The sequence below is a fragment of the Ursus arctos genome, unplaced genomic scaffold, assembly GCF_023065955.2.
Source record: "Ursus arctos isolate Adak ecotype North America unplaced genomic scaffold, UrsArc2.0 scaffold_22, whole genome shotgun sequence".
NCBI classification, from domain to species: domain Eukaryota; kingdom Metazoa; phylum Chordata; class Mammalia; order Carnivora; family Ursidae; genus Ursus; species Ursus arctos.
The window spans coordinates 47,182,093-47,470,450 of NW_026622897.1; the positions used below are offsets into that span (position 1 = coordinate 47,182,093).

A 288,358-nucleotide genomic window follows, 5' to 3' on the forward strand; every position below is an offset into this window, starting at 1 on the left:
CTCTGCCATCTGAAGGGTTACTGCATTTGTCAGACCACAGGTTGTCTTTTAAGAATTTCCCTTTTCTTTTAGGTACAGGTATTTATTTTTATGATATAGTCAAATACAGGAGGATTCACTCTGAATGGAAAATATAAATTACCAAGTTGTCTAGGGCACCCATTTTATAAAAATACATTAAGCTTCATGGGAATTAGTTCCCCCATTTTATTCAGGGATTTATCCGACCTTTGAACTTACTTACTGTATTCTAATTAATTGTATTATATTGCTTGTGCTTTTTCTGAGAATCTTTTATCTTCATCATTGTCTTAGCATGTTTCTCAGTGCATGGAACACAGTAATCACACCATTCTCAAATTGTCTTGAAATTATTTTTAAAAATTTACTTTTATCTGTTTGATATTCTCTTTCCAATCAGTCTTATCCCAAACTAAAAACCTTACTTTTTGTCTTCTGATATAAATCTCTGAGCCATAGTTACTTTCTATGATTTTCCAAACAAATTGCTCCTAAGACTTCCGATCAAACTTGATTCCCAGAATAGTGTGTTGAGTGAGACCTTCTGTTGAATCTATCTCTTCATATGCCTTTTCCAACAATTTCCATATCCTTCTGCATCTTGTGATCTGGAAACTTCAGAGCTAGATAGAATTTATTTCTGTCCATTGATAGAGACTCCTTCCCCTTCTGAAAGACCAACCACTCTTCAAGGGAAAAAAGAGAAAAAATATGTTCCATTTTTTCTAGCCTCACCCTTATAAAATTGCTGTCTCTCCATTTTCAACAGAATCCAAAGGGGTATCTATTTTTGTGATCGAGTACCTGTCACTGCTGCTTCCTGCTATGGAATTCTTTGGAACTATGGACCCTGCTTTCAAGCTTAGGATTTTTTTCTTTCCCTATCTTTACCTCAGTTATACATTTTTACAGTAAATATTTTTTTGAAGCTCTGTGCCTTCACAAAATCAGGAGGGACTGTTATATTTTTTGCATTGTGTTCCTTGAAAGACTTTTTATTCTTGGATAGTTTTGCTAAATGTATTGCTTTCTCATCTGGATTCCTTTTAAATAGATTGTTTGATTATTATACTCAGTTTGAGAAAGGGGAAATCTGTACCTAAAGCATAATTGCATTTTCCCACTCAAGCCTTGCATTTCTGAGCTTTCTCTGAGAGATTAAGTCTGGGGTATATTCAGTGACAACACTCTCCTGGCTAACCATCTTGAGAGAGGATCCCACAATGTTAGTAAGCCATGTTTGATAAACAATGTATTGCTACTTTCAGTCTCAGTTCTGACAAATTAAGAGCTTAGAAACCATCACTCAGGTCCTTACATGAAGGAAAAAGCAGAACAAACTGAAAATCAATGTCTTTTGTTTAAAGAATTGAGGTCATAGGGTAAATCATCACCTCAAATCTGGAGAGACAGGTGAATGTAGAGAACCACAATTTAGAACTACAGGGGGCACAAACCATTAGAGCCAAAGCTCATAAGACAGTCAAGTGTTTATTTTAATAACTGTGGGAGGCTGAGTGTGGACTGCACTCACTCCAGAGTAAGCAACTGCTGAGGGCTGCAGTCTTAGAAAAGGCCTCACAATTTCTTGGAGTTTATATCCAAGAACCCCAGCAGGTTCTCATGGAAAGAGCTAAAGAGAAACTCCTCACAGAGAGGCCAGAGAAAAGTAATCTTACTGAATTACTCCCAGAGCATTTACCATAACAAAGGCCTATTCTCCTTTGGAAAGACTTTGCCAGAGAATTACCTTCCCTAAACAGAAACTCCCTTACCCAATTCCAGTCCCCTTTAGCCTTCCCAACTCCTCTTAGTGCAGGGGGGAGGGACAAAAACAAAAACAAAGAAATACTTGTGAAGGTCACAGCCCAAGGACACAGGCCCACTAAAAGACTGACATTTGGTCATGGGATTATAGAATTCTTTCCATTCCCCACACCTTACCATCACACCAAGAGGCTTCAGTGAAATAACTGATTCTGGCTGAAAGAGTTGTAAAGCAGTTTAAATAGGAGTATTTGTGAAAATCTAAAGAAAAGAAGTCACAAAAAATGAAGACACTAGAGGAATTTGAAGCTTCTGGTCCCTACAGTTACAGCAAATATTAAACAAAGCCCAACTCTTAGCCAGAGTAACAAAACCTTACTGTAAAGGACAATTTACCTGAGTTCCTATTATCCACTGCATCATTTCCAGCTTTTGACAAAGAATTACATGGCATGCTTAAAGGCAAATGAAAACACAGCCTAAGGAGACAAAGGAAACATCAGAGCCAGACTCAGGCATGGCACATATTTCTGAATTACAGAGAGGGAATTTAAAATAACTGTGATAAATGTGTCAAGGTATGTAATGGAAAAAAGTAGACAACACACAGTCATAGGTAGGTAATGTAAGAAAGAAAGTTTTTAGAAAGAATCAAAATGAAATACTCTAACATCAAGGAAGGATATTATTGATGGCCTCCTTAGTTGACAGGAACCAATAGAACACAATAGAAGAAATATGGTAATAATGGCCTAGAGTTTTCTAAAATTAATGACAGATAACAAACCACAAAAGTTCCAGGAACACCAAGGAAGATAAATACTAAAAAATTTTCACCTAAGCATAACATGTTCAAACTTAGAAAACCCAAAACCAAGAGAAAATCTTTAAAAAAATAACAAAAAAATTTAACTTAGATTTAGTCTTTCTTTCTTTCTTTCTCTTTCTTTCTTTTTTTTCTTTCTTTCTTTCTTTCTTTCTTTCTTTCTTTCTTTCTTTCTTTCTTTCTTCTTCAACATATTTCTCATCAGTAGCCATGCACATAGTAAAAGAGTAAATCAAAATACTTGAAATGTTGAAAGAAAAAACTGGCAACTGAGGATCCTGTACATAGAAAATTACCCATCAAAAGTGAAGGAGAATGAACAACACAAGAAACAACAGGTGTTGGCGAGGATGTAGAGAAAAAGGAATACTCAATGCACTGTGGGAAGGAATGCAAACTGGTGTAGACACTCTGGAAAACAGTTTTCTCAAAAAACTTAAAAGTAGAATTATCCTATGATCTAGCCATCACACTACTGGGTATTTACTCAAAGAATACAGAACACTAATTCAAAGGGTTATATGCACCACAATGTTTATAGCAGCATTATTTACAACAGTCAAGATATGGAAGCAGCCCAAGTGTCCACTGATTGATGAATGGAAAAAGAAGATGTGGTTATATATACATACAATGGAATATTATTCAGCCATAAAAAGAGTGAAATTTTGCCATTTGCAATGACATGGATGGAGCTATAGAGTATAATACTAAGCAAAATAAGTCAGTCAGAGAAAGACAAATGTCATATGATTTCACTATATGTGGAACTTAAGAAAGAAAACAACAAGCACAGGGAAAGATAGAATGAGAGGCAAACCAAGAAACAGACTCTTAACTATAGAGAACAAACTGGTGGTTTGCACCAGAGGGGAGGTGGGTGGGGGGATGGATGAAATAGGGGATGGGGATTAAGGAGCGCACTTGCTGTGAGGAGCACCTGGTGATGTATGGAAGTGTTGAATCACTATATTATACACCTGAAACTAATATAATACTGACTGGAATTAAAATAAATATTTAAAAAAATAAATTACACAAAGGCAAAGAAAAAAAGGGACGAAGAAATAAAAGCTCTCTTAACAAAATTGGAGGAATTCATCACCACCAAAACTTTTTTCCAAAAAACATTTTAAAAAGTTCTTTAGGTAGAAGGAAAACCATCTAGGTCAGAAACTCAAATCTACATAAAGAAAGTAACAATGTTGGAGAAGATATAAAAGAAAGTAAAGTATTTTATTTTATTTTTCTTATTCTTATTGATTTAATAGATAACTATTCCAGGTCATAATAGTAATAATATATTGGGTGATTATAGCATATGGATAAGTGAATAAATTATAGCAATATTATAAGAGATTAGAGAAATTAAGAATACTGAATAATAATTATAAGACACCTGAACTATCCACGAAGCCGAATATGGTTATTCAAAAGCCAATTTAGATGAGTTGAAAATGTATATTGTGAATTTGCAGCAATCATTAAAATTAAAGTTTTAAAATGAAGTAAAATTAATATACCTAGAAAGGTAGAAAAATGAAATAGTATAAAATATACAATGAAAATCAAAGAAGATAGAAAAAGAGAGGAAAAAATCAAAGAAGCCTAGCATCTATTATTTAACTATATCAATAAACACTCTAAATGTGAATGATCTGAATATAGCAATTAAAATACAGATATGGCTAGTGAATTTAAAATATTCAACTATATGTTGTTTATAAAATCTATAAAGAAATCTTAAGTGTAAAGAACACAGACCCATTGAAAGTAAAAGTATAGAGAAAATGTACCATGTTAACACAGACACACACACACACACACACACACACACACACAGACAGCTGAAGTAGCTATACTAATTTCAGACAGCAGATTTCAAAACAAGAAAAAACATGGGGATGGAGAGGAGCATTATATAGAGGTAAAGGGGTCGATTCTTCAGTAAAATACAACAATCTAAAATGTATGCACTTAACAACAGAGTCAAATATGTGAAGTAGAGACTGATTGATTTAAAAGGAGAAACAGATAATTAACCATTAACAAAGTAGTGTTGGATTATAACCCTAAATATAACCTAAATACCCACAAGTCCATATTGCTATCAATAAACAATTAAAAAAATAAATGAGGTAGGATGAAGTCCCCTGTGCAGAATTCCAAATAAATTATGGAGATTCTACATTTCCCGTCCTTAAATGCAGGTTGTGCTTAGTGGCCTTCTAAATAGTATAGTATGGAATCAGAGGGTGAGGGAGAGAATTTAAGTAGCATTACAGTAAGGAAACCTGACAAACACAACCGTGGCCAGATGATCAAAGTTAATGTCAAGAGTGAAAGTCATGTTGATAATATGTACCCCTAATACGATGGGATGAAAATGCCACTATACCTCTGTGAACTTTCCTCCTGACCCTGGTCTAATTAGAAGAACATCAGACAAGTCCCAAATGAGGAACATATTACGAAATACTTTACCAATACTACTGAAAAATTTCAAGGAAAAGAAAAGGAAAGTCTGAGAAACTGTCACAGGCAGAGGAGCCTAAGGAGACGTGACTGAACGTATCACAATGAGATACTGAATCTGAAACAGGATATTAAGGAAAAGCTAAGCAAATTTACATTGACAATTATATCGTCTGCAAATAAACACGATTGAATTTATCACTTTTCAATATGTATAACTTTTACTTTTTTTTTTCATGCCTATTGCCTTAGCTAGGTCTTTTACTACCATGTTGAACAGCAGTGGAAAGAGAGGACATTCTTGCCTTGTTCATGATCTAAGGGGGAAATTGTTCTTTCTTTTGACAATTAAGTGTGATGTTAGCTGTAATTTTTTTGTAGATGTTCTTTAGCAATTCATGGAAGATGAATTCTTTTCCTGGTGTGGTAAGAGTGTCATGAATTGGTGTTGGATTTTTTTTTCCAACTTTTTTATTCTGTGCCAATTAATATAATCATATGGTTTTTCTTTATCTGTTGATATGGTGGATGATATTGATTGGTTTTTGAATATTGAACCAGCCTTGGATTCCTGGAATAAAGTTGTACTTTGTCATGGTGTATAATTCCATTTATACGTTGATAGATTTGATTTTGCTAATATCAATTTCCCTTATCTATATGCTATTATTATTCAAAACATTGCTACTCTTAATACTTTAACAGTTATCCTTTATATTGATTAAGAATAAGACAAAATAAATTTTGGTTTACCTTTTATTTTTCTCCAGTGTTCTTTCTTTTTTTATGTAGATCCAAGTTTCTGGCCTATATAGTTTTCTTTCTGCTGAAGAAAATTTTTAATATTTCTTGAAGAACTGGTCTTCTGGTGAACAATTTTTGTTTTCTGAAAATGTCTTAATACCTCATTTATTTTTGGAAGCCAATTTCAGTGGATACTTAACTTTAGGTTGTTTTTGTTTTAATCTCAACACTTAAATTTCCATTCCATGCTTCTTTTATTTTCAGGGTTTCTGATAAGAAGTCTACTGTAATTATAACCTTTGTTCTTTTATCAGTAAGGAGTTTTGTTTTTGTTCATTTTTTCCTCTTCTGGTATCTTTCAGTATTTTCCATTTTTTTTTTCAGTTTAATATGACATGACTAGTTACACTGGGTTTTTTTTATTTGCTTGTATTAATTCTGCTTGTTGTTCTCCAAGCTTTCTAGATCTGTAGTTTGGTGTCTTATTAATTTTGAAAAATACCCAGCATTATTAGTTTACATATTTCTTTTCCTCTGTTCTCTTTCCTTCTCTGGTACTCCACATTTGTACATATTACATACTTTGAAATTACCTCACAGTTTTTGGGTATCTTGGTTTTTTTGTTTTTGGTTTTTGGTTTTTTTGTGGGTTTTTTTTTTTTTTTGGTTGTTGTTGTTTTTCTTTTTGTATTTCAATTTTGAAAGATTCTATTGACTCATCTTCTATCTCACTACGTCTTTCCTTGGCCATGTCCAATCTAGTGATGAAGCAAATCAAAGGCATTCTTTATGTCTGTAATATTGTTTTCAATTCCTTGCATTTTCTTTTCATTCTTTCTTAGTATTTTTTCCATATCTCTGCTTCTATTATTTATCTGTTCTTTCATTATTGTCTACCTTTTTTATTAGAAAGTACAGTGTTCTATAATCTTTAATTAAATCTCTTTATTTTAGTAGGAACCCTCCATTAGCGGACACTGGAAGTCTAGAGAAAACTGAAGTGAAAGGGATGTCCTTCCCTTAGGACTCTGGGATAAGACTGTGTAATGTCTTCATCCCTGGAGAGGAAAACTGAAACTCTGGTAATGTCTTCTCCTTTGTTATAAAGACTATGGGTCTCATAAAGATTACTCTACCCTCTCCCTGCTAGAACTTTGCAAGTGTCTGTCTCAGATTTTTACCTAGGAGTCTGATGGGATAACTGGAAGTAAAGTCCATGAGATCAAAGGATCACAGGATCTCTGTAAGAATGTGGCCCCTAGCAGTTTCTAGTTCTCAAGCTCTTCCACACTCAGCACACTCAGTCTCTGGTAACTGTTCATCAAAATTACCATTTGCATGTTCCTACCAGTTTATGGCTCTAGAGACTCTCTTCAAGTAAGCAGATCTCTGCTGAAACCTTTTGGATTTGCCTCCCTCTCAGGATTCTGAGCAGTGCTTTGCCCTGAAAATTCAGGTCTCTAATGGATCTGAGAAAAGTCATCAATTTTTTCTAGTTTTTCCTTTTACAGGTACGGGCATTATGACTTATGAACTCTATAATGGGTGCGGGACTGCCATTGTGATGTTTTGATTCCAAGCTTTTTAAATCATCAACCAAAGTCACTATACCTTTGGAGTCTTCCTGGAGAATAATACCCATCTGTTTCTTAGTGACTGCTGCTGTGATCAATATGAAGGCAGTATGATTTTATTCTGTTAACAGTTTGTAGTGCTTTGATCACCTTTATCTGCTTGAGTTGGTTATATCCTAGTGGCAATACTCTGAAATCAGTCCATTTCTTAATTAGAACTAAAATCTATGTACTGCTTTATAGGAAAATTTTCAAGGGTTGTTTCTTCTAACATGTATAATCCATAATATAAGACTCTTTCTTTGGTGATCATCAAATATACTTTAAATACATTTCAATGGTGTCTAACTTCTAAAATATTAAATTTTCTGAATCATATTTAACAACCATAAGTACAAGTTTTCAAGGGATGTTTTCTTATTTTCTTGCTATTGACATCCTTTGTAGTTTTAAAAATTAGTTTTAGAGAAGTTATTTTGATAGGGTGCTCCTAGAAAAATCATTGTGTTAGGACCCTATGGATTATGACTTCTTTTTATCTTTAGTTTTCAGTTATACGCATTTAATAACAACCTGATTTAATAACAACCGCAACATACTTCTTTGCTAGTTCTGTCTTCAAAAGATCTATGTGCAGGTATACTTCATTTCTGTTTTCATATGTTTTATTCTGCCCTCTGTATTTGTAACTTTCTCTAAAGGAAACTAGGGGTAAGTAAAATAACCACCCCCCTCAAGATGTTGAAGTTCTAATCCTCAGAAATACATGAGGCTAAATAACAAAGAAGAATTAAAGTTACTAATCAGTTTACTTTAGAATGGAGATAATTTTGAATTATTCATGTAGACCCAAATGCAATCACAAGGGTCCTTAGAGGTAGAAAAAGGTGTCAGAAAAACACAGAGGGAGATATGATGGAAGAATGGTCAGAGAGATGCAATGCTGCTGGCTTTGAGATGGAGGAAGTGACCATGAGCCAAGGAATGTAGGATGTTCTCAAGAAACTGGAAAAACCAGGAAATGGATTTCCCTAGAGTTCCCAGGAAAAAAACAAAAAACAAACAAACAAACAAAAAAACACACCATCCTCTTAAAACCTTGAGTTTAGGCTACTGAGATCCACTGAGACTTCCCTACAGAACCGTAAGACAGTATTTTTGTATTGGTTTAAGCCACTAAGTTTAATGGCAATTTGTTATAGTAGCAATTGTAAACTAATAAAGACACCCCCACAATCATCTCCTCTTTAAATTTCCCTTACTCTACTCTTTCCTTACTGGCTGCAAGTTATACATATATCTTTACAAAACCAGTCTGAGTCCTCTTTAGCTGACTCTGTGAGCAAACTCAACTACTAGAAATGTTTCAAGTACTAGTTTTTTTTTTTTAAAACTATATTTTAAAAATATCCATTAATAAAATCTACTATCACTCTGGGGTGAACCTACATTCTGGACTCTAAAACCAAGTCATAATCAGAAGTTGCTTAGCATTCCAATTCTTTTTTTTTTTTAAGATTTTATTTATTTATGTGACAGAGAGACAGCCAGCGAGAGAGGGAACACAGCAGGGGAGTGGGAGAGGAAGAAGCAGGCTCCCAGCGGAGGAGCCCGATGTGGAACGCCGGGATCACACCCTGAGCCAAGGCAGATGCTTAACGACTGTGCTACCCAGGTGCCCCTAGCATTCCAATTCTTGACCAAGTAGTACTGTTATGGGTGGAATTTTATCCCCCAAAATTCATATGTTGAAGCCTTAAGCTCCAGTACCTCAAAATGTGAACTTATTGGGAAATAGGGTCATTGCAGTTGTGGTTAGCTAAGCTGAGTTCATACAGGAGTAGGGTGGGCCCCCAAACCAACATAAAAAGAAGATATTTGGGCACAGACGTGCACATAGGGATAACATCATAGGAAGATGAAGTCAGAGATTGAGGTGATGCTTCTGCAAGTCAAGGAAGACCAAAGATGGTAAGCAACCAACTAGAAGCTAGAGGAGAGAGAAAATGAACAGATTCTTCCTCACAGCCCTCAGAAGGAATCAACCATTGACATGCTGATTTCAGATTTCTAGCCTTGTGAGACAATACATTTTTTGTTGCTATTTAAGCCGCTTAATTTGTGGTACCTTGTTATGGCAATCCTAGCAAAGTAATAGTCATATATATATGACTTATATATCACCATTATATATGCTTATATATCACCATTGAACAAAGCTAAATGATTACTAAACCAACCACAATGATACCTGCAACAACACACAAAGTTCAAAGACCTCCACAGTCTAAGATCACTAAAATCAGAATCTCTATTGGTTGCTTATTGAATCTCAAGTGACCAGTTCTCTTTTGTAGGGAATTTTGCTTTATGACCATAAATTGAACATTTTGAGGATGACCTTTAATAAAACCCTTCTTTCCTTCTGCATTCTGAAGCACAGTAAAATATAAATATATATATATAGTAATCTGATGAATATTAAATGTTAGTATCTGCTTTATTAATAGCAAAGCTGGATTTGAGCTGGCAGCTAGAGCTTCTGACCCAATTTGAGCCTTTCCATGTCCTCCTAAATTTAGACATGCATCTACTCACCACATGAAATTCTGCTTCATACTCACTCAATCCTGGCAGACAGAAATCCTCATGGAGTGTGGGGCCAATCTATACTTTTTTCCCTATCTCACTAATCAGATAAGTCAGCTCTTCTTCCATATGGAGGGTTTGTAGAGAGTGGTGGAACTGGTGCAGAAGCCTCCCTAGTCCTTCCTTGTATTTGGTGTAGAAAGAAAAAAAAATCCATTATTCATAAAAGAATATGGAAAGAATTTAAAAATAAACATATTTTATTAGTCCATTAAGGTTGCTACAACAAAAATACCATAGCCTGGGCAGTTTATAAACAACATTTTTTTTTTCTCCTCCATAGTTCTGGAGGCTGAGAAATCTAAGACCAAGGCACCAGCAAATTCCATGTCTGGTGAGAGCCTACTTTCTGGATCACGGATGGCTTTCTTCTCACTGTTATCTCACACGGTGAAGGGGCAAAGGGACTCTCTGGGGTCTCTTTTATAAGGGCAGTAATATCATTCATGAAGGCTCTACTTTCATCACCAACACATTGGGGATTAGGTTCAAATATATAAATTTTCAGGGATACAAATTTTAGTCCATACCACATAAAAACAAATGAACAAAACTAGACTGCTTGTATTTAACACTTAAAGTAAGGTTAGTCCCTGTCCTCAACACCAATTTTCTCATTTAGGCCTCACTACAATATTATGTGATAGAATACATATTACTTCCCCACTGAAATTTTGCCAATTGTCCAAATTACATCCTTTATAGGAAAATAATCCAGTTCTGAATCACACATTGCATTGAGTTGTCATGTCTCCTTTATCTTCAGTACAGAGCACTTCATTCCTTATTCTGTGATTAAGTGATTACAGATGACTTATTTTATAGAAAGTCACTCTATTTAGGTTTGTCTGATGTTTTCCTGTAATATTTAGTTTTTGGATCTTTTCAGGAGAGATCTCTTAAATGTTGCTCTATATTCTCATTACATTCTATAAGATTACACACACTTTTGTTTTTTTTCCCATTATAGTTGATGTTCATTTTGACCTCTTGGTGAAGGGGATGTCCTTTGGTCTTCTCCATTTTAAGATTACTCTTTTGCTCTTTCTAATTAGTTAACTGTTTTTTGGTAGACTTACTAAGGTAGCTAAATTTCCCACTTCCTATCAAACATTTAACTTGTGCTGTAAATCCCTATGCTGATATTTCTTCTGCACAAAAACATTCCTGGTCCTGTATTTTGCACCAATACTTCACACCACATAAATATCATCTCCCCTTATGGACACTCCTTGAACTTGATCGAGCTATAATACTTCGCTCTATGTAAACATAGCTCTCTGCTCTCACCCTGGCATAAATACCTACCTTAGTCCCCCTAATGGTCTGGGAGCTGAATTGTTAAGAGAAGAGAAGGTATTAGAGGAGGTAATCAAGAGAACATAACCACCAGTTGACCTATGAGCTGGACCCAGGCAATTGGAGGCCCCTTCCCCATCTCCACCCTTAAAAATTTATGTTTTGCCCACCATTCCCGTGGTGAGAGCATTTTCAAGGACATAACCTTGGGAGAACAATGTATTGTTGAGACCATCTGGACAGTATATGTGATTAAAACCAGTTAAGGCCTCTGTATAGACATTTAAGATTCTGGCAGCTTGGTGTGGAGATTCACTTGTCTTGTAGCTGCCCATGATAGGCCTTGTATGTTTCTTCCCCTGTTTATTAAACCTGCCACCTACCAATATGGCGTGGTCTGCTTTCTTCATTCTCTCCTTGTCCACTGTGTATGGGGGGCAGTTTGCGAACCAACAAAGGGAAAGAACAGGAATAATCATTCTGTTGTAAAGATGAAGGACAATATAGTATGATGGAGGAAAGTTGAGATATAGATACTTGAGTCAAGGTTTTTCACTCCTTTGTTCAACAAATTCATTGTCTGCTGAGGAGACAATAATGAAGAATGGACCCTTTATGCTGGTAGATCATAATGTGATAAATTTAATTCCTTCTTTGTCATGTACAGGGTACTTTATCTAGACAATTTCCTGTCCTTCCCCCAGCAACTGTTGCCTTAGCTGAAAGTGAAAGTTTTCCAGAGGATTCTCCATAGTTTTTTTATTGTTTTGATATTCTTTGTTTTACTGAAGGTCAGTGAAAAGGTGCTTGATGTAGAAGCTGTGTTTCTCCTGACCAGCATTTATGGCTTTCATTGTGCTCTTTAAAGAGCCATCTCATTTCATATCCAAATTAAGTTACCGATAGCATTGAAAATAAAATCAATTTTTCTTTATCATTATTCTTGCAATTGGATACCTCTGTGACTTTTATGACTTCATTATATCAACTAGAAGTAGAACCTGTTATTAGATTTTCAGCTTATAGTGGGAGGAAAGTCTAGGATATATGGTGATTCAATTATATATTCAGCAAGTGAGGAAATAACTACAGTATTGGTCTTTGGATCTACTGTGACCTGAACTTAGGCATAAAACTCCATTCATTATCTGGCCGCCAGAAGACCACATATTAACTAATGGACCATGGTGGCATCTTGGGTTTGCAAGGGTTTGTCAATCTAGTGCCAATTTAAGTTCTTCTTTTCCTCAGTGCATAGTAACCTCAGTAAATGGCTGCATTCTGTTTGGAGAATTCTTAGAAGAAGAAAATTTAAAGTACATGGTTGTGACATTGTTGTAGGGTGTTTTCTCAATGGATCTCAGTCTTCAAACAAGGTATTCTGGTTTATAAATTGAGTTAAAAGCCAGAAATCTCCATGTTGGCCACCAGGTGATAGATCTAAATAATAACATAACAATTTTGAGAGGTCTAAATCATAAGCAAACTGCCAGTTGAAATATAGATGTTCAGAAATAAATGGAGACCATGTTATTGGAAATTGAAAGAAAGAAATTGCTTGTTATATAGTGGCAGAAAGCTTAGCAGAATTATGTCCTATAGTTATGTGAAAAGCAGAATATGTCAGTGTTTACCTTGGGTATTTAGCTAAGAAGATTTTCATGTAAAATGTTGAGGAAGTTGTCTGGATTATTATTGCTGCTTGTAGTAAAATAAGAGACTGAAGAAAGAACTGTTAAGCAATTAAAAAACAAAAACAAAAACAGATCTTGATGATTTGGGAAATTCTCAGTCTATCCAGATTGCAAAAGATACTAAAATTAAGAGAGTCACTGTTAGTAAAGCCTGTTCTGTAGAGAAAGCCAAGTGTGTGCCTGAACAATCCTTTGTTAGTGCCTCAGAAGAATCAATAAGTCAAAGCATTCAATCACGAAAAGGGCTTTTTAAAGAGATTAGGCATGCAGTTCGGGTATACCCAAAGCTATCTCAGCAGGAGCCAGGAGTAGAGATGAAATTATCCAAGAATGAGCTGTGGAGGAGCCTCATGTCTAATGGAGTGAATCTCATGACATACATGGGAGAACTAACAGAGTTCTTGAGACTCTACTAACAGCAGTAACGCTGCCAGCTTGAACTGAAAGGGATAAAGAGAGAATAAAATGAAAACAGGATGCCAGACTCACAAAATTATACAGGCAGTAAACAGGCTGATAAAATTACTCAGCTTCAAACATGTACTATCCTTCATGAAATAGGGAAGACGCCTTTGATGTTGGAGCCACAGACTCGGATGGAGGAGCCCTGATCTACAAAAGATTATCCCCAGACCTTGAAACCTAATGGAGTTTGTCCAGATGGATTTCAAAATTTCTTGGGACTAGTGTCATCTTTTGGCCTTCCATTATCCCCCCTTTTGAACAAGAATGATTTATCCTATGACTGACCAGCTACTGTAGTTGGGAAGCAGGCGACTCTTCTGATTTTCCAGCTCTACACATAGAGAAGAATTTTGTTTGAGGATGGATCATACCCAGAATCTCAACCATACCTTGGGGTGCCTGGGTGGCACAGCGGTTAAGCATCTGCCTTCAGCTCAGGGCGTGATCCCGGCGTTCTGGGATCGAGCCCCACATCAGGCTCCTCTGCTGGGAACCTGCTTCTTCCTCTCCCACTCCCCCTGCTTGTGTTCCCTCTCTCGCTGGCTGTCTCTCTGTTGAATAAATAAATAAAATCTTTAAAAAAAAAAAAGAATCTCAACCATACCTGATTTTGAAGTTTTAGTTGATGAGACTTGAGACATTTGAGTTAATGAGATTTAGATGAGATTTTGAACTTTGAATTGACACTGTTAAATGTTGAAACTTGTGAGGACGTTGGGATGGGGTGAATGTATTTCGCATATGGAACGGTAAAAAAAAAAAATCTGCCAGTTAGAGTAGTGACTCTGATAGGGTAAATAATTCTCTAAAAAATGGCTGTGTCCTAATCCATTAAACCTGTGAATAGGGTAGCTTACATGGCAAAAAGGGACTTGCATATATGGTTCTATTAAGATAAGAATGTTGGGATAGACAAATTCTTCTGTATAAAAATCCAATATAATTACACAGGTCCTTATACGGGAGGCAAGAGGGACAGAGTCAAAGAAGGACATATCACTATGGAATCAAAGGGAGACAAGATGTACTGATCAAAGCATAGGTGAGAGACAGAGAAAAAGTAAGACAGATTTGAAGGTGTTTTTCTGCTGGCCTTGAAGTTGGAGGTTGGGTCCACGAGCCAAGGAACAACAGTGGACCTTAGACACTGGAAAAGGCAAGGAACAGATTCTCCTCCAGAGGCTCTGAAGAGAAATACAACCCTGCCAAACTGTGATTTTAGGACTTTTGACCTCTAGGACTGTAATATGATAAATATGTATTGCTTAAAGTCACGAAGTTTGTGGTAGTTTGTTAAAGTAACAAAGAGAAACTAACACACACTTCAAGTACTACTTTAAAAAGTTGCCCATTTTTTCATTTCTAGGGGCATTGTAATTGGTTAGCTATTTCAAAACATCTCAGTGGGTCAGTGGGTCAAGGCATTCTGATTGCCACTTTGTCACTGCTGCCCATTATAGTAAATGTGACAACCCTGTCATTGTCACTGATGCACTCCTTGTCACTCAGTCTCTACTATTGCACAATCCCATCAGCACCGTTGACATCAAAGAGAACATCTCTATGGTGGTTCTCCAACCTACAGAAGTAGCTCTCAAAGAGCTTTTCTGGAATATTAGTGCTCCTCTCACTAATTATTTTTTAATGCCTTGGTGAAATTAATGTTCCTCTATACCCTCTTGAAAGATGTAAGGGGGAAGGGGTTGTAGAGTTTGTCTATGATGAATGAACTCAAATATTCCATTTTCCAAAGTTTGGGATTCTATCCTCTACATTATGATAGGGAGTTCTGGTATCTCAACTTCATTAAATGAAGACCACTATTGAATTCTAACTTTAGTCAATCAAATGTCAAAAATTTTAAACTTATGGCCTCATAATCTAGCACACAAAATCTAGAATCTCTGGTAAGTATAATCATGAGTAAATTTGGTCCAATTCAATGTAAATATTCCATTTTCCTTGGTCTAATGGCCTTAAAATCTATTCCCACATATAGTCAATATATTTTGTGCCATATATTTAATGACAATGTAAATTAGAAGAAAAATTTTAATTACTTTTTAATATAAGCTACTTCTAGAGTCAGATTTTAAATTTTTTCCTCTGGAACATACTTAAATCTAACTCTAGATAAGAGTCTAGTGGCAGGAATTAATTGTGTTGAGTTTTGCAGAGGGTATGTACCTCCTTATAAGATACTCATCCCAGGGTGAGTTATTGAAGGGTATCTAAGGAAAGGAAACCAAATATCCTGAGACACAAGAAGTGGGTGTACTTCTACTTGGAAGGGAGACTCAGAGAAGCCTGTGGGTTCCAGATTTATCAGTTTTATCTAAATTCATCTGTATGATATTCTTCCAAGTCTTATGTACTCAGTAATGAGTATTTTTCAGTATTTTTCACATTAGGGGATTTGTGGGGCTGTGAATTGGTCACAAGTTAGGTTCCATAGGAAGCAAAGTTTCAGATGACTATTAGAATGCAGTACAATTATTAGAGAATGCCTCTGGCATCAACATGTGTGGAAGGTAGGGGAAAGAAGCCAGACTGGGCCTCAGCCAACCCATGGGGAGCTTTTCTACCTAAGACACCTCTTCAATATTATGCCAAGTGGAGATAAGGGGACCTGGTCTTTATACACTGGCATCAATCAGTCATTGGAAATGCAGAATTTCTCTAAAGTGAGGCCTGACCTTGGGAGAGGCATTTGTCTTCAGTCAAGGTATTCCCCAAAGAGAATGATACAGCTGATGTCCCTCTTCTAGCACTGAGAGCAGCCGTGAGAATAAGATCTTTATTCCTCAAGGGAGATATGGGGTGGAACATCAAAGCACCCACCACAAAAATCAACTTATGTAGCAATTCTGCAACACGTACAATTACAATTTCAGTGAGATCAGCCTTGAAGCTACAAAACTAAGAGATTCCTTTAGGGTCAGGATAGAAGCTGTCTAATTTTCTGACCAAGATTTAAGCTGTGAGTTTAAAGACCTAAGCTTACTCTTTTTATTTTCCTCCATTTGATTTCAGTGCAGTCAAGAGCAGTAGCTCACTTTACTGTTCTTGTAGTCACTGTTGCTGCCACAATAGTTAATAACATAATAGCTTTTTGGTCCCTCCAGGAACTTGTTTCGGTAAGGACATTATCACAATCAACCATAGATGATAATTTGATTAATTATGATGCCACTGCATGACATGATTCTTAGCATCCTATTTCCCATTTTCAAGGAGCTTGCTTTTGTGTTCAAGCCCAAGGACACAATCAAACCAATCACAAAACCCCATCTTTGAGTGTCTGGGTCCCGGAGCCTTCCTGGTACTAATTTTTATATCACTCAGGATTTCTGTGAGGAGACAGAGATTTAATATAAAATAGAGAATTTAATATAAATAATTGCTTTCCAGGACTGGAGAATTGGAAAAGCAAAGAGGAAACACTAAGTTAGTATAGAAGCAGTAACTTCAGAAAGCAGCTTTTGTGTTCAGGGTCAGGGAAGATGGGGGAAAAAAACTAGGATTATTAGAATTTAGAAACATAGAGGACGGTTCCTTCAAAGTTGGGATTCAAATATAGAGGAGGACTCCTGCTCTACCAGTGTCAGGAGCAAAGCATCTTGGGCAAGGTCCTCTGCTGAGCTGGGCAGTAGCCAGCTGCTGCTAGTATCCCTAAAAGAGTATGATGAGGCTGGTCCTGCAATGTGGGGGGAAAAAAAATACAACCTGAAAAATGGATACAGCTGTTGTTGCCAGAGTAAAGGACTACCTGATTGATACTAATAGGAAGCAAAATAGAAAGCAGCAAATCCCATCTCTTTAGGCCTTCCAGTCTCCCTCTAGCACTGCCCAGGGCAAAGCCTAACAGGGAATGAGCTGGCAAAATGGAAATGCGATTTGCAGAATCTCAGCTTTCGCATCACAAAGAGGAGAACACACGTAAGTCTGAAGCTAAGAGACAACATATGATTCATGAAGGAATCGTATGGAAATGTTAAAATAGAGACAATGTGTTTATATGCAAGAAATATTTCCTAGACATCTTTTATGGGATGTGGAAGTTGTGGATTTAGCACCTTTAGCCCTTGCCTCCTACTCCTATAAAGGCTAGAAATCAAAATACTTGGCTCTCACTCTTCCTTGCAATTCCAAGATGTCATTTCACTTATTTCTGACCAATGAGGACAAAATAACATACATTAACAAATGCAGTCTTACTTTTTGCACTTCATCATTTCCTCCCATCCTTTGTAACTCAGATATAAATCTCCAACATCATTTAGTGACTATAAATTCACCAACTTGAGGATGAGATTTAAAGACTGGCAGAGCAGAAGACAAGAGTTTTTTCCCTGACAGTACCTTTGAGCCACTGTACTACCTAAATCCCAACTTCTTTTTTTGCCAGATGATAAACCTACGTTTTATTTAAGCTGCTTTGGTCAGGTTTTCTATTATTACTTACAAACCTTAAGGAACCCAAATCTTAATGCATTGTAAAAGTCTCCAGTAATTTAGAGGTAATTCATTTATAGTCTATTCTCAGAGACATATATTTTACATGGTAAGATTAAGGAATTCGGAGGGGGGATTGTTTTGTTTTTGTTTTTATTTTGTTTGAAGTCATAAATTAACATAAGTTATCTTGGAAGATTATTAAATCTTTCTAGGTCAAAAATCTTCCCATCTATAAAATTTGCTGCAGATTTTGATTAAGTCAGATTATCAATTATAGATTAAATTCAAGTTTCCTCTTGAATAGGAGAGGATGGAATAAGTAAATGCTGAAGTAACAGCGCTGAGGACTACAAAGCATTGTTGAAATCCATAAAATGGCATGAAAAGTATAAAAACAACATGTCATACATGGAATTAAGCATATGGGAAGCACTATAACACTCATGTGTTAGTGTACTCGGTGACAAAAAACCAATTTGAAAGGTCAACCCTAGAATTCTGGCTTCAGCTCCAACATTTAAAGTGTTAAGAAGTCCTCACTACCATTGCAACAACAGAAAAAGACAAAATCTGACTCTCAGCGACTTTTCTTTTACACAGCAGAGAATTGAGGTCACAGGGCAAACCGACACCTGAAATCTGGAAAGAAAAGTGCTTCCACACAGATACAGTAACTGAGACCTCCTGGGACAGAAACCGCTGGAGGAACAGACAAATGATAATTTTAACTGGGTGATGGACATTAAGGAGGGCATGTGATGTAATGAGCACAGGGTATTTTATAAGACTGATGAATCACAGACCTGTACCTCTGAAACCAATAATACATTATATGCTAATTAAAATAAATAATAAATAAATAAATAAATAAATAAATAAATAAATAAATAAATTTGTTGTATTTTAAAAAAAGAAATGATAATTTTAATGAATTTCTGGAAACTGCTTGTGGGCTACATGAGAGTAAGAAAATCCTGGGAGGGCCACAATTTTGGCGTCCTCTACACTAAGTTTTTGCATCCAGAAACACCATCAGTTCCTCATATTGAGGATATGAGAAAGATTCCCTCATGGTCTTGGGATGAGGAGGGAAAGAGTAAACATTGTGAAATAACCACAGCCTTATTAAATTTTTTTTTTTTACAAAAAGCCCCTGATCCAGTTCAAGTGGCTTGAACAGCTCACAGTTCTGAAACTGGATCCCAGGTGGGGAGAGAGTATTACTCCCAATTCCAGCAGCAGCACCAGCCTTTCTGTCTCATTTGAGGGAGAAAAAACTAAAAAAATAAATAAAATTTAAAAACATAGTCAAGACTTCTGGTTTCAACTCCAGAATGCAGCTCTTAGAAGCTGTCATTCCTGTCCTTACAATGAGAAAGAAAAAAAAGTGAACAAACTGAAAATCAATGTCTTTTCTTGGACCCCTTAGAGAACTGAGATCACAAAGGCAAACCACCACTAAAATCTGGATACAAAGGCTAACAGAGAATCACAGCTGAGATCAGTTCACCTAGAGTAGGGCCAGTGGCGTCATAAACTGGTAGGAACATTTAAATAGTCATTTTGTCAAATTGCTGGAAGCTGAGTATGGAGTGGTATAAGAATAAAAATTGGGGTGGCCCTCAGTCTCAGGATAGCTCTTACTTTCATGGCTTTTACCTCTAGCAACCTCACCAGGTTCTTAAGGTGAAGAGCCAAAAATGATACCCTTGGGGCTCTGGCATGGGGAGGGGAAAAATAACCATTGTGAAATACTCCCAGAGCATTCTCCATAATAAAGACCAACTCTCAAGGTAAAAACACTTCACCAGAGCCTTATCCAACCAGAGGGACTACCATTTTTTGGTCCACAGCCCCCCTCTAACCTTTCTGTCTTACCTATGGGGGAAAATGTAAGCTAAGATACCCTTGTTAAGGTCACAGCCCAGGTACACAGACCCACTATAAAACTGAGATCCAACTGTAACATTAAGTGTAAAATAAATACCCATGAGTCCATACTGATATAAATAAATGATTGAATAAATACATAAATGGGGAGAATTGATATATCTCCCATACAGAGAGTTCCAAGTTATTTTATGTACATGCTTCCCCCTCAAGGAGGTGGAGCATAACTCCCACCTCACACATACGAGCTGTGGATAGTGACTTTATTCAAGAAATACCATAGTAATAGGGGGAAAAAAGTAACCATATAGTGGAGACACTAAAAAATATTACCTCAACCAGATGATCAAAGTTAACATCAACAATGATAAGTCAAGTTGATAGTATGTGCCTTTGACATGACGTTTTGAAAATGGCATTTTACTTCTGTGGTCTTCATAAAAACTCATACCCCAGGCTAATCATGAAAAGAATATCAGAAAATCCCTCTTAAAGGGCATTCTACAAAATACCTGATCAATAACCTTCAAAACTGTCAAGGTCATCAAAAACAAGGAAAGTCTGAGAAACCGTCACAGACAGCCAAAGGGGACATGGCAACTAATTTCAATACGGTATCCTGTAACAGAGAAAAGACATTAGGTAAAAACTAAGAGAATGTGAATGAATTATGGACTTCAGTTAACAGTAATGTATTGATATTATTTTCTTAGAGTGACAAATATACCACACTAATATAAGATATTAACAATTAGGAAAACTGGGTGTAGTGGCATGGAAATTCTGTTCTTTTTTTTTTGGAGGAAAAAAATCACATCTTTATTTTCACTAACCTGTAACTGAAAATGTAACATTTCCTTCGATTATAAATGGAGGCAATAAACCACAGCAATCTTAGTAGTACTGATGACTTTGTCACTAGTAGAATTTATAGGTATTTTCAATTAATAATCTTTATGGTTGTTGCAAATATCTTGAAATATCATTTTTTTTAGTGGTAACCATTAGCCTAACTTTTATTTTATTTTATTTTATTTATTTATTTATTTATTTATTTATTTATTTATGTATTTATTATTTTAAAAAATATTTTTTATTATATTATGTTAGTCGCCATACAGTACATCCCTGGTTTTTGATGTAAAGTTCGATGATTCATTAGTTGCGTATAATACCCAGTGCACCACGCAATACGTGCCCTCCCTACCACCCATCACCAGCCTATCCCATTCCCCCACCACCCTCCCCTCTGAAGCCCTCAGTTTGTTTCTCAGAGTCCATAGTCTCTCATGCTTCATTCCCTCTTCTGATTACCCCCCCTTCTGTTCTCATAGGTGATTTTTTTTTTTTTGGTAAATCTAAAACTATTCTTAAAGTTCATTTTAAAAATTCAATCTACTTAAAGATTATCAGAATCTGAAATATTCTACAGTCTACTCATAAGGATGTTAGAAGTTTTATTCCTTTAAAATATTTTATTTGTTTAAATAATTTGCTAAGAAATTATGCTTAGCTCTGCAGAGAAAAAAAAAGATGAAAGAAGTTGATGTCCCCATGAAGCCAATATTTTATGTGGTGGAGGATAGTGAGGAGAGGGGATCAAGGAAAAATATGTTAATAAGGGTAACACATACTCAGACTACTTCCTGTAAATGCAAAAACTATGCTGCAACTTAAATTCAGTGAGATGACACAGTAAGACTGTCTATTCATTTTTTTAAATAGGTACATGCCATTTCTTCATAGTACTATTTCTTATGTTTTTTTAATTTATTTTCTTTTAATTCTTATGTTTATTAACAAACTCAAATATATTTAGCTATTCTATACTCTATTATTTGTGTGTTTCTTTTGTAATGGGAACAAACATAGTGCCAAGTTTTAAAAGCATAGGGGACTCAAATCCATATATAAGTGAAATCGTATGGCATTTGTCTTTCTCTGTCTGACTTCTTTCACTTACAATACCCTCTAGGTCCAACCATGAATCTCTGTGTTGTACAGTGGAAACTAATGTGAATGCTCAAATTTAAGTAAGCAAATAAATAAATAAATGCTACCCCCTAAAGTATAATTTGAATCACACATGCAAAAAATGTGTAGGAGACTGGAGTTCAAAAAGTTTGAGAACTGCTGACCTAAATCATGTATTTCTTAAATATCTTCTAAAGGACAGATTTCGTTATCTCTCAGACTTTTGTGCTTGTTCGAGCAGTGTATTTTATTTTTAATAGCTCCCAGTAGTTGAGGATGTGCTGAAACCTGTCTGTGCTCCCAAGGGGAAGATCTCAGCACATAGATTCAGGCTGTTTGGAAGCCAGACCCTCAGGCAGCAACTTTTAAAAGTGTGCGAAGTTGGGGGTGCCTGGGTGACTCAGTCAGTTAAATGTCTGCCTTCTACTTGGGTCATGATCCCAGGGTCTTGGGATTGAGCCCCAGGTCTGGCTCTCTGCTCAGCAGGGAGTCTGCTTCTCCCTCTGCCTCTGCTGCTCCCCCTGCTTGTTCTCTCTCTCTCTCTGTGTGTATCAAATAAATAAAATCTTCAAAAAAAAAAAAAAAAGTAGGGGTACCTGGGTGGCTCAGCCATTAAGAATCTGCCTTCAGCTCAGGTCATGATCCTAGGGTCCTGGGATCAAGCCCCGCATTGGGCTCCCTGCTTGGCAGGAAGCCTGTTTCTTCCTCTCACACTCCCCTTGCTTGTGTTCTCTCTCTTGCTGTCTCTCTCTGTCAAATAAATAAACAAAATCTTAAAAAAAAAAAAAAAGTCTGCAAAATCCTAAATCCTATGGGACTGCAAGTGTGAGCCCCATTGGCCTAGAGATCTAGTAGTGTTCCTTGGGTGGCAGTCACAAAACTCAGAGGCTCTGGATGAATGTGTAAGCTCTTTATTGGTAGATACCAGTGGGCTGGAGCAAGCAGAGGGAGAGCCCAAGATCGTGTCCACAGCCTACGTTCCTTGAGAGCAGCTCTATAGTCTACTAATACGTGCCAAACATGAAGCCTGTCCCTCGGGCCAAAGATCCAGGACAAGCCAGGACGCCCTCTTCACAGAGACTGGGGGAATGCCTCAGTGTACTGTCGGCAAAGTGCCCTGGGATTGGAAGTCTGTCAAGAACCATCGCTCAGTTTGGCACAGTCCTGTGGGACCCAGGAATGTAATCCAAACCCCCACTGGTCACCAGAGCCAGGAAATCAAGTTATGTCCTCTGGGTGGCAGTTGCAAAACCTGGACTGCCAGATGTAAAAACCAGGGCACCAGCCTGTGTGTAAAGGTCCCCTCCAGGAGACACTCTGGACTCTGGAATACTGCAGAAACAAAGTGGAAGATAGCATTCCTCCTCCCAATCTTGTGGAGAGGATATCATCAGCCCCTACATGTGTATTTAATCGGAAGCCAGACTTTCAGGCTGCAGTTATTACTAATAGGCATCCTTCACGGAAAGACTGAGTTCCTGGCGCTGTTGCCCCCTGCTGTGCCTGAGGATGGTAGCTGTTTCTGAACTCTTTGTCTTTTGATTATGACCTATGGGACCCACCAGCATAAACCCCACTGGCTGCTCAATGTAGAGGTGTCCCCTGGTAGCAGTTGCTAATATTGGGGCACCTGATGAGTGAGCTCCCTTCTTGTTGACAGTGATTATGCAGTCCCACGGAACAAGGAACCCAAGCTTCCCTGGCCTCCAGAGCCAGGTTGTCAGAGTCTCCTGAACAGCAGCCGTAAAGGACCGGGCATCAGCCGTAAAGGACGGGGCAGCAGCCGTAAAGGTCCGGGCACCAGACACACGTAAAAGCTTCCTTCTGGAAGATGCTGGTGTTGCGGAGCTTGACAAAGGGAGAGCGTGGAACAGCACCTGCCAGCCTCCATCCCTGCAGGGTGTTCCAGGAAGCTCCTAGATGTGTGTGCTAAATTAGATGCCTGCCCCTCAGGCCAGCGCTTTCAGATAAACTGAGGAGCCTTCTTAGCTTCAAGTCTGGGCGCTATCAGCTGCTTGTGAGCTGGGTCCTGGAGCAGGTAAGTGCTGGTTTGAGCCCCCTTTCGGAGCTGTCTCCCGGATGGCTACAGCTTGTGGGTCTTGAGACACGGGACCTTTGGTTTTCAAAGTTAGATGTTTGGGGGCCTGTCTCTCAGGTGCAGGTCCTAAAGTTGAGGTCCCTGATGTGGGGATCTAACCCTTCACTCCTCAGGGAGAGGTTCTGACTCTTAAATTTTCTCTTGGTTGTGGGTTGCTGCTGGGAGTGGGGTTTATGATGAGATTGTGTTCCAGGTTCTCCTACCTACTTCAGTGTAGTTTTTCTTCTCGTTTGCTGGGTGTGTAGTGGTTGCTCGGCCAGACTTTAGAGTTTTCTAAGAGGAAAGTATTCCATATGTGGCTGTAGACTCAGTGTATCTGTGGGAGGAGGTGAGTTCTGGATCTTCCCATGTTGCCATTTTCAACCAGAACCTCTAAATGTCTATTTTTGATAAAATGATCATGAAAGTTCTCTCTGACACTAAACTATCAGAAAGGTTAAAAAAAAAAAAAAAAAGAAAGCCATGCAAAAATTACTGTAAGGAGTTATTTCACGCAATAGGAATAGATACTATATGAATCCTAGGGTGAAAATGAGCTTGTATTGTTTGAAAAAGAGTAGGAAGGGTACTGTGGTTGGAAAAAAATGGGAAAGACAGAGAACTGGAAGAAGAAGAAAAGGAAACGCGGAGGGAGGTGAGGAAGGCGCAGATGGAGAGAAGGAGAAGAAAAATAGGAATGAGCTCAAAGATGTGAGCCAAAGGTATATCTTGTTAAAGTATATTTGAATTTCATTCTTGAGTGCAATAGGTAACTTTTAAAGAATTTTAAGCAGGTGTATTAAGTAGCTCCAAACCGGTACATTTTGAACTGTTGCACCTTAAAAAAAAAAAAAACTCATTATGTTTCATATTTTTGAGAGTTATCAATGCTTACCATCTCTTTGTCTTTTTCACCACTTTGAAGGCAATGAAATATCAAGGCTGATTAGAATTGTATGTATGACAAGAGTAAACAGGCTTTAAATTAGCTCTTAAGTGCATGAAGTTTGATGAATTATGATATCATTTTGGCCACTTATAAATCTATTTTTAATTTTCTTTTTGCATGATCTCTTTGCTGTTTTTTTTTTAAATAAGAGTCACATAGTGGGGTGCTTCCATATCAAAGTCAAGTATTATTTTTAAATTGCTTCTTTGAAAAATGTGCATAATTATTTTTCCTAAGGCTGTATATATTACCCAATATTTTCCTTATTTCACTCTTGGATTAATGGAAACTGGCTTTAGCCATGGAAGTTAAGGACTTTTAGCAAGATGTAACTTACCAGAAATAGTGGTAAGATATTGTGTAGGGGTCACTAGTTGAATATCATTGAGAATCAAAATTGAGGTGGAAAACCAAGGTTCCAAAATAAAAATAGGTAGTTAGATTTAGTTTGGAAGAAATGAAGCAAGGCAGACACTAGAAAAATTGGAAAAGTGTAATGAATCAGATTCTTTGTTAAATGAGTAGTAGTTTTTGGTATAATAATGTGTTATTATAATGTGATACTGTGTGGCTCTAAATGGCATATTTTTATGTGATATCAAGTGCTTGTCAGTACCATGGCAAGAGTTAGTTAGATGCTGACCTTTATATGGTAACCCCTCCTGGGTTCCTGAGAGACCATTTCAGAGATTCTATTTCTTGAATGAAATTAAATTTAACTTCACTCAAGTGAGTTTTGTTTAGATGCAACCTCATGATAAAGACACCACTGGAGAAGCGTGGTGTTTTCTTTGCATTCTTTATTTCCTTTCAGCTTTGATCATTTAGTAAATTGGATACAATAATATATTCTACAGGATTGTCTATGTTAATTTTGTGTAGAAAATCATCGTATTTATAGTTTCTTCTGAAGAGTTAGGCAATATCTTCAATTCTTCTAAGTCTTTGGAACTTTGCCTTGTTTTCTTTTGACATCTACATTTTTTAAATCCTTAGAAAGATGAATATAATATGTTATTCTTTATAAGGGATATGCATTCTGCCAAATGCTTCATGATCTCTCTAATGCCCGTACTGCAGGTTAAACATACCTATCAAGAGATTCTTTCACAATAATATTATATTTGGCACAGTATATGGCTCTCTCTATAATATTGCTGCTGCTGATCTGCCATTCTCTGGAGAGTTGCACATGAAATCAGAGACTAGTAGACTGATAGAGTCTAGCCCAGGCTGTGTAACTTATTTTTGAATCCCTCTAATAGTAGAAAACATATTACTACCCTAGGTTACTCATGCTGCCTTTGAGTGGAACTTATGGTTAGCAAATAGTACTTTCCGTATTTTCTTCTGATATCTTAAAGCCTCATTCACATAGGTCAGTATTAATGTTGCTGTGTTGGGTGTTCTGATGTTTTCTTTTGTTATTTTTTTCTTTTTCCTAGGCAAATGATCACTTTCTTTCAACATTCCCCAGTATGATATGGTATAAAGTCTTCATACAAGTGAAAATTATTTGTGAAGGATATGTGTACATTAAAGGTGCTTACATATATCTCAACAAAATGGAGTTTATGGACACAGAATTTGATTTTATACTTGAAATCATAATGAATGTTCTTTTTAGCGTAGTCTGATTTCTCTTGCTTAATACTTCTATCTAGGCATTTTTTGCTAATCTTTATGTTTGCTCAACCTAAATCTAGTAGTTCTTATTAGCATGTTTGGGGCTGAATTTTTGGAATAATTTATGTTAAGCAGTTTCCTAAACAATTTAGAGAATGCGTGGTCGTCTTTCAGCAGATCTGATGTCATCATGTGTTTAAGGTGACCATCAGATGTCTTTAATGAGTCGCATGGGAAGGTGGTACTCTGGCTCAGTAAGTGCCTCTGTGCTTCGGCAACATAAATGATAGTGAAATGTAGAACAAAAGAATCCAGGAAGTTAGCACTGACCAGAATTCTCTTATAAAAAGTGTAATCTTCAGTCAATTACTCTGAATTATAAACATAAAATACTTAGTATCTCATTTTATGAGTTTCAGCAAGACTCTGATAATAAATTTTAAATTGATTTTGAAAAATTTACGTTAAGGAATAGAAAGTGTCTTTAGTATCACACAGTTCAAACGTTCCAAAATAGGATCATGTCTGTGTTCAAACAGAAAGTTTTGGAAATGAATTCTATCTTTACCAACTGCTAAGGAGAGTCTATATAAGAACTGGTGATTATTAATCTTGTACAATATGCTAGACACTGTGTTCACTACAGTATGTATTATCAATACACATACACACAGATACACGTTACATTTTTCTACTTATTCTACTTTGTACAAGGCACATACAAAGAACTTGTATTTCATCAAATAAGTTTTTGTGTCGTTACCAGAAACACTTCATTAAAAAACAATGTACCAAAATGGGCCAAATTGTTGGTTTTTATTAGTATTCATTATAAAACCAAATGTTCATTCTAGTTGTAGAGGGAAAAGCATCTAACTTTGTGAACTTTCCGCATTTTCCCACATACTAGTATTTACATGATGTTCTGTTTTTGTGACCAAATTCCCATTGCTAGGTATTCATTTGTGTATGTGATGGCCTCTTTTGGTGGGGACAGAGAAGTTATCACTGGTCTAGATAGGGTGAAATTTTGTGCTCCTTCATTAGCCAACCTCTTAGATGATATGCTGCTAAACCTTAACACCATCAATCTAGAAAAGAGACAAGTTGTCAACAGGATGAGGGTTGTAGTTTTCAAAAGAAAAAAAGCTGAAGCCAAGGAAGGTTAGTTTTGCCTGTATTTACAAAATGATAAATTATTAGATAAAAAGGACAATATGAAAAAATTAATTCCTATTTTTTCAAATATTTAAGTATTGGAAAATAGATAATAAAACATTTGTGCAATTAAGTGAGTTTGTATTTTTATTTTTTGGTTTGGCTGTTGTATTTCTAAAGAAATATTTCTAAAAATCACACTTATCTGACTTTGCACCTGAATTTTCAATTCCTTTTTTTTCTTTTTTAAAAATGTATATCATGATTTTAGTAAGTACTGTCTTCTGGAACTCAATGGTGAAAATTCTTGAACAGTCAATGAAAGATAAAAGAGTATTGTTGTGTAAGGTGGTTCTAACAATTAGGAAGGAGTAGTAGGCATATATTTCATGCCCTTAGGAGAAAGACCCCAGGGGCGCCTGGGTGGCTCAGTCATTAAGCGTCTGCCTTTGGCCCAGGGCTTGATCCTGGGATCAAGCCCTGCATGGGGCTCCCTGCTCCGCTGGAAGCCTGCTTCTTCCTCTCCCACTCCCTGTTTGTGTTCCCTCTCTCGCTGGCTGTCTCTCTCTCTATCAAATAAATAAATAAAATCTTAAAAAAAAAAAAAGGGAGAACGACCCCATAATTTAAAAGTGGCAGACATAAATATAGTCTGTTAAATACTAGATAAGGTATAAAGACAAGAACATTAATATACTTAACCTTTGTGATTCTCTTTGAAGTCATTCTTAAAAATTCTAGTAAGGGTTCAACAAATTTCAGAAGTAAGGATCACAGTTACTCTTAAAAGGCAATTCAGTTGGGGAGGTGTTGTTCTTTATTCAATTTGTTTTATTCATATTTCTTTCTACAACGTATCTTGACAGAGTCATTTGTACACTTTTCTCTAGGTTAATCTACGAATTTGGGGCAGGTTCACAAACATTTAGTTCATAATCCTAATTTTTCCCTTAAATTCCAAATCTGTATATGTATCTTCCTGAGTCACCTTCATGCCACCTTCATCAGCAACACTCTGGACCATTGTCAGTATAACTATTGCTATTTTCCCTTAACTGGTCTTCCTGCCTTTGCCCCTGCAGTCTCAACACAGCAACCACAGTGTTCATTGAATGCTCTTCTCCTAGGTAGATGCCTCATTTCCTCAGATCTTTACTCAAAAGTCACATTTTCTGTGAAGGATTTCCTGATCACTCAAATGAAATTTTTAATGAACCAGTATTTAATATCCCCCTTTGTTTTTTGTTTTTTCTTGTATGATAAATATAGATATGTAGATACAGATAGATATCATATCTGTCTATATATATAGCATGCATGTTATATATAAAATAATTTAACTTAGTGATTGTATTTCTCATCCTCAAAAATATAGCCTCCATCATGGTAGTGGTTTTGTCTGTTTTGTTTATGAGTGTATCCTCAGTATGTCAAATAGTGCCCGACACAGAGTAGGCAGTGAATACATGTTTGTAGAGCAGATGAATAATTGAATGAATGGATTGATGAATTAAATAAACTAATTTTGGATTCTGTAAGGAAATGGATTTTAGGGGGCAAGAGATCAGATTGTTTTCAGTAGTCCAAGAAAGAAGTGGCTTGGTCTGGGGTGCTAATAATGGTATTGGGTCTGGGTGCTAATAATGGCGGCTTGGTCTGAGGTGGATTGGTGAGATGCAGAAATTTGGGAGTCTATTCTGGAGCCCAGGTGAAATATAAAGAAAGACTGAATATCTGATGACAAGAAGAAAAGCAAGGAGTATGGATAGTCTACAGATACTAATAGATTAACAGTTGATGGAATTTGATTCATATATACTTCAATTAAGTATAAAGCAAAATTATTAGCTAAATGGAAAAAGGAAAACTTGAGAAGAAAGGAACAATTAAAAAAATTTTTAGAAAGTCAGAAATGAAAAAAAAAAAAGAGATGAGAAATGGAAAATGCTGTCAGTAGGGTAGAATTACTGGTTAGTAGAAAGTACCTCAAAGCCCTGAAAATTATTTTCTCTATCAAATGATAACTCTAATCTATAAACACTGAGCAAATCTACTCAACATAACTTTTTATATTTTTTGACTACTATTTTTCTATTCTTTGCTTATTTGAGAAGATGAAATATTTATTTGGGAACAATGCACAACTTCAGAGATATATTTACATATTTTCCATTTAATTTTATGGCTATATTTTTCCTTGGTAGTCAGAATATCGTAGGTAATAAAAATTTAAAAATGCTGAGTGAAAACCCAAAATCCTTTGTCACTACATTATATTAAAGATTGTAAAGATAGGGACCTCAGAAATGAGCAGTTATACTTACCCAGCAACATTTCTGGCAAAAAAATACATATATATATAATACATATATATATATATATATATATATATAAAATATATATATTTTATATATATATATGTATTATATATATATGTATTATATATATAAAATATATATATTTTATATATATATATGTATTATATATATATGTATTATATATATATTGTTTTCTACGTGAAATATTTTGCACAGTTTCAGTAAAGACATTTGGTTGGAAAGTGAGGCAACACCGTAGGATATGATCAGGTCTGTTCTTCCTCAGAAACGTTATCATCTGGTCAAACTTTACTGAAAGTTGTAGATCTATTTTACACTGCATCCTGCTGTTATCCTTTCATACAAGATCAATTTTATCTGTTTTTTTAGAGAGTAAAGGAGAAATTTAAAATGCTATTAATGCCCATATTTTATTTTCAATAATTTTTTTACTTGGGTTGCTTCATTGACATGCTATGAAGCAGCCTAACCTTTGAGTAGAATCACCAAAAAATATCTGTAAGGTTTTTTTTTTTCCTCACAAACATTTAACCATTTGACTACATAAGCAGAGGTCCATAAAAAATAGACTATTATGAATGTTTATTTATATACTGGCAGGGGCATTTTTGTAGGCTTTTTCTCAGTTAGCCCCAAGACTTTATCCTATAGAGTATACTATTAATAATATTCCAAAACTGCATATGAGAAACAAAGTGTCAGATAAATCATTCTATATCACACAGCTAGTAAGTGGAATAATTCAGATTTGAATCCAATATTTTATTACTGTTTCAATTTCAGATTCTTTCCACCAGGCTATGCTATCTCTGTATCACTTATATTTGTTGTAAAGTGATTACAGTTAAGGCACTGTAATACAGGCTGTATGGGGCACCAAAGAATATGAGCTTGACCAATGCTTTTGTCTTCACAAAGCTTTTGATAAGTATAAGAGGATACACGCACACACTCACACGCACACACACAATATGACATATAATATGTGTAAATAAATAATAAGAAAAATCTTGCATAAGGAGATAATTATTTAGATCAAGACAAATGTATCAAGCATTTGTCTTAAGAAACATATATATTTGGTCTCTGCCTTAGCTTCCTGACAAAAAGTTCCTAAAACCCTTGTAATTTCCTGATGACAGTGATAGAAGCATCTTATGTAGAGCTCCTGAATCCCTTGTAATTTCCTGGCTGATAGGAATGTCTTTTATTCTAATAAGGCAGTTTTTGTTGGGCTCCTAGATGGATGCTGGTCACCAGAAATACCAAGTCATCATTAGAAACTTGAAACCTTTAGACTCACTGCCCCTCATCCTCTGGAGACTAAATTAATAATCATTCATGCCTAAATGATGAAACTTCTGTAAAAGTCCCTTAACAGTGGGATCTGGAGAGCTTTTGGTTGCTGAGCATCCACCTGGGAAAATGGTGCACCTCAACACACTGGGGACAGAGTTCCTGTGCTGAGGACCCTTCCTAGTCTCATACTGTGTACCTCTTCATCTGGTAATTTATCTGTATCCTTCATAATATATTTTATAATAAATCAGTAAACGTAAGTAAAACGTTATCCTGAGTTCTGTGAGCCATTATAACAAAGTATTGAAACTGAGGATGGGGTTTTGGGAACCTTTGATTTGTAACCAAGTTTGAAGTCTGGGTACCCTGGGGACCCACTGCTTGTGATTTGCATCTGAAGTGGCACATAGTTTGGTGGAATTGAGCCCTTAACCTGTAGGGTCTGTGCTAACTCTAAAAACTAAGTATCAGAATTAAATTGTAGAACATCCAGTTGGTATCCACAGGGAATTAGAAAAAATTACTTGCTGTGTAAAACCCACACATTTGGTGTCAAGTGGTGTGAGTAGAGGAACAGTTTTCTCCTAATAGGAGTCAGGTTTGATCTGCAGTTGAAAGATAGGCAGGGTTTCAGTTCCATTATGAGCTCCCGGTCCAGATATGGGAAAACATTAAGCATATTTAGGTGATGGCAAATTGAGCATTTATTTATAGTATAGAAGAATTGAAGTAGATACATAGTGGGAGAAGTGTTCTGAAAAGTAAATGCTATAGATACATTTTAGGATGAGGAATTTCGGCTAAACTCTTAAAAATATAAAAAAGAGTTAAATACAAATTTTATTATTTAAAATAAAAATAACAAATTAAGGAGTAAATGAATACATTTAACAATAGATTAGAAAGGCTAGGTAAAAAATCGAACTGGAATATGTGTCATTAGAAATTTTTCTAATTAAAATGTTGAGTACTCAAATACTTGGAGTTTCTGGAAAATGGCAAAATAATTAATTTATATTAGAATTTAATAAGTCAGGGATACATGCTCTCAACTTTAGAATAATAACTAAAAGAATAGTTGGACAATGCAACAATAAAGTTAGTAGAAAAAATAGTATTAAAAACATTTAATAAAGCCAAAAGAAGAAGGGAGAAGAAACAACATAAAAGACATGGTGTAAATATAAAGCAAATAGTAGTAGTGTAGTATATCCAAATATATCAGATATTATATTAAATGTAAATAAAATAAATGTTGTAATTAAAAGACAAGATTATAAGACTAAGTTTTTTTTTAAAAGATGTATTTATTTATTTTAGAAAGGGAGAGAGAGGGTGTGAGCAGGGGAAGGGGCAGAGGGAAAGAAAATCCAAGCAGACTCCTGCTAAGCATGGAGTGCAATGCAGGGTTCGATCTTACGACTCATGAGATCAGGACCTGAGCCAGAACCAAGAGTCAGAAACTGAGTATGGTTGAGTGTCTGACTCTTGATTTTGGCTTAACTTCTGACCTTAGTTTTCTGGGATGGAGCCCCCTGTCGGGCTCAGTGCTCAGTGGGAAGTCTGCTTGAGGATTCTCTCTCCCTCTCCCTGTTCATGCTCTCTCTCTGAAATAAATAAATAAATCTTAAAACAAAAGACTAAGTTTTAAACCAACAAACAATATTCATTATACACATGATACAGTTTTTAATACAAGGCTAGAAAATTATTGAAGAAAAAATATGGGAAGAGATGTACAGAGAAACTTTCAAAAAAATGCTGCATATGTTATATTAGCATCAGAAAAAATAAACTTTTAAGCAATAAGCATTACTAGAGACAAGAGTTTTCACAATAATAAAAGATTCTCTTAAAAGTAAAGATAAAATATGGCAAAGAATTAAATTCATAGCTACAATATATTCAAGGCAAAACAGCATAACATGAAAGAGAAATGGACAAATCCATAATCAAAGTGGGGGATGTTAACACTGTTCTGAAATCAATGGATAAGACAAGCAAACAAAGTCAGTAAGAGTAAGATCTGATCAGTATAATTTACTAACTTCAGTTGATTGCATATATAGAACACTACATCCAACAAGCTGAAGGATGTACATCCTGTTTAAGTGTAAGTGACGTAGTTACCAAAACTGGCTCTATGCCATGCCACAAAGAAAATCTTAATTTCAGAAGATTGAAATCAAGTAAAATGTTTTTTGTCCAAAGTGAAAATAAACTAGACATCAATAGTCGAGAGATTACTAGAAAATCTCAAATTGTTTGGAAATGCACTTTTAAATAACTTACTGGTTAGAGAAAAATTTCTAAAAGAAAATTCATACTTGTTGAGGCAACTAGATCTGAGCTTTGGAATGTGTATATTTAATGAACATATTAGAATAGAAGAACTACCATAACTTCTAAGCATTTACAACAAATTTTAAAACAGAAAATTAAACTGAAGCAAAGTAGAACAAAATAACAAAGATTAGAACAGAAATTAATGGAATAATAAATGTAAAATAATGATGATCAGTAAAGCCAAAATTGATTACTTGAAAAGGTTAATAATTAGATATAACCTGGAGAGAAGGACCAAATGAAAGAGAGTGAATACAAATTTCCATTATTAGGGAAAAAAAAGGACTATCATAACATGTCCTACAGGTATTAAATATATAATAGAAGAATATAATGAAATTTATTAATTAAAAAATCTACATAGAATAATACATTTTTTAGAAAATCACAATTCACTAAGTAAATGTATGAAGAAATAGAAAATCTGACTTATTCTGAATTTATGAAAGCTGTAGAATATGTAATTTTTAATCTTCCCACAAAGGACTAACACATCCACATTGCTTCATCAGTGAATTCTACCAAACATTTGAGAAAGAGATAATACAAATATTAAACTATATCAGAATAGAGAAAGAGGAGATATATTTTATAAAGTCCAAATATATTTGAAATAAAAACCTGATAAGAGCGTTATGAGAAATAAAAATGAGAGACTATCGTCTCTTATAAGCATGGAAACTAAAATCATAAAATATTTCCAAACCATGAAATGCAGCTCTGTTAATCTCTTTTTGTAATTATTTAAGAATGCAAATTTACTTTAATATCAAAAATAAGTTGATGTTGTTTACTAACAGGAGAAAAAACAAGTTCATTTCAATATATGCAGATAAAATTCAATATCCATTAATTATGAAATCTTTACACAAAATTGGAGTAGGAAGCACAATGTTTAATTTATAATAGGGTCTCTACAAATAATTTTCAGTCAACATCATGCATATGGTAATTTTTTGATACTTTCCTTCTGAAGTCTAGAAAGTGACAAAGTGCTAACTATTGTTACTTCTATTCAACTTGTAATTGATGATCCTAGCAAGTGAATTAAGGCATGAAGAAGAAATAAGCAGTGTCAGGATGGAAAAAAGTGATACAACTATCATTTTTTATATACCATATATTTGTATATTTCAAAATGAAAAATAATTCATAGATAAGCTATTATAAGATGAATTTAACATGATAAAAGCTCAATATAAAAATCAGCTGTACTAGGGGTACCTGGATGGCACAGTCAGTTGAACATCCAGCTCTTGGTTTTGGCTCAGGTCATGAGATCAGGGTTGTGAAATGGAGCCCTGTCTCAGGCTCCATGCTCAACACAGTGTACTCGGAATTCTCTCTCCCTCTCCGTCTGCTCCTCCCCCCTGCACACACTCTCTCTCTCTCTCTCAAATAAATAAATATTTTTTTAAAAAGTCTACTGTAGTTAATATAAATACAATACATAAACATAAAAATAATTTTTAAAATTATGCAAAATGAGAATCCAATATAGTTTAAGAAAACATAAAATATATTAGTATACACAATAAATACATAATAAAATGTGTGAAAAATTAGATACACACACAATATTTACTGAAAAAGATATAAATCTTTTTTTAAATTGTAATTCCAATATAGTGAACATACAGTGTTATATTAGTTTCAGGTGTAAAATATAGTGATTCAACAATTCTGTACATTTACTCAGTGCTCATAAATTGTACTCTTAATCCCCATCACCTATTTCACCCAACCCCTACCAACCTCCCCTCTGGTAACCATCAGTTTGTTTTCTATAGTTAAGAGTCTCTTTTTTGGTTTGTCTTTTTTTTTTTCTTTGTTCATTTTTTTTTTTTAAAGATCGTATTTATTTGAGAGAGAGAGAGAGAGCAGGCACAAGCAGGGGGAATGGCAGAGGGAGAGGGAGAAGCGATACCAGGACTCGATACCAGGACCCTGAGATTATGACCTGAGCCGAAGGCAGATGCCTGACAGACTGAGCCACCCAAATGCCCCATTTGTTTTGTTTCTTAAATAACACACATAAGTGAAATCATACAGTATTTGTCTTTCTCTGACTGGCTTATTTTGCTTAGCGTTATGCCCTCTGGCTCCATCCACGTTGTTGCAAATGGCAAGATTTCATTTCTTTTTATGACTGAGTAATACTCCATTGTATGTATATGTGTGTGTGTGTGTGTGTGTGTGTGTGTGTGTATACACATACCATTTCTTCTTTATCCATTCATTTATTGATGGATACTTGGGCTTCTTCCATAATTTGGCTATTGTAAATAATGCTGCATTAAGCACAGGAGCACATATATCTTTTTGAATTAATGTTTTTGTATTCTGTGGGTAAATACCCAGTACAGGAATTACTGGATCATATGATGTTTGTATTTTTAATTTTTTGAGGAACCTCCACACTGTCTTCCACAGTGGCTACACCAGTTTGCATTCCCATCAACAGTGCGCAAGGGTTTCTTTTTCTCCATATTCTCACCAACACTTGTTTCTTGAGTTTTCGATTTTACACATTCTGACAGGTGTGAGGTGGTATCTCATTGTAGTTTTCATTTCATTTTCATCTCCATATTCTCACCAACACTTGCTTCTTGAGTTTTCGAATTTACACATTCTGACAGGTGTGAGGTGGTATCTCATTGTAGTTTTCATTTGCATTTTCCTGATGATGTTGAGCAACTTTTCATGTGTCTGTTTGCCATTTATGTATCTTCTTTGGAAAAGTGTCTGTATCTTCTGCCTGTTTTTAATCAGATTATTTGTTTTGTGGTGTTGAGTTGTATGAGTTCTTTATGTATTTTGAATACATAATACATAATACATAATACATAATACATGATACTCCTTTATCGGAGTGGTCATTTGCAAATATCTTTTCCCACGTAGTAATTGTCTTTTAGTTTTGTTGATTATTTCTTTTGCTGTACAGAAGCTTTTTATTTTAATGTAGTCCCAATAGTTTGTTTTTGCTTTTGTTTCCCTTGCCTCAAAAGACATATCTAGAAAAATTTCGGTATAGCCATTGTCAGAGAAATTACTTTCTCTACTCTCTTCAAGGATTTTTATGGTTTCAGGTCTTACATTAGGTCTTTCACCCATTTTGAGTTTATTTTTGTGTATGGTGTAAGAAACTGGTCCAGTTTCATTCTTTTGCATGTAGCTACCAGTTTCCCCTATGCCATTTGCTGAAGAGACTGTCTTTTTCCCATTGCATATTCTTGCCTTCTTTATCAAATGTTAATTGACCATTTAGTTATGGGTTTATCTTTGGGCTCTTTATTCTGTTCCATTTATTTATGTGTCCATTTTTGTACCAGTACCATACTGTTTTGATCAGGGTGCCAGCATGGGTGGGTCCTGGTGAAGGTGCTCTTCCTGGTTCCAGACTTCTCACTGTATCCTCACATGGTGGAAAAGGCAGAAAGAGGAAGCAACTATACTGACTCTCATAAGGCCACTGTTACCATTCACATGGGCTCCAGTCCATGACTTCATTTAATTTTAATTATGTCCTAAAGACTTCATCTCCTCAAACTATTTTATTGTGGGGTAGGGTTTCAATATATGAATTTTGGAGGTACAAAAACATTTAGCCCATAATGTGCTCATACAGAATACTAATTAGTCTCAAATTAAAAATAATCTATATAGCCTTGAACAGTGAAATGAGTAATAAACTGAATAAATAAATGGAATCCTACGTAGAAAAGAAACTAAACCACCAGTAAATGCAAAGATACGGATGAATCCCACTTTGAGTGGGTTAAAAGCAAAAAATTAAAAAATGCTTAGTATATGATTCAGTTTATTCAAAATTTAAGAATAGGCACAATTAATCTGTTCTTATCTATTTTCTTTAAGGAGAAAGTGTGGTTGGTGATTGGGAGGTTATAAAATATAAACTACAGATATGATAGTATTTGCATGAGCATGTACTGTTGGTCAAAAATCAAGCTCTACACTTAAAATTCTTTTTTACCTTTCTATATGTATGATAGATAGTTTATATATAAGAATTCGAGATCAAAGAAATGAGCCAAGTTGTCAAAATAATTCAGATAAACCAAGGCAAATCAGTCTTACCTTTGTACTTGCATAGTAGCATTTTGTGACTACTTTATAGTGCTTAGCTTGTTTGACTTTTTTTTTTAACTTGTGATTCTGCATACCTTTGAAGACTGTGTGTAATAAGAATGGAAGTTCTGTCTTAATCTTTATATTTCTGGGGTTTAATACAATGGCTGTATATGCAATGTGTACTTCAAATAGATATTAAAAGGATGCACAAGTTTAGAGTTGTTGTCTTCATAATTATAACATGTAAAAGTGTCCTTATTTTATTTACAGGATTTACACATGTTATTTAGCTCATTTTGAGACCCAATTAGATTTTGACAAGGTAAGGGAAATCAAACTGGAAGTGACTGATTTCGTTTCTGAGGACAAATAAATGCCTCATAAGAAACTATCTCTTAGCAACAAGACATTAAACTTCTGCTACCAGCTGTAGCTTACAGCCTGTTAAATTCTATTTTTTTAGTAAGCATAGTATTATATATATAGAATACCTAATATTATATACTAAAAATGTTCCATAGAGCCTTCAGTATTTTATAACATATAGCTCAGCAATTTAGTCATATTAAGTGTTAAACATAATTTGAGTTAAATTGATATTATTCATTGTTTTTGTTTTAAAAAATAATACATTTGTGGGGCGCCTGGGTGGCACAGCAGTTAAGCGTCTGCCTTCGGCTGAGGGCGTGATCCTGGCGTTATGGGATCGAGCCCCACATCAGGCTCTTCCTCTATGAGCCTGTTTCTTCCTCTCCCACTCCCCCTGCTTGTGTTCTCTCTCTCGCTGGCTGTCTCTATCTCTGTCAAATAAATAAATAAAATCTTAAAAAAAAATAAAATAAAAAATAATACATTTGTAGATAATACAAAACTGAATGACATTATTGATAAAAGTTATTGAAAGATCAAGACAGAATAGAGCAATGAAAAAAATCTATAGCTATAAATCAGGTTTTGTCCTCATCCTAGAATTACAGTAATGAATAGGACAGCCACTCTTCTTAAATAGCCTTTGAACCAATAATGAGGCCATAATATTAAGCAAATAATTTCAGTTAACTCAGACTAAATGAAGTCTGTTAATTGTAAGTTCCAATAACACTGTTAATTTTTCTTCATGACACCCACTATCCTTATAAATTTGTTCATTTTCTTTCCTTCAAATGTGTATAATCTTTGGAAATCAGGACTATATCTATTTCAGGTATCTTCAGAGCCTAGTAAAATACAATTTAAAGCATGACTTATTCATTGGAAATCAAAGAAGGAAAGTTTACAGTAAATATAAATATTTCTAAGATTGAAGCTATACAAAAATTGAAGGGACAGTCTTATAAAATGTAAAAGCCTCCACCCCTTGATATTTCTAAGTTAATGATTAAATTTCATGTCTATCTTGTAACTTCTTCTTATTTAAAGTTTCCCTAGTTCCATGAACAGTATATATTGACGTAACTTAAATGTGAACTCAATATATTGAGTTTAGGAAGTACCTATAATAAAGGAAAAAGTATACTTGGGTCATAGTTGCTCTGAGCATATATTAGGTAAATGTCTGTGGAACAAGTCACAGCTGATAAGAATAAATAGTGGACTCAGTTGAAAAGGGATAAGACCATGGGGTAATGAGAAAGTTCATGAGGATAGACAGTTGTTCAACATAACCCACTAGATATTTCTAACACATTCTGTGAAGACAAATCTAACTTTGCTCAAGTAGAAGTTAAAACCAAAAAGGTTTGTCTTAAATAAGCTGACATAATAAGACATATTTTAATCTGTATCTTAATATAATCTCTAGAAGGAACTCTTCTTTAGTATGAATGTACCAACTGACTCAAAGATAAATTGTCTTCATAGTAGCTACATATGTGTGCATACCATAAGGTATAGATTTGTGGAATCAAGATGTTGTAAAGTATTTACATATTCCATCCAAAGTAAACTGCAATAAAATAACGATGATGCCTGTAATAAAGACCTGAAGATCCTGTCAAATTTGAATGAACCACCCAAATATAAAGTTCTGTTTAGTATAATACTAATATAATAATATATATTTTATGTGCCCTTCTTTTTCTCTATGTTACCAACCTGGGTCATCTAGGAACCCAAGTAATTAAATCAGATGATTTGTGTCTCCCACTGGGTTAAATAATGATTTTTTAAAAAGTACCCTATATACATTGTCTTGAATCCTCATGTGAACCTTCACAGCAAATCTGTAAGTGAGATTTAAAGATTTATTTATTTATTTGAGAGTCAGAGACACGCCTGTGTGCATGAGCATGGGAATGGGGCTGGGGGATGGGGAGTGAGCGAGGGAAAGGGAGAGAATCTCAAGCGGACTTCCCCCTGAGTGCAGAGCCTACCATGGGGCTGGATCTCACAACCCTGAGATCATGACCTGAGCTGAAATAAAAAATCAGATGCTTAACCAACTGAGCCGCCCAAGTGTCCCTAAGTTAGATTTAATTACTCTTTTACTAGGAGACAAACTGAGGTTCTATAGGTAGTAGAACTAAGAAAATAAAATACCTATAAGGTTTCAGGCAAATAAATTGAATGAGTAGAGGAGGGGGAGGTGGAAAATATGCAGAGTCAGAGAAAGAATACATAAAAAAAGGGAACGTTTATTTATAAAGCATCTACAGGGGCTATGACACTTTAAGCTGTGTATATTTCTTTTGTTTTCTAGAAGTACCCAAATTCCTTTCATTCACATTTAGGGAAGGGTGAAGGGTATTTGTAAAGAAAATGTCAGATTAAGTAAGGCAATGACGTTTTTCTTCAAATATCTGCTAGTAACAACTTAAAACAATTTAGAAAGCAGTAAACATTTTAGTATAACATAAACTACCTTTGATTGCAAGTTTAAAGGAAGAGACTCAAATATTTTTTGAGTGGTGATGGTGCTGTTAAAATAAGCAAATATTTTTATGGATTACTACTTAAAAGGATTTATTTGGATATGTAAGTCATTATTTGTTAAAAATGTCACATTTTTATAAGCACAATTTATATTTTCCCATGCCATGAATTTATATAAAATGTAGTGCAAGGTTAAAAAATATGCCACTCTTACGTTACTGTGATTGACTCTATTATATCTGTGGAACTGCATTAACTTCTTGCCTTTAATCTCATGCCCTTCTAATTCATCCTCCACACTGTCTGTGAGCAATCTTCTATATGTAAATTGGATGATTTCACTCTTTTCCTTCAAGTTACTCAGTGTTTCTCCACTGCCTTGAAGATAAACGCAAATTGCTTTGTATGTCGTACAGCCTTCCAATGTTGGTACCCGCCGGTATGTCCTGCTCCTTCATCTTCTATGCACACTCTTTACTCTAAGAATGCCAGCCTCTTTTAATACTTCCCTGAGTGTGCCAGGTGCTCTCTTCTTGTTCTCTGTCTAGATTGTTCTTTCTCCAGCATCCATCTAACTCTTCCTGGTATTTGGAGCTTCAGTTTCACACATACCTTTTAGAAGAGCAATGCAGTTCTTCAGTGTTTCTCCATAGTGTTGGTTTGGTGCCTCTCTGAGTGCTTTGCTGCATGAATACTTCATCACATCACTATTATTATGTGTATTAAAGTTCCTTATTGTTCACCTGAAACTAACTTAACACTGCAAATTAACTGTACTGGAGTTAAAATAAAAAAGATAAAGTCAATGTTCCTTTGTGTTTTTTACACTGGATTTTTTTATTCTTTCATATTAAGACAACACAGTATTTACATAGATCTGCCCTGGATACTTGATTAATAAATGAATCTCTAAAAAGAAAACCAAAACCAAAATCAAGAAAACCCAAACCAACCAACCAACTGAACAAATAAAAACACTCATCTACCAAAATAAAAAAAAAAACAAATTAAAAAAACAACTGGCCTGTCTGCCACAGTATTATATTCTGTATTTATGCTGTACAATTTCCTCAAAAGAAGAAAAACTATATAAACTATTTTATTTAATACCCTAATTTGGACTCTCATGTAGTATCACCCATACCTAGATAAGATTCAAAATGTTTTTATCTGTTTTTGGTAAATAGAATTTAAAAATTTCTCATGTCAACAATAATCACTGGAAGATTGTGATGATAAGCAAGATACCTGGGGGCTAATCAGTATTAGTAAGAAAGAAAGAGGAGATGTTAGAAAATGGGAAAGAAAGGAAGGAAGGAACAGATAACAGAAAATCAGTATTATCTATCAATAATTTTCTAACATCATGAATCTGCTTTTAACTTGCCTCCCTCCATAGATCTCTACAGGTGTTCTACCCTCTTTTTCTCTAAGGTTCAAACTTCTTTAAACATTCTCAACTTAAATCAGTTGACAATTTTCAATTTATAAAGCAGATAAAGCTGCCCTTCTTCCTAGGTAGACTACCAGTGTCTACAGCTCATGGATAAATGAATCAGAACAGGGTGGAAGACAATTTGGCAAGGGGCAGGGAATGTCTTAGAATGGGCTGGATTTTTTCCTCCAGTATCTGTATGTTGAAGCTCTAAGCCCCAGTACCTCAGAATGTGAAGGTATGTAGAGATAGGTTGTTTACAGTGATGAGTAAGTTAAAATGACATCTTTAAGGTGAGTCCTAATCTAACATAACTGGAATCCTTTTAAGTAGAGGAATATAGACAGAAGGATGTGCACACAGAGAAAAGTCCAGAAGGCATCCATTTGTAAGCCAAAGAGAGAAGCCTCGGGAGAAACCAATCATGCTGACACCTTGATCTCAGTCTTCTAGCTTCCAGAACTACGAGAAAATAAATTTCTGTTGTTGAAACTACTCAGTCTGTGGAATTTTGTTAATGGCAGGCCTAGAAGACTAATAGTGTCCAGGCTGGGAAGAGACCATATGGGATTCAAGGCCTGCATGAGCAGGGCATCCAGAGGAGGTGTTGGTTAGACTAGCTATGAATAGATAGATAGATAGATAGATAGATAGATAGATAGGAGACAGATAGATAAAATATTGAAGATGATAGGGCTTAGCCTTCTCACTCTTGAAGAGGAATAGTACAAATACAGAAAAAAAGAAAGCTAGCTTGAACTATGAGGCTCAATTTATATATTTCTAACTGCCCACTGAAAGGACCCGAGACCAACAGCACTCCAGTAGCAATGAGCATATCTAAAACTCAGAACTTGTTTTCTAAAACTGTCTGTCTACTAAAAGGAACTATAGGGGCACTCGGATGGCTCAGTCAGTGAAGCATCCAACTTAATTTTAGCTCAGGTCATGATTCTCAGGATTGTGGGATCGAGCCCCATGTAGGGCTCAGGGTGTAGTCCGCTTGTCCCTCTCCCTCTACTTCTCCCCGCCTCCTCAATCTCTCACTCTCTCTTTCTTTGTCAAATAAATAAGTAAATAAAATCTTCAAAAGAAACTACAAGTTCTTCTATTTATAGAAGGCATTGTGTATCTGAAATGATACTGTAAAAGAATAAAGTCAGAGACTTCTAAACCTTGAAATTTATTACACAGCAGTGATAAACAGTGTGGTACTAGCATGAGGATGCACATATTAAAAGATGTAGAATTCAGAGTCCAGGAGTAAACCCAGGCATTCATGGCTACTTGATTTCAACAAAGGTGCCAAGTCCATTGAATGGGTAAAGAATAGTCTGAACAACATGGTGCCAAAGAAACTGGATATCCACAAAATAATGAAATTGGACCCACACTTCACACCATATAAAGAATTAACTCAAAATGGATCCCTGCTTCACAGCATATGTGATATACAATATATAATTATACAATAATTAAGTCAAAATAGATTAATGACCTATATATAAGAGCTAAAACCATAAAACTTTGGGAAAAAAATAGGGATAAATTCTTCATGATTTGGCAATGGATCCTTATGTATGACTCCCTAAGCAACAAAAGAACTATATAAATTTGACTTTATCAAAGTTGAAAACTTCTGTGTATCAAATGACATCATCAAGAAAGTTAGAAAACAGTCTATAGAATGGGAGACAATATTTGTAAAACATATATCTGGTAAGGCTCTAGCTTCCAGAATATATAAAGAATTCTTACAAGTAGCAGAAAGACAAATAACTCAATTTAAAAAATTCTTTAATCGTGAAGGACTTCAATAGACATTTCTCAAGAAAGAGAAATTACTAACAAGTATGAAGATATATTCAATATTCATTAGGGAAATGCAAATTAATATTTTACTGAGATGCTACTATATATTTACTAAGATGGCTTAAATAAAAAAAGATAGATGGTAATAAGTGTTGACATTGATGTGGAAAAATTGGAAACCTCAGACATTGCTGTAAAATGGTGGTGTTACTATGGAAAATAATTTAATGGTTCCTCAAAAAATAAAATTAGAATACATATGGCCTAGTAATTCAACTCCTAGATATATACCTAAAAGAATAGACTGAAATACGTGATTTTACATGAATGTGCATAGCAGGACTATTCACAGTAGCTAAAAGGAAGAAACAACCGAAATGTCCATCAATAGACAAATGGATAAAGAATTGTGGAATAAATAGTCAATGGAATATTGTTCAGAAATAAAAATGAATTAAATACTGATAAATGTTACTGCATAGATACACCTTGAAATCATTATGCTAAATGAAGAAAAGTCACATATTATTGTTTGATTCTATTTATATGAAGTATCTGGAATAGGCAAATCCATAGAAACACAAAAACTAGTGGTTGCCAAGGGCTGGGAGGAGGAGAGATGGACAGTAACTGACTAATGGATGTGGAGTTTTTATGTTGGGGTGAGGAAAATCTTTTGAACTAGATAGATATTGCTTTCCCAGCCTTGTGAATAATTTGTTCCCTTTAAAATGAATAGTTTTATGTTATGTGAATTTTACCCTCATTTAAAAAAAAAACCTAATTTGATAATCATCATAGTAATAGTCCAGTGGTAAATGATAAAACTACTGGTGTATGTGGAATAATGAACAAGATTTTACATGGTCTCAAAGTATGCTTTCACAATACATGCATTAATTTCAAAGGGTATAAAAAGTGTGTTTACATTGGAGACTCTCATAGGGATGAAATAATGACGTTTTATCAACATGGCAAAAGCACCTTTAATGGGATACTTTTGTGTGGGTGCCATTCAACAGGATGCAATGAAGGAGTCAGCATCACTTCTGTGATATGCAAGCTCATAATGCATGACTTCTGTCTAATCACAATAGAACATAAATACAAAATAACTGGCTGGAATGTGTGATACTAGATTGGATCCTTTGGCTTTAAAGGACATTTTGGGGTCACTCATTTATGGAACATAAGAAATAGGAAGATCATGGGGCGCCTGGGTGGCACAGCGGTTAAGCGTCTGCCTTCGGCTCAGGGCGTGATCCCGGCGTTATGGGATCGAGCCCCACGTCAGGCTCCTCCGCTATGAGCCTGCTTCTTCCTCTCCCACTCCCCCTGCTTGTGTTCCCTCTCTCGCTGGCTGTCTCTATCTCTGTCGAATAAATAAATAAAATCTTAAAAAAAAAAAAATAGGAAGATCGGTAGGAGAAGGAAGGGAAGAATGAAGGGGGGATAAACAGAAGGGGGAATGAACCATGAGAGACTATGGACTCTGGGAAACAAACTGAGGGCTTCAGAGGGGAGGGGAGTGGGGGATTGGAATAGGCCGGTGATGGGTATTAAGGAGGGCACATATTGCGTGGTGCACTGGGTGTTACATGCAAATAATGAATCATGGAACATTGCATCAAGAGCTGGGGATGTCCTGTATGGAGACTAATATAACAAAATAAAAATTATTAAAAAAAGACTTTTTGGGACATAGGAGAAACATTAATAGACTTGCTGGGTGAATGGCATACAAGTGTTTTTCATGCTATTTTGTATCTTTCTGTGTATTTTAAATTGTTTCAAGATAAAAATAAAAAAAAAAAACCCACAATGCCAGTTAATACAATCACTAAGTCAAGATGTAGTAGCTCTGATTCAGAAGGCAAGTGGTTGCTTTGTTTTAATGAGTATACCTGGAAAAAAGCTTTGCTATTAAAAATCATCTGTAAACCATTATTATTCATACACCTACTTCACATGGTATTGTATTAAATAAGATAATGCATGTTAAGTACTCTGCAAATTTCCTGGCTTGTATTAATTACTCAATAAATGTCAAGTATGATTACATTATAATGAAGGGAAATCAGGACATGATCTCAACTGAGTTCTTTCAGAACAAATAATTTTATAAATCAAAATTTAGACATACAGCTAGGACAATTGCAGATTATTTTTAATTATTTTATTAAAACTATAACATACTTTGCAGTGTTCTTAGCTAGACCGAATGCTGTTTTACTCCTTACATATTTATTTTTAACTTTAAAACATGTATTTTACTGAAGAAATAATATATGCAAATATCAATTTTTTGGAAAAGTACAAAAAAGTAAATGCACATCTTTCAATACTAGTACTCAATTTAAACACTAAAGAAGTAGTTGTATTCTCATATACATTTCTAGAATTTTTTCTTTGCAAAGATATATACTAATATATATATACAAATTTACACATAAATAAAGGCATAGACATTTCTCCTACTACTTAAAAATAAATCCTGAGAATATTTTTACCAAACACATAAAAGAACTCTTTCTCCAAAGCTCTAAGATGTATTTTATTATACGTATGCAGGGTTTTTACTAAGTTATTAGTACAACTAATAACTAATCAGAATGGCTACCAGGCCAATCACAACAAGTGCTGGTGTAATAGTGTCACAGAACAGCAACAAAAATGTTTAGTGGCTTATAATTTAGATCATTTACTTCTCATTCTAGAGTTTATAGATCCACTGTTGTGGAGTTCAGATAACTTCCATGTTTTTTGCTCTGCAACCTAGGCTGAAAGAGAGGATCTTTCTTGGGGAATGTTCTCACTGTGGATGGCAGGAATGCAAGAGTTTGCCTAACCGTTACACATGCACACTTAAAGCTTTATGCTTGCTCAGAGATCATGGGCCAAATCAAAGCAAATGATAAAGGGATGTCAATGCAAGAACTGTATGTGAAGAAACATTTGTAAACTAATGCTTCTATTTATCAAACTCAATGTTGGTCCTGTATAGTAGAACTTGCATTCCCAAGAAGTTGCTTTAATTTACACATGTATCAACAATGCATGTGAATGCTTGGTTCCTCACACACTTCCCTGCACTGTGTGGAAAATGATAAATTAGTATTTCAATTTGCATTTGTATAGTTTATAGTAAGTTTGAGCAATTTTACATGTCACACAACCTTTTCATTAATATTGTCTATTTCTATTTGTTATCCATTTTTCATTGGATTCTTATCTTTTTAAAAATTATTTGTTCTGGGGCGCCTGGGTGGCACAGCAGTTGAGCGTCTGCCTTCGGCTCAGGGCGTGATCCTGGCGTTATGGGATCGAGCCCTACGTCAGGCTCCTCCGCTATGAGCCTGCTTCTTCCTCTCCCACTCCCCCTGCTTGTGTTCCCTCTCTCGCTGGCTGTCTCTGTCTCTGTCGAATAAATAAATAAAATCTTAAAAAAAATTATTTGTTCTATTATATATAAATAAGAATGGTTTACATGTATCTAAAGAGAAATTCACCCTGTTTCTACATGTATGGGTTCATGCAGAAGCTTTCCCTTACTGCAAGACCAGGCAAAAGGGTTCAACAGTAGCACATGGAGAGCTTGAAATGTCTTCTGTAGTTCTGGGATTACAGTCTCACACTTGAAAAGTCAGTGACAGGAGAACCTGTGCCTTGTATTTCCTCTGGATAAAAGAAATTTCTGTGCTGGGGCTGACTTCATTTCTGGAGTTTGTGGTGGCCAGGAATAAATAAACATTATTGAGGGAAGTGTGTGGACCATGTAATGGAGAGAGCAGAGAAGAACAGATGAAAGGATACTAAGTGAACAGACAAAAATCCTCAAAATTATCATGAGTATAGTAGTAGAAAATTATAATAAGTATTATTTGAGCAGTGAATAATGTATGGAATTGTTGATCATTATATTGTACACCTGAAACTAATATAACACTGTATGTTAATTATACTTGAATAAAAAACATGACTAAGAGACAAAAATAATTGTAAAAGTATAATAAGTATAATGCAATGGTGCACTGAAATAATTATAGCTAAAATCAGTAGAGTTTAGTCCATTAGTTGAGGACAATTCAATATTGTAAAATGTGTTACCATACATGTATTATTATGGATAAAAAACCTTTATTAAAATATGGATACACAGATAATTATTACACTAGATTAAAAGTATATATACACACACACACACACACATATGTTTTTAGGATTATAGGTGTGTGTAATGTGTATTTCACATAATATAACAGAATCATGATAAATAATAGCACCTCCAGTAAATTTGTAAGAAAGATATAGTACTCATGATCTTAATAAATATTATTCTAGATTCATTTTTCAATTTGAATCAATCAACAAGGAAACTGAATTAGAACAATAAATGTTAGTAAAGCTAAGTCATCTTTTCATTAATAATATGATTGCATGATTAAGAAATAGAAGAGAATCAGTAAAAAGAAAAAGCTACTGAAAACCAAAACAGTAAAGTGGCTAGATACCAAACACAAAATCGAAGATTCCTTAATCCACTTGTACTATTTATACCACAAATATTCTGTATAGAAATAAAAGAATAATTAGCAATTCTAATAGACATCTCATTGTTTTAAATTTTCATTTCCTTAATAGCAAATCATGTTGAATATATTTTCATAAGTTTATTTGCCATCTGTTTATCTTCTTTGGTGAAGTGTGTGTCCAAATACTTTGCCCATTTTTAATTGTGTTGTTTATTTTCTTATTGTTTTTTAAAATTATTTTTGTATATTTTAAATACAAGTCCTTTATCAGATATATGTATTGCAGATATTACCTCTAGTCTATTCTTTGTCTTTTCATTATTTTAACAGTGTCTTTCACAGAGCAGAAGTTTCTAATTTTAATAAAGTTCAAACTGAGGGCTTCAGAGGGGAGGGGGGTGGAGGATTGGGATAGGCCGGTGACGGGTATTAAGGAGGGCACGTATTGTATGCTGCACTGGGTGTTATACGCAAGTAATGAATATGGAACACTACATCAAAAACTAGGGATGTACTGTATGGTGACTAACATAATAAAAAATTATTATAAAAAAAAGGAAAAGAAGAAATCCCAGTACATGGGGGTGTAATATACTAATCTCTCTACATATTTCCATGTTTGAAACGTTCCAAAATAAAAAGTTTTTTTCTTTTAAAAAGATTACCTACTTTTTCTTTCATATATCATGTTTTAAGTGTTGTATCTAAATATTTATTTATCATCAATCCAAAGCCGCATAGGTTTTCTCCTGTTTCCTACTTAAACTTTTCAAAATTTTTAATTTACATTTGGGTCTATGATACATTTCATGAAAGGTGTAAGGTCTGTGTTTAGGCTTATTAATTTATCTCTCTCTTCTTTCATTTGATTGATGTATTGATGCTTTAACAAATACCACACTGTTTTAATTGCTGTCATTCAGTCTTGAAATTAAGTAGTGTGAGTACTTCAACTTTATTCTTTTCAGTACTGGCCTGACTTCATATAAATTTTAGAATCAGTTTTTCAATATCTATAAAAATAGCTTGCTAGAATTTTGATAGATACTGTTTTGAACCTATATAGTCTGAATAATTAACATCTGAACATTACTGAATCTTACAATTCATGAACAGAGTATCTTTCCATTTATTAAAATTATCTTTAATATTTTTCATGAGTGTCTATTTGTTTTCCACATATAGATCTCATTCATACTTTGTTAGATTTATACTTAACATTACATTTGTTAGTGCTATTCTAAATGATATGTACTTTTTTCATTTCAAATTGTAATTGTTTATTGCTGATATATAAGAAAACAGTTATTTTTTGTGTATTAATTTCATCCAGTGCCTTTGATATACTTACTTATTAGTTCCAGTCAGGCTTTAAAAAAAATTCTTTGACATTTTCTACATAAATAATTATGTCATCTGCAAATAAAAGACAGTTTTATTTCTTCTTTCTAATCGATATATCTTTTATTACTTTGTCTTTTTGCTAGGACCTCCAGTGCCGTTGAGTAGGAATGGTAAGAGAGGACTTTCTTGTTTTATTGTAGATCTTAGGATGAAAATGTTCATTTTCTCTTCATTATGTATGAGAATCACTGTAGGTGTTTTTGAGCTCTTCTTTATCAATTTGAGGAGTTTCCCCTCTATGCCTTGTTTTGAATTTTTGAGCATTTTTTCATGAATGAGTGCTGGATTTTGTCAAATGGTTTTTTCTCTATCAATTGATAAGATCATTTGATTTTCTGCCTTAGCCTGTAGATATAGGGGATTTTATTAATTGATTTTCAAATGTTGAAACAGTCTTGCATATTACTAGTAAGCCCCACACTGTTGTGTATATATGATTAGTTTTATTCTTTCTTAGTTTTGATTTGCTAATATTTTGTTGAGGATTTTTTTCATCTTTATTCACGAAAGATACTGGTTTATTAAACCAGTTTTTGTTACATCGATCTACTTTTGGTATAAGCTGTTTGTCTAAAAGAATTAGTTGAAAGTATTTTCTCTGCTTCCATATTTTGTGGAATTCATTATTGTTACCATTTGGGATAGTGCTGCATTTTTGGAATTTTTTTCCATTATCAATTCAGTTTAATAGATACAGGTCAATTTAGGTGATTTATTTCTCTTCGCATGAGTTTGTCTATTTCAAGATATTGCTCTGTTTCATGTAATTATCAAATATGTGGCACAAACTTGTTTGTGATATTCCCTTTTTAACATTTTAATGTCCATTATCAGAAGTGATGACTCTTCTTTCATTTCTATTCTAATTTTTTATTGGTTATACTGTATAAAAGTTTGTTAATTTCATTGACCTTTTCAAAGAACCCAGTTTTTAATTTTGTTGATTTTTCTATTTTTCTTTTAAGTGTCATTAATTTCTGCTTTCATTTTCTTTTCTTTTTTTTCCTGCTTGCTTTATGCTTAAATTACTTTCGTCTCGTTCCTAATAATAAAGATTCAGTTATGGATTTAGATCTTTCTTCTTTTTAAATATATACATTTTTTCCTATAAATTTCCCCCTAAGCACTGCTTTTGCTGCATCCCAACAATTTTGTTAAGTGTGTTTCTATTTTATTTTATTTTTTTAAAAAGATTTTATTTGAGAGAGAGCGAGAGAGAGAGCGCACATGCGCACGCACAAGTGGGGAGGGGGGAGGAGTCTGGCGCCCCTCACCCCCAAGCAGGGAGCCTGATGCTGGGCTCGATTCCAGGACCCTGAGATCATGACCTGAGACTAACCAACTGAGCCACCCAGACGCCCCAGTGTTTCTATTTTGAAAGAAAATGTTTTAACATTTTTCTTGAGACTTCACTGAACTATCTTATCTGGAAGTATGTTCTTGTTTCATTTCCAAATATTTGATGGTTTTCTATCTATCTATCTATCTATCTATCTATCTATCTATCTATCTATCTATCATCTATCATCTAATCTATCTATCTAATCTTTTATTGGTTCCTAGTTTAAGTCCACTGTGGCCCGAAAACAACTCCCAGCTGAGCAGGGAGCCTGATGTGGGGCTCAGTCCCAGGACCCTGGGATCATGACCTGAGCCCAAGGCAGACTCTTAACTGATTGAGCCACCCAGGCACCCCTCCAGTATACACTTTTAAGTAACTTTAATCTACCTTCAAATAACACTACACTTTTTCATGTGTACTACATGTACCTTATAGCAGAGTATTATCAATTTTTCTCTTCCACCCTATATTAATCTTCTCATTTATTTCAGATATCTGCTATAATCATCAATATATTGTTTATAATTTTTATTTTATGTATTTTTCTTTTATATTAATTTAGAATAAGAAAAATAACCTATTTTGCCTTCACTAATTTCTTCTCCTATATTCTTCCTTCATTTATGTATATTCAGGTTTCCTGACTATATTATTTTCTTTCTTCTTGAAAAACTTGAAATTTCTTGCAGAGTAGGTCTGGTATTAATGAATTCTCTCAGATTCTGTTTGCCTAATAATGTCTATTTTTTTCTTCGCTTTCAGAGGTCAGTGTTACTGAATATAGAGTTCCAGGTTAGTGTTTTTTCTTTCAGTACTTTAAATATTTCACTCCATTTAATTCATCTTTGCATGGTTTCTGATGAGAAGTCTACGGTATTTATATTCTTTTGTCTTTGATTTTGTACGGTTTGAATATGGAGTATCTAAGTGTAGTTTTTTATTTGTGTGTTTGTATTTGTTCTTGATGCTAAGTTCCTGCATCTGTCATTTATTGCCTGCCATTAATTTTGGAAAATACTTATCCATTATTATGTCAAATCTTTCTTCTATTTTATTGTTTTCTTCTCTATTTGTGACATTCCAGTTACATGTAAGTTATATTTTTTGAAATTGTCCCACAGTTTATAAAATCTTCTGTTCTTTTTTTAAATTATTTTTCCCCTATATTTCTGTTTTGGGAGCTTCTATTGACATATACTCAAGCTTATTTATTATTTTTTGGCTGTGTCAAGTCTGTTGATGAACACATAAAGACATTTTCCTTTCTGTTATAATCCTGTTTTATTTTGACCATTTCATTTTGATTCTTTCTTAACGTTTCCATCACTCTGCCTACATTGTCCATCTGTTCTTGCTTTTTTTTTTTTTTTGCTTTTTCCTATCCAAACTTATATTAGCGATAGTCATTTCAAATCCTCTGAAAATTCCAGTATGTCATGTCTGAATCTGGTTATGCTGCTTCTTTGCCTCTTTGTCTCTTCAGACTGTGATTTTTTTTTCCTTTTGACATGTTAATTATTTTTTGTTGAAAACCAGGTATATTGTATCAGGTAATAGGAGCTGAGGTAAATAGACCTTTGCTGTGAAGATTTATGTTAATCTGGCTAGGTGCTTGTTGTACCTGTAGATGCCAGTGGGTTCAAAGTCCTCTGTCAGTGTTTTTTGTCTTCTTTTTACTTTGAACTTCCCTAGATACTCTTCCTTAAATAGAATCTGCACTTTTTAGGTCTTCCAGATGTAATCTGCTGTTACTATACTGGAGCCATGTTGGGATGGTGGTAAGATTTGGGGAGAGGGAGAATTTTATAATTTTAGGATTAATTCTCATTTTTTAAGTAGTCTTGAGACTTGGGACTGTGACCTTCCCACATTTCCCCAGTGATGTAGCTTTATTCCTCTACCCTCTCTTTATTAAAGGACTGATGGAGTAAGAAGAATGCCTTTCTGTTAGTTGGAGTAAGACTCTGGTATAAAGTCTTTTCCCTTGATAGGGAGGGTAGGTATTTGCTGTGGAGTATATTCTGGGCATATTTTACAATAATTATTGTTTCTTCTCCCCTGTCTGAACCACAAAGGGATCATGCTCAGATTTTCATTGTGAGATCCTGATGTGGTTCCTGGAGAAAAACGAAAACAACATGAAATTGTGAAGTCCTTCCAAGAAAGAAGCCCCCAGGAGTTTCTTATTCTCACACTTAGCCTACAGCAATTCATCAAAATTACCATCCAGTCATTCCTATTAGTGTCTCTATCTCCAGTGGTTTCTGCTCTAGGTAAATAAATTTTGGTTATGACTCTGGATTCACCTATCTCTTCAGGTTCTGAGGTAGCATTTATTATGCAATCTTTATTCTCTGATGGGACCAAGGAAAGTCATTGTTGTTCAGTTTGTTCGTTGTGTTTCTTCTTGAAAAGATAGGATGGTTTCTGATCTCCTTATATATTAGAACTGAAACTAGAAGCCCTGCTCTGTATTGTTGAAGTGCAAAAGTTAAATTATACATAAAGTGTGAGTAGTTTCCAATGCTATCCAGCGGCATTTTTTTCCTTTATATTTTAAATAGACTGTTGCTAAACTATTATCTCATACATGATATTAGAGATTCTAAATTATGTAGATAATATTCACACAAGATACCCACACATTCTTTCTCATTCCCAATCTCTATGCTTGTTCATTGGTACTAAGAAAATATGTTTTTTAACCTTCAGAGAGAGTTTTGCCTCAGTCGTCAGGGAACAATATACACAGTTTGGCCTTCTGTAGTAATTGTTCTCTAAGATAAGGTTATCTAATGGGGAAGACCAACGAAGACCAACCAAGGTAGTTACCTTCCTCAAAGTTATTTTCTTAGGCCTTGCTGTGTTTACTAATATGTTGTCTTAGTGGCAGTTCAACGTGAATGCAGTGGAGAATATGATGGAGAGAACTGGTGACAGGTGAGAATGCAGAGACAATTGGGGACAGATCTCAGCTGCTTTTAAATAATGTATTAAGGTGTTTAGACTCCCTGTAATTATAGTGGTAAATTATCTGAAGAATTTTAAGTAAAGCACTTGAACATTTGAAAAGTCTCTTTGAGTTCCGTTTGGAGAATTGATTAAACTGGGACAGCACTGTGTACAAGATGATCAAATAGAAAAATCATGCAGGAATTCAAGCAAATCAGAGTAGTTGGTTTTGACCCTAGTTTTTTGTAGATGATGTCTTTATCAGTTGAATGGTAAGGTAACTAAATATGAGCCAATTTATTTTCTAGGACAGTGACTTGATTGAAAGATTGAAATATGTTACTGCAGACTGAAGATAAAATGAATGCTGGATTAATTTAACTTTGATTTATGCTTATTTTTGAGAAAGAAATATGTTGTATAGTCTTCTTATGATAATTTATCATTTAATTATACTGGGATTAGATGATTCCCTAAAATTAAAATATAGAAAATAACTCATTCACATAAGTTGATGGAAATGTGTCTGTGTGCCAAGGCAGAAAAATATAGATTTCCCAGCTTCTATTACATCTTAGGTCTACACTTGTAAGCTCAAGACCTGAACTTGTGTGAAATAGCCCAATGGTACAGTTGAGGGGTGAGTGATATCACCCAGTGGGTAGGGATAGTTTCTGAGAAAGGACTCAGATGTCCCTTTGACTTTCTCTTCTTCCACCCACATAATTTTGAAAATTGGTGCTTTTTGTTGGTGAATATTTGGCTTTAACCAGGCAAGAACTAAGCTTCATAGAATGTTACAAAAGGTAAGGTGCATGGAAAATCCTTTTCACCATCTCCATACCAGTCAAATAAAAGTGTAGAGAATATAAGAGACTTATTCATAGCTCCCATACACAGACCAGAAGCAACCATGTTTTAGTGGAAAACTAAAGAGTTTTGGCATTGTGTCTGGTTCCAAATCTCAGTCTTAACCATTTATTGTAAGGGCCATGATCCTGTTTATTAAAATCATTACATTTTCATTTTATTACTTGTTTAGTTATGAAAATAATCACACCTATCTTTCAAGGTTAGAGGTTTATAGGAAATAATATGCATAATGTTTAACTTCCTTCCTGGCACACAGTAGGCACCTGGTATATCTATATTGTATTAATTATTATTACTGTAACGTAGGATATGGGTGGCTAGATCTAGATTGGAAATATACTACCTAAGACAAGTGAGCATGATTTAGAGAGCTGAGAATAAGCCAAAATGATTAGAAAGTATTGAGGCTGTGCTTAGGAAAATAAGATCATTTGACAAGGGCAAGAAAAGACAAATTCAAGAGCAAAAAGGGAAGGAAAAATATGAGCAGATAGTCTGTGAAACTGAATAAAATTAGCAGCAAAAACAGAGTAAAATAAAGAATATCTTGAGTTAAAGATAAAATAGAATTGAACTGCTTGAGCTCTAACTTTGCTGGTACTGATACTAGGTAGAGACTTTCAATGGTATAGTCCAGGGATGAACCCTGAGTTTTCTGACCCCAGTGTTGAACTCCAATTTTCTAGAATTTATGATGCCTAATAATGAACATTAAAATTTTACCAATAATGATTTTTTAACATAATTGCTGTGTCACATTGGAGGACATTCATTCCTCCATGCCATATCTGTCTATCTATATATATATATAGATATATATGGTAAATGAATGTCATTCCATAAATTAACTTTAACTTCAACATAAAATAAGCAAATTTTTCTCAGTAATATGAAGGCGTCATCTTATAATTTACCTTATGTATTCTAATATGAAATTCAGGTACAAGAATATAGTAAGGCATATAAGAATATATTTTATATAACTTAATAAACTTGAATGAAAAATCTTACTCTAGCAACATATGAAGAGAGAAGCACTTCTGTTTTTCTTGGGTCCAGTGTCCGGTGACTCTTCTAGGAATTCTAACTCTTGATCATTATGATTTGTCAGAATGTTTTATTAATTTTTTTTATTAATGTTTAAATGCCTTAAACTAAAAGCTTTCAACATCCTTAATTGTCAAAAAAACTACAAATTAAGGGACACCTGGGTGGCTCAGTCTGTTAAGCAGCTGCCTTTGGCTCAGGTAATGATCCCTGGGTCCTGGGATGGAGTCCTGCATGGGGCTCCTTGCTCCGTGGGGAGCCTGTTTCTCCCTCCACTGAGTTGCATTTTAAAGTTATGCCCTTGGATTTTATTGAAAGTCACTACTAGAATGGGCAATATAAATATACTAAATCAAGAGCAATAACCATAATATTAGATAGTCCATCAGTTAGATTCTCCCTATAAAGTCATAGATTAAAAAAATCTTTTGGAATTCAGTCATGTAAAAGGTGTTATTTCTTTGACGAATGGAGGTATTTACCCTCTGATTCATTGCTTTTGCTTTGGCTATGAGGATCTCAAAAGCAAAAACAAAAAAAGTTTCAGTCAGTTGCTGAAATTATGTTGATCCTTGTGGTTACCACATGTTGATGCTTACTTCTATTAGACCCTGATTTTCTACTCTTGTGTGGGTTTTGTTACTATATCTGTTCATATATATTTGTTATTATTATCTGTATCTTCTTTGTGGAAACAAGATATATGTATTTATATATCAAGATATGTATTGTGTTTGATGTTTGGCAGCATGAGCTTTCTGTGCCTCTGATAATGGTGGATTTGTAAAAGGCTGTCACTTGTTTAAGTTAATGTTTTTTCCATGGAAATGGCCAAATTAAATAATAAGGACAAAATGATCTCTGCTTCTACTTTTTTTTTTTTTAAACCGGGTTAGTATTCTCAGTGTGATTGGTATCATTAGGTATTTCCAGGTGAAAGGCTATGCTTGCAGCCCCTTTGGGGAAAATTGTTAATAGCTGTTAAAATAGAAGCTATTAAGAACTATTAATCATAGTCACTATCATTTCAATGGTTCTATCTTCCATTTGAGGTCTCAGATAAGTAAGTTACTTTAAGTTTTGAAAGGAGAAAAAGGAAAAAAAAGAGAGAAGGTCAGTGGTCCTGAAGAGTTTGTATGAGAGGAAGAATGAATATAAAAAACATGAGTTTTGGAAGCAGGCCAATCTGGTTTGCCAGCCAAACTCTGCCAACTATAAGCAGTGTGAATTTAGTATGATTTTATAACCTCGACAAATTTCAAATTTCTCCTTTTTTGTAACCTTTGTACTGGTGTATAATATACAGACAATGCAGTGTATAAGTCTTAAGTGTAAAGACATGGATTTTTGTATATGTCTATCACCAATTAACCACAACCTAAGACAATATTTAGAACATTTACAACACCTAGGTGACTCTTCCCAGTAAATATACTGTATCTGCACAGAGGTAAGCAGTGTTCTGACTTTCTTGATAATGGATTGGTTTAGCTTGAATATGTGTATTATATATAATATATTCATAATAATCATATATAAATAATAATTTATATATAGGAATATATATATTCCTATATATAAATATACTCCTAAATTCTTAGAATACATATACTTCTGTATCTGGCTTCTTTCATTGAACATTGTATTTGTGAGGTCCATCCATTTTATTAAATATACCAATGGGGGTGCCTGGGTGGCTCAGTCAGGTAAGCATCTGCCTTGGGCTCAGGTCATGATCCTGGACCCCCAGGATGGAGCCCCCTGTCAGTCTCCCTGTTCAGCGGGGAGTCTTCTCCCTCTGGCCCTCATCCTGCTCATGCTCTCTCTCTCTCTCTCAAATAAATAAAAAAAATCTTTTAAAAAATGGATAAATATATCATTGGCTCTTTTTGTTAACATATAATATTCCATTGCATAGCTCTCCTACACTTTGTTTAGCCCTTCTTTGTACAGACATTTATATTTGTTCCATTTGGGGGATTTTATGAATAACTCTTTGAACATTTTGTGTGTGTGTGGATGGTGAACTTAAAATCTTATTTCCCTTAAATATATTCCTAAATATTGGAAATGTAGGATCATGGGGCGCCTGGGTGGTGTAGTTGGTTGAGCATCCGACTCTTGGTTTTGGGTCAGGTCATGATCTCGCTCTCATGAGGTCAAGCCCTGCATAGGGCTCCAGGCTCAGCACAAAGTCTGCTTGGGATTCTGTCTCCCTCTGCCCCAGCATGATTTTTCTCTCTCTCTCAAATAAATAAATCTTAAAAAAAAAAAAAAGAAATGTAGGATCATAGGGTAAGCATATGTTAAGAATGAATGGGTACTGTGAAACAGGTTTCAAATAGTTGCATCATTGTACATACAATGGATGATAGTTCCATTTGCTTCATATCTTTGCCCTCACTTGATAGCGTGAGTCTTTTTAATTATAGTTATTCTAAAAGTGATGTATTCGTATATCATCTTAGTTTTAATTTGCATTTATTGAACATTATGTGGTACACTTTTTCATTCAGTCACCCCTAAATAATCCTCTTTTAGGAAGGACTCCTTTCATACATTTTGCCTACTAATGACCTAGTAATTCCAGTTTCAGCAGTACATCTTAAGGAAATAATAGGCTGAGGATAACAATTTATATGTAAAGATTTTCACTGCAGTTATTTATATTAAGGAATAAATTGGTAATAACCCTATTATGTAAAAGTAGAAGATATTTAAATAAACTGGCACATCCTTATAATGGAATATAATACTAGTAATAAAAATGCTGTGCATTAGTATTTAATGCCATGGAAAGGCATTCATAATAAATTATATGACAGTGCTGGCAACAAAATTACATGACTACAAAATTCAAATTTTGTGGGAAGAAACTGTGTGTGAATGAGTGTATGAGAAAGAGAAGTGGCAGAAAAAATATTTTAAAATTATAATGATTTTCTGTGACTGGTGACTTATGTTTATGGTTTTTTGCAGTGTTTTCTAAGTGCATCCATTTATTTATGTGCATACATATATACTGATTTTCCAATTTTTTTAAAAATTCAAGTTAGTTAACATATAGTGTAATATTGGTTTCAGGAGTAGAATTTAGGGATTCATCACTTACATATTATACCCAGTGCTCATCATAACAAGTACTCTCCTAAATACCCATCACTCATTTAGCTGATCCCCCCATCCACCACCCCTCCAGGAACCCTCCATGTGTTCTTTATATTTAAGAGTCTCCTATGGTTTGTTTCCTTCTGTTTTTAGCTTATTTTATTTTTCCCTCCCTTACCCTATGTTCATCTGTTTTGTTTCTTAAATTCCCACATGTAAGTGAAATCATATGGTATTTTTCTTTCACTGGGGACTTATTTCCCTTCACATAATATACTCTAGTTCCATGCATGTGCAACTGGAAAGATTTTATTCTTTTTGATCATCAAATAATAGTCCATTGAATATATATACCACTTCTTTTTTTCAAAACATTTTATTTATTTATTAGAGAGAGAGTAAAAGAGAGAGCACAAGTGAGGGTCGGGGAGGGGCAGAGGCAGAGGGAGAGGGAGAAGCAGGCTCCCTACTGAGCAAGGAGCCTAATGAGGGGCTCAATCACAGGACTCCAACTTAATGACCTGAGCCGAAAGCAGACACTTAACTGACTGAGCGCCCAGGTGGCTATACCACTCATCAGTCAATGGACATTTGGGCTCTTTCCATAATTTGGCTTTTATTGATAATGCTGCTGTACAAATTGGGGTGCATGTGCCCCTTTGAGTCAGCATTTTTTTATCCTTTGGATAGATACCTAGTAATGCAATTGCTGGGTTGTAGGGTAGTTCTATTTTTAACTTTTTGTGGAAACTCCATATTGTTTTCCAGAGTGGTTGCACCAGTTTGCATTCTCACCAACAAGTAAGAGGATTCCACTTTCTCTGCATCCTTGCCAACATCTGTTGTTTCCTGAGTTGTTAATTGTATAAATACATACATGTCTGTGTGTAGTGTATTTTCTTAAAAAACAACAACACCGATTTGGTGTAGGGAGAGCAGAATTTGGAATCTGACCTTGTTACTTAGCAGCATTCTGAATCTGTCTTAATCTCTCAAAAGGCCAGAGTTGGTCCAGCTGGATGCAGGCTGAGTGGCCATATTGTATGTGGTGTTTAAGGTAGAGTTCTTTGGTATCAAAAAGGGAGGTGATAGGGTCAATCAAGGTGAATCAAGCGAAGTGAGTGTTTACCAGTGATACAAAGTCCAGGTGAAAGATAAAGTGAGAAAAAGAGCATATATCCTGGGGCTGAATGTGGTAATAAAATTTGGAGTTTTAAAATTATGGAGTCAAATATTTTTTTCTGAATAGATCAACCTTGTAAACAGCAGATTAATGTTTTTATTTTCCTCTTCTTTCTGTCCCTTACACCTTTCTGAGTCCCCATACCTCTACTGAAGCCCCCCTTTTTTTGCCCATGGAATTAATTATTTAACAGCTTCTTTGAATATGTATTATGAAAATATAACACTGAAAAATATACACCATGCTTGAGGTCATGGAATTAATCTTGCTGGACTTTACTTTCCATGTTTCACTTTCAAAATTACCTTCTATTTAATTTTTTCCTTTTGTCTATTTTCTCTCCCTCTGCCTAGTAAATTTCTGCCTTCTTTGATTGCACTTTCCTTCAAATACTATGTCTTTGATTATATCTTTTATTTATAGGCAGTCAGCACATTGGGAAAATTAGACAGTAATCTAATGCTTGACTTGTATGCTATAGCAATAATAAGTTCTGTTTGTGTAAAACTTATTTTTAAGATTGATATAATAATAATAATAAATGTACTATGTGTGAGGCATTCTTACACATACATACTTTATATTAATTTAATCTTTACAACAACTCTGCGAGATAGATACAATTGTTATTTCCATTTTATAAGTGAGAAGAATGAGTCTTATATAAGTACAGTGTTGCCCAGGTCATGAAGTTTATTGCTAGAAGAGCTGTGGTTCAAACACAGGTAGTCTGGCTTCAGAAGTCACACATTTAATTCATTTGTTACTGTATTTCCTTCATACATCTGACTTCTCCTTGGCTGAGACACCTATGGCAATTTCATTTTCTGACCTTTATTTAACTCATCTATCAGTCAAGTATCCAGCTCATATTTGTATATATGTAAATTTTCTGCTCCCTTCACAAACATTGACCTTCGACATGTGTCAGGCATTTTGCTGGGCATTGAGGATAATCAGACACACCTTGAAGTGTTCATGCTTTTGGAGATAAATACATAAGCAAATAATAATGCCTGTATTTCTAGAGCAAATATTTACCAGGTGGCTAAATGTGACAGACGCTGAACAATCTAAAGAATACATTCATGACACCCAAGACATCAAGAGAATCATTCACTGACTTGGAGTCTCGTTTCCACAACCTAGAGTCAAATCCATAAAGACAGAGCCTTACTGTTTCATTCTTTGTGTCAGTATTATCGTACTTGGCATATAGTAAACATTTAATAATTAGCAAATGGCTAATTAAATGAAGTAGAATATTTTAATATTAATAGCTACCAAATTTTTTTAATTTTTTTTATTATATTATATTAGTCACCATACAGTACATCCCCGGTTTCCGATGTAAAGTTCGATGATTCATTAGTTGCGTATAACACCCAGTGCACCATGCAATACGTGCCCTCCTTACTACGCATCACCAGTCTATCCCATTCCCCCACCCCCTCCCCTCTGAGGCCCTCAGTTTGTTTCTCATAGTCCATAGTCTCTCATGTTTCATTCCCCCTTCTGATTACCCCCCTTTCTTTATCCCTTTCTTCCCCTACCAATCTTCCTAGTTCTTATGTTCCATAGATGAGAGAAATCATATAATTGTCTTTCTCTGCTTGACTTATTTCACTTAGCATTATCTCCTCCAGTGTCGTCCATGTTGCAGCAAATGGTGAGAATTTGTTCTTTCTGATAGCTGAGTAATATTCCATTGTATATATGGACCACAACTTCTTAATCCAGTCATCTCTTGAGGGCATCTCAGCTCCTTCCACGATTTAGCTATTGTGGACAATGCTGCTATGAACATTGGGGTGTATATGGCCCTTCTCTTCACTACGTCTGTATCTTTGGGGTAAACACCCAGTAGTGCAATGGCCGGGTCATAGGGTAGCTCAATTTTTAACTTTTTAAGGGACCTCCACACTGTTTTCCAGAGTGGCTGTACTAACTTGCATTCCCACCAACAATGTAGGAGGGATCCCCTTTCTCCACATCCTCTCCAACAATTGTTGTTTCTTGCCTTGTCAATTTTTGCCATTCTAACTGGTGTAAGGTGGTATCTCAGTGTGGTTTTGATTTGAATTTCCCTGATGGCTAATGATTTTGAACATTTTTTCATGTGTCTGTTAGCCATTTGTATGTCTTCATTGGAAAGTGTCTGTTCATATCTTCTGCCCATTTTTTGATTTGTTTGTTTCTCGTGTATTGAGTTTGAGAAGTTCTTTGTAGATCTTGGATACCAGTCCTTTATCTGTAGTGTCATTTGCAAATATATTCTCCCATTCCGTGGGCTGCCTCTTGGTTTTTCTGACTGTTTCCTTGGCTGTGCAGAAGCTTTTTATCTTGATGAAGTCCCATAAGTTCATTTTACCTTTTGTTTCTCTTGCCTTTGGAGATGTGTCATGAAAAAGGTTGCTTTGGCCGATGTTGTAGAGGTTGCTGCCTATGTTCTCCTCTAGAATTTTGATGGGTTCCTGTCTCACATCGAGGTCTTTCATCCATTTGGAGTTTATTTTAGCTACCAACTTTTTTTTTTAACACTTAATTCTACATAACTACTGGGCTATATACTTTATGTAGATAATCTTTTAAACCATTACAATAACACCACCATGTAATTACTGTTGTCTTCATTTATCCAGATGACAGACAGAAGCTAAGATAAATTTTCTCTTCCAAGGTCACACAGATGATAATATTATCAGGTTTGAAGCAAAAACTTTGTTTTTAGCCACTTGCATGATTGCTTCTTAATTAGAAAATGCATAGTAAAGTTTCAACATAACAGGTGTTCAAGGTCTGTTTTCTTTTGATTCATTCTTTTTCATTCAACAAATGTTTATTGAGTATCCACTATGTACTAGACTCTAGCCAGTTACTGTAGGTACCTTTGTGAATAAAACAAAGAACATACCTACACCCTGTACTTACCGAGTTTATATTCTTTTTACCTTTTTAATGTCAGCAGCCAATTCCCCTTTTCCCTTCTCTCTTTCTTTCTCTTTCTTTCTTCCCCCCTTCCTTCTTTCTTTCCTTCCTTCCTGTATTGATTTTGTAGTATTTCTCTTCCCAAGCACCTGTATTTAATTGTCTTGCATTTCACTAGTTCAGCTCTTATTCTTTCTTATGCTGCAAATACTTCCTTTCCATCCTCTGCCACTTTATTATTTTATCTAAACTTTTCAATGTATTTTTATTATAGATTTGGTATTTGTAATCATTTCCACCACTCAGTGTTGTCCTGTCATCTCTTTGGCCAAGGATAAGCTTCATTGTGCTTCTCCAAATCCCTGAAGTGATGGTCATGGGGCAAGGGAAATTTCGAGTCTCAAACTTCCCGAGTATTCATGGGGAGAGTTTCCAAGGTACTGAAATAGCAGATTTATTTAAAATATGCATCATGTACAGAACCATATTTCACTTCTGAGAATCTATTTTAAGAAAAATATCTGTGTTTAAAGTTACCAAAATAACCATTTGCTTTCTGTTTGTTATCACTTTTCTGTGGTCTTCCTAGGATGACTTTGTCTATTACCTTGTCATGTAGATATTCTTCTATGTTTTCTACTAAAATTTTATAATTATAGCATTTCCATTTTTTTGTATCTGATCTATATTGAATTAATTTGTATACATATGAGAGAAGCGTGAGGTTTTTTTTTTCTGATAACTTGTTTTAGCATCAATTACTTTTCAGTAATTGATAAATAAAAATATTTTCATATTTTACTTTCAATTTCAATAGGTTGGTGCCTTTGTGGAAATTATAAATGTTTATGGGTTCTCTATTTGGTTCCACTTTTATTTTCTAATTATTATGCAAATACAAAACTATTTGATTAGCTTAATAGAAAGGGCCAAAGTCAAGTAGACTATGTCCTACAACTTCATCCTTTTCTCGTCATTAGTTTGTCTATTCTAAGTCATTTGCATTTCCCTGTTCAGTTTAGATTTAGTTTACCAATCCCTGTTAAAAATCCAGCAATAAATTATTATTGGGATTACGTCAAATCTAGAGATTAATAAGGAGAGAATTTTCATATTAACAATATAGTTTTCCAATCCATGAACCAGTTATATATCTCCTTTTACTTAGGTCTAATTCAGCTACACAATATTTTGTATTGTTTTGTTTTTCATTGTAATAATTTTGCCTGTATTTCGTTAAATTCATTGCATTGTACTTTATTTTGAAGTTATGTTAAAATGGAATGAAAAAGTATTTTCCAACTGTTCTGGTACATAGAAATAAAACTGATCTTTTAAAAATAAAACTTTACTCTGAAACTTTGTAAATTTGCTTATTAATTTTAGGAATTTCTTCATTAATTTCTTAGGACTTTGTGCATAAACAATCATGCTTGAGATAGGAATTGTTTTAACAAATACTTTCTCATCTTTTTACTTTTTTTTTTTTATGTTATGTTAGTCACCATACGGTACATCATTAGTTTTGGATGTAATGTTTCATGACTCATTATTTTCCATATAACACCCAGTTGTATACTTTTAATTACTTTTCCTGTTTCCTTTACCCTCCAGGATGATACTAAATAGAGTGGGTGACAGAGGACTGAAAAAAACTTAATGTCCATCAACAAGTAAATAGAAAAATAATTCATGCTGTATTTATACAGTAGAATGGGACTCAGCAATACAAATAAATGAACTGTTGATAAATGCAGCAATGTGCTTAAGTCTCAGAAACATTTAGGTCAGTGAAAGCAGTCAGAAAAATGAATATATACCGTATGAATTCTTTTATATAAAATCCTGGAAAAATGCAAACTCATGTTTGCCTGGTGATAGGAAGGATCTGTGGATTAGGGGAGAGCAAGATATACAGAACACGAAAGGGCACAAGAAACTGCAGGAAGGTGTGAGGGATATACTTATTTTCATGATTGTGGAGATGATTTCCACTGGTCATGTCAAAATTTTTCAAATTTTACATTTTAAATACAGTTTATTATAAGTGAATTATAAGGCATTATGGCTATAAAATGTTAAAAAAAAGAACCAACTGGAAATTAAAATCTTTTTACGAAGAATTTTTGGGTTAAAAAAGGAAAATGTAAGTTTTTAAGACCTTTTACAATACCTTTGTAATTAAAATAGTGTAGGGATGCCTGGGTGGCTCAGTTGGTTAAAGCGTCTGCCTTTGGCTCAGGTCATGATCCCGGGGTCCTGGGATCAAGTCCTGCACTGGGCTCCCTGCTTAGCAGGGTATCTGCTTCTCCCTCTGCCTGCTTGTGCTCTCTCTCTCTCTGTCTCTGGTAAATGAATAAATAGAATCTTAAAAAAACTAAAGTAAATAAAATAGTGTAGTACCAGTGCGTGATTAGACAGACGGACTAATGGAATAAAACAGTAAGTCCAGAAATAGATACAACCACATTTAGAAATATGACAAACCTGATATCTCAATCATTAGGGAAAGAATATAATTTTAATAATTGTTGGGACAACTGGGGAGCCATTTGGAAAAATACACAGTTAGATTCGTTCTGCACACCATACTCAAGTATATGCTCCAAATGGATCATGATTCTCTGGGTAGTCAACTAAAATATAGCATGTATCAATAGTTCATTCATTTTTATTGCTGAATAATACCCTATGAGATAGGCTAGAATTTGTTAATTATTCTCCTGTTAAAGCACATGAGTTGTTTCCAACTTCTTACTATTGCAAATGAAGCATTTGTTTTAGTGTGTACATAAGTATTTATTTCTCTGGGACAGATATCCAGGAGTTCGATTACTGTGTCGTATCATTGCCGCATTTTCATTTTTTATAAAATGCCAAACTGTTTTTCAATGGTTGCAAAATTTTATATTCTTTTTTTTTTTAAAGATTTTATTTATTTATTTAACACAGATAGAGACAGCCAGCGAGAGAGGGAACACAAGCAGGGGGAATGGGAGAGGAAGAAGCAGGCTCATAGCGGAGGAGCCTGATGCGGGGCTCGATCCTATAACGCTGGGATCACGCCCTGAGCCGAAGGCAGATGCTTAACCGCTGTGCCACCCAGGTGCCCCGCAAAATTTTATATTCTTATCAGTAATGTGTGAGTGACCCAGTTTCTATGAATTCTCACCAGCATTTGGTGTTGTTACTATCTTTTTACTTTATGCCTTCTGATAAGTGATTAGTGATATTTCACTGTGGTTTTAATTTGCATTTCTCTAATGGCTAATGATGTTGAGCATCATTTCATGTGCTTTTTTTTTTTTTTTGCCATCTGTGTATTATCTTTGAAGACATATCTGTTCGTATCCTTTTCTCTTTTTTGGATTGTATTATTATGGAGCTCTGAGAGTATATATATATATATATATATATATATATATATATATTCTAGATGCTAGAGCTTTGCCAGATTTTTGTTTTGCAGTATTTTCTCCCGTTGCATAATTTACCTTTTTATCCTCTTAACAGGGTCTTTCACATATCAAAAGTTTTAATTAAATGTCAATGGAATCCTATTTATCAATTTTCCTTTTATTAATCATGCTTTTGGTGTCAAATCTAAGAAATCTTTGCCTAGCCCTAGATCATGAAGATTCATGTTTTTTCCCTAAAAGTTTTATAGTTTTATATTCCATATTTAAGTCTGTGTTCTATCTTGAGTTAATTTTTATGTAAGTTTTGATATGTAGGTTGAAGTTCCTTTTTTACTGCTATGTATGTCCAGTTTTTCTATGTATGTCCAAGTGTCTGCCATTTTTTGAAAGGGTTCTTTCTTCCATTGAATTGCTTTTGTATTTTTGTCAAGATCATTTGTGGATGCACAGAGAATGGAGCAGGACTGAGAATGTGAAAATCTGTATCTCTTGGGCCCTCTAGGATCTCCATGCCCCACCCCTGCCCCCAAGAGGTGGCAACTGGAGCAAAGTCCACAAGCAAGAAACAGGAGCAGGAGCTAGAGAAACCCTCAAAAAGAGCAAGTTCAGCAAGAATCAGTAGACCCTGACTGCCAGACTTGAGTCTCAGGAAAGCACGGAGTGCAGGTGTGGTTCAAGAACTACTGGGCCATATCCTCTAGGCGTTAGGCACAGAAACAACTCCAAAGGTTGCTGGGGCAGTGAGGCAGCCTGGAGAATCCAAGGTGCACCAGCTATATGCCCAGGAGCCTCTGTCTCTGTGTGACCATTTAAGCAGGGAGGGGCAAGAGGATACCTGTTTCTACAGTCTCCTCTGTCCAACTCACTGGGAATCTTCCCTGCAACAGAAACCACAATCCTCAGCCAGGGCCAGGACTGAAGAGAATGCCCAGCCCCAGTGTCCCTAGGACACCTATGTTTGGGTTTCTTGCCAGCTGTTTCCTGATTTCACAGAGCTCTCCTTTGGGGAATCCTCCATCTTGCCCACGATGCCTGGGTACCAAGAGAGGGATGGCTTTGTGGACAAGAACTGTGCCAGCCCAAGGACATCACTGAATTTGGGGGGGGGGTCTGTTCTTGCAAGCATTGGGTGGGTGCTGATGCTGTGGTTACTCTTTAGCGGCATGAATACACCACCATTTATTTATCCAACTAGCTGGTGGTGGGCATTTGTGTGTTTTTACCATGCAGCCAACATAAGTCACTCTACTGTGAATGCCCTCCCTTTCATTTGGGACCCACATGGGCATTTCTGTTGGTTCTCAGGAAAGGAGTGGAAATGTTGCTCATGTCATATGTTTAGTTGTAGCAAATGCTGCCTTAACACTTTCTAAAGGAAGTTGACTAGCCTTGTTAGTCCCAAACTGCTGTTGGTACACTTTTTCACTGATGTTTACGAGTGTTTCCTGATCTGCTGTCTTGCAACTTCATTGTGGTTTTAATATTAATTTCTCTGATGACTGTGATGTTGGACATTCTTACATACAGTTGGGTATTAGGAAACTTCCTAAACAGTTTAAGTTTGTTTTGCCCATATTTCTAGTTGATGTGATTTTTTACAAATACTTACGCCTTATTAACATGTAACTCTCTTGGTAATTAATATTCTGCAAACATCTTCCATTCTGTGGCTTATCTTTTTACTCCTGGGGTGTCTTGGGTGTTGGGGGAAATTTTAATGTTATTTATTTTGCCATTTTTTCTCTCTCTGCATACCATTAAAAAATATAGTCACTGGCAGGATGCTACTTTAAACACAAAAATATATATATTCAAATATATATAAATGCAAAAATTGTATTTTTGCATTTACTGAACTAGCAGACTGTGACAATTATGAGAAGCACAGTTTGTACATTGGTCTAAGTTTTTCTGACCTTTTTTTCTTTTAGCCTCTAGTGGCATTGTTTCTGCTGTCTTATTTAAGAAGAACTTCACATTTCCAAGGTCACGAAGATCTTCTGTCATATTATCTTCTAAAACTTTTATTTTACTTGTCACATTCAGTCATTAAATGAATTCACCTGATTATTGTTTATGATATGAGGTGGGGATTCAGTTTTTTTTCCCTTATAGATAGCTAATTGTCTTCTATCTATTGAAAAGATTGTCCTTTATCCACAGCTTCTCAGTGCTACCTCTATTGTCATTCATGGTTTCATTAATGTACAGTGTACTTCTGAACTATATATTCTGTACTGGTTGTACATACATTTATCTTGAGATACATGAGGTGGAAGAAAACCTAGTACCTTGCTACCATGTTGCTCAGGTCCCAAGGTTTCTAGCTAATCTTCCTTTTTCTCTCTTTCAGAATCTTCATAGATTTGTTTTATATAGAATGCCCAGAGTTTTTAGCAATACTTAATGGGATGAATTGGGAAAAATACGTATATTTCACTTTCTTGGATGCAGAAGTCCAGCAAGTTTATTTTTTTGTGGTGATAATACACGAAACAAATTGGAAATCTGCTGGTTTTGGGGAACCAGGGTAATCACTAAGGCAAAAGGGATATACAAATATGGAAAGGGGAAGACAAAAGAATGCTGTAGGGATGGATTAGAACTGGTAGTATTGGTGTAAACCCACGTTTGTTTTCTTTTAAATATTGTCACATTTGTGTTCATGCATGTATTTGTGCACATGATATGTATATATGTACATTGCATGCCTTGTTTGTGCATATGTATGTGCATGTACCTGTGTTTATGTGTGGATATATTTTCCAGCTTTGACTGCCGTGAAAGTCAAGAAGCAAATAACATCTGTCTCTCACCTAGAAATGAACACACTTAGTGGACAGATTATTGTTTCTAACACCATTTCTCACTTGAAAAAACACAAACATAAAAACAAAAAATAAAAATAAAAACTCCACAAAGAATTGCTGATTCTAGGGCTAGAGTAAGGTATGTTCATGATGATCTTACAACATCTTATCTTTCTGGAAAGCTAAAATATTTTTTTTTAATTAAAAAGTGCTAAAAAAGAGGGCATCTGGGTGTCTCAGTCTGTTGTTTCTGCCTTCAGCTCAGGTCATGATCCCAGGGTCCTGGGATGGAGCCCCCTTGTCTTCATTGGGCTCCCTGCTCAGTGGGGAGTCTCTGCTTCTCCCTCTCCCTCTGTCCTCCCCCTCCCATTGTGCTCTTTCTCTCTCTCACTCTCTCTCTCAAATAAATAAATAAAATCTTTAAAAAAGTGCTAAAAAATGCTGTGGCATGTTATAATGACATGGGAACCAGCTATAAAGCCCACCACTGAAAACTTTGGGAGCATTAAAAGAAATCAGTACAGTAATGAATTATAGATAATTGGAAAAAAATAGGAATATGTGAATCCTTTCTGATAAACTATAGAAAAACAGAGAGAGATGGCAGAGAAGGAAGTCTCTTGCTAACAGTAGAATACTTAGTGTGTTATGGATATGGGGAGTATTGGAGTCAGAAAATTATTGTTTTGCAGCCATTATATTATCAATGGATATTGATACAAGGGAGAATTTTGATGGATGCAACAAACATGCGTGACCTTAAAGTGTTTTTGCACAGGTTGCTTAATGGTTATGAGGGGTGCAAACAATAATGAGAGAGTATATAAATAAGAAAAAAACACGACTAGGTAATCAAAATTTACAGAACCAGTGAGGGGCAGATGGACCTCGTATGCCTTCAGATATGATACTCCGAGAATAGCACGTCAGTTATGCTATATTCCAACTGAGAATGCATAACCTGAATCTAATCATTAGGAAACATAAGACAAATGTAAAATTGGAAACGATCTCTTAAGAAAAAAGTGGGAAATGCATTCTTCAAAAATGTCATAAAAACAGAATAGCTGTGGGATTTCCAGGTTAAAGGAGGCCAAAAAGATATGACAAATAAATGCAATAGCTGACCATAGATTGGCTATTCTCCTAGAGGGAAAAATGCTATTAAGGACATTATTGGTTCAAGTGACAAATTGGAAAATGGACAATAGATTAGATTAAGTTTATGTTAGTGTTAAAATTACTGAAGTTGATAAAAGTACTTGATTATTTAGGGAAATATTGCTACTCTTATAATGGACGCTGAAAAAACTAGCAAGGGGTATGATATATGTATATTATCTTTAAATGGCTCAAATCTCTCTGGTGCTGGATCAAATGATAAAGCACATGCACTCAATGTTAATAATAACTAGATCTAAGTAAAAGGCATGCAGGTGTTTTGTATTATTTTAATTCCTGCAATTTTTCTGTACGTTTAAAGTTATTCTCAAATAAAAAGAATTTGCAAAATCTTTTTCATAGTTGCTTATCATAGTTGCCTAGTCTAATAAATGTGAACTCTGAAAAGATTGTTAGCTGTTGACTTTCCTGTTCTGTGTCTTGCTGTCATCATCTGCAAAAAGGGGATAATACTATTATCTACTTCATGATGTTGTTGTGAGGATTAAAATTATTAATAAATAGAGATGCCTAGAAAGTGCCTGGCAAGTAGTAAGCACTCAGTAACCATTAGTTTCCATTATGTGCTACTGCTGTTGCTGCAGTTGGTGGTCTCTACCATTATCATTATTATAAACTAATGCCAAGGGATCACAGGACTCCATGACAGATCTGACTGTGACACCAAGTATCTTGGATTCTCATTTCTGTTCTCTTCCTCTGCATTGCATTTCTTGTTTTGCGTTTGATCTAATATTGTTAGTGGTACCCTAAGTTTGAGGGAAGATAATCTCAATCTCAATCTTTTAGCCTTTAGAGACAGGATATGATAAGCAGTATATATTTAGTGGCAAGTTTTCTTCTGTCTTTCCTGATGGATCGGTTCTGGTATCTGAAATCATAAGGAATAGCTCAGTTAGGATTTAAACTCTCTAATATCCTTTAGGGTATAGACCCTGATGTGTCTCAAAGAGCTTTACACATTCTTTGTAACAATTAAAAAATACTGTAACTTATGGTTAACCCTATGCACTTTACAAAGCATATTCATGTGCACTGTAAATGACTCACTCATAACCCAGAGTGTTCCTCATACTTGTTATTGGATTAATGTTTCAAGGAAATTGAGGTTCCAGTTTGAACTCGGATTCTGCCTCTAGTCCCAAACGTTTCTGCTAGAACATGGAACCCCTGATTTTAAAGTAGTTTGTTAGTTTAAACCATCATAATTTGATTATTATAAATAAGTCTGCATCTGTAGATCTCTGTGGAATAAATGTTTAGAATTGGCTTCTAGGTAAGATTCTATCCTGCCTAGGGAAACAACTTGAAAAGTTTTAACTTAGAGATTCATCAGTTAGACTTTGTGCTCAAGATATACCGGTTTAAAGGGGAAAAAAAATCAATTCTAGTTATAAAATGTTGAGTAGAGATGTCTTTTTTTTTTCCTTGTGCTTATGAGAGAAGCAGTTGTCTTTATCTAAGGCTGATCCCATCTCCTTTATTTGATTGATTGTTAAATCTATTGATGAGTGAGTGGCACAGCCAGAATCCCCAGCAGCAAGGTCAGTGGACTGATTCCTCAGCGGGGACCCTGGGGTCTGTGAGGAGGAACCTTCTCCCTGCATGAGCATTTTGAGTATGCAGAACGCATCGGCTCAGCCTGGAGCCAGCAGTTAGTGCACACACACGCACACACGCACACACGCACACACCAGCGCTTTCCCCTCAAGTGAGGCGGCATTAGCAACTGCAGCCCCAGCTTCCCGGGCTGAGGAACCAGCGGCACTGCCTGATTTGCTGGAGGAGCCCTGGAACCCAGTTTCGGAGGGACCCGGTAACACAGCTATTGGCAGACAGCTACTTCTTCCCGGGCTGCATCCCCAGCCCTAGCAGGAGGGCACTCTCTTGCAGACGCCGGTCAGCCTGGGGAGGAGGTTGCTCCGCGAGGAAGGCAAGACTGCTTCCTCCTCGCTCTCTCCCAGCGTGCCCGCTACCTCACAGCCCACTCTCAGGTAGGCGCTTGCAATTTCTTGCGTTAAGTATCACAGCATTCACTTTAACCGAGGAATACTTTTTCACTCTAAGGACGCAGACTGATAAGGGTTTGGTAGTTCAGCAATGATTTTTTCTGATGAAAGTTTCGACACAGATGGCAACTCTACTTCTCTCTCCTCTCACCCTTATAAATATTCTGCAAATACGAAACTCAGCTCCAGTTTGTGATTCATAGGCAACTCCACATTTAGCGTATGTGTGGTTCCAACCTTGTGAGTTAGTGACAATTGTTATGCAACTCTGCATGTGTAATCTGAAGACCTTTAAATATTCTCTTCTTTGGCTGGGGAAAACATACCTTGGTCTTCTAAAATAAAAGCCAAGTGCTTCAAACTCTTCCTCAGCATTTAACATTCAGTGATATATAGACAGGGGGAAAGTTGCTGAATCACAGAAGTTTAATATTCATGCAAATTGCTGTATTTGTCAGAGAAAGCCGGGAAGCAAATGTCTTTTCATCTTTTTGAGCTCTTGTACATATCTGGATAATGTGGATTTGAAGAGGAGAAGTTTTGGACTGAGATAAGTCTGTCTATTGTGGTAAGGTGGGTAAACTGATTATTTAACATGGTAAAGAATTAACTGGAGGGGATCTCTTCTCAAATGAGCTAGGTTCTAGGGTTGCATTTAGGGGGTTCTTACTAACAGATTTATCTTCGTGAAACTCCAGACAATGCTGATTTATTGATTTGAGTCTCCTTGCCTTAGTGATGTTAATTTGCATTTGTTATGCCCCAAACATTTCTTGACTGTAGGCATTTTCCTGTCCAAAATTCTAATTAAAAAAAATTAATAGAGAAAAATTTCAACAACTTTTTAAACATTCCCATCTCTTAAGATTCCTTTTAATCATTACTTGCACATTATCTCACACGGAGTTTTATGAGAGAGTAATAGTCATAATGTAGCAAGTTGAGTTGAAATGAGCATGAGGAAATTTTCTTTAGAAGACTTGCATCCTTTATGTAAGTCAGGTTCATGGTACCTCTGAATTACCACTGAGTTCCAGAGTGAGGTCTTATAGGAGTTTATGGTAAGCAGCAAATTAATCAGGCAGTGTTGGTTTTTTTGACTTTTTGCAGAAAGCACTTCATATTGTGCTGCACTTGTGAAACTTGATGTGTTTTCATTATCCTTCTGGAAAACTACAGTGTATCTTGATGGCATATGTGTCTTGATGTGGATGACCTCAGTTCTGATATGGGAACTTGGCACATGACTTTAGGCAGATCTAGGTTTATGCTTGAAAGTCAAGGCATCACCTGGGATCAAGAATTTTCAAGCTTGGCCAGACAGGTATCTTCTCCTCTGATAATTCTAGGAACTCCTTAAACCAAAAGACCGTGTGTGAGGCTATTTGCTGACTCTTTGGAAAGTAGGAGAAAGAAAGAAGAGTTGCTGTCTTCATGTGTCATAACGTTTAATGCAAAAGACCCCTCTGCAGTGCTCAACAAAGAATTTTAGTTCCTGACAAATACTTAACATTTATTTTCTGTCATTGTTTTTAACTCCTATAATATCTAGGGCTTCTACATTAAAAGTATTAAAGTAATTTTGCAAACAGATTCTACAGTTTGCTATACAGTAACAATACCAAGAGAGCACAACTTTACATTTTTCTACTCCCCACTTTGATTCATATTCAGGCTTGGAACAAGCCTACTCATATTACTTTCTCCATGGTTCTGTGGCAGCTGATGGCTTAATCCAAGGAATTGATATTGCTCCTAGTAAGATTAGGAGATTAGAAATAGCCAGGGAGATTGAGGACACATAACTCATAACTCTTCCCCCTGCCATGTTGGGTAGGTGGTGTGTACTTGGAATAGAATCTTGGAGAGAATACTCTGTCATTTTGTTTTTCAGTAATGAGTATTTCAGCAAGCATCATAAGACATACAAATATGTGATCTTAACCAAGCATTTTGTGGAGGTGAGAGATAGTTTAATTCAGTTGTTGAGCTAGCTTTCTCATTCTTGTACACCCTTACTCTACTTTCTCCCTAATCTGGCTTTGTAAGGCAGATGAAAAGTTAGCCAGTTGCTTCCATATTATGGATTGCCAGTCAGAGCTGTCTTTGCTGAGAGGGAATCAATTTCATTTTATTTGAAGCCAGAGGTAATGACTCCTCTGTCACCATGCTGGCTTCTAGTCACCAGCCTTCTTAATTTTGAAACACTTTTATTCCTTCTCTATTTCTGATAGACTTTCTTGGGTAGCTTGGTGAATTGGTGATTTTGAGGATTTTTAAAAATAAAAGCAAAAAATGAATACTATTGGTTAAATCAAAGAAGCAGGTTAATGTTCAGTACTGTTAGATCACAAACATTTCAGGTCTTAGTCATCAATGGGATAAGGTTGATGGTGCAGTCCACAAACATTTTTACACATGCACAACTTTTACAGACCTCTTTTGACCAAGGCAAAAGGAAGAGAAGAAAAAAAAATACAAGCAAATTTGTAAGCTTTCACAAAATGCAAACAGGTGCTGAATACCAAGAAAACCATGCAGTTATACTTACAAGCTGATTTTCCCCAAATTGCCTTGGATTATACACTAGCTGTAACAATGGCATATTGTATGCACCCTTCAGGGCTGCACTGAGTGATAGCTGTAAATTAGAATGAAGAGAAGAAAATGCTCTACAGTTTCAATATTGAGGAGAATTAGGATCCAGATGGTAAAGCTTTTTATAGCAATACATTGGATGGTGTTACAAGCTTGTGTGGCTACTGCCCTATTATATTCCCTCTGTTAAAATGCAGTTTGGTGAAGGAACTGATTGCTAAGAGCCATCTTGCAAATCTAGGAAAGTGAACTTCCTCTCCGTGTTAAATTTCCCTTCTTTGCTGGTTTATTTTTATTTCCCTAATCCTTAACTTTTCTTACATTCTAATTCCAAATTCAGTCAAAAGTAGATAACGTGATTTGTTGTTTGAATATTTAAGGTGGTGTTTTCTTTTCTCTCTCTCACTTCCCCCCGCCCCCAAGCCAGGTTATCTTTCTCACATTATGAATGCATTTGAAAGTAATGAGACTGGGCATGGTTGCAGAATGATTATTAGATGGGTTTCCATCTGGCTTGCTAAACGTCTCTGGTCTATTATCCTGTCTCTGTAAAGACAATTCTGATGAGAACTGATGGGGGAGTAGCTCAGGTGTTCCCTTGTTCAAAACATTACATTTGCTTCGAAGTGATCATTTTTCTTCTACCTGTACTCTAGTGAGAATTTTCCTGCCTACAACCTTATGGGGCCACAGTGGTGTGTCTGCTCAGGCATAGATATAGAGAGTGAGCCACCTAGTGGTAATGAAGAGTAATTTTGATATTTTTAGCTGAATCTTCCAAGTTGATGGACAAAACATTGCTAATTTTCTGTTAAATTGCAAAGGGGTGTTGATTTTGTGAAAGCTTCCTTTCATGATATTTTCTGCTTTTCAAATCAATTTTATAGTTACAAGTACAAATTTTATAATTTTATGCATCATTTTTCTAACCCTGCTATGACTTCTTTCACCTCAGATATTTTCTTATGTGTATTCATTTAAAAATATGTTTATGTTATTTTTCATGAACTTAATAAATGTTTGATACATATGTTACACATATTAAGGTATGAATATATGTGAAAAATTAATTAAAAAGTCAATAAAATGACATGTTTCCTCAGGGTATTTATGTTGTATTTTGAATAGTTTATATATAAAAATAGTTTGGTGTGCTTAGTTATATATTTAAGGAAATATTTATATATCTGTGAATGTAAACATATGAAGAGAATAAAAGAAAATAAATATATATGTATACAAATAAAAGTATGCCTTTGTTCTACATCAAAATAGAGTTATTAGGTATCAATTCCTATGCCTTTTTTTTTCCTTCCTGTGCCTTTTAAAGACTCTTTGAAATCAGTTACCAAGACTACAACAGCCCGTGCCTTATTTCCTTATTTCTTTTCAGTATAGCTCTCTCTTTCTGTACCTCAGATCAGCATTGGCATTGGTATAGGTGGCATATCTGTTGGCTGGAAACAACTCTTTGAAAGGGTTGTGGCTGAGGGCATGCCTTTGGGAATGGGATTGTCTAAATATACACAGCAAGCGTGAAGGTACTGTGCAAATGAAGGACATGGTTATTCCAGTTGGTTATTCCCAATTTAGAAGAATTGAGAGCAGGTGGGGGAGATCTAGTTAAACCTGGACTTGTTTTAATTACATTTTACTCTGATCAAAAAGAAAAACAAATTAATTTGAATGGCAGGTAATTTGGTTAATTCTTTTATTCACTATTTTACAACGGCACTATTTAGAGAACATTTCAGCCAGGATCAAGTGTATAGAATTGCTTTCTAGGTCTTGAATGCAGTCTCCTTCTAGGCAGCCCTGTCTTATCCATGCTCTTCTTCAACTGCAGTCTTTATGTGGGCACACAGCCAGTATAAACTAATAACTCTCTGTGTACATTTAAAAAAATAACAAAAAGACATTGTTTTCAAAGGTTTTCTTCCAAATTAGTTGATAGCTTGAGTATGAATACAAACAGAAATTAATAATTCCTGATTTAACCTCAAGAAATTATTATGTAATGCTCCACTTGTTTGAGACCTAAATGGTAAAAAGTTTTTATGTCTTATTCCTTGAAGTGGAATTAGGTATAATAAAATCATTATTTATTATGGGCCAGTATTATGGGCCTACTGTTTATTAAGGGCCAGCTTCTCTGTCATTGTGAGGAAACATAAAAAGCTTATTAAAATAGTTTTAATATAACAGGTTAGTAATCTTGAAAATTCAAACCTTTAGAAAATTCCCACTAAATGTTAGGTGTTCATGAAAATTAATAAAAAGTTTATCATTCATCTACGAATTTTCATTTGAAATTTTTCCCATGTGTATCAGTGTTGGGGAGTACAATCTTGATTGGAATTTAGTTTGATTTTCACAAGCCAAATGTTCCTCTCCTTGTAAGTCTCTAAGCTAGAACTTGATGAGATGTGTTACTAGATGCACACAGTACTGTAATCATTTTAATATATTTCAAGATGATGGCTGACAGGCAACACAATTTTTCATTCATAAAATATAGGGAAAAAAGGAATAAAGAGCCCTTTATTTTGCATGACTTTAGGATATGAAGCATTGCAAAAAAAAAGCAACATCCCATTTCTCTCTCTGAGTCTCTCTCTTTCCCTCCCTCCATCCTTTCTTCTTTCCTTTTTCTTTTTTCCCTACCAAGCCAATGTACTTATTTAACCTCCTAGTTTTCCATTTAAGGATCTAAAAATCCCTAGTTAACATTCACTGTCTGAATTGTGATGTATTTGGTTAATTATTTTCTACAATGTCCTTTAAATGTATGTAAATTAGACTTTTGATGAACTGGAATATGTTACAGATTCTCTGCATAAATCACACCAGGTTAAAAAAAAAATCAACCTATTTAAGAAGCAGGATATTTTTGGACCTTCCTCATTTGCTTCGGAAACTGAGGACATCTCAGTGCTGCTGGCTTCAGGTCTATGCCTTCAGGGTCAGGCAGCCTGCGCACTTTTCAGAGCAACCTGTTCCTCAGTTTATTCCAATCTTTAAAAGGAAACTTACCGTCTGCCTACTATGCATCAGTTGAAGCTGTGAATGAGCAGGTGTGGCAATATAAACTCTCCATTTTCTAAGCTTGTTTTTCAAGGTAATCTTTATTTGTGAATATATTTATATATTTCCTTTTATAATAACATTTGCTATATCATTATTATTTAATTAGAAGTAATAATTTAGGAAACCATCCCACTCTATGTATACAGCAATCCAAAATAAAGTATTCTTAAATGATTATAAATTGTCTTATTGAATATTCAAGTAGTAGGATAGCACTTAATCATTCTAAATAAAATATGTCATTAAGAACAACTCTGTTGTGGCATACTGTGGCAACAAAGATTATTAGACCATTTTTTTGTGTGCTTTTCAAATATGTATCAACAGTGACTGTGTCATATTCATGATTTTCTTTAAGCTGAAAGTTTCTGGTCCCTTATTCTTTATAATAACTCAATTTTTTTGTTTTGTTTTGTTTTTGTTTTTTTATCCCCTATTCTCGCTTTTTTTGGAATTCCTTTCTATTGTCCTTCGTAACAACAATGAAAAAACCCCAATACTTCCTTTAAAAAAAGTTTTATTTATTTTTTGTTTTAAGTTTTTATTTAAATTCTAGTTTGTTTACATATAGTGTAATACTAGTTTCAGGTGTACAATTTAGTGATTCATCATTTACATACAACACCCAGTGGTCATCACAACAAGTACCCTCCTTAATCTCTATCACCCATTTAGCCCAACCCTCTTCCCACCTTCCCTCCAGCAACCCTCAGTTTGTTCTCTGTAGTTAAGAGTCCGTCTTTTGGTTTGCCTCTGTCTTTTTTTTTTCCTCCTATGGTGATCTGTTTTGTTTCTTAAATTTCACATATGAGTGAAATCATATGGTATTTGTCTTTTTCTGACTTATTTTACTTAGCGTAATACACTAGCTCCATGTGCATTGTTGCAAATGGAAAAATTTCATTCTTTTTTATGGCTGAGTAATAGTCCATTGTATATATACCACATCTTCTTTATCCATTCATCAGTCAGTGGACATTTGGGCTCTTTCCATATTTTGACTATCGTGGACAATGCTGCTATAAACATTGGGGTACATGTGTCCCTTAAAATCAGTATTTTTGTAACCTTTGGGTAGATACCTAGTAATGCAGTTGCAGGGTCATAGGGTAATTCTATTTTTTACTTTTTGAGGAACCTCCAAACTATTTTCCAGCGTGGCTGCACCAGTTTGCATTCCCACCAACATTGTAAGAGGGTTCCCCTTACTTCACATTATTAGATCATTCATATTGAGACCTTTTAAAGCCTTGAATCTGTGATCTGACCTGATTAGTCTGTCCTGTGTAGTCAATGAATTTAATACATGAGACTTCTGTGTCTTCTGCATTTTCATCTATGATGTCGTACAGGGCTGAGTTCACCATCTTGCCAGAGACTCCCTCTAATTTGGCACCGAAGCAATAATTCACATTAATTGTCATCTGTGCTTGAAAGACAAAGCCATCTAACTACGCACTCTCTATTCTACATGCTTTTATTCTATTGGTAAGGATCTCAGTTGAGACTTCATCAAATCTTTACTGAAATTTCTATTTCTTAAAATAACTCCAAGCAAAGTAATCCAATTAAAAGAAAGTTTTGTAAACTTTGTAAACTTATATAGGTTTCTAATAATCACATTTAAAAAGATCTTGATAAGCTATGTATAATAATCCATTATAAAATTTTGTTGTGGGATGGGTGATAAACTTAGAAGTTCATTTTTCTTCATCATCGATCTTTAGGAAACTCTCTTATTCCCTGGAATGTTCGAATAATTATTCTTACACCTGATACACACCTTTGCTCAGGTATGTATTCTGTAACTACATTCCTACTTCTTGTTGGTTTCAATCCTGCTGGCCTACATTTGTGTTACCCTTTATAGTACAAAAGGATACTTTTGTTCTTAGAAGTAAAAATTTGTTGGGCTATTTGGCTTCTTGCAGTTTTTATTAAAAATTATACCTTTGGCCCAAGGCAGTTAACCTATCTCTTCAATATTCTTGTTTTTATTGCATACATGTTAATTTTATTTTATTATTTTCAGCATTTTAAAGGTTCAGAGCTCTGTCTAGATTTTAGCATTGATGAAAAAATTTTATAGGTTATTTTGTCTTATTTAAGTGATGTTTTTTATTCGAAGATCTGCATGAGTACTAAAAAATTGGACTTAACGGCATTTATCATAAGTCCTTCAAACATTGGATTTGATATTGAGTCAAGATCACAGGATAAATAGCTTTAGGAAGTCTTGATGTGATTATTGTGTTTGACGAATATATTATTTATATATTATAAATATAAATATGTGTCCTGTCCCCACATGCCAAACCAGCCTCAGTTCTTAAGTTCAGCAAAGAATGCAGAGACAAACTCTCCAGCAAGGAAGATTTTAATAGCAGTTGAAGGGAAAGTGCATTGTCATGGTGGAAGAGCAGACAGGCCCAGAGGTGGCAAGTGCCCTGGGGTCAGGGTTGTTGTCCCTTTTCAGGGTTGTAGGAGTTATGGGTCATAGTTAGGGTGGTCTCTAACTGGGGTTGCCTCCAGTCATCTAAGAGTTTCCACCTACAGGTCAGGAGGAGGAGTTTTTGGCCCTATATGGTCCTTATCAGAACTGTCATGGCACCATCTCTGCAAGGGGTATAAAAATTGTAATGTAAACGTATTATAATGAAGCTAGAGGTAAATGTATTATAATGAAGCTATAAGTGGTTATAGGGAAGAGCATGTGTGTTCCTGGGTTTTTACCAGCTGTTTGGAACTTGGTTTTTTTCCCTTCTTAACAGTCAGGGAACAGTCCTGTTCCCTGCTCATGTCTGGCTGACTGCCTCCTCTATCAGGAACAGTATATCATTGTTAAAGCAGTAAATTCAAAACCTCGACTCTTACTTACCTCTGACGTTTTGCATTTGAGAGTGCATTTAGGAAGACATCTTGAGACATAATCAGAATTGGATAGAAAAAAAGCATTGAAAGGATAAATCATAATTATCCACAAAAGAATAAAAATCATAGTATATTGCCAATAGGTAAAATTAATTTTGTGAGTTTTGTTTTTGTTTTAAGTAAAATCATCTTTGTAAGAGGCAGCTTGTATTTAATTTTTTAAAAACAAGTAGAAACACTAGTTATGAATTATAGGATTCTAGAAAGATAAAGATAATGTGCAACGAGTGAATTTTATAGTCGATGCTGTATGTTGGGTTGATTCTAAAAAACATATTACTGTATTTCTCCCTGTGGCTGTTTTGTGGGGACAAGTGAGGATATCTTTTTCAGGTTGATGAATATTTGATTTGTTTTTAGTTATTTTCAGTTTGCTATGGGGAAGGAAGACACAGAATGTAGGGTGGGGAAGTATCAAGGGATTTTGAGTAACTCTTACTCAAACTTAGAGATTGGATGTATGACTGTATAAAATCAAACCTTTCCCTTTAAATCTGTCTCTTAGTATTTTTGTCTCAGGCAGCATAACTCAAAACAACATAGTAAAACTATTAGCTTAAAATTTTTCCATAAGCTGTGGGAAAGGTTTGGTACTTTTTAGGGAATGTTGAAAGGTCACCAATATCCTGATTTTTGTGGCCTCAGACATACTTTTCTCCTCTAATTTTCCTCTAATTTTCTAAGATAATCTTAACTGGGAGCCTTCACTTAGGGAATGGAAAGCAAAAAGACACAAATGGTTCTGTAGGATTCCAGCATAAGGCCTATTGCAAATGAGCAGAGGGTGTGCATGTGAGAGAAATGTCTTTTGCTTTCTTTCATTTTCATTGTCTCTCGGTTGTGCATAATTTAAATCTCTTGCTTTGCTAAGCTTTTATAGGGGAAAATGTTGAATAAAATAGGTGAGAGCTTAAAAAAAAAACCAAAATAACAAAAGGTTAGAGATTGAATCTAAGATTGTGATTTGAGAACTTAGTGGTTGAATGGTCTCTCTGCAGGAGTAGAGGGAATTGAGATCAGGGTCAGATTCAGATGTATTATGGATGGTCAGAATAAAGTGCTCACACAACATCGAGTCACAAGATGTGAAGTACTGAGCTAATATAACATCTGAAAGACAGCCTCAGAAACAGACAATGTAGAGAGTCTACAGGTTACTCATATGACTGTCTCACACAACTTTGATACTCAAGTTACTACTTTTTATTAAAAAAAAAAAAAAGATGCCTGCAAGAATATAGAGTGCAGTGCCCCACCTTCTATTTCTTTCCAGTTTACTGCATATTTCCTTTTCTCTTTCTGTGTAGTTGCCAAGCAGATTCCTGATGACCAGTCAAATGTGGCAGTGCTGACAGAAATCAGCATAGGAAGGCCTGGTGTTTTGTTTAGTTTTAACTTTACTTTGATGTGACAGATTGTGTGCTTAGCATTTCATGAGCATTGCTTTTTTTCACCTTCAAACCGATGCCATGAGATTGGGTCTATCTATGCTTATTCCCCTTTCAGGAATGAAGAAATTGAGGCCCTGGGATATTCCAAAAGGTCACAAAAGTCCTAACTAGAAGACTTTAGCTTTACTGATAATTGGTAATAGATCTAGAACCAGAGTGTAGATACTCCTTTATCCTTTGATCTAGTTCCAGAACCCCATTGCATCATTAGTGAACTAAAGGTCATACTATAGCAAGTGCAGCTAAGTGAATGCACACTTTTGAAGTACTTCTAGACCTTTCTCCTAGGGCCTATGAGAGGTAGTTGAGGGTGGTGTTTGAATTTAACTACTTGGTGCATGGCGTTCTTCTGTGCACTAGCTGGGTGATTACAAGTAAGTTACTTAACCTGTGTGTATGTGTTTTCTGATTTGTAAAAAGGAATCATAGTATTTTCCTTATGAAGTCAGTTTGAGGATTAAATGTGTTCATGTGTGTATATAAAGCACTTAGAACAGTACTTGACATATAGTGAGCACTTTCTAAGCGTTAGGTATAACTTTCTTGTTTCCATCTCAATAACTGGGGAGAAAACCTCACAACTGCCAGTTTTTCCTTATTTCCTGTTGTGTTTGATATAATCCTTTATTCTGTAGAGCACATGACATTGACATGTGTTTTCCAGTTGTGCATGGGATGGTAGGACTATGGAGAAACTACAGCATGGAGCTTGGACAAGTGACTAAATACTAGAACAGGGATATAGCAGGTGCTATGACACAGCAGTGAATGCAAGATACCATAGTACTAAGTATCCATTCTGCTGGAAGAAGGCTTAACAAAGGTTACAACTGTTGACCTAGGTTTTGTAGGAGAAATTTACGAGGGGAAAATTAAAAAAGGTGTGAAAACTGTCCCAGGCCTTATGACCAATACAGCATTTATAGCAATATGAGAACAAATAGCCTTTTGTTTTTGAAACTAAGAAGAGAATGAATGCAGGGCAAATGTGGAGAAAAGCAAGGGTATGATATTGCAAGAGGTGGGCACGTGCCAAATGTGGAGAAATTCTATCTCATACTGAGAAGCTTCAGAGAATTTTTAAGCCAGGGGGACATACTCCTCAAAGATATCTCAAAGCAATAATGGACTATGACAACATTAATTGCAAGGGTGGCAAAGACGCCAATCTTCCAAAAATGTATCATCTTCCCGCAATTAAAAATAATTGCATTTCTTCTTGCTGGAAAAAGAGAAATGTTATTATTCCTTCTCCCCATGGGTAAAGTTGCGATTCTCTATGTAAACTCCTAGGGATTCTCTATAGGGAGAGGGGCATTATGGGAAGAATAATTTTGAACTGACAAAGAATAAAGTTCATCCAAGGGAGTGTTACAAAATTCATCATTATGATTACTTGGAACCAGTCTGTGCAAGTGATAAATTATTCTATCCTTTCTCAATAGTAAATTATACTAATAACATTCCAACTTTATTTAGATTCTAAAAGTTGATTCTCTGGATTGTGGTGCATAGTACTTTCCATGGCGATCCTTCTCTCTGTGGCATGACATTTTCAAACAAATATTATTAAAATTAGATCAAATAACATAATATATAAAATGTATTTTAGAAGATGTAGATAACTTGAGACTGAAAAAGTAATAGAATAAAAAAATATTCCACTTTTTACTTCTCTGTATTGGCAGAGAATTCCTGTTTCTCTGAGACGTGTTGCCTAGGTTGACACATATTTATTGAATTAGCAAATTGACTAAATAACTTGCTTGCCCCTATTTATGAAGGATTGCATGTCTACATTCTTTTTCCTCTCTCTTTTTCTGTCTCTCTCTCTCGTTCTCCCTTCCTTACCATTACTCTTTTTCTTTTTCCCTAAAAACCAAAATGTTCTAATTGAGTAGAAAAAACTTTGCACTCAGAATATGACCTGGCTCTGAATCCTGGATCCCTCATTGACTTGTTGTGTGACTTTAAAAAGTCACTGAAGGGTTTCTGTTTTCCATTTCCTTATGACAAAATATAGGTAATATTTATGTCAGAAGTTTGCTCTAAAAAAGAAATGAAATACATAGTCTGTTAATATAATTAATTACCTACCTGAAATATCAGAAATATTCAAACATTAAGTGGCTTTGGATTCTAACCATGATTTGCTTAAAATATCCAGTGATTGTTGCAACTATTCATTACTTATATTACTGTAGAAGTTCTCAATTGAATTATCATAGACTTGGTTACTAAAATGAACTGATGAATTCTGTATGTGCTTAGGTTAAAAGAAAAAGCATTTTCATCACAAGAAGCAGTTCCATCAGGTTATGTTTTCTTGATATCTTGCTTGAACTGTGAATTCCTTGAGACATGATATTACCTTATTCGTCTTTAGATTGGCCAGACACATAGCAAGTGCAAACTGTATGTCGAATGATTTTTTTTTTAAATTGGCATTCATGAGCAGAGTCTATTTAACCTTATTAAATCATACAGTATCTAAGCATGCTGTTCACTTCAGCGATTGAACATCAAAAAAGATGATTTATTTATAAATTATATTTTACCACCATAGCAAAGTGATACAGGTTAACTATGTTATCTCTTCCAATAATGTTTTTATGAGAAATTAAATGGAGCTATGTATAGTAATGCTTTTATAAGTATTAGAAAACTGTGTTTTGTTCGTTGTTGTTGTTGTTGTTGTTGTTTTGTTTTATATTATTTTCAGGCATTGAGACCAGACCTGGTGTCAGCTGTAGCTAAGGTTACATAAGATTCAGCTGTGTATAGAGACCTGCAACCAACTTTCTGATTCATGGTATAATGAGAAATCAAGATATGATGGAATAGATTGAACATGACTCATTTCCAGATAATTTTAAGTTGAAAGCTAATCCTAGGAGTTCCAAAAATGTCTCTAGGCAGTGACATAGTAAATGGATTCCTACATGAATGTTTTAAAGCTACATCCAGATTGCTCAATGAAGTGCACAGAATCATGCACATACAGAAACTAATTTGTCCTACCTCCACTCCACAAATCTTATTGATATAGTTCAACAAGTATTTTTAAATCACCTGCTACATGAAGATTCAGCGTTTTTATTTTCTCACAAGCTGACTGGAGACAATTTATTTCTCTTATCTGTGCTTCAGATTTTGTATCAACAAATAAATGGCATAAATGAATTATGACGATTTTTCCCAGCTCTAATGTCCCAGTATCTCAAGTCTGTGATTGACCCCATTACTTTTTAATATATTATTTTTATTCTAAATTTTTTTAACTGAATTTTGGGGGAGACTATGTCTCTCATTTTTATGCCTCCTAATCATTGTCTAAGTCTAAAGTCTAAATAGCCTTCTCTAATATATCCAATTTCTCGATATTCTGTTCGTGACGCTTTCTCTCTATTCTTAGCTACCGAGGTCCTGGGAGAGTACCTGAAGCTAGTTGACCATGAGCTAAGTTATTTGGGAAATAACTTACATAACCGGAGAATACTGATGTTAGGGACACTTTACAGATAATGTAGTTCCCTGGGTCTCAGGTTTTAATGTGCATCAGACATACATTGAAGTTTTGCTCAAATATAGATTGCTGGACCCCACTCCCAAATTTTCCAGTTGAGTTGGTCTAGGTGGGGCCCAATAATTTGCATTTTTAACAAGTTTTCAAATGATGATGATGATGATGGGGATTAATGGTCTGGAGCCACACCTTAAGAAACTCTTCTTTATGTCAACTCCTTTACTAGGGACAGGTGGTGGTGTTACACAGCAAATTCATACCAACCGAGTTCCAAAATATTATACAATACCTAGTCCTGTGTTCTTTTCCATTAAATCAGTGTTTCTGATAGTGTGTTCTGTGGAACATTACATTTATCAGACAGAAAGTATCCATTCAAGTAAATAACATTTATTTTGTTTATTTGCAATTGCATTTATTCAGAATATCTTTTTCTTCACTTCTAAATATTATGATTAATACAGCCTTTAGCACGTCTTTAATCACTAATTTTTTACAAATGTATCCTTAGGTAATTTTCTTTTTACTGTCATTGTTTTATAATCCATTCCATTGGTATGCTTTCAGATTGGTTTTAATTGCCCTTGTCCCTTACCAGAACTTCTCTCTTACTGTTAAAACTGTGGTCACAAGCTGCTGAAGCTCATCACTTTCTGAGAATACTCAATTGTCAACACAGTAGTGTGTATTTTCCTCCAGGGTCCTCACGTCTGGTTAATATATGAAATTATTGTCTACAGGTAGGCTTCTTTTTGGCAGAAGGAAAATCAGATTGCAAGTTAGTTTTTTTTTTAAAGATTTTTTATATCTGGGCCTCATTATCATCAGTCAAGAAAGATGCTATATGAATATCAATCAAAGGACTGAAAAAATGATTAGTGTGCTATGTCAAAAAATAAGACAATTTAAAACAGAGCTATACTAGGGCAAGTGTTTTTCTGTTTATCTTTTAGCAAATTAGCCCTTGTACTAGGACAAAAAAGAAAAACAAACTATAAATGACTCAGAAATGATGCAGTAGCTCTGCTAGAACACGTAAATCTGTATGGGGAGGAGACAAATAGCTCTACATTTTTCCTAGGTAGAAAGAAAAAAAAGGGAGCATGCAGAATTTGATCAAGGTAGGGAGAAAAATTCTTGCATCATTTGCACAGGCTAAGCTGGGTAATGAAAAACATGCAACTTTTGCAGGCAAAGATACCAATGCATGAATGGTTTCCCAATTTATGTGGCTGTGACCTAGGGAACTTTTTTTAAATCTTAGAATCTTAGTTTTCTCGTCTGTAAAAAAGGATATGAATAACACTCGTTTTTGCTAGTGAGGATAGCTTCTCTGAATGTGAGAGGGCACCTGTCTCTTGTTATTTTGGGTACTCCTAACACTAGTCAGAGCAAAGAATGCAGGAAACTAAGCCCCTTTATCCTTCAATTTTATCCCACAGAGGTAACTATCTCACCTTAAGATGGATAGCCACACGAAAATGCTGATGGGTGCTTTGCTTTATGCCTTAAAAGGTACTATATCATTTTTTAAAAAATGAGTCTCACAATTAACCCAAAACTATGTCACCAATTTTAGGAAAATAATGTCTATTTTGTAATAATCAGATCACTTAAATATACTTCTATTTCCTCCATCTGAAGTTTGGGTTGTCTCAGCTGATTTATAACAAATATAAAAAAAAATAAGTTAGATCAAAGGAAAATGTGAAACATTGTGATAGAATTTGGTATCCTGATTGGATTATATAGCTTTTCAAAAAACCATTTTTAAGGTAAGATGCTCCTTAATGTTTTTTCACTCTGTTACTCTCTTGCCTCTTGTATTCTTCTCTCGTTAACTTTAATGATCCTCTGTGGCAGATCAGAACAAGCAGCATTGATTGATTTAGTTCTATACAGGTTTATTTTCTCTTACATTCACTCTCTTTACAAAGGATGGGATCCTGACACTCCTTCTCAGGCCGTGTGCACCAGAGCTCTAGGACATCTGTGTGATGTCTGTGGCCTGCCTACACAGTTACTTGACTCTAGCATATGGACATCTTTGTTGGCAACTTGGCCTCCTCACACACCCACACACTTCCTCTGAACAGTACTCCAGGACTAACTCGGAAAGACTATGCGCCTGTTTATTTCTAAAATGTTTCAAGTCTAAACATCGTAGGAAGAAGATACGGGAATAATGTCACACTGTGAGAAAAACACAATTGCTATGAAACATGAGAGTTTTTGGAATCTGGAACTAGACTGTGTGTGGACTGAACATGAAATTTCTGTAATATAAATTGGATCATGTGACCATTCACTGAAGATCCTTCAATGACATGCCATTGTATTCAGGAGGAAGCCGGAGCCCTTTAGTATTTATCAGTCTCCTCTGGTCTGGGCTCTCTTGTCTTTTCACATACACCCACTTTCCCTGAACAACTGTGTACCAACCATAGGGATTTGCCCACATTTTCTCACAAGGCCATGGTTTTGGACCTCTGATCCTGTTATGATACATGTTCCCCCTTATGCTTCAGTTTTTCCATTAGGCTTTGCTCAAATATCGTCAATTCTTAGAAGTATTCTTTGACTACATTTACCTGTATTAGGTATTCCTCTCTCCTTATTTCTTTCACAGTGCATAGCATCACCTGTCCTTGTCTCTTTACCTGGAATCCTTTTCCAATAGTATGTGAATGCCATGTCTCATTCATCTCTATGTCCCTGGAGTCTATCACAGTATCTTGTACATAGGAAGTGCTCAAAAAATGTTCAAAAGGAACCTCATCCATCATGAAGAGTATTTCTTATTGTAAAAAGCCACTCTTTTATCCCTTCTAACATGTGAGTCTTGAGAATGCGCTCCCTTACCTCCTGACATCATTACTCCAAATTCAAAGTCATAGTCATTATTAGATAATTGTATATTGAAAAGGCATAGCCACTGTTACAGTCTCTCTTTGCCATTAGATATTATATTACTGAATAGCTGTGCTAAGGACCAGCAACATAATTATTCTTTTAGGAAAGTATGTCTGTTATTTTAAGAAAAAAAATTAGTTATGGGAAAGCTGAGAATAGTGGTTGACTTTCTTACATATATAGTATGGTTTCATATTATTTTTATTAAAAATATGTATGTGAAGAAACATCATTACTAATTTTAATGCTTAGGGCTTCTAGAGGCCTAACACAGCCCCAGTTTATGAGATTGAACTAATTCACTTTTTTGTGCCTCAGTTTGATCTTATTTAGAAAATTAGTATACAGGGGCACCTGGTTGGCTCAGTCGTTAAGCGTCTGCCTTCAGCTCAGGGCGTGATCCTGGCGTTCTGGGATCCAGCCCCACATCAGGTTCCTCTGCTGGGAGCCTGCGTCTTCCCCTCCCACTCCCCCTGCTTGTGTTCCCTCTCTCGCTGGCTGTCTCTCTCTGTCAAATAAATAAATAAAATCTTAAAAAAAAAAAAGAAAATTAGTATACAAAACCCAACGCTCAAGGAGTTTGTGAAAAGTGAATGAAATAAAGTGTATGAACAAACATTAAGCAGTTGCTGACATATATTATTAAATACTTTATAAGTGCTACCATTGATTACTGTCCAATTGACTTCTGCCTTTACTTCTGAGAATTAAAGTTTTAGTCATAAAAATAAGATTGCTTTCATGTAATCTTCCATAACAACTCTGCATTCATATGTAACGATGACCAGATGAACAAATTTATTGAAGCTGTATTTCAACACATTAATGGTGACCTTTAGCTATTATGTATAAATGTGAATGATATTTATGTGCATACACATTGAATAGTCATAATATTGCATGGGGATTTTCTTAAAGTAGATTTTAATCCAAGATGATTGCTTACTTAGTGCATGTGTTTTTCTAAGTGACATCATATAGATAATGTAGCAAACATATGGTTGAAAAATACCATCCCTCCTCCCCAAGGTAGTCCAGTTCATTCCCCTTGCTTCTAAGAGTTTTCTGCTTTAATTTTAAGCACTTAAATATAAAGCTATTTTTAAAAATAGCTAATAATACCTACCAGCCTTTAGGAATAATCAAATCATATGTTGGTTTATTGATTTAATCTTTTCCTAAGTATTTGTATTTAACTGACAGATATAATTTAATATAATGCCCTTATTTACTTAATGTAAACACTATTTCCATATCTTTAAATGCTCTCATTCTTTGCTAGCCTTATTTTAGTGTTCTTGGACTATTTTAGTAATCATTTCTCTGCTTACATAAGCTCCACCCTACTTCCTCCCACTTTGCCCCTTGCTCTACAAGACTAGGTTAATTGCCCCCATCATGTGCTTCAATGTACTCACTCCAATTTAAATTATATATTATGTCACTTTACTGCTGTGATTATAGTGAAAGTCTCAGTTGTTTATGTGATTATCAGTTTAATGTTTCTCTCACTAGAATGTAAGATCCAGAATACCTGGTACTATCCCTGTCATCGTTGTCATTGTATCTACAAGGCATAGGATAGTAACTTGCTACTTGATATAGGTTCTTTATAAATGACTGTGGAAATATTTTATCATTGTAGGCATGCTTTACCCAAACTTCTGTGTAGTTTAATGAAAATACATTCTGATATCTCAGGTTCATTTAGAAGAGAGAGTAGTCCCACCTAGCATCTATTAACAGAACTCAGGGGAGAGTTGCCAAAATATAATACAGTATCTGCCCTCAGCTGGTCCTCCTCTCCCAGTCTCTAAAATTGGCATCTGAAATTTGAGATAAAAGTAATAGTGAAAATGATAGAGCTGTTTCACTAGAATCTGGCTTATAAGAACGTGGTTGGATTGGTGCCGATAATGAGCTGAGAAGAAAGAGGACGGAAATCTTTAGGCCAGAGCCTTTCCTATGAACATCAGGGCTCTCAGCCCCGAGCTTTAGCAGTAATTTCCATATTTATTTAACCCTGTAGGACTTATTTATTTATTTACTTTTCTATCGACAGCAAAGATAATTTTGTTGAATTATTAAATGGCGATAAGCAAATTAGTTCTAGAACACGTGTGAGACTCTACCCGATTGGCTGTCATACATATTTAAAAGAAATGCAAGGCCTGAAACTTCCATGAAATGAGTGAGAATTCAGGAAATGCTATTTGTGACTCCTACTGTGACCTTATTTTTATTTTCCTCATAGTGTGACTTATGAATATAAGTTATGCCAAAAAATCATAAAATATTTCTTCCTTGTAAGATCGGGTGAAATCAACAGCCTCAGATATTTAAAACCAAGTACGGTGCCTGTGAAAAATTATACTTGACTTTCAGAGATGAGCAGAACTGGATAGCATAAGTTCTACCGATTAACTCTGTGGATTTGGGAAACTTTGAAGCCCAGTTTATTCATCTATAAAGTGTATACTGTTACTTTTGTGTGAGAGGATTTTATGAAGCACAAATGAGGCACAACTTCTTAACTGTTCAGCAACGTAAGGCTAAGAGTTTGCTCTTATTGGAAGCGATCACTTATTTGCATGTTGATCTGTTGCTTTATTCTTGGAGGAGCTGCAGTTAGTTTTTCACTTTAGTTTTAGTATCATTTTACATTCATATTAATATTAACTATAAGAGTAAAAGTAATATGTCATTAAAAATGAAATGGTCAGGCTCCCTTGATCTTATGAGAAAACAAATTCATTGCTCTGATTTGACTATTTTTGTTGTATTCAAGTGAGCACACTTTCAGTGTTTGCATTGTTTTTTAAAGTTTTATTCAGATTAAAAGGAAACTCTTCCTACGATATATCTTTTAAAGATCTTATTTATTTGGAGAGAGTGAGAGAGAGAGCAAGAGATTGTGAGTGGGAGGAGGGGCGAAGGGGGAGAGAGAGAGAGAGACAAATAGACTTCATGCTGAGTGCGGACGGAGCCCAACTCTGGGCTCTATCTCAGGACACTGAGATCAGGACCTGAACTAAAATCAAGAGTTGGCCACTTAACTGAGTGAGCCACCCAGGTGCCCTTTCCTAAGGTATTTATTGCAACACAGCTGCTTTGTCATTAGCTACTTTTAGCATAAAAATAATCTTTGCAAATTTTCCTATTCAAGAAAGTGGATTCTGGTGGTATTAAGTTGAATTCAGTGAAACTTCTGATTGGAGTATGATGCTTTGCATTTCCCCAAATGTGTCTGAAAAGAGGGAGGTCTTTTATGGTAGTAAATAATGCTACAAGGAAAGCATTTCATTTGGAGGATTTGAAGTACTTACTGGTCATCAGTTTACTGGTCTGTAGCAATCCCTTTTGCAGGCTCTTTGGTTTATGTTGTTTTTGTTCCACGCTCTTGTTCATGGGTCCTTCTTTTCTAGAGCTCAAGAAAAGAAACATTTGGGGGCACCTGGGTGGCTTGGTCAGTTGGGTGTCTGCTTTCGGCTCGGGTTGTGTTCTCGGGTCCTGGGATCCAGCCCCGAGTCATGTTCCCTGCTCAGTGGGGAGCCTGCTTCTCCCTCTCCTCCCCACCTGTGCTCTCTGTCACTCTCTCTCTCTCAAATAAATAATTAAAAAAAAATTTTTTTAAAGAAACCATTGTTTTGTAGCTGAGTTGGTATTTACCCTTGCCCCATATATTTCTGTAGTATTTTTTAGAGAGCAAATCCTAGCAACAGCATCATAGTAATAGTGCTGGGGTCAGGGAACCTGTTTATCCCTGGTATGTGGTCTCGGTTGCTTAGTAGCTTTAGTCTGTCTTACTAAAATTCTCTCATTCTTTTAGTTTGTATATAACACTAATGTTGATAACTTTGCAATTCTCACATAGGACTATGACAGGACCCTATCCTCTCATACAACCATCTACCTGTTAAGTCTGCCCAGAGCTAAATGTCTAGCCTTGGTGTAAAAGGTCAAGGATTCATTATACTTCATAATCATCAGGGCCATAAAAGAAGCAAATTTCCAAATTTTAAGCTCCCAGACGAAGATCTCTTGTTTTGAAGAATTGAGGTAAGATTTTCAAATCATTTCAAGTGCTGGATTTGCTTATTTGATAAACCTCTGTTCAGACCTGGTATATGGCATACTCCAGACTGACTGTGGAAGTTAGTGCTTCATTCAGAGCCTCCCTGTTCTTATTTTTTAGTTATAATATGTCCTTTCTGTAAGCAAAGTACTGTGTGTTCAAGAATCAGCTTAGTTACCCCTTCTCCATTTAGGGTCCTTTGATCCTTGTGGACTTATAAGGATCAAATGCCATATTTATAAACCTGGCTCATAATAGGTATTTACTTATTTGTTCTTATTTATTTTTGTATATTTTTAAAAGTATTTTGTAATATTTTGAAAAGTATTTTGTAGTCTTATAAGCACTTGATAATTATTTTCTGATCTTCTTTCATGAGGAATAGAAATAAAATGACCCAAATGAATACGGTAGTGATACATAGCTCTGATGTTCATTACATTTCTTTATAATATGAATATAAGTGATAATATCAATTTTGAATTCTTGATGTTTTTGATGGAAATATATTTGAATGTACATAAAAATGATAATCCACATTACCCACCCCAATAAGATCCCTAATGAAACAAACAGTATAAACAAATAAAAGGCAATGACATTTCCTTATTCCTTTCTGTGTCTTGAAAACTCGGGATAGACCAGTAGGTGGCCAAGTTTTTCTCGAGTCAACAAGCCACGTTATGGTATAATTCTGTGTTATTGGATGATATCCAAAATTATCAGAAATTGCTAAGTACATTAAATCCTCCAAATGAATTGCTTTCCTTGTGGATACCTAGCCTATCATGTTTACATGTAGGTTTTGCATTGGCCATAAAAAATCCTGAAAAGCCGATCCAATACCAACTGGGAACCACTATTAATTTGAACTAAATAAAAAGAGGTAATTTACTAAATTAACTGGCTCCCCTTTCAATCAAATATATCATTTAACTTAGACTATTAATTGTAAGGAGTTCCAGATTACTTGATAGTTGGACTTACTACAAAAAAAAAAAAAAAAAAAACAAAACAAAACAAAAAAAACCTGATTTGTAATGGATCACATGCAGGAGAAACTGGGGCTGAGCTGAATTAGACCTGAAAATATAGGGGAAGGAGTTCACAGATAGAAGAGAGCTTACTGTGTTTCAGGTATAATGTTTGGTGTCTTAACCCAATTTTTGTACCACCTTAAACATTTTTTAATGCCTCCTTCAAATTTCTGAAGTATCTATTATCTTTCCCTTTAAGACGCCTCTGATATTCTCTTGGTGTTCTGAAGGGTATCAATCTTTCCCCAAAGAGACAGGAGGATGGGAGGAATATTGATGGCCTGCTAAATGGTAGAAAGAATTGAGAAAATAAATGGCTGGTCAAATAAAATAACTATTTTATAATTAGCAGTCCTTTTCCAGAATAGAAGTTAAGAAGATGAAGACTGTTTTTCTGTACCCTCATCCCCTTGCATTATGGATTAACTAACATTAGAAACATTACTCTGTAAAAAACCAAACTTCTAAATCCAAAGACTATTACAAAGAACAATGAAAATCTACCATATGCAACAACATATCACCTGCATTGGGAGAAATTTGTTTGCTTTGTGTTTCAGGCACTTGCAAATCACCTGAGATCCTTTTACAGAGGAGATAATTAAAACTATCCCCACATAGTCATTCTCCGGATTTCCATTTTGCCCATAGTCACATTTTTAAGAGGAGTCATTACAAAACCAATTATTCATCTTCAAAATCTGCTATATTTGTTTTTTTGTCACATGCTCACATTTATCCTCAAGCATAAGGGCAACTGGATTCTAGTCTGGTCATGTTCAAATTGTAAGATCTTGGCCAAAATGAACCAGTCAGATTCAGTGATGGGATGGTTTTGGTCTAATTGGAGTCAGTTGTCTGTTCTAGCTCTAAGATGTTATGATTTGATCTGCCCTTTTTCTCTCTTTTGTCTTTTTTCTTCTCCCTTTTCCTGTTCTCTCTCTGTCCCACCCCCCACCCCCACCTCCTACTGCACACCCCTCTCTTTTATCCGTACTCCACTTCCTAAGATCTGGACTATTAGTCTTGTGACTCTGGAATTTACCTGTTTGGATCTCAGTTTCTCCAGGTTAAGTTCCATGGTGTCTGACCAACTTATGCTTATGACGCTAGGCTAGACACTTTTGTGCAGCGGTGAGTCACTGTTAGAGGTGCAGGAGTGAGGTGGTTAAGTATTGGGTTTGAGTTCAGAGAGACTTGGCTTTAAATGATGGCTCTTCCTCTTCTAGCTTTGGGATACTATTAGCCCCTTTCCCCTATCTTTACTCCATTCTTCTTCAACTTACCAAGTGCCTTGATTACTTCCTCATTTCCTTTTCCTGTTCTAAAATGTCATCTTTTCCATTACTCTTCCATTGTTCAAACTGACCTAGCCACCCTGGATATGTTTCTGTTTTTAAAAACACCAAAATCTCTGCTATGTCAAAACTTTTATCCTTACTGTCCCCTGAGCTTAGATGGGCCTGCTACTAGCTCTTGGGAAGGGATAGTTCTCATGCTACAGATTTCATGTTGGAATCTTTTCTAGACACTCACACATAGTTTTCCATCCAAGGTCCCACTTCTCCTCTATAATAGCAATCCGTTACTTTTATAGCATTTTTCTCAGATAAAAATCATAAATATGTGTGTTTACTTCTTTATCTTTAATATCATAAGCTCCACAAGGAAAGAAAGCCTGCCTACTTGGTTTAGCACTAAGTTCTTAGGGGGTCTCTTGTACCCTCATCCTTAGTGCTATTCTTGGCACACAGTGGAGATGAAATGTCTGTCAAATGAATGACTGGATGTGTGAGCTTCATCTCCCACATCTGTAAGATGGGAAAAATAACCCTGACCTCACAGTAATTTATTTATCCGGAATTAGAACTTGGTAGGCTCTCAAAAAAATGGTACTTGTTATTTAACTAGTAAGATCTAACTGATGAGATCAGAATGTTGGACTTAACAGGTATAGAAAAGTGGAAGATGTACCAATGGGCAGGGATCCCTGAGAAGTTTCTCCTTTTACACCTGACATATTACTGTTCATTCAATCCACACAACTCGTTAGCTCAAGCCTCTGAGCTGAACTTCAGTAGCAGCTCACAGAGTTCGAACAGGATCTTGGTCAGCTGTTCTGAGGCTCATTATGTAAGCAGGAGGCAGCTGCTGTACCTAGCATGGAAGCCAGCTTTTCTGCAATGCTTCCACTGGCAGTTAATTGGTCATGTCATCTTTTTCTCCTAATATCACACTCCTCCCCTGTAACTTGGATTTGTAATCTTGAGCAAAGGCTGTCGCTTTCTGAGCCTAGGTTTTCTAATCTGTAAAGCTGGAATAGTAATAGCATTCTCACTTTTTGCATAAGATTGAAGAGAAATGAAAACCTTCTCTGTCTTGTATTGTTTATATGGTCCCAGGAAGTGTTTTAGCCATGCAAAGCCTCAATTTCCACATGTGTATGGTGGAATAACAATAATCAGTTCCTGTGTGTAGTAAAAACAAATTAATACAGTCTGTGAAATCAAATTAGAATCTATTAAATGTTTTTCCTGCCATGCATATAGCATAGCTGTGATCCTAAAGCATGCTGGCCATTCTCTCTGTCCTTCTAAAGATCAGTTTGGGAAAATAACAAATGCATGCATTTCATAATTAAATAACACTTGCAAATTGATGGAAGCAATATAGATGAGGAGTTGCTGGAGAAGGCGGATATTCATGTGAGTTGGAACATAAGGGACAGCTTCATGGATGGATCTGAATAAGGAAAAGTGGGGCACAAAAATAAGACCTCTACTTGGAAACAACAGTAGATATTAGTTTTGTTCAGTGGGGTCATCAACCAGTTAGGTCTTTTTTACTTTTGTCTGTCCTTCCTAGTTCTTTGGCACAGAATGTGACCTTGATAGACGGAGTTATTTAACTAGAACTTTCCTGTTGCTGAATTACCATAGAGTACCCTACTTTTTAATCCATATCTCTTTTGAGAATTGGTTAATTAATGTTTGCATATTAGCTAATTAGCATTACTAAGTTTTTTTTTTTTCCTTCAAGCCTCTACAAAGTATAAAGTAATTTTTCAGGAAAAACAGCAGTCACACTAGGTAAGGACGAGGGTACAAGAGACCCCCTAAGAACTCAAACTTGGATATGGGAAGTGTTTTTCTCCAGGCAAGACATATCATCAAGAACACTGGAGTGAATGGTGTTAGGTTAATGAAAACCGCCTTTGTCCTTCTCTAGGACAAACACAGCCAGTTCTTCCGTAACTGAAAGTGTCTTCTCACTGACTGTTAGGCCTCGATGCTAAAGGAGGCCCTCCAATTGACAAACTCTAATGGTAACAGGAAGGGCTTCGATTACAAGTTGCTGAGAATAACACTTTGTGCACTGAGATGTGCGCTTTCAGCATTATCATTTATTTAAAAAATAACCATGTAAACATGCTGAGAGCCCTAGTTTGTTTTCTCCTGCCAGGTGTTCAGATTATACATGGGACTGGAGGCTGTGATAGGTCAGCTAACACATGAAATGTTCATATTGGGGCGCCTGGGTGGCACAGCGGTTAAGCGTCTGCCTTCAGCTCAGGGCGTGATCCCGGCGTTATGGGATTGAGCCCCACATCAGGCTCCTCCGCTATGAGCCTGCTTCTTCCTCTCCCACTCCCCCTGCTTGTGTTCCCTCTCTCGCTGGCTGTCTCTATCTCTGTCGAATAAATAAACAAAAAATCTTTAAAAAAAAATGAAATATTCATATTAACACAAAAAAATTCAGCTACTATAAATGACCAGTTTCTCATTAACATCATCATTGAATAGATTTCCTGCTTCCTATCAGAAAACAGCCTTTTAATCTTAATAAATTGAACTTCAATGCCTTTATTTGGAAAATAGGGCCAATAATATCTACCTCTCAACTTGTAAGGATGAAAGACTGTAAGTACACAAATTGACTAGCACATAGAAGATTCACAATAAATGTGAATATATGTCACTTTCCTTTTCCTTGCAACTAGTATAAGATAGATACACAGTAGACACTCAGTGACTGCTTATTAAGTGAGTGGCTCATCTGACCATTGCATAGGTGGTCAAACCTGTACAATGCTACATTTGAATCTGTTTCTGAAAAAGAGATTACTGTATTTGTGCAACTTTTTTCATAAGACTAATATTTTTGAGTGTGTAATTTGGAGGAAGAGTAGAACTAAACCACATTTTCTTAGATTTCAGAGTCCAATACCCAATATTCATTTATTGCCTTTTATTTTCAAAACAGCAAGTATACAGATTTTTTTAAGTGTAGCTATTTTCTTTTAAGAACCCAAAGTATAATATAGGAGGTAATTTTTTAATATAAAAGATAATTTTTTAATATACAAAACCCATTTGTTATATAGTTAGAAAAGAAAATGTACTATAAGGCTACAGAAGAGTCAGATATTTTCTCAGGATTTCAGCAAGAAGCGGAAGATACCAAACAGGCTCACATATGCTCACTGATTTGCTTTATATTCAGAGAAATCCAATCCCTTTATGCCAGTGTCAGAGCTGAGTACATTATTTACAGTGCCCAGTGCAAAATGAAAATGTGAGAACTGACCTTTGTTCAAAAATATGAAATTTTCCTTTCTTCTGGGGACTCTTTCTCAACCTGTCATCATGTTTTTTATTTGCTTTTAATGTCACACTCCTTCAGGCAAGGGATACTCCTGGGCATGTGCAGACCTTCATAGGCTCCCAGGGTCCACCCTGCAAATCAGCTTGTACGTATGACCCACCAGCTGGAAGATCCCCTCCTCCCAACCAGCCATTCCCAGTCAGAGTGAGAGGTAGATCCAGGCATCTCCCCCTCCCATGTGTCTGCTGTCCCCTTACCCGTGGGGATGGGCCATGGGACGAGTGATTGCAGCCTTTTCCCTGGGACGTACACCTGGCTGAGGGATGGGTCGGGGGTTAGCTATTAAACTGTGTAGTCAGCTGAAGGAAGGGAAGGCTGCTGCCATGTCCCAGCCTAAGACCCTGCTGGGCTCACATATCTAACCTTGATTCTTCCTGTACCCATGCCCAGGCTCATGCCAGGGGTGCAGAACAACAGTAGTCGCTGGGTGGCATGGAGGAGGGCAGGTTGGATGGGACCTAAAATACCAGGTAACAGAGAAGCAGGCACTGGAAAATTCATGTCAAGGGAGGTGGGTAGAAGGTAGGTAAGCTGCCAGGGAAGGCATGCCCTTGAGCCAAGTCTCCAATTCCTCAGAGCATTCTCCATTGTTCTGTTGGAATTCATTTTCAAAACACAAATTCAAACATAACTTACTAAGAATTTCAAGATAGTCACTGCAGAGCATTAAACCCAAATGAAAGAGCCTCTGGGCATGGAGCCCTATGTGACTGCTCTGCTTGGGTACCCAATACTGGCCAGTATGCTGCTCAGGCAAAATGTGAGAGAGAACAGGTATTGCATCTTGCTGCCAGTGAGGTTTATTCCCAGAACTTAAAGGCCTTTAGAAATATGTGAAGCTAAGGGTTGGGGTGGAGTGCAGAGCTAATCAACATTTCCGATCTCAAAAGTTGCAACCTTAACCATTTCTGGATGAAAGAGCTCATACTCAGGGGCTGCAGTGGGAAGGTGGTGGAGCAGAGGCAGCTCCCAGCTGAGTGTCGGTTTGGTCACTGCTCTGTTAACTACAGGTCTCAGCATTATTTGGGATTGGCCTTCACATATACTCAAAATGAAAAGGGATACTTTTGAGTTAATGTCATATAAAAATTGATAATGGCTTTTCAGATTAGCTGCAACTGAGTCCTGACTCTGTTTTTGTGACTGTCTGACCATGGACAAGTTGTTCTGTTATCTCTGACTTTTAGTTTCCTTATTTGTAATGTGGGAATAGTACCTCCCTTGCAGAGTTCTTGGGAAGTTAAATGAACTAAAGTCTATTGAAAAATGTCTTCTAACTTTAGGAAACTAATGTTTCTTTTCTAGTAGTTGTTAGCTTCTTTCTTTCTTTTTCTTTCTTTCTTTCTTTCTTTCTTTCTTTCTTTCTTTCTTTCTTTCTTTCTTTCTCTCTCTCTCTCTCCTTTCTTTCTCTCTCTCCTTCCTTCCTCCCCTCTCTTCTTTTTTCCTCCCTCCCTTCCTCCCTTCCTTCCTTCCTTCCTTCCTTCCTTCCTTCCTTCCTTTATTTTTTATTTTTAGGAGATATGTTTATTGAATAGGCCTGCAAGGGAGCCCACCTTTTTTTCTGTCTTTCTGTCTTCCTTCCTTCCTTCCTTCCTTCCTTCCTTCCTTCCTTCCTTCCTCCTTCCCTTCCCTTCCCTTCCCTTCCCTTCCCTTCCCTTCCCTTCCCTTCCTTTCCCCTTTCCCTTTCCCTTTCCCTTTCCCCTTCCCCATTCCCCTTCCCTTTCCCCTTCCCTTTCCCTTTCCCTTTCCCTTTCCCTTTCCCTTTCCCTTTCCCTTTCCCTTTCCCTTTCCTTTTCTCCTTCTTCCTTAGGATTTCTCTCAGCCTTGCGATGTAATTGTTTAAGAAATCATTGGGAGGAAAATTCAGATAACTGAGAGAATCTATAACAACATACTTTATGTAATCAGTGATGTATCAACAATATCCTCAAAAGGAAAACACCATAGCACATGATCTGTTGCGTTAAGCAGAAGTCAGCTCCTACATGTGTTTATCTAAATCTGGAAACTCATTCTCTAGTACAGGCAAAGCAGATGTATACAGAGGAATGTTGTTGGCTCGGGGGCAGAAGTTCTGTAGGAGCTAACTTGGCTAGCAGCCTTGGTTTGGAGTGAGTATCAGAAGTTTGAGGTAATAAAACAGTGCTAGAGATCAGGTATCTATCTGGGGGTTTGCTATGGTCTTGCCCTTGACTTTGAGCTAGTTTCTTCACACATATGAACTTCCGTGATTTATCTAGGAATAGATAAATAAATAGCAGGGATGAGCTTGGAAGAGGTCAGTGATGAATGTATAACTAATTGTATATGTGTAATTATGCCTTTTGTTTTCAGAGCAGAGGCAGCTCCCAGGAAACTGTTAGATACCAGAGTGAGGTGACTCTAATGTCTGTTGTGGAAACATAACTGTGTCATTGAAATAAATGCCCCTTATCTTTCACTGGATTCTGTACATCTAGTGTAATTTGGGGGGGAAATAGATAAAGATAAACTAAACCAGATTACTTCTGCATTTCAAAATACCCAGTTATGGACTTAATGTTTGCATCCTCCCAAAATTCGTATGCTGAGGTCTTAATTCCTAATATGTTGGTATTTTGATGGAGCATTTGGAAGACTTATGAAGGCCAGTAATGAAGACGGGGCTCTCATGATGGAATTAGTTTCTTTGTAAGAAGAGGAAGAGAGCCCATTTCTGTCTCTCACTCTCTCCACCATGGTAGCACAGAGGGAGAAGGTGACATCTGTAAGCCCAGAAGTTTTCCCTTACTAGGAATCATATCTGTTAGCACCTAGATTTTGGACTTCCAGTATCCAGAACTGTGAGAAATAAATGTCTCTTGTTTAAGCCACCCAGTCTCTGGTATTTTATTATAGAATCTGCAGCTGACTAAGACAGTCCCCTAAAGCTTTTTGAAAGGAGGCTGGGTTTTGACTTATAAAAACTTTCTGAACTGAGTTTTGTGCTCAGATTCTGATGATGTGATCATTTATGGTTCTAGACTCAAGGAAAGTGTCTATATTTTGATGAGCTGTTTATTACTGGATTCCATAATTGTCCTCTTATTAAATATAAAGCAAATAGACTGTGAAACTTAACTGTCTTAAAACATACTTTCAAAGCTGTATGTTGAGCATATAAATTATACTTATTTATTTTTAAAATATTTATTTTAGAGAGAGAGCACAACAGGGTGCACAAGCAGGGGGAGGGGCAGAGTGAGGGAGGGAGAGCAAATTCTCAAGCAGACTCCCCATTGAGTGCAGATTCTGATGTGGGACTCTATGCCAGGACCCTGAGATCATTATGATCTGAGCTGAAATCAAGAGTCAGCTGCTTAACTGACTGAACCACCTATGTGCCCCATATAAATTATATTGTTAAGATTCGTCCATTTGGATTAGTCTGATGGCTGGCCCTGTCATTAGTGTAGGTAATTAAAAACTTTAAGATTGATGCTTTTGCATGTATAGTCTCACAGTCAGGTGCTAGTTTAACTAAAATAATCTGTATTATATCCAGATAGATCTTTACTCACTGACAATTGTGTTTTTCTGTTTGGTTTTAGCTATTTAATACCAGGAGGGGATTTAACAAATGTACTCTTCAGAGTAGAAGTAGAACTTAATTTTTTAAAAAATATTGTTACGATGGAAATGTTATTCAGAAGTACAATTCATTTATTTAATATTATTTTTCTCTCAAATATGGGCATTAGCTGCCAGTTGATCCTTCATTTCCATATAACCTGAAACAGGGGTGCACATGGCTAATTTAGAAATTATATTAACTTGGTAAAAGGTGCCTGGAAAGCTCAAAAATAGTTTAAGAGGTAAACACCAGACTCTTCACGTTGGCATTAACACAGGATTGAGTTATTCAGGCAATTAGAAAAACAGAATGATTTAATGAAGATAAGATATCACATAGGATATGCAATTGAAATAAGACAAAGAAAGGTTACTTTCTTGAATTTAAAACACATTGAAATCCATTATATTGGATTTGGATCAGGGATCAAGAGATGGAATTGCAACTTCCTCAAGAGGCTGAGTAGATTAGGCAATGACCTGGCACTGCAGTTTGCAGATACTTCCTTGATGGATGTTTGTTCTTGCTTATTGAGCACAGTGTTTCCCTCTGAGTGCTAATACCAAAAATATCAAGATGTGTTACTCAGGAAACCTCTGTTGCGGCACTCTACCTTTTATTTTATTTTATTTTATTTTATTTTATTTTATTTTATTTTATTTTATTTATGTATTTATTTAAAGATTTTATTTACTTATTTGACAGAGAGAGAGATAGCCAGTGAGAGAGGGAACACAAGCAGGGGAAGTGGGAAAGGAAGCAGCAGGCTCCCAGCAGAGGAGGGAGCCCGATGTGGGGCTTGATCCCAGGACCCTGGGATCAGGCCCTGAGCTGAAGGCAGACTCTTAACGACTGAGCCATCCAGATGTCCCTGTTGCGGCACTGTACCTTTTATATTTAAGATCCAAGGTAGATAATTTTTAAGCACATTTATTTTTAGGGACAACTATGTAATGAAGTAAATAATGATAATGGAAAGAAAAGAAACATAGTGAAAATTTCCTTTTATTGAAATATTTGTATATAATTCCACAAGTATAAACAAATGAAACATTACAGTTAAAAAAAAGGGAAAATTAGATTGTATTTTTAAGTTAATATTTTGTATTTTTATTTTATTTTATTTTTTTAAAGATTTTATTTATTTATTTTGAGAGAGAGTACGTGGGTGAGTATGAGCTGGGTGGGGGGTAGGGGCAGAGGGAGAGGAAGAAGCAGATTTCCCGCTGAGTGGGGAGCCAGATGCTGGCTCCATCCCAGGATCCTGGGATCATGACCTGAGCCAAGGGCAGATGCTTAACTGACTGAGCCACCCAGGCACCCCAGAAATCATTTTTTTTTTAAAAAGGAAAAACTTACACCTGCATATTACTAGCGTAGTAATAAATGGCATTGTCTGTTTTTAAGCCCTGACTTCTGCAAATTTGTCAATGAGTGCATCAAAATTGGTCTTCTCTAATATTCATGATCAGTAGCCAGTATCACTAGATAATATCAATCTGCCTCTGCTTATAGTTGATTAGAAAATACTTTTTATTCATTTTTGAAAGGTTTCTCTTACATATATACTTACATATGCCTTTACATAATACTATACATTTATATATTTATATATATATACTTATATGTTTCATATATAATATTCAGAGAGAGTGAAAAAGAGAGAGAGAGAAAATGAGGGTCTGATGGAAATTCACAAAAAATCCCAGTTTCAAATATCTTTCAGAAATTTTAATATTCTGTCTGTGTTTATTTCTTTCCAATAGATTTCGGACACTTGTAATGTCTTTACCATTCAAAGAATTTAAAGAGAAATATAAAATCCGACTGGTCACATGCAATGATAGAACTAAAGTGACTGATATTGCATTTGATTACCTTTATATAACCACTGTGCTATTATTGCTTATTTTGAATTGATTGTTTAATGTAAGAATACATAGTCCTAGTAGTGCTCTTTGGTCTCTTTTTATCTTTTCTTCAAATTTCTAGTATATCCATAATAATAATGAGTCTAACCACCAGGAAGAAATTCTGTGAAGATAGAATGAGAGGTGAGATGCAAAAATTCTTTCATAAAATTAATAGATCTAAACACATTTTAGGTATGACTGTTGTTAATGCTATTTCATAGTAACTGCTGAAGAGAAACAAAAATAAATTGTATCATTATTGTGGATAATATTGAAACACAAATTCTACCTTCCTGCAAAAAGTAATTTTTTTTCTGATTGCATGGCAAATTTAACTTTTTAAAAAAATAAAATTTGTATATTTATAAAAGAAATGCATTCAGTGTGGACTAAAATATAGACTACTACATATAATAGAGAATGAAAGAAAAGGATCATCCGTGACTTTTCTTCTTCCCTTCCTAGAGAAAACTGTTGTTAATATTTTGATGTAGGCAAAGCTTTTCTGAAAGACATTAAGCTCAAGGAATCAAATAAAGCACGGACTCAGGATGATTCTTTTCTTAGAAAGGAGTGTATTCTGATTGTTCATACTCACATCTGAAGTTCAGAGTATCATGTTGATTCTGCAGTATGTAAGAAATACCAGTGTGATGGAGTGAAATTTGCCCACCAAACAGTACTCATAGGAGAATAATGCCTTGTGTATTCTCTGCAAATTGTGTTAGAAAATCTCTCCGTGAGACACTATAGGAAGTGCCTTGGCTGGATGACATCACTGTCCAGTGCAAAGGTCAGCAGAAGAAAATTTCAGGGGATCGGTGTGCTATCTGTGACATTAATCATGGCATTGGAGAATGATGAATTTGGAAAAGCCTATCTCAGCAGAACCTACCTTCTCAATATACGGATGAGAAAACTAAGGCTCAGAGAACAGAAAGGGCTTTTCTTTACTTTTACAGACTAGATTCTAACAGCTGGAAAATTTAATAATCTTGTTTGTTCAGCATTTCTTTCCGTTTAAAGAGCTAGGGATAAAGGTGGATAGAAAAAAGTGGGATGGAGTCAGGCTGTGGTCAGCGGAGTGGGGGCATGGAAGAAAGGACTGAGCTGTTCACGGTATGTGCTCAGGTTTGCCTGGAGAAGAGAGCAAGTAGGAGACTTTCAGTTTAAATACAATATGAACTGTGATCGCATCTTCAGGGACTGAATGAATTGATAGAATTTGTGGTAAAGCTAAGATGCTTATTAGAGCTATTATAAATACCTTACTAAATGGTAGCATTTTTTTACATGATTAGTGTCCAAATAAAAATCATTTGCCTTCCTCTCTGAGATGATTTTGAGGCTGTTCCTGTTTCTTATTTAAAAAAGTATACCTAGGTCTAGTCTAGGTCTAGAATAAACAGATATTGACAATTTATCTTCCCATGGTATAGAAGTCTTAATATTGTGGTTGCTTAATAGCACTAAGTAAATAATTATATATATAGTCAACATCTTACTTTCTGTAAAATTTCACTGAAGAAACAACTATCAAAAAATGCTGGATAGTTTATCTGTCTATTTGTCTATCTGCCTTTCTTCAGGTGGAACTAGGAAACTAAAAATTTATAGAAGAAACTTTTTCTCTTTTAATTTAAGTACTGGAGATATTTGTAGAATATTTGTAGTATCTAAACCATACTGAAATATTGATTGTAACGCTTTTATTTTTAAATAATTTTAATTATCTGCCTTTTTTTTTTAAAGATTTTATTTATTTATTTGACAGAGAGAAAGCCAGCCAGCGAGAGAGGGAACAGAGGCAGGGGGAGTGGGAGAGGAAGAAGCAGGCTCCCAGAAGAGGAGCCTGATGTGGGGCTCAATCCCAGAACGCCAGAACGCCGGGATCACGAGACGCTTAAACGACTGAGCCACCCAGGTGCCCCTAATCACCTGCTGTTTTTAAAAACGTAAGGAGTATGAAGTAAATTTTTAAATATAGTAAATCCTAAAATAAGACAGATATCAAAAATGAATAGGCAGGGACCCATGGATGGCTGTTGGTTAAGCGTCTGTCTTCACCTCAGGTCATGATCCCAGGGTCCTGGGATTGAGTTCCTCATTGGGCTCCTTGATCAGGAGGGAGCCTGCCACTCCCCCTGCTTGTGTGCCCACTTGCTCTCTCTCTCTCTAAATAAAATCTTTTTTTTTTTTAAAAAAAAGAGTTGAAATGAATAGGCAAAGAAGAGTGAAAAGAAAAATCAGGGTTTAGAAACACGAGTAGATATAGTTAAAAAAAATATCCTAGGAAAGTAAAAGGTACAAATCAAGGGATACTCACAGAACCAGCAAAAAGTATACATTAAGCCTTGACTATATTTAGCATGTATGTATAGTATTAAGTGTGACAATTGGTAGAACAGACTTTATCAACATTGTATATATTTATAGACTTTTAATAGAAGATTTATATTGCAGCTTCACAACCTTAAGTCTCATAAACATAAGGTTTTATTTTCAATACTTGAGATTGATGGAATCAATTTGAGTTTTAACTCACCTAACATACCAGACCTCTGACTCATTTAAATAAGTCAGCAGCTTATGAATGTAGTGTTGATCCTTAAGATTAATTTAAATTCTTATCCAATGTCCAATAATATTAATGATTCCACTTGATGAATTTAGCACTAAAGTGTTTTCCTGAAAGTGAAAGTACATCTCCTAAATAATTTTGTGTTTATGTTTACTACTATTGGTTTTACAAGACTTTTGGTTGTTGAAACTATAACATTAAATATTGCATTTACTCATTACAGGCCTTAAAACATTGATTGTTGAAATTTCTTGTAATAAAATATTGAAACCTCAAGTATGTATGAATAAAAGATATTAAACTTTTGGCAGTCAATGTAGCTTACAGCTAAATTTTACTTGTCATTTCATGTACCTTGCATAACTTTCACAGTCTTCTGATACCTTTAAATATCTCCTCCTTTCTCTATGTCTCATGTTCTGAATATCATAATATTATTCAAACTTTCTGTTCAACTATACAAATACAATAATTTTCTCTCTGATAATATTTAGCAGATTATGGGCTATCTCTCAGTGCATGCTTCACATAGGAGTCCATTATTTCCTGACTTATACCTCATTATTAATCAGCTCTACCATTATATAATCTTTTTCCATTGATCTTATTCAGTATCTGGAGGTATATGGAGAAAGGATATTAGTCTAGTTTTAATAGTACTACTATAGTTCCTCTCCATATCCTTGTTTCTTAGCAAAGTTCCTAATCATTGTAAATTGTTGGTTGGTGTATGAATGAGTGAATGAGTGGGGGAAATCTATCTTCCTATAAAAAGGTAGCAATCAAATGGAAGACTCTAACTTAAAATCATAGCATCTGGAAATTCATGAGTTTTACCAATCTCATTTCACAGAAGAAAAAACAAATTTCGACAAGTTTGTATGATTTGTTAAAGCTTTGAAATAATAAATCCAGTTCTATAATCCAAGTGAATGACTAATCTGTAGCCTAATTTTCTATTTGAAAACAGTGTATTTTTATTCTAGAAGTGTCAGATAATTTTAATGTTCTGCTTTTCCATCTGTCATAGTATAAGGTCATATTTCAGTCAAATGGCATATGTTATTTCTCTACACTACCGAAAATAATAAATTCACTGAATAACTAAAATTAAATTGAAAGAAGTGGTGGGAATTAAAGTCTACTATCACTCTGTGTGCTTAGTCTTAGCCTCACCCTCACTCTTTCACACTGGTCATCTAGTCATTGGAGGGGGCAGCCCTGCTATGTCCTGAATTCAGTTAAGTATTCATAAATAGCAGCTGTTTTCACACCATTAATCAATTTAGTTCAGACATAGTATGTTATACATTTTAGTGTAGGGACTGGAACCTATACAGGGCAACATGATCCGTTTAGCTCAGAAAGGTTTTAGGTGGCCACATACCATTTCATCCTCTTTGGGGAGGACAGTCTGCAGTCTGCATCAATCCACATATACACATTTGTATCGAATACCGACTATATGTTTCTCATGGGGTCAAATAATAAGACAAGCTAAGTTTATGTCTTCATAAGTCTCTTTCTGCAAATGCATATGGACTTCTCCAGACTTTCTCTTTCCTGCATCTTTGGTTCCAGTGAGGTATTTTTCTGTCTTTCAGAAAGTGGGAGAAGATCTTCATTTCCACCCTACTCCCACCCAACAGCGTTAGTGGTCATGTGTAAAACTTCTGGAGCAAAGATGCCTGAATTCAAATCCTGTTTTTTTTTTTTAATTAAGATTTTTTTTAATAACATTTTTTATTATGTTATATTAGTCACCATACAGTACATCCCAAGTTTTTGATGTAAAGTTCCATGATTCATTACTTGCGTATAACACCCAGTACACAAACCCTGTTTTTCCCTCTTACTAATAGAAAATCCTGGGCAAGCCATCCAACCTTTCTGGGCCTCAGTTTCCTAAAACCTAAATTGAAGATAAAATGATGCCTATTTTATGCTTTTATTGTTGGGTATGGCACATGGTACGTACCACAACAGTGTTAACCATTGTCATTATCATTTTGATTTCTGTTTTCTGCAACTAATCGTCTTTATTTTAGATGAGTTTACTTAGACTAATACAGCTGCAGTGTATAGAGTCTATCCCACGAAGCTAGAAAGACCCATGCTGACACTCCCATTAGGCTTTTTTTTTTAATAATGAAAATTTGAAACAAAAAATGCAGTTAGAAAATAAATAAACGCCCCTCTATATAGCATTCAGAATTAACAAGTATTAGAGTTTTCCATTCTAGCTCCTGTTGTTTGTTTTCATTTTATTAATAAAGAAGAACACTTAAGATAAAGTTTGTATCTCCTTTTTACCCCTTCAGAGTATATTGTTCTCTCACTTCCAATAAGAAAATATTTTACTGGATTTGGGATTTGGTGTGTGTGTTTTTAATCCATGTTAAAATATAGTTTTATTTATTTAGACATAAAATGTATTTTTTACAGTTTTCTTAAAAATTAAAGAGTTGGAAAAAAAATGTATTTTTTCTAGAAATGTGAAGTGCAAGGCTGTTGGTAGATCAGGCCTGATAGTAGCAGCGTGAAGGAAACATAGAAGGGCCTGCCTGAAAACAAGGTCAAGCAGAAGCACACAGCGCCGGGAGAGAGAGAACGAGAATTCCGATGATGTCATTGGAGCCTCCGGATCCAATTTTAGATTGTAGCTTCCAAACAAACATCAATTTTTATTTCCTGAGATCTCTATACCCTTTACAAAGATAATCTATGCCGAGAGCTGGTTCTATTTTTTGGACTTCTAGTTATATAGGTCACAAATTCGCTTTTGTCTTAAGAGAGTTTGGGTTTCTGTCCTTTTAAAGTAAAGGAATTCTGCTTCGTACAGTTATTATTGTTGAGTGATCACTGTATGGTAGTGTAAGCTTTCTGTATATTAACAAATTTAATCCTCACAAAATGCCACAATCTATATTATTTTGAATTTATGAATGAGAAAATTTAGATGAAAGAAGATAAATGATTAGCCCGATTTCACACAATCGGTGCTGTGGGAGCCAGTTGTTTGAAATCTTTTTATCTGATTCAGAAGCCTGTTTTCCTAATCATCCTATCAACAGTGCAAACCCACTTCATACACTTCCATGTGTCAACAAAGTCTCAACCGCCTTTTAGCCTCTGAGACAGTTCAGGGAGAGATTATGACCCCTTGAAGGTCAGAGACTTTAAAGTTTCTCCATGAGTCAATTATTTTTGCCAGAATTTACTAATGGGCTAATTTATAAAATGCACTGATGTTTTTCAGTCATAAGGAGATCTGATTGTATAGTTTAGTATTCACAGATAATGATAATTAGAGTGGTAATGATACTTTCCTAAGGTAGCTTCATTAATAGAAAAACATGAAAAAAAATACTCTTTTTGGATCCCATGATTCCGAATTAAATCAGATCCACTACTAAATACTTGTGTGGTCTTTTCAAATTATTTGAGCTCTTAAATAAGACTTAATTTTCTCCCAATCATGAATATCTTTTTAAGTCAAAAATAAGATAAAGACCTGGAACACTGTAGCTTCCAAACAAACATCAATTTTTATTTCCTGAGATCTCTATACCCTTTACAAAGATAATTTCATTATATTAATTATTTCATACCTCGTCTGCCAATAAAATATTTCCCTGGTAATTGATCATCCTATGTTCATGAGATAAGAAAACACAATGGAAAGTTAAACTAGGTAAACAAACAACCTAAAAAGCCCATCACCTAAATTCAATAATATTTGTATATGCTTTGGATATTGTTGATGCAGCCTTAGTGTGTCCGTATCTACCTCTCTATAATGGTGATGTTATTATCTCAGAGGAGACGATTTAATAAGCTGTTTTCAGTGTGGAAAAAAATGGAATGAAACCTCAAAGACTATTTCTAAGGATGTCTAAAGGTCAATGCAATAGCAAACAGAGAACACCTAGATATCACGCACAAAATTGCCCTTTAGAAACAAAGAATATAGCCAGTTAAACTGCTGCTGGATGTCAGCTAAACTTGCATATGGTGACATCAATTGGATTTGAGTAACTTCGAAAGAAGCACTCCAGTTTTCTCCTGGGTTAATTCCAATGACAGAATCTACAAAGGCATATTTTAGGACAACAGTTTATCTTTAATTGATTTTACATTTCTCATGTCTAGAATATTTAATTTCCTTATGCTGTGAATTTTAGTGCAAAGGCTTTAGTCTCTGTTGTCCAAATTATGTACCCTGGCTTGATGGTGTCTTATTGAGTATATAGGAAGACATATATTTTTTTATTCCTTTCATTTTCTGTATATTATGCCAAAAAATGTTAACACACCATATGCAACCTAATTTGGGATGCCTCTGCACATGACACATCAAGCTCTATCCTCTGTAGCAATTCATTATTAAAATATAAAATTAAAGCTTACCTCATCAGGGAAAGAAGAATGTCAGTCAATTGTTTCCCCATTTTATGTTGTATTATCTGCTAAGTAGGACATGGTACGGTCATATTTTAGTTAATATGTATGTTAATGTACAAAACAAAACTTTGTACCTAAATCATAGTAGTTACTCAAAAATGTTGAACACCAAACTCCAATATATGTTTGATAATAAACATTTGTTAAATTGAATTAGCCAATGTATTTCTGAACTAGCTTACTCACCCCTAAAGAATTTTATGAAACCCACAAGTCCTTACCTAAGAAAACACTAACATATTTTTCATAGAACATTTTGCAAAAATTTCAAGGGACATACAAATTCTCTATGGGTCCATATGCACAAATAATTTATACAGGATTGAAAAAAAAGTTTAGAGACCCTCATATAAAGTCAATAAATCCTCATAACAATGTCTGCCTTTTTTCTTTTTAAGATTTTATTTATTTATTTTACAGAGAGAGTGAGAGACAGAGACAGAACATGAGCAGGGAGGAGGAGGCAGAGGGGGAGGGAGAAGCAGACTCCCCACCAAGCAGGGAGCCTGACACGGGGCTCGATCCCTGGACCCTGGGATCATGACCTAAGCTGAAGGCAGAAACCCAACCAACTGGGCCACCCAGACACCCCAACAGTGTCTGCTTTTGAATAAATTAAATGTTAGGTTTATGACAAAGGCATCACTATAGATCATTTACAATTTCTCATGCTATGGTTTTTGAAAATTAAGGTAAGTGCTTTTGTAAAATTTGTAAAATATTAATTGGACTGCTAAGAAATTGAGCAATCTAAATCTAGCAAAATAAATTGTATTTCTTTTTTCTTTATTAAAATGTTTGCTGTCCCTGTCCTTGCCTCTGTAAATATTGACATTGATGTCCAATTCTTTTACTACTCAGATCAGGTATCTTAGGCTCTTTTGTGGTGCTATAGTGAAAAGGGCAAAAATGATCGAAAACCGTCCAATTAAAGGGTGTTATTTGACATTATTTCCTTTAGTAATATTTTATAAGAAATTCATAATTATTTATCCACTAAAAATAGGTTCTTAATTAACATTCAGGTAAACTGTGGACTGTGAGTGATTATGTTCATGTGGGTTCATCAGCTGTAGCAAGTGCACCATTCTGCTGGAGGATGCTGCTAATGGGAGAAACTGCCTGAATAGGGGCAGGAAGTATACGGGGAATCTATGTACCTCCCACTTAAGTTTGCTATGAACCTGCAACTTCTTTTAAAAACTAAAGCCTTTAAACAAAACAAACAAAAACTAAACATGGATTTTGAGCATAGGTTTTTTTTTTTTTTTTTTTTTTTTTTTTTTTTTTTTTTTTTAAGAGAGGAACCAGGGAGGATTTGGGGCAGAAACAGCTTTGGAATCTAGAGCAAAGTATTGAAGGGGGCAACCCCTCCTTCCTGGAAGTGTACATTTACTCAAATTAAAATGAAATAAGTATTAATTGCTTCATAGTTACAGGTGACATAGTTCTGGATTCTATTTAAAAAGTGATGATTCTAAGCTTGAACAGGACTAAGTTTAATTTTTATCTCGCACTAGAAATAACTAGTAATACTTGAATAACTATTGTGCCAGGCACTGAAAAAAAAAAGACAAATTTTAACTTAATCTTCACGAAAATGTGGGGTGGTATTATCACAGGTAGAGAAATTGGGACTCAGAGAGGATGAGTCTATCCATCTTTCACAAAACTGAAAATAGCAGAGTTAGGATTTGAACTCAGGTTACACCCTAGTGCATAGCCCATGTTCCAAATGACAAAAATACCCCTCCTTTCTTGGTCTAAGCTTGGCACTTTAAACACTTCTTTTAAACACTTTTGCTGAGTTCCATGAGTCATTCATTTCTGGGTGTCCCTGGTGTCTTTTAAGAAACAGGACGAGAAATTCCAGGATTTTTTGACTTCTATTATTATATCATTACATGTGCACATCACTGAGACTGAAAGGCTTGTTGCAGAAGGCGGAGCAGTGCCTGACCTAGAAGAGGAAGAGGCTTGGAAATGGGGGGTGTAGGTGCAAAGGACTGACATCAGTTCAAATCACAACCTAGATTCGACATCCTTTTTCAACCGCACACCGAAATTCCTTTACTCTTTAATTTTTTTCCACTTCAGTTATTTTCATAAGTGGTATATTTTTATTGTCTTGTCACATTATTTGACCCTGCATTCCTCCACTTTTTTCTTCTTTCATTTTGCCCCTAAGGGTTAGTTTTGGAGCTGTCACAGAAGAAATCAAATATGTCCTACAAACCTATTTTGATAAAATGTGTTTTCATGGTCCCCACAGTCCAAAGGCCTGCAGAGAACAAAACGTCCTTCCTGAGATGCATACAGTTTGAACACATACAGTTTCTTCACAGCCGCATGCAGCAGGCTGAGCTCTCTTTCACAGAGAGAAAGTGGCATTTCCAATGACCTTTTATGGGATAATTAAAGCCATCTTCATCTTTCAGGCCTCCACGGGGCTTTTTTGGTCTCCTTTTTTTGGTGCCTTTGTCTCTCAGGCCTTTGCCTCTCTCCCTCTCACCAGGTGAGGCTGAGGCCTTTCTTTGCTTGCAGGGTGCTGTTCTCTTCTTGGACTGCCTTGTTCTGGCAGCTTGCAGGCTAGGCAGTTCTCTAGCCCACTCTGGCTGATGAATGCTCATCTGCCTGCTCTAACCTTTCATTTCCTTCTCATCATGTCAATTGTCTTTAGAGGCCTGGGACGCTCACTGTCTGGTTAGTGCACATTCTCTGATGTTCTCAAGCACACACGAACTTCTGACACGTTCTAATTCTTGACCAACTGTGTTCATGATGCTCATGCTAGATTTCTGTGTTCGTCATGTCCACTCTTTTGTTTTCAGCAGACCCTGTTTTTGTTAAGTAGGCTTGTAGCATTTTCACTGAGTATAAAGTAGAGGTGGAGACAGACGATGAGGTGTGAGATCAGACACCACAAATAGTTTCCTGGATTTGAATCCTAATTCCAATGTGCATTAGCTTTGCGAATTTGAGGATGTTGTTTAATCTCTTTGGGCCTCTATTTTTCACATTTGTAAAATGAGAATAATAATACTATGTACCTCCTGGGCTTGTTGTGAGAATTAAATGAGATCAGGTATGTGAGACACTTTGCCAGCGTGGAGTAGGTTTTTTTAGTAACTACCCTGTTTATCCAAGCATGTGAATTTTACTATGTACTGAGGACTTTCACATCCTTTGTCATGGTTATGAATTACAATAACTGTGCATTTGACAGATTAAGAATTCTGTTCCTGGTGTAAAAAGAAGAAGGCTCAGAAAGTAAAGCACCTTATTCATAATCCTATAGACAATGTCACTGATTGTGTGACCAAGCTAGAACTGAGACCTCTGTTGCTGTTTTTTTTTTTTAATTACCAGTTTAGTGTTCGAAACATTGCGTGTTTCCTTTTCAGACTAACTTTAGCAGTCAACCTTCCTTTGTCCTTTTCAGTTTCCATTATCTGTTCTAAAGCTTTGCAGGATACCTTACACATAGTGGTTATCAGTATATATTTCTTAATTGAATGTACTGAATGTCTAAAGGAAGAAATCTTCCAACTATGTTTAAAATGCATTTCTAGATATATTATAGATCATTATGGCAATATTTCATATCAATAATATTTATTGATTGTCTTCTCAGTAAAAGCATAAGGTATGGCATATAAAGGATAAAAAAAGGGAAATGATAGGTAAGCTTATTTTATTTTAGCTGGCCTAAAATGCCCTCAGAGGTTTAGGTTTTGCCTTTCTTCTGTATTTATTGCCTGATACATCTTGCCTTATACTTCATAGTCTGAAAATTTAAATTACCTTTTCCCTATGTATATCCCATCACTTTTATGTTCATGTTCTTCCCTTTTCCAGTAATGCTTATTTTGTGGAAATAACCATCTTCTAATCATAATGTACTCAAGGAAAGAGGCTGAGTTTATTCATCTCTGGAGTTCAGTGACCAGTCTCGGCCTTAGTATAGCAGTCGCTCAATAATTTAATTCTACTACACATTAGTCATTTATTTATGGTACATGTTGATCACTGGACTGTGTTATATGTATGCCATATGCTGTTTCTATAATGTTCTCCTAAAATCTTCTTAGTAGCCATACCATAGATAGCAGTATTTGTGCCCATTTGACAGATGGGGTTACAAGCTCAGAGGGGATGTTTAATTTGCCCAAATTAATATGGATTGCTAGGGACAGAGCTAGGAATGGGCTCTGTTACTCATTTACTTTTTCACCAAACTGTGTAAGGACCATGTTTGTTTTAATATCATCCACTTCGCCTTGCACATTCAACTGCTGATGTTTGTTGCTGAATGTGATCTGTGTGCATATGTGTATCTATTTGTCATGTTTGTGATGCCCACAGTATAAGTGCAAATATGAGAATCTGGCCAGTACCACCATAGTAATCTATGCAGTAACCAGTTTCTTAAACTTCTGTTTGGGACAAGACTGTCTTGACATGTTTCTTTTCTAATTTTTACGTTACTCATCAGCTATCTTCAGTATACAAACATGGATCACAGACTGGCTGGCAGCTGCTACAGCCTTTCTACAACACCCTCTGGTTGTACGAATGTTGCATATCTTCTATTCTATGGAAAATATATGCTATACATATGCTGCAGAAGCTGTTGTACCCATTCCGATTCTCAAGTTCTTCATATAGATGGTCAGGGAGTCCTTATAGCTTAGGGATTCTACTGAAGAGCTCAGCCTGGTTACTTTTTACTCCTAAAGTTATCAAGAAAGCCCAACATTTGTAAGTAAATCAAAAACATGAGAGGGACTTTACCAAGCTCTTGAAAGTCACAAAGATAATAACGGCCTTTTGAGTCTGAAGCTACCTTTAGACTGGCTAGTCGGGGCCAGTGGCTTAATTTATGAGAATACAAGCTTAAAAAAAAATAGTTCTCATGTATAAGGGGAATAGTTGGGCCAGTTACTGGGAATTTGGGAAGCATGGCTAGAATGGAGAAGTTGGAATAACGATTATAATAATGATGTTTTGTGTTTTTACAGTCTATGTGTAATAGATCCTCTAAGAAGGTAAGGGCCGTGGGGTGCCTGGGTGGCTCAGTCAGTTAAACGTCAGGTCATGATCTCAGCGTCATGAGATGGAGTCCTGAGTGGGACTCTGTGCTGGGTGTGGAATTTAAGTTTCTCTCTCTCCCTTTCTCTCTGCCCCCCCCTCCCCTGCCACACATGTGTGTGTGCTCACTCTCTCTCAAAATAAAATAAAAATAAAAATTTAAAAAAAGGTAAGGGCCATGTGGTAGTAAAAAGTGATAGGTTTTGGAGATAAATAGAATTGAGTTTTAAGCCTGGCAATCTCACATCTTACCCGTGTGACTCTGGACAGTTCCGTGAATCATGGCTCATCTAACTTCATTCACTATAAAACATAGCTAAAAATACACAGCCTCTAGGGTTATTGTGATGATTATAGATAATACATATTACTACCTTAGTGCATGATGAGTAAAGGTGCTCAATAAATATTTATAACTGACTTTATTGTTTTTACTGTTTCATAGCTCTTGTTATGAAGGAGTTCCACATTTAGGTGAGGTAATTAATCCTACCAATGGAAGGTTTCTGTGATTTATAACAACAGTGTGTATGTATGTTCTTTACACTTACGTGGAGTTGTTATCTGTATAAGTGTACTCCCCAGTCTGAAATTTTTATTGATACTTATATACAAAAATTTTACTTATATTAAAGTCTACTCTAAACCTATTTTTCTGGTTTTCATCTCAGATCAAGAACGTGTTTTATTTTATTTTATTTTTGTTTATTTTTTAAGATTTTGTTTATTTATTCATTTGAGAGAGGGGAAGAGAGAGAGAGAAAGAGACCACACAAAGGGAGAGGTAGAGGGAGGAGCAGACTGCCCACTGAGCAGGGGGGTGCCCTGTGAGGCTTGATCCCAGGGCCCTGAGATCATGACCTGAGCCGAGGGCAGATGTGGCTGACTGAGCTACCCAGGTGCCCCTCAAGAACCTATTTTAATGACAACTTCCCAAGTGCATTAATTACTTTGCAAATACAACTCATCAGAGATGAGATGAGTCTTTTTTTAACCAAAATTGTGTAAAAGAGTATTAAAAATACTATTTGTCTATTCATGTTAAACTCATGGAGAAAAAAAAATAACAGAATGATATTCACTTGGACCCCTGGATGGCTCAGTTGGTTAAGCGTCTGGCTCAGGTCATGATCCCAGGGTCCTGGGATGGAGTCCCACATCATGGGGTTCCCTGCTCAGTGGGGAGTCTGCTTCTCCCTCTGCGTGCTGCTCCCCTCGCTTGTGTTCTCTCTCTCTCTCTTTCTCTCTGACAGATAAATAACTAAAATCTTAAAAAAGAAAAAGAATGACATTCACTTAAAAGACTTAATGATTAAATAATAAAGGTTTGAAAGATTATACATCAAAGGTGACGTTAGAATGTATACTAAGAACTTTAAATGGATGTCCTATTCTAGATCACTGAGTATTGATTAGCGTTCAAATCCAAACTCTTAGAAAAGTGTAACTATGGTCTATTTCTAAGAATATAAATGATATTGGATTTCCTTTGGGAAAATTAATTTACAATGATGTGGCCAGATTTGTTTTGCTAGATTTAAGACATGGATACCTTATTTTCTTTCTGGTACACTGTGTAGAATCTTGGCATTAAGCCATTCCTGAGAATGTGTGTTGACATTTATGAAAATCACAGAGGAGTCAGTTTGACTCAGTAATCTTCTGTTAAAATGTTTCCAAGACTTAAAATATATAATATACATAAATGAGTGAAGAAGTAATGCCCTGTTTTTCAATAAATATCATTGACAATGGTAATGGTTCCCAGCAGAATTCAAATAGATTAGTCAGTATGGTCTTTAGAGCAAAGCAAGAGTTTAAGGAATCTAGAACTTATTTTTAACTGACTTTGATTAGTCACCTTGATCAAATCATCTAAATCATTTCACCTCATCATTTCCTCTACCAATTGAACTTAATGGCAACACATGCCAATAAATAACACCAACCTTTTGTGATCTAAAACTTTAGTGTACAGATAACAATATAAGGGTCTCAAAGAAGGGTATTTCTATTATAGAAAATATATTTTCAAGTCAATAATTTTTGTGTACCCATTATTTATCAGGTGTTGAATTGAGCACAAGGAGTGAAAACAAAGGTGAAGAGTCACAATGCCTTTGAAGAATCCCCTATCTAATGTATGAAGTGCTTTAAATGGGCAACAAACTAGCTAAATTCAAATCTCTTGTTAAATGGAAATTTGTAATTTTACAAACAAGGAACGATTTACCTTTATATTATCTAATACACATGTTTAAAGTTAATTAATAATGTAAACTACATTACACCTACCTAAAATAATATTTTAAGTACCCACTTACAAGCAGAAAGGTAAATCCATAGATCATATTATAAAAGTGTTCAAAAAATATTCAGAATCATAGTTTTGAAAGTGACTTTGGTGTTAAATAAGTTAAATACTCTCCTTTTATAGTAGAAGCTGATACCTATAGAAATTATGTATCTCCTTCAAGGATGCAGAATTCGTTATTGGTAGAACAGTTGCCAGAAGCCAGGCTTCTTACCTTCTAGATTGTGATTACATGATTTATTATATATCATTAAAATATGACTGAAAAATCTTAACCCTTGAAATATTCTGGAAGAACTTTATGATACTGGATTCAATTTCATATTGAACCAGAGGAAAGAAATTTAAAATATTTCATAATACAGACTACCTAGACCATTTCAGGTTCTCTACATACTCAAGTTTGTAGCAGTGAGTTATTGTTTGTATTACCTTTTTTTCTTTATACTTGCTTCTGAAAACCAGTTTCCAAATAATGGATTTCTGATGCAATTGGGAGTAAGTCTAATTTTCATGCTTGAGTATTACACAGACATTTGCTTATTACAAGGGCTATTCTTGCCTTTCTCGCCTTCTCTCTTAACACTGTCTCTTTCAAACCATTCACACTAAACATTAGGGGCTAATTGTAGCTTCTATCATGCTCTACCATCCCCTTTACTCAGACTGTTTATTGGCTTATAATATCTTCTATGTCTTCTTTTCCTGGATAGTTCTTCAAACCTGAGCTTAGATACTGCTTCCCCACAGAGAAACCTTTCTCATCCCTGCCCTGGTGTATGATTTCCATCTTCATGGGCGCCCATCACACCCTCTATAGCTCTCCATCCTAGTATGTTCTATATAGCATTGTAGTTGCCTGCTTATTATCTCTTTTACCTACTAGATGGTACATTCTTGTGCCGTGCTCACTCTTATATCTTCAGCAATTGGCTCAGCACATAGTAGGAACAAAATAAGTATTGTTTATTTATTTACTATTTTCTTAAGTGGGGGAGGGGCAGAGGGAGAGGTAGAGAATTGTAAGCAGGCTCCATGCCCAGCACAGAGCCTGCTGCACGCTGCCTCTCACAACCCTGAGATCATGACCCAAACTGAAATCAGGAGTCAAACACTCAACTGACTGGGCCACCCAGGTGCTCCTATTTTTGTTATATAAAAAATTAAGATGTCAACATTGTATTTGTAAGGAAATATTATATTTTGGAGGAAGGTTATTTTCTTTCTGGTGTTATCTGTATGAAATCTGAGTCAGTACTCAGTATTGAAGCATACTTTTAATGTAAAAAATAAGAGAGACATCTAAAATATTGAGAGAGGTATGTAAAACATCAAGACAGATATTTAAAACATGAAGAGGGAAACAGAAATGTAAAGAACCTCTAAGAGAGATATCTGGAATTGTTTCATGGGGGAATTTTTAGAAAATCCCTGAATCATCTGAAAAACTGCATTTATATTCATGGTTAGAATGTACATTTTTATTTTGGATTCAGCATTTGTCTGACAGCACTTACAAGGCAAAGGAGCAGAAAAAGAAGTACACCTCACATACTAATTATTTCTGCTTCTATCAGAAGATCATTTATACTATGGATTACTAAGAAATATTGAAGTTGAAAGCCATCCTAGAATTATTGTACTTAGCTCAATCAATTAGCGAAGGAGAACACTAGATTAAATAAATCTCACAAGATCAGACAGCTGGCTGGTGGAAGAGCAAGAACTGGAAGCTAAGTCTCCTATCTCCCACACTTGGGCATTGCATACCCTACCACATATAACAGTAGTAATAATAGGCATGTTTTTAGTGTCTTAGTTCTCACAAACCTGCTTACCCACATGGAAGGATCTTGATTTTTACAGTAATGTAGAAAAAATGTAAGTCTAGGTGTTTGCTCTTATAGATTAGAAAAATCCTTGGAAGATGAATATATTTCTACTTTGAGACCATGGTTACAAGAAGTCATGTTAAGAAGACTGAACTTTCTGACTTTATTTAGTACTAGGCTAAGTGTAAGTAATCTCAGTATTCACTTATTAACTCACTTCTCTATTGGGAACCTACTGTATACAGACCTTATGTTAGGTGCTATAGGGTATCTAATGACAGAGGGAAGATCTTTTACACAATTAAAGTTTTTTCAGGCTAGTATAGAAGTAATAAGCACTTGTTAGTTCAGAATACATGTTAATCTATAATTTTGATGCCTCCTATTGAATATAAATTAATTTCCATAAACATGATATACACATTTCTCTATTAAAATATTAAACACATACCCTACTGCATGTGGCTTATTCCTTGAGTTGATTTTTAGTTCCTTGGCAGTTAACACGTATGTTGTCATGATAGCACTATTTGTATAAATTTTCATTAGTTGTTAATTCATTAAAAACACATATAAGACACTAAAAGCCAGACACTATTTTAAGGGATTTACACTTTCCTACACATTTAACCCTTGAATGAAAATAAATTAATAGCTGACTATGTGTAAGGTAGAAAGTAAATATAGAAGTAAATGTTTTGGGAGTTTAGAGAAAGATATTTCTTTCTTGAAGGGTAGATCAGAGGTTTGTTTTTTTTTTTTCCCCCAGAAAGAGTGAGTTTGAGTGGGGCCATGAAGTAAGACAAAACTCTGGGTATTTATTCAATAAACATTTACTGAGAGCTGCCAGGTAGAACAGTGACTCATGTCATAACACCAGATTGTGTTTCTTGGGAAACTAAATCTCTTTTTGCCTCAGTTTTTGCAAGTGTAAACTGGGGATTACAATCATAGCTGCCTCACAGGTTGTTGTGAAGTATAAAATCTTATGAGGCATGAAGATCTCAGCTCTGTGCCTGACACAGAAAGAACTCAGTGAACATTTTTGGTTGTTTTTATTACTATTCATTTTTGTATGTATAGGGACAAGACAAAAACAGTTCAGTTGTAAGGATCAACAGGAGCCCTAGGAATGGCCTCCAGGTTTAAACAGTGTCATAATATAGCAAAAAAGGTCCCAACATGGGGGAAAAAACATATGAGTAGTAGAGGAAGCAGGTATTAAGTAGGGAGAGTAAATGGAGGTAAGAGAAGAAAAGAAATATTGTGGAGAATATACTGATAGAGCTCAAATAGTGACTTGTATTAATTAGATTATTGGTGTGTACCAATTGATTGCCCCCACCAAGGATCTTCTACCCCTTATTAATGTAAATAACTGAAGTATGAACTTTCCAAAGCTCCTGGTGTAAAGTGAGCTCTTCCAAGGCTGCTGCTGATGAGGGCCAAGTCATTACAATAATGCAAAATCATATATTGCCTAGAGAATAGGGCTGCAGTTTCTTAATGTGGTATGTAAATTCCTCTAAAATGTATTTATTCTAATGCCTGATCAAAAAACATGTATTTATTCTGAGAATGTCAAAGCTGTCTGTGTTGGGAAGACTTGGAAAATGGATTTAGAAGGAAATGTTAGGAAGATATTGAGGATCAGCTAAACGCAAGGCCATGTCTTACATATACATTATCTCATTTCAACCCTCACATAACCCTCTAAGGCAGACTTTAATAGCAATTCCACTTGGGAGATTAAAAAACAGGGGTGTTTGGAAAGATTGCACAGGATAGAACAGAAACTTGAGTTCCGTTATTTTAGCTATCAGTCCAGTGTTCACACAAATTCCTTCCGCAGTACTTGGGAATCCAAACAAGTTGGCAATGTCTCCATCATCTACACAAATTCAAGTTCAAATGGGGAAATGTGTGGACCTTAGATATTGTCAGCAGAAATAGCACAAGTCTGCTGCTGAGAAGAGAGATAATCATTAACATCAGTGAAGATGGCTAAATTCAGCTGGTTTCAAAATTTTCTAATCTAAGTGGTGATTGAGATAAGAAAAAGTCTGCTTTGTTGGAACACATTAATATTGAGTCCTTCTCAAATACTGGGCCAGCAGCAGTAGATTAACAAATGTGAACAAGGATAGAAAATGGACCAATAAAATTGGTTGGTGAATGACAGATGCAGGAGGCAGCAGAGGAGACAGACAGGCTGGAGAAAAAAATAGAAACCAGAGAAAAGGGAAATCAAGTGACAGAATGATCTCACACAAAGCAAATAGAAATGTGAAGTATATATATTCCAGAAACTAAAGAACCGTTGTTAACCTATATAGGGAAGGTATGATCTTGTTCACACAAAACATTGCTCTAACCTAACCAACATGCCCTCTGAGAATCCCAGCAGTAATGGGGATGTAACTGGGAATCTAATCCTTCCAAGTATTCAGGGGAGTTTGTAAATGGCTTGGGGAAAGAAAAGAGATTTTCATATGTATATCTCAGAGTTTGAACTCAAATCAGTCAATAAAGGTTGGAACAAGGAAAGTGATGGTCTTGAAAGATCCATGTGCACTATTAAAGAGGAGGTGGGGGACAGGGAGGGAGGGGGATAAGGAGAAGAAGAAAGAGTTGGGAATGTGGGGGCAGGTGAATGAAGATGAAGAGCAGTGGAGAAACAGGGAGTTAATAAGAATGGTAAGAGTTAACATTCCACACTCCTTTCAGCTTTTTGTATCCATTTGCCAGAAGTAATGTAGTGTAGTGTAGATTGGGGCATTGAGGATTGGCTTTATTAATTTCTAGTTACAAACGCAGGCCGGCTTATTTTACTTATTTCTATGTCAGTTTCCTTATCTATACTTTGGTGTAATTATTTTATATCCATTTTACTGCTTTAATTTTTGAGAATTAAGCCCAGCCTACGTATATGATTTACATAGAACCGAAAAGGCAAATGCCTAATGGCACGTGCTATTTTCTTTTTATTCCTTTATATATTTTAGGGTAGATACACTGAGTATAAAATAAAACTAAAGCTGAAGAAAATTACTTCAGTGACGTATACAGAAATTAATGTGTGTAAACTAGTGGAGGAAACATTTACTTTTGAACAAATGAAAGAGGCAGGGATTGTTGGAGAAAACTCCAGCTGAGTGGACTTCAAGGCCTGGAGAGATGAGGGGACAAGTTTTCCTTCTGTGAATGGAGGCACAGAGGTGATTAAGACAGGAAGGAGAAACAAAGCTAGTGTTTCTGCTTGTCAAGTGACTGGGTGGGTTAAAAAAATACATGGGAAACAAGATGGAAAAATTGGCTAACGGACGGATTAGAGAGGGAGATGAATGACAGGCTGGGTAGTTAGACTTAACTGTGTAGGTGGAGGGGGGACTTTGCAGACTTCTGAGGAATTGCATCACTTTAGTAGAACTGTTCTTTAAGAAAAAATATAGGTCACGTATATGATAATTTCGAGGTTGCAGTGGGTGTGGGAAAACTCAGAGGTATTTGCTCAAGTCTAGGAAAAAAGTAGTGGTTTTTTTCTTTAATGTTTTAAGGTATTTTGCAAAACAGGTTCATGAAGAGCCTAAAAGAATAAATAAAATCAGTTAATCCCTATATGTACTTTCCATATATTGTTGCCACAGTCTGAATTGTTTTCTGCTGAAACATCTAATATTTAATGCAAAAGTGGAATAAAACTGAAGAACAAATAGACAAAACTTCTGTAGTAAGGGTGTTTCTTTTTCTTTCAAAATTTTATTTAAATTCAAGTGAGTTAACATATAGTGTAGTATTCATTTTAGGGGTAAAATTAAGTGATTCATCAGTTGCATTTAACACCCAGTGCTCATTACATCAAGTGCCCTCCTTAATGCCCATCACCCATTTAGCCCATCCCCCCATCCACCTCCCCTCTAGCAACCCTTAGCTTGTTCCCTCTTGTTAAGAGTGTCATGGTTTGCCTCCCTCTGTTTTTATCTTATTTTATTTTTCCTTTCTTTCCCCTTCATCTGTTCTAAAATTCCATGTATCAGTGAAATCATATGGCATTTGTCTTTCTCTGACTGACTTATTTCATTTAGCATAATACCTTCTGTTTCCACCCATGTTGTTGCAAATGGCAAGATTTCATTCTTTTTGATGGCTGAGTAATATTCCATTATAAATGTATATACCAAATTTTCTTTATCCATGCAGTAAGTGTATTTCTAAATGTGGCTTTATTTACTTTATATTAGGAAGATATAGATTTGGACAGATTTAAGTAATCTAATAAATGTGCAATCAAAGGTGAGCCCACCATGACATCTGGCTCTAGCTTCTAACTATTTCTGATTGGAAATCATGGCGTTACATTGGCAGTTTCTGTAAAATAATTCTTTTAAACCCTTCTTTCAGTCCCTTCTTATTTCTTCTTCAGTATTGAAACTAACTGATCTTTGTATTTCAATATCTGTTCATCCCATTTCCAGTCCTTCTTCTAGTCTGCAAAAAGGATCATCCCCATGGTATGCAACTTCCCTATTTCCCCGTCCTTCTTTCCAGGCAAAAGAATGCCTTCCATTACTTGTAGATTAAGTGTAAGGAAGCTAATATTTATCATGGGTTTATAATATCAATTTGGAAAAGATGATGCCAGAGAGTATTCATTTGAGAAGAGGCTATAACACAGTTGGGATAATTCAATGTCTGATCATTCTACCTGAACTATTATTAACTACACCAAAATGATGCAAATTAAAATCAAAACCTATTCTCAAATGTGTCTCCCAATTTTTGTTCTAGTGTTATGTTAACTGTAGCATTTCAACATGTCTTAGGGACATTCATATGGTCCTTTGTTTATTTGAAATTGTTTAAGAATGCACTGTTAAAACTGGAAAAAAATAAAAATGGTGATTATAGGTAATTATTACACAATGCCATCATCTAAAGAGAGTTGGGTTAACACAAACCTTAGTAATAGTTCCTCTAAAATTGAGACTACAGTTTTCTTATCAAAGAATTAAAACTGCATTTGTAGTTATTTCAAAATATACTACCTGCATGTAATAATATAAGAAAAGTGGTTAGAAGATATGCATATTAGAAGAAATGAAATTATGATTTTTCAGATATTTCCCTAAAAATCTGAATCAACTAAACCTATAAAAACTTTCAAATAAGCTTAATAGTACTAGCAATAATAGATAGAAAATGCATTATAGTGAAAATATTTTTGCCTACTCTCAGCCGAAAAATATCTCAAAACTAGCAAGAACATGTGTAAAACTCCTATAAAGAGGACACATTTTAAAATTTTGGGGGGAATTTGGGGCATCTGGGTGGTGCAGTTTGTTAGGCCTCTGACTCTTGGTTTTGGTTCAGGTAGTGATCTCAGGGTTGTGAGATTGAGCCCCATATTGGGCTCCATGCTCAGTGCAGAGTCTGCTTGAGACCATCTCCCTCTCCCTTCCCACCTTGCTGTCTCGGTTGCTCTTTCTGTCTCTAAAACAAATAAATAAATCTTTAAAAATATTGTGGAGGTAATTCAATAAAGACTGGGAAGAATGAGTCTTATAAAGATATTATTGATCCTCAAAATTATATATATATACCTCATTCTAAACCACCTATTTTGTATTATGTGTATTTGGGAAGATTTATATATTTTATTTATATATTTTTAAAGATGTATTTACTTGAGAGAGAGAGTGTGTGAACTGGGGACAGAAGCAGACTCCCCACAGAACATGGAGCCTGACACGAGGCTCAGTCCCAAGACCCTGAGATCATGATCTGAGCCAAAATCAAGAGTTAACTGCTTAACTGACTGAGCCACCTAGGCGTCCCAAGATTTATATATTTTAAAGATTTGCCATGAGTATAGACTACCACACCACGTATTTTAAAAACACATAAAATCTGTTGTATACCTGAAATAATATAACATTTTGTATCAACTATACTTGAGTAGGAAAAAAAAGATATATGAAATCTAAAACGCCACAGCCTCCTGCAGAAAAATACAGATAAATATATAGGTTCTAATTTAGTATATGATAAAGATAGCATTTTAAATCTGTGGAAAAAATGATAGCTTATGCAACAATTGGTTGTGAGACAAAAAGCCTAAATTATACCAATTTATTTTTAGGAAATAATCATAGATATGAGCAAAGATTTAGAAATAAGAATGTTAATTTCACTTCCCTTTGGAAAATGGGAGCCAACTTAAATGTCTAAAACAAAGGACTAGTTAAATAAAGTATATGTTCATAGAATAAAATTACATATTTTTCAAAATAACACAATAAAAGAATATATATGTAATACGTAAATATATTTGTAATATATTTAGCTTGAAAAAATACAAAATTATATCTACTGTATGATTTACCTATAATTTGATTCTAAAAGAATTGAAACCAATATCCTAACAGCTGCTATTTATATATAGTGGGAATTTCTAGGTAATATGTAATTTTTATGGTTATTTTTTATCTATATTTTTAAAAATTGTTGCAATGAATATTATTTTGTACATAGAAAAAGACAATGGGAATTATACAGTATAAAGATTCATTCAAATCATATGCCTCTACAAATTATCATCTTAAAGCAAAAATTCTGTTTCCTAAGTTATTTGTTTCTCTGCTTTTATTTTGGAGAATGCTGTGAAGACTCTTCCTCCCACACCAAACTGATAGCTGCTGCTGTGCTGTTTGCTTTACTCCTCACAGAGATCCTCAGTGTCTGATACAGTCACTTAAAGGCTGCAGAACATCCATAAGAGTTGAAAGGCACAGTCCCTTGAGAAACCTGACGTTTTAGTAAGGTTTTTCAAGGAATGAATGTCCTTTGTTTTCTTTTTCTTAGCTCTTCCTTTTTTAATTTTCCCTTCCCTTCAGATACTGTTTCCCTGGAGCTTTGAGAAAATTGCATTTTTTTTCTCCCTGCAAAGTGCCCTTTAGAGAAGAGTGAACTCACAGGACCCCAAGTGTGGCAGCATCTGTCTTCTGCAGCCCCAAATCATTTATGGCAGGATTTACCTGCTATTACATTTTCCTTCCATTCCAGGCCATGAGTCGGTAAAATCTAAGCATGGCCATAGTGAAGAAATTTCTTTCTACTTGAGTTTGAGAGGGCATGGATGAGACCATCTGTTTTCCTTCAGGGTGATCTTTATGTTAAGGATGAACAGCATGCCAAGGAACTGTACCTGAATCCGTTCGTCTTGCCCAGCCTTTCTCTTCAGTCCCTTTGTCTCAGTCCGGTATCTTGCTCACTTGAGTTCCAGCCTTGAAGCCCAACCTCCTTGGTGAGACCTTTGGCCCTTCAAGTAGGGTTTGTTGTTGTTGTATTTCCCTGATTTCTCTTCCCTGAAAATACCCTGCTAGCTCTTTCATTGGCCACAACTAAGCTCATTCTCTCTAGTCTCACTCAAGCCCTATCAGAGTATTTGTCCTTTCAGTTGGTAGTATCTACTGAGCATCATATTTGTGCTTAGAATGGCACTAACTTCCTCTGCTCACCACTGTCAAGTTGAGTCCCTGGGGGGTTGAGCTCAGTTTAGTGACCTGCTTAATTTCTTTGAGGCCTCTGTGGAGGACAGAGAGTTTGGTTGGTTGGTGTTATTTTGGCCCTGCTAGCATGTCCTATGGCTATCTTTATCTATTTGGATAAGAATAGCCTAACTATGTCATCAACTCCTCAAATTCCCTTGACTGAAAAATAGTCCTTCATTGATGCTATAGATCCTAAATGTCTATGCAAAACTTTTATAAGTCATATTTAAAATAAGCAATTTCCATTCCTGAAAATATATAATCCATGAATTTCATGGTCATATAGTTATTTAAGCTAAAATACTGAAAATTAATCCTACAAAGCCTGCTTGTCTTAACCCTTCTTATTCAATCAACTGAATCCAGCCAAAATTATCTAATGTATTTCAAATGCATCCAGTTAATTCTAACCTTATTGCCATGATGGTAATTGTTTTGGTTTTTTTTTTTTTTTTTTTGGTCATTTTCATTTTTATTTTTGCAATGCTCCTATAACCAGTCTTGTTGACTCCAGTATTCCCAACTCCAATGCATACTCCATATTGACACCAACATAATAGTTTCGTATTGTATTTTATTTTTGTTTCAGTGATGTGGAATTTATTCTTTTGTATAAGTGCACAGATTTTTACAAAAGCTTTATTTTAATAGAAGATCTAATTCAATTTCAATTATTGTGGATTTAAACAAAAGTCATTTGTTAGTACATAATTGTTTATAGTAATCTGTTATCACACTATGTATTTCTATGATTTTCTATTGTATTGTTTTCTATTTCTCACTTTGTTTTTTGAGTCTTCTCTGGTTTTTTTTCTTAGTTAACATAGTTAAAGCATTGCCAGTTTTGTCTACTTTTTTTGGAAAAACTCATGATTACTTTCAATGTTATGTTATTCTGGTGTCTATTTTATTTATTTCTGATTTTTCTTTGTTATTTCCTTCCTCTGCTAAGTTTCAGCTAAGTTTCTTCTTTTTCTAGTTCCTTGTGGTATAATGTTGTTTATTTGAACTTTTTTTCTTAATACAAGTATTTATAGCATAAATTTCATTCTAGCATCAGCTTTTTGATGCATCCCATAGGACTTGGAATATTGTGTTTTCCTTTTCTTTTGTTTGGAAACATATTTTGATTTTTTGTTTGATTTCTTATTTCACCAATTGCTGGTGCAGTAGTGTGTTGTTTAATGTTTACATATTAAATATTTATTATTTACATTGAAAAAATTAAAAAAACACCAAATAAAGATAAAATTTTTTATCAATGATAGTCTCCTACTACTTATCCAAAGGAATATCTTTGAAAACATTTCATAGTCATGCTTGCATTTATTCTGAGGTCAGAGATTCACGATAGACAATGTTACAACAAGCTGTTCTTTACAAATAAACTTAATTTATAAAATTTAGCCCTTTAGAAGATAAAGAGAAGTAAGATAATATAAATCAATCCTTTATTTTATAAATGGAGAAGTAAAAGTTCACAAACTGAATTATTGCCTCTAGTCTGTCATTCTCTAAAATTTATAAACTCCCTGAGGTCAGGAACTACATTTTGTTGGACATTATATTTTCCCCACTTAGTCCAAAATTTATTTTATTTATTCGCATTTGCTAAATGAATGAAGAAATGTCTTCATTGTTGCAGAGGGGTGGAGATCTGAATTATTATTATCTTAGACATCCAGATAAATGCTATCTCCACCAAAAATAGGAACCATTTATAAGGACTTATCTGAGTGATTGGGTGACAGGCAGATTCTATTTATATTACCTATATTATTCTGAAAATTATGCTAAAAAATGATTGATTATCTTTTTTAATCCTATATTGATAGGTACTATTATAACTCTCTTCATTTTATAGGATGAGAAAGTGAGGCATGGAGAGATTGAGTCCTTTCCTGCAAAGCTCGTGCTTCCAGGAAGTGATAGAATTGAATTCGAATCCCAGTAATCAGAGACTAGAACTTGTATTCTTAATCTACACCATGCCCCAAATATGTTCAGAGCTGTGCAGTGAAAGGTCTCCTATGGTGGAAGATTAGAGCACCCATCAAATTGCATTTTATTCTTGACACAATTAAGAAAATTAAGGGGTTTCAAGTTCAACTTTTTATATGTCGTAATATGAGAATCAAAATTAATTTCATGAAAATCTAGATGGTTCCAGAAACCATGCCTAAAATTGAGATGATCTGCTTTTCATCAAAAGATTATAGGGCAATTCACTTTACCACTGAAAATCTACCATTTTAAAGTGAGAAAGCCAAATAGAAGTGAGGACTTTTCAGCTGAATTAATTTTTACTTCATGTTTTTAATTTTGTCCTTTAGAAGAGAGTTAAACATTCACTTTACCTGGAACAATTTATAGTTGCATTTAATTTTGAATGGAGAGCTAAGATGAAGAGATAGATAAAAATTTAATTTTTCTGACTTCAGTGTTTCCCATTTGGAATCTTTAGCTATACCATTTCATATTCAGATTTCTTTGACTTTAAAATTATTTTTAGCAGAGATTTATTTACTAAGGATAGAGTAGATTTTGCAACAATAATTTAAATAATTGAATGCAGGACTACAATCACCTCCAAATATAACATACAAACATTGTCAGAAGGATGTCTTTTGGAAACCTGGCAAAAATACAGTTCTTCAAATGAAACATTTAGTGTGCCTAATCAAAGAAACACAAATTTAAAAATAAGTAATGCAGTGTTGGAGACATCCAGAAAAGTGAAGCTTCGCATTTAGAAGGATGGGGTGCCAGGCATTTAAGGAGAACTGGCAGCTAGAAGAAATGGGTTTCAGTATGTACACTTCCACTTTTTGGCTGTATGACTTGTCCTGATTTCAGTTTTTTTATCAGTAAATAAGATTTTGTCTGATATGGATTAGACAAGTAATGATTTCTAAAAGGTTAATTAGGTCAATATAAATTGGAGAACCGTATGTCTGGAATTTTCCATATCCATGAAATTTCCCCTTTCTTCTTGCCACTTGAGAGCTTCTGCCATATAAAGTTCATGTAGGAATCTCAATAGATATTAGAACAACAGATAGTATGCTTTAAGATGTTTCCTTTTTTCCTGTGCAGTTTTCAGATAAAATGCTTTAAAATTATTTAATTAAGAGTGCCGATATGAAAGCCAAGTATGTGTTTACCAAAATTTCTGAACTATAACACTATCTTGGCCTATCTATCTTCAGTTTACACTTGAAACTGAGTTAGTCGCAAAGAGGCTTGAAGTAGTTTCTTATTAAGGTTGACAAATGTAAAAAAAAAAATGAAGTTAGAAAAGATTCCCTTTTTGGCAGTCATGACCTTTTGCTGTCTGATTTAGTCTGAGAGCTTTCCAGCTGGAGTGCCTACTCCACCCTCAAGAGGCCTGTGCGTCTCTGTAAAGTCATTTATTTCTGAAATTCACTTGCCTCCTTTCATGTCTGGAGGGGACCATCTTTCCCCTGGCCCCAGTGACTGAGATTTAATTCTTTTTGGATAGCTCTTTGTTTAAACCTCAGCGGAATACTACAAGGAGCAGTACTGAGGCTCTAAGCTAATAGAATATTTTCACAGGCTCCTGCAAAACATTGCGCCTTGGTAAGAGTATCATTAGCCTTTTACTCTGAGAGTTTCTTAGATGTACGTAACAAGTTATAGGCGTTCAATAAATATATGTACTGCCAAATTGATCCTGTATATTTTCTGTCTCTGTTCTTTTTGATGCCTTAGATAATAAATTCTACATAATATTTAGTGACCTTTTGTTGAGTCAAATAGAACCACATATATACAGTGACCACTTGTATATTAGTCCAAAAACACTAATTTACTTGAAAATATAGCTTAATTTCACATATACTTCATTTAACATCATTCATTGAATCCTAACTAGGTGATAAGAATTCTGTTAATAATTCGAGGAAAAATGCTATAAAGTATGATTTCAATGTAAGATGATCATACTCTAGATGAGGTAAGAACTAAGCTTACCCACATAATGATTATATAGTATGCACTACGTGATAATGAACCTCACGTCAAGAAGTAGTGTCTCTTTTGGTGTGATATTCAAGAAAAAAATGGAAACAGGAGATGGTGTTAGAGCTAAGTCTGAAAAGTTGTCCGTGCTGGACTAAAGTAGGCCTTTACCTTTTAGGTGAGCAAGAAGTGCAAAGGCATCTGGTTGGAAAAGAAGTTGACATATTGGGGAACCAGTTGATAAAATTTTCTTGGGCTGAATATATGGTCAAAGCATTTAGGGAAGTAGATTAAATCAGGAAGATGAAGGCCTATGAATAGCCTTTAATTATAAAATGTGTGTGTGTGTGTGTGTGTGTGTGTGTGTGTGTGTGTGTGTGTGTGTGTGTTTTGAGGAGGGACGTACTAACAGATGATAACTCTGTTATATCTGGAAAAGATGGTTCTGAATGAGGAAAGCATGGTAGTAAGAAGAGAATTTAGAAGGCAGTGATAATTTTCTAGGTGTGATACCATAAAAGTCTAACTGGATTTTTTAATTAGTTAAACCTGTAAAAACTGAGATGAAAAAACGAAACAAGGGGTGCCTGGATGGCTCTCTTGGTTAAGCATCTGCCTTTGGCTCAGGTCATGATCCCTGGGTCCTGGGATTGAGCCCTGCTCAGCGGAAAGCCTGCCTCTCCCTCTGCCTGCTGCTCTCCCTGCTTGTGCTTTCTCTCTCTCTGTCAAATAAATAAAATCTTAAAAAAAAATTTTTTTTTTACTTAAATGACCTAGAGCAGTGGTTTTCAGATCAGTGGCATCAAATATAGAGGTACTGAATCTGAAACTCTGGCAGAGGAGGGGAGGTAGCAGTTTGTATTATAATAACCCCCCCCCCCCCCCGATGATTCTGATGTACTTCTAAATTTGAGAATTACTGGCTGAAATTTTGTAATGAATTATAAGGGTTTGTCTTCCTGTGTCATTCAAATGCTCATTCACCATTCGTTTATTAACATGATTCATTGACTCTAAGATACTACTGGTTTTAAGATTCAGTGCTACTTTATGTATCATTAAAAATGCTGCCAATTAAGCCGATCATGCCATCAATTTTAAGATGCTACCCAATTTCAGAAGTGTTAAAAAATAAAAATGTCCATTTTAGAATTTTTAAAACATGTGATGACTGCCATGAAATCATACTGAATAAAAAAAATGTTTAACAGATACATCAACCTATTCCTATGTTATTCTCATCACACTTTGAGCCATAACTACATGAAACCTATATTCATTTCTTTAATTTTGTTTTAAACTTACACTTCATGTGTCTGCTCTTTTCTTTTCACTAATAAGTTATCTGAATCTAAATTGTTGGAATCTGCCTCTATTTTTCCCACACAAGTAAAAAGGATAGAAATGTTTAGGGCATTAATATTTATGTATTGGTAATAATTAATTACATTTTACAGAACTGAGAAACATTTTTTGGGAGGAAGAGCAGGTTTCCCTTTCAACAAATATCTTCTATACCCCACCATCAGTGTATTGCTCCAGTTACTACAGACACAATTGAGAATAAAACATGATATGCCTATATTTCAGGAACTCCCACAAAGTCTGTTAGTGATCTTTAGGGTATTTGGAAATGTCTGGGTCACATAAAATTTTGCAAGCACATCTGTCTCCTGAAAATTCTGCTCTTACCCTGTTCCCAGGGGACAACATGGCCATCCTATACCCATATTTTCCTCATAGTTTTCTCCCATTAACTTCTGAGCTTTGCTTTTTTCTGTCTTTCACTTCCCTTTGTCTCTTTTATATTCTGTACAGGTCATTCTCCCAGACGAGAAGCATCCATACTTCTGACTTTGCTGTACTACATTTTCCTCAGGCCTGAATTTAGTATGGTTTGAGAAATACCCACAGGCTATACAGTACATACATTTGGGAATAATCTGAGACAGTAACTGGAGAAAAATGAAAACCTAACTATGGATATAGTCTAAATAGGTAACCAATCCTAAAGGATAGAGAGAGCAAGAAACTGTAAACATAAGGTACTGGGATAAAGAGAGAACCAAGTTAAGTTGAGGAGTCTGAGGTAGACCTGACCCAAGGGGGGTGCTGGTGATGGGGCTAAGTTACCTCCACTCTAGTCAGGTAAGATACAGTGATGGAAGTTTTATACCCATTTGACACGGAGCATAAATAAGTGACTTGCCTAAATTCGCTAGATTAGTCAGCAGCTCAGATGAGGCTTTGGGCCAGGACTTTTGCCCCACAGCCTAGCAGCATTACCCCACACTGTATGCTTCCAATTAAGCCCCACACTATAACACTACTGAGTGAGATTATGGATTTCTTTCCCAACAATTGCTAATTCATCATGGAGATCTGGCAGTTAAGAGATGTTAAAAAGTTAAAAGATGTTAATTAATCAAAAGCAAAACTATATTGTTTTAGTATAGTGTGTATATAAAAATAAGGTAGAGTTACTTATTCTCTGAGAATCACTTTTATCCCATAAAATTTGGGGAAAGTGATTTCTTCTTCACTCCCGCTTCTTAATTTGTCTTATTCAAATGAAAACTCCCAAAACAAACAAACAAAAAATCAGAAAGCAAAACAACTTATAAAATATAAATGTTATAGACACTGAGATATAGTCAATATCATTATCATTCAACAGGAACTAGACTAAATGTTTGCTTGGTTTGAGTTACACACACACACACACACACACACAGAGTTGTTCCTGGTGGTGACTTTTTTTTTTCTTCTGTTGGTGACTTTAAAGCACAGTCTTCTATACTGATTTTGGTGTGAAGTCCCACATGTGCCATTTATAAACGTTCTAAACCTGGTGAGTCAATTAACCTCTCTAAAGCCCAGTTTTCTCATCTGTAAAGTAGTAATAGTACTAGTGTCTATGCTGTAGGAGGTTATTGAGGATTAAATAAGATAAAAAAATAAGATAATAACATAATTATTTAATATAGCATCATTAAAGTCCTTAGGTTTTGTCTAATTCCATGGCTGTTAGAAACCACACATTTGGTGGAAAGCACAACATATAACATTTGGCAACCATCTGCTATACCTTGGCTGGAGTTCTAGGTGTTTGAAAAAAAAATTTTTATTGGGTGTTCACAACAAATCTGCACATTGGCTATTAGTGTCTTTATTTTATGGATGAACAAACCAAAGCACAGAGAGTGTAACTCACTTGCCCAAGGTCAGAAGGCCTATAATTGGAAGAGAAAGGAATGGAACACCAGTCGTTATGACTTCAAGGCTCTTGCTTTTTCACAATGTACCCCGACTGAGGGACAGCATAAAAGCGACTAGATTTGTTAGTCAAGGACCTGTTACTATAATTACTTTACATGGTTTTATTTTTGTATTTGTGTGAGCTTCTTTCATACTAAACTCAACTTAGAAATGTTTCTGAAGAAAGAGAAAGCTTGGTGTTAATATTGCTCATACTTACCATGGAAAGAAGCCTTTTCCTGCATAGGAATGGTAATTTTATTTCTGCCCTTAAAATGAGAAATAGGTCAACCTACTTACTTATTGCATTTCTTAAATCATCTTCTGGGGTTTTGGCAGCTTAAGGCTTATAGGTCTTTTCTTGGCTATCTTCCTCTAAATCTCTTAAGGGATCATAGATATTCTATGCACATACAATCAAATATTTATTAAAGAATATATAATATAACTGTAAATTTATTGTAACATTTTTCTTCTAAGGAGTTCAGAACCCTATGGCATAAATTACCTCATTTATCTTCATATGCATTCCCAAGGGAAGAGCTTGGTAGTATTATCAGCCCAGATTAAAAATAAATGGGCAAGTATAAGCCAGTTGTTCAGTTAGTCAGTCTATCATCAGGATTGACAGGGTTTTCACTCTTTGCAGGTAACTCTGCTGGAAGCAGTAGCCATGCTGTGATCAGGGGAGCAACGTGTCAGAACAAGGCTAGTCTGGATGAGAAACTGAAATGGCTCAGGGGTGCCTGAACTCACACTTCTCTGGTTATCTGCCTATTTGACCAGCTAGTGACAAAAAACTAACGTAGGTCCTTGTCTCCATTTGAGAAGTCATCAGCCATTGTTCTGTCACACCACCTCATGCTTGAAGACTCAGATGAGTCATTATTTTATCTGTCAGGCCTTTTATTTTATTTTTTTTTTAAATCCCAGAATGTATTTATTTAATATTATTTATGACAAGGGTTCAACTAGAAACCTGATTTAAAAAAACAACAACCAGAAAACAAAAATGACACTGCATCTTAAGATACTGTCCTTTGAAGAAATAAAGTAAAGGGCAGACCGTGTGAGGAGAAGCTAAAAAGACAACACAAGGGTACAAGTAAGGGTTCTTGGCTGGAGACCTGTTTTGAGTTGGTTTCTTGCAGATACTTTTTAAAGGTTGTGGGTTGTTTTTTTTTTTTCCAGAGCTCAGCAGCATGTGTGTTCAAAGAGCTGTGAATGTTGGGTTCTCCTAGCAGGCTCTGGATGGACAGCAGGATGGTCCTGACAATTATACAGGGTGGACCACTTGTCCTCCGGGATGTCCAGGCAGGTATCACCCTGGGTGTGCATGTTGGGGTGGTAGCAGGGTGTGAGTAATTGCACCATGGATGTGTTTTAAGGGTACCCACTGGGGAACTCCAGGGAGCGCTTATACCTCAGATCTTCATATACTGTGCCGGCTGCTCCATGGATGGTCCCTATTCATTTGAAAAGGTTGCCCGGTTCAGGGAAGACAGAAATTCCTTTGTTACCAGGCATCATCCGCTCCTGCTGTAGCCTCTTGCCCATGGAGTAGGCAGTGCTCTGGCTGGCCTTGGCTCCTTTGTGGGTGGTGGCAATGCTGGTGGAGGCTGGGTCGAAATTCTAGGAAGCCATCTGGGAGGTGCTGGCAGGGACACGAGAACTTGGGGAGCACGACTGCAACTATAGGACTGCGGGCCCGCCTGTCCTTTTGTAATGCTTTTATTTCTCCTCAGCAGAGTTACTCAGGTCTGTGTCTAGACTTGTGACAATTAGATTTAGTGAATATATCCAATACGGTATATTGAATGAATGAATGTATTTTGTGTGCATCTTCTCTAAAAGGCCAAGAGCTTCTGTGGTCCAAGAACTATGTTTTAGTTCTCTCTGGATCCTCAGCACAGATCACAAAGCCTAGCACAAAATAGACAATTAGAATCAGTTTAGTAAATAACACAGGGAACTAGAATGCATATTTATTATGTAAGGATCAGACTACAAACCTATTGCTTCAGATTCTTACTGCTTCTTTTTTTTTTTTTAAGATTTTATTTATTTATTCGACAGAGACAGAGACAGCCAGCGAGAGAGGGAACACAAGCAGGGGGAGTGGGAGAGGAAGAAGCAGGCTCATAGCGGAGGAGCCTGATGTGGGGCTCGATCCCATAACGCCGGGACCACGCCCTGAGCCGAAGGCAGACACTTAACCGCTGTGCCACCCAGGCGCCCCCAGATTCTTACTGCTTCTAGTTGCTATTTAGTCACACTCATCAGTGCGTTGATTTTCTGCTTCAAATGGCATCCTTCAAATGTTATTTTTGAGCCTTGCTTTCAGTTTCTATAAAAAGGGGAGGATGATACTTTTTTGTTCTTTATAGGATGCAGCGGGAAACAAATAGAATGAAGTGTATGTATTAGTTCTCTATATGTAGCTGCTATAACAAAGTACCACAGCCTTGGTGCTTCAGCAACAGAAATTTATTTCCTCATAGTTCTGGAGACTAGAATTCTCAGATCAAGGTGCCAACAGAGTTGATTTCTTCTAGAATACCTCCCCTTGGCTTTTAAATGGCCATTCATTCCATCTGTCTTCCCATGGTCTTTTTTCTGTGCATGTCTGTGTCCTTACCTCCTCTTCCTATAAAGACATGAGTCATATTAGGTTAGAGCCTACCCTTACAACCTCATTTTACCTTAATTACCTCTGTAAAGACTCTATCTCCAAATCCTGTCACATTTTGAAGTACTAGAGGTTAGGACTTCAACATCTGAATTTTATGGGGACACAACTCAGCCCATAACAGTATGTAAAAGGTCCAATATGATACCTAGCATGTAGCTGTCATTTTACTCATGGAATTATTATTACTATCACTTTTAGTCAGAGACTTCCAATAGATCACAAAATGGCTTTACTTCTTCCTGTTAAATAGCTCCTTTGGTCTGTTGCTCAGCTTGCTTGAAAAGAAAAATAATGTGTAGACAGGGCACAAGCAATTCTAGCATGAAGTGCAAGGCAGAGGGAGAAAGATGAAGAATTATCCTGGAAGAAGGAATCCTCTGAGCTCATTTACAGATTTAGCAAGAGCTTGTCATAACTGGAAAAACAGATGACCGAGACAAAGAAGGTGATGCTATAAATGGTGGCAAATATTTCAAGAAGAAAAATGAAAGCACGTGGAGGTCTACTTGGCATTCAGGAGAAGGGACGGTGAGTCGGGATGCCGAGCATGAAAGGTATTAAAAAGGAACATTTCCATGAAAACCTCGCAGTCAAACTTGATGGGAAAAGAGTCATTAGCCACATGTCAACCTTGTGATGAGCTTCAGAGCCATCTTTCACGCAGTCATCTTCCATTCTGTCCCTGCTGTCCTTTCTCTCTTCTCTCCATTCCTCTATTTTTCCTTTGCTTTCTTCCACAAGAATGAATTGAATCCTTGTTACACAATAGGCTTGTCAGAGTACAGTGGTATATACAAAGGTAAATAATATCCTCAAGGCAATTAATGTACAGATATAAATAGCCAATTCTCATTGTTTGTGGTAGTTCTATGAAGCCATCACAAACATGGAAGTAGTGAATACTGAGCTGTTGTTCCTAGGGGAAATACACCCCGCACACCTGCACATACCTGCAGGCACATGGCACATAGATTGTTACCTTAAATCCTAGAAATAACTCAGGCTGGTACATTCTATTTTCTTAACCTTTCAAAAGAGAAAACAAGGTTCAGAAGTCTTAAGTGACTTGCTCGAGGCCATCCTACTAACAGATGCCATAGACAATTGGAATTTAAACTCAGTCCATCCAGAGCTGGGGCTTCATCTTCTACAGTGCACTTCTCCATACCATCTCCATTTTCTGGACCTATCTGTCTGTCTATCTATCTATCTATCTATCTATCTATCTATGTATCTATCGAGAGAAAAGGGAGGAGAAAGAGATGACCATATAAATACATATATATATATATATATATATGGTCCATATATATATGGATTTATGTATCTCTTTATATATAACTATATATACGTATGTGGTAGATATGGCATACTTTTACATCTGTCTATATATCAGATACATAAGTGACTAAAGAGCAATGTGAAGATTGATGAGCAAAGTTAATTACAGCTAAAAGATCTACAAGATTGAGGAGTTTTATTGAAAATACTTCAAGAAGAGTGATTATCCATACCTCTGTGTATAAGATCTGTCTCTTTTTAGGTACCAAGAACAATTCTAGACCTTTAGTAAAAATTACTTCTCATAATAATCCTATAAAAGTGACCATACAGTCTTCGTTGTAATGCTATAAAACTAGAACTCAGGAAAGTAAATTTGTTAGAGATTACACAGCCAGTAAATAGTAGAATTGAGATTTCAACCTAGGTCTCTCTCACTTCAGTAATCCAGACCAGTGCACCTCTGATCTCCCATAAGCAGATACAGAATATCACCTTCCCAACCGAGATCTCTTCCTTCTACCTCTGACTCAAACATCCTCATCTGAAATATCAAGGAATGACAATCAGAGAAACCAGAATTTGAAGAGGACAAAATGAGTGTTGTTAGGAAGGCAGAAGCAGAGAATGAGTGCTAGGTAGGCATCTAAGTGTGTCCACTTAGATATAAATCTCAAAGGAGAGACGGTTTACAGAGGAGGTATTTCTGAGAGGAGTGTTTTGAAAGACAAAAGAAATTAAGAAGTCAAGTGGTCAATAAAAAAAGACAATGGCTAGCAGGTAGAACAATGAAGGCAAGAAGGCAGGGAGTGAGACAGTCCTCCCGAAGCTGAGCTCCATGGCCATGGGTGTAGGAGAGCCTATACAACTGGCTGTTCTTGGCTCAGTAGGAGTCTGGAAGTGAGGTGAGGAGACACCAAGAGAAATGTGGTCAGTATGGAGAAAGCAAGTGGATAGAAATGGGTTTTGAATGTTAAGATACTAGGTTTGGATATTTTCTCAAGGCAATAAGTTACATTATTATTTAAATTTTATTTTGTTATTTTTTAAAAGATTTTATTTATTTGCCAGAGAGAGAGAGAGAGAGAGAGAGAGAGAGCCAAGCAGGGGGAGAAGCAGGCTCCCTGCTGAGCAAGTAGCCCAATGTAGGGCTCAGTCCTGACCTGAGCCGAAGGCAGATACTTAACTGAGCCACCCAGGCGTACCTATTATTTAAATTTTAAAGTAAGAAAACTAAGTTGAAACAGCTAGGGTTTATATGGTTTACCTGAGGAATTCTTTTAAGATGTTTGGGAAAATAAGATAAAAACAGAGAGGGAGGCAAACCTTAAGAGACTTTTAACTATAGCAAACCAACTGAGGGTTGCTGGAGGGGTGGTGGGTGGGGGGGTGGGGTAACTGGGTGATGGGCATTAAGGAGGGCATTGGATGTAATGAGCGCTGGGTGTTATATTCAACTGATGAATCACTGAACTCTAGCCTTGAAACTAATAGTGCACTGTATGTTAACTAAATTGAATTTAAATAAAAATTAAAAAATAAAAGTGTGGAAGTCGGCGTAGAACTCTGACACTAGATCTCAAATTCTATTATAGAGTATATTTAGTAATAATAATAATAGATTTTTACTTTAATAAAAAAGAAAGGTATATATTCTATCTTAGTGTTAACCACAAAAATTCTAAGCATTTACCAGGATCTGTTGCCTGGAAATTATGTTTGTCATTTCCATAATTGCTTTGCAATGCCATTAACGGGAAAAAATTAATAAAATAACATAAGATAGAGTATAACAAAAGCGTCAATTTTCATAAAGTTGGGATTGAAACATTTTTTAACCTGAAAATGTAATGTTAGTTCTCCTGGGACTATCTCTGCCTTGCCGTTACTGTGTTGTCTTGTTTTGCTTTCATTTCCCATTTTCCCAGTCATGGTGAAACTCTTTTAACAATACTTGATAAGAAAAGACATTCCCAGTCCTTAAAGGGCACATATGCAAAAGCCAACACAAATGAATCTCAGGGACACTTGGGCTACAATACACATATATTGCACTGAGTAGGGAAAGGTTTTTTTTTTGTTTTTTTTTTAAGATTTTATTTATTTATTTGTCAGAGAGAGAGAGAGTGTACAAGCAGGGGGAGCAGCAGGCAGAAGGAGAAGAAAGCTCCCAGCTGAGCAGGGAGCCCAATGTGGGGCTCGATCCCTGAGATCATGACCTGAGACCAAGGCAGACGGTTAACTGATTGAGCCACCCAGGTGTCCCTGAGTAGGGAAAGTTTTAATATGCCAAAAATGTCATATCTGAAGTTAGGACGAAGAAAGTCCTACACTCTCTGTAGGACTCTCTGTTGTAATCTCACCTGGATCATCCATCTGTATATTATCACCCCCATAACATTGAGAGCTCTGTGCTGAGCTGAAGGTGATCAGCTGGCTAATCACTGCTAGAATCATAGCTGCTTGATTGGAATGGGAATTCTCTCTGATATAAATATTAGTTAGAAATGACTGTGAATAAATCAAGGGGAATTAACAAACAGTGTTTCATCCAGAAATGTGTCCATTGATTTATTGCTTTCATTATTTAAATGGTGACCCTTTGGCAGAACATTGTTTAATAAATAAGTCAGTATTTTGAGGACATAGATGGTTCCCTGGTACATAGGGTATGCAGGCCAGGCTGTCTATCAAGTAACTGAAGAGTTAGGCCCAAATGTCCTTGTATTTATATATTTATATATGCTTTATATTGTTAAAAACAGCATGGATGTTAAGAAAAGTGACTGGGTTTGAATTTTGACTTGCTGCTTGCTGGTTGTGTGACGTTTGACCTCAAATCTCCAAGCCTGTTTCCTCAACTATAAAAGGGAAGCACCAGTACCTACTTTAAACTATCAAGATTGTATGGGAATATAAATCACTTTAAACTTATTGCTAGTTGTACTTGTTTTTCAACTACCCTAGTAACAACAAAAATATGTTATTGTCACAAAGCTCAACATTTTATATAGTCGAATTTAAGATATCTAGTTCCCGGATTTAGAAACGTGCACTTGAAGTATACTACACCCACAAAATTCAACATGCTTAAGTTTTAGATCAGAAGTAAACGTATGTGCACTAGATTTTTTTTAAATTAATAGACTTATTTTTAGAGCAGTTCTGGGTTTATAGAAAATTGAGCAGCTCCCCACAATTTTCTCTATTATTAAAATTTCACACAGGGGTAGTATATTTGTTCCAATTGATGAACCAATACTGTTATTAACTAAAATCAATAGTTTATACTAGGGGTTCTGTCATAGTAGTGTGGAAAGAGAGACTCTGGCTATTGTGGGTCACTGAAAGTCATGGTGAACCTGAGTTTGCATGTACTCTCTGACTGACCCTACTGCCAGATCAAATGTTGCTGAGGAACATGATGCAAATCCAAACTCTCAGATGGCTAATGAGTAAGGATTACATTTGTAGGAATAAACATAATGACGATAAATAATTCCCCCTCCTGAAGTATTTTCATGCCTTAATAATTCATTTAACTAATATTGACCCTGTACTTACTATATGCCTGGCACCCTGTTTGGCATGGAAAAGATAAGAACTGAAGGGCAATTGGTTAATTACCTACATGAGATCAAAAAACTTTGATTGAACACACAAATAAACAGAGTATTACAGAGTATTAAAACGATGGCAAACTGGGGTGTGCCTAGGATATTAGGAGCACACAAAAGTGGGGCAGCTGGGTGCTGCTGGGGGGAGAGGAGGAATTATTTTTGTCCTCTCCTTCATCCTCCTCCTCTATTTCTTCCTCTCCCCCTCTTCTTCCACTTCCTCTCTCCTTTATCCCCCTCCTCTTCCTTCTTCTTCTCCTGTGCTTTGTAGGTCTTTTTGAATTCCACAGATGTAATTTTGAGGCCTGAATAGCCTTTGATCCTTCCCTAGTCTGTAGTAAACACAATTCTTTTTATGATTTTCTTGCTGCCTAAATTCCATTCCTTTTCCCGAACGCTACTTGCCTTTCAGGTTTAGTTGACAGTTTCTAAATCTTTTTTGTCTCTCCGTGCAAAGTAAAATCTCTTTTGCAGACAACCATGTGTTCCACACATTGTATCTTCATTGCCCAGCAGAGGGCTCTATCCTTAACAAGTGCTCAATAAATACATAGGGGATGAACATAGCATGTTATATTAAAATATGTTACTGAATTTATAACTATGTCCACAGAAGTTAATTGAATTAAGTAATTCTACTTAATTCCAAGCAGGATAATATTTGAAATAAACTAGAACCTTATTATCATCATAAAGAATCTGTAAAAACTCATCCATTTAAGCTTTTTGGAAGCAGTAGAAGATGATAGTTTTATTTTATAGAAGGGAAAAGAGTCTTTGCGTGCATATATACTGCATTCTGATAATATTCCCTGAAACATAATGCCTACATCAGGTAAAAAGCTTGCTGCCCAATGATCCCACCTAATAATAGGAAAATGACTGTTTGGGGAAATGAGAGTACTGGGCTCTAGTCCTAAGGCCACCATCAGACAGCTGTATAATCATAAACAGGTTGCCTAACCTCTGGATGTGAGTTTTCTCCTCAATACTACCAAGGATTCATGGGCACCTGGGTGGCTCAGTCATTAAGCATCTGCCTTCGGCTCAGGTCTTGATCCCAGAGTCCTGGAATGGAGCCCCAGATTGGGCTCCCTGCTCAGTGAGGAGTCTGCTTCTTCCTCTGCCCCCTTGTGCTCTCTCTCTCTTTCAAATAAATAATAATAATAACAAATACTCCTAAGGATTCATTCAGTGTTTTCTACAGTTATTTTCCACTTTCAAGGAAAAAGTCATGGTTAGAATATTGTCTTCCTAAAAGCTTTCCAATGTATCTAAATAACTAAGACAAAAAAATTAGTTTTTTTTAGATTCTTGGAAGTTGAGTCAATTATTCAATTAATACTTTGTATTGTTGAACCATTGTATACATTTTAAGAGAGAAGATTCTGAGAACTTTAAAACATTTACTACCCTAACCTAATGCTAGGGAATATTTGGTCCCTGTCTTCTACCTGGGGCTGAGCTTGTACTTTGAAAGCAGCATAAGCATAGGATAGACAAAGAGATATCTTCCTACTGCCCATGGCCATCCTGCTATGAGAGTGATATTGAATCAGATTCTTGCCCTGTTCAGAATCTTTTGATGACTGTTTCCTTATAATGGTGCTTACAAGCAATGCTGTACACTATCCTTGTGAGGTCTTCCTCCATATGAAAACAAATAAACTGATTGTCCTCATTCAGATAAGTTTGGGGAATTCTGTATATCTTTCCTGGAGTACCTCAATGCACACTAACTTATGAGAGGCTTTAAGAAGTCCCACAGTTGGGAAACCTGATTATTTCCCAATATCTTCCCTTTCCTACTTCCTCCTTAGCATCAGAACTCTAGCAATGTCTCTGCATAAAATACTAATCTTCTGCTACTTCCTTTTACCTAGGAGTTGGCTAAGTAAGCCAGTCCTGGCCAATGAAATTTAAGCATAATTTATGGGTAGAGCTTCTGGGCCGTATATTTTTGAAAGGAGGATCTCCTCTGTTGGCATGCTCCCTCTATTTTCTTTCTTTTTCCTGTCTTGGACACAGACATGACACATAAACAGTCATTTTGTGACCATGAACATGCAATTGAGTTGTTGGGATGGTAGAACATAAAGATAGAAGGGTCCTCGGTCCTTGCACAGCAACTCCAGCCCACAGTTCTACCTCTGGACTTCTTGTTAGATCAGAAAAATGTGGCACTTATGTAAGCCACTATTTGTCAGACCATCTTATTATTTGTGACAAAATAATTCCTAAAGGTTACGACAGGAATTTATTACTTTTAAACTCCTAATAAGATTTCCTGGAAACACTTTCAGTGATGCTGCCTATATTATGCTGCCTTTTCTATCACTGCTGTAACAAATTAACAAGAATTTAGAGGCTTAAAATAACAGTCATTTATTATCTGGAGGAAAGAAATCTGTCATGGGTCTTAGTGGCTAAAATCAAGGCATAAGCAGGGCTGCATTGCATTCTGGAAGCTTTAGGAGAGAATTTGTTTTTTTGTCCTTTCTAGCTCTTAGAGGCCGCTTGCCTCCTTGGCTCATTGTCCCTTCCTCTCAGTTCAAAGCCAGCAATGCTGAGTCCCCCTCATTCTTCTTCTGTTTCTATATCTCTATCTCCCTGAACACATCTGGGGAAGGTTTTCAGCTTTTTTTTTTTTTAAGATTTTATTTATTTGAGAGCGAGAGAGAGCGAAAGAGAGAGCACGAGAGGGGTGGGGAAGAGCAGAGTGAGAGGGAGAAGCAGGCTTCCTGCTGAGCAGAGGGAGCCTGAAGTGGTGCTTGATCCTGGGACCCCTGGGATCATGACCTGAGCCTAAGGCAGATGCTTAACCCACTGAGTCACCCAGGTGCCCCAGAAGGTTTTCAGCTTTTAAGAATTTACATAATTGAATTAGAACACTCTGGATATTCCAGGATGATCTCCTCATCTCAAAATCTGTAAATTTATCACATCTTCAAAATCCTTTTTGCCATGTTAGGTAACATTCCTATTTCTAAGCTGTTGGACGTGGATATCCTGGGAGGCCATTATTGTGGCTACCACACCACTCTAAAGGATAAAGCTCATACTCGTTACCACCAGTCTTTTGTGATCTGACTTTTGTGTTCTAGTCACTGTTTTCTCCCCACTATTCATTTCTCTTTTCTATTTTTCTGTTATATAGCTCAATACACCATCTGTGAACAACTTTTTGTGGGAGTTTATGACCTATACCCCTTTATCAGGTCCCGGGGCAAGCATCTAAATGGAGGTCGACCTACCTGAATAGTTAAAAATAGTTAAAAAGTGCATGTATCTAAATAGTTAAAAACTGCAAATTGATTATCAAACTGTTAAGTAGATCCTATCTTCTTTCTTTGACAAAAATAATTTGAAAATGATTTTGAAGTCTCAATTCAATTTTAGAATTCTCTTTTGACCTCAGAATTCTACCCCAGAATGTGGTAGCACAAAGAAAAATTACCCTAAACCTTCATTCTTGGTCCATGTTTTGAATCCTACGCATCTGAACAACCCAGTCCACTAAATCAGTCTCTAACCAAACACCTCACAAAAAACCAACCCTTAGCTCCCATTCAGTAATATACTTATAATAATGTGGTGCAGTCTATACTCAGGAGAATGGAATGGAATAAAGGACTGTACTTGGGAACTCCAATGATCTATGTATCCAGAGCATGGCCTAAAACATGAGGTTTGAGCTTTGGGTGGTGAGTAGTATAACCAGAGGAAGGATGAGGTTGGCCCTCTGAAGTTCAGGATTTAGGACACAAGCTCCTCTTTCCCACATACAAGTGAAATGCTTCTTATTTGTCTAGTTTAAAATTCTAGTCCTCATTTTTATATTAATATCATCTGATTTATTTCTGAAGAACCACCGAATTTCTTAACCATTTTATGAGGACGTTGGTGACTTTCCTTCCTCATTCTAATTATAATAATTTCTTGCCTTTCAGAACTTCAAAAAAAAAAACCCTCTGCTTTTAATAATAATGATAGCATAAAAATAACATACATATGGCATATAATATATGAATATGTATTGTAATTATGCTTATAGTATTATATATAATAATACCCTAATATTTATTGAGAGTATTTCTTGTGTCATGTCCTCTGCTATCCAAGCTATAGATAATATCTAATTTACAGCTAGAATCATATTAGTGCATTTTTTAGTTACTTATGTGTCTCTTGATCATAGGGACTACATTCCACTCCTTTCTGTATCTGTAGTAGCTAGGAAGTGCTTAGCACAGAATAAATTTTAGATAGATGTTTGCAAAATAAATGTATGGTTGCTTGGAGCTTTATATTTGATGCCATCAATCTTCATCTTCCTTATTTCTTTTCTGCACTCTGGATATGACCAATTTGTTCCTGCCAAACTGGGCACAGTAGATTCTTTAATGATACAGTGAACAGCATTCCGAATGACTACAGATGTTTCTAACTTGTGACCATTTCAAAAATAGCATGGAAGGGTTTGGAATTTGGACTACATGAGAAAAATGATGGGCTTTGACAGGAAAGATAACATTGAGAATGTTAGGAACATGGTTACTTTTTCCAGTTATCGTGTTGACATGTATGTTTTACAAAATAAATTTAATGTTTGCATGATGGAGGGCCAAGTTTATAGAGAGTTAATATGTAATGGAACAACCACTTATAAGAGATTTCAAGAGTTATCTTTTAAAATGTTGAGTACATAATAATTTGTCCCTGTTCTAATGTGTCTGGGTATATTTAGCATTCACCTTACCTATGAGAAAATGTTACACTCATTCTTCCTTGAGCTAAACAAAGATTCTTATAAATTTCATGTTCTAATGAGTTAATAATATATTGGGAATGAGTTATAGCCTTTATCCTAGCAAATTTGTAAAAAGATCTTTTGGAGATAAAAAATCAACATTATTTATGTGCTTCACTGACATGAATAATGTATCAGTTTAGCTTAAGCTCAATAAGTCAACTCAAACATTTATAAATGAAAAAATGTAAAATATTAAAAAAGGATTATTTTCCAAGAGATTTGTATCAAACATATTTAGCTCAGATTCTTTACATATACCTATACATACAATTACATAAATGAAGAAAGAACAGTGAATGCTCTTTTGGTATAAAATGTCACTTAATTTTATTTAGAAAATAATGATTTTGTTCTATAAAGTTGTCAACAGAGAGATTTTCAGGTAGATGGAATCTGAGAAGCTAAAACAAACTGAATGGTTTAAAGAGATATGCATGCACAAGGAGACTATAAATGAAATGAGCTTAAATAGAGTGTATCTTTAAAACATTTGAGTGTGCCAGCAGAAATAATAGATGAGTAAAATTATTATCTGGAACAATCAGATATCCTTTACCCCAGTTGCAAGGGAAAAAGGACCTCACATTTTTACATAAATGTTACCTAGGATTGAGAGGTAGGGCCATCATCCCATAGTCACCTTAATGTTCCAGTGGAATATGAATTGTCTCTAAAATGAGACAGACCTGGTTCAATCTCCAGTTTCACCAATTACTAGCTCTACATTTGACAAGTCACAAGTCACTTTTAGCTTCTACTTACCTATTTTTCAAATGAAAATAATACTAAACTCTCAGAGTTGTTGTAAGGGTTTCATGAGAAAATCCATATAAAAGGGTGGGGGCATTCCCAGGCATAGTAAATGACTATGAAATACTTCTTTTCTTTTCTTTTCTTTTCTTTTCTTTTCTTTTCTTTTCTTTTCTTTTCTTTTCTTTTCTTTTCTTTTCTTTTCTTTCTTTTCTTTTCTTTTCTTTTCTTTTCTTTTTTCTTTTCTTTTTTTCTTTTCTTCCCCACTTAATATGAGTATCTTGCAATGAATTAAATGACAAATTATAGATAAATTATGCCAAATGTTAAGTTTTGAGAATCAAAATGTAGGCTTAGATTCTACATTAGACATGAAGGAAAGAAAGACCTAGCATCTATATTTGTGGTGCACACAACACGGTTGAGTAAAAAAGTAAAAAAATCACATTTGAAGAAAGTCATTCAAATACCATCTTCTTGATGACTTCCTCATATACACAGTCTCATCAGCTAAAAGCATTTTTCCTCTCCCTTATTGAGTAATGTAAAATGTTAATAAGTGTCCAACATATTGGACACTTACTGTGCATGAGTCCCCAATAGTGCTATGTGTTGGGGACTAACAGTGATCAAAAGAATAATGATTCCTAACTACCCAGAGTTTGTTCAGTAAAGAGATAGGAGATTTCAGTTGACAGGACATTTCAACCAAATACAATGATCATGACGGCTGAGAACTAGGATAGTCAGAGGAGAGTTTTGAGAAGCCGTGGTATCTGAGATGAATCAGCGAGGAAAAGGGATGGAGGAGCTGGGGGTCAAAATGGAGAAGCCCAGTCCCATGGTACACAGTCCAGGAAAGAGTTAGAAAAGTCTGAAAGTGAGGTTTTTGCCTCGAAGAGTTGAGTTAAAAAAAAAAGCAAACTCTAAATCTAGTTAGAATATGGAATAAAGAAAGGTGGTGCCTAGCAAGACACAAGACAGACAAACAAATAACCAGGAGAGCAAAAGACCAGATTGTTAAGATTTTGGGCTTTATATCCAAGCATTGGGCAAAATCTTTCAACATTTCTGTAGTTCCCCATTTAATTATGTATTTCTCACATTCTGTTTTGTATGATATTTATTTGTTGACAAGACCTAACTTACCCATGCCATATACTCTCCTTCAAAGTAGGATCCATATCTGATTCATTGGTACATTCATTCAGCATAGCACAACACTTTTTATAACATCTCTCAATTTACAATTGACCTTCACAGGTGTTACCTCATTAAATCCTCATAATAACCTTTTGAGAGATAGCTTACTCATTGCTCCCTATCTGCAAATAAAGTAATTGAGTTACAGAAAGATTAAATGACTAGTAAATGAAAGATTCAGGACATGGACACAGGACTAATGTCTAATAGAACTGTTGGCAGTGATAGAAATATTCTATATCTGCACTATCCAATAATTTAGCCACTAGCCACGTGTGGCTATTAAACACTTGAAATGTGGCTAGGGCAACTGAGGAATAGAATTTTAAATGTTATTTAATTCGAATCAATTTAAATAGCCTCCTGTAGCTAGGGGCTACCATATTGGACAACTCTATATTATGATACCTATCACTGTTGCTCAATAAATTGGTGCCAAATATGCAGGAGAGGTTTGAAATTGATTCCATCATTATGCTATTCCAAAGTGGTATTATATTTTATTTTAGTTATAACTTTGAGTTTTTTTGTTCATAGGCCTGAATAAAATCAATATAATTTTTCCTACTATATTTTGCCAAAAAATATGTTCTATGATAGTGACTTTGCTAATGAGGACATACATTCTTTAAGCTTTTAAAGTGTTGTTGTAATAGCAATTCATTATGTTTGAAATTGTTTTTATTATATTACCTATAAATTTTTAAAAATAATCTTTATATGAAAAACAAGGTAATATGTTTTTCCTTAAGTTAACGAGAATATCACATTCTCCATGCATTCTATGGAAAGTAATCAAATATATATACATACTGAGTGTGTTAGTTTGCTTGGGCTACTATAAGAACATACCGCGTACTGGGTGCTATGGTGCTGGGTAAACAGGTGTTTATTTTCTCAAAGTTCTGGAGGCTGGGAGTCCAAGGTCAAGGTTGGAGGAGTTGGTTTTCTCTGAGGCTTTTCTCTTTGGCTTCCTATTCATTTGTGTACAGGCACCTCTGGTGTCACTCTGTTTCTCTTAATCTCCTCTTCTTATGATGGCCACCGTCAGATTGGATTAGTGCCCACCCTAATGGCCTCATTTTAAGTTAATTACCTCTCTAAAAGCCCCATCTCAAAATGCAGTCACATTCTGAGATCCTAGAGCTTCAACATAAAAATTTGAGGAGCAGAACACACAATTCAGCCCATAATATTACCCTTCTTTACTTATTTGTCTGTTTTCCTCAGGAGCTCCTGAAGAGGGTTCTGAGAACAAAATTGGAGAGTGCAAAATCATTTATTTTACTGTTATGTCCTTTTTAAGTGTATAGTCTGATACAAGACATGTTTGATTCAGGGAAAACACTTATCTTTCTCCAATTCTTTAAAAGACAGAAAATTAGTGGAAAATGCCAAAGGCCAATCATTAATTTCCAACAAGCATTTTAAAGTACATTGCCCTACATTTTTTTTATTAGGACTTCTAAAATGTTAATCATTTTATTATCTATAATAAAAATGGAATTATCATTAAAATTAATTCTGAAGGCTAAAAATTTTTTAAAGTCTGTTCCTTCAAACGTACTTCTGATTTTAATGTTTGCTTGCTTATGGTAAGTTTCAACCAATGAAATAATGGAAACTTGCTTTTTATGCCACTAGAATCCATTTTTTCCCCCTGATGTCAATTTAAGATTAGACTTATCCAACGTTAACCCATGTTAATTTTATCAGTATCGAACACTAAATGAACATATTCATGATAAGCTAATATAGGGAAGAGTAATAATTACAAAGCACCGAGATTTTTAATGGCTCACGTCTACAAATGGAGAGGCAGTGTGGATAGTCCCAGGTGGAGTGAGAGAGCACAATGCTTTTACCGCTTCCTGGGTGAGTGATTCCAAGCAGCCTAATCTGTCTGAGCCCTGAGTTTTACCTATGAAACCGGGTAGGACGTTCCTTATCTCCATTTCGTTCATCTCACAGTGGTGTCTGTAGCTTCCTTTTGGCAAGATGAAAAGGCCTTGAGTGAAATCCGCCTTGCAGATCATTCGGAGAGGTGGCTTTTGTCACCATATTGTTACCCATACAGTGTTGTTTGGGCTGATGAATAGGAGGTTGGGTGGTTAGTCTTCCCCTTGCCAGGTAAGCACAGATATAGGAAGCCTAGAACATGTTTTCTATTCAACAAGTAACTTTAAGTTCTCATTCTTATTATTTCACAATGTTATTATCTAAATCTTAGAGGGTTGGAGAATTGGAGACTCTTGGCATGATTAGTCTAGCCAGCCTCCTTTGCTGATTCCCTGTTTCCATTGCCCTGAATCCTAGAAGTCTTCAGTGACCCTTCCATAGCAGACATCACTTTTTGTCCTTTGGACTAACTGAGAGCCACACTGGCAACTCTATTTTTTATCAAACAACTACTTTTTCTTCCTAGAGCCTGAGTCCTTTAATCTAAATCTCCTACCCTTCCTTTACCCAACGCCTCTTCTGGACAGCAGCATTTCCCTAACCTGTTTGGTCACGGACATTTTCAGACCTCCAGGCTCAAGTGTGAGGGACAGCTTCTAGTTCTGAGGGCAGAGGAGATGGATATAGGGAAGATGGTTGCTTATGATACCCTGGTTTTATTTTTTATTTTCTTTCTAAATTTCTGTGATCATCCACAGAGAACCAGAAAAAAAAAATATATGCTCTACATTTGCGTGGTTTATGAGTTTATCTTGTGCCAATAGTCTATCCTGTTTAATAGAGAAGACATACACCCCCATTGTCAACATAATTTGGAGGCAAAGAAACATGTCTCTTCCTGCAGGAAGTAAGCAACATGGAAACAAAACAACAATAACAAAGCTCTCTTAGTAACTTAGTATTGGTTAAGTCCATGCCCAAGTACTTCCTGGTTCTGCTTTTGTTTTAGATTTAGTTTCTTTACTTATACATTTCTTCTTTTTTGATAATCTTACTCTTCATAATTGAAAATATCATGTAAAACAGAATTTTTGCATTGTTATTTTAGAGACAGCACAGGCTGAAAAAATATTCAGTTAGCATCAACATTAATCTCAGTGATGAAAATAAAATGTTATATTTGTGTGAAAGATTAAAATGAGTAACTCAGGATAATTTCCTTAAAAATATGGTATTTTCATGTATATTCATAGTAAATACTTCTGTTATATTTACTTATTGAAACCAACTATGATGTGAATCAGCAAGAAGGTCAGAGGGGTGTAGTTCAAGACTAATATTGCTGAATGTGTGTCAGTAGTAATTCATATCTGCCTATGCATGACCATGTGATTATTAGAAATGGTCTAGTCTGGGTGCCTGGCTGACTCAGTTGGTGGAGTATGCAACTTGGGGTCATGAGTTGGAGCCCCACTTTGGGCATAGAGTTTACTTAATTAAAAAATATGTGTGTGTGTAAAGAAATAGTCTAGTCTAGAGTAACAGTAACTGCCATTTACTGAGTACCTACTGTAAATGAGGAAAATGCTAAGTACAGCAATTATATCACAGAAACTAGGAATCTTCCCAAGAGGTTCAAATGAAGCAGCTTTCATAAATAAACTTTAATGAGTTTGCAGAGCTATTGCCAAAGTTAAGGAAACAAAGAAGGGGAGGCACCCAGAGCCTAGAAATGATGGGAAGGAGGGCCTTACCACCCTTAGGACCGAAGGGAAGGAGAACAAGCAGAGTGTCAAACTTCAGTGAAAGCTGAGGCCACAAAGCTCTGGCTTCACGTCTTTTTTTTTTTTTAGCTAGTATGGTGCATATCTTATGGATTTATCACTTTTTAACTAAAATATCATTGATTTATATCTCTTTTGTCTCTACGATGGGACTATAACATGGAGACTTTTTGCTACTTATCTTTAAATCCCTCACAGTGTGGGGCGCCTGGGTGGTTCAGTCAGTTAAGCATCTTCGGGTCGGGTCATGATCCCAGGGTCCTGCTTCTCCCTCTCCTCCCTGCTGCTATCTCTGTCTCTGTCTCTCAAATAAATAAATAAAATCTTATCAATCAATCAGTCAATGCCTCACAGTGTTCAGGCTGAGTCCCTGCTCCATAGCAGGGACACCGTCTTTAATTAAGAGTGAATGAATGAATGAATGAATCAATGAATTTAGCATTTTTATGATTCAATTTAAAAGCTCCTATTATAAGAAGAGCTCTGTAGTAATCTCTGTTGACATTCTTCTACAGAGAAAAATGTGTGTTATGGAAATGAAGCAGTTCCTATTTTGAACTTGCAAAGAGAAGAGCTTCAGAACTAGATAATAGAACATACACTTCTGGTGTGTATAAAACAATCTGAAGAACTAGTCCCTTAGAAGCTGTAATCTTTTCAGAAAGCAACGTAGAAACAATAACGTACATGGTGTTCAGATCAGCTAGACTCAGACTGTTTTTAATTTAGAAATTCAGAAATTCAGTTTTCATCATTCTGTGAATTTTATTGGTCCTTTCTCATTTTAAGTCAGTACCAAGAGCAAATTCCTTATATGTAAAATGATAATGGTTTTGTCAACCCTCAAAGCTTATTTTGATGCCTGTAGTGTTAATCTCTGTTACAAGTACAAGCACTTAAAGTCCAAAATTCTTTTCACAGTCTAAGGGCTCCATAATCCCTGCTTTGCTTACCACTCTGCTGTCATTTTGTACCACTCATTCTCATGGGCATCGGCCCTTGTTTCTAGCCTTCAAATACAAGATTGTTTCTGCCTTTGGTCTTTTGAACTTGTACTAACTTGACTTTCTTTCTCCTAGATCCTCCCATGAATCCAATCATCCATTCATTAATTTGCCAATTTATTAAACAAATATTTATTGAATACCTCTTATGTGCAAGGTATGGCTCCAGGTGTTGGGGATACAGGAATAATCAAAACAGGCAACAAACACCACCCTCTTGTGGCTTTTAGTCTAATAGGGAGAGACTGACGATAAAAACAGAGAAAAAAACTGTAGATAAGAGGTGGCAAGTGCTACAGGGAAAAAAAATTAAACAGAAAAGGAGTTTAAGGAGTACCAGGGAGTAAGGAGTGAGGGTGTTTATTTTAAATAGTGTGGACGGAAATGCCTCCTTGATAAAGTGAGTAAGGATCTGAGAGAGGTTAAGGATCTGAGGCTGCTGATACCTATAAGCAAAGCATTCCTGGCAAAGAGGACTGCTGATGCAAAGGCCTGAGGTGGGGGCATGATCAAAGTCCATGGCAGGAGCTTCGCAATAGAGTTATAGTAGCAGGTTGCATGCTGCAATTTGTAGGTCCTTGTGACAATTTCATATTTCATTCCAAGTGAGATGGAGAACCAGTGGAGGGCTTTGAAATTCTAGTGACCGCTAAAGTTCAGATTTCAGGATGGTTCTTTCTTTTTTTTTTTTTTTAAAGATTTTATTTATTTATTTGACAGAGAGACAGCGAGAGAGGGAACACAAGCAAGGGGAGTGTGAGAGGGAGAAGCAGGCTTCCCACCGAGCAGGGAGCCCGATGCGGGGCTTGATCCCAGGAGCCTGGGATCATGACCTGAGCCAAAGGCAGGCGCCCAATGGCTGAGCCACCCAGGTGCCCCAGGATGGTTCTTTTTTATCATGACAAATATTTGATGAATGAATGAATACAGTTAATGGAGTTTGTTTAAAAAAGAAAACTCATCAAATATCAAATTACTATCTACCTTTCTGTTATGTAATATTCAAGTAGTAAAATAAACCTAATCCATGCATTTGGCATTGAACCTAGACAAACTAACTTATGTTCAATGAATGCATATATAGTATCTAATGGTTATCATGTTGCATATCATCCCTTTGTCTTTTCTGAGATCAATGTGTCAAGCACCAAGAAGCTGGACTTAATAAGCTGTGTTTTCAATTGCTACGCTCATTGTGAAAATGATACCAAATCCCGAAGTTACAATTGATTGACATTCCCCTTTATGGTACTGCTTGCTGAAAGATTGTGAAGATCCAGTCAATGTAGAAAATCCTCACTGTGTCTGATTCTTTTTCTTGTCTGTGTTTCTGTTTTTTTCCACTGAGAATAAAGGCTTTCAAATGAATAATAGCTTTATTCCTGAGCAGAAGCTGAGTGATGTCTTATCACACCTCGGATGCTAGCATCTCGCATTTAAACAACTTTTTACTTTTCCCTTTGATTAAAAACAGTCTGAATTCATGCCATCCCATCATTTCATTAAGGCAAACAGACCTGGACGAGTTGGTATTTGGTGTAGTGGTGATGATGCATACATAGGCTTTGTGAGATTAGAGTTTGAATTCTTGCTTTGTCATTTACTTTGTCATAATAGGTAAGTTACTCCCACTTAATGAGTTTCTTTATCTGGTAACAAGGGTAAATGGGTATTTGTTGATTTGATGCTAGGAAGTGAGTAAAGCACTCAATGCAGGTTTTCAGTAATTGTTACTTACTCTTTTTGTACTTAGTGGTTATCCTCTCACCTTGATGTGTTTATTTACATTGAATTATCTTGAAACCTATCTGGGGAGAGATATTCTTCCACAGTTACTTCTCTTCTCAAATATAAGGTGGGCTATATGTAATGCAAACATTCACACAATGATGTGTGAGCAAAGACAAAAGAATGAGAGGTTCATCTGAGAAAGAGCTAACAACCTTAAACAAGTTACTTCACCCTTCTGTGCCTCAGTTAGTAAAATAAGGATAATAAAATGATACTTGCTTTTCAGCATTTTTATAAATTTGAAAAGAGATAATACTTATAAAATCACTTTTAAAAGCACTGATATGTAACAAGCGCTACATAATTATCAGCAGTTTTTTTCAGAGAAGTTCCTCATAGATTGGCTGGGTTCCAAAATCACTAACTTTCAGTGGATGCTGCTTAAGGTCTTTTCAGGGCAGATGCTCCTTGGGGACTTTTTCTTCAAAATATGGGACTAAAACGGGCAAGCCTTTATTTTGCTTTCCTGATAAATTTTATTTAATCATTTATCTTCATCCCATCTGGCATACACTTATTCTTTTGTTTCAACACAATGTAAAGATTTTCTACCCAAGAGCAATTACCTGTTAAGCCTTCACACAAAAGGATGCTTTGTTAACTTTGGATGTGGAGATTCAAATAGGGAAACTTGTGAGTGAAATACAGAGAGATTTAACTCTTTGAGTACCAGACATGGCATTTTAAGAATTCCTGAGACAATATATGAGAAATTAAGAGTATATGAGAAGAAACATTTGGGTTATGGCATCGAATTTTTTCATCTGGTTACATTATCTAAGTATGTATCCCGTAGTGTTGCTATTTTTCAAATATATTTTTAAAAATGCAGCTGTGTTTGAGTTGCCTTACTATACCATCCATATAAAAAGCCTTGAATCTGAGTCAGAGAATGATAACTCTGGAGAATGTGCAGTTAACACCTACCTACAGCATTGTGGAATGTGTAGAGTGATAGTGAACTGTAGGTCAAAAGGTATGAACTTGCATGCTGGCTCAAAATTTTATACTTTCTGAGGTTGGGTGAGAAGACATTTCTGGGAATTTATTTCTTTATGTAAAAACTAAGGGTAATAACAGCTACCAAGTTGTGTTCTAAGAAAATAAAATGAGATTAGATATCCCTGCTATGTCTAAGGCTTTCCAAAAGTTATTTGACTTTTACCTAATTGTGCCCCATGGTTATTATATATCTTTGGACCAACCCAGCCTCAAGTTTTAATGTGAACTTAAGAGAGGCTGAATTAGGGGGGAAAAAAAGAGAGAGAGAGAGGCTGAATTAGATCAAAGTTCTCAACCTTTAGTACATATAAATAATATCTTGGGGACCTTTTTAAAATATAGATTTCCAAGTCCTGTCACCAGAGATTTGGGTTGGTATGCCAGTGTGTATCCTAGGAACCCATGTTTAATAAGCTTTCAAGAGGAAGAGATTCCCAAAAGTGGACCATAGATCACATTTTGGTAAATACTATAAATGATCTCTAAGATTCCTTATAGTTCTAAAAAGACATGCATGAATAAATGTATATTTTAAAGTGTTAGTCCATGTTATTATATTTTGAATAGTAAACAAAACAATGTAATTATAAAATAATATCATACATATGATAATGTTTATTAGTTTAAGTGTACAGCTAAATGAGTATTTATAGATATATAATCCGTGTAGTCAACACTTAAGCCAGGATACAGGGCCTTCACAGAGCCTCAGAAAATTTCTTCCTCCCCCTTCACAGCCAGCACCACCCCCTCTCACCCAAGGTAGCCACTCTGCTGATATCTATTGCCTTTTTCTTAAGTGATATAAATGGACTTACAGTATGTACTCTGTTTTATGGTTTCTTTCACTCAACATAATGTCTATGAGATTCATTCATGTTTTTGTATACATAGTCTTTTATTTTTTAACTTGTAAATATTTTATTTTATGAATTTATTCCACTGTTGATGGATATTTTCTTTTTCCAGGGTTTTGACTATTATGTTAAAGCTGTTCTAAACATCCTTTGTATATTCGTTTTGGTTCAAATAAGCCCTCAGTTCTCATGGGTATATACTTAGATAACTGCACCATAGAGAATAGGCATCTGTTTAGCTTCTTTAGATACCCACAGATATTCAGAGTAATCTAATTTATAATCCTGCTAAATATATAGGTAGGTAGATGATAGCTAGCTAGCTAGGTAGGTAGATAGATGAAAGATAGAGATTGGAATAGGTAAGTAATATGTTTTATTTAATATCCCACTGTAACACTTTTAGTTACTGTACAAATTTACCGATAATATTTTCCATTTTTTTGCATTTTACCATTCTGATGTCTGTGTAAAAGTGTTCATGGTTTTAATTTTCATTTCCTTGACAACTAATGATGTTGAATATCTTTTCACATGTCTGGAGGATGTCCTGAATTTAAAAGTGCCCTGTAAACTAGAAAAAGCCCTGTTTTGAAGGGCCTACTTGGGATTTTGTCTGTATTTTTCATGTCCTTTTCTTTTTTTTTTGTAAGTTTTTATTTATTTGAGAGGGATAGAGAGCATAAGCCGGTGAGGGGCAGAGGGAGACTCCTGCTGAGCAGGTAGCCCACCCCAGTGCGGGGCTTGTCCCTGCTCTCCAGAATCATGACCTGAGCCAAAGGCAGATGCTTAATCGACTGAGCCACCCAGGCGCCCCTCTTTTTCTTATTTTTCTTATTGATACTGATTTGTAATGCTTTTCTATTTATTTTGGAGTTTTCTTTTGGATACACACACATACACACACACACACACACATACACACACACATTATGTTCTCCCAGCCTGTGGCTTGCATATTCATGTTATTAATGTTGTTTTCTGAAAAGTGTTTTAATTTTAGTTTTAATAAATCCTATTCATCAATGTCTATTTTGCAGTTAGTGAATTTTACGTATTGTCTTAAAAATCTTACTGAGTTTGTGGTCACTCGAATATTTTTCTTTGCTTTATTCTAGAAACTTATTTTTTCAGGTTTTACCTTTTGGTCTAAAGTCCATTTTGATTTAAATGTTATGAATGGTCTGAGGTAAGGGTCAAGATTTTTTTTTCAACCCAGATATCCAACTTTTCCTACAACATTTATTGAAAGTGTTATCCTCTCCTCACTGAATTGCAGTGATATCTTTGTTACAAATCAAGTTAGCTTAAAAGTGTGCATAAAAAAAATACCTCGTATTCTTTCCATTGATCTTAATTTCTGTCCTTGTGCCAATATAATATGACCCTAATTATAGTACATCTGAAATATGGCAGTGTGAGTTTTCTAGTCTTGTTGTTCTTCAAGATTGTCTTGACTCTTTTTGGTGCTTTACTTTTCTATAAAACATAATTAAAAAGAGTTTGGAAGACAGGCAACATGGGTGAAGGAGAGCAGGATATACAGGATTCTAGTTGTGGAATGAATAAGTCACAGGAATAAAAGAGACACAGCATGGGGAATATGGTCAATGATATTGTAATAGAGTTATATGGTGACAGATGATAGCTACACTTGTAAGCATAGGATAATGTATAGAGACATTGAATCACTATGTTCTATGTCTAAAGCTAATGTGTATCAACTAAAACAAAAAAAATTAAAAATGAGAAATAGTTTGGCAATTTTCACACAAACACACATACCTCTTTTTGCATTCTGATTGAGATTTCACTAAATCTCTAGAACAATTTGAGGGGAATTAACATTGTCACAATTTTTGATTCTTTCAATTCATGTATTGTATATTTTTCCATGCATTTGGATCTTATTTAAGTTTTCTCAGCAATGATTTGGGTTTTCAGTTTAAAGAGCTTATACATCTTTCATTAGATTTTTCTAGGTATTTGACAATTTGGGATGTTAATGTAAATTTACACTTAGAATGTTAATTTAAAATTCTCATTTTTTTTTATTAAACATTAGCAACTTTATCATTTGCACAGTCTTTCTTAAGGTCACGAATAGCTATCTTTAATCCAATCACCATGCCAAATGTACTGCCTTATAAGATTTTACTTTTATAGGCCTCTGAACCTTTAGAGCATATCCAGTATATACTGCAGATATCACCCTTTTATTATATGCAACTTTATATGTTCTGGTTGTTTCTTACACATAGGATGTTTCTATAAAATACAAGGCCCATGAGAACAGGAGTCATGATTTGTGTTTCTCAAGATATTTTACCTCTGATACAACATAATTCTGAACATGTAATGACACTCTGTCATTCCTTAGCTTGTCATTACACGGGCACATGGCCTGACTTTCTCTTTCATCGACCAATGGCAGACATATTTTTTCATAGACATCTTTTCCTTCTGAGATCAGATAGAGTCCTAGACTCTATTTTAAAATTGCTTCTAACAATTAGTTGAGTTCGTATATAACACTAATTTATAATCTCTATTTAAACCTTCAGTAAAACTTATACAGAAAACTAAAGTGAACTTTAGCCACTGTATGTTTCCTATTTTCTCTAGCTGCTACTTATTTCTAGCAGTTGTTGGACATACTTCATCATAATTAGGGTTCTCTATAACATATAGAGTTCTCACTGACATATGGAGTTCTCTATTATAATATATATGTAATATATATAATTTTAATATATATGTATGTGTATATAATTTTCATTTGTAATACAATTTCATTTACACTTATTGGAATGAGTACTTTGAAAATAAAGAGAAGATATAGAAATGGCCCTCTTACATCATTAGATAAATGTTTTGCATGAAATGATATCATGTGTGCTACAAAATAGAAGTTTTATGAGTTCAAATAGAGAAAATCAGCACAAAACAGATCTTTACAAAAAATAATAATGTTTTCAAAAAACTAAAACAGAAACAAAAAAATTCTGTAACATAGCTATTGTAATCCAACATACCATGTGTTCAAATGTTTACCAGAGTAGGGTAAATATAACTAGATTTTTCCAATTGTCAGGAAGAGGCTGAGCAGCTATATATTTCTAGGTTTAGAGTTGTGGGATTGGATTATATGACATCTGCTTCTCAGTCTCTGATTTTCTCATTTTACGGTTGGAGTACTCCCAGATGGAATTCAGAGAAGGGTTGTATGTGTCTGTGCACATATGTGTATGTTTATGATATACAGTACAGAGTTGTGCTATAGTAAGTGGTGTGTGTGTGTGTTTCTGTATGACAATCTTCAATCTCAAGTAGATAAGATTTACCCAGTCTTCATATCTTAATATCTTTAACAACAACAACATGGATTTTTTTTAAGATTTATTTACTTATTAATTTAGAGCATGGGGGAGGGGCAGAGGGAGAGGAAGAGAGAAAATCCTAAGCAGACTCCGCAGTGAGTATGGAGCCTGATGGGGGCTTGATCTCAATACCCTGAGATCATGATCTGAGCCAAAATCAAGAGTTGGACGCTTAACTGGCTGAGGCACTCAGGTGCCCCAAGATGGATGTTTTTAATTCAGGTATTTATGAAGACGACAAATAATTTTTTAAGTGACTAAACACAAAATCTGAAAAATCTCCCACGAAAATTACATGTATTAATGCATATCTATGCAATTTTAACCATACTTGATTGCTCTAAGGCTGTAAGGAATGCTCTCAGTATCATTCTCTGGTTCCTAATATTAATCAGCTGGGGGTAATTTGTAACCAATTTGGCCAGTGGAATAATATTTGTGTTGGTTCAATCTGACTTTTCCTGCTGATGTCAAATTGCTGCCATTTCACACCATCAGATTTTTAGTTGGTTTTTAAATTCTCATGGTGAAATCTTTATGACTCAGTGTGTCTCTTTCTCTATTCACTTGTTCCAAGTGCATTATTGATATTCTCAGTCTGCAACATGATTTTTACACAGTCCTTGCTTTGCTTTCTTGTAACAGAATCTGAGAAATTTGGCTGTGACTCAGGATGTCATAGCTCTCTGTCTCTGATCCAAGAGCTCTTGTTTCCCATGTGGAATTAGTTCTCTCTGGTGGTTGCATCCTCACCACCTGCACCAAGAAGACAGACATTCAAACTACTAAGCAGGAAAAGTCACTTTTTGCTTACATGTAGATCTGAAAATAAGTTAATCCTTTCCTGCTGTGACATGATACTTTCCCTGTAGCATCACTAACAGTTTCTCCCATTTCAGTTTTAGCTTGAACATGTGCAGTAAGGTGTTCGTGAGTGCTCCATTTTCATCCATCTGAAAACAAAAGCAAAGCAAACCGTCTAATATCAATAGGATGCCAATCTCTGGTAGGCTGGCATGATATCAGTTTTATATGCTCAATGACACATTATGACAAACATATATTTAGTTACACTGCAGTAAGAGTCTGAACTCCTGAGTTCTAGTCTCCGCTTTTCCCTGAATTTGCTGTAAGACATTACCTCATTAATCTCTGTCCACTTCCGTTTTCTTGATTAAAATGGGAACACTCGGCTTAAATATTTCTGAAGTTCTTTCTAGTTTTATCAGTTCTCCTTGGACTGTAATGATATTTCTCCATTAAACAATTTTTATCTTTAATTCATAACTGGGGACTTATTAATATATAAGCTTTCTCATTGAGCTTCTAGTCAGGACCATCTGGCTTTTTTCTGTTCTATTTCGGGCACTATTTTTAGTGAGAAGATATCCACCCTCCAATTACAGGAGCCTGGAGCCTGACTCTAGAAACTTTGAAGCTTTGTTATATTCCTCGTAAAGAGACACTTTTTGAAACTTGCAAGGGAGGGTGACATTTCTAAGGTTCAAGAAAGTGTGAACTTTGGCACCGAGCATATTATGCTATTCAATTGTACTTCCTAAAGTTTATGGTTAATGTAGGCATGGTGCTGCTATTGTAAAACATGCTTTTGAGTCAAAGAAGAAAGAGGAAATATCTCGATAAAGGTAATTTTGACATAAAGATATCTATTGTTACTAGCAGAGCTTCTGAATACACTGGAACAGTTCTTGACAGTAAAAACCTTTTCATTATATATTTCCATCACAGTCAAACAAGCAGGAAGGAAGACAAAAAAAAAAAAAAAGAACAATACCTAAATGTCTATGATTTTTGGCACCATGTTAAGAAATAGAGAAAGAAAAAAAGAAAAAATGCATTTCACAGTAAAGAATGAGATGATATTTTTGTTCTCAGCAGACATGATTTTACATCTTTAGCAGGAATGTCTGTATTAAAAAGAGTTAAATAATGTCTCAATAAATTTTAATTGAGTAAGACAACCACGTTCGTTTACTCATTGTTGAAGTTGCTATTTTATGTTATTGTATACTTGATGTTTATTAAAGAATTTTCAAGATCACTAGATCCGATGCCTGTATTTTACAGAAGCAGCAGTTTTGTAGGGAGATGTCTTTGAGTCCTTGGCTTCATTTTCCATTTGTGAAACATTGGTCAGGAGGTTCTGTAAACCTTAGTTTCCTCATCCATGAAATCTGTAGACTATAATTGCTATTGTAATTAGCTAGTTAGGGAGATTTACCCAAAGTGTAACTTTGTTCTATTATTAGAACTAGATTAGATATGAGGTCTGAAATCCAGTCCTTGCTCATTATACTATACTAAATTGCCTCCTCCCATAAAATGTAATGTGTGTGTATTTTTTTTTCCTGTTTTCCTAATACAATGTTACTTGCATTATACATATATACATGTAATATATACAGATGCAGTAATATTGTTATAGATTTGTAATACGCGCATGTGTGTGTGTGTGTATACCTGTAGTAACTATGTGTTACCACGTGCCAGACTCTATTTTAAACACTTACATTACTTACATATAATATGTTACTTAATCCTCGCAATAGCCATATGATGTAAATATTATATCTTCTTCAATACAGATATTGTGGCACAGAAGAGTCAAATTGCTTGCTCACAGTCACAGACGAGTTAGTTTGAGGCAAGATTTGAGACCTGGAAGTCTGGCTCCATAGTACATGCTCTTAGTTATTACTATTCATTATCTGTGCCTTGTAATTATTGAGTTTCTGAAATAAGGGCTTCCGATAGCATTGAAACAACACTCATTCATGTTCTCTGGAAAGTCTTTTCTGCTCCTGTATTCCTGGGAGACTTGGGGGAATGCTTATACTAATGCAGAATGATAATAGTAGGGCAAATACTTATCTATGTAATATAAATACAATTATGTAAAGCAAAACATCCCAAAATTATAACCACTAATTATTGCATTTAAGTGATGAAACGTTGGTCATTTTCTTTTGTGACATAGCACTTTTACATGTGAAAGATCATCCTCATGACTGTGGAGCTTAGATCAGTAAGGTAATTGTCTGGATACTGGGTTAGAGGGCATTGCGATTGCTAACATAGCTAACTAATGGAGCCTGAACTAGGGGAGAGACCATGAGTCTGAGCCACAAAAATAAAGCTGTTGTTTATAGCAACTACTGGTCCTGAGCTTTCAAGCCCAAAAGACAAAGAATGAAGAATAGGCCAACTTTATTCTGTCATATATGTATGGTCATTTTCTCTGTCCCTGACTTTCTAACACTTCAGTCTGGAAAAGAGTCTCAGTTCAAAAGTGCACACAGTTTAGCAACATTTAAACTATGCCATCTCAAGATGTTCCATTACACCCCTTGCTCCTGATTAACATTTTGCCTAACCACCCCAAAGTGTATTATCCCTAAAACAAATTAAGATAAGAACTGAAAGTATCCTTTGCATTTATGAAAGTATGAAGTCATTTTTGGCCTTAGATAGAACGATTTCAGTAGAGGAGTGGGGCCAAAACCAAATAATGGTGGACTAAAGAAGGATAATGGAGGAAGAAAGTGGAGATTGACAGGGAAAAGACTGAAGATGTCGGAGGGAGAGAAAGAGACAGAGATAAAGAAAGGAATAGAGTTAAAGGTAGAGAGATAAAACATGTGAATGAAAAGAAAAGTCCTGCAGGAGACATGGATAATGCTTACGTTACAAAGTGATAAAGGTGTGATTAAAGTAATCGATAAGATATTATTACAACTATGAAAAAATAAACATCAGAAAGTGTAATTCCATTTGTGTTAGAGAGGTGAGAGTATTTGTTTTTCATATTACACTTTCCAGATTTTCTATTCTGCTGCTGCATTATTTTATAATATATAATTTAAACTTAGCAGTAAACTTAAAATTAAAAAGGACTCCTTAACCAATTCTTCCACAGTCCAACACACCTGCTCTTGTGCGCACACACACACACACACACAAAATCCTACTCATGTATACACACAATGCTCACTAATATATGGTAAATAATAAGGAAAATCAACACCAAGTATATAGGAGAGCATCACGAATTGATCAGATGGCAGAAGAGTTGGTGTATGTGCTATGTGTTACAGAGAAATTGCTTATCTTTGGAATAGAGGCCATAGTCACAACCTCTGTGCAAAAGATCACTAAAGATAACTCCATATATATTTCTAGTATTATGGAGAAAGAGACAGTCCCTCTCTGTTAGAAAGTATCTTCATATTTTACAACGAGAGTCCAGATAACTTCCAAATCCACTCCCAGAGCTGAGAGTTTGAGGATAGAAAATTTGGAAGAAGAAAGAAGGGTCAATAAATTGAAATCATCCTTCTACTCTCATGTAATTATCTTTCAGCTGTTTCTTTTCTATCTTTATAATGGGTACTTAAGATAGATTCTGTAGAACCCACTTCATGAATATGTAGAACAATGGTTATCTATACAAAAATGAGTTAAGAAAACTTTATTAAATCCCAGGGTATGGTGAGCTAACTTGATGAAATTTAAGCATAAGAATATAAGCATAAGGGAGAGGGATTAATATAAGAATGATCTAATTAAGTAATTGTTGTGTTGTAAGTTATAAGCTTTCAATTAAATAAAAACTTAAATTACTCTTCTCGCCTCAGTTAATTAGTGGGTTTTGTATCTGCTTCAGTTAAGCATGAAGAGGATACTGCTACATTCTTTCACCACAGGGACTGCATTTGCAATTTTTCTAGTCTTCTGGGATTTAATGCAATTAAAATGAAATTGAATCCTTGGCTTAATCCTGCTGAGGGAGTTTGTTGGACAGAAAGCCCTGCAGCTTCACTGGGGAGAGACTTGAATACAGTAGAGTGTATTACCATCCCAGCTGTGTTTAGATACCATCATCTCCATGGAGTTATCTTGGTCTACCTGGTTGGCATCATTTTCTGGACTCTTTAAAGTTCCTCTGGAATCTCCATTTTTATACTCATGATTATCTTATTTATTCTTCTCTCTTCCTTAATAGACTATAAACTTTGAAGACAAGTAGAATGTCTTATCACCATTTGTTGGCCTGCAATGATGAGATCATTGTTGGTAAACTCAAGGTTTGATGCATGTTCAGTGTCAAGTAGTTACTTCAGGTGCTGTCTCACTGGACACACAGAACTCTATTGCCTTGATTGGCCACAGCCTACATGTGCAGTGTCTGGCATAATTCAAAGCCGTGACCCTCAGATTCATCATCAGTTGATTCCTTTTGGTCTTTTTATGACTACTACAATGAACTACCATGACTACTACAACTAACTGGGCTTCTGGGACTTTTGTCATTAGACGGATAGATTGTGGGTAACACATTATGTTTCCCAGGGATCCAATGTAGTAAGGTGGGAGAAGAATGGACACAAATTCTGGAATTAAACTGCCCCAGGTTAAAGTTTTACTACTTACTTCTTTGAATTTGCTGAAGTGCCTTAATCTCTCTGAGACCCTGTTGTCTTATTTTAAAGAATGAAAATACCAGTGCTTTTCTTTTTGGAGAAGTTTAAATAAGGATTTAAACGTAAGGACTTATTGTTGTGAAGATTATAATGAGAGGGCATACATATATTTTAAAATAGGAAAGAAAATTTCCTTTGATATTTTTCCTTAGAAAATTCTAGAACTATTTTTTAAAAAGTATATTTATACTGGCTTCAAAGAGCAACAGCTCAAACTTATATGGTTTCATGGAGGACAGGACATGTCCCACCAAGCACCTTTTTTATTTTTTTTTAGTGGAGGAGTCTGTCAAAATACCGTCCCTGGATCACCTACATGAGACTTATTTCATCTATTTTTTAAGAAGTCAGAATTCTTGACCCTGTCCCAGACCAATTTAGTTAGAATCTATAATGGTAGAACCACCTATGTGGACTCTTAGTATTTTTCATTCAAGTGATCTCTATGCATATTAAAATTGGAGTGTCACTGATCTGGAATAGTCTAACCCACTAAGGGTACAATTATCTGCAGTACATATACCAGGGCCTATTATTTATATACTTGGGTAGACTGGTGATAAAGAATATTTAGGGATTATTGTCAGTAGACAGTCCAATTTAAGTGTCAAATGAGGTTGCCAATAAGTATAATGCGATCTTATCCAAGTTAATATTCACCACTCATTCATTCATTCATTCATTCCTGTCAGTTATTTATATATTTATTCATTCAATGGACACTTAGTGTGAAGTAAAATTCTAGGTGAAGTAAAATTAAGAGTTTTTTCTCTGCATTCAGGAATGTTTCTGTCTGATAGGGGAGAAAAACAAGGTAATTTGAATTACGATGTGAATATTAATTGCCATATTGGATATAACATGCATTGCTAAGGATGAAACGAGCTGTACCTAAACCAGTTAGTAGTTCATGAAAACTTGAAGTCGAATACGAGTTAGCAAAGGGGAAGGACTGAAGAAAGGATTGTTTTGGGAAAGTGAAACAGCTTGTGCATAGGTAGGAAGCCAAATATGAGTGTGTTTTGAACATGTAAATAGTTCGGAGTGGCTGGAGCATAAGGTAGGAGAGCAGTGAAAGATGCATCTGGGGCAGTATAATTCTTGGAGCAAGCAGAACTTTAATGCTAGAGTCACTATTTTTATCCTACATGCCCTGATTTCAATATAATAAGCTTTTCATTTACCATATGGAGATAGTGGCTTAGAACACGTAGAGAATGTCTTATTTTCTATAGATGAATTATGCTATCAAATGGTAAGCTGCCGTATGGCAAATGTGGTTCTAGAATTAAATTTCTGAGTGAGACTTTACCAAAGATGTAAAATTGTCGTAAAAGGGAAATGTTTGCTACAGGGGTACTATTATATTGTTATAAAGAGTTATGCACTGGTTTATTGTGTATTAATTAACACTCACTGCCCATCTCTATACTTTTATATCTTAGAAAAACTTGTGGCTAGTTTGACTATTGAATGAAATTTTTCTTTCTTTTTCTTCTTTGATAGACTTTTATCCTCCTGTGACATTATTCAAGAAGTTGATTTTACCAATTACATTCCAATTTCATAGTTCCAATGAAATTTTTCCATATTGTTTTTTATGTGGCCAAAAAAACCCCTTATACACTGAATAAAATTCTTCGAGAAGGTAAGGAGTTTATGTCTCTAGAATAGTATGGATTTGTCTTCTCTAAATAAAGATTTCCTACCAGTTAACTTTTATTAACAACATATGGTTAACCCAAACAGATGACTACTCCCCATTTATTCATTCAGTATCCTGGGTGAATTCATGACATAAATGCCATATGTAAAATCCTAAGTTAAATGCTGGTTTTTGAGCCACATTCAGAAAAGAAGAGAAAGATGGAAGGATAAAAAGACTCCCTGGAGGTAAAAAAGAAAATAAGTTTCTAGCAAAGTTTACTAATAGCGTACTTTCTGACAGATAGCAAATACATTATTAGTTTTGAGGTTTTATTTTTGTTTTGTTTGGTTTGATTTTGGTTTTAGAACTGGCAAAATATAAGGTCATTGTTAAGTACAAATTAAATAGATATGTAAAATATCACAATCCTGTTTTTATTTCCATCTCCCTAATCCCTGAAATAGTGTACCTCTCCAATTCACCTCCCACTCTAACATTATCTCTGTAAAGCAAATGTGGCCACGCTATTCTTAAAAAAAAACTGAGTTGCCCATCTCTGAGCATAGATGCACACAAACAGACACACATACACACTCACATGTTTAAGGTGACCCCCCCCAGATAGGCAAAAAAGACCCTTCAAAATGAGCCCTACTTCCTTTTTAGCTAGATCTCTATGTGTTCCTTATTTTTCAGTGTAGAAAACTAGTTTTTCATCATTTATAGGACAAAGCCTTTCATGTACCCAGGCTTTTTACATGCTGTCTCTTTGAGTGGATGCCTTTCTGACCTCCCACATGTGCAGGAATAACTGGAATCTTTCCCACACAATAGCGGACGACTTGGATAAAGCTCCCATAAAAAGAATATTTTTCCAAACATGTGAGAAACCCTCGGTTTTCACTCTAGTTTCTAACATGGAATTCATAATGGTTACAAAATCTATGCCTCACAAAAGCAATTTCCATGAACTGCTTCCATTCGATGTAAGGGGAAACTCAGAGTGTATATATCAGAATAGGCGATGTGTTTGAATTGGAAGTCCTAGACTCTTGATTTTCTTACGCCACAGTGCCTGGTTAAGTGGATTTTTAGCAGTAACACACTCAAGAAGGGAAGGGCAATAACTGAAGGATGTGTGCTGTTGGGGGTCACTGTGAGACACCAACTGACTGACTGATCTCAGTGTAAAAATTATAGCTTAGTGCTGAATCCCCTCCCCTACTCTCTGGCAGCTGCTTATTTCGATTGGTCATCTAAAGCCTTTGCATCTCAATTACCTTGTCTGTAAAATGTAGATTAGTGATACTTAAGAGCTATCCTCTGCCGTGTCCATCACTTCCTTGGCCATTAATAAATTACAGTAATACATATGTTACTGATGCAGTAAGACTCCTTGACCAGTTGTCAAAAAATGTATTGTTACCCATTTTACTAAGAATGTCAAAGAACTAACACATTGGCTTTTTTTCTGGAGAAAGATATTTTTACAGGATGGTCTTCAGTTCCCTCTCTTACATGCTGTATCCCACCTGAAGAAAGAAGAGTAATATGCTTTCCTGAGAATTCCACCAGAATATACGAACCTGCTTATCTGATTTACATTTAGAATCTTGGAACTTCCTTGTAGGAGCTTGAGCCATAAATGGAGGCACAAAGATATCCAAATCATTGGATTTTAAATGAAATTTTGGTCTTAAGAAAGAGGTTACACTTAATTTTCTTATAGCACCAGTGTGTACGTGGTACCTAGAAGGAGAGCGAAAACTTAGAGGTGTTTTCATTTTGCCTAAATAAATCCAAATATCTGTTCTGATTTTTGTCAAGTTAATTCAGTTTGTGATGCCTTTAGGAAAGTTAACTGTGTCAGGTACTCTGGCTATGTGGCATGTGAAATACAGGATGAAAGGAGAAAGAAGGGGGGAATACCTTAAGAATACTGTAAAAGTCAAGATAATAAAAATACTTAAAGAATCTGTATTCTTGATAAGGCTTTGTAGGTATCTTATTGAAGCCTGAATTAATATACAGTAATTACCCCTACAATAAGTAGTGTCTGTACAGTTTTTTATGCATGACTTCATTTTCATCTCCCCAGGGCAGAATGTATGGCTTCTTGAACTGGACTCTGTTAGGCACTCAGGGCAGTACTTGTATAAAAGTTAGTTCTTTCATCTGTGTTTTTCCCATCTCTCTCCCAGATGTTTTACAAACTATTTTTAAGGACAGACATTGTATTTAGTTGTGTGTGTGTGTGTGTGTGTGTGTGTGTGTTTTGATAATCCCTGCTTTTACCACCATGCCATGCATAGTTTAAACACTTAAGAAACATTTGTGAAACAAATATATACAGGAGCACAAAGAGTTATACAGGGCAGACATAAACTTGCCATAAAGAGTAATGCTGTTTTTTATAAAGGGAAGAAAGCTGGTATGTTTCCTCTCAGCCTCTTTCAAAAGGAGGTTCCACAGTGCTTTAGTGTTGCAGAGGTATTTTCATACACTTAGGAGTTAATGCCTCAGTTGCTCTTGCTGACCCATAAAAGATTTACATAAATTATATACATATGAAATATATTTAATATGTGTATATTTAAATTAGCATATATTCCTATATATGAATGTATATATTTATTAATTTGCATTTATATATATACTTACATATTCATTCTTTCCCTCATTATCTTGACATCTTTCATGAAGGGTTTGTAGATAGTAATTCACAAAATGTTCACAAAAATGAGAAAGATTGATTATAGTTTAGATTGAACTGGTCATCTTTTTCATATACCACCATTTTGGATCTAACAATATCCAGCTAGACTGAAATGATTTTTTTTCTGTGTTAATTTGTGATTTTTTTTGCCTTTATACCTATTCATAATTTATCTTCCCTTTGCTTGAAATGCCCTCTTTCCTTATACATTGCTTATCTGAACCATATACTTCTAAGATATTCCATCTCAAAAGCTGCTTATTCTGGAATTGTTACCTAATCTTCTCACGTACAAGTATAGGCACTGTTTGGGTCTCATGGTTTCTCATTGACAGTATATGTACCTCTAAGACAATGATATTTTCTCTTTTATATGAGAATTATTATACTTACCTTTATATTTTACACTGTGAACTTACTAACAGTAGGTGATATGTGTAGTTTACTTTTATATTTCATGAAGGGCTAACAGAGTAATTAATAAATATTTTTATAGACTATCAAAAAAGGAAACAAAAATATAAATTTCAAAGTAAGGTAGAATTTCATTCTATTGACTTACTAAACTTCAGTGAAGAGATTGCTGAGGTATCAATACAAATAGATTATTTGGATATAAGTAACTACAGTTTAATAAAGGTCCTTGTAAAAGAAATATTTAATAACATCACTTATAAAGTCATAGAATCAGAACAAGAAATCTTATTTGAAAAAAAAGTTGATATAAGTAAATCAGTTAATATAGATGATGAATAAAATCAGTTCTGGTTATGTTGTGATAAACATTCTAAAATTATAAAACACTTTAATCATAACATGTCCAGATGTCCAGATCCAGCATTAATAAATAACTGGAAAAATATTATTATAAATAAAATTAAAAATAAAAAAAACTAAAATCTACAAACTGGTTGAAGCACCCAGTTGTATTCTCAAAGAATAGCCAGGGGTAATGGTTTATCATACACCTATTTTTCACATTTTAGAATGAAAATGAACTGAAATGTATATATATATACAAGCTATTCGTGATTGCTACCTGGTCCTGCACCTAGCCAGTTCACAGGTTTATGCACACGCACACACGCATATGTATGTCTTTTCCCATCATCTCATTCCACATGCAGTCCTTCAAAAAATTTCTTCCTGATTTCTACCAGGAGATATAAATATTTGAACATTATAGGACCAAAGAGATTACAATGACTAGAATTATTATGGCTTGATGCATTTGGTGAGAAAATGATGTTTGTAAAAGAGATATTTCATAAAAACTAAAATTCTAATAGTTTGAAAATGTAACTGTTTGTCTAACCTTAGGAAGATTCAAAGCCTCAAATGAACCTTTGATATAATCCCAAAGTTATTTGCAGTAATCAAAGAACACTTTGTGTCTTCTCTGTGCAAAAGCTGTTTCATCAGGTCTGTAAGAAAAGGCTGTTGTTAAGTGATAGGCAGTCATTGGGGATTGTCCCTTGATGTCACTAGTCTAATCAGTAGGCAAAAATCCAGGAGAAAACCTTTAAGAAATTCTATTATTGTTTCCAGTTTCACTTTTTCTTCTCTTAAGATATGAAAGCGTTTGTATTTGCATTTTAAAATATTTCAATCATCGTTTATATAGTTCATTTGTAACATTTATTCAGCAAACTCAGTGTGGACAGTTTAGAAAATCAGCTGTGTATTGGGTAATTAAATCTGTTTAAATATGGAATTAGTTATCCAAGCTTGACAAATTCCCATTAACACTTACAGAAATATGGAATGCTATATACCGTAAAAACAGGAGCAAAGAAACCAGAGAAATTTCAGACTTGGTTATTTCTCCAAAGATTCTTGCTTTTTTTACCTTTCTGAATATTTTACATAACCACAGTGGTTGTCATAATATTTTGTATGTTTAGAAAACGAAATATAAGAATTTCTAAATAACGAGCCAGAAACTTCCGGAGTAATGGCCTGGCAGCAAGCAACATTTAATTTACCTCAGACCTTTGTAATCTCATGAACCAGTACTTGACTTCATAGATCCTATAGTGACTTGAAAGATCCTATGACAACTTACCACTGTGAATATTTATCTATAGGATTTTAGCAAAATAGGATAAGTACCTTTGTAAATTTTGTGGGAACTCAAAGCTCTTAAAGACTAAGGGTTCTTTATTCAGGGTTTTACAGTAAAGAACATTGAGGACTTTTAGAATTTAAGTGGAGTAAAAATGAAGTCTGTGGGGCATGCTTAAATAATTCAGCTCTAAACAAGATTTAATTAGTCAATTATCTAATAAACATCAGAATTCATAAACAGTGCACAACTGAGTATGTTGAATAAAAGTTGCAAATTGCCTATATTCATAACGGATGATTGAAACATCATTAAAGATATGTAAATGCAATATCATTTCATTAGAATTTTGAGGAGAAAAAGGTAATTAGAAAAAGAATTGTGAAGTGATATTAGGTATCTTCCCACTTGAAATGTGCTAATGATATCTTTCACAAGAAGATGATTGTAGTTCAAGTCCATTTAGCAGCCAAGCTGCAATCTGATTGGCTCTACCCTCCCTCTTTTATTTAAATTTGATAGTATCTTGTAAACATGGTAACAGGGAATTTGGAGAATTTTTGTTTATCTCATCTACTAGATTTTGAAAGAGATGTTTGGCAGAGTTCAGTTTTTATTGGAAATGAAACTAATGCTACTTAAATTTTCTGAGGAGTTTTATTTCACTGACAGTGTGCATCATCGAGTGCCGTGGAGAACTGGCATGATTATCAAGAGAAGCTCAGCTGCTACACTCCCGTAAGGTGTGCTCTCATAATTCATTGTTTTAGTTTGTTTTTTTTTTTAAGGAAAGAACATACTCATTCTCAATAGCTACATTACTTATATATTGTTAATTAAATAAGGAGGCCTGACTGAAGTGGCTCTGATACCTTGGTGGCCTATGTAAGCAAACCAAAACCTAACCAAAAACCTAAGCAACCCAAAACCTAATAAGCCTAACCCAAAACCTAACTCAAACTGGAAACACATAAGCCAGAGTCAATGCACGTGAATCCAAGAAAATGAAATTTAATAGCAACCAATCACAAACAGCCAACTAGGCTTTCTTTCCCAAACAAGGCAACCACCTAAGCTATAACCAATCAAATAATCCTAAAATCATCCTTATTAAACTACACTGGTTCATTTTCTCTTTCATATAACAGTCTTCAAAAACACAAATACTTCACTTTGTGCATACTAGATCCCCATGAATTCAGTCATGGTTGTTACTCTCCCTAGGTTAGTGATAAACATGGTAGTTGTTCTCTGTCTTTCTAGCACAAACTCCAGAACACATTTCTGACTTGGTGGGATCACCATTGTTCCAAGAAATGGTTCTTTACTAATGAGTGCAGACTCAGCTATATAAGTTTACTTAGAGTCACTCAAAATCTGAGAGACTGATTTCACCGAACCAAAGCCATGAGAGAACATGATGTCTATTTTTATTGGCACTGTCAGTTATTCTGCATCACCAACTCTCCTGGGTTATTATCTAAGCATAAACTTCTCTATATCCCTCCATCTAGTGTTTTGTTATCTTCAATTTGTGCAAACAAGCATGTAGCATTTTGCTTGACACATTATATGTTTTCAATAAATGTTTGTTAAAGAAGTGAATATATTATCCTATAGTATAAATAGATCTGATTGGTGGACCAAGTGTCCATATCAGCTCTTCAGGACAAATGATTCTAACTTATGACTCTAGTAGCCCATAATAGCCCTTGCTTCCTGACATTCATGGTTTTATGTGGTCTCCTTCCACATTATATCAGAGTTGATGCATATGAGTCATAGAATGACAAAAGTGATACTATGACTTCTGAGGTTGGGACTTAAAAGGCACTGCACCTTTCCTTTTGAACTCTTGGATTGCAGTGTCTGGGGGAAGTTGGTTTATGACCCTAAAGACCCTCAAGTAGCCAATGGACAGGTCCATGTGAAGAGGAATTGAAGCCTACCAACACTTGTACCAATTTGCCTGCCTTGTGTATGAACCACCTTGAAAATGGGTTCCCCAGACCCAGTCAGGCTCTCAGATGATCATAGTCTGAGATATTCTCTTTACTGTAACCTAATGAGAGATCCTGAGTCAGAACCACCCAATCACATTGCTTTTGAGCTTCTAACCCACAGAAACTGTGAGAAGTAATAGTTACTGTTTTAAGTCACTCTGTTTTTTAGGTGATTTTTTTTTTCAGAATTAATAACTAATACAATGCTCTTATTCAAAAAGTTTGGATAAATCTTATCTGAAGTCCATAGGCCATATAACCCTTAGGTCAGAATACCAGTGTCTAAAAAACATAGGCAAATATCATTAGATTCTTACTTTCCTATTAATTTCAAAATGAAATTATTGACTTGATCAACTCCAAGTTTCAGTTTCAATCACTACTGCAAATTACATGAAAATATATATGTCCTATTCAGATTAGATACTTCATTTAGTTAGCTGTGATTTCTCTATTACTTTAGACTGATCTGAGATATATATATACACATATAATGATATATATAAAATTATTTATATAATCTTTTTTTTAAGATTTTATTTATTTATTTGACAGAGATAGAGACAGCCAGCAAGAAAGGGAACACAAGCAAGGGGAGTGGGAGAGGAAGAGGCAGGCTCCCAGGGGAGGAGCCTGATGTGGGGCTCGATCCCAGAACGCCGGGATCATGCCCTGAGCCGAAGGCAGACGCTTAACTGCTGTGCCACCCAGGCGCCCCTATTTATATAATCTTGATCATGTTTTATATTATATATGTATAAATATATATTTTATATAACCCAGACTATATTTTGGCACAGTATAGTCTTTTATACATATTAACTCATTTAATCCTCATAAAATGCCTATAAAATAGGTACACTTATTAATCCCTTTTTCAGATGAGGAAACAAGTTTAAATAAGCTAAACCATGGAAGGCTCCAAAGTCTATTCCTCACCACTATGCTGTGCAAGCTTGCTGCTTGTCTGGTTAGCAGTGAACAACATCACATTCTGCTACCACATGCTGAAACATTCTGCGTACTAACCACCTTAATATTGGCTCATTTCTGGCATAATTCTTGGTGAGGTCTATATATATATATATATATATATATGTATATATATTACAATTTGTTAACTTTAGTATTTTTTAAATTAACATATAATGTATTTTTGTTTCAGGAATACAAGTCTGTGATTCATCAGTCTTACTCAATGCTCAGGGCTCACCATAGCACATATCCTCCCCAATGTCCACCACCCAGCCAACCCCATCCCTTCCACCCCCCTCCACTCCAGCAACCCTCAGTTTGTTGCCTGAGACTAAGAATCTCTTATGATTTGTCTCCCTCTCTGGTTTCATCATTTCATTTTTCCTCTCTTCCCCTATGATCCTCTGCCTTGTTTAGCAAATTCCACAAATCAGTGAGATCATATGATAATTGTCTTCCTCTGATTGACTTATTTCACTTAGCATAATACCCTCTAGTGCCATCCATGTCATTGCAAATGGCAAGATTTCATTTTTGATGGCTGCATAATATTCCATTGTATATATATATATTACTTCTTCTTTATCCATTCATCTATCAATGGAAATCTAGGCTCTTTCCATAGTTTGGCTATTGTGGACATTGCTTCTATAAACATTGGGGTGCATGTGCCCTTTCGGATCACTACATTTGTATCTTTGGGGTAAATACCCAGTCATGCAATTGCTAGATCGCAAGGTAGCTCTATTTTCAACTTTTTGAGGCATCTCCATACTGTTTTCCAGAGTGCTGCACCAGCTTACATTCCCACCAGCAGTGTAAGAGGGTTCCCCTCTCTTTGCCTCCTCACCAACATCTGTAGTTTCCTGACTTGCTAATTTTAGCCATTCTGACTGGTGTGAAGTGGTATCTCATTTTGGTTTTGATTTGTATTTCGCTGATGCCAAGTGATGTTGAGCACTTTTTCATGTGTCTGTTGACCATTTGGATGTCTTCTTTGCAGAAATGTCTGTTCATGTCTTCCACCCATTTCTTGATTGGATTATTTGTTCTTTGGGTGTTGAGTTTGAGAAGTTCTTTATGGATTTTGGATACTAGCCCTTTATCTGATATGTCATTTGCAAATATCTTCTCCCATTCTGCCAGTTGTCTTTTGGTTTTGTTGACTGTTTTCTTTGTGTGCAGTAGCTTTTTATCTTGATGAAGTCCCAATAGTTTTTGTGCCAGTACCATTCTGTCTTGATGATTACAGCTTTGTAATAGAGCTTGAGGTCTGGAGTTGTGATGCCACCAGCTTTGCTTTTCTTTTTCAACATTCCTCTGGCTATTCGGGTCTTTTCTGGTCCCATACAAATTTTGAGATTATTTGTTCCATTTCTGTGAAAAAAATGGATGGTCTTTTGATAGGGATTGCATTAAATGTATAGATTGGTCTAGGTAGCATAGACGTTTTCACAATATTTGTTCTTCCAATCCATGAGCATGGAACATTTTTCCATTTCTTTGTGTCTTCCTCAATTTCTTTCATGAGAATTCTGTTGTTTTCTGAGTACAGATTCTCTGCTTCTTTGGTTAGATTTATTCCTGGGTAACTTATGGTTTTGGGTGCAATTGTAAATGGGATTGACTTCTTAATTTCTCTTTCTTCTGTTTTGTTATTGGTGTATAGAAATGCAACTGATTTCTGTGCATTGATTTTATATCCTGCCACTTTACTGAATTCCTATATGAGTTCTAGCAGTTTTGGGATGGAGTCTTTTGGGTTTTTCACATAAAGTATCATATCATCTGCAAAGAATGAGAGTTTGACTTCTTTGCTGATTTGTATACATTTTATTTCTTTTTGTTGTCTGATTGCTGAGGCTAGGACTTCTAGTACTATGTTGAACAGCAGTGGTGAGAGTGGACATCCCTGCCGTGTTCTTGACCTTAGGGGAAAAGGTCTCAGTTTTTCCCCATGAGAATGATATTTGTTGTGGGTTTTTCATAGATGCTTTTATGCTATTGAGGTATGTGCCCTCTGTCCCTACACTGTGAAGAGTTTTGATCAAGAAAGAATGCTGTACTTTGTCAAATGCTTTTTCTGCATCTATTGAGAGTATCGTATGGTTCTTGTCCTTTCTTTTATTAATGTAGTGTATCACATTGATTGATTTATGGATGTTGAACCAACCTAGCAGCCTAGGAATAAATCCCACTTGGTTATGGTGAATAATCCTTTTAATGTACTGTTGGATCCTACTGGCTGGTATTTTGGTGAGAATTTTTGCATCCATGTTCATCAGGGATATTGGTCTGTAATTCTCCTTTTTGGTGGGGTCTTTGTCTGGTTTTGGGATCAAGGTAATGCTGGCCTCATGAAATAAGTTTGGAAGTTTTCCTTCCATTTCTATTTTTTTGAAACTGTTTCAGAAGAGTAGGTATTAATTCTTTAAATGTTTGGTAGAATTTCCCTGGGAAGCCATCTGGCCCTGGACTCTTGTTTGTTGGGAGATTTTTGATATCTGCTTCAATTTCCTTGCTGCTTATGGTTCTGTTCAGGTTTTCTATTTCTTCCTGGTTCAGTTTTAGTAGTTTATACATCTCTAGGAATGCATCCATTTCTTACAGTTGTCTAATTTGTTGGGATATAGTTGCTCATAATATGTTCTTATACTTGTATTTCTTTGGTGTTGGTTGTGATCTCTCCTCTTTCGTTCATGATTTTATTTATTTGGATCCTTTCTCTTTTCTTTTTGATAAGTCTGGCTAGGGGTTTATCAGTCTTATTAATTCTTTCAAAGAACCAGCTCCTAGTTTTGTTGATCTGTTCTACTGTTCTTTTGGTTTCTATTTCATTGACTTCTGCTCTGATCTTTATTATTTCTCTTCTCCTGCTGGTTTAGGCTGTATTTGCTGATCTTTCTCCATCTCCTTTAGATGTAGGGTTAGGTTGTATATTTGAGACCTTTCTTGTTTCTTGAGAATGGCTTGTATTGCTATATACTTTCCTCTTAGGACTGCCTTTGCTGCATCCCAAAGATTTCGAACACTTGTGTTTTCATTTTTATTTGTTTCCGTGAATTTTTTAAATTCTTATTTAATTTCCTGGTTGAGCCATTCATTCTTTGGTAGGATGTTCTTTAGGCTCCATGTATTTGAGTTCTTTCCAACTTTTCTCTTATGATTGAGTTTGAATTTCAAAGCCTTGTGGTCTGAAAATACACAGGGAATGATCCCAATCTTTTGGTACCAGGGAGACCTGATTTATGACCCAGGATGTGATCTATTCTGGAGAATGTTCCATGAGCACTAGAGAAGAATGTGTATTATTTTGCTTTGGGATGGAATGTTCTGAATATATCTGTGGAGTCTATCTGGTCCAGTGTGTCATTTAAAGCCTTTATTTCCTTGTTGATCTTTTGCTTAGATGATCTGTCCCTTTAAGTGAGGGGGTGTTAAAGTCCCCTACTATTATTGTATTATTGTTGATGTGTTTCTTTGATTTTGTTATTAATTGGCTTATATACTTGGCTGCTCCCATGTTAGGGGCATAAATATATACAATTGTTAGATCTTTTTGTTGGATAGACCCTTTAAGTATGATATAGTGTCCTTCCTCATCTCTTATTATAATCTTTGGTTTGAATCTAATTTGTCTGATACAAGGATTGCCACCCCAGCTTTCTTTTGATGTCCATTAGCATGGTAAATGTTTTTCCACCCCCTTGCTTTAAATCTGGAGGTGTCTTTGGGTCTAAAATGAGTCTCTTGCAGACAGCATATGGATGGGTCTTGTTTTTTTAATCCAATCTGATACCCCGTGTCTTTTGATTGGGGCATTTAGCCCATTTACATTCAGGGTAACTATTGAAAGATATGAATTTAGTGGCATTGTATTGTTAATATATATTGTCTCTGTTCCTTTCTGGTCTATGTTACTTTTAGGTTCTCTCTTTGCTTGGAACACCCCTTTCAATATTTCTTTTAGGGCTCGTTTGGTGATTGCAAATTCTTTTAGTTTCTTTTTGTCCTGGAAGCTTTTTATCTCTCCTTCTATTTTCAATGACAGCCTAGCTGGATATAATATTCTTGGCTGCATATTTTTCTCATTTAGTGCCCTGAATATATAATGCCAGTCCTTTCTGGCCTTCCAGGCTCTGTGGATAGGTCTGCTGCCAATCTAATGTTTCTACCATTGTAGGTGACAGACCTATTGTCCTGAGCTGCTTTTAGGATTTTCTCTTTGTCTCTTAGATTTGTTAGTTTTACTATTAGATGTTGGGATGTTGACCTATTTTTATTGATTTTGAGGAGTGTTCTCTGAGCCTCCTGGATTTTGGTGTCTGTTTCCTTCCCCAAATTAGGGAAGTTCTCTGCTATAATTTGCTCCAGTATACCTTCTGCCCCCCTCTTTTTCCTCTTCTTCTGGGATCCCAATTATTCTAATATTGTTTTGCTTTATGGTATCACTTATCTCTCTAATTCTCCCCTCATGATGCAGTAGTTGTTTATCTCTCTTTCCCAGCTTCTTTATTCTCCATCATTTGGTCTTCTATATCACTAATTCTTTCTTCTGCCTCCTTTATCCTAGCAGTTACAACCTCCATTTTTGACTGAACCTCATTAATAGCCTTTTTGATTTTGACTTGGTTAGATTTTATTTCTCCAGAAGGGGATTCTCTAGTATCTTCTATACTTTTTTCAAGCGCAGCTAGTATCTTTGTAATGGTCATTCTGAGCTCTAGTTCTTTCATCTTACTAATGTCCATTTAGATTAGGTCCCTGGCAGTTGGTACTGCCTCTTGTTATTTTTTTTTTTTTTGAAGTTTTTCCTTTTTGTCATTTTGTCCAGAGAAAATAGATGAGTGAGGGAACAAAATGCTAAAAGGGCAACAATCCCAGAAAAATATACACTAAACAAATCAGAAGAGACCCAAAACGGGGGGGGGGGGAAAGAAAAAAAAAAGAACATGATCAAGCTGGTGAATAGAACATTGCCACACACTAGAAAGAAGAAACTGCCTCCCAAAAGTTTAAAGAAAGAAAATCATATATATACAAAAATAAGGGTAAATACAATGAAGGGATGTAATATGACTGTAAAAATGAAAATTAAAAAAGATTTTAAAAAAAGGAATTGTTAAGTGGTTGAAAAAGGAAAGGAGAAAAACTTAAAAAAAGAAATAGAAAAAGAAAAAATAAAGAAAATTAAAAAAAAATTAACTTTGAAAGACTCAAGAATCATGGGAAAAAAGCCATGAATTCTGTGTGCTGTATTCCCGTAGCACTGGAGTTTTGCAGTTTTCATTGATTGATAAACTTGTTTTTGGCTGGATATTCTTGCTGATCTTCTGTGGGTGGGGCCAGTTGCAGTGATTCTCAAATGCCTTTGCCCCAGGCAGAACTGCACTGCCCTTGCCAGGGGCTAGGCTAAGTAATCTGCTCAGGTTTGCTTTAGGTAGCTTTTGTTGCCTGAAGGCTTTCTGTGCAGCTTTGGAGGACAAGAATGAAAATGGCGGCCTCCCAATCTCTGGTCCCAGAGGAAACGAGAGCTTGGACCCCCACCCCCCTCAGTGAGCCCTCAGAGAAAAGCAATCACTCCTGTCTCCCTGGTCTGTCCTCACTCTGTGCTCACCAGGCCTGTGACTGAGTGTTTCTGTCTCTGGCACACACCCGTTTGGAATCTCCAAACCCAGTAGATTCCTGTGGAGGGCTCCCATGCTGCTCCTCCTGGGGGAGGAAAGGGAGTCTTCCTGGATCTGCCACTTATTCAGTCCCTACTCGAAGAGTAGCGGCCGAACTGTGCCGCAGATCACGGTTTATGGCAACCCCGAGCTGAGAGCCCACTCCTCGGCTCCCTCTTTGCAGCTGGCTTACCCGCTCCGATACCTGGGAGCTCTGCCACACTCAGGCACCCTCAGTCTTTTTGTGACCCTGAGAGTCCTAAGACCACACTCTATCCTGAGACATCATCCTGAGACATCGCTCTGGTGGCTAAGCCAGTGTCCTGCCCCACACTTAGCCGCCAGAGTGATGTCCTTCACTGGAGCAGACATCTAAAAGTTCTGATTTTGTGCTCCTCTGCTCTATCACTTGCCAGTAGCCGGATGACAGAGGCTCCCTCCCCCCCGCGGTCTATCTTCCCGTATATCGCCTCAGATTCACTTCTCTGCACATCCTACCTTCCAGAAAGTGGTCACTTTTCTGTTCATAGAGTTGCTGCTATTCTTTTCTTTGATTTCCTGTTGAGTTTGTAAGTATTCAGGTATTGATAACTATCTAGCTGAATTCCTACGACCAGACGAAATTTAGGTCTCCTACTCCGCCATCTTGTGAGCCCTCAGGTCCACATATTCTTTAGGTTGTGGAACAGAATTTTGGAGCTAAAGGAAAAGAGGATAATATAGGGATAGAAGAGGGACCTGAATAGGACAAAGTCATCAAGGCTACTCTACTGATAGGAATCATTACTTAGAATATCTCCTCCATTTTCCTTTTTACACTGCATCCACCTTTTTGCAACCAAGTGCAGTTCCTCTTTTGCTTAATGGCAGAACACCGTTGGAGAGTCCCTGAAGAAAAACCCCAGAGCAATCTACACTTTTCAATACCATCCCTATCGAAATATCAATGGCATTTTTCAAAGTGCCAGAACAAATAATCCTAAAATTTGTGTGGAATCAGAAAATATCCTGAATCACCAAGGGAATGTTGAAAAAGAAAAGCAAAGCTGGGAGCATCACGTTGCCTGACTTCAAGCTATACTACAAAGCTGTGATCACCAAGACAGCATGGTACTGGCACAAAAACAGACATATAGATCAATGGGCCAGAATAGAGAGCCCAGAAATGGACCCGTAACTCTATGGTCAACTAATATTTGACAAAGCAGGAAAAACCATCCAGTGGAAAAAAGACAGTCTCTTCAATAAATGGTGTTGGGAAAATCGGTCAGCTATATACAGAAGAATGAACCTTGACCACACTCTCACACCATACACAAAGATAAACTCCAAATGGATGAAAGACCTCAATGTGAGACAGGAATCCATCAAAATCATAGAGGAGAACGTAGGCTGTAACCTCTTCAACATCGGCCACAGCAACTTCTTTCATGACATGTCTCCAAAGGCAAGGGAAACAAAAGCAAAAATGAACTTTTGGGACTTCATCAAGATAAAAAGCTTCTGCACAGCAAAGGAAACAGTCAACAAAACCTTAAGAGTCAATCCATAGAATGGGAGAAGATATTTGCAAATGACACTACGTATAAAAGGCTGGTATCCATGATCTATAAAGAACTTCTTAAACTCAATACATGAGAAACAAATAATCACATAAAAAATGAGCAGAAGATATGAACAGACACTTTTCCAATGAAGACATATGAATGGCTAATAGACACATGAAAAAATGTTCAACATCATTAGCCATCAGGGAAATTTAAATCAAAACCACATTGAGATACCACCTTATGCCAGCTAGAATGGCAAAAAGTGACAAGGAAGAAACAACAAATGTTGGAGAGGATGTGGAGAAAGGGGAACCCTCTTACACTATTGGTGGGAATGCAAGTTGGTACAGCCACTTTGGGAAGCAGTGTGGAAGTTCCTCAAAAATTTAAAAATAGAGGTACCCTATGACCCAGCAATTGCACTACTGGGTATTTACCCCAAAGATACAAACATAGTGAAAAGAAAGGCTACATGCACCCCAGTGTTCATAGCAGCATTGTCCACAATAGCCAAACTGTGGAAGGAGCCGAGATGTCCTTCAACAGATGAATGGATAAAGAAGATGTGGTCCATATATACAATGGAATATTACTTAGCAATCAGAAGGAATGATTACCCAACATTTGCATCAACATGGATGAGACTAGAGGAGATTATGCTAAGTGAAATAAGTCAAGCAGAGAAAGACAATTATCATATGGTTTCACTCATTTGTGGAACATAAGGAATAGCAGGGAGATTATTAGGAGAAGGAAGGGAAAAATGAAGCGGGGTAAACAGGAGGAAATGAACCACCACGAGAGACTATGGACTCTGGGAAACAAACAGGGTTTTAGAGAGGAGGGCGGGGGTGGGCTAGGCCAGTGAAGGGTATTAAGCAGGACACGTATTCATGGAGCGCTGGGTGTTATAGGCAAACAATGAATCATGGAACACTATGTCAAAAACTAATGATGTACTGTATGGTGACTAACATATCATAATAAAAAAAAAGGAAAAACTTCATCTTTTTCTTCTTCTTTTTTTTTTTAAGATCTTATATATTTATTTGGCAGAGACATCGATAGAGCCAGAAAGCACGAGTCGGGGGGACTGGCAGAGAGAGGGAGAAGCAAGCTCCCTGCTCAGCAGGGAGCCCAATGTGGGGCTCAATCCCAGGACCCTGGGATCATTACCTGAGTTGAGGGCAGAGGCTTAAGTGACTGAGCCACCCAGGTGCCCCCCAAAACCTCATCTTCTTTATAGACAGATGTGTGTCATTAATCACTGTTTTTAAGCTGATAAAATGTTTTGATCTCATAATATGGTCTGCATCCCCACATATTTGCTACATGTTTCAGATAATCTCCAGGGTACTGAGTCAAAGAATCTATGCTATATTTGTATAGTCAATGTTTTAAATAATGATCATATAAAGAAATAAAGATTAAAACAATAAGAACAGCAAGTCTGTTTTTCCTTTATTTTGAATTTTCTATTTGCTGCATTTATCCTACAGTGGCATTTATGAGTTCATACCAGATTATCTGGGATGTATTTGAATAGATTTGGTCTGGGACTAACTTTGTAATTATGCTTTTAGAACTTTTGAGTAGACTTTTTTCCCACAGAAATCTGAACTTTCTTAAAAATAAAAACAGATTGATTCAGTGACTTAGTCTCCTTCTCATTTCATATCATACAGTCTGAGTTTTTGGTTTTTCAAGCATTATTTTAAAGATTTACTTATTTATTTTAGAGAGAGAGAGAGAGAAACAGAGACAAAGACCAAGACAGAGAAGAAGCAGGGGAGGGGCAGAAAGAGAGGGTGAGAGAATCTTAAGTGTACTCCAGGCTGAGCACAGAGCCCTATATGGGGCTTGATCTTATGACCCTGAGATCATGACCTGAGCCGAAACCAAGAGTCAGACGTTTAACCAACTGCACCACCCAGGCACCCTGCAAGCATTATTTTTTCCTGTAATTCTCCTCATGCACTTACAGCCTATCTCATCCTCCACCTCATTAGATGCCTCTTATCTCTTTCAGCAGGATTTTCTTTTGAAAAAAAAAAAAAGCACTTTTCATTTTATAGCCTTTTACTCTGAACCAGAGACTACTTGTACCCTTCAGTGTCCCAGGCACCTGAAACACAAATCTGGGGATAGCAGCGTGTGTGTCTTCTGTCAATCTACCTGTCCTGGTTGACATCTCAGGTGTAATATTATATTGCTTTATGGATTGATGAGAATTCACAGTTAGAGAACCACTGTATGAATATGCTACATAAAACAGACCAATAATTTTAAGGTTGCTGTAACAAGCCTTTGAGGTTTTCCTGAAAAAGCTCAGTGTATCCAGATACAGTTGCACTGAGTCTAGTGGTTGGGATTTGGAAGCCCTTTTTTCTTTTTAATTTTAACAGTAGAAGAGAACACTAATGGCCCAGGACATAGAGTTAAGGAGTAGGATATTGGATTTTATTTTATCTCTATATTGTTCTCACTTTGTGACCTTGGGCATGTCTTGAGTTTCTCATTGATTAAGTGGGCACAATACTAAATTACTTGTTTACTTTCCACCATTTATGTAAGAAGCAAATGAAGAGACTGTTTATGAAGATATTTTAAATATTTATAGATATACATTATCTTTAATAGCAAAGCAGTGCATACTTGAATATCTATCCATTCCCCCCTCCTCACCATAATGGCAGTCAAGGGCTATATTTTATTTGTCCTTTTATCCTCTACAGCATCAGTATCACTGGATAGTACTTAACATATTATCAGATAATCAATAAATATAAAACAGATTGTGATTAAATACATTTTTTTTCTATGATATATGTGCAGAAAAATGGATGATACCCAAATACAACTTAGTGTATTTGAACATGTCTGGAGGGGAAAAAAAAAAGAGGGGTCATGAAGAAATAATATGTTCTGTGGTTGCTGATAAATATTTAACAACCAGATTTCCAGTGAAGGTGGGAATGGAAGTCCTGATTTAGAATTTGCTGGTTTATTTCTATAGTATAAATACTTCCGCCATTATTGATTTCAAGTTACCAGTGTGGCCTTACTGAAAGTGGAATTGGAAAGAGATTTGTAGTAGCACACCATTATACAGTATTTCCAGAGTAGAGAAACAACAGATATAAGTAATTTCAAGAGTATAGATAAGAATGAAATGACAGAATTTAAGTGTAGAAAAATAGTTAAGAATTAATGAGTTTTGAGTACTTATTACTTTTATTTTTAACATTACTTAGCTGTAAGTTTATAATTTTTTTAATGATGTTTGTGTTTATCAGTGAGATTACAGTATCTCTGAAAAATGTGACATTTAGCTCTCATGAGGTCATACGAGCTGCCTTTAGCATGCACATGAATTGTTCCTTTCTTTGAGGAAGCTCTGACACCTCACTAAAACATTATCCACAATTTACCATAATTTGGAATTAAGCATTGATGGGTTTCTGTACTGCAGGCCAGGAATATTCTTCACTAAAATATTAAGAGGCGTTTACCAAGTAGATTTTAGATACCTCCCCTTTTTAATTTCTCCTATCAAGAAGAAAAAATCTTTATAAATTGTATACTATATTAAGAAATTCACCACTTTATATATGCACATGAACTATGTTATATTTTAGATCACTGCCACAACTAGTAGTTCTTGCCAATAAAGAATAAAAATAAAGCTTATAAAATTTTAAAATTGGAATTACTATTGGTGGCAACAATTCTCAGCATAAAGTGTGTAGGGTTATTTTTTTAATTCTTTTAAATTTTATTTTATTCCTTTTATGGGGTTAACACAATACTCATAACCCTAATTTAGTCATAGAATAAATATCTAAAAGTGACATTTCCTCACCCCCATTCCTCCAAGAAGAGCAAACCAAAGAAGATTCTTACCACCTACTATCATTTTTTTCCTTCAAATCTTTTTCAGCTTTGTATCTTCCCACCTGTTCTTTTTACCCTCTTGCCTGAGTCAGGATAAGAGTTTTTTTCACTTTGGCCAAATCTGAACTATCTGGCTCTTAAGCCCTAAAACTATGAAAAGAAATGCTGGTTGGAACACGACAGGCAAAATCTATTATTTTTAAAAATATTGTGGATTTTATTTTAAAGCTAAAAACAATATATGTTTAAAGTAGAAAAGTGAAATTATAAATAAGAATTTAATTTAAAAAAATGTGTCATTATCTTTAACAAACAACATTAATATTTATAATGGGTAGATGAACAGATGCATTAATGGACGGCTAGAGAGAGAAAGAGAAAGAAGGAATAAATAGATGCAGAGATGTGCATATATAATGTTTACCATCTTATGTATATAGTTTTACCTTCTATTTCTTTTCACATAACATTATTCTATAATCACTTCCTTGTATATTAATAGTAAATATTCTTTTTTAATGATTGGAATTCAGCATCATATGGATGTGTGATAGAACAGTTATCTTAACTAATTTTTGGCTGCACAGGTTGCTTTCTAAGTTTTGGAGTTATAAATAGCAGTATGTTAAAAAAAAAAACCTTATATGTGGGGTACCTGGGTGGATCAGTTGCTTAAGTGTCTGACTCTTGATTTCAGCTCAGGTCTTGATCTTAGGATAATGAATTCAAGCCCCATATTGGGCTCCACGCTGGGCATGGAGGCTACTTAAAAAAAAAACTTATGTCCTGTTCTTTGTATTTATCTCTTTTTCTTGAGATATAATTGATGTATCCACATTATATTAATTTTATGTGTACAACATAGTGATTCAATACATGTATATGTTGCGAAATGATCTCTACGTTAAATCTAGTTAACATCCATCACCACAGAGTTACAAATTTTTTCTTGTGATGAGATCTTTTAATATCTCTTTCTTAGCAACTTGCAAACATACAATATGGTATTATCAACTGTATTCATCTTTGATTATTTCCTTACATCGAATCCAATTTGTGGAGCTTCTGGGTCATAGAGTATGTATAGTCTAAAATTGTTATTACATATATTGTGAAATTTTATTAAGAAAAGGTTTTTATATGTAGTGAAGAAGGCTGATGTTGGTGCCTAACTACTGCCATGCTTCCCTGCATCCATGTCGACACCAGAAAACTATGGCATTTGGTATCATGCCATCAGTTCATGTTTGTGAGTGATAAAGTGGAAGTTTTCATTGGCTCATAGTTTGTGAGGAAAAGAGATCAGGTATCTTTTTGTTTGCTTGTTTTTTTAAGTAGGCTCCATGCTGGGCCTCCATGCAGGATCTCATGATCCTGAGATCAAGACCAGAGCTGAGATCAAGAGTCAGATGCTTAACCTACTGAACCACACAGGCGCCCCTAGATCAAGTTTTAAACTGTGCATTTCACACATACTAAATATGAATGTGGTTCAAGTTTATTGTGTATGCGTTTATCTCCCCATCTGTAAGGAATATGTTAGAATTATCTTGAGTAGTGTTGTAAGGATTATAAATAATGTATGTAAAGTAAGTTATACAATGTTGATTCTGGGTAGATGGTAATTTATCTATCATCTATCTATCATCTATCTATCTATCTATCTTTATCTATCTTATCTTATCTATCTATCTATCTATCTATCTATCTATCTATCTATCTATCTGATGGTGGTTATAAAGTCCAGGAATAATTTCAGGAAATACTACCATAAACTGAATTGGATTTCAGCCAAAGAAATACAGCTCTTCTCAGCATGTAAAATCAGCTCTTTAATGACCTTACATGGCCAAAACCTGGATTTCACCCCTCAGGTTAACTCTAAACCTGCTTTTACGAGTCAGCAGCAACCCCTTCATAATTATAACATTATCCACCCCACCATGAAAATCCATTCGTGCATCTGCCTGTTTTCTTGAGGGACTAGTAGGGCAATATTGTGATTCTCATTGGAAAAGCTGAAAACAATCTTCACAGTAAAAATCACATGATGAAATTAAAAGTAATTGATTTGTCTATAATTTATAACACATAATTTATAATCACTTAAGTACATGCATATGTATTTAAATGTATTTTTGAAACTATGTTTACTAATGGTTACCTAAGTACTTCTAATATTTATGAATCAGGTTTTAAACAAAAGTCGTATTTTAGATTCTTTTATGTGAAGAGATATCTTTAATAGCTAACTCTTGGCAAGCATTTGCAGTAAGATTCTTTTTATGATATTTAAATTTTAAAGCAACTAATTTATTCTGGTATATGTTCTTTTGTCCTTATAGGGATTGGTCTCTTTATCCCTATGGCAGCAGCTGTTCTGTTCTGAGTCTTTGTAATTTCTTAAAGAAATTAAAACTAAGGGAATTTTAATATTGATCATCAGAATTTCAACATATATAGGCAAGGCATGCATTCTCCAGATCATCAGCTCCAGCAATCCCCATTTCTTTACCCATTGATGGTACCTGCTTAGGCCAAAAAGATCTTATTTTACCATGTTTATCCTACACTGTCACCAGAATATTCTTTCTATTCTCAAATTTGATCAAAATAATCTTCTCAGAAATTCTCCCTGGCTCACTATTAGCCTCCTGTACATTTTCACATGTCAGTCGGAATCCTTTAATCACATTTAAACTTTGTTTCTGCAGGAAGGAAAAGGGAACTAACATTTACTGAGGTCCTAGTGTTTTGCAGACATTATGCTGTGCGCTTTTCATGAGTATACTTTTTAAGTCCTCATAACAATCCTATATTTTAAAAATAAAGAAACAGAGCTCAAGAGAGATTAAGTAACTTTGTCCAAGGACAGAAGCTATAAGTGGCAAAGCTAGAATTATTTAAACCAATGTCTACTTCAGTTCAAATCTTTTGCTTTTTCCACTATCGCAGTGGAAGAGTAGTTGGGCAGGGATCCTTAAAACACCAAGAATGCATGTGTGAGGAGTAGAATGAAATGAATCTAAGTGGTAAATTGAATTAATCATGTTGCATAGCTATCATGTTGACTTTAACAAATTAATGAAGTATGACAATGGCCAATGAATAGCATGTTAGAAAAACACTGTTATAAATGTATATTAAGAATGATAGAAAATGATGTAGTTATGGGAACAATAATTTAGGGAGGAAAAAACACTAAAGGCACAAGAGAATAGGGAAACACATCTTATCTTGAGCTTGAAAAAGAACCATTGAGAAAGAATACTTGGAAAGGCACTTTTAGCAAACACAAATGGCTCTCTGAAGACAGCCTGAGTCTGTAAAGGGATTGCGAACTAAAGATGCTGACAACATAAAATGTAGTTCAAAATAACAGGCTCCATTAACTTGATATGCTCTTTAATTTAAGTACAAGTAACTAAGAATGAACCTTCTGAGAACAGAAAACTATAAAATGTTAGCACGCCTATTCTCATGGTTATCTGTCACTTAAAAACATCTCTTTTTCTTAATTTAGGATTTTCTTCTCAGATCATTTTTTTTATGCCAGAGGACTATTATTTATAAAAAAGGTTTTTTTAATGACTTTTTTGAGTCATATAGCGTGTCATTGTTGCTGTGTAAAATACAGATGTGAAGCAGAGGAATTAATGGTTATTCTTCCTTTCTTTTAACAGCCATGTAATGAGCGCCACCAGTTTTATGCTGGGCTAACTGTGAGACCCATAAAGATGAATAATGAAGCAGCCATTGATCACAGGGGCTAACAATCCAGAGGGGCAGGCAAACACAAATGCATGTGATATCTACACTTGTTACAAAATGTGTTTCATGAGTGATGTTGAGAATTGCAGGACCTAAGGGAGGGAAAGAACAAATTTGACTTCTGAATATCAGGGAAGACTTCATAAGGTCAGTAGGTAAGACAGTGTTTGTAGACAAGTAAGGCAGAAGACCAAAATTCAAGCTATTTTCTTGCTTCCTATTTGATGTTTAAATCTCCATTGTTCACTTGACCTTTCCTATTTGTAATAGAACTTTTAAAACTTTTGCTTTAAGGACAGATTGTGTATCTAAGGAAAAAAGGCAAAAAAAAAGGGTTTAGAAGAAATTCTAGGAGAAAATCTTTATGATCTTATAATAAGATTGCTTTATTACATAGTACCCGTAGAGATTTAGAATGTCTTAATCTTTTCCTTTGTCTTTATTAACCAACAAGAGAGTGAAAGACAAAGCAGGTAAGATGTGAAGATATTTGTGATACTATGTGTGGAAAATGACTGATAAATATATTTTTAAAATCTCAGAATTGAATAAGGAAAATAATATACTGACAAATAGGTGAAAGACTTAACCAGTCACATCACAAGACAGGATGCCCACATGCCCCATAAACATAAACATGTGAAAAGTGTTGACCTTCATTGATTATCGGAGAAATGCAAAATAAAATTATAATATGATTTCACCAGAGGAGCTGAAATGAAAAACGAAAATTCCAAATGATGAGGAGGATGTGGAGGAACTAGAACTCTCATGTACTTATTCTTAGTATAAACTGCTAAAACTACATTGGGAGCTATTTGACAGCTTCCAATAAAGTTAGGTATAAGCTTACCCTGTGACTCAGCAAATCTTTGCTCTAGGGATATACCTGTATTAGTTTTCTGTTGCTGCTATTACAAATTACTATAAATTTAGTGGCTTAAAAACAACACCAATTTATTATCTTAACTGTTCTTTAGATCAAAGATCCAAAGAGGTCTCCTCGGGCAAAAATAAAGGTATCTTATATTCCTTTCTGGACACTAGGTGAGAATCCCTTCCCATGGCATTCACAGCTTCTCACCATTCTCTAGCTCATTTCCCTGTCCTTCATTTTTAAAGCCAGCAATGTTGGGTTCTTTCACCATTTTTCCCTCATTACATCTCTCTGTGCCTGTCTCTATCTCTTTCTGTCTCTGTCACTTTCTCGGTGTCTTTCTCTCCTTTTCTCTCTCTGTGTCTTTATCTTTCTCTGTCTCTCCCTCACCACAGCCGGGAAAGATTCTCTGCTTTTAAGGACCCGTGTGATTACATTGGGCCCACCAGAATAACCAACCCAGGACAATTACCCCATCTCAAAGTTCTTAATCACAGCTGCTAAGTTCCATTAGTCATGTAACATATCAACAAATTTAGGATATTAGAAAATAAAATTTTAAAACAGGCAAATCAATTAATATATTAGAAACCTTAATAGGTGGTATCATAGGGGGGGATGTGATTTGTGATTAGAATAAGTGATGGGTGGGGCAACTTTCTGGGATGGTAATAGAATTGTTCTATTTCTTTTTTTTTTTTTTAAGATTTTGTTTATTTATTTTGGAGATAGAGAATGAGAGAGCATGCATGAACAGGGGGAGAGACAGATGGAGAAGGAGAGAGAGAATATCAAGCAGACTGCACTCAAGCATGGAGTCCAAGGCAGGACTCCATCCCACAACCCTAAGATCATGACCTTAGCCAAAATCATAAGTTGACCACTTAACTGACTGAACCACCCTGGTGCCACAGAACTGTTGTATTTCTTAACCTAGGCACCACATAACTTCTAGTTTGTGAACTTATGAGTTATACTTAAATATTATATTAAAAATATGTTGTATTAACTTCACAGAACCAAAGATAATCAAATCATATAACAATATTGGGAATTCTCTTTGTTAGAACTATTTAACAGATATTTCACTAAATTTTTTTTCTGTTTTCACATAGCCAAAAGAGAAACATTACCATCACCATTTAGCAAATGATGGGGCTAAGAACCAGAGGTGTTAAGTGGCAAAACTAATAAAGATCAGCACCTTGACTCAAACCAGTGCTTATACATCAAAACCCATGAGTTGCCGTCCATGATATTGGAATCAGGATAATTTATCAGATCTGTAGAATTCTTGGGAAGGAACTGGAATGTGACTATCCAAGAGTAAGCACCACAGGGTATGGACATGTTATATGAAAATAAAAATGCTAAGAAATTCTAAATCGTAAAGCAGATGTGATTAGATACAGAGTGCAGGGAAAGAAATAATGCATTGTGTTTACCTGTCTTTTAAGAACTGTGCCTCCATTCTCCAGATTTGAACAGCCCTACCTCTAGTCACATAAGTCATGCACCATTGTAGACCACAGATTCCTTATCCAGCTCTTACCTGGTAACAAAATATTTGAACCATGTTTCTCTTCCATTTTCTAATAGTAGAATTTTTGACAGATAGTAATTACTTTCTGAACCAAGAACCTATGACATGCATGGTACCACATGGGCCTCTCGTTAAGGTTCCTTACACGTGTTTTACCCCCAGAGCTATGTGGTGATAAGAGAGAACTAGAGCGAGAACAAGAGAGAAAGAGACTACAAGAGTGAGTGAGCACATGCAGTTGAAGTGCTCTTTATAAATAATCCTGAAAGTGACATACCACCCCTTCTGCCCTTTTATCTTGACCACACCGATCAACTCTAGTACATTGTAGGCAGGGATTATGCAAAAGAGTGTATACCAAGAGGACAGGATCATTGGAGACCCACTTAGAGGCTCACTGATCGTTAGTATGGATATAATATTTACAAGAAATTGTAGCTTATAACAGATATTTAAATACCGTAAAGCTTTAGCAAGCACTGTTGGATAGTATTAAATAATATAGCATTTGGATCTCCTAGATAGATAAACAGTACTACAGAGAATTGTGTGGTAAAGAAATTGATGGTAGTGACATAATTTGCTTCCCAAACTGACTCTTCTTGGAACACAACTCATAGGATTAATATAAAATAGGTCATGCATGTAAATTTATTAATATTTATTTTGTTTGCAGGAATGATCCATCATTAGCAGCAGACAGGACCACACTCATAACACATCAACAGCTTTTTTCCTTTGTACTCCTGTCCTGTTCCAAGTCTGTTGACCTTGACCTTAAATTCTGAGTGTCAGCATTTCCTACTCTTGCTTTTAACCTGACCTTAAAGGATTCCTTCAAACCTATAATGTTACTGTGTTGCTTGTTATGTTTTAATTCTCACAGGAGACTGACAAAGATTTTTACTGCTTCTCCTAATATCTTGACATGATTTTTTTAGGGATCCAGAAAAATAAAATTGTATTAATTTACTAAGAAATACCGAGAAGGAATCCCTTCATAGAAACATGGCTGTCCATGGGTTTTGAGTAAAGTCCAAATACAGGACAGCCAGTTAAATTTGAATTTCAAATAAAAATAATTTTTTAGTAGAAGTATTTATTATGCAATATTTGGGACATGGTTATGCTAAAAAATTGTTGTTTATATGAGAATCAAATTTAGCCAGCATCCTGTATTTTTATTTGCTTAATCTGACAACCCCACCAGACCAGCATTTTGTGACAGTGTAATTCACCTGGGCAGCAGTTTCTCTCCAAACCTCAGAATCAGCTATGTCCTGTTGTTTCAGTGTCTTTAAGTCTCAGATTCATCTTTACTCATTGTTTGGCCGTGTATCTTACCCATTGCCCTCTCTCCATTTGGAACAGGGTATTTTCTCTGAATGCCATCTTAACTTGTCTGGGTTTCCAAATTCTATTTCTTTTTCAGTTTCTTTCAACAAGAGATGGTTCCTCCTGTGCCTCCAGGCACTCTCTACAGAATATATTGAATAGGAGAGATTATCCAGAACTATAGCCAAACTCTGCCTCCGTAAAACTGTCCATTATTTCAACTTTTGAATTAATTGAAACTGTCCCCTAGATGACATTATACCTGACTTTATTGCATGAACTGATAACTTGTTCTCTTGAACTTAGGATGAGGCATCTAAACTTCCTCCTGGGTAAGTTTTCTTTCAGTTTAGAAAGAATGTTTGGAAAGATCCACCATAGCCAGCAGGGATCACCTGGTCTCAGTAAGCTTGTTCTTTCCACCTTGCTCAGCCATGAACTTGTGTCTGCTTTTGTTAAATCAAAAGGACAAGGATGAGATGACTGTGTGGGATACAGTGGTGTGGCCCATTAGAAGTAAAAGAGTTTGAATTTTTTTCAGCTTATAATTCTAGATGCTTTTCCAATCAAAGGTCAAATTTTGTGATGTGCTAATTCCCTGATTATGCTGAATCTAAAAGATCAGCCTGAGCACTTTGAATTTAGGGAAGAAAACCAGCATGCTTCTCACCATAGCTGTCTTAATATATGCAGTCAAGAGGAGGAAGCAGCATCCCATCTCAAAGACAAGGCCAGAGTTCAATGTGATCCCAAACACTTCTTCAAAGGAAAAATGCTGAAGCAAGAATGGCTTGCAGAAGTACAGGTTCCAATTTGTGAAGGGCAGGCAGAGAAATTGAGAGCAAGACCTGCTAGGAATAGAAAAGGGAGACTTAACAGTGTTTAGATCATTGCACTTCAGTGAGCACAAGACCTCTGCAAGGCTGTTGCATGTCAACAGCAGGATATGTGCATGGGGAGAGAACGTCCATTTAGGGAGACTGTGCAGCTGGTCAGTATACAGAGCTCATATTCATTATCTTTCCATTGCTGTTTCTCAGTCTTTACAGGCCCTGGGCACAAGGGATGTATCTGGAACAATATTTCTATAGTAACATATATAAAAGTGTAGTATCTATGGCCAGATTGCATAGGTCTAACCTCAGCAATGTCTGTGTGATCTTGGAAAATTTACTTAATTCCTCCACCTAAATTGCCTCATCTGATTGATAGATTGCATAGAAAAGTGGCATATAGGATTATATACCTATTAGCTGCTATTAATATTAATTAGTGTTATTTGGTCAAGAGGAGTTTCTCACAATGTACCCCTGTGTAGTGAGAAAATGGACACAGTAGAAGGGAACTAATTCCTCTAGAGTGAAGCAACATTCTAAGAGCTTTGCTTCTAACATATTGAAGCTACATGGGCATCAAGAAACAATGATAGTATCATGGCCATTTGACAGATTAAAAAACCCTGAGGCTTAGGGAGGGAAAGCAACTGGATAAAGGTTATACAGCAACAAAGTGATGGGCTCAGAATTTAAATACTGCTCTGTCATTTTTGAAGGCTTCTGTACATTTCACATGGTTAGAAGAATTTTCAGGAAGTATGCATTTTAACTCTTTCTTGACCTTAAAAAGCAGATGATTATCTTTGAGGAAACTGACTTCAGACATACATCCTTTCTCTCTTTCAGTGGCAGCAGTATGTATCTCTTGGTGCTGGTTCTAAAGAAACAGGTTAGTTAAATAAACTATTCAGAAAACACTGGCAGGAGTAGAAGGCAGGTGGGGAGCTTTCAGAAGGTCAGTAGCCACAGTTGCCTCCTTTCTGGCTCTAGGGATTATAAAGGTATAAAAATTACCTGTCAAGGCCACAGCTGTCTTTGTTACTGACAGCTTTATTTCACAAAAACATGTGGAACTTCCTGTTTTCATATGAACCCAAGCTTTGCTTTAAACACATATCACATAGATATTCAGGATATTGTTAAATGAGAAGATTATAAGAAACACTGAAATTGGCACTAGATAGGGATACAATCCCTAGAAAGAGATTTTTTGTCTCCCATTAGTGGAATCATGTTAAATGCCTAAGGCAGAAAGCGATGTGAAGAGTTGTTTAAATTTTCTTTCCTTTTATGAAGACAATTCCAGTGCTTTCTTTTAAATAGGTAATTACATATCCTAAGTCAGAATCACTTACATCTTTGTTCTTCATTTTGATAACTTACAGATGAGATATATTTAGGACAGAAGATGAGTCTTTAATAAAGCGCTAATGAGCTTCCCCTTCTACTACTCCTGGTACTGTTACTACTACTGCTACTGCTGCTGCTACTACTACTATTAATGTTACAGTGTTCCTCAACATCAGAGAGTTGCTACTACATGCTGACGTTGTGCTGGGCACTTTACTTAGCTGATTTATTTAATGACCTGACAAGAGCTCTACAGGTGAAGAAGTTGAAGTGAATTGATTGTTAGAAAAATCAAGATTATTCTCCTAACAGAACAGTTAATCTCTTGGCTCTCTGGGAGTTGAATTTTGACTCTATCAAATTATCTAAAAATTACTTTGGGTCATTTGACCCTATTCTGTGCCTCAATCCCCTCCTCTATTAAATGCAAATAACAGTGTCTGCTGCATTGGAAATGTTGTTAGGATATTGAAGGAAGTATTAAAGAGAAAACACTTTGAACAAAGAACAAATGCTACCTATTACTAATATGATCTGCCTTAGGTGTCACAAAGCTTTGTGTGACATAATGAAGCAAAAGCAAAAGTTGGACAAATGAAGCCTGGTTATAAGTATGCTAGGTCTGAAAATATTACAGCCAGTGTGTCTAAAGATAAATAATCAGAGCAGAAATCTTACTGTTTCTTGAATGGGAGTGAGAAACTAGGCCAATACCAGAGACTTGCAGTAGTTGGGGTGAAGGCTCTGGAAGGGCGCCTCCTTGAAGGGCAGCTTGAATACTTGCCTGACTGAGGTGCTGCATGATGTGAAAGCCATCACTAATGAAGATGTCTCTGACACTACCTACGTGTTTGCATTTAATAAGTGCTGTATCTTTTACCAAGAGGATATTACTTGTTGTCTGCATATCTGATCAAAGCAGAAAACCTTACTGAATAAATAATATTTAACCTTACTGAAGTAAAGAATTATATAGAAGAGTACATAATTTTGGAAGAGTTCCTACTTTGAGAGGAGTTTCTCTTAGCAATAACTGTATGCATGAACATAAGTATTTTGATTGGTGTTTATGGATGTGCATATAGTATCTATTTGCATCATGTGTGCTTATGTGTACCTTTATGTGTATGTGTATGTTTGCAAGTATGTCTTACACATTTGTTAATTAGTAGTCCTTTACATATATGCATTAGATTCTTGTTAACTGGTTTTTTCATAACTACATGCTCACGATGCACATTTGCAATTTCAAACATAATTTATATTAAATACATTTTCTTAACCATTTTTACATTCTGATTTTTACAAGAATTATTACAATTTGGTTTATATATGAGGGAATTGAGATTTAAGGATTTTAAGTAATTACCTCAGGTCACATTCCTATATGTCCATGTGGAACTAAATCCTATGGCTTTTCATTGATGCTCTATCTAGCTTACCTTGGTCATACATTACTGTTCCAATTTAAATTTAAAAAAAATTAAACCTCTCTCTCTCAATTTCCTTCTCTTAATTAGTCAAGTAATCACATTTTCCTATAGGATGATAGACATTCTTATCACATTCTTATTACATAGATACATATGCATACATGTAAATGTGTATATAAAACCATACAAATTTATCATACTTTGATTTCAGGCAAAGCTGAAATAACTAATTTAGATTTAGTTAAATTCAGTAGCATTTATCAAGCACCTGTAATATACCATGTAGTCTGATAAGATATGCTCTTATGGATAAGAATCTCACTATCTTATAGTTAAGATAATTGTGATAGTAGAGCTATATTCAATATGGTAGAGCAGGGAATTGCTCTTTTATGACTTTTGTCATGATGGTTTTAGGGGATTGGATTCATCTGATAGATTTTATCACAGAAGAATGGCATCCCCCTCCCTTTTTAATATAAACTCCATGGATAAGATAATTTAGATTAGACATCATAAAACCTGTCATTTTGCCCCTAAGATAACATACTGTGTGTAACTCCAAAGGTGCTTATTATATGGTTCTGAATGTTTATTATTTAACATTTTAAAATACCAAAACTCTGCATTCTCCTCTATTAACATTGAGCTAATAGATTCATTTTAGAGTGTGTAATCTAAGTTCTTTATTCTACAGAAAAGCCAACTGATAACAAGTGATGTGAAATTAATTTACCAAAGTCAGAAACTGAAAGAGACGTCAAATATAGTAATATAAGAAGATGCCATCCCACTGTCAATGAAGAGCTTATAATGAAATTATTATTATCAACACTATAATGGAATTTGATTCAACAAAGTTTAACAACATCATTAGTATTGTCATTATTAATTTTAATCAACTAATTAAATGCATATATGATAATCGCATACTGCCAAAACTACTTGTCTACTTCTTTCATATGTTACCTGTTGAGTATTTGCATTTGTTTTGGGTGAAATTTAGATCTATGAACATTAGCTTAGAAGAATGGAATAATTGACCTGACGTTTATTGTGTGTTCACTGTCAGAGCAGTACTCACTGTGCTAATTGGAGCCACTGTTTTAGGTAAAGGACACTGAATGAAAGATGCCAATGGCAAAACATAATGTGATGTTAACGAACAGCAACATTATTTACTAGAGTCATAGCTCTAGAATTTTTTAGTGACTTGAATTAAACATTGTAATACTTCCATATTTAATGCTCTGCCAATGTTTTCATATATAACATCATATGCCTTAGATATTGACAATCTTTATTCTTGATTTGAAGTAGCATTTAGAGGCTAAAGAATTGTGACACTCAGTTAAAAACTTTCTAATGATAAAAAATAACAATATTCAAGTTAAGAGGCCGTATATGTAGGAAAGATAAGTAGCTTTAATACAAAAGACTAATAAGAAATTCCATGGAATTTTACAATGTAATTAATCACCTGCTTATAGAAGAACTTTTTTTTTAAGATTTTATTTATTTATTTGACAGAAATAGAGACAGCCAGTGAGAGAGGGAAGACAAGCAGGGGAAGTGGGAGAGGAAGAAGCAGGCTCCCAGCGGAGGAACCTGATGTGGGGCTCGATCCCAGGACCCCAGGATCACGCCCCGAGCTGAAGGCAGACACTTAAGGACTGAGCCACCAGGCGCCCCTGTAGAAGAACTTCTAAGCACTATTTAACAACTCAATGTAACAACTCTGAATAACTTCCTATACTCAATTAAGAAAGTCCTTACTACTTTAAATTTGCATACCACAAAATAACACAGTGGTTCTAGAGTGGCCCTCATTGGTTTATTGCTAGTACCTATCAGTCAGTAAGTACAAGTTTGTGCCCATATCTTTGTCACTGAGTATTGTAAAAACATTTGAGAGTAATTTAAATGCTGTATAAAGTCTTTAAGGAATTAAATATTTTTCAGAAGACAAATGGGAAAGTGTTCCAGAAAAAATTTGGATCTGGAAATAAGGAGCGGAATAGGAAAGCTTAGATTGTTTGAAAATACAGAAGAGTTGCTGAGCTGACTTCACAGAAAGGAACGGAAAGGGGCATAGTGTAAAGCAAGACCTATCAGGTGGCTTTTCAGAAGTGGTTTTGTTTCCAGTGCAGTTCCTTACACATAGGTGTTCATCCATAGTAGTTCTCTTCTTCCCCCTTTCCTAGAAATGTGAACATGGTAGGACTTAATTAATATCTATTAAATAAATGCACAAAGCACAGTGGCTTTCTATCATTAAATGTATTTATATAGTAATGGGGGAATTGATATAAATTATATCTGGGTCCTCTTGGCAGTGACATCTCTTCTAATTGGATGCTGGAAAACAGTGACCTTGCCCCTTCATGTATCTTAAACAGAAGCTGACTGGTACTGTCTTAACCATCTTTCCCATCAAGTTATAATATCCATCAGACTAGGACCTTTTGGTAGTGTGCAGAATTGTCATTCAGGTTCCCATGAGGGCTCTCGTGCTTAAGAAACCTATGAACATACATGCATGCACACACACACCTCACAGTATGCAACTGTAGGTACAGGACAGAGTACGCACAGTAAAAAGTCTTCTTTAGACGGGAAGAAGGTGGAAACCATGTCAGTCGCTGGTGCACACCATTGATGCAATCTTATTGACGTATTGTGAAAAACTCTGTAGTCAAAAAGTCCTTTGAATAGAAACTGGATCTGCTCTCTGAGATAATTCCCTTGTCCTTGTTCTGCACAGCTCCTAGTTCTGAATTCTGGGAAGTTCTTTCTTGTTCAGTATCCTCCTTGGAGATCTGAAGTCGGTTTTGCAGAGTATACCCTCTGGGCTGCTTCTTGTCAGTGAGGATTAAGAGTTCTGAGGACTGTTTACCAGTCATGGGCTTTCATGACAATATGAATTCCCTTGAAAACTTTTGAGGCTTTTAATCCATTTGCTTTTGTAACTGTCATGTTTACATACAATCAGTCAACACAACCAAATTTCTTTCCTAAATATAGAACTCATATCTGCATATTTTTTTGCTGCTTCCTCAACTCCATGTACCCCCTTCTCTGATCCTCTCTCTCTCCCTCTCTCCTTTCTATCTTATTCTTAATCTGGTTTTTGCCCAAGGGCTTAATCCCTGTGTTCAATTTAGAATTTTAATAGATTTCTGTTCCTTAAAGTATTTGTCCATCTCATATCCTGCTACTTTAAATCCAGAAGCAATGAAGTTTTCCAACTCTGCAAGTCTCCAATTCTCTGGATTCTCTCTTTCCTTCCATTTATGCTCTTAAATCAAATAATTCTTGACAGAGCTCATCCTTTTTGTTTAATGTCTTGCTTACATGGGGAGTAACACCTCTCTCCTCTTAAAGTGTAGACATCTAGGCACTGGGTCTGCCTTTCAGGTTATTAACAAGCAAGAGCTTTATCAACTATTTTATCACTGAATTAAATGAATCTCTGTTTTCCAGGCTCTAGTTCATATTTCCTTGTTACTTTCCAATGCCACATAACTTATATTTTTGTTATTACAGCGATACCTCACTGCAAAGTACTAATTCTTATATTATTTAGTATAGGATATTCTGCAGTAACAAGTAGGCCCAGAAATTATAACAGTGCAAACAATAGCCTGAGATGGATGTTTCTGATCTGTAAGCAGTTGTCTTCTTTGCAAAGATCTATTTTCTTCTGGCTTCACTATCTTCTATGCTCTTTATCATCACACCCAGCTGGCAGGGGAAGTAGCATGGAGGCATGGAGGGAGCACTTATACCTCTTGAAAAGCTTGGCCTCAGAATGATACATAATACTTCTGTTCATATCAGGCACATGGTCACACCACACTGCAAAAGAAGCTATGAAATGTAATCTAGCTGTGTGTTAGGAAAAAGAACAAATAAATGTTTGTGAACATTTTTGCCTGCCACAGGTCCCTTTGACAGTTTTTCCATTGTTAAGATAGCCTGGCTACTAAAAATAAAATTATTTTATGTATTAAACTTCTTTTTTTCCTATAGGAAGATTAAGAGGGTGAATAATTGATAGAGAATGGTTATGTGCTCATCTTTTTATGGTTTGTTTTTTGTTTTATTGGTTTTTTTGTTTGTTTTTTACCATTTGAATAAATTGTTGGGTCCTTTAAGAAAGGACTCAGGGTCTTACATTTTGAGTATTTACAGTGCCCTGAGCATAAACATGACAGCATAACAGCATAAATAAATCATTGTTGTTCTGTTCATTATTTAATGCTGTAGAGCAGAGTTTAGCATTTTTTTTCTGTATGGCCAGATAGTAAACAATTTAGGCCTTTCTAGCCACGTAGTCTCTGTCGCAACTACGAAAATTTGTTTTAGTGTAAAAGCAGCCATAGACAATAAATAAATGAATAAGTGTGGCTGTCTTCCAAAAAACCTTTACTTATAAAAACAGGCGGCAGTCAGGAGTTTGGACCCTAGAGGTAATTATCATTTTGCTCTCACCAGTTGTTTGATATACAACAACTTTCTTAGAGTCTCTGAACTCCAATGTAAAGTGGAGAAAGCTATTACCTATAGGTAGTTTTAAATACGTGATAATGTGAGAATTGCCAGTCACAAAGCCTTGAACAGAGGAGCTTCTTATTCATTAAACACATATTATCATCACATCTAATCCATGTCAAATGTTTATAGGTGAGAAAGTTAATTCTGAATGTATTTCTAGTCTTTGTTTAACAGAGTAGGGAACATTGGAGAACTGAAACAATTATTTTTCCTTTTATTTCTCACCATGAGTTTGATAATGAATGCTCAATAAATATTTAACTAAGGACTTGAAGACTAGTCTGTCTGTGTTGTCACGTACTAATCACATGAGGATCTATAACATTGCTGTGAAACAGTGATTCTTAACCTTTCCGATTTTATATTCCTCCCATTACTATATCAAAGAACGAGGATCGCAGCATGATAGAAAGAATAGGGCACTTTATTCTGAGAAATATATAGAGATGTTTATAGACATTGTGGTGTTTCATTTATCATTGATGGTAAATTTTAAGGACAGGATTACTGCTTTTGTATTGATGGAAACCAGTTTTATAGCTCTGGCTTTAAAACAAACGATTCTGTTCAGTTTTGAAATGTATATAGTTTTGTAATGCTATAGATGAGAAAGAAAGATATTGCCATGGTAACTGTAAAACCTGAAGATAATAATAATTTTAAAATTGAAGTCATATTATTGTCAGGTAGGGTTGTCAGAGAAATCTGCAATACTGGTTAAAGGATGTAACAAGTGAGGGATGGTGGATTCTTAAGAATTGTTTTGAAAAACCTACAGCCCATTGAGACATTTTCTTGTTCCTCCAGGGTTATGCTTGTAGTTGGTTAATCACAACTCTGTAGAGAACCTGGGAGACAAAAATTCCATATTCCTTCCTAGATTTGAAATTCATGTGATGGCTCTATATGAGTACTGTGTGAATGGAGTTTTTAACTTGAAGTAAAAAATACTCCCCTGTAGTGTGTGAAAAAATGATTGTTATAGTTAATTTTTTCCCACATGTGGTTTAATCAGCATTTGAAGTGCCACCATGTGCCAAAAATAGTGGTGGGTAATTATTGCATCAAATGAATGAGATAATTTCTATATTTGAGATACTAATATACTGGTAGGACAAACAAGTAAGCAGACTTATTTAATACAATGCTACCAGCTATAGAGGTGGAGACAAGCTGCTATTAGGAAAACAGGAAACTAAGTTCAAATTAGGGATTCATGGATTGATATGTGAAGTGAGTCCCAAAGAATAAAGACATCTTCCTCCCAAAAATTAAGATGGGAAGTGAATTCAGAGAAAGGAATTCCAGGAATACAAATAAAGCAAAACCCACTGATAATTGTTTCTTATGTACTGCTTTTACCTTTCCTTGAGTTTGCACATTTTTTTTCTTTGTGAATACGTTTGTTACCTCTTATCAATCTGGTAAAAATCATTATTCTTCAAAAATCAACTGAAATGTCTTCTATTTGTGAAGGTTTCCCTGTCCTTTATAAGCACATTGAATCACCCTTCCCTTTGTTCAACAAATGTTATGCTCCTGCTATAACTCAACATCAGCCTGTATGAAATATTTCTTCACTTGCTTTTTTTCCTCATTAAACTAGAGGCATCTTATGGACAAGCACAACTGTTTACAAACAATTGATCATCAAATCTTAGATGAATAAATATTTTCTTATTCTGTTTTAAATGATCATCTTTTATCTCCAACTAGATCATTGGCTTCTTAATGGTAGCCATAATATCTAATTATCTAATGTCTAGTTTTTGCATCATCTAAGAAATTTAACATATTGGTATGTAGGTCAACACATATCTGTTATAAATATTAAATGGATCACTTCTTGATTTGATTATTTTCATTGTATAGAGTCACCTGTCAATCAAGTGACACTGGTATTCCTTTTCTTTCATTACATTATTCAAACCATTGTCTATCTGAAAGAAAGAAATTTAAAACAACATTACTAAAGTAATATTTTAAAAATCCAGTGCATCTTTATATATGTTGAAGTGACATTATAGTTAGTCATTTCTTACTTGTAAGCAATTATAACTATATGGCAACCAGAATAGTATTAAATTCTGTTTCTCACTTTTTTTTCTTGGTTCTACCCAAAAATGAAATGTTTTGAAAGTATTTAGGTCCAGAGCAGTAAAGAAAGTCTTAGAGAGAAAAAGATATGTGTATATATACATATATATACACATCATATCAGAAGAAGTCAGTATTAAAAGTGTAACAGCACCTACTTAGACCTCTCATATATCTGGGAATTTACAAATATCCCTCTACCTACAGCATTTACAAAGCACCCTGTTTATAGGATTCATACAGATCAATTTATTTGAACCTATCAACACTCTTGTGGTTTAAATATACCATTTATATTATAACCCCAATTTTAAATATTATGAAAAGGAAAGCTAAATGATTTGCCCAAGGCCACAGAGGTAATAATTGGTGGAATCAGCTTTAGAACCAAACTCTTCCTAAACATTTCTCGTTCTGTGTAAATTATGTGATAGTGACCATTTGGAAGAATGGTTTACAAGATTCAAAATAATATCCTGGAATCTTGTCGATTACCTAAAGATATCACCTGGAGAAGGAACAATGGTATACTGAGAGAACAATAGGTTAAACTTCAGAGGGTAAGAATTATGACCCTAGCACAGACTTTAGTGATGCTTCTAACCAGGTGGAAGTCACTTGATCTCAGTTTTCACATCTAGAAAATTGATATGGTAGTAGCTTCCCTAACCATACCCCAAATTTCTGTGAAGATCAAAGAACTTTATAAACTATAAATCATTGTCTAATCGTAAAGTATCATCATAAAGTTACACAATAATAAATGCAGAGGACAGTGCACTCTCCTCTGTGGTTAGATATCTGTTGTGCTTTTATATAGTAGCTAGGAGATGCAAGTTCTAACTTTGGCTCTGCTATTCCTTGACTGTATGTCTTTGAAAAATTCCCATAACCTCTGTTTCCTGATCTGCAATATTAGGAGGAACTATATAATCTCTAAAGCCTTTTCTGTGTTGAAGTGTGTGATTCTAAGTGAATCCAACCATACTTTTTGGCTTAGAGTCCCTAATCATCAGCAGAATAAATTGCAGAGACAGCTGGCTGGGGTTAGGGGTACAGTCTCTGGCCACAGAAGTGCAGAAAACTGAGGGGACCACATAGTCATCAAACAGATGACAGAGCTCTCATTAGGAATGTGCTGAAGCTAGTGACATCCAGGGACAATTGCAGCTGGCATTTTCTCCATGTTAGGATGCCTGTTTAATTAGTTCTTCTGTGCTAGCTCAGTCTGAACTCATCCTCGGAAAAATCAAGGAAGTGTTCTTTGTTTAATAATCAGAGTCGGGGCAATAATCATTAAGTTCACACTTTATAGCATATCTAAATGTGTATACCAACATGCTATGTAATGGTAAAAATTTTTAAAAAATGAATGGTACTCACCCTTCTGTTTTGGAAGGAGCATGCGCCTTGAATTGAGGAGCTTTGAGTTTGGGGCATGATCTGTTGATTATTGGCTGTATCTTTTTTATTTGTCATCATGTCCACTGACTAAACACCATACCTGACAAAAGTAGATACCTGTTATGTGTTGACCAAATAGATTTTCTTTGGTTATATCATATTTTCTCTAAGTTTCTTCAGAGAAAATGGGAATAAGAACACCCAATTTATAGACTGGTTGTGAGAATTAAATGCAATAAGAACAGAAAGACCTTTGTATGGTGGTTACTCAGAAAATATCCCTATTTCTTGCACAAGCTTTCCTACCTTTCCTTTATTCTAGTGTGGGGGAAGTATTGAAGACATTTGCCAACACCAATTTAAAAGTAAAATAGTCTATGTAATAAACCATATGGCAAAAGGAGCAGTTAATTCAGATTGAGAGATGAATGTGATAAAAAACAAACAAACAAAAATGCAAGAAACTGAAAGCCGTTGATGTAACCACTTTTGTCAGAGAGACATGTAAATAGCCCAGACATGGTGAAGGCCCCACATCCCCCTGCTCTTACTGCCCATCACAATGATGAGCTGTATCAGAACTGATAAGCATTAACACACTTGCAGGGATTGCTCAAAATCGAAGACAAATCTAGATTAGGATTATAGAGGATGTGTTGGGTAAATATCCATAGTGACCGGACAGCAGGGTTTTTTTGTTTGCTTGTTTGTTTTTTTTTTAAAGAAAAATGGTGTTATTTAAGAAAGAAAGCTTATAATAGGTGAGAGTCATGGAGACCCAAGTTCAAGTTATACCTCTGATATTTGTATGTTGTGAGAACAGGAACAAGTAATTTAATCTCTGTAGGCACCAAATGCCATCATCTAAAAATATGGAGATAAAAATACTGATCTTGAAGAGTGATTATGAGGATTAAGTGAAATTCTATGCTCAACACATTGTAGGAACAGACTACTGTCACAGTGTCCAAAATTTAGTAGATACTCAATATGTATTTACTGGTAACTCAAGAGTCACTGAATTAATAATTAATTGGGCTATTATCACTTTAGAAGGAAGATATGATCATTTAATATGAACTTATCTATAACAGTCTTGGGTATTCAAAAATATTTATTTCCTTTGACTTAGTAGAAGGATTATTAGAAATGTATTAGAATTTTTAACTATAACCCATATAATTAGGATGAACTGAACTTTTGGAGGCATGGTTGATCAACTCAAATAGGAATAATTCAGAAACCACAGTACATGTAAACACTCAACATTCAGAGAAAATCCTGGTTTCTCTGTTACTGCTAAGAGCACTTTATTGCCAAAGTTAGCATAGACGGCTTTCACGAGGATGTGACCAATGCGGTGTTCAGAGCCTGGCAAGAAGGGCCTTGCTTTGGGGATGTGAAACACAATGATTGCCATGTTTAAATTCTTAATCATTTGGTCTTTGTCTTTTGTAAGCAAATCCTGATGATATAATGGAACATTCCCTGGGGTATTGGGACTTTGGCTCATAAATGATACCGTCTCCCACCCACTCTGCACATTCTTGGGATGGGCTTCTCTGTTGCTTGCTCTCTGCTCCCTGGTATCCAAGCTCCCAGCCTGGCTTCCTCTTCCTGTCCCTGCCCTGTGACTGCTGACATGCCACCCAGGGTGGCAATTTGATCACACGAATGGGAAGCCCATGTTCTTCCATTGCAATGCTATTGCCCCTCCCTGATTTGGACACATGTATACAAGGATTGAGAGTTGGGCACACACCCTGCTTTTTCTTGGGCTAGGCAAGGTGGCAGCCACCCCTGAACTTGCTGGCGGTGCCATTGCACATTCAACAGGATCTCGTACCCACTTCCCTAATCTGGATACTGAGTACCTCCTGAAACAGAGGAGAGCTTTCACTGTGTGAGCAGTCATCTGCCCACCCTGGGTTAAAGTGGTGGGTCTATGGCAAGGAGAGATAAACTTGCATACCTTCCAGCAGGGCCCTGCATTCACATTTTCCACTGGGTCTCACAAATTAGGTAGCAGATCCTGAATGTGAGGTACACAATATAGCTGAGACCAAAGTTAGCACATATTCCACAAGCGACTAGGGTTTGTCCCCATTGTACATCCACATCTAGACATCTGAGGTTTCTCTGAGGATGGGGCCCCTATTTCTGCCTATATATTGAACATATTCACTTGTAAGTCTGAAATACCTCAAATTCGAATGGCCTAACTAACACTCAGGATTGCTTGCTCCAAACCCTGCCCTGACTCCCAGTCTGATTATCTTCCAAGAACGTCATGATTATCTTATACCCTTTTATAACCTAAGAACTCAAAATCACATTTGAAAATTATTAATTAATTAATTTATTTATTTTATTATGTTATGTTAGTCACCATACATTAGTTACATCATTAGTTTTTGATGTAGTGTTCTGTGTCTTTCACCCCTTCAGGTGATGTACATCAATTATGGCTCACAGAATTTAGTTTCAAAATATCTCTTTGGTCCAGCCATTTTTCTTTATCCTCACTATCATCGTCTTAATGTAAGGTCCCGCAACTTGCCTGATTAAGTATATCCACTCTTTCCTGCCCTCAGCAACTGGGATGATTTTTTTGCAAAGCAAATCTGATCACATTACTTCCTTTACATTAACCTCTTATGCTTCCGATTTCTCTTAGGAAAAAAGAGCAAATTCTTAACTTGGCCTGAAAGACCCTGCATGATCTATCATCGCCAGGCTGTCCCTTCAGCTTTGTCATATCTCATGCTCTTTGATTCTGCCTGTGCTTTGGCCACACACTGCTTTTTCTAGCTCCTCTGAACGTGAATGTGCTCACACTGGCTTAGAAACTCACCTTCCCAATCTTCTAATCAACTGCAACTTTTCTTCAGATTGCAGTTTACTTACTGCTTCCTTGGAAGAGCCTGCTCCAATTTTTAGAATTATCACACAATGCAGAGCACAATGTAGCATGTTTTGGTAATAACGTATGTAATCTTTTTATTTACGTGTATGATTCTTTGATTACTATCTGCCTCCTCTAACTAGACTGTGGCCAGATGTATTGTATCTCCAGGGTTTCTCACAGTGAATGGCACATGGTAGCTGCTTAATAAGTATTGATTAAATCATTGAGTGATTGAATGTGCATTTAGTATGTTTTTCCTTAACAAAATCTTTAGGGCAAATAATACAGCTCCTACCATGTAGTATGTGGCATGACTAAAAGTCACAGGTTAAGGTGCGCCTGGGTGGCTCAGTCGTTAAGCATCTGCCTTTGGCTCAGTTTGTGATCCCAGGGTCCTGGGATCGAGCCCCACATCGGGCTCCCTGCTCAGCGGGAAGCCTGCTTCTCCCTCTCCCACTCACCCTGCTTGTGTTCCTTCTCGCACACGCTCTCTCTCTCTCTCTCTGTGTCAGATAAATAAATAAAATCTTTAAAAAAAAAGTCACAGGTTAAGACTGTACAACTTTTGGAGTATTGTTTAATCTTTTTGTATCTTAGAGGTACTTAACCTATAAATCAGTTGGATAATAGTCTGTCAAAGATATCTGTCATTTAATAGGGAATTCTGTTTGGGTGCCTGGCGGGCTCAGATGGTTAAGTGTCTACCTTCAGCTTAGGTCATGATCTCAGGGTCTTGGGAATGAGCCCCGCCCCAACCCTAGGAGGTAGGGCTCCCTGCTCAGGGGGCAGTCTGCTTCTTCCTCTCCCTCTGCTCCTCCCCACTGCCTCTGTGTGTGTGTGCGCGCATGCGTACACACTTGCAAGTTCTCTCTCAAATCAATAAGTAAAATCTTTAAGAAAATGGGGAGTGTTTAAGAAACATTTTTTTTTGGTTTTTATTTTCACATCTTTTGTGTGTGTTTGTGTGTGTGCTTTGAAGAGGTATATAAAACCGGAGGTTTATTTTGGTTTTGTAAAATAAATAGTTCATTTTTCAGTTGCTCTTTTTCTTTACTTGCTAGGTATTTTACATGTTCATGCCTCTGGATATTTTGTTGGGTGTAAGCTGTTCACCTTAGTAAGGGTAGAGATGCGTGCACGCTTGTGTGCATGTGTGTGAATGTATGTGAGTTTATTTTATTCTACTGTTTTTATTTGTAGGTCTGTTTTGGTAGGATCAAAACCTTTCCTACAAGACATTCTGGTTTCTGTACTAACACACTTCTACACTTCCATTTAGCAACCTGCCGTCCTAGCAGGCTTGGGTAGTCAGTCCTTGTGTTAAAACTACATAGGATCCTCAGGCTTCACTCCAACCCGGTATCTATTTGATTGTAAGTTCTAGCGCAGCCAGGCTATTGGCTTTGTCTGCATTTTCAATCTCTTGAACTTTATTATCAAATTCAATTGTCTGGTTTATTTGTCTGTCTTCTTCATAAGGTTGCATGTATTTTGAAGGTAGGAACAGTTTCTCTTTTAAGTTCTATTTCTGGGGTGACTGGGTGGCTCAATCAGTTAAGTGTCTGCCTCCCACTCAGGTCATGATTCTGGAGTCGCAGGGTCGAGCCCAGCATTGGCATCGGGCTCCCTGCTCAGTGGGGAGTCTGCTTCTCCCTCTGCCCCTCACCCTGGTTCTCTCTCTCGCACATGAGTACTCTCTCTCTCTCAATAAATAAATAAAATCTTGGGTGTAAGCTGTGGGTGGCTCAGTCAGTTAAGCCCCTACCTTTGGCTCAGTTTATGATCCCAGGGTCCTGGGGTTGAGCCCCACATCGGGCTCCTTGCTCAGTGGGGAACATCCTTCTCCTTCTCCATCTGCCTGCCATCCCCCTGCTTACATGTGCACTCTCTCTCTGACAAATAAAATCTTGATAATAAATAAATATATAATAAATAAATAAACAAAATTAAAAAAAAAAAATAAAGTTCCCTAGACCCTAACCTATAGGGTTCTCACATATTTGCTGGATGAATGATTAAATTAGACCTTGTAAATACCTAGGATATGATCACTTAGGACTCCCCACCACCTTATTTTAGCGTTGACCTACCTGACTAAGCACACTCTGGGACACTTTAGAGAAAAGATTCAGCCTGCCAGATGTCCATTTTTGTACTATATACGGTCCAGATTTAAGACATTTATAAAACAGGGCATTTCAAGAACTTGGCAGTGATTAGGTCCCTTTCATACTTCTTCAGTGGTGTTCACAAATGGAATTCAGAGTTTTGCAGTCAGACAGCTCAAGGTGAATGCTCGGCAATGTCATCTATTATCTCTGTGTGTCTGAACTAGTCAATTATCTTTAATTCTCCATCAATAAAGTAGGCTTGGTAGTAATGATTTTGTATGGTGGTCGTTAGAACCAAGTGAAATATTATAAGTGAAGCCACTTTATAAAGAATAAGACACCTTGTTATGCTTGTTATCATTTATTTTCACTTGCTGATTTATGAACTATTTTATTTCTAAAGGCTAGACTGCAAATGTGACTCTTTGCAATATGATTAGCACATACCTATTTGGAAAGGAAATTACTTAATAATAATTCTGTAGATGCAATTTCTGTAGGAGGTTACCAAGGAGAATTCTGAGTCTATCGTTTTAAAATACTGAGTCTAAAATATGGCTACATATTAACTATATGATGATGGTGATAATAGCAAATTCTATGGGCTTCTCATGTTAAATTTTAAAAGATAACACTGCTTCATTTGATGCTCAAAGCAGCATGTCTTTGAGGTATAATCCCATTGCATGGTTGAGGACACTGAGAAATTAATGAGGGCACTGAAAATTTCAGTTTTTCTTTCTTCTTTTCTCTTTTGTCCCCCCCTTTAGGGCAACACAACCATCCAAGAACTTGTAATGGCATTACTCGTTACATATAATCCAGAGATAAGATAGCTCTTTCAAGTTTTGTCAAATGAAAGTTACTCAGTTTTTGTAATGCTTTCAAAAGGATATTTTATTTACTTATCTTAACTGATTATCCTTATTAATTGTGTTCCAGGAAGCATGCTATTTTTTGTCAATGGATTTAAAATGCACACAATTGTTAGTACTATTTTGTTCTTATTTCAAAAAAGAAATTGTCTTGATCAATCTAATGGAAATTTTGGGGAAAAATCATTTTTCTGCATTTAAACAGAATATTTTGCACAAAGAAAATACTCCAGTGACAAAAGCTTCGCTTGTTTTTAGTATCGATGTCTATTTTTTTTTCCTCTTCAGGAGGAAAAAGAAAGTCATCAGGAAATGTGATTTCTTTAGTGGTTTTGAGAAAAGAGCTTTCTCACCAAGAAAATTTTGACAATCTCTGTGAAATCAATGCATAATTAATAGTAACTGCAAGCTATTCATGTTTATAGGGTCTAATATGTTAGAATAATAGTCTTGGCCATGACAGCTTCTTCTAAATATTTCTCAGCATAGTGGTAGCATAGATAACAAGCAAATCAACTGTGTGTAATCACGAGAACTAACTTAAAATTTCTGTGCAGGATCTAGACACAAAATTACTGGTGTTAAAGGCCTGTGATTACTTAATTCTCCTTCATTCCAACCTCATTAATTAAAACAATTTTAGTCCACTGACTTAATCATGAGATTTTCCTAAACTATAATTATATTTTTAAAAATTTTGACATACTAGTACATAGTCTCATAAGGTGATGATTATTGGAAAAAGTACTTAGAATTAAGCTTTATAATGTATTTTGAAGTTCAGTGGGGAGGAGATTTTATAAAACATTTCTGCAGTCCCCTGATCATTTAGAAAATGACCCTAAACTTACATTTCTTCCAGCTTCTAGACATGTTTTGAATAAAGCACAGGACCTGCACTCTATACTTGTACCCCTTTTTTGATACAAAGAAGAAAGGAATAAACACATGAGTGGATTCTACGTGCTTGTTATTCTGCTAAGCTCTTGTACTTCTGTTTTCTAATTTTATTCCTCAATAACCACGTGAAGCAAAAAAAAGTGCTATAATGCATTGAAAAATTACTATTTGCTAGACTTCATAAGGTAAATATCTTATTTAATTATTTCAGTAATTCTAATAAGTATTAATATTCCAATTTTATACATGAAGATACTGAGTCTCAGAAACTTAGTGGCTTGTGTCAGGTTCCCAGGTTGAGAGTAAAATGTTCAGGGTCAAAACTTGGATATTTTGGTGCAAAGTCTCAGGCTTCTCCCTTCCTGTTGTACCTGCCAGACAGGCAAGAGTTGCTCCAGAATGAGTCCATGCGTGCATGGGCCCATTTTTGAAACTCCTTTAACTCTCCCAGCTGATTTCTTTCGACACTCTGACACAAACACAGACCATGGTCAACAAAATTTTATGTTGAAATGTCAAGTGCAAGGAAAAGATTTGGAAGAAAACTGATACCCTGACTAGAACAAGAACACACGAAGCATATTTGTTGAAAATTACCCAAGTACTTTAGGTTGGTCAATTCTCAGCAGAAGGAGAACACAAAGTAGTTACTGGATTATTTTTCTACTATGAAATTAAGTCCCTGATGGATAGAGAGAATCACATTTTCTGAAAGAGTATGCAAGTTAAATTATGTTTCTGGGACATCATCTATTATGTGTCCATAATATAAAAAGTGCATGACACCTGCATTAATAAAAGCAATTCTGGCTGCACAAACAGAAAACCTTGTCAGTGGCTTAAGACAATATAAGTTTTTCACTCAACACAGGTTGATGCATTGTTCCTATCAGGTGGCATTCAGGGGCCCAGGTATCTTCATGGTCCCTCTCTCTTGTCAATACTAGGAGCCTTGTCTGTTCAGCGAGAAGATGGGGAGAGACGGCAGCAAATTCAAACTTACTACTTAACCACATTTGCCAGAAGGATAGGTTCGCTTCAACTCATATCTTATTGGCTAGAACTACTCACAAGACCCTGCCTAGAAAGATGAGGTGGTGGGAAATGTAGCCCCTGATTGAGTAGCCACTCCCTGCAGTAACTACACCTTAGAAGGGAGCAAGGATTATTAAGTGTTGACAAAGTGCCTCTACCAAAGTATTAGCTTACTATGTTATGTCTGTATAAGAACACCTACAGAAAAAGATAAAGCAGATAGTCCGTTGCCAAAGCAAAGGGATAGATGGGGTGAAGGTGAGAAAGAAAAACTGTTAAAATGTGGTCATGAGGTGTGGGCAGTAAATGGTGATGGTGTTCAAGGTGTTATTTGCAGAGGGTGAGGATATTTGAACTTTGTCTTGGATGAAGAAAAAGATTAAAATGAGTGGGAGGACAGAATTAGGAAACAGACATTTATGAAGCAGTTCCTTTGGGGGGGGACCTGATCAGTGGAGTCAGAGTTCACCAGAGTTAGAACAAAGGAGATTGAAGGGAGCATCAGGCAGGACAGCAAAGGAGAGACTGCCGGCCAGCAGGCAGTGGTGGAAGGCTGGTGTTCAGGAGGAAGTGAGGAGTGTGGGAATGTATAGAATTTTCCTTTTTTGGTTCCTGTGCCCAGTTGTAAGTAGCCCATTGTTCAGCTAGGACTTATGGATATTTTGAGGTGGGTTGCCTAAGGAGCCTGTTTGCATTCAGCCTGGTGGCCACTGTGGGCCCTTTTACCTTACTCAGGTGTCCATTGTTCAAGCCTATTGCCTAAAATAGCCTCTACACTTAATCATGATCAAGAAAACTGTCAAACACTATGCACATGGCGTATCACTTAACTATCAAAATCATCATACAAGATTGATATTACCAAGTCTTTTTTTTTTTTAAGGGAAAAAACTAAAAAAAAAAAAAAAGTAAGATTTAGACGCTTAGCCAATATGCACAGCTAAAATGGCAAAGTGTAGTGGAAAACACACTCCTGCGTGTGCTGTACTCTCAATATTCTGCTACAACACTGCTTCACTTTCAGATACTAGATATCTAGGCTTTCCACACTTCAGGCAATTCTAAAATACCAGCTGGGTATCCTGTAGATAAGTGTCAGATCCCACAGGTTGAGGGCTCAGTCTTATAAGACTTACCCCAACTTCAGATTCCAATCACAAGTCCAGATTGTCACCTGTGCTTGTGACCAATTTGCTATAGATTAGATGTTCCCACAACCCCTCATTGAGTTCAATTAATTTGCCAGTGACTCACAAAATTCAGGAAAACATTTTACTTTCTGGTTCACTGAATTATTATAAAAAGGTAAGACTCGAAACAGCTAGATGGAAGACATGCCTAGGACAAGGTATGTGGGTAGGAGCACAGAGCTTCCATGTCCTCTTTGGATGTGCTACCCTCCCTCCATCTCTAGGTGTTTACCCACTGGGAATTTTTGAACTCATCCTTTTAGGTTTTTATGGAGGTTTCATTACATAGGCATACTTAATTAAATCATTGGCTATTGGTTAATTGAACTCCATTTTCAGCTCCTCTCCCCTTCCCAACGTTGGGGAGCAAGGCTGAAAGTTCTAAGCCTCAAATCACATGGCTGGTTCCTCTGTCAACCAGCCCACATCCTTAGGTGCTTTCCAAAAGCCATCTCATTAATATACACTTAAATGTGATTGAAAGTGTTCTGAATATCAAAAGACACTTTATGACTCTTATTACTTAGGAAATTTCAAAGTTTTTAGGAACTCTGTGCCAGAAACAGGGCAAGACCACATAGATATGTCTTATTATAATTTACAGTATCTCACAGGACTATATCTCAAGCCAAATTCTGTACGACTCAAAATCTTATATACCAGTAAAAAACAGAGATAAATTGAAATCTCTTGAAAGGCTCTGTTCCAGACACAGTTGCACTTAATTAACTTTTCACTCCAATTTCCTAAGAGTCATACAGACTTCAGCTATGATGGGAAACAATTAGGGAGGGGGGCTCAGGGGGAGATCTATTGGCTAATATACCACACTGTAAGTAAATTCTCTCTGATAATGATTTAAAATACAGATCCTTGTGGAGACGGGTGATGCAGAAAGCACATAGGAAGAGGGAAAGTCCTAGCAGATATTTAATTCCTACTGTACACCAGAAACTCCTGTTGGCACTTACTGTATCAACATTGAACCTTCACGTAACCCTCTCTTAATGCTGTTAGTATCCTCTCTTTTATATATATATAAAGAAACAGAGACATAGAGGTTATACAACTCCTAATGATACGTACTTAGAGAGTATGAGCCTGAATTTGGATTCACATTGTCTGATTTAAACTCTCAGGTGTAACATGATGCTGCAGTGTAAAGGAAAGATAGAGGTATGCAAAAGCAGTGTCTGTTTATGGAATCTTCAACGAACAGAGAGAACATGGGAACAATAGAGAAAAGAGAGAGAGGACATATTATGTTTTATTTTTTTCACTTTGGTTTCGTTACTTTTCAGTTCTGTGGAAGGACATAGAGGGCAAAGATAATATTTGCTAATGAAAAATAGAAATATTATGGCTAAAGTATTCAAACTCTAAAAATAATTCCATAGGGTAGGATTTGAAACAGATTCCTAACTAAAATATTCTGTAATCATAAATGGAAAGCCAACTTAAGTACTTCAGTTAAAAGAAAACGATAATGAACAAGTTAGAGAAAATTCATTGGGCAAGGAATGTGGAGTCCTGGATTAAAGCAATCAACATGAAAAATAGTTATGGATTCAGATGACTAAGAGTACACTGCAAACTTAAAAAGTACTTGTAAATTTGACTGCATTAGGAGAATCATAGTGTCCTAATGATGGTCAGTGTCCTCTCTTTGAGGCAGAAACCTTGCCTCACGCTCTCTCTCTCTTTCTCTCTCTCTCTCTCTCTTTTTTTTTGGGGGGGGGGGGTCTCTCTTATTTACTACTGTATTTACCAGGACACAGAACCCTTCCTGGAAGAGGCTTAAATTAGTGAGTGAATGAATAAATGAGTGAGTAAATGAATGAATGATATTTGTTAAATGAGTAATTCGTTAAATGAGTGAGTAAATGAATGAATGATATTAAAACTGATCACGTGATTTGTGCAGCTTATAGAATTTTCTTTTCATAGTTAAGGGTCTAAGACAAGAGAGCCAGGATTAATTCATTTATGTTACAAATATTTATTGAGCCTCATGATATCTCAAGTACTCTGCTAGATAATTATAGATAAAATGATGCCAAGACAGGGTCTGTTCCTCATGAAGCCAATAAACTTATGGAAATACAGATGGAACACTGTCTCCAACTTCTGCTATATTAGAAAGAGGTGAAGAGAGCTCTTTAAGTTATAGAAAAGTATACTTCAGGATGTGTGCATACAGAAAATAGGTATCTTGAGCTATTTGAAGGAATGCCATGTAGGGAGAAACATCTAATCACTCTGTGGCTCTGAAAATCATAACTAGGTGTAATGCACAGAAGTTACAGGAAGGCAACATTCTTATTTTATTTTATTTTATTTTATTTTATTTTATTTTATTTATTTGACAGAGAGAGAGACTGCCAGCGAGAGGGGGGACACAAGCAGGGGGAGTGGGAGAGGAAGAAGCAGGCTCCCAGCAGAGGAGCCTGACATGGGGCTCCATCCCAGAACGCCCGGGATCACGCCCTGAGCCGAAGGCAGACGCTTAACGACTGAGCCACCCAGGCGCCCCAGGAAGGCAACATTCTGCCTAATATTAATGAGAAACCTGTTAAACAGTTTTTCCTCCTGAAAATAGAAGTTTCTGTCTCTTGAAGGGATGAGTTCCTTTTCACAAATCAATTTGGGAAACGTAATTATTATTAATAAGAACTACATAGCTGTTATAAAGTTAATTTTTTAATGTTTTGTGCACTTACTTGAATATTTGCAAAATTTTCCATTATTAGTACTAGTAATTGTAATAAAGGAGACATGAAGGACAGAAAGAAAATTGATGGTAGAACAGACAGAAGCTTGTCATTTAGATCTGTGCAAGAGAGAAATTCACCTAGTTTGCACCTTAACTCTTGTCTGTTTGCTCAAATTTGGAGCAAGAGTATTGATTTGTTAAATCAGTCAGATTAGAGATTGTTTCTCAATTCTATATAGCTCCTTATAAGTGGTGCACTGGCATAGATTATCTGGGTCAAGCAAATGTATCTTTAGCATTCCCTTCCATTGCCGAGGTATTTAAGAAATCCTCCGTGAAATATGAAGACTTCTCTGTGGTGAAATTGAGTTAAATATGTCACCAAAGTATATCTCAAATTTTTCTCTTTTTTAAATCATACAGGTTTTCTCTGCCTCTAGATACAATCACTAAATTTTTCAAATAAAAATACAGTATGCCCAGTTAAATTTGAATGTAATATTTGGTACAGCTTTTAGCTGAACAATTATTCTTTGTTTATCTGACACTCAAGTTTGACTATCTTATGTTAAAAGATTATGTGAATTATATTATATCATTATATTCTATTAATCTGAAACCTTACCCTAGAGCAATATTTCATAATGGGATAGTAACAGCAATAATTACTGTTAACTTGAAAATATGAAAATGTATTAATGTGAAATATAGCTACTTACTGGGTACGAGATTTGTTCTAGGTGTCAGAAATTAAAAAAAAATGAATTTAAAACTGCCCTTTTACCTTTATGAATATCAGAATCTAGCAGTAGGTGACAAACATGTAAACAAAAACAAAACTTAGCATTATAGGTGTTATATGAGAGATCCGAATGGAGTAGGGTGGAGGTAATCAAGGATAGAGTGTATGGTCTAACCTGGCAGGAGGTGAGAAGGGTTCATGGAAAGTTTTATAACAGAGACAAAGTTTAAGTTGAATCTTGACAGGTAAATTGGTCTTCACTAGGAAGACAAGTTCTACTGTAATAATTATTGGATATGATTTATCGGCACCTACTTTATGCTACAAGTGTGCAAACTGTAGCAGTAAATATAAAGCTTAATATTGAAAGTGTTCATTTTTTATCATATGATATGTGTGCTTTAAGCCTGTGTTATTTCTGTAGTAAAAGGAAAGAATTAATTAAATGCTTAGAACTCCAAGCAGAATCCAGAGAGTGTCTTTAGAATGAAAAGCCATACTTTAGTGAGTGAGTCAATAATATATTATCATTTCGAACTCGCTTACTGTTGTCTATTTATTGGCCTTTTCATAAAGTATTTCATTTAAATTTATTGGGATGGGTTCTCCTTGTAGCATGTAACAAGCTATTAAAAACAGTGCCAATGAGTAAAAAAATTACCCAAAATCATGGCCACCAGCTGAGCCAGAGGCTTGATGGGTTAATTGTCTGGAGCGCAGTGGCTATGACAAGATGCCTTTATTTAAACCTCTTACAACCCTGTGCAGAGGCACAAAGAAAACTTATTTGCATATTATCAGCTTTGTATTAGAAAACAGACTGGGTGGTGAATTTAAAAGAAAGATAATGTTAGAGGATTTTACAGAGGGACTTGAAGAAAGGTGGAAAAGAGAAACTTAACAATTGAAGTGGAAAAAGAGAATATGTTACATTCCCTATAATCTTATTTAACCCAAATACAACATTATCGATGAAATGTAATTGATTATAACTTTATATTTAATACTTGATGTAATAGGTTCTGAGATGTTAAGCAACTAGAAAAGGAATACATAGCTAAGTAGAAGAACTGAGATGTAATCCAGGCTTATCTAACACAAAAGTCCAAATATTTGTATTCACTTGTAGTGTTAACAATAATAATGACATCATCATTATCATTATTATCATCATCATTACATAGTGATTTGAATTATTGGAAAACAGAACAGACTGCTCCAAAAAAGTGGCAAGATGGAGTGTTTTGCCCCTAATGTTTCTAAAGAAGGGCCAGGTCACCCATAGATAAAAAAGCAGATTTCTGCAGAGAGCAAGTTTGGACTAAAAAATCATTCTCACCTTTTCTAATTCTATCTTTCACCATTATATTGCATGTGGCTTACTCTCTATCCACTTGAGATTACTTCCTGATATTTAAAAATACCACTTTCAAGAGTTTTTATCCATTTTGGTATTGTTTCTTCTTCAAATGCTTTCTTGGTTTGTGAACTACTTTTATCTCTAGACTGAGCTACCGGTTTTTTACCCCTCTTACTAACACCTCTGTACCCAGCTAGATTTAGGGGTTTCTCTTCTTTATTTCCACTATATTTTAAACATATTTCTATTATAGTTTTATTCTTAATAGAAATAGTCTATGTGTTTTCAAATCTATATTGTAAGCACTGAGCTGATTGGGGATCAAGAGGAAGTTATTAAAAACTATTAAAGACAAGATAAAAGACTTAATAGCCTTCTCCAGGGGTGGGGGTTGGGAGAGGTTCGCCAAGATTGCTTTGTAGATTCCAAAGACATAAACAGTGCTATCCCATAAAGTCAGTGTCACCATTCACTTTTCTAGACATTTCTTCCTCTGTCTAGCCATATTCCTTAAACCATGCCTTCTTTATTCCTATATCTGGAAGTTTGCTTATGTTCTTCCACTTCTCAGAATAATCTACCTCAGAGATGGCAAATAGGTTGCATACACAATATAAAAATGGTTGATGGTCACCACCTGGCAGCACAGGAAGGGTGACTCTGTATGTGTCAAGGAACATGACGAAAAGTCAAAAAGCCTGTGCATGGATAAAGACGGGATAGCAACATGTGTGCCTGTATTGGTGATCTTAGTGCTCTATCTTGCATTTTCCTCATCCAAAGATCCCCTCCTAAATCTTTCATTTCACTAGAAAAGACCCACATTAAAACCTCTAATAAACATGCAAAGAATAAAGAGAAAGAAATCAAAATACATCACTAAAGAAAATCAGCAAAACATGAAAGAGAGAAAAACAAGAAAGGATCAGAGAAAATCTCCAGAAGCAACCACAAAGTAATAAACCAGCAATAAATACATGTCTATTAATATTTACTTTGAATATAAATGGATTGAATGCTCTGATCAAAAGACACAGGGTATCAGAATGGATTAAAAAAAAAAAAACAAGAACCATCTATATGCTGTGTACATGAGACTCATTTCAGACTTAAAAACACCTGCAGATTGAAATTGAGGTGATGAAGAAGGATTTGTCATATAATAGATGTCAAAAGAAAGCCAGAGTAGCAATACTTGTATCAAACAAAATAGACTTTTAAACAAAGACTGTAACAATAGACAAAGAAGAGCACTGTATAAGAATAAAAGGGACAATCCAACAAGAAGATCTAACAATTGTAAATATTTATGCCCCCAACATGGGACCACCCAAATATGTAAAACAATTAATAATACACATAAAGGAACTAATTGATAATAATACAGTAATAGTAGGGGACTTGAACACCCTACTTGCGTTAATGGACAGATCATCTAAACAGAAAATAAACAGGAAACAGTAGCTTTGAATGCTACACTGGATCAGATGGACTTAACAGATACATTCAGAACATTCCACCCTAAAATAGCAGAATTCACATGCTTTTCAACTGCTCATAGAACTTTCTCCATAATAGGTCACCTATTAGGCCACAAAACAGGCCTCAACAAATACAAAGATTGAAGTCATATCATGCACCTTTTCTGACCACAACACTGTGAAACTAGAAGTCGATCACAAGAAAAAATTTGAATAGACCACAAATATGTGGAGGTTACATAACATGTTACTAAACAATGAAGGGGTCAATCAGGGTATCAAAGAAGAAATTTAAAAAATACATGGAGACAAATGAAAATGAAAACACAATGGTCCAAAACCTTTGGGCTGCAGCAAAAGCAGTCCTAGAAGGGAAGTATAGAGCAATACAGGCCTACCTTGAGAAGCAAGAAAAATCTCAAATAAACACCTAACCTTGCCTTAAAGGAGCAAAAAAAAAAAAAAAAAAAAAAAAAGAAAGAAAAGAAAAGAAAAAAGAACAAAAAATGAAGCCCAAAGCTAGCAGAAGGAAAATAAAGATGAGAACAGAAATAAATGATATACAAACTAAAAAACCAATAGAACAGATAAATGAAACCAGGAGCTAGTTCTTTGAAAAACAAAATAAAATCAATAAATCTCTAGCCAGACTTATCAAAAAGAAAAGAGAGAACACCCAAATAAATAAAATCACAAATGAGAGAGGAGAAATAACAACCAACATCATAGAAATACAAATAATTATAAGAGAATATTATGAAAACTATATGCCAACAAATTGGACAACCTGGAAGAAACAGATAAATTACTAGAAACATATACGTTGCCAAAACTGAAACAGGAAGAAATAGAAAATTTGAACAGACCAATTACCAGCAATGAAATTGAATCAGTAATAAAAAAACTCCGACAAACGACCAAAGTCCAGAGCTGAATGACATCATAGGCAAATTGAACCAAACATTTAAGAAAGAGTTAATACCTATTCTCAAACTATTCAAAAAAAATGGAAGGGGAAGGAAAACTTCCAAATTCATTCTATAAGGTCAACACTACCCTGATACCAAACCCAGATAAAGACACCACAAAAAAAGAGAACTATAGGCTAATATCTCTGATGAACATAGATGCAGAAATCTTCAACAAAATACTAGCAAACTGAATCCAACAATACATTAAAAAAATCATTCACCATGATCAAGTGGGATTTATTTGTGTGTTGTAAGGGTGGTTCAATATTCACAAATCAATCATCACATTAATAAAAGAAAGAATAAGAACCCTATGATCCTTTCAATAGATGCAGAAAAAGCATTTGACAAAGTACAACAGCCATTCATGATAAAAGCCCTCAACAGAGTAGGTTTTATAGGGAACATACTTCAACATGATAAAGGCCATATATGATAAACCCACAGCTAGTATCATCTCAAATGGAGAAAAACAGGGAGCTTTTCCTCTATAGTCAGGAAAAAGACAGGGATGTCCACTTTCACCACCTTTATTCAACATAGTACTGGTAGTCCTAGACACAGCAATTATACAACAAAAAGAAATAACAGACATCCAAATCAGTAGGAAAGAAGTAAAACTTTCACTATTTACAGATGGTATGATCACAGAAATTGAAGATGACACAAAGAAATGGAAAGATATTCCATGCTCATGGATCAGAAGAACGGAATTTGTGAAAACGTCTATACTACCCAAAGCAATCTACACATTTAATGTAATCCTTATCTAAATACCAATAGCATTTTTCACAGAGCTAGACCAAATAATTCTAAAATTTGCATGGAACCACAAAAGACCCCAAATAACCAAAGCAACCTCGAAGAAGAAAAAGCTGGGGACATCACAATTCCAGACTTAAGTTATATTACAAAGCCATAGTGATCAAAACAGAATGGTTTTGGCACAAAAATAGGCACATAGAGCAATGGAACAGAATAGGAAACCCCGAAATGAACCCACAGCTATATGGCTAATTAATCTTTGACAAAGTAATAAGAATATCCAGTGGGGAAAAAAAATCTCTTCAACAAATGATTTTGGGAAAACTGGACAGCAACATGCAAAAGAATGAAACTGGACCACTTTCTTTTACCATGTACAAAAATAAACTCAAAAAGAATGAAAGACCTAAATTTGAGACCTGAACTTATAAAAATCTTTGAAGACATTATAGGCAGTAACTTCTTGGATATTGGCCTTTAACAACTTTCTCTAGATCTATCTCCTGAGGGAAGGGAAACAAAAGTAAAAATAAACTATTGGGACTTCATCAAAATAAAAAGCATCTGCGTAGCAAAGGAAACAACGAAACTAAAATGCAATCTTCCAAAAGGGAGAAGATATTTGCAAATGACATATTTGTTAAAGGGTTATAATCCAAAATATATGAAGAACTTATAAAACTCAACACCCATAAAATGAATAATCCAATTAAAAAATGGGCAGAGGACATGAACAGACATTTCTCCAAAGAGGATATACAGATGGCCACATATGGAAAGATGCTCAACATCACTCATAATCAAGGAAATGCAAATCAAAACTACAATGAAATGTCACCTCACACCTGTCAGAATGGCTAAAATCAACAACAAAAACAAAACAGGTGTTGGCAAGGATGTGAAGAAAGAGGAACCCCTCTTGCATTGTTTGTGGGAATTTAACCTGTGTAGCCACTCTAAAACAATATGGAAGTTCCTCAAAAATTTAAAAATAGGGCACTCAAGTGGCTCAGTCGGCGAAGCATCTGCCTTTGCTCAGATCATGATCTCAGGGTCCTGGTATTGAGTCTTGTATCTGGCTCCCTGCTCAGCGGGGGAGCCTGCTTCTCCCCTCCCCTCCCTCTAGTCCTCCCCCTGCTTGTGCTCTCTCTCGTTCTCACTCTCTCTTTCACTCTCAAGTAAATAAAGTCTTTTAAAAAAAAAGTTAAAAATAGAAGTACCCTATGATCCAGTAATCACACTACTAGGTATTTACCCAAAGAATACAGAAATACTAATTCAAAGGGATATATGTACTCTGATGTTTATAGCCACATTATGTACAATAGTTAAATTATGGAAACAGCCCAAATGTCCATTGATTGGTGAAGGGATAAAAAAGAGATGGTGTACACACACACACACACACACACACACACACACACACACACACTCACACACTGGAATAGTACTCAGCCATAAAAAAGAATAAAATCTTGTCATTTGCAACAATATGGATGGAGCTAGAGAGTATTATGCTAAGCAAAATAAGTCAATTAGAGAAAGACAAATACTGTTATGATTTCACTCATGTGGAATTTAAGAAACAAAACAAATGAACAAAGGAGGGAAAAGGGAGAGAGGTAAAATCAAGAAACAGAATCAAGAAATCTTAACTATAGAGAACAAACTGAGGGTTACCAGAGGGAGGTGGGTGGGAGGGATGGGTTAAATAGGTAATGGGGATTAGGAATTTAAAATAAAAATAAATAAAATAAAAATGAAATGAAATGAAATGAAATAAAATAAAATAAAATAAAATAAAATAAAATAACTGATGCCAGTATGTTTAGTCCATATCTCATAGGCTAACAGTCTCAGAGATGATTTTGTTTCTATCTCTAGACCCCAGTAGACTATGTACTCCTGGGGGACAGAGTGAGTTCACTTTTTGTCCTCTATCTCCATAGCATACTACTGATCTTCTAGAGGAAAATACAAATTATTTTTTGATTAATACCAAGGTTTTAATTATTTCTTGGGTGTGCTTTCCTGGCTACAGTCTTCTAAAGGACTGTTGGTAAGCCAGATCTTCACTTTATCCCTGAACATTCCCAGGGAAGGTGAATCACTGAAGATGTATGGATATGAACAAACTCTGAAGATAGTTCAGGAAGAAAATTTTGAGCACATGCTGTGAGTTTGCTTGTGAGTTACAAGGACAGCAGTGGCTTAAGAAAAAAAAAAGGTATCTATTCATCTTTCACAGTGTGAATACTTTGTATATACAGTCCAGAATGATATAGAAGCTCTGCTTGAAGAAGGCACTATAGCTCTGTTTTGTTTGCTACTCCACCATAGGCTTGTCTCATGGGCTTACAATGACAGCTGGGTCTCCAGCCATCACATTCTTGTTCCAGACAGCAAGATTAAGGAGAGAGGGATAAAAAAGTACATGGAGATGTCTTTTAAGGAACGTCTCGGGAACTACAGAGGGACACTTTTGTTAACCAAATTGACAAAGCTCAGTCACATGGCCTTACTTCACAATAGAGGCTGGGAAATGTAGTTGTAGTCTGGCTAGCCTTTTGCTTTGCTGAAAATTTATTTTCTATCACTATGGAAGGGAGAAAAGAAATTGGAAACTAATTAGCAATTTCTGCCATAGTGACTGCTTTTTGTTGTGTGTGTGTATTGTGTTTTTGTTGTTGTTGTTGTTTTGTTTTGTTTTAGGTTTACAGAGATAAGCAACATCAGTATTTTGTCCTGGAAAATATTCTAGTCTTCTAGAATAACTTCAGTCACTAAACATCCATTCACAGGCAAGGCTATAATAGTGGGATTAATAAATTCTGGCCCGTTAGAATAATGAAATAACATAAAGTAGGGGATAAGCAAATAAACACACAATTACAGTATTATATAGACTTTATAATAATAGGACTCTGTACATAGTCTAGTGTAATTCATGACAGCTTTTGGTGGAGCATTGGGAGAAGCAAAAGAGATATCGATTTACTATAAATGGACACACATAGTTTAGCTGCAGTACAAAGTAGAGTATAAGGAGGACTTGGAGCTTCAAAAGAGGAAGAAATCACATTAAGAAAGAAGTTTACTGTAGCAGATAACCTTTTGCGTGGACATTGAAAATGGGAAAGATATGAAAGCTAGATATTGAATTGGCATTGAGGTTAAGGTAAATTTATGAACAAGGCAAAGGAGGTGATAAAGCAAACAGTATTCTGAGAAAAAGTGTTTATCATTTTACTCTGAGTTGAAGCAATTTCACTGTCAGTAAGGACTCTTTTGGTTGCCAGCAACAGAAATTCAATCCGAGCTTGTTTAGGTATAAAAAGGCTCACATAAATGAACCTATTTGTTAATTCACTCCAGACATATGTATTAAGCATTTACTATAGGCAGAGTACAGCACCAGGATCTAGATCATGGGTAGTGACCAAGATAAATGTAATTCCAGGATTCACACAGTTTAATTCTAATTTAATCTTTATAATGATCCCACTAGAAATAATTTATTAACCCTATTTTAGAGATGGAGAAACTGAGAGTTAGAGAGTTTGCATGACTTACCAGAGAATTAACAGCTAGTAGGTCTCAGAGTCCAAATATGAACTCAGGTCTCCAGGTCCCTAAAGCCTAGGCAAGCATATGACACTAGAGACAGATATTATCTAAGTGTTGAGCTAGCTTTTGTAGCAGGTGTTCTGTCTCTGTAGAGAGAGGGGCCTTTGCTTTCTCTAGAAATTTCTATGTAGTTACTCCATGAATCAAGTCTGCTTTTGATGTCTTTCAGACTATCTCATGCAAATTCCAGTGTAGAATACATAATAAGCATACAACAAAAATTGCAAGCTTGAATGGGAGTAAAGAAATAACAGAAACAAGGTTACATTGTGTGCTTAGCAGTGAACTGTAACTTTGACATATAGTCCTTGATAGTATTCTCAAAGTATCCTGTGAGTTTTAAGTTTTGTGATCCCCTGGTGACTTAATTAAAAAAAAATTATCTTCCTATCTCAAGTCTGCTTACCCAATTTCATTCCCTAGTTTGGTGAATAGAAGCTAGGATGCAGGTTCAAATTAGTCTAATTGAAAAGCTCACCGTCTTAATTTTTATAATTTAAGTATTTGAATATCATACTACCGATCATTGAGTAGGACCTCCAAGTTCTCTCTAAACAAGGTTCTAGAAGGGAATTTGTTTAATTCATCATCACAATCCCTAATGTTGCTTGCTTATTGCTCTTTCTCTGACAATTTGCCTTTGGTAATTATGAAGATAGAACAAGTCCAAGAAGAATAAAGTATAACAGTGTATTCATCCATCTACCAAATTATGAGCTCGTCTGCCTGCTTATTTGCTAGGTTTTGGGAATACAGAAATAAAAATGGGTTTAGTGTATGCCCTAAAAAGTGATGTTTTGATGGAGGACAGAGAAGTCATAGAACATCAATACTTTGTGGTTAGTGCAGTGATGGACATATGATGGCTGTGCAGAGAAGGGCAGCTAAATCAGGCTAGGAGTGGGTGTCTGGCCATAGGCTAGGGTCAGAGACCACATTGAGGAAGTGGTTTTAGGGGATCTTTCAGGGAGAGAACCAGGAAAACCATGTCTTCCTCCAGGGTTTTTGCAGTAAACAGTTTATGACCTGAAACATAAGATTTTATTACAGTTATCTTTAAAAGCATAGTTGTTCAAATGTGGTTTGGGAGAGAAAATTGCCAAGCTCTGCTCCTGAACTCAGGATGCGTCTGAGGCTGTGAATCATCCCCAAATCACACATGGTACAGAACTACATTTCCATTTATTTGCTTGACATTTTACTTCCAAAGGGAGGAACAAGCTAGTTTTTTCTTACCTTCTTGAAAATATGAAATGTGTCAGCCAATTATCTCCCTCAGCTCTTCATCTACACAAAAGACAAGACTAGCCCACAAATTCCCCCAGAGGAATGCCAGTATGTGCTCTGTATTTCATCTAGTTTTTGTTTAATGTCCTCATCCAAGGGTAAAGTAATGTTCAATTGTCATGGAAACACATTAAATTCAAGTACAATTTATTCCTACACAAACAATAAAGATAGTGTTTGCCATCTTAAGCATTAAGTTCACTTTTATCTTCTTCTTTTTTCTTATTTTTGTCTTTGGATTTTCATTTTACTTTTCTTTTTTTATCAATTATGAATCCAGTAAGTTTTCTATAGTGTTTAGTATAAATTGTGACTGTGGAGTTAAAGGGATTGTTTAAAAAATAGTTGTGCATTATCACTGTCCTGGGAACTTTACCTTTACTTTATTATTGGATTCTCATATTCTCTCTAAGGAAAATTTCATTCAATTGGAGATGAGAAATTAGAAATCATAAAGGTAAAGAAATTTACAATGAGCACATATCTGTAACAGACAGAACTATAGGGCTCAGGCCTAGAATTTGAAGGCTACTTTTTTTTTCTTACTTTTTCTTTCTTTTCCTGGACCTTAAAAATGTTCAGTAGTCAAATAACTGGAGAAACTCTAGCAAGTTTTTTTTTCTCTTCCGATTTCAAAGTACAAACTCATAAATATTATGTTTTATAATTTACAAAATACTTTTCATAGCCATTGTCTTATTGAAAGCTCCCTACAATATTATGAGGTGTTATTAGCCCCATTTTTATAGATGAAAAAATAGGCTCTGATGAAAATGAATTATTTCCCAAAGGTGTTAAACTCAGCAAGTGAAAGAGCTGACACTTGAATGGGAATTAGGACTTTAAACTCCATGTTCATCTCTTTCACTACATTAGCTCACTGAGAAGCCAGATTCTACTGCATTCAGTAAGGTTGGGTATCTCAGCAATTGTTAAATTAGGCTTTCAGGTATAATGAGAAACGCTGGGAAAGCTATAGTAGCAACAAGAATGGTTGGGCTTAAATGGTTCCTCCTCTGCCTTCTTCCCATCCCCATCATAGGTACACATACACACACACACACACACACACACACACACACACACACACACTTTCTCAGTGTTCTGAATGCTTTTTGAGAAAGGGATTAGAAACCAAAGAGTGGCCAAGTCATGTCAGACCACTAAGATTTTCAATCTCAAAAAATTTTCTCAGTTAAATATTCATATTTTAGAAGATGAAAATTCTTACAGAGAATTATTTTGCAAATTGAACTATATTTCTAAATTCCCAAATGACTCCTTAGTTTGCAAATAAAATTATACTTATATAATAAAAATAACCACTAACTAATTTATCTACTTTAGGATTATAAGGTTTATAATAAGGATAACCTCTAAAAGAGTAATTTAATTAAATACCAATTAGTTTATATTACCAAGCCAGACGTTTTCATATTCAGAGTTTTACAGATATATATATGAGAAGAAATGCATTTAGGGAACAGGTGAAGTGAAATCTTCCACATATGCAATGATCATAAGTGAGGTTAATAATTTTTCTCCTTGAATGAATGCCACCCATTTTTATGAGAAGAGATGGCAAAACATTTAAATTTCACTCTCACAAACACTTAGCAAGCACCATTATATCAGTAACAGTGTGCTATACTGTAATTTTAAAAATAAATGCCTAATATGCATTTCCTTCCTTTGTTTCAACCCACACAGAATATAGTGAGAGATTGAAAGGACTCATGAACAAATACATTATATAATTGTATAACATTACAGATGCTTTTCAGAGATACCAATGATTTTTACACTTTAGTATCTAAATCTAAGCTTACCAAAGCTCTTATTAACGAAATGTTAAAGAAGGGTCCCAGAATAAAGTGACATTGCATAGTCAAATAGGTCTGGGTTTCAAAAGTAAGTCAGTAACTGAGTTACCTTTCTAAGAATCAGTTTTTCTTCCTGTTAAATAGAATATTACAACTGACCTTGGGAGTTTGTGGCATAGATTTGGAGTGTTGTATGAAATCAACTTTAGTACTATGTGGGCTCTTTCACTGTAATCATCATCATTATTACTACTGTTAATTCACTTTTGGTTTTAATGCCGTTGTTTGCTGTTGCACTTGTTTTTATTCTTAAAATCATTATCAGCATTATGCTGACCAAGGCTGCATTTCCAGAAACTTCCCAAAGGAATACGTGGCAACCTCATGGGTTTAGTGTGTGGTGCTATATATTGTTCTTCCAACTAATTACTGAAACCAAGCATCACTTCATTGACTGATGAAGGACATTATTTTCATTTTCATATATCCATTTATTAATTGTTTACTGACCATGTGCTGGATATTGTATATCCCATGGGGGCTAAAAGTTATCCATTTCCTGCCTTTGAAGAATTTATAATCTAATTGGAAAGAATAAGATTAATTAGACAATCCCAGAAACACATGTCAAATTTCAGAAGTGATAAGCACTACCAAGGAGTGGCATATAGTGAATGAGAGCTCATTGGAGATTTTGTGGTCAGGAAATTTGAGGCTCAATGGATCATCAGAAACTGTACAGATAGTAAAATCCATAATGGTGTAAATGCCATGAATCTGTTTCTAAGTCCCAACAGCAATGCATCTCTCTCCAGCTGGCTTTTGTAAACAAACTGATTAATTTGAATTATTCTGACAGTTAAAATGCATCTATTCCCTTAGGAAAATAAAATGCTACAATTTGTGGGAATTTGAGCAGAGAACTTGATAATTGATGAATTAGAACATGACTATAAATGTATGAGTGTCTAACTACTGCACTTCATAATCAAGTCATCCACAAATTAGCATAAGAAGAAGTGGGCTAAGGCTGATGTTAGCTGTTAATAAAATAATTATATAAAATATGATGGGATTTACTACATCAAAAACTAAGGATGTACTGTATGATGACTAACATAACACAATTAAAAATTTAAAAAAATATGATGGGATTCGTTTCTCATTGTTTTCCTATTCATGTTAGAAAAAGCTATCTTCTATAACAAACCTTCTATTTCATGATGATACAGTCTCTCAATCAACAATTATTAAACACCCACTATGGGAAAGACATTAGTAAAAACTCCAAAGCTCAGTTACAGAAAGACTGGCAAGTAAATATCTACAAGACATGGTGTTAAATATTTTAACAAAACACAAGGTACAGTGACAACAAGAATGAGAGTGATTATTAAATTTCCCTGGGGAAGGAGAAAGGGAAGAAACAACAACACCCTCCCCCCCCACTATTTCTGGGTCTTGGAGAATGAGAAGCGGTCAATACAAAGACACTGAAGTGAAGAATATCATGGCTTATTTGGGGGAATAAAAAATACATCCATAATTACTGGACCATGAAGTTTTAGGACAGAGATAACAAGGGTTAAGTCTGAGGAGAAACAGAACAGTAAGTCCGGATGATATTAAAGAGAGGAACAGAAACAAATCATGATGTCTATATATATGCATGTATGTAAGTTTACATTTTTAATAATATGTTTCCATACTTTGTCATACATATATTTGAAAATATGTTTATATGCTATATATTTCCTAGAAAGTATCATAAATATAATTAAACTGGAAGCAAAGAAATGAGGATTTCTAGACTTAGTTTTTCTACTATTCTCTATTATTATTTTTAGAAAAATAAATGAGTTAATAGACAAGGAGATAAATTTTGGAAAGTATAATTTTCAGTGAATATAGAATAACCTTATGTGAACTGTGTGCTTCTTTAAGTGGAAGCTGATTGAGAAGTACAGTTGTAAATAGTTCAAAAATCTGCTGTAAACCCCTCCCCTCCTTTAAAAGAGACTTAAAGAACCATACGTGAAAAATGTGCTGCAGTTCTGGGGGTCAGAAGAGACCTCTGTTCTCCAGACAGTTTTGAGGAGATGCATACTCTTCTGGAGGGAATGGGGAGTCCCAGATGTTAAACCTTGCAAAATAAGCAGAGCACAGTGGCTAGGAATAAAGGATTTGGAATTAGCTTTATGGAGAAGTTTTGGATGGGTTTTGGACTTTTTACTTGGGTTCAGCATCCACCAGTTAGCCCTGGTGGATTAATTTAAAGGAGTCAAAATGTAGCAGACAAGTTAAGTTTCATTTGGAAACATTTGAACTTTTCTGAAACCAAGAGGTTTTTGGAAAGGGGGTTGCCCTGCAGTGGATTGGCTGACATATTCCTTTTCTGACCTTCAGGCATTTCCACAGTCACTTCCTTGGCAAGTGTGCCCAACATAACTTCCTCTTCTTTGCTAGCCTCTGACACTGGTTTCTTTGGAGCTCCCTGCACTGGCAGTTGGCAATTTCAGTGAGAACAGTGGAGGGAAGGGAGGACGCATTTGTGTCCTTTTAATCATATAGCTTTTGTTGTACAAAGTTTTAGTCAGCAGTGTCAAAGCTTAATGATAAATCATGCCATCTAGAAGCTCTGGAATACATCTGCAATTGAAGTAAGCCTTACACACAGGGGTCATAAGATGAAGAAATTGGAATTATAGGAGGCTGGAGTGAAAGTGATCACATCAACCTGTAGTTATTGACTATATCATATATGATAGCAGTTTAATCTGTAGAGTGGCTGATTTACCTAACAACCAAGCACAGTTGACATTATTTCTTATAGTGAAAGAACAAGAGAGAGAGTTCAAGGTTATCACTGGGTCCAAAGTTACACAACCAGCAAATAGTGTAACCCAGCTAAGAACTACAGCTGTTCTAATTTCAGCAATGATCATACTGATATTAATACAAGGAAAAGAATGTACTTACTGAATGCTTTCTTTTAAATACTCTGCTAGCCTTCTACATTAATTATCTCTTTTACAAAAAACACTTTCATGTATGTACTGTTTTTATCATCATTTTACAAATGAGAAATTGAGGCCCTGAATTTATAACTTACATAACCAATCTTTTAGAAGCAGTGAGTAACTGAGGACACATTCAAATCCATACAATCTAATTCCAAAGCTGACACTCATAACCATGAAACTCTTTTCTCCATGTAGATAGAATGTAAACCTTTATGTTATACCTAAAATAAACATGGTAATTGTTGAAATCTCTCCCCATTTTATTTTTGTATTTAACGATTCTGTAAAGGGTAATGTCAAGAGGTGAGGGGTGGGGCGCCTGGGTGGCACAGCGGTTAAAGCGTCTGCCTTCGGCTCAGGGCGTGATCCCGGCATTATGGGATCGAGCCCCACGTCAGGCTCCTCGGCTATGAGCCTGCTTCTTTCTCTCCCACTCCCCCTGCTTGTGTTCCCTCTCTCGCTGGCTGTCTCTCTCTGTCAAATAAATAAATAAAATCTTTAAAAAAAAAAAAGAGGTGAGGAGTTTGCCCATGTTCAAAATAATTGTTAACTGACAAACCAATACGAGAAGCCAAGTGCCCTGACACCAAATCTAGAATTATTTATCTGTCCTATATCAGTGGTACAGAAGAAACGTAGAGAATATTCAGTGCATGGAATTTATTTGATTTAATTTCTTTCAAGCATATGGAACTGTGGTTTTTCTTATTTGAATGTAGCTCAAAGAGACAAAGAATACAAATCACTTCAAAATACTTCACTGCTCTGTGTTTGAAACTAATCATTTTCTCATCCTCTATCTGTATTTCATATACACTCTGAGAATAATTACAGTCTGAACTTAGACAATTTCTCTTTTTTCTCTTTTTGAACTAACATCAAAAATGCCAATCCACTGCCCCGTCATTTTTTTTTTTAAATGAGTGACAATTTGTCATATCTGTTTGGGCCTGTAAGGCTAGGGTGAAGATTATTTAATCAGCATGTTAGTGTGAAAGATGGCTTAGACAACCTTCAATTTGTACCAATTAGGCTAGTCGCAATGTGTGCATACTGGACAGAGGCTTTGTGAGCTGAAAATTATGCAGTATTGATTGGAATCTTATATCTTCAACAGCTAAGGGAAATATATTTTTATTGAGTAGATATTGTATGCCAGGAATTGGAAATGTAATAAGAACTCACTATTTAAATTTTGCTTGCACTGTCACGCTGGTGCTAACCACGGGGGTAGAAGTGGATGGTATGGTCAGAGTGGTAGTGAGGGTGTAGTGGAAGGAATTGCAGCTTTGAGATTCAGTTCTACTTTCAACTCCTCTACTTACTAACTTTATGACTGTTTGCGAATCATTTAACCTCTCTCATTTCTACCCCTTTCTTTAGTGAAGAGAAGAAAGTCATGTACAGTTTTGTAGGTCATAATAAGTACTTTGGCATTTGCTCTGAGTGAGTCAGGAATTTTCTGAAGGTATTTGAGCAGATGAGGCATTGTCTGACTTTAAGGCGACCACACCTGATTTAAGCTCAATATAAAAGCATTAGCTGGCTCTGTAATAAGTCCCATTATTGTATTAGTATTCCCCATAACCCACTCATTTCCAACCTGAAAAGAAAGAGAAAGAAGAAAGAAGAAAGAAAGAAAGAAAGAAAGAAAGAAAGAAAGAAAGAAAGAAAGAAAGAAAGAAAGAAAGAAGCTATACTAAATTGATGGAGCATCTTCCATGTATAACTCACTGGCTATCCTCAGTGTTTACCTGAGAGCTCTGTCTCTTCTTCCAGCTGCCTGCTAATCTCTTTCTATTTATTTTGAGGGCTGTTATTACTTTTATCATCATTATTATTGCCATTATCAAATTAATTTATCTAAAGACTTGAGATCATTTGAGAGGTGGTAGAGTATGCCAAAAAATGGAGTTAAAATTCTATAACTGGGAGATAGTCTGGAATGATAAGTAATCACAGAGAAAATAAAATGGAGGCACTTGTTTTCATGTGTTTTTGGTGAATCATATCCTCTGATCTACCAGAGGATTAGACAGACAGATAGAGATGTAGATCTAATATATGCAAGTTATTTCTTAATGAGGAAAGCTGATTCATTTTCTCTTAAATGTTAGTTGCCCGATATATTATATTCAGAATCTCCTATATGTTTGTAAGATTTGAATCTGCATCTCCATTTTATAGGTGAAGGCAGAGGGCCATGGACAGTAACTTACCCAAGGGATTGTAACCCATGTTCTACCTGACTCTAAATGCAATAGTATTTTGCTTCATTTCACTTTCAGAGATATATGGTAAGTGTGCCAACCTTTCCTTCCTTATTTCCACTATTGATTTTTCTAAGTCTCAGCATTATCTCCAGATATGTGAGATAGGGCTCCAGAATCTGTCCCACCAGGGTTCTAGATGGCCAGTTCCAGGAAGATCATCCCATGAAATGAGATGGAACTCATTTCCATTCTGTTCTTGTACTACCCCATGCTGCTCAACATTCTTATCTTTCAAATGGTAAGCAATTTCCCTCTTACAATTAAGTGTAGAATATAATGTGGTAGAGGGTTAAAATGACCCAGGCATTGCCTGAACATCCATCCAAAAAGAGGCCTTTTTTCTCAGGTGACTGATATCACCATCTATAGTTTGCTGAAACTGGTAAAGAAGGGTTCTCCTGGATTCCTTACATTGCTTCATGCCACCATATGCTCTCCATCATAATGTCCCATCAGTTCTGCTTCCAAAGTACATCCTGAGCTTGACCCCTATCTGTCTTTACTGCTATCAACCTATTTCAAGATGGGTTTCTAGCCTACGTTAGTATAAATCACATCTTGTCTAAATTACTGCATGACTTCCACAATTACATGCTTGCATTTCTCTCCAAAAGTTTATAACATAGCCAGAAAACAAAAGTTAAACATGTAAATCAAGTCATTGTTTTTCTTAGAATAAAGCCCAAACTTGCTAACTTGGCATATAACAGCGTCAGTTACCTTGCACATGCTTGCTGCTCCTGTGAATGCAACTTCTACCATCCTTCTTTTCTTTCCTGCTCTAGAGAGCAAGATGTTCTAGGAGTTCTCTGGAGAGCTGCTCTAGATGCCTTAGATGCTCTAGAAAGCAGGGAAGGTCTCTTGACACTGCGCCCTTTGTGTCATTGCCATGAGCCCAAGTTGATTTGTGTCTCAGGTTTTTTGCTCTTGGTGTTCCATCTGCCACCAGGTTTCTCTCCTAGTCTGCTTCTTTCTTTTTGATCAGATGTCTGGTCAAATATCTCCTTTCCACAGAGCATTCCCTGATTTCTATCTGAAGTAATTCCTTACCTACCTTCCTTGTGTTCCTTCACATATTACTAGTTGAAGTCCTCTTATTTATTTGTTCACTCATCCATTGTCTCCATCTCTGGAATATAAGCTCCATTAGAGAAGTTTCTCTAATCTCTCATTCACCACCATACCCCCGGGCTTGCATTTGGGCAGCAGCTCAGGCTCGTCATGCTTTCCAATGAGAATGAGTAACAAGTATTGGAGTTGTTAGACCCACTGATCACAAGACCTAGCCTATGCTTATGTGTATGGCAGCAACTCCCTGTCCTTATGTCCATTACTCTTGAGAAAAGAGAGCAAAATCAGACCCTAAAGCAAATGTGTAAAGCACTGTGTATAGATAGATGACAATCTTTCATTTTCTTGGAAGTTTTCTCTTTGGCTTACAGTGAAAAGAAGCATCTCTATATTAAGACTATTTTTGCACCTATTAAATCCTGCCCTGGGCACAAGATTTATTGATGCCATAATCATGTTCTGCCTGGTTCCTCCTGGATTGTGTAAGTCCTGCTTTGTCAATATCTTCCCATTCTGCCTCTCACTTTAGATAATTGCACATGATCCCTGGAGACAAGTCCATGCAGCCTTTGTGGTCCTTGTGCTTGAGTTTTGCATTTTGGTGTTCAGAATATCTGACTTGCAGTTTTCATATAGATTTTATAACTTGATTTGAAAAAAAAAAAAAAATCCTGAGAGACAAGGCTATATTGGACTATAGAAATAAATGTGGCTATAAGAGCAGGCTTTACCAGCTTCCCCAAACTGAAATGTGTCAGTTCTCAAGATGCAACAAGCTCTTCTTTTTCTCTGTACCTTTTTCAGGATTTTAACCTCTACCTGAAGGATGCATCTCCCTTCCCCTCTCTTTACTGACTAGCTCTCCTTTAATTTTCAGGTGTTAGTTTCACTGTCACTTCCTTCAGAAAACTTTCCCCTGCACGGCCACAGTCAACCCCATGATGCCCAAACTGGGGATACTTTTTATTCATGTGAATGTCTGTAACATGTAGAACTCTCACTGGCATATGTTCTACACGTACTTCACTTAGTTGAGCTCCATGAGAGCAGGGGCTGACTCTGTCTTTTTTGAGCCATATTTTATATCCAGTAATGATTGAACAAATATTAAATGAATGAATGCATGAATAAGTCATTTCTAGCTTGTCCTGCTCCTAATTATCCCATTGTATAGCTCTCATCAAAAGGTAATTCCATGAAGACAAGGAATAATTCTTTTATTATATATTTGTATCCTTCATGGACTGAGCATATTTTAAATCACAGAACAGATGCTTAATCAAAATCATAGTTAATTGCATTGGAAATCAAATAAAACACAATAATGTCACTTTGTAAAGTTTTTTCAAGCTGTACACTTGCCTTTTGTACACTTTTGTGTGTACATTTTATCCTTCAGTAAACAGTGTTTTAAAAATATTTTACAATACCAAAAGAAAAATATTAGATAAAAGAATTGGTGCATTAGAAGTAGTCATTTTCTTTTGTAAGATTTTTAGAAATTGATAGTGAGATTGAGAGATATATAGGAATAAACAAATAGGAGGCTAAGGTTAGAGCATCTTCATAGAGATAACAATCCTTGCAAAGGCCCCAAGAGCAGGGGCAAGTAGCCACATTGTGCTTATGGGTTAGGTTGCAGGGGGTGTGCAAAAGTAGGTCACGCATCTACAATAAGGCTACAGAAGTGCAAAGGCCAGGTGTGAAAGGTCCTGGAAGTCACTGCTAAGAATCTGGTCAACAGGAGCTGCTGGGAGGGTTGTAAGCAGCTAAAAGAATGTTCTGGCTTCAGGGTAGAGAACATAGTAGTAGATGGGACTGTGTTCTAATGATGGAAATGAAAGGGAAGAAAAGGAAGATAGGAGGGCAGGAAGGAAGAAGAGAGGAAGAGATGAATTTTTATATCTAAGAGGTGAATCAGTAAATTTATAGGATATGTGGGGATACCAAGAATATTGATTCTTACTTTCTTATCGAACAGAAAAATGAGTATTTTCTTGTTTTTAGTGATAATAATTTTAGCAAGAGATTTCTTTTTTCTGGACCTTAGTTCACTGCCTAGAAGGGTCCTGTACATTCTTTGATTTTAAGCTCTCTAAATGAATAGTCAATAGCATCTTATTGACTATTAAATTGATTAGTATGCACCTGTTACTCTCAATATGACCATTGTTTTATGGGACCACTTTGGATGAAAAGGTGACTGAATTACTTTGTAGAGCAATAGTGGTTGGTATTAAGAGTGGTTGATATAAAATCAGTATGATTGAAAGGGAGGGTAATCAATAAGCCTCTCTGCTTCTACCTGAGATTTCCTTTTCTTTTTAATTGAAGGAATTTTCTTTTTCTTTAGATACTACTATGTGACAGGTGTCCTAAAAATGCAGAACTTTTTGATGGCAGAGATGGCACTCTATTCTTTTGCACCTAATACATGTAAAAATAAATAAAGTAACAAATATACACATAGAGACACATCCACACACCTTAGCATGTGAAGCTCTTCATGATCTATCCTCTGTTCACTTCTTCACACTCAGTTTTTACCATTTGCTCAAACACCTCTGTGCCATAGTGATGACCAAGTATTTTATAGTCGACATGTTTATTAATTCTTTGGTGTCTTAGTACTTGTTCACATTCTTTTGTATTCCTTCTCCCTTTTTCAAAGTATCTGACACCCAGTCAGTGTTCCATAAATGCCTATTATTTAAAGAACCATGAAAAGTTTAAACAGAATAGTTTTCACAACTGGACAGCATTTTAGAAAGATTGTTTTAGCTGAAATGTGGAAGAAGACTGTTTGTAGACCATGAGCAATCCAGAGAGGAATGATAGTTATAACAGAAATAGGAGCAATGGGAATAGAAATAGAAATACATATTCTGTTGTCTCTGAAATAGATAGGTGCCGGAAAGTTAGCACTATTCTGAGAAATGAAGTTAATATGACTCCCACATTTCTCGTATGGATTACTGGGTTGGTAGTGGTAACTTCCATCAGTATAAGCTGTGAGTTGTGAGATAATAAGCCCAATTTTGTGTCTATTTGGTTTCCAGTATCTGTGGGGCAGCCAGATAAATGCCAAATAAATAGTTAAACAGAAGCATAATAACCCTAATATAACCAGTAATTAAAAAATAAGTATCAGAGAAGTGACTAATTCTGCAAAAGGAGGAATCATTGATATGCATAATACTAATAGTGAAGGAGACAGTGTTTATTTTGGTTAAGTAAATTACTCAAAGCCATTAAGTCTGTTAGTGTAAATCCTTCATTTGAATGCATGTCCATCTGATGACCTTACTCTTTCTACTGCAACTTATTGTCTCCTGTACATGGCAGAGTGAAAGGAGATGAAGTAGGAAATTTGACATGAGCAAGATTAGCTTTCTTCTCCTTTAGCAGATGTAAGAGCACCATCCAGTGAACAGGTACTGAACACCTACTGTGTGCCAGAAAGTGTGCTCAAGTATTTGGGGTATGAGAGCCAACAAGGCATAATCTATTTGTCAACCTACTCCCAAGGAGCATTAGGTCCAAAAGATGGGACTTATGTAGATAAATTACCATTTTATGTAATCCTTAGAGGAGCCTTTCAATGTTTGATAATAGCAATCACAGAATGAAAACAGTGCTTATTGCCTCTTGTTTTGTTGTTGTTGTTTTTATACAATGTCATCCCCACCTCCTAAGCTGCTCTCATCAATTCTTTTATCACTGGGGAAGATTATGAAATTGAAAAGCAGCATATTTCTTTCTCATCTGCTGAGAGGCTGGGAAAATATTGTGGAGCAGGCTAGAAAGCTCTATCTGGAGTTCAGTTTCTTCCAGATCTTTTCCCTTCTGTGAACACACAGACCTATACTGCAGTTCTGTAGTTTGAAATATTTTGACGCTGAGATAATTGAGCTCTTTCATATAAAGTTCTTTAAAAAATTTTTAATTTGAATTCAATTTAGTTAACATATAGCGTACTGATAGTTTCAGGGATAGAATTTAGTGATTCTTCGGTTGCATATAACACCCAGTGCTCATAACATCACGTGCTTTCATTACCCCATCTCCCCCATGCCTCCTCTCCAGCAGCCCTCTATTTGTTACCTATAGTAAGACACTCTTATGGTTTGCCTCCCTCTTTGTTTTTATCTTATTTTATTTTTCCTTCCCTTCCCTTATGTTCATCTGTTTTGTTTCCTAAATTCCACATGTGAGTGAAATCATATGGTATTTTTCTTTCTCTGACTGACTTATTTTGCTTAGCGTAATACCCTCTAGTTCCATCATATTGTTGCAAATGCAAGATTTCATTCTTTTTGATGACTAATATTCCATTGTGTGTGTGTGTTGTGTATGTATCACATATAAAGTTCTTTAACCATTTTAGTCCCAGTTCAGAAATGCATCTTCATCAATCCTGAAGCTGAAAGAAAATGGAAAAAGAAGCATTCCAGAGCAAAGATTAGGAAAATTAAACATCAAGTCAGCTCATTATTGAGTTTTTACAGTAACCTCAACATGATAGTAGGTCATGGTAATGAAGGACAAAAGTGATATATTCATGGAGTAACAGAACTATCCTAAGTGCATTCACATCTGTTATGTACTCAATACTCATGAGAGTCCCTTAAGATAGGCATTACTATCTCTATTTTAAGGATCAGCAAATGAAAGTATTTGGAGGATAGGTAAATTACTTATCCTAGGTCGTAAACCTAGTGGGAGTCAAATTCAGAATTTATGCTATAGGGAGAGGAGATGGTAGTATGTGATCTGACTTTTTTTTAACTAAAATATATTTGAGGAGTTGAACACTCATGATGTAACATCAGATGCAAGGTGTTTCATGAAAAGTTGATAAATTATCTAACATAAATGCTCTTGAAATTAAGGGGCATGAACAGGAGCCAGGCATTAATGAGTATTGGAGTCAGCAAAGAAATTCTTGCTGAGGTCTTGAAAATGAAGACAGTCCTAGGATGAAAAGGATTTTGACACACATAGTATAGGGTATCTGCAGTGGTTGGGACATCAAGGAGAATGAAGAGCACTGAGCTTGAGGGTGGCATGTTACTGGTGGAGATATTTAGTCCTTTAGCAGGGAATGGACACAAGCAGGATCATGGTGGAATGAAGTTCCACATCTCTCTGTCCTCTAGACAATCTAGTTCCATATAGAATAACGTTCTGGTGATCTTGCTGATACAGACACCTTCTACCTCAGTTCTGTTCTGGGTCAATGAATATCTTAAGCATTTTCTGATCTAGGATTTTAGGGATTCTGATCATTATGTTTGTGTAGAGTCATTAAGCAAGAAACTAGCACTAATAGGAAACAGTTCATTCTTTAAAGTAGAGAGAATCAGCCTTGCTTGCTGATACATTGCTGTCATCATTCTTCAGTAATTAACCATATGTTCAGAAAGGTTTTAGAATGAGCTTACCATTCCCATGTTAATTGTTGGTTGTGGCAAAGCTCAGTTTTCATTACTGGGATCACACTATGTTTATGGGTTCTGATGAGTTGTTTGTTCTAGATTGATGCATTGCAATTTTGCAAGAAGATGCATATTTGAATTGTGAATCTATTTTAAGATGACTTAAAAAAAACATGCATTTTAGGCAGTATAATGCTCTTAGGGGATGATACTAACTTGAAAGAAAATGTAATAGGCAAATATATATAAATTAACTATAAATGCTGATTGATTATTTACCCATCGGTCATCTGTCTTCTCATTCTTATATGCTATCTACATTCCCAAATTAATTTTCAGAAACGTGTTTTGATTCAACATTTTATTGAATATTTGTCCATAAATTGTTAATGCTAAAACTCACCTCACAGGTAATATAAGATTGAAGAAAAAACAGTTGTAAAGATGCTCCAACAAATATACTGTTGTGGTCTGAGGAGGCCTTAATTTAGTACATTTCTTCAGATTTGTTTGACTATACTTTCAGAATTGACCTTTATTTGACTAGTCCTTCTGCCCAATTAAGAGAAAGCAGAGAGGTGTAACAATCAAATAAGAGCTGGATTCTGGCTTCCTATACTCACGTGCAGATGTGCTAAAAGAAGTTTTATGCAAAAGCAGAAGTTCACTTGCATCCAATACACAGCCTTCTTTCTCTTTCATGAAGGACTATAAAGTGCTGTTGTCAGGATTTCATCACAGAGAGAATGAGAACTCTTAGGAAAAGGAGGGTTACAACATCATTTTTCATCACCTTAGTTCACCATCTTGTCTTAGGAGCTCCTCCCCAGTCAGTGCTTATTTAGCAAGTATCTGGGATACAGCATGCATCTTACCAGAGCGAGTACAAAATTAAAACATGAACTCTGCTCTCTGTGGCTTCTACTTTTGCCAGTATGTGGTTTGTGCTTGTGCTTGAGCTGGAATTTAAAATAAGAGTAGTCTTGTCCTGGATAAAGAAGAGGCATGGGTATTGCAATATTGTCAAATGAGTAAGAGCAAGTCTCCTGGGAGAAATGTTGGTGGAAAGGATAGCTTGGAGTCCTACTTTATTGCATCTCAAATGCCGTTCTGAGGAGTTTGAACTTTACTCTGTAAGTAATTAGGGAAGCATGGAAAGTTTTTTAAAGAGAAGAGGGGATTCTTCATGATATATATTTTTATAAAACTCAGTATTTATCAGTCATCTATTATGTGCCATGTATGAGTTGGGTTCTTTCTGTATAAGATGAATTACGTAAGAGGCAAGTGTTTAATGAGTTAATAATCCTAGGTGGGGGAAGTGGTGTGTATCTATATACATACATACAAAAGATTCAAACCTCTCTTCATTTATACTCCCCCCTCCCCTAATTCCAAGACACCATCATGTCCTGTCTGGAGCTATTAAACCATTTCTCTGGATCTCTTTTCTTGCCATCTTTCTCAAATGTAGTCTCCACATAGCAGTTACAGTATGAAACTATATTTCTCTTGTTCTTAAAGATATCATAATGGCTTTATAGTATACCTTGAATAAAATTCAAATTCCTTGGCTTAGTTTGTCAGCTACCAAAATATTCAGATCTTCTGAACCACTCCAGCCTCATTTCTGGCCACAGTGATGCTTACCCCCAAGCTGCAGTTTCACTGATCTCTCTCCTTTCTCAAACATATTGAACTCTTTTCTGCCTTGGGTTATTCAAGCATCTTCTACTTCTGCATTGAATTCTGTCTTCTTGGTTCTTTGCCCACTTCTACTCATTTGTCAAGTCTTGGACTAAAAGTCACAGACTTAGAGAACAGTTCTTTAGTTAACCCAAGTAGGTCTTCCATGAGCCCTATTTTCTGCCCCTAAATTCAATCCACTTCTTGTGTGGAACTCATCCCAGTGTATCCTCTTTCATTTATTTGTCTACTTGTTTAACGTTTGTCTGCATCACTACTTTATAAGATTCATAAGGCATGAACCTTTTCTATTCCATTCCCCAAGGGTTACCCAAAGCGAGGTAAAGAGTAGGCACTTAATAAATATGTGTTAAACTGATTACAGAAAAATCAATCATTTTATTGAGGATGCCTTTTTACAAAACAAGAAAATACAGAACTCTGTTTGCTATATCACCCGTGTTTACTGCTCTCTTACTCACATTTTCTTACTTTCAACCTTAGGAATAATCTGAGATCAAGAAAGTCTAAAGTTTTGTCTTTTCTTTAAGTAGATTTGAGAAGGGCCTGGATAATACACCAGCTAGAGCAGTGCTGCCTAACAGAAATATGTCAGCTACATAAGTAATTTCAATTTTTTTATTAGTCTCAACAAAGGTAAAATGAAACAGCAGGAATAAATTTTAATAATATATTTTAATTCATTATATACAAAATATTTCAATGTTAAATCAGAATAAAGATTGTTGGGGCGCCTGGGTGGCACAGCGGTTAAGCATCTGCCTTTGGCTCAGGGCGTGATCCCGGCGTTATGGGATCGAGCCCCACATCAGGCTCCTCCGGTATGAGCCTGCTTCTTCCTCTCCCACTCCCCCTGCTTGTGTTCCCTCTCTAGCTGGCTGTCTCTATCCTGTCGAATAAATAAATAAAATCTTAAAAAAAAAAAGAATAAAGATTGTTAATGAGGTGTTTTATATTATTTTTTTCTTATTAAGTCTTTTAAATCCAATGTGTATTATACACTTATAACACATCTCAATTTGTATACTAAATTTCACTGGGAATCTTTGATCTGCATCTGAATTTCACAAAATTTATAATTGGCAATATAGATTCGCATGTTCAGGTTGTTCCAAGTATACTTAAAAGCTTAACAGTTTTTCTATTTAAATCAAAATTAATTAAAATTAAATTAAACTAATTCATTTTCTCACTCTCATTAGCCATTGTTCATGTGTTCGATAGCCACCTGTGATTGCTACCATGTTGGACAGCAAGACTGAGAGAAAAAGGGGAGTGTGAATGTGTGTACACATTTTTTCCCCTGAATTTATGGAGGGTGGAACATTTTGATGAAAAATGTTATTTTTTTATGTATTTACAATGAAGAGGCCAATTTTCTTCTTTGGTAAGATCCCCAGTGAAAGCAATCATGATAATGAGCCAGCATTCAAAGAGTTAAATACTCATTATAAACTAAGAGTACTCTCCTTGAAAAGACAATTGCATATTGATTGATTCAAGCAAGATGCTGAAGCTTTTCACAGACCAGATGAGCATCCTTTGAGATTCTATTCCCTGAATCCTCTGCTGTTGTCTGCTCAGCCACCACTGAGTGTCACTGTGGGCTGAGAAGCCTTTCCAAAATCAACAACCAGGAGAACTGCCTGAAATGAGAGAAGGGAATGAAAATGAATGATGATAATATTGAATTCTCCTGGGTTTCTTTGCTTCTCTTTTTGCTTCTGATACTAGTACACTTCCAAATCCATAACAAGTACATGAGGAAAATTAAATCAGAGCACAAAGCCACTAAGGAGCAGCCTAGTAGATAAATATCACCTATCTTTGAGGAACCTGAAGTTGCCATAATAGTCAATGCAGAGTTGATTAATGTCATAAAACTAAGATTTACTTTTGCAAGGCTATATCATCAGCATAAAAAATAGGTTTTGTCTTTGATGCCTTTTCTCTTACTAAATGGCTAATATTTTTTTTGTTTATTTCCATTGATTTTGAAGGACGGAGGTTTTTGTTTTTGCTGTTATTCTATTTTTAGTAGTAGTATTTCCAAATGATTTTGAGACAATATACGTTAAAGGGCATATATATTTTAATTGCATAAAATAGAAGCTCAAGGAGCTGTGCTGTAGGCACCAGGAGGAATGTATTTATTTAATATAGAATAATATATGAATGCCCATTCAATATAATGTCCCTTTTGCAAGCTTTAGTGAATGTCTGTTTTTGCTGAAAACAGATTTCATAGTTGTTATTGGTAGACAAAGGCACATATACACAGTTTGAAAAGAAGTAAGTGTCTTCAAAGTTCAAATATGTAAGTAGTATTTTTTTTTAATGTGGGTACCTACATATTGGGCACATAATCCCACAATGAAGAGTGCCTGATGGTGACTTTTAAGAACTACTCAGTAATGTTCTCCCAGTGACATTTTGTTTTGTAATGAACCAAAAACGTAGCATTAAGATGAAGATCAGTGAAGATGTTCTGTAGACATTGAAACTCAAAGGATCCAGACACAGGATTTTTTGTTTATTTGCTTTATTTTATCAGGTTTTGAATTATTTTAGACATTTTGGGGAAGTACCTAATAAATTCATTTCTTTTTTATTGAATATATATATATATATATATATATATATTCCTTAAACTTTTCTCAAATAATTGCTTCATAAAGATTGATCAAAATAGAAAGGCAGTCGAATTATATTTCTCTTTATTTCCTTTAAATCTCAAGAAATGGAGACTCTAAAGGAGTGAGGAGGCTATCAATCCAAAACAACCCCTTATTAGTGAGATAAAATGATGCCGAAGCAGATAAACATGCTTTAGATGACAAATATCTGGAAGTGAAGATTGATCACTATTATATCAGGTTGAGAATAGTATCCTGTGTTCATGCTAAAGAATGAGGAAAGGTGAATTTCACAAAGGGGAAATTGAGAATTTTGGTCATTTGTAGAGTGGGAAACACCCTCAAGTTCCATAACCTAACTGCTGAATACTTCCTACACCTAAAGCAACTGCACCTTCACTAGTTTAATAATCCTTATCACAACTGGGTAAGGAACGGTTAAATCTGTTTTATATAACAAACCAAGACCCAGGAAGGTTCTGTGATTAATCTAAGGTTTCATAGTTAGTAAGTGTTGGAGCCAGGATTTATTCTTTGGTGTGATACCGAAGACTTTGCTGTTAGCCAGTACTCAATTCTAATTCTCTATATTAATTTATATAGCTCCATATGGGAAGGCATTTGCCATAGTGACGTTACTGTTGCCTAAAGTAACTATTTAAAAAATGGATTAACTTAAGGAAATGGAAGTTTCTGTTGATAAGTTACAGAAAAAGGTCTCCTTTTTCGTACCCCTCTCATTCCTTCTGAATGCTACCTTAAACTCATCTTACTTAGTTTCGTGAAGATTTAATACTGTAATATAGTATATGGAGTTAATACAATCTACTTTATAAACATTCTGAAAATTGAGCTTCCTATATATGTAAAGCGACTCCCAAAGCCTCACCATAAAGAGTTCTCAATAAATGGTAGCTATGACTGTCTTCTTAAATAGCTTTCTTTATGGTGCAGTTTCTGAGAACCTTCCTGAGAACCTAAATTGACCTAATATTAAGTACAAACACTTTAATTTAGGCACTACTGATTCCTATCTGTAAATCAGTTTTATTTTACATTTTGAATGCAATAACAACATTTGCCACAAACATCTATCTTTTTTTTAAATCTACTTTCTATCTACCATCTGGCCATCCTTCCCACCTACTTGATTTTTAGGGATTTAATGGTTTGCCAATTAAGGCAGGATTAGCTAAATTTTTGTGGTTTTGTTTTAGCACCGTGGTGATTAAGAGAAAGCTAGGGGCAGTCACCTTTAAAGGTGGTGGCAACTGGAAGAAACTAGAGAGTCATAAAATGTTATAAGAGTGCAGGGAATGGTGGTTCTGGGATGAAATGGAGTGATTGTTCCCAGAGGGTTTGGAGTGTTAGTGCTCAAATAACAAGATAATGAATGGCAAGAGATGTTCTCACAAAATATGCTACATCACCTTGATGATTAAGGTGCTTCTAATGTAGAGCACATGTTAATATAAATAAATACCAGTCTGGATCAACAGTGTACTGCAATTTATTTGAAAATCATATATTTAGTGCACAAGGGGGTTGTGGGGAAAGCAGGAAGGAATACAGAATTTGTTGAATAGATTTCTGCACAGTCTGGTAATTTTTTAAAAAAATATTTATTTGAGAAGGAGGGAGAGAGAGAGAGAGAGAGAGAGAGTGGGGACAAGAACGGGGGAGGGAGAAGCAGATTCCCCGATGGGCAGGGAGCCCAACGTGGGGGCTCAATCCTGGGACCTTGGGATCATGACCTGAGCTGAAGGCAGATGCTTAACCGACTGAGCCACCCAGGTGCCCCCCACAGCCTGATAATTAATATGGCCTCCATAAGTGTCAGTTCCCTTGCACTTAATTCCCTGAATCACTCTGTAAAATCAGTGGTCACATCCCCATTTTTTAGATAAGTAAAATAAAGATCAAAGAAATTAAAAGATCTTTACAGGGTCATACCCTTAACAAGTGGTAGAGTTTCAAATAAAGCTTTAGCCCATTATTTCTATAGCTTGTATTCTTTATTAAACAATGACTTTCAAATATATTTTTAGTCTTAGGACACTTTTGTCCTCAAGCAAAATTTTTCACAGAAACCTCTATATAAAGCAGATTGAAGCTGTGCTTCTGTTTGGTGCATGTGTGCGGGTCTGGGTGCGGATACTCTGACAGCCATCTCTCACATCCACATGAGTCCTGATACACATCTGCGGATATCCTTGGGGCTCTGCGGACCACAATTGGAAAACTAGGGCATCACGACATATGCGCTTTCAAAGAGACTACAAATCCTTGAGTTCTTTGCTTATGTAGCCATATGGCATGAGATAATCCTTTGCTCTATAATTTTACATTCTATTGCAAAATAATTTTTTAAGTGGGAAAGAAGTGGTAGAAATAATGAAAAGCAATTTATCTGATGGTGCATTTGAGATATAAAACTTGAGCTATTGTAGGTACAAAGGCTTTAGTTGTCGTTTGGGCTAGGGTATCATACATTAAACTAATGAGCCATTCTCCCTTTCTTTAACAACTGTTCTCTTTTATTTTAAGAACTTCAACAAAACCTCCAAAATATCTTCTTTATTTTTCTAAAAATAAATAATAAAATAATGTGATTTTTTGCCCATTTCCCCACAGTCTGCAATTGAGTCATAGAGGCATCTAACTTTTCTGGATACTTTGATTTACAAAATAATACATACTTTTTGCAAGTGGATACACAGCTATTCCATGTGAAGGTGAGCTATATCCCAGCTGCATCCCATTGCTCATCTCTGATCTTCACAGATTTCTTTGTGGGCTGGAGAAAAGGAGAACGCAGGATGCCCTTTGTATCCTGAACAAAGGAGACAGCATGGACATCTTCAAACAAGTTCGAAGTGTGAATTTATGGGCTGCCCTTTCTCACCTCTGGCTTCTTCCCAGAGTGTTCAAGGCTGTTCCCAAAAGAGAAGCTCTGTTTGCCTCAGCCTGTTTGGTACAGCATCTCTTTAATTACTAGATACCCAAGGATGTATTGGGATTTAACTTTAGGTGTCCCTTTGACAAAACGTATTTAAGCCAAGGATTGACCAAATCAATTGCAGAAAGTATTCACTTATTATTAAAATATTATTGAACAAACACTGGTATAATCGAAAGAGGCTCTCACTCTGATTTTTTTTTAAGATTTTATTTATTTATTTGAGACAGAGAGGGAGAGAGAGAGCACGAGTGGTGGGGAGAGGCAGAGGGAGAGGGAGAAGCAGACTCCCTGCTGAGCAAGGAGCCCAACGTCTTGATCCTAGGTCTTGATCCCAGGATCCTGAGCTCACAACCTGAGCCTAAGGTAGATGCCCAACCGACTGAGCCACCCAGGTACCCCTCACTCTAATATTTCATTGAGTCATCCTTTATCCTTAATGTCTACCTGAGAATAAACAAATCAATATTGGTCAATGGGAAAAAAAATATTGGTCAATGGTAAGAAAGCTAGAATACAGATTTATTTATTGATTACAAAAAAAACCCCAACAAACTAGCAATCAATCAAACAAACAACCCCACAAACAAAAAAAGTATAAAGAAAGAGAGGGAAAAAGAGGTGGAGAATGAAACTGTATTAAATGCCTGTAATGCATTAAGCATTGTGCTACAATAGCTCAAGAAAATGGAGAGTGAATTACAAGTGCCACAAAAGTTGGACCAAGTTCCTGTCCCCTGTGCCACCATAACATTCTATCCATATGTGTATGGCAGCATCGATTATGCTGAATCTTAGCTGACAGTCTCTCCACATCTGCACTATAAGTTCTTCAAGGGCTTACCCACCTATATTAACTAAAACGCTATCATTAGGCATTCTGTTACCCTAAAGTGAGGTCAGAAGAGAGGTTGGTGGTGTTGTTTGATTAACCTCCTTGTAGCAAACGCATGTCCCCACCATGAACTGTAATTCCAGATGGCAGTTTATGACAATGACAGGCATGTCATTTACATTCCAAATTAAATCATCTGCACCTATATTAACCATAGTGAAAAATCACTTCCTGTAGGTGATTACTAAGTTTTTCCTTCATCAGTCTAGATTTTTATCTGCAAAGGTCAAATTTCTTTGCCCTTAACCAAACCTCTGTGGATAAAAACTATACAAAATCCTCTGTGCCGAAAATCACTCACCTGTATCAAACTATCCAAAAATATTCTTAAAATCCAGGTTATTAACAAAATACATTTAAAAATGTTTAACTATATTCATTCAGTAAGAATTTATTGAGTGCATAATATTGTGATTCTGCTAAGCTCTGGGAATATGAGTAAGAAAACAAAACATAAAAGCTTGATGAGAGTCTTATATTCCAGTAAAATAACAATAACAAAATGTTGTGATACATTTATAAAACAGTTGCTTTGGGGACACAAAGGCATCTAAATCAGACTAATGAATCAGGAAAAGTCTTGATATAAAACTTTAGTTGAACATAAACTGTAAGTAGGAATTACATAGATGAAGGAGAATGAATAAGCGTGTTCTAGATAAACAAAGTGACATTTGTTTTGAATGAATTGCATCAGAAATCATTGTTTTAGAGAGATTAATATATGTGTTTTTGAAATATGCCATTTTAATCATGAAAGCATACTTTAATAGGGATATTATCACCTTGGAATCAGATGTTTTTAATCCTCCGTCAATAGCATGTATTTTGAGTATTTTCCCCCAGAAGTGAAAATGTATTCTAAGAAAGTCACACTTTTTTTTGCCTTTCACATAAGCATTTCTCAGATATTTAGAGAAAGATGTGTAATTTAGGGCAGTGGGGGGCAGTGTTTTGTTTTTGTTTTTGTTTGGTTCATTTCGTGCAAGATGTCATGTTAATATGTAAATTCTGCAACATGTCTACAATCAAAGGATATATTAAACGTAGAGACCATCTCTTTGAAGAAATTATATATGTCTAATGTAAAAATAACAATAACCACATTATGGCCTGAGCTCTTTAAGTTTGGCAGTATAGGAATTCAGTAAAGAAAGTGATTTTTTTGTTTTAGTATAGGAATTCAGTAAAGAAAGTGATTTTTTGTTTTAGTTACTTACCAATTACTGTTTGTGGAATTGTGAAAATAGGATGTGATTGGGACCGTGGTATAGCCTCTCACTCTCTGTGGGATCTTAGACTTACCAATCTCCCTCAACCTCACCTGAAATGATGCCAACTTGTTTACATGAGCCACAGATCTGTGAACATTAAATGCATGAGTCAACATTTGGTAGATCATAAAGTGCAATGCAAATATTAGTTAGCAAGTCACCAATGACTGTGTCCTAATATTACAGCAAGAAAGCAATTGCTTTACAGTGTATGCCATACTTGTTATAGCTAGAAGAGCTTTGATAGAGTGTATTTAAAATTTTAAAAGATGATAATATAATAATAAAAACACTACCTCTGTCACTGTAGCTGACTCTGAACAAGTTATAACACTAATCAAAACTTATCCTTGAGAAAATGTGGAGTAGTTTCAAGTCCTTAATCTTCAATATAAAGTAAGTTGTATAAATCCACTGTGCTGGGTAGTACCAAGTTCTTTGAAATCAGACTGGGTTGGTTTGAACTCTGGCTCTATCATTGCCTCATTTTTTTTTTTTTGACTCTGGATGATGTGTTTAGCTCCTTGTAGTCTCAGTTAGTTCATCAATAAAATGGGACTAATAAGACATCTGTTATTGTGTGTATGTGTATATGTGTCAGAGAAAGATAAAAGACTGGCTATGAAAATATATGTGATTAACAACATAGCACCACCTTGACAGGACATGTTAAATACATGTTAGTTTCTGTCTACCCTCAGGAAATCTCATAGTGTAGGCCAAGTCACCATTCTTTAGTTAAGAACAAAATATATTTTTGTTGTCTAAGACATGTTCTTACCTTGGGGCACCTGAGTGGCTCAGTTGGTTAAGCATTCAACTCTTGATCTTGACTAGGTCATGAACTCAGGGTCATTATATTGAGTCCTGTGTCAGGCTCTGTGCTGGGTGTGGAGCCTGCTTAAGACTCTTTCTCTCCCTTTCCCTCTGCCTTCCCCCTCCCCTTAAAAAAAAAAAAGACATGTTTCTACCTTAAAACTGTAGAAGCAATACCTTAAAATACTCACAATACTTTTTTACACAAGCTTAGCCAGAACAGAAAACTGGTGGAGCCTTCATAAGGAGATAGGCTCTCTCTAAGACTGAGAGAGGGCAGAAGGGTTCTCAGGTGGTCTCCAGACTAACTATAAAGTGTGATAATTTGTTCTCAGGTAGCATCAGTACTGAAAACACACTTTCCCCTACAAGGAAATGATAGACATCAAGGATTATTGGCCCCAAAAACGTCCTCCCACATACCTGTGTTTCAAAATATAGTTATTTAGTTGAAAGAATCAGAGATGTCCCATCTTTGATGGGGTCACTTCTTCAAGGAGCCTCCATGTAAGGCCAAGGATATCCACCTGGACTTACTCATGCCTTATACTGAGCCAGAACCCAAGAGCCTGGAAGAGTTAGATGGACTGGTGACTGATTTTTATTTCTAAAGATCATTATTAACCTTCACAGACTCCCATTGAGGAGAAGGGCTCCTTTCTTAATTGTGGTTAATTCTGAAAATTAAGATTTGGAAATTTAAAAGCAGGGTTTTAGAGTCACACAAACCTGAATTTAAATATGGCTCTGCCATTTTCTAGCTGTGTGGCCTGAGAATAGTGATGTAAACTCTATAAACCTTTATTGCCTTAAGTATTAAATGGACACGGCACCTGTTTCATGTGTCTATGGAGATAAATGACTGTATATATGTAAAACATCTAGATGAATGCCTGGTATCTAGCAAAAAGTCAGAGCTAAAAAAATTGTCTATTTTTATCAACAATAAAACCACCAACAAATAATGTTCAAGCTCTTTGTACATTCCAGAGATCATGTTATTTACTTTCATGCATAACTTGCCTGTCACTCTTTAGGGCTTGTATGAGAGTGCAATGCCGTGGTTAAGTACCCAGCTTCGGAGACTGAAAGCCTGAGTACAATATTCCTTTTGTGCCACTTACTTTACCAAGTGACTTAATCTTTCTAAATCTCTCTTTCCTCATCTATAAAATGGGAATGCTATCAGAACGCTTTCATACCATTGCTATAGACATTCAGTATGATGGGCAGTGAAAAGGGCTTAGCAAAATGCCTGGTGTGTGGCAAGCATTTACAGAATGGTGTTGTTATGTTGTGGTTGTAATGATTATTGTCATCTTCACATATTAGGTGGTATGCTAAGATGCAGAGAGAGAAAGTGATTTATCTTCTATAATTATTAGTTCCTATGTAACTATTATGTGGTAGAAAAAAAAAAATCACAGTCCTGCAGTGAAATGGACTTTTTCTGTATATGGATGTTAATCTTAAGTAAATCGTTTGCTAAGGCCCATAATCATCCTCGTCCATGTTGTGATACAATCTATTATGTTTCTATCACTGCTGTAACATATACCTTCAAATATAGTCTTGGGGTGCCTGGGTGGCTCAGTCGTTAGGCATCTGCCTTCGGCCCAGGGCATGATCCCAGGGTCCTGGGATTGAGCCCCGTGTCGGGCTCCCTGCTCTGCTGGGAAGCCTTCTTCTTCCTCTCCCACTCCCTCTGCTTGTTTTCCCTCTCTCACTGGCTGTCTCTCTCTGTCAAATAAATAAATAAAATCTTTAAAAATACAAAACAAAACAAAAACAAAACAAACGAACAAACAAAAAACACACCTGTTCTTTACCTCACAGCTGCTGTAGGTTAGAAATCTGGTGTGGTATGACTAGATCTTTCCCTTAGGATCTCAGAGGTCTGAGGTGAATATGTTGTCAGAGTAGGCTATTTTCTTTTCTTTTCTTTTTTTTTTTAAGATTTTATTTATTTGACACAGAGAGAGGCAGCGAGAGAGGGAACACAAGCAGGGAGGGTGGGAGAAGGAGAAGCAGGCTTCCCGCCGAGCAGGGAGCCCGATGCGGGGCTCAATCCCAGAACGCTGGGATCGTGACCTTAGCAGAAGACAGACGCTTAATGACTGAGCCATCCAGACACCCCCAGAGTGGGCTATTTTCTTGATACTCATGGGAAGAATGTACTTCCAAACTCATTTAGTTGTTGGTAGAATTCACTTCAATAGCTTGTAGGACTGAGGTCAATTGTTCCTTGCTGGGCTGCCCTTAACACTCTGAGGCCTGACTCTGGTCCTTGCACGTGGTCCTTTATATCTCACAATCAGCAAAGGCTCACTAGAAGTTTTTGTTCTTAAAGGCTCATGTGTTTAGAATGAACCCATATGGATAATCCAGAATACTCTTCACTTTTGAATATTCTTTGAACCAAATCTGCAAAATCCCTTTGCCAGGTAGCATAAAATATTCACGCTTTTCAAGGATTTGCACACAAACATCTTTGGGGCACTATTCTGCCTACCACAGGGAATAATTATGTGTTCTTTCATTTAGAAAAAGTAGTGTTTTTCTAAAAGTATTTTTGTTGTTGTTTCGGTGTCCTAAAGCAAGAAATACTGAATGTATAATTTGAAATAAAAAAATAAAAACTAAGAAGGAAACTAGAATCTACTAGAATTCCTTCATCTAGAACAACAATAGCCACATTTAATAAGAATTTACCTCATGGTTGTGATCACACTCTTTCACTTTAATATATAGTTTTATAACACAAACATTTTCTGCATATTCTGAAAATGTTTGTGAATATGATTAGTATGATTGCCTTAGTTCTCAATGAAAATATTCTACTCTAGGAATTTCAATTAATAATTATTTCCTCAGTGCCTGTGAAGAGCCTAGCGCTGTGTTGGAAGTAGGCTTAGAAAGATGAGAAAGGGCCTCCCTCAGCAAGTGTGTGGGGAAAAAACGTTTAGACAGAGAAGAAAATAAACCATGGTTTATTTTCAGTCATAACTAGGATAACAATGTAAACATACTTCCCTAACAAGCATTCATATAAATTTTGTATTTAGATTGTCACTTTAAACTCCAAATATGTTACAAGCAGGTACAGCATTTCCCCCCCTGTACTTGCAGCTTTATGGTCAATGTCAATAATTGTTACTAATTTAGGTGGGTTTATTAATAAATATTCAATTACCTTAGGACCTTTAAACAATTCAAGAATCCTGAATCCTCAATCTGTTTGACAATATTAGGATGGTAATGACCATAAATAATAATCACCTTCTTTGTGGGCACTCTAGTCCTAATTACATGTTTGCTCCATGGACACATCTAACTGGAATTTTATGATCCAAATGTGATTTACAGCTATAAATTAAATAATTGTCTGAGGTACTACCGGGGCTACTGGGACTAGTGATGTGAAATCTGATCAATCTTGTGGAGCTTAATGTCTCTACGAATGGAAACCAGCTCAGGAATTCATAGCCTGTTTTATTGTCTCCTGCAGCCTGGTCATTTAGATCAGGAAAGTGAAAAAAAGAAGAAAATGTATTATCTGTCTCAAACCTGTGGCAGCCAAGTGAAAAGATTTAGAAAGTCATAAAAATTACTCTGAAAAAAAAAAAAAGAATATGGAAACAATTTGATCTGGGTGGTTTGGAAGAAATGGACCAGAATAACTCTTGTCCAGCAGTTCATGGAAATATCTGCCTAGAATTGTACTTTTACACAATTGCAGAGGACCATATGTTACTTCAAATCCACTAACCAACAAAAAAAAAAATTAAAATTCAATAGCTGCTCCCACCCCCACTGCTCTTTCACATGTACTTGAATTATTATGGTCATGAAGAGAAAAAACAAGTATTTTATACATGGAAGGCAAGGGCAAAGCAATGCGATAACATTTATTATAGACATATGCACAGAGTGAGATGGGAACATAGAGGAAGGAGAAATACCATGTTATTTATGAGGTTAGAGCAGTCTTAGTGACTACCTATGGCCACAATCCTCTTTTTTGTGGGTATGTTAAAGCTCAGAGTAATAGTGGCTTGCCCCAGGTGACACTGCTCAGGATATAACATTTGACTATGACTATTCATATGTAGCTGAATTCTGGATGCCATTTTCATTTGGCTTTTCCTCCCCTACTCTCTACCTGTGTGGCTTAGTTGAAAACTTTATATTTCTTTTCCAAAGAAACTTCCTTAGCTGCCAGTATCTATCCTTTGATCAAGAGAGATGTTTGCTCCCTATTCTTTTACATTTCAACCTATACTCATTCATTACTTTATCATATATTTATTGAAGTCCTGTTAGATTGTAGAATAGCTATGAACAAGGTCAGCCTTTTTTGTCTGATGGAACCAACTAACTACTAGGGAGTATAATAGTAATAAGCAAATAAACTCATAAAAGAATTATACATGGTGATAAATGCTGTAAAGGAAACCAACTAGGCATTGAACTATATATGGGGCCCGAGGTTAGATAGCATGTAGGAGATGCTTTTGAGAGTGTGGCCAGGGATGGCCTCTCTGGCAGGAGGTAGCATTGCAGGAGATGGCAAGCAAGCTGAAACTCAAAGGGGAGGGGGAAGGACTGGCTATATAGCATCAAACGCTTGTCCCTAAAACTTACTGCAGCACTTCCAGCATTCCCACCAGTAGCATACTATAGAAGTCCCCAGATGGGAGCATTCTCTGTATCTTAACACTAACCCTCCAATTTGCACATAGTTGCAATGGTCTTTTCTTTCTTTTATTACCATGAAATGGGGTCCTACTCCTTCTCTGATATATATCACAGATGAAGGATAACATTGTTAGTATATAAAAGCTTGATGTGTTATGTTTTGTCTTACCAAGTCTAATCTAGCACAGTGATGACCCCAATTCCATTGTTCAGTGAATGCCTCCTGATGGTGATGGCCTTCCATTTTTTCATCTATCCAGGAAACATAAACTAAGTACCGACAGTGTGTCTGAGATGGTGTGATATGAGTACTTGAGATCCACTGATCAGGAAGACAGACCAAAGCCCTACCCTTTAGGGTCTTGCATCAATCATGGAAATCTGTGTGGAGTTCATCCCTGCTTTACTAATGAGAGGTGTATCACTTGCCATGGGCTTTGTCTCTACTTTTTCTTAAAACACACAACCTAGTGGCTGCAATCACTAGTGAGTCTCTTTCTGTAGGCTTCCATCTTCTTCTTCTTGGAAAACAAGAGGTAAAGAACATTATTCCCCCCTCAGAGTTTTGGGGGGAGGATTAAATGAGAGCCACAAATGTAAGAATGCTGACACTGTCATCTAACTTGTCTGTATAATGTACTGTAGGGGCAGTGACTACCATTATTTGTTCAAGCTTATTGGAAAGAATTAATCATTATCATTGCCAGCAAATATCTGCTGAGTGTTTGCCACAGCCAAACAGTATGTAAGACTTCCTTTCCTTTGGATAAGAGAGAGCATTTTTATGGAATGTACTTCTCAGATTCTTCAGTGGAAATGGAATCCTACATTCTGTATTATCAAATCACCCCAAGATTGCTAGAGTGATCAGAGCCACCAGGACAGGGCATTTTCTGGGTTTAAGTGTTTGTTTTATTATATTCTAAATGGATATATATTGTATGTTATTTTCCCTCTATGAATTGTTTCTATAAAAGTAGATTATGAAGAACTTCCCAATTTTCTTTTACCTATTTTTACCCTCAGTAAATAACCATTGGGAAATATTGTTCTTACCAAGAAAAAAAAAAGTTGGATTTTTTTCCAATAAGAGGAAACAAGATTATACTGGGATATATGTCAGTAAAGTTTAAGCTTTATTGACAAGGATGACAAGGATCATAGTGTAAAATTCTTGGTGCCTGTCTCTCAGGATTGCCTAAAAGGGAAATCAAATGACCATAATATAAAGATGTGCTGAATCACTAGGTTGTACACCTGAAACTAATGTAATATTTTAGCAAATAAAATTTTAAAATTCAAAAATTAAATAAGTAACAAAAACAAAACAAAATAAAACAAAACAAAAACAAAGTGGTATGGAGAAGTAGTCTCCACATTTCCAGAATATTACAAAGCTTGCAATACTGCTTTCATTCAGTCTAGTTTTTCACAATCCAAAAACTCTACCAAGACTCAAAAAACTTTCCATAAATGAAGCCAGTTGTTGAACTGATCCGCTAAAGATGCAAAACTGAGGCTAAAACAAACAAATTTCATTCTTCGGAGCAAATTACTTCTAGGCCTTTTCCAGAGTTGCACATTACCAAATTTACCATTCAGCACCCTAAAAAACCCAGAACCACACATGACAAGCAAAATGTTCCCAGCTTGGTTTAAGTCACACTCAGAAGTTCAGAAGCAGTTTATTACTCAATGTAAACATTTCTGCTAGGGTTAGGCTAATTAAATTGAAAGTAAAAGCTTTGTACATTTGAATTGTGTATGGATTAGCATGAAAATATATATTAATCCAGCTGGCATACTAGATTTTCAAATGTTTTCTGGTTCTAATTTATAGTAATTGTGATAAATGTATATAGATATCCTTGCTTATGCTCTCCTTGGTAATCAGCATATCAGCTGAGAATGAGCTAGTAAGAGATGACAAAACTTTTAACTGCACCACCAAAGTATGATTCATATCTCTGTTCACCTAGCCTCATTCTAGAATTTTAAAATCCCATTTAAACTCCTGTTACAACTTCTAACTGGTCTCCTCTGTCAGGTTTGTCTGTTACTCCATCTTTCACAGGGTGCCACATCAGTCTTAATAAATCACAGAACAGTGTCAACTCCTTAGCATGGTGGCAAGATCCCAGTAATGTAGTTCTGATCCAGTTCACTAATCTTCATTCACCTCTTCTTACACTAGCTAAATGCTTATTCTTTTCCTCATACGTTCACATGTTCCTGCCTCTGTGCCTTTGCTCTCATTGTCTAGAATGATACTGACATCATCTGCAAGTCTGATTGGAAGCATAGAAAACACAAAATGCTCCATGAATGTTGAATAATCCTGCTAACAACCGTTAGAATAAAATCCTTATGGTATATAAATCACAATAAGGACTGGTTCTTCCTTTTTGTCATTCCTTATTCCTCGACAACAGCCAATATGCAAAACCATGTCCATCTTGCTAACTTTGATACATGCTTTTTATATATTGGTTCTTTGTATTTGGTTGAAAAAGAAAGACTCTTTTATGATCTCAGGAAGATGTGCTTGAATTATGCTTGAACTATACTTGAATTACTCCCTATCTTTTTTTTCCCTCCATAATAATATTTTTATTATATTATGTTATTCACCATACAGTACATCCTGGTTTTTGATGTAAAGTTCCATGATTCATTAGTTGCGTATAACACCCAGTGCACCACGCAATACGTGCCCTCCTTACTACCCATCACCAGTCTATCCCATTCCCCCACCCCTTTCCCCCCTGAAGCCCTCAGTTTGTTTCCCAGAGTCCATAGTCTCTCATGACTCATTCCCCCTTCTGATTACCCCCCGTTTCTTTATCCCTTCCTTCTCCTACCAATCTTCCTAGTGAATTACTCCCTATCTTCATCTACAACATATAACCTCTTCCCACAATTTTTCTTTTCATAAATATTTGACCCCATAATTCCTTTTCTCTGCTTCAGGATTAAGTTTACGTGACATTCCCTGGGAATCATTCCCTAGAGACCCTTTGGCAGAGGAATCTCACCTTTTCAATGGTTATTTTTATGTTACTGTATTTATTTTTATGCCATTTTTTTCCTCTTTACATAGATTATAAATTCACTGAAGGCAGGGATTCTTTCATAGCAGAATATTTAGTACCAAATACAAAGCCTGGCACAAAATAAGGTATACAATTAATGTTTATCAAAATGTCAGACTTATAAATATCTGTTCCCTAATTATCACTTGAACTCTAGACCACAGACTACACTTTTGTGAAGTCCTTCCTATTTCTGTCCATTGGGAAAATGATCTCCTTCCTTTCAATTTTCACATCATTTCCTTCACGGAATTTATAATTTTCTGCCTTGCAATATCTCAGTTTATAGACTTGGTTATTTTTTCCAGACTAAATGTGAACTATTTTAGTAAGAAGGACTTACTTAATTAATTAAATAATTAATTGTTTAATCATTTTCGGTACTCTTCTGTTTCCCCAATTCTCACACAGATTGGGAACCCAACAGGTATTCAATAATGTTGTATGAATGGGGGTTAGGTGATGCCTACCACTTTATGAAATAGATCCACTACTATGCAGTAGTTACACGTGAGTGTTGGATGATCATCTAATACAAATTCAACTTGATGATGAAATCTTTACACTTATCATCACAGAACAGCACCTTATACAGACTACAATATGAGCAGTGGTGGTGGTGGAGGGGGAGTTGGCATTGGTGGTGGAGCTGCCATTTATGTTGGTGTGACTGTAATTTTCTACAACCATTATTTAACTTGATTCTGACAAGAGGCCATTAAAACAAGCAAAGTGTGGAGTCTTTGTATATGGGATTCCTTTTTAATTAATTTAGCAAATCTTTATTTAGTAAGAACCATGTTCCAGGCATTGTGCTAGACACGGAAGACACAAGGTTAGAAAACTAGACAATTTCTTTGACATAATCATGTTTTAATGATGAAAACCTTGTGTCTGAGAGAAATTGTTTTACTAACCCTAGGTCACAAAGTAAGTGCAAGAATTCAGAATAAGTTTTCTATCAGTTAAAACAAAATTAAAAAATAGTGGATTCCTGCACTCCCTTGCATGATCTTCTTTCTCAAATAATTATTTCATCTACCCAGAAGCACAAAATCAGTAAACAAAACCTTGATTGTAAATGTGAATGTTTTACAGTGGAAATCAGTATTATATGGAGAAAGAAAAAAAACAAATAGTTTTATTGAGATTTATTGACAATCAGCTATCGTCATAAGATCATCTAGACAATTTCAGAAAAGTATAATGAAAATTATTATCAAATTTGAGATGTTTCTGTGTTTAAGAAATTAATGTTAGACTTTTTGTCAAGAGGCTTCATGAAAAAACAACTCTTGAGTCTCAAAACTTAGGTTGTTAAATAAAATAAATACTTCTGATTGTGTAATTAATACTTTATACCTTATTTTATTTCTTACTGAATCCTACACTAATATGTAGTATGAATAGTTTATATTATATAACAAAGTTACATTATATATTTTATAATATGGGATGTATATTTTTCCTTTAGTATTTTATCGTTCCTGTTCTGTTAGAGAAACAGAAAACAATAAACAAAACAGTTTTAGATAGATTCCCTGAATAGCAGGAGGGAAAAGTCACTGGGTGAGGGGCGCCTGGGTGGTGGCTTAGTTGATTAAGCATCGAACTCTTGATTTTGGTTCAAGTCATGATCTCAGGGTTGTGAGATTGAGCCACACTTAGGGCTTTGTGCTGGGTGTGGAACCTGCTTAAGATTCTCCCTCTCTCTCTGCCCCTCCCCGCCTTCGTGTGTATACTCTCTGTCTCTAAATAAATTTAAAAAATTAAAAAAATATTTGCTGTATGAAATTCACAAAGAGAATAAAGCATGTGTGGATAATTGGGGAACAGTTATATCAGACATGGTGAACATCTGTCAGGAGCACAGATGTTAACTGCTACTTGGAGAAGACAGCATATTAATTCAAGCAATTATTTTAAATGGTTGGAAGACTTCAGATTGAGAAGACATTTGTTTCCTTTTACCTTTCTTTTTCTCTCACTTTCATTCTCTCCCATTCTTTCCCTTCCTTTCTTTCTCTCCCTTTCTCCCTCTCTTTCTCTCTTTTTCCCTTTCTCCCTTTCTCTCTTTCTCTCTTTCTTTCTGTCTTTCTTTCTCTCAGAAGGTATTCCATGGAAATATGCAAGCAATTCACTGCGTAAGAATGACAGGCTCATCATTTAAACCTCTAACTCTGACATGTTGGTGATATGAAAGATTTGAGAGCAGTCAGTCTGTCCCAGCCTGACTTACATAGTCCTGAAGTGCTATAACTGAATGTGAAATAGCACACAATATGAGGGGGAACCTGGCAATAATAATAATAATTGCTAATTCTTGTGTAGTGCTTACTCTTGCTTTACATAGATTAATACATTTCATCCTCACACTATCCATATGAGTAGCTCATATTACTATCCCTACTTTTTAAATGAGGGAACTGAAGGACAGATAGGTAAATGGAAGAGCTGGTAATTCTTGGAGCTAGGGATCAATTCGGGCAGTCTGGTTTCAAGAGTTTGTGCCCTTAACCATTAAACTGCAACTTGATGTACATGAATACATATGCATGTGGGTTATGTACATTTGGATATGTGTATGACTATGAATATGTGTAAATCATATATAATTGCGACATGTTCTCCTTTGCACATCTTGTGCTCATTAGTGCTTTTCCTAAAATGTGGCATCATGCTTCGATGAATATAAATAATAATCTATTAATTTATTCATTCATCATGCATTGGTTAATATAAGACTTACATTGTTGGTGAATGAATGCATCAGTAAATGAATGAGTGAATCAATAGATGCCAGAATATAAGGTTTAAAATATGAATAAACTAATTCATCATTCAAGGAATATTTATTGAGTATCAAATTTATTCCATAAGAAAAAAGAAAAGAAAAAGGAGAGAGGCCCCCACATTCATGAGTTCATAGTATAGCAGTTTTGAAGATGAAGGGCAGAGCTACCCAAGTCTAGTAGAATATTACAGAGCAAAGCTGGGGTGAGAAGAAGAGGTGGTCCAAAGTGGTGCCCAAATCTAGATGCTTATTAGAATCAATTAGAAACCTCTTACAAAAGATCCCTTGCCAGTGCCCATTCTAGACAACTTGAATCCAAATCTTGGGGACTACCTGCCAGGCCGGTGAAATTGTTCCAGATGATTCTAATATACGACCATCTTTGAGAGCCACCGGTCAGACAAAGAGGGATGTCTAGAAAGCCTTTTCAGAGGAGAGCATTTTCTGTTTGAGCCTTGATAGTCTGAGGCTTTGCTAGGCTAGAACAGTGTGGGAGTAATGGGTAAGTATGGGACAGAACAGCTGCGGAAGGGCAGGAATGGGGAAGAAAGGCAAAGGCAGAAATTGCTAGGGACCTAGAGACTTCTTGGCAGGAGAGTTTTGTCTTCCTCTGCTTCTGCTGTCCTCTGAGCCCCTGGGCCCTTTGTCTCCTGCTATCTGCCTTTTCTCCCTAGCCAGAAAGGGATTATAATACTCAGCCAGAGGTAAGGTGTTCTGGACTTATTTAGGATAATGGCCTTTATCGATTGTGGTTCTCTGCCTCAGGCCTCATAGGACGTTTCAGCTTCAACTTTGACTTCAGACTCATACTTCCCTAAATAGCTTCTAAATGGATTTTAAAATGCTCCATCTAAATTACTTAAAGGCTTACCTCAGCCACCCCATCAATTTCTAGAGAATGAGCTCTTGCCAACAATCAAGATTTTGTAGCACTTTGCAAGCCAAGGAAAAGCTACAGCCCTTGCCCTAAGGTGTTTTCCTCTGTGAAGTAGGTGTGACTGGGTACTTAAAAATACATAAAATGCTATGATTTGGAATTGGTTCTAGAAGTGTTGATTCTTTCCCTGTCGTTAGAGCTGTTAACTACTTTACTGAGCGTTTCATTCCTTTCCACTCTGACAATACGGTGGCTATAACATTTTGTGTTTCTTATACTAAGAGACTGTATAGTACTTTCAAAATCATCTGAAGAGAGTCATTAGATGTTTTGACTATTGTCTTTCTTGAATAGTTAAAACAGTAGCTAATGATTCTAATAGCTAGCACTGTTGAACATTTACTATGTGCTACTCAGTATTCTTAGCACTTAGCCAGTATTGATTACATGTTCTCAATAACCCAATGAGAGAGGCAATTTATAATTTTCAATTTATAGATAACAAATTCATGTCACAGAAAAGTTATGGAACTTGACCTGGGGCTCTAAGCTTTTAAGGGGTGGACCTGAGATATAAATCGAAGCAGTATGGTTTCAGAGCCTGCGTGACTAATATAGAACAGACGTGGTTTATGTCTCTTCTCGCACTCTTGATGTTTTGACATTATAAGAGTGTTCTGTGAAATATTTACCACACTCTCTGATACATCATAGTCAATAAATATTAGGTATTATACTAATTATAGTATTTTCTAAATATTTTTAAAAGATGAGATGAAATTATTTGAATAACCTACCGTGTTTTTGAGTTCTAATCCTACTATCTCATTAATATTCATAAAAACCTTGAATTGCATCTATTACCAGACTCTTATTTTTTTTTAATTTTTATTTATTTGTTTGAGAGAAAGGAGAGCTAGAGAGATCACAGAGGGAGAGGGAGAAGCAGACTCCCCGCTGAGCGGAGAGCCAGACTCAGGGCTCTATCCCAGGACCCTGAGATCATGACCCTAGCAGAAGGCAGACACTTAACTGACTAAGCCACCCAGGTGCCCCAGCAGACTCAATTTACAGATACTGAATTGGGAACTCAGAGTAGTTGAGTGAGTAGTCTCAAGTTACACAATCAAGAAGTGGTAGAATCAGAATTATAGCCAAGGTTAACTTGGGGCTTTTTTTTTTTTTTTTTTTTTTTAAGAAATAGCCTTCTTTTTGACTGCTGAGTGGTGGCAAGTCCCTCATTTAAAGTGGCACAATTAAGAGGACATTTTGATGAATAATTCAAATCTGTCATTATGTCTACAACATGCAACATGAAACATTCACAAAATATTTAATACACAGCAGAGGAGCAATTGAAAGGATAAAGTCAAATTTAACTAGTTAAATTTCTAAGAGTATAACTATGGTTACAAAAGGAACATCTTGAAAATGTAATTTTGAATCGAGGGGATTTAAAAATAAAATGTTACAAAGAAAATGAGGGTGTTGATTTCTCCTGACACAGCTCAGTTGCATAGAATACAAACAACAATGTGTCAGTGAAGATAGATGGCTCAAAGGGGGAAGTTTAGAAGAGCATGTGAGTGCTTAGATGCAGCAGCTCCCATTGTCTGACCAGACATCTATTTGCTTGTTGGCACTGGGCTGGGTGATGCTTCTGGCGCTATAAATTGGTGAGACTGAATATATATATATACACACACACACACACACACACACACACACACACATACACACACATATATATATATATACATATATATGATATATATGCATATATATGTATATATTAAATGTATATAAAAGTATCCCATTATATATAGCATTGATGGATAGATTTTCCAATGAAAAATGCTGAACAGCTTAATAATAGGTAATCCCATTTTATGCATCTGATATGAACTCTGAACTGTGTAAATAGCACCAAATAATAGCTTTCATTTTCTAATACTCTTAAACAACCAGACACAGTTCTAGGTGTTTCCATATAGCAATCTTATTTTCTGCATTTTTCAATTAAAGAAACCAGTGTTCTCATAGGCTATTAACTTTTTTGACCTTATACAGCTAATGTTAGATATGAGATCTGATTTCATGTCCATGCTTTCTCTACAGTTTCTGTAGCCCCCAAAGAAATAAGAGATTTCAAATAAGTCCAATAATTTGGAAAAGAAAGATAACTTTCTCTCATGGTCTTTATCTCTCTCTCAACCTTTTGACCTCTCAACCTCTTTCCCTCTCTTCCCCTCCTCCTTCTTTCTGTCTCTCTTTCTGAATACTATTTCATAAAAGTCAAGAGTAACATGTTACATCTTATAACACATTGTTGACTTGGCTGTTTACATCTTATAACATGTTCTCCTGAGTTTCCCAGACACAGGCCATGACACACATAAGCCAGGTTACTTTTCTTTTTTTAAGGATTTATTTATTTTTAGAGAGAGAGAGAGAGTGCACAGGTGGGAGGGGCAGAGGGAGAGGGAGAGAGAAACTCAAGCTGACTCCACACTGAGTGCAGAGCCCAACACAGGGCTCCATCCCACAACCCTGAGATCACGACCTGAGCTGAAACCAAGAGTTGGACACTTAACTGACTGTACCACCCAGGCACCATAAGCCAGGTTACATTAATGTATGTTCTCAGTTCTATTCCTGGGAGATTTTGATCAGTAAGTAAGGGCAAGTACCCAACATTTATATTTATATAAATATCCTTTGGTCATTCTGATGCACAGTCAAGTTTTGGGAAACAACTCCAGATGCTGGTTGATATTCTTTGCTACAAAATGCCACAAATGACTCCTATCAACTGTTCTGTTCTGTCTTTGTAACAGTGCCTTCTTCATTGCACCACAAGCGATAAAAACAAGAGGTTTCCAATACTCAGAAACTTATTGCATACTTGCTCCTATAAAAGATGAGAGCAGTTACACAAAAATGTCTCGATCATTTTTAAAGTGTCAGGTCTTTGCTCTCTCAGGATCCTTTACCAGAGAAGAACAGTCATATTTCTTCTGGTTCCCCTAATAATAATACTAAAAATGAAATGAAATGAAAAAGACTCTTTATATCTCTAGTCCATTGCCAACTTTAATTCATAACAGTCAGTATTAATGCAAGCCTACGGTCCCTAGGAAAGATAACAGATGCCTAGACTCCCCCCCCCCTTCCGTTCCTACATTTGATTTTCTCATGTTCCATCAAGGTTTCCTAAATCTATTTTGTCCAGATTCCAGCCTCAGGCATCTCTAAATGTGTTAGTTTAATACTTTATCATCTCTTCTTTGCATTCTTCATGGAGAATAGATAGTTTTATATTAAGAAACCACAATAAAGTGTTTCCTGACAAGGAAAGATTGATTCTGGGAACCTCCATCCAACATACTAAATTGATTTTTCTCATTTTGTACTGAAATCGCAAAATGCTTGGTGAAACGCATATGCAGGGTCTCCCCTTTAGGGATACTGGCTTGAAAGCAATGTTTACAATATTTCCTTTCATGTATCTCAGCCTGCAAGATAGAAAAGATCATACAAGTCTGGAGATTGTCATGAATCCAGCATAGGAAACCAGGAAGATGGTACCAGAAGCAGAGCTGGGAGATCACTAGGGCCAACAGCTTCCTCCTCTCAGAGATGTCACTTGCATTTCCTGAGCCTCAGTTTGCTCCTCTGTAAAATGGACATAACATATGTTATAAGTTATTGAGGAGGTTTATTGAGGTAAAGAGTATTGTCAAAATATAGTTTTCAAATAGTTAAAAATAAGACTTATTCAAATATAGAATGAAAATGTGTTAATTTATTAAATCATTAATAAAGAAAACAGGAAGTTGATAAATCTACTACCAAGAACAGTTGAAAAACTGTGCATTTACATGAGTTTTGTTTGAATAAGGAATGTTAGACAAAAATTTTTAGGTTAATTACAAAAATGGTTAATGTTACTTAAGACAATAAAATTAATAAAGTTTGGGTTACCTTTTCTACTTAACCTAAATCTGCAAATTAGCATGAGGCATCACAGTATTGAGGGCAAATACCAAAGTCAAATGCTGATATTCTTATTGCATATTATCTCAGCTGGGGCCCCTTTCAGAATATCTGCAAGATCAAAACTATTTTCATAATAATGCTGAGTTTTTATTTGCCTCTTTCACTCTCATTCACTCATGAATGGAGTTTTTCAGAGGCTATATAATGTATGATATTGTAACAGATTAAATGTAGGAACAGAAATGAGAATCCAACTGTCTTCCCTTAAGCCAGATATTAATGAGATTTATCAAAATGTAAAGCAATATTACTCTTTTCACTAATTTCTCATTTGTTTTGGAAAATGTATTTCTTTTGTAAAAATACGTAATTTGTGTCAGCATTCAATTATAGTTATGTTTAAATTAATAAATGTATATTTTTTAGATTATAGTGTAGATTTCTAGTGTGGTAAAAATCAATAGATATAACCCACCAAATGCAAACTCAAACAGTTTTTAAGGGAAAAAACGTGTCCTAAGAGTAAAATACTTGAGAACTGCTATCCTAGAAAATTAAATAAGGTTGGTTAGATCTGTTAAATAAAGTGTAACATTGAAAGGACATGTTTTACTCTTTTTTGCCTGAATTCCACATTTTGGACATTTCTTAACAGAGCTAAGCGCACAGCAAAGTGCCTGCTACCAGAGCAGAAGCTCTATATTGTTTCCCTTCTCATTCTTTTTCTTCCATTTATTTCTAGTGGAGCAGTCTAGTTACAAATTGGCCATTATTTTGAGTCTAAAGTAGGATAATGGAGGGGAGAATCACTCCTTGTTTAGAGCAGTCCAAGTCTCTTCCAGATATCTCATGCTGATGGCTAAGTTCCTAGCTCTGAGAAAATAACCCCTGTGGCCTTTGCATCCCAGAAAATTCACATGCAAAGCTTGAGAACTAGCCAGTTTTATGGTCAGACTCTTGTGCACCCCCATACAATAATTTTTAGATGCCAGTAACTCATTGGTCATTGTGCTAGAGAATATGAATAGGAAGAAGCATAAAGCCTAGGCTGGATTAAGTAGTTTGCAACTAATGCGAGCAGCCATTCCAAGAAAACCATTAGGATCTTTACTATCTTTACTCCTGGTGTGACTCCTTTAGTGAGCTTCTATGACGTAAGGCCCTGCATAACCTGACTTTGTTGGTGTTGTAGGATCTCAGCCTCAGAGTCACTCACTCTAGAAACTTGGCAAACATCTCAGATCTTTTTACCTCTTCCAGTTATCTACTCTCTGGCACCTTGTACTTTGTGGCCCATAGAACATTGTATTTTGTTAAATATTTGTGTAAAATAAAGAATTATCTGCTCAATAATTCTGACTTTTAGTCGATGATCTCAGTGAGGGCAGAAAATGTGTTTGATTTGCTACCATAGCCTTCCATCCGGTGACAGTGTAAGTGTTTGTTGAATAAGATGCTCTGACTGTAAGGAGGAAGGAAAAGGGGACAGTGAAAGGAGTGAGAAGATAGGTGGGGAGTACTAAAAAATAGAAAAGCATAAATACTGGAAGGATCTCTAAGTGGTTTATTGTCCTGAAGCTTGAAATTAAATATATGGGAAAGATGATAAGGCCATAAAGTTCCATTTCATCCATCTGAAGTCATTAATTTATTCCATCAATTCATTTGTTTCCTCAATCATTAACTATTTAGTATCCATTGCATGCAAAAGATTTTTAGGTAATAAAATGACTTACCAGTCCTGATAAGTCAAAATAAAACCTCTTGTCAATGTGAGTTGATATTCCAGCTAAGGATATAAAATATATACCTTTGAAATGATAAGATAGCAATTATAAGGTAAACCTATAATGCAGGGCTTGGAAATCTCATTACAGACTTTATATATATCTGAAAAAAAAATGTATATGAAGATCTAGCAGTATTTCTTCTTAGCAAAGGTGATATTTTATTAGATTTCTTTTGTCCAGCACCTAATCTAATACCTGGCATAAAATCAGTTCTCAGTAAATGCTTTCATTTCAAATTGTGTAATGAGCAAGTAAAATTCACAAAAGGGGTAGGGATTAGAACCTGGAAAATGACATAGTCCTCATCATCATAGTCATTATCATCTTCATCTTCATTATCACACTAGTGTGTATTTTGAATTTCATATGTACACTAGGTACCAAACATTGCATTATGCAATTTGCATAAATTATCTCAAATTATCTTCACAATTCTTCAAGGTAGGAATACTTTCCCATTTTCAGATGAGGAAAGTAATGTTCAAAAAATTCAAGTTACTTTTTCAAGGTTGATAGTTAGCAAAGTTAGAATTTGTAACAAAACTGAGTTTTGTATGATAACAATGCCTGTCCTATTGCCACTAAACCATGCTAGGGGAAAAAAAAAAAGAGAGAGAGAGAGATGTAATATCCTAGTTTTACAAGGTGATTGATTAAAAAGAAAGCTATAAATAAATTAGAGCAAATAGGTTTATATTATAAAGAGTAAAGCACAGACATGGTCCTCAGATTATGCAAGAGTCCATCATTCTAATGATACTCAATTTTCAATATTGTCAGGACATTGGAATGTAATTAAAGATGTTAATTTTAAGCATACATATATCATCACATGGCCATTCTTTGGGGAAAATGCTTTATACGCTTTATTAATTTTTGTTAGATATCAAAGAACAGGTTCTGACCATTTGAAATAGACAACTATATTTGTAATTCACATTTTTTTTCAATATGACAATCAAAGAATTAGTTTTAGGAAAAAAGAAGCACTATTTTTTTATTAGACGTTAAATAAATCAAAAGTAATTCTTCTACCATACAGCGTTACCTAATGAACATTACTATTTAGGGTTATTCTTTCTTATCATCTATTTTTAATGAGTGAAGTGAAAACACTGATTTAACAAAGTGATCATACTCTAACTTGTAAAGAGACATAAATACATTCCCTACCATCATATTAATGTGATGATGATTTATATTTCATCTATTAAACTACATAAAAGTGGAGAGTTAAAATAAATTCCTTTATGCCCAGTTACTAAACCCTTCTATACATGTCATTAAAATTAAGTGTAGAAGGAAATTCACAACTATATCAGAAATTGAGTTCAATTAGGGACTCATTATGAAGGCACAGTGAAATTGATTTGCAACTGTATCTTTTGGGGCTTCCATTTTCTTATGTTAATAATAAAATTTTAAATCTGACAAGGAGAGTCATTAAAGTGCTTCATAGGAAGGGTTATTCATTACTTCAGAAGTGTATTATCTGGAACTTATTCCCTTCTGCTACCAAGATTTGTCATGTCCAAGAGATTAATGATGTCGAATATAAACTAGTTGGCTGACATCAGTTACCATGATCCACATTCTCAGTAGATTTATGTGCCATACTATTGTTCTTTTATGACTTAAAAAAGTTTCCTTCTTTAAAAACAAGTATTATCTTTAGAAGATTGGTGCTGTCTATTGTATAGGCCATTTCCTATACACAGAAATTGGTCCCTTGTGATACTGTGGTGAAAATAGTTCTCAAAATTATGTCAATTTGAAGTGCATACATGTACAACATAGCATGTGATTCTGGTAAAATAATCAGTAGAAGGCCAAAATGACCCTAGGAATAGGGTCAAAGAAGACCATGCAGGAGATTTCAGGCATCAAAATTTTCAGCCAGCTTGCAAGATATAGATAGTATGTATTCAAAGTATAAACTATCATCAAGGGTATGACTAGGGTATAGGCATGTCTACTGTCTCACACAACAAGAATGTGTTAGTTTTCTATTTTTATTACCATAAATTTAGCAGCTTAAAAAGAATCATATATATTATCTCATAGTTCTGTGGGTCAGAATTCCAGCTTGGTATGGCTAGATTCTCTGCTCATTGAATTACAAGGCTAAAGTCAAGCTGTCAGCTGGGCTGTGGTTCTCCTCTGGGACTTGGAGTCCTGTTCTAAGCTCTCTGCTAGTTTGCAGAATACAATTCCTTCCCATGGTTTTTACATGGCTCTCTACATCTTCAAGTTGGTAATGTGGTGTTAAATCTTTTTTATGCTTTGAATCTCTCTGACTTCCCATTCTGCCTTCCTCCTTCATCTTTTAAAGTAAGTTTAGAGAAAATAAAACTTGAATTTCACACAGTAAGAAGTAATTTCTGTAATTCATTAAGCCACAGTGTTGTCCTGATTAAATATAGAGATTCCAAAATTTTCATAAAATCTTGAATGACAGTTCAGGACTAGGTGGATAAATAAAATGGAGGATTACATATGGAGGCATCAGTTATATCTTGAGGCTAATATCCATTCACTTTCAGTGGCAGGATGCCTAGCTAGAAGCTGGAGGGTTCATCAATGTGAGATATGTGGCCTGGATTAGGCTCTTCTGTAGTTTATGCTTTGTCTCCGTCAAATATTTGAAGATAATGTTAATTTCTTTAGTTCATGCAGGTCGTATCTATGCCATTTGAACAGTAATGGAAAGGCTGAATCTTTTCATGCATGAAATGCCTAAAAAAAAAACAAAAGTAGAAAACAAGTGCCGAGATGCAGGTTCACCTGCATTTTATTCAATCTGACAACTGCAAAATGAGTAACAGAATCTCTGAATTCTGATTAAACTGTAAATGCCTTTGAATTATTATTATCATCAGTTGAGGTTGTTGACAATATACTTAGCACGAGATAAGACGCAGGAGACATAACTTCTGCCTGAGGGTTTTTAAATCCATATTGTATTAAGTGCATGCTGTGTGAAATGTAATTCATCTAAACTTGACCAAACATTTTCATAAAACTTCTATTTGTGGTATTGGGCATAGAGGTACTTACACTTTAAAGTAAAACAGTTTAGTGTGCTTTATTAATGCATATTGCAAATAAAGCCAGTCTCCTTCCCATGGAGGGAAACAATTTTAAAGACTGCAATCTTAATTCCATAAAGCCATTTTTGAAAGTATTTGCCAGTTGGAATAAAAGATCAAGGTGAATTTGGATGATTCAGTTTAAATCATCTCAAACAGAAAAATCCACACAAAATTGTCATCATCATGAGAGCACTATATATTTAGCAGAGGAAACTGATTTTTATTTAATGTGTACTCAAAACCAAGTACTCAGCTTACATGGCCTCCGTATTTTAAGGAATCATCAAAATGCTATAAAATGTAAATACCTTTATTTCTTTTTAGAAAAGGAGAAACTGGGATGCAGGGCTTTCAAATCAGATGTCAAAGTTCTCTTGTAGGTGATCCAAGTCTGATTCTTCCTTGTTCGTTTATACTTCTTTCCTATAAGTAGTCATTCATAAGCAGTACCATAAGAAATCATAAGATTTTTCTCATATTACTTTGGAATTCTGAATGAGATCAGATTTCCTATTTCATTGATTGCTTAGCTGTTCATAATCAAGATACTTGAGTACCTAAAAAATGATTTGAATTCTGAATCGTTGAAACAATTGAAACAATTATTTTATTAATTTCAAAGTCATTGGGTTGCCTGTGGGAGGGTTTTTGAAATACGCCTTTACGTAGCTTACTTCTGTTTCCCTTGCGTTGACTGGAACCTGCTTTATGATCTTATGGACTGCAAAAGAGGCTGGGAAGTGTAGTCCAGCAGCAGCCCCAGAAAAGGGTAAGTAGTTTTTTTTAAATTGCTATCAGGCTGTATTACATTTTCTTACTACCTTCTGTTCACTCATAACCAACTCCATCCATTCTTCACACGACAACCCTTTCTAGACTACCATGACCAATCTCAGATGTGATTTCCTTTAGAAGACTTTGTCCCACATCATCTGGATTAGATGATCCTTCTTTGAACTTTTATTGCATCTTGTGTGTACTATAATCACAGGACTTCTCATACTACAATTTAATCTCTTCTCAAAAAATGAGTTTTATCTGTATTTCCAAAATTTGACATAATACCTGGAATTCAGAGTGTTGACTCAATGAGTGCATTAAAGATTTCTAAAACATCAGTTTTCTCTTGATTTCAAAGGTAGTAAATAAACATTTTTGTTAATTTATCTGTTTTCATTTGTATTGAATCTAATATAAATAATTGCAAAATAGTAATGATGAACAATATTTCAAGATATCTTTAATAACTATAATATGCTCTAAAAATATCTTCAGTTTCTGTTTATGAGAAATTTGTAGGTACTGCTAATGCTATTGGGGTTTTCTGCTTAAATGTATAATTGAAGGAAGTCCTAACTTTCAGGAAGAAGTTGGTGAAAATAAACTACAGGGGTTTATTTTAATCCAAATTCATAGAACTTGAATTCTTTCTGGACCTTAAGCTCAGAACCCGTGTGTTAAATCCTGAATTATTTAAGATATAGATTTTATATAATTGAAGTTTGTCTTTCCATGGTCTTTAAAGAAAATTATTTCAGAAAAAAATATTTATTCATTCTTTATATGTTAGGAACTATATTCCAAAATACGTGTTTGAATTATTTCATTGTCCTCATAACAGCTATAAGATAAGAAAGCAGGTTTTGTGCAGTTAAGCAGTTAACCTAAGACCACAAAGTTAGCAAGAAGGAAAGTGAGGACAGAAACCCAAGTATGAGGATACATTTAAAAAAAAAAAAACAACAAAAAAAAAACTCTGGGTTCAAATCTTACCTCTGCCTATCAAAACTGTGTAAACTTACACAAACAAATCATTTTTTACCACCAAGAGTTAGTATTTAAAAGTCAGTATAGTATCCAACCAATTACTTTTGTGAAATTGTTTCATAATCCCTAATGATTACATAAATTGTGACAAAACTCAACTGAGAGGCAATCTTGCTCGGTTTTTTTCCTCTGAATTCAGATTATAATAAAAGCATTTTTCATGTAAACTGCCTAAAGGGTCAAGCTATTATAATCTAGAGAATCTTGCAGTAGTCACTTTTTTCTTCTAATTGCATTACAAGTTCTTAGTTTATACTTGGATCATTATTTTTTCCAGTTAAATTCCATGAAGCATTAATTATGTTAATTTGCTAGGCAAGATGATATTCTGTTTCACGTAGTAAGTCATTTCAATTAAATTCTTCTATGAAGAGAAACCAGATATTATAATCCCCTATATCAGGTTTTCCTACATAACAAATCACCCTCAAATTTAGTGTGTAGACAACAACAGGCTGTTTTGCTCACTGTTCTGCAAGTTGGCAATTTGTGCTGGGTGAAATGAAGCTGCAACTGTGGGCACTGGAGGGGGTTGGCTGAGTGCCAGCCTCAGCTGGAATACCTCATTTCTGCTCCATGTGGTTCCCCATTCTCTGATAACCTACATACAGCTTGTTCACATACTGTCCAGGCTGGTTGCCAAGAGAGAGCACAGAAGAGGAAAAGAACTCTTGAGGCCTAGACTAGGGACCCTAGCATATCATTGCATCTGCCACATTCTCTTTATTGGTCAAAGTAAGTCACAAAGTCAACCCAGCTACACAGCCTGGAAAAATAAATTTTACGTCTTCATAGGAAGAGTGCAAAGTCACTCTGCAAAGGGCTGTAGATACTGAGAGGGGAAAGATTGAGGCTGTTTTTGCAAACAGTCTTCCACAGTATCCGTATCTATTACAGTGTATCTACCACAGTACCTATTACAGAATAGAGAATGTAGGATCAAATTAAATTACTTGACTGACATCCTAAGTAGTAGAGCTATCATTTAACCTCAGGCCTTTCCTATCCAAATCCATTTTCTTCTAAGTAGAACACCATCATTTTAAATCAAATTCCAAATTTTTCTTCTTTGACATATAGTTATATGTATAATTTATACATATTATATATTATTTATATGATTTTATATATAAATATATGTAGAAGTCATCTGTCAAGAAGGGAGAAAATATACATATAAGTAAATATATATATTTATTTTCACAGAAGTTTCAGGGGCTCACATAATTTTTAACTTTGTATTCTTATCTCCTTAATTCTGTAAGTATGTGGAGCATATTATGAAAACAATATAAAACAAGAGACCAGCAAAGGGAGAAGAAATAGGGATGAGAAGGAACCCAGAATGCTCCACTGGGTACCACAGAGCCTAGTAATGAAGAGATTGTGCTCATGTTGGGAGAAATCCTTCCTCTGAGGGACTTCAGGGCCTCTGCCATTTTTAATCAGTCTTCTATACGAATTAGTGAGTATAATTTCATCAAGGAATACAAAAGCAAAAATGAAAACTTAATCCACATCTATTACTCCAAAGAACCAAGTCAAAGAAGGAAGCATATCAAGATTCTAAAATGAGATTCCAAATTGGCAGAATTGTACTTCATCTTATATCCAGATGATATAGATTTTCAAAGGCGTGTGTTCTATAAGCTTTTACCTATTCCATAAAGACCAACGTTTCATACAAATAATAATATTAATTCAACCATTCTGTGCTTATGCCAATATCAGTTTTTTAGACATTTACTTGGGGTTAAAGTAAAAATAAAATAGATATTGATTAAAAATGTATGGCAATTATACTCATATACATTTAAAAATTACTACATTATTTTAAACTGTGCCTATAACTGAAATTATTTTGCTTTTATCATCTTGTACAGTTTTCAGAAACATGTCTGTGCAGTTGACACAGCCAATATTGTTTTGTCTAATTTATTTTGTCACATGAGGAAATTGAGACTGTGATAGGGTAAGTGATTTTCCTACTACCTCCTGGTAGATGCATTCTAAGTACTTTTAAAAATGCAAACATCCTGTCTGTATTAGGAGAATAATAATTTATGACTAACTGGAATTTGGTGAAACCTGTGTTGCAAAATACATTCTCTTTCTCTCAGAAGCTTAAAGACCTTGTGACTAGTCAGAGCAAGAGGATGAGAGAAGGATGGGGGGAGAAACTATGTGAGTACAAGTTCATATTGCTTGAGGGAAGTGTGCAGAGTATGCATTTTGGCAGTAGGTATATCCCAATCTTTCTCAGGGACAGAAAGTATCCTCAAGTGCAGGGGAAGCTAAAATTGTCCTCCCTTATTTTCAGATTTCCTAGGCTTCCTACCTCTCTCTGGCTTTTATATCTCCCAGCTGTGTTCCAGTGATTTATTTCATTTTGGAGAATATGATGAGATTCTCAGTGGTATTTTATTCCCATCACTTGAGTATTTTGTTGTCAGTTTTCTTTTATCCCTTTTACATGGCTTTGCTTCTGTTGGCTTGTTTTTACTTTTACATTGCTTCTCATTTCTGGGATACTCAGTTGAATCTTTTCATTGTTTAGTGTGCCAATTTTTTTTTTTTTGCCATTAAAGTTAAATCATTTCAAAAATGTACACACCAGCCTTTATTTTGAAATAAACCTTTTCTTTCATGAAATAGTCAATAATGGTATCATAGAGGTTTATGCATGGGCTACAGACAGTTAAATTTAGACAATATATATTTTAAGACTCTCAGACCTAGTGAGAACTAAGAAAATACTCATTTTTATGAGGTCTGATTTGGAAAGTGATAGGGTTGGTGATGCTTTAAGGAAGGAGCTAGGAAATGGGAGTTGAAGTTTATGGAACAAAATACATGCATCTGAAGATCTTTTCTGGCAAAGTTTTAATTCTTTCATAATTGTTCTGACAGCATTTCCTTTGGAGTGGCCTTGTAGATACTATGTTAATTTTCAATAAGACCTTGGCAGTAACTTGAGGAATATGGTCTATTTTTTCTGATGCTAGTAATTAGAAATACCCAAGCTGGGTAGGTAGTAGGGATTCAGCCAAATAGGTTTAACTGTGAGGTGTTAAGTATCAGGGAGTAACTAGGGGAGTAAATAAAATAAACAAAAAATATATCGTATGTCAGGATCAGTAGCCGCTTTTACAATAAAACATTTGATCCTAAAACAAGAAAACCAAAATTTCCACTTCTAGTTATAATGGAGTAACTTGTATCAGACAAGCACCTTGTTTTTTTAATTCAATTTACTTAATCTTAAAAAAAACCAAAAAAACAAATTTACCTATTTCTCCTGCCCCCTACCCCCACCTCTGATAGTCACCAGTCTGTTCTCTGTTTCTATGAGCTTTTGTTTTTTTTCTTCTTTTTCATTATTTTTTAGACTCCACACACATAAGAGAAATTGTATGATATTTGTCTTCCTCTATTTGATTTCTTTCATTTAGCATAACTCAACGTCCACTCCTGTTGTTGCAAATAGCAAGATTTCATTCATTTTTATGGCTGAATCATATTCCACTGTGTATATATACTACCTCTTATCCATTCATCCATTGATGGACACTTAGGTTGTTTCCATATCTTGACTATTGTAAATAATATTGCAGTGAACAGGGGGGTGCATATATCTTTTTCAGTTCATGTTTTCATTTTCTTTATATAAATACCTAGAAGTGGAATTGCTGGATCATATGGTAGTTCTATTTTTAATATTTTGAGGAAACTCCATCCTGTTTTCCACAGTGGCTGCATCAATGTACATTCCCATCAACAGTGCACAACTGTTTCCTTTTCTACACATCCTTGCCAACACTCGTTATTTCTAGTCTTTTTGATAATAGCCATTCTAACAGGTGTGAGGTAATATCTTATTGTGGTTTTGATTAGTATTTTGCTGATGATTAATGATGTATAGCCTCTTTTTGTGTACCAGTTGGACATCTGTATGTCTTCTTTTTAAAAATTTTATTTATTTATTTGAGAGAGAGAGAGAGAGAGCGACGAGTGGGGGGGGAGGGGCAGAGGGAGAGGGAGAAGCAGACTCCCCCTGAGCAGGGAGCCTGACATAGGGCTCAATCCCAGGACCCCAAGGTCACTACCCAAGCTGAAGGCAGATGCTTAACTAACTGAACCACCTAGGTGCCTATGTCTTCTTTGATTAAATGTCTGTTCAGATCTTCTGTCCTTCGTTTAACTGAATTTTGTTTGTTTGTTTTTGCTATTAAGTTGTAAGAGTTCTTTTTGTTTTGGATATTTGCTACTATATACACAAACATATATATATATATATATACATATATATATGCAGAAAGAAATATATATATATGCTACTATATATACAAACATATATATATATGTAAATATATATATATTTATATATGCACTCACACTCAGACAAGCACTCTTGAGAGGAAAACTAGAATATCATGGTAAAATGTAAAACACAGAAAGTAGGACTTAAGGGTTCCAGACTCCAGGGAGAAAGAAATATACTGAGGTTTTTTTGATATGTTTTTGCCTGTATAGCCTTCAGAAATTTGCACATTCATAAGCAGTACATAGCTTAGAGAATAAGTAGAAAGTAGTGGTTCAGAACTTTCAGTGGTTTTTATTGGCAGGGGAGATAAAAACTGTAGTTTGGGATTACCAAAGCAGTGAGACCTCAAGAGAAAAGATCAACTTTTCTCTTGTGAAAGGAACACCCAGAGGTGAACCTTACATTTTTATTAATTTCTCTCGAGGAATTTTTTGACTCCCATTTTCTGACTTTGGCAGGCAGGTAGAGGTTGAGAAATCATCAAGGAATATTAGATAAGAAGTTAAGAAACTAAGTCGTGATTTGGTGATCTCACAGTACTGGAGAGACTAAAAAAAAATGTTCAAGGTTTGTCAAAGACTAGAGGCTCTGATAAATACATTGGGCTTTCTGTAGAATTATTTCAATTCCTGTTTCAATGAAGGTCATGTGTCCCAGTTATGTTTAAGTCGTTAGAAGAAAAATAAAGTATCTCTGGAAGAAGAAGTTTTTTTTTTTTACAATGTCCACTTATCAATTTTAAAATCCAGGAATGCTAAGATAAAACCAAGTGGCATTAGACCAATAGGAAAAAGAAATATAGAAACTGGTCGGCAGGTGATCCAAATACCGGAAATACTAGGCAGTCTGTTGAATATATATGATTAATATTATTAAAAAATAGATGACAAAGGGGAGCCTCTCACCAAGGGATAGACGTCTGTTTTTTTAAATAATCACATAGAATGACTATAGATGAAAAGACTGATAACTGAAATTGAGGACATAATAGATTTAATTAATCGAATTCAATACATCGGAAAGAAAATTAGTGAACTAGAAAATGGGTCTATAGAAGATATCAGACTGGAGCACATCAAAAATGTCTGACAAAAGAATAGTTTGTGTCCCATGAGGGTAGAAAGTTTAAAAGCAATATTTGAGGAAATACTCGCCAATAATATTCCAGAACTGATGAAAGACACTATAATATTCATGCATGGTTTCAAGATTAAAAAACAAAAACAAAAATTCTAATGCTGAGTAGATCTTAAATGTTATCATCACAAGAAAAAAATATTTAACTATGTGTGGTGATGGTTGTTAACTAGACTTAATTATAGTGATCATTTCTCAGTATATACTAACATTGAATCATTATGTTGTACACCTGAAACTAATGTAATGTTAAATGTCAATTATAATTCAGTAAAAAGTAAAAAAGTCTACAAACCCTAATCAGAATAAATACAAAAAAATTCACATATAGACATACTGTAATAAAAACAATAAAAACCAAAGACAAATAGAAAACTTGAAAACCTCGAGAGAACTACAGACACACTGCCCATAAAAGTGTGTAAACAAACCTAATAGCTCATTTTTGTACAGAAACAATGGAATCATAAGAAAATGTAATGTCATATTTCAAGTGCAGAAAGAAAATAACTGCCAATGTAGAATCCTATGTGCAGTGAAAGGAAATGTCATAATTACATTTTTAGGCAAATAAAAACCCGAAAAATTGTCAACAAGGTAGCATCAAAAAAAATTTCTTCTAAAAGGAAGTTCAGAAATTCAGAAAGAAATAAGAGAGGAAAAAAAGTAATCATATGAATAAATCCACATCAGTCAGTGACTGTGCAAAACAATGATAATTATGCCTTAGTTTTAAAAATGAGTAGAATTAAAATTTGTGTCAACAAAGACACTGAAGGATTGAGGAAATAAATGAAGTTAAAATGACTTAATGCCCTTTTATTAATGAAGCAATAAAGGTTCTACTTACAAGTAGTTTATAATAGGGAAAGAATCTCACTCTTTTTTCTCCTGTTATTATACTGCATCACTGCATTCTCTCATTAGGACTGGAAAGAAAGAAATAAGAATATTATTTTGTGCAGATGAAAGTATACATTGAAAATTAGAAAGCATAAATAAACATACAATTAAAATGTAAATTTAACAAGGCTGCTGCATAAAATTATATTTGTATTTATTGGCCACAATTAGGAAATAAAAAAATTTAAATATGATTTAAAAATCATATAAAAATGTTAACCCCCTCAAGGGGTGCCTGGGTGGCTCAGTTGGTTAAGCGTCCAACTCTTGATTTTGCCTCAGGTCATGATCTCAGGGTTGTGAGTTCAAACCCTGACTCACCTGCTTAAGATTTTCTCTCTCTCTCATGTTTGCTCTTTCTCTCTAAAATCAAACAACCAACCAAACAAAAAACAATGAAGTTGCCTTCATTAAAATTAGGTTCATCAAAAGACACTTTTAAAAGAGTAAAACAATAAGCCATAATTAAGAGAATTTTTTGTTTGTTTGTTTAACCAAAAATTCATGTCTGGAATGCATAAGAACTCCATGTCATTAAAAGATAATAATTAAAATGGTCTAATGATGGGGTGCCTGGGTGGCTCAGTTTGTTAAGTATCTGATTTGGCTCAGGTCATGATCTTGGGGTCCTGGGATGAAGCCCTGTGTTGGGATCTCAGCTTAGTGGGGATCCTGCTTCTCCCTCTGCCCCTCCCTCTGCTCATGCTGTCTCTCACTTTCTTACTCTCTTTCTTGAATAAATAAATAAAATCTTTAAAAAAAAATAAAAAATAAATGGTCTAATGACTTGAGCAGACACTTCAAAAGATAGGATTTCCAAATGGCCATAAGCATTTGAAAAAGTACCTTATTAGTTTTATATAAATTAGTTAGTCCCTTATTAGTTTTATATAAATAGAAAATATTAATAAGATATTCTAATTATAAATATCCATATTTGACATTACCAAGTAGTGGTAAAAATGTAAAGCAACTAACTCACTCTTCTCATACAGTGAGAAATGGTGCAGTCAATTTAAAAAATTATTTGGCACTTTATTTTAGTACTGAACCCATGCATATTCTCTGACCAAAATTTAACTCCTAGATCTATCTCTGTATCCAACTAAAATACATACCGATGCTGAAATCATATACAACTGTGATCATAGCAGCACTGTGCCTAATAACCAAATCCTGAAGCAACTTAGTGCTTAACAGTAGTGGAATACATAATTAAGTGATCATAGATTTATGTATTACTTGAATGCAAGAGATAAAAATCAGTAGTCTTAATGTTTTAAAATGCAGTAATAGAAATGAATATCATAAACAATACTGAGTAGTGAAGTAAAACATAATGTATTTAGTATGATTTAATTTTTTTAAAGTTCAAGTTCAGGCAAAACTTATATGTGGTTAAGCAAATGTTTGAAGTGTTGTTACCTTTGGCCATGGGTTTTGACTAGCAGAGGATACAGAGGAGCTTCTGAAAAACTAGATCTGTATATATCATGATATAATAGACATGGATATAAAGATAGATAGATATAGGTATAATTGTTGATTGCTTTGGTTAGTAGACAGTTAAGGGGGAGAAAGTGCACTTTCAAAGAAACAGAAAACAGTGTGGCTGATACATAATGAGTGAAGAATATGGTATGAGATATATTTGGATTTGTAAGCAGTTTATGCTTATATGTTTTCAGAAGTTTATATTTTAATCTACGAATAAAGTAGAGTAACATGGCAACTGTCTTGGACCATTCAGGCAACTAAACAAAATATCAAAACTTGGGTGTCTTATAAACAGCTGGAATTTATTTCTCACAGTTCTGGTGGCTAAAAGGCCAAGATCAGGGTGCTAGCATGGTTGGGTAAGGGCTCTCTTTTGGGTTCTAGAAGTCTCATGGTCACAGTTACAGAATTCTCATATCCTCACATGGTGTAAGGAAGCAAAGGAGCTCTCTCAGGCCTCTTATATAAGGGCACTAATGCCATTATTGAGGTCTCTGTTCTGACAATCTAATAACATCACAAAGACCCTACTACTTAATACCATCACCTTTGGGGGTAGGTTACAAGATATGAATTTTGGAGGGGAGTTATAAACATTCAGACCATAGCAGGAGCAAAGCTACTTCTAGGCTATGTATCAGCTGATGGGCTGTGACTTTTAATTTATTTCCTGCCCGGGATGTTATTGACTCAATCACTGGGTAGGTGGGATCGAGTCTGCGCTTATCAGGCATCAGTAACTCCAGCTCTGAGTTAATAAAGTTAAAGCGATGTAGCAATGTTCCTCAATCTGGACTGTTCATTAGAATCTCCTGGAGAGCTTTTAAATAAAAGTCTAGATGCCCAGGCCATACCTAAAACCAATAAATTATAATCCCTGGTATTGAGGCACAAGCATTTGTATTTTTTTCATCTTGTTACATGATTCCTATGTATAGCCAAGATTGAGAACTACTGAGTTGAAGGCTGACAACCTTCACAAGGTTGTTGAGAGGGTTCAGTTAGGTAATCTGTGTGATACTACTAAGCATCAGCTCTTCCAAGCATAACTCTGCTATCAATAGTACTGCAATGAGTGCATTTCATACCTCTTGAATGATTTTCTATTTTTAGGCAAAACCACATCCACATGGCATAGAACACAATTTAAAAAACCTGCCCTGGTGGATCCAATATAGATCATGCTTCTAAAATCCATAATAACATCAATAATAACATCCATAATAATAGTCCAATGTCAATCTCACATGGAATTTTTAAGAATAATGTATCTGTGGAAGTAAAAGAAGCATCTGAAGCTTCAGCTCAATGGAACTGAGTCAAGATTAGCAAGCATGGGATTGTTATCAAGAAAGTTAAGGCCAGGGGCGCCTGGGTGGCACAGCGGTTGAGCGTCTGCCTTCGGCTCAGGGCGTGATCCCGGCGTTATGGGATCAAGCCCCACATCAGGCTCCTCCGCTATGAGCCTGCTTCTTCCTCCCCCACTCCCTGCTTGTGTTCCCTCTCTCGCTGGCTGTCTCTGAATAAATAAAATCTTAAAAAAAAAAAAAGAAAGTTAAGGCCAAATACCTGAGAATTAGGTATCAGTTGAGTAATTTCATTTTTACGTCACATTTAAATACCTGTTCTCTTTTAGGAACTATGCAGTATGGTTAAATGGCACTTTAATGGTAATTCAGAAACTAAAATTGCTTTATATTTGTTTACCAAATCGATTTACTAACTCACCTTAATATTCCATTTGATAGAAAATTTGATGATAACAGTGAAAAAGAGAGTGAAGTGTACCCATGGAAAATAAACAGAATTCTGAGATGTCCCCACTTCTTTCTCTTAGAAGTTAGGAAAAATAATATTACTTACATAAGGGGTAAAATGTATATATAGATAGAATGAGAATTTTCGCACTCAGATTTGACAGGGTAGTTTATAGATCTTTCTATAGATTTTAGATAAAGATACATAGCCAAAATTGCAGAATGAGTCACAACTACCCAGAAATTGGCCTGTCATTCTCATGAGGATAAAGTGCTAAAGGTATTTTATGAGCATTTGTACAAATTCCTCTCCCCTTTTACATGATAGGAAAGAGAATGACTAAGCTTCCTTTTGTTTGGGGCTAGAGCAAAGATGATGGAAGACACTGAATGTGAGAGGAGACAGGTAGCCATGAACCGTGCAGGAACCTGAGGTACAAGGGGATGGAGGCAGAAGTCTTTCAGTAACGACCAGTATTTAGGGAGTACTAACTGTGTGTCAGGCACTGGTGAATGTAAGCAAATGGTGAATAAAGCAAAGAAAGTTTCCCAGAATGTATAACCTAGTGGGGACTACAGTGATACGTAAGACAGTTCAGACTGCTGAGGCGAACAAACCGAATCCAAGAGATCAGAGCTGACTTCATAGGAAGAAGACTCTAAAATGAGATTGAGGGTGGGGGTGGGCAAAATGGGTGAAGGCAGGGAGAAGGTATAGGCTTCTAGTTATGGAATGAATAAATAACAGGGATAAAAGGTGCAGCATAGTGAATATAGTCAATGATAATGTAATAGCATTGTATGGTGACACATGGTAGTTACACTTGTGAGCATAGCATAATGAGTAGAGTTGATGAATCAGTGTGTTGTATGGCTGAAACTAATGTAACTGAAATATTAAGACTGAAAACAAAGAGAAAGGGAAGTTATTTCAAGATGGTTGAAGTAAAATTGGGAGAAAACTATACAATACCTAGTTACAGAGTTTGTGTTTGATTCCAAGGACAATGGGACCCAATTAGTGATTTTAAAAGGGACATAACATAATCAGATTTGTATTTCACAAAAAATGATTCTGGCTGTCGTGTACTGAAAGAATTAGAAAGTGTGGGGTATGAAGGAGGACTGAAATGGACCTATTTTGAAAAGTCTGGGAGAAATATGATGGTGGCTTGGAACACAACAGAGCAAGATGGACATGAAAGATATAAAGGATATTTTAGAGGTGGAATTGATGACCTAGTGACTAATTGGATGGTGAAGGAAAGGAAGAAGTTAAAGACGACTTCCAGTGTCTGACTGGAACAACTGGAATACACTGGTTATCATGTTTGAACAGTAAGACGAATTGTAGAACTCTCCACTAATGCACTGAGTTTGTAGAGAAGTCATCACTTGGTTAAGAAATGATTGTACAACTCGGTGCTTCCTTTGGTACTCTTTGTCATTGAATGGTATGAATGGAATAATCTATATGAAAGAATCTATGAACTCTACACAATTCCCAAATGTAAGACATTCTTAGTGGACAGAGAGAACCTGTCTTGTTTGGATTGGACCTCATTGGGCGAGTAGAAATATAAAAACTAAGTTTCTTATTTGTCTTAGTCAGCTTGGGTTACTATAACAAAATACCATAGGCCAGGTAATGTATAAACAATAGAAATTTATTTCTCATAGTTCTGAAGTTTGGGATGTCAAAAATGAAGGTACTGGCAGATTTCAGTTTCTGGTGAGAGACTGCTTCTTTGTTCATATATAGCCTTTTTGCATGGTGGAAGGGATTACGAGCTCTTCGTGGACCATTTTGTAAAAACATTATCCCATTTATGAGGTCTCCATCCTTATGACCCAGTCATCTCCCAAAAGGCCCTACCTCCAGATATCATCACATTGAGGATTAGGTTTCAATATATGAATTTGAGGGGCAGGAAGGGACACATACATTCAGTCTTTAGTACCACCCAAAAGAAAGAAGTGAAAATTGGTTTAGGATTTGAGTCCAGTTGCAGATAAAAACATGCCATGAACTTGAAATAACTGTAGTTCAGTTGATTTGTGGGTGTGTGGGGATCAGGAATGTTCACATCAGCCCTAATAGGTATTGAGTTATGAGCAGTAAAATCAATTTCAGACACCAGTGGCCAGTAGGACAGGGCATGCTCAGGAATAACTTAAACACTAGGTAAGGCTATTCCTGATCCTGAAGGCTGAAGGTCTTAAGTTTCTGCAAGACACTAGAGCTGGGAAGGATTGGACAGACAAATAAGGTCACACAAATCAATTTATAATCCTAACAAAGGGAGACTGTGTAGAACAAGAAGAGAATAAAATATTCTGGAAACTTGGTAATGATCACTAATGTACCAGGGAAAGCTAATAGCTTTGGGATTTAGCTAGGTGCTCATCAGTGAAATTATAATGTCAAATTCAGATTTAAGAAGAGTAAAGCATTCTAACACCTTTACTGATGAAGAGAAGGTAAAAAGAAAAATTATATGGTATTTCTCTGACAAAAGTTTAGAGCCTTGATTTTCTAAGCTATAAAAGAATATTTTCACTATTCAAAGTAAGTAGTACTATGTTTATAGAGAAGGCAATATGGTGTACCTTGGAATGACAAACATGAAAATGAACTGCAAGAATAAAAAACATCAGTACTGGGAAGGTGTCCATTTTCTAAATACAGTCTACTTCTATGTTCAAAAAATTTTAGAGCATTCAAAAGTAATTCAACAAATGTTTGATGCTCACTCCATTTTGGCAAACAGGGCAAGCCTGGTAAGGAGGAAACAGTGTCTGTCCTACAGGAGCTCAGAGTTCTGTTAGGATCAATAACAACATAATGATAGGAGTGAGAGCAAACTTATCAACATACTTGGGACATCAAAATGAGATGTTCCCAACTGCCTGAAGTGATTTATAAAGGCTTCATTTAGATGCCAGAGAGCAAGGTCATCGGGGATGAGGTGTAATTCCCAGGTGTAGAAGGAAAGAGAGGGAATTCTGGGTCTATGTAAAGACATTCACTAATAGAGAACAACAGGTTTAGAAAAGAATGAGTTCGGTATTCAGAGAGAGCGAGCTCAGGGGCATATTGTAAAGGACCTTTTTAAGGAGTTTACACTACAGACAATGAGACCTAATTAATGGGACATAAACAACAGTAGTTTTTGGTAAGTAGCTGGTGATGCTGAGGAGATGTGATTTGTGGGTAGAAGACAGTAGAAGAGATGGACTGGAAATTGTCAAAGAAGCCCAACTAAGAGTCGGTAAGGGTTTAAACCCAGGCAGAAGCAGTAATACAGTGAGAACTCAGGATGGAAGAGTGTTACTGATAACAGAATTAACAGGAAATGTGATTTATAAATATTTGCTTAGTGCACAGTCTCTCCTAATCCATTATAATAGATTCAGTAGCTTGAAATGAAAGACCAGAGTTCCACCAAGAACTTAACACTGTGTACAATTAAGGAAACCAATCCTTTTGATATTTGGTGTTTTTACCTAAAAATTTCATGTACCAATATATGCTACTACTGTCACCCCCACCCTCAAAATCTGTGTCTGTTATATATAGAGGGAAATTCTAAATGTTACCAAAATGGATGGAAATACTTTATAAAGTAGTTGAACTATTCATAACAACTAAAAGAATGAGACTTAAAGCCCTAGAACAGCAGGAGTTTATAAATGAAAATTCATGGTAGACAAGCTGGGTTCCTTCCTTTGATAAATTCTCAAAATTAATGGGTAGAAAGGAAAATGTGATATATTTAGGCATTAGCAAAACATCTGATACTATGTCTGATGATATTTTACTTGCAAATTTGTTTTAAATGAGCTTAGATGACAAGAAAATCAGTCAGATTAAAATTGAGGAAAGGCTTATAAACAAAAAGTAAC

General features: G+C 35.7%; 1 pseudogene; it reads right to left on the reverse strand.

Moving 5' to 3' along the window:
• Positions 1–23,281: 23,281 nt before the first annotated feature.
• On the reverse strand, positions 23,282–137,135 carry LOC113269466 (ubiquitin-conjugating enzyme E2 C-like; annotated as a pseudogene).
• Positions 137,136–288,358: the final 151,223 nt, after the last annotated feature.